The following is a 241,129-nucleotide window of genomic DNA, read 5'->3' as shown; positions in this document are numbered from 1 at the left end:
CCCATTCCGACCCACACTCTGATCCCCCCCACTCCGTCCACACTCTGATCACCCCACTCTATCGACCCACGCTCCGACCCCCCCACTCCGACCCACACTCTGATCCCCCCAATCTGACCCACACTCCAATCCCCCCACTCCGACCCACACTCTGATCCCCACGCTCCGACCCACACTCTGATCCCCCCACCCGACCCACACTCCGATCCCCCCACCCCGACCCACACTCCGATCCCACCACTCCGACCCACACTCCAATCCCCCCACTCCGACCCACACTCTGATCCCCCCACTCCAACCCACGCTCCTATCCCCCCACTCCGACCCACGCTCCGACCCACACCCTGATCCCCCCACTCCGACCCACACTCTGATCCCCACGCTCCGACCCCCACCCTCCGACCCACACTCTGATCCCCCCCACCGACCCACACTCCGATCCCCACACTCCGATCCCCCCACTCCGACCCACACCCTGATCCCCCCCACTCCGTCCACACTCTGATCACCCCACTCTCCAATCCCACCACTCCGACCCACACTCCAATCCCCCCACTCCGACCCACACTCTGATCCCCCCACTCTATCCCCCCCACTCTGACACACACTCCAATCCTCCCATTCCGACCCACACTCTGATCCCCCCCACTCCGTCCACACTCTGATCACCCCACTCTATCGACCCACGCTCCGACCCCCCCACTCCGACCCACACTCTGATCCCCCCAATCTGACCCACACTCCAATCCCCCCACTCCGACCCACACTCTGATCCCCACGCTCCGACACACACTCCAATCCCCCCATTCCGACCCACACTCTGATCCCCCCCACTCCGTCCACACTCTGATCACCCCACTCTCCAATCCCACCACTCCGACCCACACTCCAATCCCCCCACTCCGACCCACACTCTGATCCCCCCACTCTATCCCCCCCACTCTGACACACACTCCAATCCTCCCATTCCGACCCACACTCTGATCCCCCCCACTCCGTCCACACTCTGATCACCCCACTCTATCGACCCACGCTCCGACCCCCCCACTCCGACCCACACTCTGATCCCCCCAATCTGACCCACACTCCAATCCCCCCACTCCGACCCACACTCTGATCCCCACGCTCCGACCCACACTCTGATCCCCCCACCCGACCCACACTCCGATCCCCCCACCCCGACCCACACTCCGATCCCACCACTCCGACCCACACTCCAATCCCCCCACTCCGACCCACACTCTGATCCCCCCACTCCAACCCACGCTCCTATCCCCCCACTCCGACCCACGCTCCGACCCACACCCTGATCCCCCCACTCCGACCCACACTCTGATCCCCACGCTCCGACCCCCACCCTCCGACCCACACTCTGATCCCCCCCACCGACCCACACTCCGATCCCCACACTCCGATCCCCCCACTCCGACCCACACCCTGATCCCCCCCACTCCGACCCACACTCTGATCCCCACGCTCCAACCCCACCCTCCGACCCACACTCCGATCCCCCCACTCCGACCCACACTCCGATCCCCCCACTCTAACCAATACTCTGATCCCCCCCACTCCGATCCACCCCACTCCAATCCCCCCCACTCTGACCCACACTCTGATCCCCCCACTCCAACCCACACTCTGCTCCCCACACTTCAATCCCCCCCACTCCGACCCACACCCTGATCCCCCACTCCAATCCCCCCCACTCCGACCCACACCCTGATCCCCACACTCCGATCCCCCCCACTCCGACCCACACCCTGATCCCCCCCACTCCAATCCCCCCAATCCGACCCACACCCTGACCCCCACACTCCGATCCCCCCCACTCCAATCCCTCCCCCACTCCAATCCCCCCCCACTCCAACCCACACCCTGATCCCCCACTCCAATCCCCCCCACTCCGACCCACACCCTGATCCCCCCCACTCCAATCCCCCCAATCCGACCCACACCCTGACCCCCACACTCCGATCCCCCCCACTCCAATCCCTCCCCCACTCCAATCCCTCCCCCACTCCAATCCCCCCCCCACTCCAACCCACACCCTGATCCCCACACCCTGATCCCCACACTCCGATCCCCCCCACTCCGACCCTCCCCACTCCAATCCACACCCTGATCCCCACACTCCGAACCCGCCACCCGACCCACACTCCGATCTCTCCCTTTCTCCTCTCTCCTCCTTGTCTTCAGCCTTCCAGCACAGGCCTTCCCACCTGAGAGCCAGTCAGCCTCTCAATCTGGCTGGTTGCCAGCCGAGAATCGGAGGAAAACAATTTAAATTAGGTCATACCATGAAATTGGGCAGGACCGTTGCACTACTCACACTTCCAGGTTTCCTGGCTACTATGGCCCCTCCCCGTAAATCAGGAGGTTTATGTTCCTATCTCGCTAGTTCATCCTCTTTCACTGGGTTTAGAAGGGAACGTGGTGGGTGCAAGTCACGCCCCCTCGCCTCCCCGTGAAATTGCCCACCATTCTTTCCAACAGGGCAGCTATTGTGAACTGTTTTTATTTGCCATGGTGTTAACCTTCAGATTGATCAGACATGCATAAACGTTAAAGCAGAATATATGTTGCTCATGTGCAGATATCTGCCTAAAAAATACACAGATTGTATGCGGCAGGTCAAGATTATTAATAAAGCTTAAGTTGATGGTGTTTAGCATTATGTAACATGCTGTGTTGTAATGTGTATTTTCAGCAACCAATTATCAGTTAATAAATTATTCAATGCATATTATAAATTATAATGCTGCATCCGGTTGTCATTAAGCCAGTTTGTCATACCGTAGTTCACAGTAAGAGTTTACCTAGTCCTCTGTCTCTTACTGTCACCATCTGGTAGTGCTACTTTGATTACACATTGTAACAGCTGCCTAGAGGTACAAAACTAACTTGCACTGCACCATATTGCCATCAGCGACAGTAAACCTCCATGCAGTATCTCCGTGACAGCACTAAAAAAAAATTTTGTTGACATAGTAATAAACAAAAATCAATTTTGAACAGAAAGCCTTTAAATCCATCATTTGTAAAATTAAAAAATACTCATTTTGATTTTTAGATTCCATTTACGAAGCACACTGGATGCTGCTTCTTTGCTCTTCAGCATCCATATTGTACAATGTCACATTTGTGCTTGTGTGTGTCATTTTGTTAGCAGCTTTGCTTTTCCAGCAGGTGTTTGCATATCATCATCATAGGCAGTCCTTCGGAATCGAGGAAGACTTGCTTCCACTCTTGAAGTGAGTTCTTTGGTAGCGGAATAGTCCAATACAGCCTCAGACTCTGTCACAGGCGGGACAGATAGTCGTTGAGGGAAGTGGTGGGTGGGACTGGTTTGCCTCACGCTCTTTCCACTGCCTTCGCTTGATTTCTGCATGCTCTTGGCATTGAGACTCGAGGTGCTCCTCCACTTAGGGCGGTCTTGGGTCACGGACTCCAGGTGTCAGTGGGGACGCCGCACTCTTATCAGGGAGGCCCTGAGGGTGTCCCCGCAGTGCCTCCGCTGCCCACCCCTGGCTCGTCCGCCGTGAAGGAGTTCCGAGTAGAGCACCTGCTTTGGGAGTCTCGTGTCTGGCATGCAAACTATGTGGCCTGCCCAGCAGAGCTGATCAAGTGTGGTCGTGCTTCAATGCTGGAGATGTTGGCCTGGACGAAGACGCTGATGTTGATGCACCTATCCTCCCAGGGAACCTGCAGGATCCCGTGGAGATATCGTTGGTGATATTTCACCAGCAACTTGAGTTGTCTGCTGTACATGGTCTATGTCTCAGAGCCATACAGGAGGGCAGATATTACTACAGCCCTGTAGACCATGAGCTTGGTGGCAGTTTTGAGGACCTGAACTTCAAACACTCTTTTCCTCAGGCGGCCGAAGGCTGCACTGGTGCACTGGAGGCGGTATTGGATCTCGTCGTCAGTGCCTGCTCTTGATGATAGGAGGCTCCCGAGATAGGGGAAATGGTCCACATTGTCCAGGGCCGCGCCGTGGATCTTGATGACTGGGGGGCAGTGCTATGCAGTGAGGACAGGCTGGTGGAGGACCTTTGTCTTACAGATGTTTAGCGTAAGGCCCATGCTTTTGTACGCCTCAGTAAATACGTCGACTATGTCCTGGAGTTCTGCCTCTGTATGTGCGCATACAGAGGCACAGTATGCAGGCGTCGTCCGTGTACTGTAGCTCGACGACAGAGGTTGGGGTGTTCTTGGATCTGGCGCGGAGACGGCGCAGGTTGAACAGGTTCACACTGATTCAGTAGTTTAGTTCCACTCCAGCAGGGAGCTTGACAGCTACAGGAAAAATGCAGGGAACAGCGCCAGCCCTTATACATGGCTTTCTTCGACCTTACAAAGGCCTTTGACACTGTCAACTGCGAGGGTCTATGGAGCATCCTCCTCCGTTTCGGATGCCCCCAAAAGTTTGTCACCATTCTCCGCCTGCTCCACGATGACATGCAGGCCATGATCCTTACCGACGGATCCATCACAGACCTGATCCACGTCCGGACTGGGGTCAAACAAGGCTGCGTCATCGTCCTAACCCTCTTCTCAATCTTTCTTGTTTGCATATAGCTGTTAGTTGCTTTCACTATCTCCATTCTTGGATTGCTCAGAGTGTGGATGATGGCGAGAATGTTACTCCCACGCCCCCCCCTTCCACGCGCCCTCCCCCCCCACCCCTTCACTGTTCTCAGTATTTCAGGATCAAATTAACGTAAGTGCTGAAAATGTTTATGTCGCACTAATTGATGATGCCCTTTCATCAGCTCTGACTTTCTAAGGGAAAACCTGTCAGAATGGTAAGTCATCAAGCGAGAAAGACTGGTTGGTCCATGTATGAACATCCTTTCTATGTAAAGAAATATTTCTTGGCATCGGTCCTAAATTTGCCCTTTGATAATGAATCGAATGGTCTTTCTTATTCTATGTTTATATGGAAAAATTAAACAATTAAAAAGGGTGGAGAGATGTGGAGCAAGCTGTGATATGAATTCCCCAGTTGTGATTAACTCACCAGATTCGTGTTACTTTATTGCTCATTTCTTCACTCAAGCCACTTTTAAATCAGAATGTAATACCTGAAACACAAGCCAATGCAATCCAGTACTGACTTTAGATGCTACATTTTTGAAAAAAAAATTCTCCAAATTGTTTACTTCAAAAGTAAGATAAAAAAAATATTGGACTGAGATAAAATGATAAATAATTGAAGAACAATCTTTAAGGCAGGAGAGTCCAAGGCTTTTGTCTTTGTATGCCACTTATCAAAAACTCTCCTGGGCCCCATATAATGGTGCAATTAATTTTTATGTCTCTCACACTGCAGATACTAATCCATTGTGGCATTCTGATTGAGGATTTATCTACCAATGAGGAAACAGCTGAAAGAACAGCCTTTTAAAAGGCTTTATGCCCACAAATCGTAAATAGAAGAAACCAGGGTATGAGAAGTAGAAGCATAACTAGAACTGTGCTTGTGCACTGAATTGCCAGGATTTATGAGTTGGAGGCGACCCATGGGCCCTAGTTTGGATATCCCTACTTTAACACCAAATAAGAATGGGATAAAATAGAGAGGGAGAAAGAAAAAATGAAACAATAAATAACAAAACTAAGAAAAAAGGATTAAAAATTAGATTGATTACAGAATCATGTACTCATATGTCTCAAAGATGTTTCATTCTTACATACTTTTTAAGTAAAGATTTTGTCAATTCTTTCCTTTCCTTAGATTATTTTATTCAATTTTCTGTTTGTTCTAGTAACAGTCAATTTGTAATTAAGTCATTTCTTACCCGCTCTTTGGATTCTGCGTTGGTCACTATGATTACAGCTATTTGTATGTTCAACCTGGACATCTGAGAACTTATTCTGACACTGTCCAAACAATGGGTAATGTGATATTGATTCACATCCTCTGAGTGCCAGTTTGTGGAGTGACAAGTGAAAGTTTACATTTTCATTCCGCTGCACCTATTCAAACAGCCTTTGAAATGTTGAAGCCTCAGCAATAAGTATTCTTAACATCTTATTTAAAATTGGCTAAAGGAAGCTGTTTGAAGGCAAGGCCTTGCTTTGCAGCACTAGTTTGTCTGATGCAATTTTCCTTCTAAACTCACTTCAGCTGTACTCACTAAATCACAATCTGAGACAGGCATAGGAAGTTTGAAAAACATATAGGAAAAAGCAACCATTTCTTAATTCATTAATGATACTTTACCTACTGACTCAAATTAGCTTTCCTTTGTTCCTAAAACTATATCATTCACCAACTTTCAAAATAACTTCTATTATAATGCAAGTATATTAAACAAAGGAAAATTGAACAGATGCCCTGTAGAGGGCACCATGCGGCAAAGGATCTCTAGTAACCGTAAGTTGCCGTCAAAAGTCCACAAAAGGTCTGCGGACAGCTGTAAGCGTAATGAATGGCGAATGCCGTTCCTTACCTGCTGACCCCAAAATCCAGGCCAATGTCTTCAGGCTGACTGGATTTGTGAATATTATTGGGTTTGGGAATATTATTTTAACATATTTCCAAGGACAATCTCAAATGTCAACTTTTTAATGTTTTTTTTGCATATCTGTTTATGATTTTGCAATACTTGAAGTGAGAACAAATTGACTGTTGCATTTCACAATGTCATCCATAATTCAGTTCACAGATTTAAGTTATTTTTGAAGCCATTTCTATGAAGGACTTAGAGGCCAGCATCTTGAAGTACATAAATATTAGTCGTGGAAAAGTGCTATTCATTTCATAATCTTACATCTCATTCCTCTGCTTTATACCATGTCAAACAATTCAGTTACACATGAATTTGTGGTTGCTGAAGAGAAAAAAGTGTTTTTATCTTACTTTTTATAATAGTATGTACAATACTTGGCTGCAGTGATAAATTATTGCCCTGACAGTCACAGAAGTGACTCGAGTGCTGAAGGCTTCATTGCACACTGAAATCTGTTTCTTTAATCTGACAGGTTTATAGCAGAAATCAAATTAAGGTTATAAACTCAGTTTGGATTTGCAATTTTATTAAACAAATCTTTCATCTGTTTGGCATGGAATTGTCCTGCACGCTGCACAATTAAGGGTCAAAATTGTCCTGCGCCCGTCGCGGAATTACCCTTGCCGCCCCTCAAAGGAAGCGCAATCTCCCATGCTTCAATTTTTGGGGGGCAGTAACTGGGGCGCTACTGGTGCGGGGAGTCAAGCATTGACATCCGCTCGTGGGGCGCTAAGGGATGGTGTGGGGTCGTCGTGAGTCATTGCCGGTTGCGTGGCAGCCTGGGGCATTAACCGCGGGGCACGGCACTGCTATGGCATCGCCTCTGCAAACTCCCGGGCTATTTCCCGGGAGGTGGTAGCACCCTCCCTCTCCCGGGCAAAAACTGTCTTGTGCAATGTTAGCGCCGGGGCTAGAAAAAGGAGCAATTTTGACCCTTACACTATTTGAAATATAGGTATTGTAATAAAAGTAATGGGTGATTCAGTGCATCGAGCTTGCTACGCATGTTGTTGCTCATGTCAGCTCTTTTATCTTTTACCATCTCTCTTAGGGCCCGAATTTGATGGACTCACCGCCACTGCTGCCAACTGTCGCCCACTGCCGCTGACATTCCTCTTCGGGTCCCACCCAGTGCCACTTTTCATTTGGGCTGGAGCGGGCAGGAGGGGAGAGCTGCCGGGAACCACCCACTGACATCAGCGGATGGCCGAGTGGCGCAACTGACCTCCCGCCCACCGAGATGCCACATTCATGGTCTGTCCCCGATGGTAGGTATGAAGATCCTGAAAAAAATGTTGGTAAACTTTTTAAAATGTTTTTATTCACAGCGACTTACCTCAATGGTGTCCCCTGAAGGTCTTCTGATGGATTTTTTTTTCTGATGATTTTAATTTCCAGCTCTTCGACCCTCCATGGGCCCGACTCCGTCCTCGGCAGCACTTGGGCAGCAAGCGCCTTTGCCACCGAGAATGAGAGCTCCTGCTGGCTGCCACGCAGATTGGCAGCGTACATCGCAGATTTGCTGCCCGGCGACCTTCGAGGGACATGGGTGATGAAAACCCTGCCTAAAGAATCATCAGGGACCTCGGCGGTCCTTTGGGCGGTACTTGGACGGGTGGGGGCCTTCATCAAATTCGGCCCCTTAATATACCTGCTTCCCAAGTAAGTTTCTTTCTCCAGAGTAACTTCCTATTGTATGTTTCTCACTCTTTTACATGTTGCCCTCTTACACATTCCTTCTACTGTGCCAATTCTTCCTTTTTCTTATGACCATATCCCAATGCATTTTCTTATGACCATATCTCCATTTGGACCTTCATATTTCTGTAATCTTCCTAATGTATTTAGTTACCAGCTTACTAATTCACAGTTACTTAACCGATATTGTGTTTGCCACATGAAATTAGATTTTATATATACTAATTCATCTTTTGCCTCAAGCTCTGCTTTTAAAATATTTAATGTAATTTACCTGCTGACAACTGCTTCCAAATCAATGCTTGCCACAAATTTATAGAACATTTTCAAACGATGCCTAGGCTTTGATTCTGGGCTGCAGCAGATAGTATTTTGACAAATACCTAGGATTTTCTCGTAACTGATAGCAACCAGTGTTACCAGGTGATCTGAAATAGAATAACATGTCTTTGAGCTATATATGTTTTGGATTTTAGATCAAGAGTGCTTCATCTGCTTCATCCCAGAGATGTAATTTTAAAATATTTTGTCCAGAATTATCATCGCCACGGTTATATCCCTACCCATCAGGGCCATCATACCTGGTTGGAATTTTTCCTGGAGGTTCTTCACGGCACCTTCCGCCTCCAATCGCCCTGCCCAGTCATAAAGCCTTTTTCTCATCTCCAATATGTTTATAACTAAAACTAATAAATGAAGAAAATGATTGATTAACACCCCTATGAGTTTTCTCTTGGGTTGCTTGAAGCCGTGTCCAGGAGATTAACTTTTAATTCCTAGAGGCTTCAGGAAGGTTGGCAAGCCTAGTTACCACATATGATGACCATTGTGCCAATTCCTATGCTTCTTGCGTAATTACAGTTTTAAATTATTACAGAGGGACATGTTAGATCTCTACAATATGGCTAAAATGTCTCCCTGCTTCAACCAATTTGGTTCGTTTCCACCTCGCGTACTGAGATATAAATATTAGTTTCACAATTACAATGATATATCAAGAATAACTTTGTTTGAATAATTACCAAAACTACGAAACATCTAAAATATAAGCACGTAAAAATAAAACGCATTTGAACCTTTCATTCAATTTTTTCCTCCTATTCTGTTGGTCCTCTTCAAGCTTTAATGTACTCTTTGCTACAATTCTAACCCCATTCTACCCATCCCAACACTTTTCTCCCTACATTTTTTATTGATTAAAACATTTTGCTCATATGTCTTTTCCTCCCTGCTTGTACTGGCCTTTAGAGATGGAGCAATTGTAGTTGTTAAACAGTGTTTCCGCTGGCTAAAAATCCACAAAAAAGATGGTTTTCCAGCTACTGAATAAGATAGATTCAAGGAATTCATGGTTGCATCATAGAAGTTATCAAGTCAATGTACAACATGAAAATTATATCCAAAGCGCAGGAAGTTCTGCTGACAATGAGAAAAGTTGTTTGTGGACCACATTGACAAGTAAACTTGCCCAGGACACTAGTAGGGTCAATTTAACATTTAAGGTATGGATCCGATGAAAATAAAAATAGTTTCCCAGAATCTTATATGTGCTGCAAGATAGAATTGAAGGAGGGTTTAATTCTTTCCCTCTCTAAGGCAAATGTTTACATAGAAACATAGAAACATAGAAAATAGGTGCAGGAGCAGGCCATTCAGCCCTTCTAGCCTGCACCGCCATTCAATGAGTTCATGGCTGAACATGAAACTTCAGTACCCCCTTCCTGCTTTCTCGCCATAACCCTTGATCCCCCGAGTAGTAAGGACTTCATCTAACTCCCTTTTGAATATATTTAGTGAATTGGCCTCAACTACTTTCTGTGGTAGAGAATTCCACAGGTTCACCACTCTCTGGGTGAAGAAGTTTCTACTCATCTCGGTCCTAAATGGCTTACCCCTTATCCTCAGACTGTGACCCCTGGTTCTGGACTTCCCCAACATTGGGAACATTCTTTCTGCATCTAACCTGTCTAAACCCCTTAGAATTTTAAACGTTTCTATGAGGTCCCCTCTCATTCTTCTGAACTCCAATGAATACAAGCCCAGTTGATCCAATCTTTCTTGATAGGTCAGTCCCGCCATCCCGGGAATCAGTCTGGTGAACCTTCGCTGCACTCCCTCAATAGCAAGAATGTCCTTCCTCAAGTTAGGAGACCAAAACTGTACACAATACTCCAGGTGTGGCCTCACCAAGGCCCTGTACAACTGTAGCAACACCTCCCTGCCCCTGTATTCAAATCCCCTCGCTATGAAGGCCAACATGCCATTTGCTTTCTTAACCGCCTGCTGTACCTGCATGCTAACCTTCAATGACTGATGTACCATGACACCCAGGTCTCGTTGCACCTTCCCTTTTCCTAATCTGTCACCATTCAGATAATAGTCTGTCTCTCTGTTTTTACCACCAAAGTGGATAACCTCACATTTATCCACATTATACTTCATCTGCCATGCATTTGCCCACTCACCTAACCTATCCAAGTCACTCTGCAGCCTAATAGCATCCTCCTCGCAGCTCACACTGCCACCCAACTTAGTATCATCCGCAAATTTGGAGATACTGCATTTAATCCCCTCGTCTAAATCATTAATGTACAATGTAAACAGCTGGGGTCCCAGCACAGAACCTTGCGGCACTCCACTAGTCACTGCCTGCCATTCTGAAAAGTACCCGTTTACTCCTACTCTTTGCTTCCTGTCTGACAACCAGTTCTCAATCCACGTCAGCACACTACCCCCAATCCCATGTGCTTTAACTTTGCACATTAATCTCTTGTGTGGGACCTTGTCGAAAGCCTTCTGAAAGTCCAAATATACCACATCAACTGGTTCTCCTTTGTCCACTTTACTGGAAACATCCTCAAAAAATTCCAGAAGATTTGTCAAGCATGATTTCCCTTTCACAAATCCATGCTGACTTGGACCTATCATGTCACCATTTTCCAGATGCACTGCTATGACATCCTTAATAATTGATTCCATCATTTTACCCACTACTGAGGTCAGGCTGACCGGTCTATAATTCCCTGTTTTCTCTCTCCCTCCTTTTTTAAAAAGTGGGGTTACATTGGCTACCCTCCACTCCATAGGAACTGATCCAGAGTCAATGGAATGTTGGAAAATGACTGTCAATGCATCCGCTATTTCCAAGGCCACCTCCTTAAGTACTCTAGGATGCAGTCCATCAGGCCCTGGGGATTTATCGGCCTTCAATCCCATCAATTTCCCCAACACAATTTCCCGACTAATAAAGATTTCCCTCAGTTCCCCCTCCTTACTAGACCCTCTGACCCCTTTTATATCCGGAAGGTTGTTTGTATCCTCCTTAGTGAATACCGAACCAAAGTACTTGTTCAATTGGTCTGCCATTTCTTTGTTCCCCGTTATGACTTCCCCTGATTCTGACTGCAGGGGACCTACGTTTGTCTTCACCAACCTTTTTCTCTTTACATACCTATAGAAACTTTTGCAATCCGCCTTAATGTTCCCTGCAAGCTTCTTCTCGTACTCCATTTTCCCTGCCCTAATCAAACCCTTTGTCCTCCTCTGCTGAGTTCTAAATTTCTCCCAGTCCCCAGGTTCGCTGCTATTTCTGGCCAATTTGTATGCCACTTCCTTGGCTTTAATACTATCCCTGATTTCCCTAGATAGCCACGGTTGAGCCACCTTCCCTTTTCTATTTTTACGCCAGACAGGAATGTACAATTGTTGTAATTCATCCATGCGGTCTCTAAATGTCTGCCATTGCCCATCCACAGTCAACCCCCTAAGTATCATTCGCCAATCTATCCTAGCCAATTCACGCCTCATACCTTCAAAGTTACCCTTCTTTAAGTTCTGGACCATGGTCTCTGAATTAACTGTTTCATTCTCCATCCTAATGCAGAATTCCACCATATTATGGTCACTCTTCCCCAAGGGGCCTCGCACAATGAGATTGCTAATTAATCCTCTCTCATTACACAACACCCAGTCTAAGATGGCCTCCCCCCTAGTTGGTTCCTCAACATATTGGTCTAGAAAACCATCCCTTATGCACTCCAGGAAATCCTCCTCCACCGTATTGCTTCCAGTTTGGCTAGCCCAATCTATGTGCATATTGAAGTCACCCATTATAACTGCTACACCTTTATTGCATGCACCCCTAATTTCCTGTTTGATGCCCTCCCCAACATCCCTATTACTGTTTGGAGGTCTGTACACAACTCCTACTAACGTTTTTTGCCCTTTGGTGTTCTGCAGCTCTACCCATATAGATTCCACATCATCCAAGCTAATGTCTTTCCTAACTATTGCATTAATCTCCTCTTTAACCAGCAATGCTACCCCACCTCCTTTTCCTTTTATTCTATCCTTCCTGAATGTTGAATACCCCTGAATGTTGAGTTCCCAGCCCTGATCATCCTGGAGCCACGTCTCCGTAATCCCAATCACATCATATTTGTTAACATCTATTTGCACAATTAATTCATCCACCTTATTGCGGATACTCCTTGCATTAAGACACAAAGCCTTCAGGCTTGTTTTATTAACACCCTTTGTCCTTTTAGAATTTTGCTGTACAGTGGCCCTTTTTGTTCTTTGCCTTGGGTTTCTCTGCCCTCCACTTTTCCTCATCTCCTTTCTGTCTTTTGTTTTTGTCTCCTTTTTGTTTCCCTCTGTCTCCCTGCATTGGTTCCCATCCCCCTGCCATATTAGTTTAAATCCTCCCCAACAGCACTAGCAAACACTCCCCCTAGGACATTGGTTCCGGTCCTGCCCAGGTGCAGACCGTCCGGTTTGTACTGGTCCCACCTCCACCAGAACCGGTTCCAATGCCCCAGGAATTTGAATCCCTCCCTGCTGCACCACTGCTCAAGCCACGTATTCATCTGCGCTATCCTGTGATTCCTACTCTGACTAGTCATAAAGCTTCATATACATTCTGCTATAAAATCAATCTACTAGTCAGATGGGCAGAACAGTGTAAAATGGAATTTAATTTAGAGAAGTGTGAGGTGATGCATTTTGGGAGGGCTAATAAGGAAAGGGTATACACATTAAGCGATAGGCCACTTAATAGTGTAGATGAACAAAGGGACCTTGGAGTGCTTGTCCACAGATCCCTGAAAGTAGCAGGCCAGGTGAATAAGGTGGTTATGCAGGCATACGGAATGCTTGCCTTTATTGGCCGAGGCATAGAATATAAGATCAGGGAGATTATACTTAAATTGTATAATACTTTGGTTAGGCCACAGCTGGAGTATTGCGTGCTGTTCTGATTGCCGTATTATAGGAAGGACGTGATAGCACTAGAGAGGGTGCAGAGGAGATTTACTAGGATGCTGCCTGAAATGGAGAATCTTAGTTATGAGGACAGATTGGATAGGCTAGGTTTGTTCTCATTGGATCAGAGGAGGTTGAGAGGAGACCTCATTGAGGTGTACAAACTATTGAGGGACCTGGACATAGTGGATAGTAAGGGTCTATTTCCATGGGTGGAGGGGTCTATTTTGAGGGTGCATAGTTTTAAGGTGGTTGGTGGAAGATTTAGAGGTGATTTGAGGGGGGCTTCTTTATACAGAGGGTTGTGGGGATCTCAAACTCGCTGCCTGGAAGAGTGGTGGATGCAGAAACCCTCACCACTTTTAAGAGATGGTTGGATGGGCACTTAAAGTGCAGTAACCTGCAGGGTTATGGACCTAGCGCTGGTAATTGGGATTAGACTGGATGACCTTTTGTTGGACGGAGCAGATATAATGGTAAGTACTGCAGGGAATAGAAAATGGTCAGGGTGATCTCCTGGACTAGTTTCGATCACCTGGATGGGTCGGAGAAGAATTTTCCCAGATTTTTTTCTCCCTAAATTGGCCTGGGTTTTTATCTGGTTTTTGCCTCTCCTAAGAGATCACATGGCTCCGGTTGGGGTGGAGTGCAGAATGTTTTAGTATAAGGGGTGTGGCAGTTGTAGTGCGGCGGATTGGTTGGGCTGGGTGCTCTTTGTCTTTCCATCATTGTTCATAGGTTTATATGTAACCTTTAGGGCTGCTGACCAAGAGCTGTGTAGCTCTTTGTCGGCCGGCACGGACATGATGGGCCGGAATGGCCTCCTTCTGCGCTGTAAATTTCTATGTTTCTATGGCCCCAAGTTTCCACACGATAAAAACCGGGCGCCCCTCCGAGCTGGGCGCCCGTTTTTCGCGCCAAAAACGGCGCCGGAAAAAAAACGCGCGGTTCTGGAGCGCCCTGCAGCTCCATGTCTGCTTGGCGCGGTGCCCAGGGGGCGGAGCCTACCACTCACGCCGATTTTGTAAGTGGGAGGGGGCGGGTACCATTTAAATTAGTTTTTTTCCTGCCGGCAACCCTGTGCGTGCGCGTTGGAGCGTTCGCGCACGCGCAGTGTGAAGGAAGCATTGGCACGCGGCCATTTTTGTAGTTCTTTGTAGCTGTTTAATTTTTGAACATTTTTTAATAAAAGCACATTGCCATCAGCACATCAGCACTGAGGCTTCCTGCAGCAGTGAGAAGGCTGCAGGAAGCCTCAGAAAGTTGAGGCAGCCGTTTCCCTCCCCCCCCCCGCCCGCCGTCGGGAACGGCTGCCTCCTCCCCCCCCCCCCCCCCCCGCGAGAACGAACGGCTTCCTCAACTTGTGAGGCTTCCTGCAGCATTCTCCGTGGCTGAAGCACTTTCACACAGGTAGGAAGATGGTTTATTTAATCTTTTCTTTGCTTATAAATTTTTATTCAGGTTGGATTTATTTGTATAATATTTGTAGAAGTATAAATAAGGATTTATTATAGAATTTAATGACTTCCCTTCCAACCCCTCCCCCCCCCCCCCTCGTTCCAGACGCCTAATTTGTAACCTGCGCCTGATTTTTTAATGTGTAGACAAGGTTTTTTCAGTTCGACAAAAATCTTCACTTGCTCCATTCTAAGTTAGTTTGGAGTACGTTTTCACTGTGGAAACTTTGAAATCAGGCGTCAGTGGCCGGACACGCCCCCTTTTGAAGAAAAAATTCTGTTCCAAAGTGAAACTGTTCTAACTGACTCGAACTGCAGAAAAAAAAATGTGGAGAATTGCGATTTCTAAGATAGTCCGTTCTCCACCAGTTGCTCCTAAAAATCAGGTGCAAATCATGTGGAAACTTGGGCCCATAGTTTCTAAACTGTTATGATTTATTGAACTATTAAGATTCATTATAATTGACTTTGATGGGAACACAAAAGAGTTTTGGCATTTCTAAGAAGTCTCCATTTTTTAAATGACATACAATGATTACGTCAGCTAACACAGAAGGAGACAAATATAATGTAGGTGAAAATTGCACAATATATATAAAATAATGATTTAACTGGCACAAAGTAAGGTAAGAGTGTGTACAGTAAAGAAATGAAGACCCAAATGATAAATACATGTTTTGTTTGCCAGAACACTTCAGCAATAAATGTGCAAGGTGCACATACTCCAGTGTTACAATATCCTTCTCTTTTTACATTTTAATTTGGAATAATATCCTACTTTAGGAACATAGGAATAGGAGTAGGCCTTTTCAGCCCTTCGAGCCTGTTTCACCATTTTATTAAATCATGGCTGACCTGTACCTCCACTTCATATACCCTCCTTTGCTTTATCCCTTGATACCCTTGCCTTATGTAACAAAAATCAGTCTTAAAAATATCAGTTCACACAGCACTGAAGAAAAGTATCTGGATGCAGAATGATGATTAACGTATTTTTTAAAAAAAGTTATTGTGATGCTTATATAGTAAAAAGTGATTAACTTCACTTAATATTAAAATTTAAACCTTGAAGTCGAACTTTTGGAGAAGGTATCGCATCGGGTCAACCTTGCAATTCAGTAACAGATTATTCACAGAAGCACTCAAATTCTCTCAACAATTTAAATTGCTGTGTGCAAATTGGCTGTCCACGTTTGCCAATATATCAATGCTGTTGCATTTTAAGACCTGGATTATCCTCCCATCATTTAGTTTGTGGCAAGGGGATCCTGACAGTCACCAATGTGAAACCACTGATAACCTGTTACAATTTATTGCCAGAAACCTCATTTGCCATGTAGAGCTGTTTGGAGGCTGGAAAGTGTATATGGTGCTATGTATGGCTCATTGGCTTATTGTTCCTGGGAGGGAAAACATTTCTAGTACAATCTTTAAAAGACTGTCAGGCAAAGTCACTTTTCAACATATGGCTGATAGAGCAGTGTAAATTATTTGGGGAGGAAATGAAGGGTAATAGGGTCGAGGAGGTAGCCATGGCCCCTCAACCTCATTTAAGTGTGGTGGAGCAGGCTTCTGGTGGGTCTGGGAACTGCTATTTTTTTTGAGACTGTAGGTACACATATTTTGTGATGAATTTGAGGTGCCCAAGTTTAAGAATATATTTCACTCTTTTAGTCCTCCCCATAAAAAAAAAACTCCCGAAACAGGCGTTATTTTACAGGAGAATCCAAACCTTAAAATAATGTGTTGGCTGTGAAATGCATCGGGATAACCTGATAATAAGAACATAAGAAATAGGAGCAGAAGTGGGTCATACAGGCCCTCGAGCCTGCTCCGCCATTCAATATAATCATGGCTGATCCGATCATGGGCTCAAGTCCACTTCCCTGCCCGCTCCCCATAACCCATTTTTCCCTTATCGGTTAAGAAACTGTCTATCTCAGTCTTAAATTTATTCAATGACCCAGCTTCCACAGCTCTCTGAGGCAGAGAATTCCACAGATTACAACCCTCCTGAGAGAAGAAATTCCTCCTCATCTCAGTTTTAAATGGGCGGCCCCTTATTCTAAGATTATGCCCCCTAGTTCTAGTCTCCCCTATCTGCATCCACCTCGTCAAGCCCCTTCATAATCTTATGTTTCGATAAGATCACCTCTCATTCTTATGAATGTCAATGAGTAGAGGCCCAACCTACTCAACCATTCCTAAAAAGTCAACCCTCTCATCTCCGAAATCAAACTAATGAATCTTCTCTGAACTGCCTCCAAAGCAAGTACCGGTATATCTTTTCTTAAATATGGAAACCAAAAGTGGACGCAGTATTCCAGCTGTGGCCTCACCAATACCCTGTATAACTGGAGCAAGACTTCCCTGCTTTTATATTCCATCCCCTTTGCAATAAAGGCCAAGATTCCATTGGCCTTCCTGATCACTTGCTGTACCTGCATACTAACCTTTTGTGTTTCATGCACCAGGATCCCCAGGTCCTGCTGTATGCAGCAATATGCAATTTTTCTCCTTTTATATAATAACTTGCTCTTTGATTTTTTCTGCCAAAGTGCATAACCTCACACTTTCTAACATTATATTCCATGTGCCAAATTTTTGCCCACTCAATTAGCCTATGTCCTTTCGTAGGTTTTTGGTGTCCCCCTCACACATTGCTTTTCCTCCCATCTTTGTATCATCAGCAAACTTGCTATGTTACACTCAGTCCCTTCATCCATGTCATTAATATAGATTGTAAATAGTTGGGGTCCCAGCACTGATCCCTGCGGCACCCCAATAGTTACTGATTGCCAACCCGAGAATTAACCATTTATCCTGACTCTCTGTTTTCTGTGAGTTAGCCAATCCTCTATCCATGCTAATATATTACCCCCAACCCTGTGAATTTTTATCTTGTGCAGTAACCTTTTATGTGGCAAATACTTTCTAGAAGTCCAAATACACCACATCCACTGGTTCCTCTTTATCCACCCTGTTTACATCCTCAAAGAATTCCAGCAAATTGTCAAACATGACTTCCCCTGTGTGAAAGGATGTGAAAGGCATTATATAAATGCAAATTCATTCTTTCTATCCAAGCTGACTGTCAGAGGACTCCATAAAATTTTGCTTAGTGACATCTCTACTGTTGCATAGAAGGTTGTATGGGATTATGGAGTACTGCAGTCAGCAGATTGAAGAGCTATCGTGCTTCTTTAACTGTACCAAGTAATTTGCAAGATTTTCTGCAAGGATGTAAATAAATGATTAAACTGGTGAAAGCTACACATAGCACCATAGAGATAAGAACATAAGAACATAAGAATTAGGAACAGGAGTAGGCCATCAAAAAGATCATGGCTGATCTGGCCGTGGACTCAGCTCCACTTACCCGCCCGCTCCACATAACCCTTAATTTCCTTATTGGTTAAAAATCTATCTATCTGTGATTTGAATACATTCAATGAGCTAGCCTCAACTGCTTCCTTGGGCAGAGAATTCCACAGATTCACAACCCTCTGGGAGAAGAAATTCCTTCTCATCTCGGTTTTAAATTGGCTCCCCCGTATTTTGAGGCTGTGCCCCCTAGTTCTAGCCTCCCCGACCAGTGGAAACAACCTCTCTGCCTCTATCTTGTCTATCCCTTTCATTATTTTAAATGTTTCTATAAGATCACCCCTCATCCTTCTGAACTCCAACGAGTAAAGACCCAGTCTACTCAATCTATCATCATAAGGTAACCCCCTCATCTCTGGAAGCAGCCTAGTGAATTGTCTCTGTACCCCCTCCAAGGCTAGTATATCCTTCCTTAAGTAAGGTGACCAAAACTGCACGCAGTACTCCAGGTGCGGCCTCACCAATACCCTGTACAGTTGCAACAGGACCTCCCTGCTTTTGCACTCCATCCCTCTCACAATGAAGACCAACATTCCATTCGCCTTCCTGATTACCTGCTGCACCTGCAAACTAACCTTTTGGGATGGTTGTGTCAGCTGTGGCTCAGTGGGTAGCACCCTTGCCTCTGAGTCAGAAGGTTGTGGGTTCAAGTCCCACTGCAAGGAGTTGAGCATTAAAAATCTTTTGCAGGTAGACTCCTAAAAGAGTTTCATGCACAAGGACCCCCAGGTCTCTCTGCACCGCAGCATGTTGTAATTTCTCCCCATTCAAATAATATTCCCTTTTACTGTTTTTTTTCCCAAGGTGGATGACCTCACATTTTCCGACATTGTAGTCCCTCTGCCAAACCTTAGCCCATTCGCTTAACCTATCTAAATCTCTTTGCAGCCTCTCTGTGTCCTCTACACAACCCGCTTTCCCACTAATCTTTGTGTCATCTGCAAATTTTGTTACACTACACTCTGTCCCCTCTTCCAGGTCATCTATGTATATTGTAAACAGTTGTGGTCCCAGCACCGATCCCTGTGACACACCACTAACCACCGATTTCCAACCCGAAAAGGACCCATTTATCCCGACTCTCTGCTTTCTGTTAGCCAGCCAATTCTCTATCCATGCTAATACATTTCCTCTGACTCCGTGTACCGTTATCTTCTGCAGTAACCTTTTGTGTGGCACCTTATCGAATGCCTTTTGGAAATCTAAATATGCCACATCCATCGGTGCACCTCTATTCACCATGCTCGTTATATCCTCAAAGAATTCCAGTAAATTAGTTAAACATGATTTCCCCTTCATGAATCCATGTTGCGTCTGCTTGATTGCACTATTCCTATCTAGATGTCCCGCTATTTCTTCCTTAATGATAGCTTCAAGCATTTTCCCCACTACAGATGTTAAACTAACCGGCCTATAGTTACCTGCCTTTTGTCTGCCCCCTTTTTTAAACAGAGTCGTTACATTAGCTGCTTTCCAATCCGCTGGTACCTCCCCAGAGTCCAGAGAATTTTGGTAGATTATAACTTCTGCTATAACTTCCGCCATCTCTTTTAATACCCTGGGATGCATTTCATCAGGACCAGGGGACTTGTCTACCTTGAGTCCCATTAGCCTGTCCAGCACTACCTCCCTAGTGATAGTGATTATCTCAAGGTCCTCCCTCCCCACATTCCCGTGACCAGCAATTTTTGACATGGTTTTTGTGTCTTCCACTGTGAAGACCGAAGCAAAATAATTGTTTAAGGTCTCAGCCATTTCCACATTTCCCATTATTAAATCCCTCTTCTCATCTTCTAAGGAACCAACATTTACTTTAGTCACTCTCTTCCGTTTTATATATCGGTAAAAGCTTTTACTATCTGTTTTTATGTTTTGTGCAAGTTTACTTTCGTAATCTATCTTTCCTTTCTTTATTGCATTCTTAGTCATTCTTTGCTGTCGTTTAAAATTTTCCCAATCTTCTAGTTTCCCACTAATCCTGGCCACCTTATACGCATTGGTTTTTAATTTGATACTCTCCTTTATTTCCTTGGTTATCCACGGCTGGTTATCCCTTCTCTTACTGCCCTTCTTTTTCACTGGAATATATTTTTGTTGAGCACTATGAAAGAGCTCCTTTAAAGTCCTCCACTGTTCCTCAATTGTGCCACCATTTAGTCTGTGTTCCCAGTCTACTTTAGCCAACTCTTCCCTCATCCCACTGTAGTCCCCTTTGTTTAAGCATAGTATGCTCGTTTGAGACACTATTTCCTCACCCTCAATCTGTATTACAAATTCAACCATACTGTGATCACACATTCCAAAAGGATCTTTTACTTGGAGATCGTTTATTATTCCTGTCTCATTACACAGGACCAGATCTAAGATAGCTTGCTCCCTTGTAGGTTCTGTAACATACTGTTCTAAGAAACAATCCCGTATGCATTCTATGAATTCCTCCTCAAGGCTACCCCGTGCGATTTGATTTGACCAATCGATATGTAGGTTAAAATCCCCCATGATTACTGCCATTCCTTTTTCACATGCCTCCATTATTCCCTTGATTATTGTCCGCCCCACCATGAAGTTATTATTTGGCGGCCTATAAACTACGCCCACCAGTGACTTTTTCCCCTTACTATCTCTAATCTCCACCAACAATGTTTCAACATTTTGTTCATTGGAGCCAATATCATCTCTCACAACTGCCCTGAAATCATTCTTTATTAACAGAGCTACCCCACTCCTTTCCCTTCTTGTCTATCCTTCCGAATTGTCAGATACCCCTGTATGTTTAATTCCCAGTCTTGGCCACCCTGCAACCACGTTTCTGCAATGGCCACCAAATCATACCCATTTGTAATGATTTGTGCCGTCAACTCATTTACTTTATTTCGAATGCTGCGTGCGTTTAGGCAGAGTGTTTTAAAACTAGTTTTTAAACCATGATTTTTAGTTTTGACCCCCTCCTGCAGCCCCTTTATATTCATACATATTGTCCCTTCCTATCACCTTGTGGTTTACACTTACCCCAGTGCTACTCTGCTCCTGCCTTTTGCATTCTTTCTTGGAGTCCTGTTCATCTGCGCTCTCACCCACTCTAACTAGCTCAGAGTCCTCTCCTGGGTTCCGAATACTCCTCGCATTGAGGCACCGAGCTTTCAGGCTTGCCTTTTTATTACACTTTGACCCTTTAGAATTTTGCTGTACATTGGCCCTTTTTGTTTTTTGCCTTGGGTTTCTCTGCCCTCCACTTTTACTCATCTCCTTTCTGTCTTTTGCTTCTGTCCCCATTTTGTTTCCCTCTGTCTCCCTGCATTGGTTCCCATCCCCCTGCCATATTAACTCCTCCCCAACAGCACTAGCAACCACTCCCCCGAGGAGATTGGTTCCGGTCCTGCCCAGGTGCAGACCGTCCGGTTTGTACTGGTCCCACCTCCCCCAGAACCTGTTCCAATGCCCCAGGAATTTGAATCCCTCCCTGCTGCACCACTGCTCAAGCCACGTATTCATCTGTGCTATCCTGCGATTCCTACTCTGACTAGCACGTGGCACTGGTAGCAATCCCGAGATTACTACTTTTGAGGTCCTACTTTTTAATTTAGCTCCTAGCTCCTTAAATTCGTCTCGTAGGACCTCATCCCTTTTTTTACCTATGTCGTTGGTACCAATGTGCACCACGACAACTGGCTGTTCACCCTCCCTTTTCAGAATGTCCTGCACCCGCTCCGAGACATCTTTGGCCCTTGCACCAGGGAGGCAACATACCATCCTGGAATCTCGGTGGTGGCCACAGAAACGCCTATCACTTTTAGTGGCCAGATTGCTGGTGATTTTCCTTGTCATATAGTGCCTTAAACAGTGGATGGAGGAGTAACTGCAATTTACTTCTGACATTTTATAAGTAAAGTGTCTCTTCATGTTATCAAAGTGAAAGGGGAGCACGAGGAAGACAGGGAGAAATAAGTCAATAGCTCGGGCAATAGTTTGTGTGGCAAGAAACCAGTGATATCTTGGATAACAGCTTGTGTGACAAAACAATGGACAATGCTAAACAAGATACAGCAAAATATGATTAAGCTAAATAAGCTGACCTCAACTGCCAGTAGCAAACGGTTGCAACAGCATATGTGCCATAGCTCAGGCTAACTGCTGACCACAAGTGTCTATAGAGCAACTATTTAATTGTTATCTAATGCTGATCACAACTGCCTATTGTCTAACTGTTATCTGAACTAAGGTGGACACCTGGTAGTAACAGGAATTAAGATGAATGATGTAATATGGAATGTTTTAGAAGGAAGGTGGGGATATTGTACAATGCATCATTAGAATATATAAAAATCATGTATATGTTGTATCAATTTGGAGAAGCTTGGCTAAAGGCAGGAAAGCAGGCCGTCTCCCCACATGTGCAAATAAAGACTGTGTGTACCCTCAATGTGAGACTTGTGTTGAGTATTTTGAAATATTCCACAACAAAAACAAAATAGATCTCTTCCATTTCTGTATTAATCCTGCAAAGTCAGATCTTGACCAGCAGCCTTTCTTATGTTGGAGGTGTGGTGACTTCAGATGACATTTGGCATGACAGTAGTGTCAATCTCTCCTCTTCCTTGGACAAATCTTCCACCTTGGAATCAGCTGTGGTTTAGGATATGAATGAATTATCTGTGAAAATATGATATATGAACACATGGCTGCTGACTATACATCATCTAAGAAGTTTTGCTTTAAGGATTGCTGCATAAGACACCCAGCTACACATGCTTAGAAAACTAGTTAGTCCTCATGATATATGCTCCACAATGTATAATTGCCATAAAATCATGTTAACTTCAATTGCATGTGGTTGCTAATTTTGTACAGTGAATGTCTTTATAGAATCCCAAATAATTCTGCCAGTTGTTATATGTTTTTTATCAGCAATAACAATGAGTTGAATTTGAGAACTGGCAAATAAAAACTGGGAGATAAGTTGAAACTTAACAGTTTTTTCACTATTTCTGCACAACTCCTTATTCCACATAAGAAGAGGGAGCGGAAGTGGCAACATTTATTTTAATTTGCTGCTGTTTATCAAGGCCATTTAATGGGCTTTTTAGAGGAAAGGTGCAGCAGTTTCTGCTGGAGGAAGTGAAAATCATGCGGTGGGAACGACCTCGCCCAATGAGCTGGGTCAATTCAACAAGGGAGCAGCTAAACTCTGTGGCCGATTATCAATTCAACATGGATTTCCTGCAACTATTATATGAACTAGTTCAGTGTTGCCATTGATGGGAGAAAGTTACCTGAAAGCTTAAGTCCCACCAGAGACTAAGCACCCACTTCTCCCATTAGCATTGGACTGTTAAATGATCTACTGTACTGTGCTCACTGACACTAATCAGCTGAGCAGTGCTCTGCTCACAGTCACTTTAAACTATTTAAAAGCCCTAATGCACTGCTCAACAGTATATTTCACTCTCTCTCGGGAATCAAAATCTTCATGTGCAACATTTAAATAGTTCATTACAAGTACAATGGAGACTGTAAGTAACTAAGAAATTAAGTTAAATAACATTTTCACTGCAAATCATGCAAGTAGATGATGCGCACAATTTTTAAACTTGAATTGTTTCAGATTTCAAAACTCAGACTTTGATTACACTCATAGAATCAGAGAAATTTACAGTACAGAAGGAGGCCATTCGGCCCATCATGTCCATGCCGGCCGACAAAGAACTATCCAGCGAAATCCCACTAAATCCCACTTTCCAGCTCTTGGTCAATAGCCTTGTAGGTTGAAGCACTTCAAGTGCATAACCAAGTACTTTTTAAATGTGATTAAGTTTTCTGTCTCTACCACCCTTTCAGGCAGTGAGTTCCAGACTCCCACCAACCTCTGGCTTTAAAAAATTCTCTTCAACTCCCCTCTAATCCTTCCTCCAATGACTTTAAATCTATGCCCCCTGGTTATTGACCCCTCTGCTATGGGAAATAGGTCCTTCCTATCCAATCTATCTCGAGCCACATAATTTTTTACATCTCAGTAAGGTCTCCACTCAGCCTCCTTTGTTCCAAAGAAAACAACCCCAGCCTATCCAATCTTTCCTCATAGCTAAAATTCTCCAGTCCAGCCAACATCCTCATAATTCTCCTTTGTACCCTCTCTAGTGCAATCACATATTTCTGGTAATGTGGTAAATCTTGTGTGATAATGTAAAGCAGTTGATAATGAATTTGCAGCCCGTTTTACATCTTGCCCAATTTTTGTTTCTATTCACTTCACTGGAAATAAAAATTTGGAATGGTGTAAAACGAGCTGCCAATTCACTATTGCCCAGTTTACAGAGTCAAGATGTACTCCATGAAGAGCAAGTAATTTAATGCGAATGTCATAGACCTGTAAATCAACCTGTCATATTCTACAAATGGCCAAGTCAGTGAGTTGTGCTGTCGGAAATCAGTGAGCTGCTGAACTTTATTCAGTTTCCTATTCTCTGAAGCTAGATTAATGCCCCCAGGGCTGCTACTTGACTAGTTATGTGGCTATTAAACGATTTGAGAAACACAAAATTAGTACAACTGCAGATGAATCCTGATTAGCCAGACTAACAAAAGCCTGTCGAATAAATTCACTAAGTGGGTAACTGAAGTAATTAACATTCCTATCTTAAGATAAAATAAACATGATATTACCATCACCATTTCTAAAAATGGAACCGCCTACGTAGAGTCAATCTTACTATCAGCAATGGCACCAACGTTCTTCAAACATTACATGGTAAAAGGTTCAGTTGCTCCCCCTCCTCTGTGAGTTTGAGGAACTCTCTTCTTTCAACTATTTTTTTCACATCTTGGCACATTTGTATAGCAGGAGCTTGTGTTCAACCATTCAGCTGCTTCTCGTGGCCTTTCTATGCGTGGGCTATGGAGTTTATTGAAAGAATTCAGGTCCAGAAGACAACCATGGGACTTGGCACTTCTGCCACAGATCTTCTCATTCTCAAACCTTATTTCTTGACTCTCTTTGTTACAGTTGCTATTTTGCACAATGTTAGGTTAATACGATTACTACATAGTCATTTGTAGAGGTCAAGAGTCTAATTTCCAATTAACTAAACTTCTTAAAATAGTTATTGAGCACATGTTTCCATTTAAATCTTTAATTTACCCCCAGCTATAAATATACCTTACAAAAATATAATTCAAACAATTAGTTGATAATTACATATAATTGCTGCCCAATGGACACTCTTGCCCACATAAAGGATAATTCTAACCTCTTATTTTTATAGATTGGTATAAAAGATATTTATTTTCTGACAAACAACTTTTCTGTATAATCATCATGGTGTCCCTTAGTTACATAGATAACTAATGAGTGCTTGATTGTACTATGAAAATTTTCTATTACTTTGATATATATTTAACCCAAAATACATCAGTCAAAGCATTTGCGGTGCTAACTGTACAGGTCATGTTTAACCATATGGGAATTGCAGAAGCTAGACTTTTAATGATAAAATAGACAGTCCATTTTGTGTTCCCAATTCAATGTATGCACCTCGGGTCACTTGGAGTTTGTCAAATCTTAATAGCAAGCGGGCTGTCATCTAAAATCTCATGTATCCAACAGAATCCTTGCTGTAGTCAATCCATAGTGGACTCCATTCTAGAGTGATCATTAGCCCCTTATTTTGATAGCAACCCACCTAACTGCACATTTGTATGGATCCAATAAATAGGTAACTCAGCAAGCAACAGGGGATTGCCAGTCTGGTCACCATTCTTCCATGCCTGGCTTGTGCCTTTACAGCTTGAAGGGATCTACAGTTTGCAGCAGTGTAAATAAAGCAGACCTTTGACCAATACCCAGAGCGACCTGTGCTGGAAACACTCTAGTTACAAGAGAAAACTTGGTTTTATATATTGACTGAGTAACTCATCCTGACTTGTAATCATTTCTCTAAATGCTGTGCTCAGCATTTTTACTGCGAAAGATGCCTCCAGTCAGGTTGATTGGGTTGAAAAGTAAGTGGAAGAATTTTTAGTATAAAAACCTTACAGTTGGCAATAGAACATTGGATTTTCATGACACAGGTGTATAAAAAACAGGCCATCTGAATTACAATTAGGATTAACAAAAAACTGTAGAAATTGTTGTTAACTGTTGTGGATTTTGGGGAAAGTGTTGTGTGTTAATGCTTGAGGGTCACCAGACACCAGAGGGCACCACGGTCAGAGGTCATCAGGCTGTACGCATGTGGCATGTGTGCTTGGTCACCTGTATATAAGCTGGGTGTCTTTGTCACACAGATACTCTTGGGCTGGAATAAAAATGGATCAGGTTGCACCTGAGTGAGTTTATAGTAACCAGATTCTTGAGTCATTACAATTGGTGACAAGGTCATTTAAGAACCTTCGCATGCACAATGGGCACGGTTGGAATTCTGCAGAGATTCGTGGAGGGTGAGCATTAGGCGGATTTTGTCGACCACCTGGATCAGTATTTTGTGGCCAATGGCATGGAGGCAGAGGTCTACGCAGTTAAGCGCAGGGCATTTCTCCTCACCGTTAGTGGTCCGAAAATCTCTCGCCTCTACGTCCGTCGGAAAAGGGTACAAGGAATTGTGTACGTTGGTGGGTAATCATCTGAAGCCACAAGAGGGAACATTATATCACACTACTGTTTCTACACGCATGTTCGTGCTGAGGGCCAGGTCTTGTCGGGATTCGTCACCAACCGGCGACATCTTGCTGAGCCATGTAAGTTTGGGAACATGCTGGAAGACATGCTGCATGATGTCTTTGTGATAGACATAAGCCATGATGCGATTGTCAGGAAGCTGTTGGCTGCAGAGATGCTGGATTTGAAAATGGCCATCGCGACTGCTCAGGCATGCATGACGACATATAATAATTTGAGGCAGATATCATCGCCGAGTTGGAGTTCCATGGCAATTACTGTAAACAAGATGGAATCATTTTCAGTCAGAGCTGCTCAGAGCCCGCCAACTGGTTCGAACCAGATTTCAACCTGTTGGCGTTGTGGGGGCAATTATCAGCCTCATCAGTGTTGGTTTAGACAATACTCATGCAATGGATGTTCAAAAGTGGGGCATCTTCACAGGATGTGTCCACAATGGAGCAAGCGTGGTACAGCTCACCACGTGGTTGATAAGGACCAGTTCAGTGATGGCCCGGATATGCAACCCGAGGAGGAAGTGCATGGACTGTATTAATTCCTGAGCAAGAGCCAGCGGATAGTCGTTAATGTGAAACTGAATGGCGTGCCTGTATCAATGGAGCTGGACACGGGTGTGAGTCAGTCAATAATGAGCCAAAGGACATTCGACAAGCTGTGGGTCACGAGGACTGTGAAACCAAAGCTGAGTCCAGTCAATGCCAGGTTGCTTACTTACACTAAGGAACTTATACTGGTGCTCAGCAGTGCAGCAATCGAGGTGTCATATGACGGTGTGGTTCATGAGCTACCATTATGGATTGTCCCAGGTAATGGTCCAATGCTGTTCGATAGGAATTGGCGCAAGAAAATCAAGCTGAACTGGAATGATGTCAAGATGTTGTCCTTGGTGGATGATACTTCGTGTGCTCAAGTATTGAAAAAGTTTCCTTCTTTGTTTGAACCGGGCATTAGTAATTTTATAGGAACCAAGGTGCAGATTCATCTGGACTCCAATGCAAGGCCTGTCTACCACAAAGCTCGGTCTGTTCTGTATATGATGAGGGAGAAGGTTGAAATTGAGCTTGACAGACTCCAGCATGAAGGGGTCATATCACTGGTCGAGTTTAACGAGTGGGCTAGTCCCATTGTTCTGGTGTTGAAGAGTGATGGCACTGTCAGGATTTGTGGAGACTTCAAGGTTACGATTAACCGATTTTTGAAACAGAATCAGTATCCGTTACCGAGGTCTGATGACCTGTTCGCCATACTAGCTGGTGGAAAATCATTCACGAAACTGGATCTGACGTCGGCCTATATAACCCAGGAGCTTGTCAACACTTTGAAGAAACTCACCTGCATCAACACCCATAAAGGACTGTTTGTCTACAACAGGTGTCGTTTTGGGATTCGTTTGGCTGCGGCCATATTTCAGAGGAATATGGAGAGTTTACTGAAGTCCGGTCCTAAAACTGTTGTGTTTCAGAATTACATTCTGGTCACAGGTCGCGACACTGCTGAATATCTCAACAATCTTGAAGAAGTCCAACAGCATCTGGACAAAGTGGGACTCAGGCTGAAACGCTCGAAGTGTGCATTCATGGCACCTGAAGTTGAATTCCTCGGGAGGAAGATTGCTGCTGACGGCATCAGGCCCACTGATTCGAGAACCGAGGCCATCAAAAATGCACCCAGGCCTCAGAATGTGACAGAGCTGCTTTTGTTCCTTGGGCTATTCAACTACTTTGGTAATTTCTTACCCAGATTGAGCACTTTACTAGAACCACTGCAAGTGTTACTAAGAAAAGGCAACAACTGGGTCTGGGGTGCATCTCAAGATAGAACCTTTGAGAAAGCCAAGAATCTGCTCTGTTCAAAAAAGTTGCTTGTTCATTATGATCCGTGTAAGCGTCTTGTATTGGCCTGTGATGCTTCATCATATCCAACAAGCAAATGAATCGGGCAAGCTACAACCTGTTGCATATGCTTCGAGAAGTCAGTCTAAAGCGGAAAGAGCTTACAGTATGGTAGAGAAAGAAGCTTTGGCTTGTGTATATGGGGTAAAAAAAAATGCACCAGTATCTGTTTCGTCTTCGTTTTGAACTAGAAATGGATCACAAGCCACTCATTTCATTGTTTGCGGAAAAAAAAGGTATTAATACCAATGCATCATCCCGCATTCAAAGGTGGGTGCTAACATTGTCTGCCTATGATTACATCATTTGTCACAGACCTGGTACTGAGAATTGTGCCGAACATTGAGTCATCTGCCCTTACTCACAACTGAGATGGAGACGCCTCAACCTGCAGATCTACTGTTAGTAATGGATGCTTTTGAGAGTGAAGGAACCCCTGTCACTGCTCAACAAGTTAGGATCTGGACTAGCTATGACCCTATTTTATTAGTTGTGAAACGGTGTGTACTCAGTGGTGATTGTTCTACCATACCTATGGAAATGCGTGAGGAGACCAAACCTTATAACTATTTCAAGGACGAGCTGTCCATTCAGTCAGACTGTTTACTGTGGGGTAATCGTGTAATCATGCCTAAGAAAGGTCGAGAAAGATTTGTACGTGAACTTCATAGCACTTATCCTGGTATTGTAATGATGAAGTCCATTGCTAGGTCTCATGTATGGTGACCTGGAATTGACTCTGATCTGGAATCATGCTTGCATCAGTGCAATACTTGCATGCAGCTAAGTAAAGTACCAGCGGAATCTCCGCTGAGTCTTTGATCGTGGCCATCCAAACCATGGTCGAGGATCCACATTAATTTTGCGGGCCCATTCCAAGGAAAGCTGTTTTTTGTTGTAGTAGTTGCATATTCTAAGTGGATAGAGTGTGTTATTATGTCATCCAGCACGTCTACAGCTACCCTTGAGAGCCTTCGTATCATGTTTGCCAATCATGGTTTGCCTGACATTGTGAGCGACAACGGATCTTGCTTCACAAGTCTTGAGTTCCAGGAGTTCATAAAACTCAATGGCATCAGACATGTGAGATCAGCTCCATTCAAGCCTGCTTCTAATGGTCAAGCAGATCATGCCATTCAAATGATCAAGCAAAGTATAAAACGTGTAACTCAGGGCTCACTGCAGAGACGGTTGTCATGTATATTGCTCATGGGCGAAGGTGCGGTGAATAAGGGGACGGGGCCCAGAAGAGCCGAGGGCCCAGGGGCAGCACGGGCCAGCCCACACTGCGATATGTGTGCGCACTAGGTCCGTGCAGCAGAGCTGGTCTCCAGTCGTCCTGGTTAGCCCTTGCCACTGGACCAAGACCTAGCTCTGTCAAGCCCGTGTGGTGGCTGGTGTGCAACGGTCACCACACGTTAAAAAAATCCACGCACAGGCATCTTCCACCCACTCAATTGGAGTTCAGGACTGGAACATCGGGTCCTTCATTGAAACATCTTTGAACTCATGTGGAAGCAAGTCATCCTTGTTTGAGGGACCGCTTATGATGATTATGATGTATATTGCTCAGTTACAGGTCAAGACCTCATACGCTTACTGGGGTTCCTCCTGCTAGATTAATGATGAAGAGAAATCCCAAGACCAGGCTTTCTCTTGTTCATCCTGATTTGAATGATCGTATTGAAAACAGATGTCAAAGTCAGCAATGGTGTCATGATTGTGTTGCCGTGTCACGTGATATTTCGGTCAACGATCCGGTTTATGTACTGAACTATGGTCAAGGTCCAAAGTGGATTGACGGCACTGTTACAGCCAAGGAGGGTAACAGAGTGTTTATTGTCATGCTCACGAATGGGCAAACATACAGGAAACACCTTGACCAGGTTAAACTGCGGCACACGGATGAACTGGAACTGAGTGAGGAAGATGCAGTCAGTGACCAACCAACCATTATTCACTCATCAGAGCGCTCTGCTGACATTACTGACTCTGAACCTTCAGTCTCTGATGTGGTCATGACCACTCCCATCAGATCGGCTACTCAGCCTTCAGTCTCAACGAACTCAGAACGCTCACCCAGAGCAAAAGTTGAACTGAGATGATCCACTTGTGAGAGGAAAGCCCCAAACCATCTTAATTTGTAAAAAGACTGTTGTTAACATTTTAAAAGGGGGATGTTGTTATTTATTAATGCTTGGGGGTCACCAGACACCAGAGGGTGCCACAGTCAGAGGTCATCGGGCTGTACGCATGTGGTATCTGTGCTTAGTCACTTGTATATAAGCTGGATGTCTTTGCCACGCTGGCACTCTTGGGCTGGAATAAAGATGGATAAGGTTGCACCTGAGTGAGTTTACAGTAACCAGACTCTTGAGTCATTACAGAAAGAAACTGGTAAAGATATTAGTGAAATATAAGGGACAATTCTGTTCACTCAAGAATATTTTCTGATTAATAAGTAGGCACAAACAGTAAAGATACATCTGTTCAATAAAAGTGAAATAAATGGAATTAATAACTAGACATAGGGGGAGACTTTCGCCTTTATTTTCGGTGGTTTTCTCAGCGGTACAGCTGTTTTTCTGAGAGAAACCGCCCGGCGAAAGTTTCCCCACATCGCGAAATGACTGCCGGGAGCAAAACGTGCATGTTTGGCCTCAACGGAAGCCCGTCCAGATCGCCGAAGGAACCGCCCTGTGAAAGCTGCTTAAACAGGGCGGTATGTGAGTACTCTGCAAAGAAAGGTAAATTAAAGGTTCTTATTTTTAATTGTAAGATGGCGATTAGCTTTTAAACTGCCTTGGGAATGTTTTTTAACTTCTTATTTTTTTACTGAAAAAAATATTTTTTAAGTTTTCTCCCCTCCCTAGGCCAAACTGCAGCCTTGGACTAAATTTTACAATTTTAAGGACCACCCGTTCTCGCTAGTTTCAGCTGCAACCGCCCAAAAATCGCTGAGAATTCTGGTGTAAGAACCATTTTCTCGCCGAGCGGTTTTACTTACCTCATTAATGAAAAGTTTCGCCGGCGTTACTTGATGAAGCTTAGCGGTCTTTTCTGGGCGGCAATCAGGCGGTGAGGGCTTTGGGGAAAGTTGAGCCCATAATCTTTTGTGATTTTAGCTGCCACTCCAGTTCAATCAAATGCCCTTTTACACACACTCTACAACATAATACTTCAAGATTTCAGGGAGGATTTCCATATATGTTTTGATACTCAGATGGCACAAGCCTTTGTGATGGAGAGGATGATGGGGTCTGAAGCTTAGCTTGGGGTTGAATAGGACGCCAAGTGAAAGTAAGGGTAAGGAGTTTGTGATGGAGGCCAAATACAATAGCTTTGGTCTTCCTTGTGTTTAACTGGAGAAAATTGTGGTTCATTCAAGACTGGATGTGACATCAGGCAATAGAGAGGTGGTGGCAATCAGCACACTTGTGAAATGTGACCCCGTGCTTGTGGATGTTGTCGCCAAGGGGCAGCTTATAGATAAGAAAGAGGAAGAGTTCAAGAATAGACCCTTGGAGGACTTGTAAGGTTAATAGTGTGATGTGGGAAACAAAGCCATTGCCGGGGATGCTCTGCCTACAATTGGATAGGTAAGAATGGAAGAAAGCGAGAGCAGTCCCCCTCATCTGGACAATGGAGGAGAAGCGTTGGAGGAAGTTGGTGATCGACCATGTCTAAAGTTGCAGAAAGCACAATGAGGGATAAGGTCAAAAACCTAATATAAACATGGAATTGTGTGAAAGATGGCTACAGATTTGAGAGGTAACAGCACATTAAAGGACTTTGGAGATGAAATGAGGTTAGAGATGAGATCGGACAGAGAGTTTGAGGGTGGTATTTTTAAGAAGGGTGGTGATGACGACAGTTTTGAAAGGGAGAGAACCAGTATCTGAAGAAAGGGAACTATTTACTGCTAACTAGCATTTGAACCAGGAAGGGGAGTTGGGTAGTCAGTAGTTTAGAAGGATTGGGTCAATGAAATAGGTGAATGTTATGGACAAAATGAGCTTGGAGAAGGAATGAGGGATGATTGGAGAGAAACTAAAGAAAGATGCGGGTTCAGGTCTAGGGCAGGGGGTGGGGGCCTTCACGGAGATCTGGCTTGGTAAGCAAGGGATAGGGGTGGGGGCAGGGAGTAGCGGAGGCAGCTAAACAGCTAGTCTCGATCTGAGTGATAAAGAAGTCCATGAGCTCTTTATACTTTTGGAGGTGAAGGTGTAGGGGACATGGATTTGAGGACATTGATGGTAATGGAGAAAATCTTGGTGTTATGATATCTTGAATAGTAGCCAGTTTTGTCAGAGAAATGAGATCCGAAAGTACTTGATGTCGTTTAGCTTTTATTAGCAGTTGATAACCAGTTATGCACCAGATATGCTCAAGGCTGTGTCCCTTGGACTTGAAGGATCAAAAATAGGGGCTGTGCCATATGGAATGACCAGGATGGGGAATAAAGGTTTTAATGGGAACAACATAAGAATATAAGAAATAGGAGCAGGAGTAGGCCATCTGGCCCCTCGAGCCTGCTCCACCATTCAATAAGATCATGGCTGATCTGATCTTGGCCACAACTCCACTTTCCCGTCCTTTCCCAATATCCTTTGACTCCCTTATCTTTCAAAAATTTGTCTATCTCCTCCTTAAATATATTCAATAACCTAACCTTCACAGCTCTCTGGGGTAGAGAATTCCAATGATTCATGACTCTCTCACAGAAGAAATTTCTCCTAATTTCTATTTTACATGGGCGACAACTTATTCTGAAACTATGCCCCCTAGTTCTAGATCCCCAACGAGGGGAGACATCCTCTCTGCATCTACCCTGTCAAGCCCCCTCAGAATCTTATATGTTTCAATGAGATTACCTTTCATTCTTCTAAACTCCAATGAGTTTATGTACAACCTGCTCAACCTTTCTTCATAAGGCAAACCCTTCATCTCAGGAATCAATCTTGTGAATCTTGTGAACAAGAGCATCAAAGATGGAGGAGAGGGAGTGGTTGATTAGATTGATGGTTGTAGAAGTGAATTAAAGGCCAAAGATTAGGCAGCTTGAAAGTGCAATTGTAAATGACTCGAGGGAGAGATTTTTTCTTCCAGATTGAACATAAGAAATAGGAGTAGGAGTGGGCCGTATGGCCCCTCAAGCCTGCTCCGCCATTCAATATCATAGAATCATAGAAATTTACAGCACGGAAGGAAGCTATTTCAGCCCATCGTGGCCGTGCCGGCCATAAAGAGCTATCCAGCCTAATCCCACTTTTCAGCTCTTGGTCCGTAGCCCTGTAGGTTACGACACTTCAAGTGCACATCTAAGTACTTTTTAAATGTGGCGAGGGTTTCTGCCTCGACCACCCTTTCAGGCAGTGAGTTCCAGACCCCCACCACTCTCTGGGTGAAAACATTTCCCCTCAAATCCGCTCTAACCTTCATATCAATTACTTTAAATCTATGCCCCCTGGTTGTTGACCCCTCTGCTAAGGGAAACAGGTCCTTCCTATCCACTCTATCTATAGCTGATCTTCGACCTCAACTCCACTTTCCCACCTGATTCCCATATCCCTTGATTCCCCAGAGTCCAAAAATCTATCTTAGCCTCGAATACACTCAACAGCTCAACAATCCCAGCCCTTTGGTGTAGAGAATTCCAAAGATTCACAACTCTCTGAGTGAAGAAATTCCTCCTTATCTCAGTCTTAAATGGCCGACATCTTATCCTGAGATTATGTCCCCTAGTTCTAGACTCTCCAGCCAGGGGAAACCTCCTCTTAGCATCTACCCGGTCAATCTCCCTCAGAATCTTAAATGTTTCAATGAGATCACCTCTCATTGTTCTAAACTCCAGAGAGTATAGGCCCAATATACTCAATGTCTCCTCATGGGACAATCCACTCATTCCAGGGATCAATCTAGTGAACCTACATTGCACCACCTCTAAGACAAATATGCCCGTCCTCAGATAAGGAGACCAAAACTGTGCACAGTACTCCAAGTGTGGTCTCACCAAATTGTAGTAAGAATTCCTTACTCTTGTATTACAACCCCCTTGCAATAAAGGCCAGCATATCATTTACCTTCCTAATTGTTTGCTGTACCTACATGCTAACTTTCTGTGTTTCCTGTTTCCTAAATCTCTCTGACCACCAACATTTAATAGTTTCTCACAATTTAAAAATATTCTGCTTTCCTATTCTTCCTACCAAAGTGAATAACCTCACATTTCCCCACATTACCTTATCGCCCACTCACTTCACCTGCCTATATGCTATTTCAGACTCTCTGTGTCTTCCTCACAGCTTACTTCCCACCGAGCTTTGTATTGACAGCAAGCCTGGATATATTGCACTCGTTTCCTTCATCTAAGTTATTACTAATAGATTGTAAATAGATGAGGCACAGCACTGATTCTTGCGGCACCCCACTAGTTACAGCCTGCTAACCAGAAAACGACCCATTTACCTCTATGCTCTGTTTTCTGTTCATCAATCAATCCTCTATCCATGCTAATACATTACCCTTAAACCCATGAGCTCTTACCTTGCATAACAACCTTTTATGTGGCACCTTACCGAATGCCTTTTGGAAAACCAAATAAACTACATCACAAGTTCCCCTTTATCTAACCTGCTAATTACATCCTCAAAAAGCTCTAATAAATTTGTTAAACATGATTTCCCTTTCATAAAACCATGTTGAATCTGCCTAATCATATTATGATTTTCCAAGTGCCCTGTTACTAGTTCATTAATAATTGATTCCAGCATTTTACCGATAACTGATGTCAGGCTAACTGGTCTGTATTTCCGTTTGCTCTCTCCCTCCTTTCTTAAATAGCATTTGCTACTTTCCAATCCGCTGGGACCATTCTAGAATCTAGGGAATTTTGGAAGATCACCACCAATGCATCCACTATCTCTGCAGCATTCTCTTTTAGAACCCTCAGATGTAGGTCGTCAGGTCCAGGGGATTTATCGGCTTTTAGACCAATTATCTTCTCAAGTAGTTTTTCTCTACTGATGTTAATTACTTTAAATTCCTCACTCTTATTAGCTCCTTGATTCCCCACTATTTTTGGTATGCCTGTTGTATCTTCTACTATGAAGACAGATATAAAATATTTGTTTAAAGTCTGCATTTCCTTATCTGCCATTGCAATTTCACCTGTCTTAGCCTCTAAGGGACCAACGTTTACTTTTGTTACCCTCTTCCTTTCTATGTACTTGTAGAAGCTCTTACAATCTGTTTTTATATTTCTTGCTAGTTTACTTTCATTCTATTTCCTCCATTTTTATAAATTTTTTGGTTATCCTTTGCTTGTTTCTAAAGCTTTCCCAATTCTCAGCCTTAGTACTATTTTTGCTACATTATAAGCCTCTTCTTTTAATCTAATACTATCCTTAACTTCTTTCGTTAGCCAGGGATGGATCTCTTTTCCCATGGAGTTTTTATTTCTCATTGGAATGTATATTTGTTGAGACTTTTGGAATATTTATTTAAATGTTCACCATTGCTTATCTGCCATCATACCTTTTAATCTAATTTCCCAATCTACCTTAGCTAATTCACCCGTCATACTTATGTAATTGGCTTTATTTAACTTAAAGACTCTTGTTTCCTGCTTAAGTATTTCAATCTGAAACTCAATGTGAAATTCTATCATATTGTGATCACTCTTTTCCAGAGGATCCTTCACTATGAGATTACTAATTAACTCTGTCTCATTACACAACACAAGATCTAAAATAGCTTGTTCTCTGATTGGTTCTGTGACTTATTATTCTAGGAATCTGTCTGAAATGCATTCCATGGAAGAACGTGGGGTTGGTGAGGGCAAACAAGAAAGTGGTCGGAAATGGCCTTGTCTGTGATCGAGAGTAGAGAGGTCACATGAGATGGCAATGTGAGAGACTAGCCATGAACATGGGTAGGAGAGCTTTTATGGAGGGAAATTAAGAGATGACAGGAGGGCAATGAAATCAGAGGAGAGAGTTTTGTTTCTAAATTAAAATATGTATTTCCAATATAAAATATGCACCTTGGGATGCTTTACAGCATTAAAGGTGCTATGTGAATGCAAGTTTTTGTTGTCTCTGCCCAAATTCCTATTCCATCCTACATGTAAGGAGTATAATGGGATGGTGAAGCTGGAGTTGGACTTAATGGATTTATTTTCATGGGTGAAAATTGATTACTACTAACACTTGTACAGAGGGAGGGCCAAATTACCCAACAATGCTCTCACTCATCTCATAGGCAGTCCCTCGAAATGAGGTTGACCTGCTTCCACGCCAAAAAAGGATGAGTTCACAGGTGTTTCAATAAAGGACCTAACATTCCAGGTCTGAACTACATCCTGAAGGGTGGAAGATGCCTGTGCATGTTTTTTTTAATGTAGGGTGGCTGTTGCACATCAGCCACCACACGGGCTTGACAGAGCTAGGACTTGGGCCAATGGCAAGGGTTAACCAAGATGACTAGAGACGTGCTCTACTGCACGGACCTAGTGCACATACATATTGCAGTGTAGGCTGGTCCGTGCAGCAGTATAATGATAGGCAGCCCAAACTACAGGGTACTTTCCTGACAAAGAGTGTATATTATGTCCACCACTCACAAGTAAGAAGTGCAATGCACCATATGATGGAATACAAAGAGGCTATTCCAAAATGGAAAATTTAAGAAGTTGCACAGTTTTAACTAGTCCCTCATCCACAGAAAAATGTTAGCTTCGAATTTCAATACTGGTTGAAATGTAATATAAAATCAAAAACCTAAAACTGTCAGTGATATGACAATGATATGTCATGTAACTGTATATGATGCATTATCTGTGTACTACAATTTTGATGGCTCTTACAGTCGACTATATCTTACATGGTACAATATGCCTACTGTAGACCATTGCAAATGGAACCCAATAATACTTCACAGCAATGGGCAAATAAGGTGCATCAGCAAGATGTGGGAGCAAGAAACCGATTAAACTAAGACCCTTGAGCTGAAAGCTTCAACCCCCATCACAGTGACACTTGATCATATTGCCTCTCTGCTCTAATATTTCTAGTCAACATCATTTATATGCAGATTGCTGTGAAAGCATATTTTTGTAAAGTTTAATTTTTCTAATACATCGGAATATTATAATCATATGCAGTTTTATTCAGCTTTTAATCACAACAGGAAACAAAGGCATGTTCTAAATGACCTGAAGTGAGGTACGAGACCTGTCCAACTGAAATTGAATTATGTGTAACCCTCAAATTTTAGATTGCTATAATTGGAATTGTCTGTGTTAAATGCAACCATTGGGAGTCATGAATCTCTATTATTGCTGTGTATGTCTTTTCTTTTAAACAAGAAAACACGGAACTGCAATAACTAAACTATTTAATTTCTTATTCGCAGTATTGCAATTCTGCTGTGTTGTAATAGCATTGAATACAAATTAGAAGCAATCGTTCTCATATATATTACAGGTTTGAGACTGTTACTTTTTAAAACAGTGATGCAAACTGATGGTTACGTTGCCTTGCTCATTCCTATAAGCTAAGAAAAAGTGATTTATGCCCATGTAAAGTTTAACACACAAGAAGACCTACAATCTATGGCATCCAAATGTTGCTGAAATGTTTAAATGTTGTTCAATGACTGACTATCATATTACTTTACCAACTTTTAAAACTTACGAACATACTAACAATGACAGACAGGAAAAGATCCACTTGTGCATTCAGCCTGTCCCACACAACTACAATGCCTTGTGCGTCACAACGCATACACTACTCACCCCACCCAGAAGCCATGTGATCTACTGGGGGAGGCGAAAAAACAGATAGAAACCCAGGCTAATTAGGGGATAAAAATAATCAGGAAAATTCCTCTCCGATCCACTCGGGCAATGAAAACTAGTCCAGCATCCCACTGTGTCCCTGATTAGTGTTATATTGCACCTATCTCTTATATAAGGTGAGCTCCACCCCAGCCAGAAACAGGTCCAGCTCTCACTTGAAGGAATTCAGCAAATCAGCATTCTCCGCACGAGCCAGTCGCCAGTTCCTTAAAGGCAGATTTAACAGATTAACTATGAGGTTTTGAAATTTAATTTTAAAAATTGAAAGGTTTGATTTGCACCAGTTGCAGTTATACTATTGAGCTGATGTGTGAGATTGCTTGCCCAAGGATGCATTTACACTGGTAACTGTAATTTGAGTTCCAGCCAGGCAGAACTATGTTTATAATGCTGGTTTCCTGCCTGGCTGAAACTTTAACTTTCCTGTTTAGGAAAAACGTGTGCATCTCTCTCGATGCAAGTAGGATCAGAGTTCTCACCTAACAGTTAGAAAAGTAAATGTTTAGAAAGCACAAATGAGAGATATCCTACTCTCTGAATAATTAGGTTGAAATAGGTAGGTTTAAAAGATGTGCAGGACATTGTTCGAAGCTCCTAAAAGCCTTGTAAACCAGTTTTGATACCACACTGAATCCAAGAATTCTACCTCTGCTTCACTCTGAAGTAATCGGACCCTGATTCTGAATTGCTAAACATAAGCCTGCGGTGTAAATGGCAGGTTTCGCAACAGTGCAATGTGAAAACAGCGTTGAATTGATGCAAAGAGGGTGATTTTAAATTATCGCATCAATCAGCAAGGCATCTGCTTTGCCCGTCTGATGTGAGGCCCGATCCAGTTCTGTGGTCGGGCCTTATTTTAATGAGTCTGCGAGTTGTCAATATCGGAGGGCTTATGGGCAGCTTGCCGATCGGGAGGAGGCAGAAAATCTGACGGCTCCTCTTGGCCCCCTAAAAATCATTGGAAAAACTGTTACTTTCCTTTTTTTTAGGGCAGCCCACAGCCCTAAAAAGACCATCTTAGGACCTCGGTTTAAATATTTTAATGAGGTTCCCACCTGTTTCGGTGGGAGTGCTGGCAACCTAAATGGAGGCCCACTTGAAAATTGCATTGGCTACGCTACTGCTCAAAATCAGTGCAAATATTATTTTTTAATCGACCTGCCACCGTTCATGCCAAAAAATGGGGCGAAGTTCCTCTGCATTTAGTAAAATTATAGCCTCATAATCTATATATTTTTGTACTATTATTTTTGTGTAATTATGTAAATCCCTCATCAGTCCACTGTGAGGCAAAATCTTTGACATCACTCTTACATTGTATCTTCCTTGTGCAATCAATCAGTTGTAATGTAATGTCAGTTGATTTTTATGAGAGTAAGCAAGCAGATAAACAAGCCTAGAAATTTAATTGAATTTAAGCAAGGGTTTGAGTGGTAAATAGCAGGGGTGGGCCCCTTCACGTGCCTAAATTAGCCCCAACCCTACTTGGAACCATATCCCATTGTACATTTCATTCCAACCATCCATTATTGCCTGCCTAAAAAACGAAAATAAGCTCAGAGAACTTTCTTCATACCTAATCTAACATTGATTATCTCAGATCACCATCAGACTTGTCAAGCTGAATCTATTCACCTTGACAAGTCTGATGGTGATCTGAGATAATCAATGTTTATGTAGATAGAGAAGTTCTCTGTATATATGTCTCTACTGGTGCATTTTATTAGCTGGGTCTGACTGATTTTTACATATTGGCAGATAGATGAAGTGTTGATATGCCTATTGATGTATTGTCTTTGTTTAGAGGTGTATGCCTGCTTATAAATTTATCACTGGTGCAGATTCTCCAAGCACAGCAGGCTTTTTAAAAGAGTCATGTTTGTTTTCCCTGCAGCATTTCCTTTTGTTGTGCAGTAATTGCTGTTTCCATATCCTTGTAGTTGGAATGGGGTTTTCTCATAGTTTTTCATTGCAACAATTGCAATGTTAATCTCAGCTCTTCTAAACAATTTCCTAGTACTATATGTGTTAAAATATATCAGTCATTAACTTACCGGTGGGTGGCTTGTTTTATTTACACTACACTTGTATTATAGCATTGCTATCAAAGGCGGCATTTATTCTGTTACCAGTGCTGTATTGTAAATGAGCTGGCCTCAAGGGCTGATTTCTCACTTTGTCACTGGATTTACATTGCTACTATTGGCAAATATGACCAAATGCTACTGCTGACATTGGTGACAGTCCACCGTCAAGATCCTTAAGGCAAGTAATATGAATTGGAGGTAACCATGCATGTGAACAATTGTACATTAACAGAAGCTTCAATGTACCACCAGTGTTCTAAAGTCCACCCTGCTGTTAAACAGATCAAATTCAGAGCACCGGGGCCCTTGAATGCATTTCGAATCTACTTCCATTGAAATATAATGTGCTATTCCACCATATAATGTGCTCTTTGAAAATCAAACACAAATTGCTTTCCATTCCATTTTTCCCCACAGCCTGTTTATAGGATTAGTTACAACACATTTAATCTTACATACCCCGTTTAGGGAGTTAGAAACTTGTATTACTGAGCTATTGCAATTATGTTTCTTTGATAAGTTGCTGTAGATCTTTCTCCATGTACTTGAGACGATATAGTTACATTAATAAAATCAAAGACGGTAAATAGGGAAAATAAAACTTAACCCACAAGATGTTGAAACTACAAAACTAAGGACAAGGTTTATTAACCCATCCATCTAATACCACTTATAATGGGCCCAAGTTTCGGCCTCAGTTGCTCCTGATTTTTTGGAGCAACTGGTGTAGAACGGAGTATCTTAGAAATTCAAATTCTCGGCATTTAGTTTGCTCCAGTTCTAGTCAGTTAGAACAGTTTCACTTTGGAACAGAATTTTTTTTTCAAAAGGGGCGTGTGCGGCCACTTACGCCTGTTTTCAAAGTTTCGTCAGTGAAAGCTTACTCCAAACTAACTTAGAATGGAGTAAGTGAAGATTTTTGTACGCTCGAAAAAACCTTGTCTACACTTTAGAAAATCAGGCGTAGGTTACAAATCAGGTGCAGGGAATGGGGCGGGGGGGTTTAAAAAGGAAGTTTACAAACATTAAACACTTCAGTTTTACAAATAAAGAGCCATCATCAATAATAAATGATAAAAACATCAATAAATCAACCAATAAATCAATCAAAAAAAATTAATAAGAAATCATTCTTTTTTAAAAATCAATAAATAAAACATTTTCTACTTACCGACTGCAGCACCGGGAGCCCTCCAACAGCGTGCTGGGATGCCACCCCACCACCCCCCCCCCCCCCCAGTGTGTCTCTGTCAGTGTCTCTATCTCTCTGTCTGTGTGTGTGTCTCTCACTCTCTGTCTGTCAGTGTCTGTGTTTCTGACAGCGAGGGGTGGAAGGGAGGGGGAGGAGGGGTGGTGTAGTGGGGGAGGAGGGGTGGTGTAGTGGGGGAGAGGGGGTAGGGGGGAAGAGGGGGTGGGGGGGAAGAGGGGGTGACAAGGGAGGGAGGTGACCAGGGAGGGAGGGGAGGGGGGGTGAGAAGGGAGGGACGGGAGGGGGGGTGAGAGAAGGGAGGGAGGGGAGGGGGGAGAGAAGGGGGGAAGAGAGAGAGAGAGAGAGAGAGAGAGAGAGAAGGGAGAGAGAGAGAGAGAGGAAAAGAAAGGAGAGGGAGGCTGAACGGGCCGGGCCCGGCTGGGCCCAAGACTTCGAGCATAGACTTACCGGATTGACAGGTAGGTGGCGTCGGGTCCGGGATCCGGGGGGGTCGGGAGCGAGGGTCGGGGGGAGCGCGGGTCGGGGCGGAGGGGAGGTCGGTCGGTCGATCGTTGGAGGGGGGAGGCGGCGGAGATGGGTGGGGGGGGGAGGGACGGAGATCGGTCGGGAGCGGAGGTCGGTTGTGGGGGGGGGGGGGGGGTAGGTCGAGAGCGGAGGTCGGTCGGGGAGGAGGGGAGCGGTCGGGAATGGAGGGGGCGGGGAAGGTCGGGAGCGGGGGAAGCGGAGGTCGGGTCGGGGGGGGCAGTCCGGTGGGGGAGCGGGAGTCAAGTCGGGTCGGGATCGGTCCGGAGGAAGCAGGAGCTGGGCGTGGGAGGAGCCTTATGCACGCAGCCCCAGTGAGGCCATTCGGCCAGGGCTAGGGGCTGCGTGCTTTGGGCCCCTCCCACACAGTTTTGGGCGCCTGGAGCTACTGCACATGCGCGCCCACTGTAGCGCGCATGTGCAGAGGTCCCGGCACTGATTTCAGCGCAAGGACCTGGCTCCGCCCCCTACAGCTCGTGCTGCGCCGCGCCGAGGGCCAGAGGACCAGCAGGGAGCCGGAGAATCTGGAAGTTTTTTTTAGGCGCACTTTGTAGTGCGAAAAACGGGCGTCCAGTCGGGGCTGAGCCGTTCTAGGCGCGGCCCGAAACTTGGGCGCACAGGAACTCATCATGATAGTGGAGGTATACTTTAATGCTTCACATTTCAAATTCCAGTAATTTCATGGACAGTTCAAACACATTTGGATTATTATCATATCTGAGACAAATAGACTGTAACAATGCTAGTAAATCTAGGTATTTAGTACAAATAGGTGTTAGAATGGACACTTTGTGTGCCTTCTCCATACTGTCATATTATGTAGTTAATTCCATTGATTAACTTTATCTATCTATCTATCCAAGCTGCATTTATTTTGTAAACTGAAAACACTTTGCAACAATGTATAGTTTGTGGGTTCCATGGGTCATGGCTGCACCATTCGATAGCCAACAAGAGGAAATGCAGTAGTAAGAACTTTTCTACCCTGCAGGGAGAAAGACAAACATTTCGGGGTAGATTTTCTGATCAGTTGCTTTGGACTAACAGGTATAAAATGAGTGGAGACCTATTTCAACTACCCTAATATTACTGAGATAGACTTAGTGTGACAGGTACAGATCGTGCAGAATTCCTAAAATGCATTCAGGAGAACTTTTTTAGCAAGTCCAACAAGGGAAGGGGCAGTTCTGGTCTTCATTTTAGGGAATGAAGCTGGGCAGGTGGATATAGTATCAGTGAAAGAGCATTTTGGTGCTCGTGATCATAATTCAGTTCGATTTAGGGTAATTATGGAAAAGAACAAAAGATAGACCAAGAATAAAAGTTCTCAATTGGGGAAAAGCCAATTTTATTAAGCTGAGATGTAATTTAGCCAAAGTTGACTGGAAACGGCTACTTGAAATTAAATCAGTGCCAGAGCAGTGGGAGGCATTCAAGGAGGAGATCGTGCGGATTCAGAGCAAGTATGTTCTCTCAAAGAAAAAGGGTGGGTCTAATAAATCTAGAGCTCCCTGGATGTCAAGAGGCATACAGGGTAGGATAATGAAAAAAGGGAGGTTTATGACAGAGACCGAGGGCTCAATACCACAGAAACACTAGAGGAGTGTAAAAAGTGCAGTGGTGAAATTAAAAAGGAAATTAGGAAAGCAAAGAGAGGGCATGAAAACATTTTGTCAAGTAAAATCCAGGAACACCCAAAGATGTTTTATAAATACGTTAAGAGCAAGAGGATAACTAAAGAAAGAATATGGCCGAGAGAGACCAAATAGATAATCTATATGTGAAGGTGGAAGACGTGGGTATGATTCTTAATGAATACTTTGCGTCTGTTTTCACAAAAGAAAGGGGTGATGCAGACATTGCAATCAGGGAGGAGGAGTGTGAAATATTAGATGAAATAAACATAGTGAGAGAGGAAGTATTAAGGGGTTTAGCATCTTTGAAAGTGAATAAAACCCCAGGCCAGATAAAATGTATCCCAGGCTATTGAGAAAAACAAGAGAGGGAATAGCAGAGGCTCTGACCATCATTTTACAATCCTTTCTAGCTACAGGTATGGTACCGGAGAACTGGAGGAATGCTAATGTTGTAGCGTTGTTTAAAAAGGGAGAAAGGAATAGATCGAGTAATTACAGGCCAGTCAGCCTAACTTCAGTGGTGGGAAAATTATTGGTAGAAATTCTGAGGGACAGGATAAATCTTCATTTAGATAGACACGGATTAATCAAGGACAGGGGGAAGGTCATATCTGACTAACTTGTATGAATTTTTGGAGGAGTGAACAAGGAGGGTCAATGAGGGTAGTGCATTAGTGCATGTAGTGTAAATGGATTTTAGCAAAGCTTTTGATAAGGTTCCACATGGCAGACTCGACATGAAAGTAAAAGGCAAAGTGGCAAGTTGGATCCAAAATTGGCTCAGAGACAGGAAGCAAAAGGGTAATGGGTGTTTTTGTGACTGGAAGGCTGTTTCCAGTGGGGCTTGGCAAGGCTCAGTACTAGATCCCTTGCTTTTTGTGGTATATATCAATGATTTAGACTTGAATATAGGGGGTAATGATTAAGAAGTTTGCAGATAATACAAAAATTGGTCATGTGGTTGATAATTTCGAATAAAGCTGTAGACTGCAAAAGATAGCAATGAACTGGTCAGGTGGGCAGAACAGTGCAAATGGAATTCAATCCAGAGATGTGAGGTAATGCATTTGGGAAGGGCTAACAAGGCAATGGAATACAAAATAAATGGTTGGACACTGAGAAGTGTAGGACAACAGAGGGACCTTGGAGTGCATGTCAACAGATCCCTGAAGGTAGCAGGACAGGTAGATAAGGTGGTTAAGAAGGCAGACGGAATACTTGCCTTTATTAGCCGAGGCATGGAATACAAGAGCAAGGAGATTATACTTCAACTGTATTAAACATTAGTTAGGCCACAGCTAGAGTACTGCATGCAGATCTGGTCTGCACATTCCAGGAAAGATGTGATTGCATTAGAGAGGGTACAGAGGAGATTTACGAGGATGTTGCCTGGACTGGAGAATTTTAGCAATGAGGAAAGATTGGATTGGCTGGGATTGTTTTCTTTGGAACAGAGGAGGCTGAGGGGAGACCTTATTGAGGTTTATAAAGTTATGAGAGGCTGAGATAAGGAGTAGATAGGACAGACCTATTTCCCTTAGCAGAGCGAACAACAACTAGAGGACATAGATTTAATGAAATTGATAGGTTTAGAGGGGCTTTGAGGGGAAATATCTTCACCCAGAGGGTGGTAGGGGTCTGGAAATCACTGCCTGAAAGCGTGGTAGAGGCAGAAACCCTTAACACATTTAAAAAGTACTTGGATATGCACGTGAAGTGCTGTAACCTACAAGGCTATGGACCAAGAGCTGGAAAGTGGGAATAGGCTGGATAGCTCTTTGTCGGCCAGCGCGGAAAAGATGGGTCGTAATAGCATCCTTCCTTGCTGTAAATTTCTATGATTCTATTGGACTAAATTTCTGCCCATTTAGTGCATCAGCGATTTCCTGCTCGGCTTTGATACTGGCATGAAAGGTTCACGCCAGTTAATTGTTAATTATATTGAAATTAGGTCCTGATGACATCATTTAAACATCTGCACAATTTCCTGTTATTTATACCAGACGAGCATAGTCATCACCTGATTTAAAATGTATACCCAGGACTGTTAGGATGTGCTACTCATGAAGTGCATTCAACGAGTCTCATGTTAAGATTTGTAGTAGCCTTTTCAAACCTTTTTTCTTGCTTTTTTTGTTGTTTGACTACTCCTTCCATTTGATTGATCAGGAGACTTTGTACCAAGCATTGTGACTATGCCACTTTCTGGAAAATCCATGATATTGCAACAACAGGTTACCCAATGGTAATCTCTCTTTAATTATTTTTTGGGGGGAGGAAGAACAGGGAGGTAATGGAGGACAGGGGTGGGGATAGGTGGTGTCAGGCAGGTTGACTGTACCAGAGGTAGAGTGTGCGCATCTTCCAAAACTGTTCAATTCACATGTACAGGCAGAGCTTGACCATTCAGAACTAATTACATGGACTTTGGGTCACCTGGCAGCCAGACGCAGAGACACCCGTCTACTTTAGAGACTCCTGCAGCCAACGTGCACTGGAATACCAGTAGCAGTAATGGTCAGCTGTGCTCACAAGTTCTCTTCCTTTGTCTCCTTCCAGCTGCAATGCTTTTAAGAGGGTGGATTGGTAAGCAAGGTTATCCTTCTCACTACCAGCTCAATCTGCACCACCTGCACTTCCACAGCCATCAAACAATGGGTTGCAGTGTTATGTTGCTCCTTCATTTGACCACAGCTTTGTTACCTGCTGTTATATTTATTGTTCTGACAGGTAGGTTTTTCTTCCTGCATCTAACCTGTCCAATCCCGTCAGAATTTTATATGTTTCTATGAGATCCCCTCTCATTCTTCTAAATTCCAGTGAATATAAGCCGAGTCGATCCAATCTTTCATCATATGTCTGTCCTGCCATCCCGGGAATCAGTCTGGTTAACCTTCGCTGCACTCCCTCAATAGCAAGAATGTTCTTCCTCAGATTAGGAGACCAAAACTGTACACAATATTCAAGGTGTGGCCTCACCAAAGCCCAATACAACTACAGTAAGACCTCCCTGCTCCTATACTCAAATCCTTTCGCTATGAAGGCCAACATGCCATTTGCCTTCTTCACCACCTGCTGTACCCGCATGCCAACTTTCAATGACTGATGTCCCATGACACCCAGGTCTCGTTGCACCTCCCCTTTTCCTAATTTGTTACCATTCAGATAATATTCTGCCTTCCTGTTTTTGCCACCAAAGTGGATAACCTCACATTTATTTACATTATACTGCATCTGCCATGCATTTGCCCACTCACCAAACCTGTCCAAGTCACCTGCAGCCTCTTAGCATCCTCCTCACAGCTCACACTGCCACCCAGCTTAGTGTCATCTGCAAACTTGGAGATATTATGTTCAATTCCTTGGTCTAAATCATTCATGTATATTGTAAATATCTGGGGTCCCAGCACTAAACCTTGGGGTACCCCATTCTGAAAAGGACCCGTTTATTCCTACTCTTTGCTTCCTGTCTGCCAACCAGTTCTCTATCCACGTCAATACATTACCCCCAATACCATGTGCTTTAATTTTGCACACTAATCTCTTGTGTGGGACCTTGTCAAAAGCCGTTTGAAAGTCCAAATACACCACATCCACTGGTTCTCCCTTGAACACTCTATTAGTTACATCCTCAAAAAATTCTAGAAGATTTGTCAAGCATGATTTCCCTTTATAAATCCATGCTGACTTGGACTGATCCTGTCATTGATTTCCAAATGCGCTGCTATTACATCTTTAATAATTGATTACAACATTTACCCCACTACCGATGTCAGGCTAACCTGTCTATCATTCCCTGTTTTCTTTAACCCTCCTTTTTTTAAAAGTGGGGTTACATTAGCTACTCTCCAATCCATAGCAACTGATCCAGAGTCAATAGAATATTGGAAAATGACCACCAATGCATCCACTATTTCTAGGGCCACTTCCTTAAGTACTCTGGGATACAGACTATCAGGCCTTGGGGATTTATCGGCCTTCAATCCCATCAATTTCCCTAACACAATTTCCTGACTAATAAGGATTGCCTTCAGTTCCTCCTTCTCGCTAGACCCTCGGCCGCTAGTATTTCTGGAAGGTTATTTGTGTCTTCCTTAGTGAAGACAGAACCAAAGTATTTGTTCAATTGTTCTGCCATTTCTTTGTTCCCCATTATAAATACACCTGATTCTGACTGCAAGGAACCTATATTTGTCTTCACTAACCTTTTTCTCTTCACATATCTATAGAAGCTTTTGCAGTCAGTTTTTATGTTCCCTGCAAGCTTCCTCTCATACTCTATTTTCCCGCTCCGAATTAAACCCTTTGTCCTCCTCTATTAAATTCTAAATTACTCCCAGTCCTCAGGTTTGCTGCTTTTTCTGGCCAATTTATATGCCTCTTCCTTGGATTTAACACTATCCCTAATTTCCCTTGTTAGCCACGGTTGAGCCACCTTCCCCATTTTATTTTTACACCAGACAGGCATGTACAATTGTTGAAGTTCATCCATGTGATCTTTAAATATCTGCCATTGCCTATCCACTGTCAACCCTTTAAGTATCATTCGCCAGTCTATCCTAGCCAATTCACGTCTCAAATCATCGAAGTTACCTTTCTTTAAATTCAGGACCCTAGTCTCTGAATTATCTGCGTCACTCTCCATCTTAATGACGAATTCTGCCATTTTATGGTCATTCTTCTCCAAGAGGCCTCAGTCTAGGATGGCCAGCTCTCTCGTTGGTTCCTCGACATATTGGTTTAGAAAACCATCCCTTATACACTCCAGGAAATCCTCCTCCACCATATTCCTACCAGTTTGTTTAGCCCAATTTATATGTAGATTAAAGTCACCTTTATTGCACGCATCTCTAATTTCCTGTTTGATGCCATCTCCAACCTCAGTACGACTGTTTGGTAGTCTGTACACAACTCCCACTAGAGTTTTCTGCCCTTTGATGTTCCGCCGCTCTATCCATACAGATTCCACATCATCCAAGCTAATGTCCTTCCTTACTATTGCGTTAATCCCCTCTATGACCAGCAGCGCTACCCCACCTCCTTTTCCTTTCTGTCTATCCTTCCTGAATATTGAATACCCCTGGATGATGAGTTCCCAGCTGTAAGGGGTTCTCCGGGAGTGTTGTTGTGCCTTGGGTGTCTCTCTCTGGGCTTTTGCCCTCACAGCTTATGCCTGGCCTGTGAGGTACCCTGAGTGCTGCAAGAGCACCCCTGGAGAGACTGTGTCCACAGCTTATGAAGGGGGTTTTGGGACTCGTGCATCCCCACAGCTTATGCCTAGCCTGTGAGGCACCTGTGAGTGTCAAACACTCCTAACCCCTTCTTCCCTAGCCTGTGACACACAGTTGAGCGTTTTCGAGGCACACTGAGCTTCCCTTACACTGTTCTGACATAAGACTCACAATCAGGAGACGTAATACAATAGAACTGAGACAAGGTGATTCCAAGAGGAACTTAGGCTTCCAATTTATTTGACAAGGTGTATCTCAACAAACAGCAATACACCAACAAAACAATCCCCCTCAATCCCACTAAACGGACACCACGAAAATCTTTACACAAGTTTAGCAGTACAATGCCCAACCTCCCACCTTTCCTGGCCTAACTGAGTTGGGAGTTCCGGGGACCAGAAGTTATACTCACAACTGCGCCTTCTGCAGTCTTATGGTTTGTTTCTTCTATTTTCGGTGTCTTCGGACACTGGTTTTCCTTCAGTGTCAAGAGGCTTGCTGGTTGTTGGATCACGAGAGCAGGGAACCACCCACACTACGTCAGAAACCCCTTTTTATAGCCAGATTATACAGTCTGCCTCTCCTGCTGAAATCGATTCTTCCCATTGGTGGGCATTGTGATTTTGAAAAATGCAGCAGTTTTAGATTATTGCGGGTTTTTTCCACTGATAACCTACTCAAGGTTTGAGTGGGTGTTGATTGCGTTGGCCTCCTGTAGCCATTGTGTAGGCCCTTGGGTTGTTTTGGGTTCCCTGGTTTCTGAAGGTCTGCATAATTTTCCTCCAATTCAGTTTTTCTAACCTACTTAAGGTTTGAGTGGGTGTTGATTGCGTTGGCCTCCTGTAGCCATTGTGTAGGCCCTTGGTTTGTTTTGGGTTCCCTAGTTTTCTGAAGGTCTGCATAATTTCCTTCCATAGTGTAAACATGGGGAAGACAATAGTATGAGTCAGTCCCACAGTTTTCGAACAAGTGCTCTCCCATTGGCTTGAAAGCCCCATGCTTCGGGCTGACTCTGTCCCACCATTGGCCCTCCGGTGTCCTCTCCCTTCTAATCACTGCTCTGCCAAGGTCAAACCATCTTTGTTTCAATTCACAGCACAGACCGATCCCACAGCCCTTTTCCTTCTGGGTAAAATTAGGGGGGTTTCATCCTCCCCTACATAATCCCCCAGACACCACTCGAGTGTGTCAAAGTTCAGGGTGGTGAGAAAACCCTAGGTCTCCCAAATTGCGCAACTTTCCCCAGTTAACTCTAAATTGATCCCGTCGATATATATCGTAATTCCTTTTAATGCGGTACAAAACACAGAATCCAACAGGTTACAATATACAGCAGCAATATACATTTATATACTTAAGGTTACAGCAGTAATTGTACATTGAGTCTTATTTCAGTCTTAACCGTAAAACAAAGAAACCTGCCCTGCAACTCCCCAGGGGCCATGTATGAAAACGCAGTCACCCCTGGGAATAACAAAACCACCTAAGTGTCGCGGTCAAGCTTTGTTTACACGCCTTGAGTGTTTAGCAACGGGCTCTCCTGTCTGTGTAGTAGCCTGAGGGACTGCTTTCTTTTTCTTTTTCTCCTGAGCTTACAGCTTGTAACTAGCAGATATGCTACAATCAGGAGTTGGCCGATTGCTAAGGAATGCGATCCCACCCAGATCCATGCAGGTATGTCTGCCCGTATTCCCAAATCCCACCATGCTGGGAGTTTAATCTGGGCAATCTCCCCTGCTAGAATTTCAGTTTTCTGCTCCATGGTGTAAAAATGTTTTTGAGACAAATCCACTGCCTGGAGGAGGGCTGTAAGTTTCTCAGGTAGTGGGGCAATGGGATAGCCAAAATGGGCGACATATTGTTGTAGGTGGCTGAGGTTGTTTTGTACCGTGAGGTGAATCGTGGAAGGTTCAGGGATGGGTGTGATTCTGGTGTGTGCCACTTGAACCTCTGCCCTGGGTTTAAAGCAAAAGCTGCTGTATGGTATTGGACACCACCTTCCCGGTCCGTGTTCATACCGTTGGGCACTTGTGGTGACACAATATGTCACAACGCCTACATATGCTACCCGTGGATGCATGTGGTTAGGGGCCATTACCTCCATTGTGCAATTGATAGGCTCTGCCCCAGCAGTGCTGAACCCGCATTGTGGCCTTGCAAAAGCGTTCAAGTGCTGGGGCCACAGGATTACCTGTGCTCCCCTGCTCCGACAACCCGAGAGGTCTGTACCTGTCAGTGTGCTCCCACATTGTGACATAAGGTGGAACCTCTTGGAATCGAACATGCACCCCTCCACGAATGACTCCCACATTCTCCACTAGGTACAGGGGTGCTGGTCATGGGGACGCTCCCATCACGGGCATCCTGACCACCACACCCATGATGGTATGGTTTGACTTTCCACAGTCCACCGGTACCGGGTAGGCTTCCGACGCTACACGAAGTTGGCAAGGACTCAAAACATTATCATAAGGATGCAATGCTACTAAGTGCTGGTTGCTGATCCAGGAGGGGACCTGTCCCTGTCTCAGATCTTCGAGGTTACTCCGTCCCTCTCCCAGCAACCAGACCCCATAGAGCACGCACTCCTCATTTTGGGCGGCTTGATCGGAGGTGTTTCTATCCTCCCGAATCAAGGCGTTTACAGCCTTGGTCTGTGCCTCCAATTGAGAGATAATCTCCTTTAAGCGAACTGTCATTGCCACCTCTTCGTGGAGCGCGGATCCCACTACGGTATTCTCGTCCCCAAGGATTTTGCTCAGCTGATTCTTTAACCCATTTATCTGGAGGGCCAGCTGCATGTTATCCAAACTGTTTATGGCGGACGCCCTGGTGTTAAACCCCGTGAAAATGTCATTTAAAGTGCCACACCTCTGCCTGCCCGGTTCGGCCCTATCCCACTGTTTATACAAGTCTGTCACTCTCACTCTGGAAGTGGCCACAGTGATCTCCGGGCAGGGGATGGAGGCCTCTCTGTAGGTAAAGTCCTTATGGTTGGAGTACTTGGTGGAGTTCGATCCCAACCACCCAGGCCATCTCCCCTCATGGGAGTAGGTGACCCGGCCATCCGCCGCCGGAGTCCCTTCTCCTGTGGTCACTGTCGGCACTCTGCCCTCGGAGCATCCGAAAACCAGGGAGTCCTCGGTGTCCCCTCGGTGCCCGGTGCAGATCCTTAGCGATACCAGCATCACTAACATCCAGTAGGGAGATGTTGACATCTGAAAGGCAAGAAGAACATGGCCTTGCCTTGAGTGACCTCTCCAGGCTTGGCCCACGTAACATGTTCCAAACACAAAAATGCTGTACCCAACCGTCACTGCCTTATCTAAACACATATTCACACAACACAAAGTAACAAAACAGGAAGGGAAAATATATACACCGCCACCCATCCCCGGGTGGCCAGGCTACATCCTGTCACTGTACAGGCATCGTCGACTACTCGGCTGACCGTACCCTGGGGACCAGGATGCCCTCCGCTGAGGGGCTCGTATAGTCCCCCTTAATGAGTCTTGTGCTGCCCTCCAAGGCCCTCCCGAGCCCCGGATAATCGGTGGGAGACCCTTGCTAGCGCAACAGAGCACCTTCCCTGTTGTCTTTCGTCTTCTCGGTCTGGGGCGGGGAGCTAAGTAATCAGGGAACCACGGCGCCCTGGGCTGTGGCACTCTGTTACTCCTCCTTACTGTCGGTGCAGAGTCCCACGTTATGGGCTGCAATGCTATCTCCTCCACCTCTTGGGCTAGCCCCAGCTGATCCACCATTGGAGGTTCAGCTTCCCCTTGGACCTTGCTAATGGTAGAGACTTTCTCCCTACTTCTGTTAGTGGGCTGGGAACCTTTACCCAGTGGTGGGATAGTTTTACTGGAGCAGTGAACCATCCCCGGCTGTAGAGCTTCGGGGCCCGCTGCCTCCTCCGGAGCCTCGAAATCCACCGGGGCCTGTTCTTCCCCCAGTGCCTGATTCCCTTCCCTTGCTTGTCCCCTCTGTTTTTTTTACCTCTTTTGCGGTCAAACAATTTACACTGATTAATGTGATACCACTTCACCCGGCGAGGCAATTGAACCGCATAGACCATCGGGCTAGCCTTGTCGACTATGTTGTATGGTCCCATATACAGTGGTTCAAATACCCCGACCCGGGCGAAGCTTCTCACCATCACCTGGTCGCCCACCTCCCAATCATGGTGACTGCGGGGTTCCAGCAGCAGCCGATTGGCACGGTGCTGTTTGCCCATGTTGTTGGCCGCCTGCCAGTGAATCTGTTGAAGCTGTTCAAACAGATTCCTGACGAAGCGATCCCGGTTCACCTCTTGAAGCTGCCCTTCGGTGAGTACCGGCGCCAACACATGCACTGGGGTTCTCATGATCCGGCCCGTCATCAGCTCATGGGGTGAGTACCCTGTGCTCTTTGACTGACTGGCCCGGATTCCCATGAGGACCAACGGTAAGACCTCCACCCACTTGTTCGGTGAGTCTCCCGTCACCTTGCGCAGCCTTTCCTTTAGGGTCTGGTTCAGGCATTCTGCAGGGCCTGAGGACTGAGGGTTGTAGGCGACATGCCATTTGGCTCTTATCCCCAGCACCTTTAGGGTGGCCTGCATCACCTGGCCGGTGAAGTGGCTTCCCCGGTCGGACTCCACCAAGAGAACACCTCCCTCACCAGGATTTTTGCAGTCCCCACCGCAGTAGCTGTTCGGCAAGGGAAGGCTTCCACCCACTTGGAAAACATATCCACCAGGACGAGGCAGTATTTATAACCTCCCTGGGCGACCGGTAGGGGTCCGATGTAGTCGATTTGGATTGACTGCCACGGTCCCTCTACCCGCCTGACGTGTCCCATAGACACCTTCCTTTTCTGAGGGTCTGGGTTGTTTGCAGCGCAAACCAGACAGCCCGCACAGAAGTTGCGGACGTCTTCCCGGAGGCCTGGCCACCACCCTGCCTTTTCTACCCGTTGCCAGGTAGATTCCGGCCCAGGGTGTCCCGCACCTGGACCCTCATGGGCCAGCTGAAGGAATTCCCTCCAGTGTTGTGGCGGCACTACCCATTTGTCCCCTTTAAACAACATGCCTTCCCGCATAGCAATATCTGCATCACTGTATGGGCCCTTCTCCTTTTCCCCCTTTTTGATAGCAGCCAAGGCAGCCTTCAGGACCGGATACTGCATCTGGACTACTTTAAGGTCCGAGGCCGCAGCCGCCCCTACGCTCCCTTGTGTCCCTGGCTTGCTTCTTGCTGCTGCTATCCTGCCTGCCGCGTATGGGTCCCATGGGCAACCTGTACGAGCACCTTCTCTTGCCAGCAGGTCTGGCAAGGGTAGGCTCTTATCCCCAGCACCTTTAGGGTAGCCTGCATCACCTGGCCGGTGAAGTGGCTTCCCCGGTCGGACTCCTCAATTCTACTAGGATCTGACGAGCGATGATGAAATCAGCCCCCAAGATCCCTTTTCCCACCTGCTCCCAGTTCATCAGGACGCACTTCCATTGTGTTTGGAGTGCTCCTAAATGAACTGCGAGCGGGACTGACAAAAACCCAGCCTTCTCATTTCCTGTGAACCCAACTAGATACGGCACCCCGTTTGATAGAGGTGAGGTTGCGGGGTCCTCCGAATGGACTATCGTGCTGGAAGCACCTGTGTCCAAAAGGTAAGTACCCAATACATCCTCAACCTCCATCTTGACCCAGGGTCATCCCCAGGGATCGTATTCTAGTGGGCACAGGTATGCAGGCTGGGTCTGGGCTAGTCACGGCCTCTGTACTGGCAGGGTTGCTGGTGCTTCCCTGCCTGTTGCCGTGGCGACCTTCCCAGTCCCCTCCAGCGCTGTCCTCACTGCAGCTACTATCTTGTCAAGGGATGGTGAAGAACTCGCTCCACTTCCCCCACTCTGGGCGGCTCCTGAAGGACTTCTCCCCCCATATCTCTTTACTGGGCTCCTGCAATCTCTTTTAAAATGCCCAGCTTTCCCGCACCCGTAGCACACTCCCTCCTTATCAGATGAGCGGTCACCCTCCTGGTGCCATTCCCTTTTGGGAATCAAGTTGGGTTTTACTTCATTTACCCGACCTTTGGAGGTTTTCTCCTCCTCCCCTCCTCCATTCCGTTGGTCCAGTGCCAGTTGCCTGACCACTGCTTCCTCGGTGAGGTTGGGATCCCGGGAATCGAACCACAGTTCTGCCCTGGCCTTGAGCTGGGGCAAGCAGTTTGCCACCAGCATCCTCAGCCAGCGGCCAGTCTGTACAGCGGAAAGATTCGCCCGGTCGAGGAGCTCCCCACAGGCGGCATGGTATACCACCCACAGCCTGTCCGCAAACGCCTGCGGGGTTTCCCCTGCGAGCTGCCTTGTCCTTTCGACCTGTTCGAAAGGACTGCCGTCATCGAAGCCCATAGCCTCAAGGACGGCCCTTTGTACCTCAGTAAATGTGCACTGCCCCCTCCGGCATTCTGCTGGTAGGGCCTGGTACAATTTGCTGTCCAGAGAGAAGAGCAGCAGCTCGGCTGTCGCACCCATTAATTTCCCCTGCCTGCATCACCTCCATGAAGTGGATAGACGGGTCCCCGCTGAGAGTGAGTTTGGCCAAATGGGCCACCATGGCCCTGAGTGATTGAACTCCATGGGGAATAATAAAGTCGCTCTCCAGTGCTCCCTGACCTTGGCCACCTCCCTGTGGAGGACCGTACTTGCGCTGCCTGACCAGGCACATCTGCCCTGGTTCAGGATCTTTCTGCGCTGGTCCCTCTACCTCCGGCTGTCCCACCATACCCGGTGCAGCAGACAGTGCCTGGTCGCCTGATCCAGCCCTTAACTGACCCTCGGCGGGAGCCTCACATCCCTACTACCGAGCGGGACACATTGGTCCTGCCCCCAGCCCTGGGTATGCTACTACCTGCGCTCCCCGCTCCTCCTGGTACCCCACCGGACAAACCACCGGTGCCTCAGGAGGTGGTCGGGCGTCTCTTGCCTTTGGATTCTCCTCTACCCCCCAATACTCTCCTTTGTCCCCTGTGGACCCTCCAGGTTCTATCAGGGCGACCATTTCCTTTGCCTGGGATAGAGCGTGGGTGAGAGTTTTAATCCTCTCCTGGCAGGGACCGTGATCTGCAAACTCACTGCTACTGGCCACTTTATAAGCTGCCTGTACATCTTTTAATTTATTCTCTAGTTCCCAAATTTTCTGGGTGTACCGAGTGTTCTGTTCCCGGAGGGACCCCTCACTACCCTTGGCCTCAGTGACCTGACACTGAAGATAGTCCCGGCTATTTCGGAAGGTCTCCTCCAACTGCCTCTTCCCTTGCTGCTCCTCAGCTAATTCGGCCAGCAGGTTGTCCCCAACCGCAGCCCAGATAGCAGAGAGCTCCTCTGATTTCTGAAGACTCTGCTCCAAGTCCTTCACCCGCTGGTCGAGCTTTCGGACTTGGCGGGTGAAGCAGATAAGCCAGATGGCCTTTTCCACCCTGCGGTTATGGTCCTTCCCTGCTGTCCACTGGGCAGCAGGATCCACTGGGTGCTCTGCCCATGTGAGGGCTTGCACCCAAGGTTTGGTGAGGTTCACCTTGCCAAAAATATATGAGGAAATTCTCTCCTCCATTTTAGTTTCCTCTCTTATCACCTCATCTGTTATATTAACATCTCCTGTTTGCTTATGACCTGCCGCGGTCACCATGTTCTGTAAGGGGTTCTCAGGGTGTGTTGTTGTGCCTTGAGTGTCTCTCTCTGCGCTTCTGCCCTCACAGATTATACCTGGCCTGTGAGGTACCCTGAGTGCTGCAACAGCACCCCTGGAGAGACTGTGTCCACAGCTTATGAAGGGGGTTTTGAGACTCGTGCGTCCCTACAGCTTATGCTTAGCCTGTGAGGCACCTGTGAGTGTCAAACACTCCTAACCCCTTCTTCTCTAGCCTGTGACACACAGTTGAGCATTTTCGAAGTGCACCTAGCTTCCCTTACACTGTTCTGACATAAGACTCACGATCAGGAGATGTAATACAATAGAACTGAGACAAGGTGATTCCAAGAGGAACTTAGTCTTCCAATTTATTTGACAAGGTGTATCTCAACAAACAGCAATACACCAACAAAACAATCCCCCTCAATCCCACTAAACGGACACCATGAAAATCTTTACACAAGTTTAGCAGTACAATGCCCAACCTCCCACCTTTCCTGGCCTAACTGAGTTGAGAGTTCCGGGGACCAGAAGTTATACTCACTACTGCACCTTCTGCAGTCTGGTGGTTTGTTTCTTCTATCTTCGGTGTCTTCGGACACTGGTTTTCCTTCAGTGTCAAGAGGCTTGCTGGTTGTTGGATCACGAGAGCAGGGAACCACCCACACTACGTCAGAAACCCCTTTTTATAGCCAGATTATCCAGTCCGCCTCTCCTGCTAAAATCGATTCTTCCCATTGGTGGGCTTTGTGATTTTGAAAAATGCAGCAATTTTAGATTATTGCGGGGTTTTTTTCCACTGATGTTAACCTACTCAAGGTTTGAGTGGGTGTTGATTGCATTGGCCTCCTGTAGCCATTGCGTAGGCCCTTGGGTTGTTTTGGGTTCCCTGGTTTCTGAAGGTCTGCATAATTTTCCTCCAATTCAGTTTTTCTAACCTACTCAAGGTTTGAGTAGGTGTTAATTGTGTTGGCCTCCTGTAGCCATTGTGTAGGCCCTTGGTTTGTTTTGGGTTCCCTAGTTTTCTGAAGGTCTGCATAATTTCCTTCCATAGTGTAAACATGGGGAAGACAATAGTATGAGTCAGTCCCACAGTTTTCGAACAAGTGCTCTCCCATTGGCTTGAAAGCCCCATACTTCAGGCTGACTCTGTCCCACCATTGGCCCACCGGTGTCCTCCCCCGTCCAATCACTGCTCTGCCAAGGTCAAACCATCTTTGTTTCAATTCACAGCACAGACCGATCCCACAGCCCTTTTCCTTCTGGGTAAAATGAGGGGGTTTTCATCCTCCCCTACACAGCCTTGGTCACCCTGGAACCATGTCTCCATAACCCCAATTACATCATATCCATTACCAGCTATCTGCACAGTTAATTCTTCCACCTTATTACGAATGCTCCTCGCATTGAGACACAGAGCCTTCAGGCTTGTTTTTTTTTTTTAGCACTCTTTGTCCTTTTAGAATTTTGCTGTAATTTGGCCCTTTTTGATTTTTGCCTTTGATTTCTCTGCCCTCCGCTTTTCCTTATCTCCTTTCCACCTTTTGATTCTGACCCCATTTTATTTCCTACTGTCTCCCTGCATAAATTCCCATCCCCCTGCCATATTAGTTTAAACCATCTCCAACAGCACTAGCAAACACTCCCCCTAGGACATTATTTCTGGTCCTGCCCAGGTGCAGACCGTCCGGTTTGTACTGGTCCCACCTCCCCCAGAACCGGTTCCAATATCCCAGGAATTTGAATCCCTCCCTCTTGCACCATTCCTCAAGCCACACATTCATCTGAACTATCCTGCTTCTTCTACTCTGACTCACACGTCACACTGGTAACAATCCTGAGATTACTACCTTTGAGGTCCTACTTTTTAATTTAACTCCTAGCTCCCTAAATTCAGCTTGTAGGACCTCATTCCATTTTTTACATGTATCGTTGGAACCTGTATGCACCACGACAAGTGGCTGTTCATCGTCCCCCTCCAAAATGCCCTGCAGCCACTGTGAAACATCCTTGACCCTTGCTCCAGGGAGGCAATATACCATCCTGGAGTCTCGATTGCGTCCGCAGAAATGCGTATCTATTCCCCTTATAATAGAATCCCTTACCACTATAGCTCACCAATCCTTTTTCCTGCCCTCCTGTGCAGCAGAGCCACCCCTAGTGCCATGAACTTGGCTGCTGTCACCTTCCATTGATGAGCCATCTCCCCCAACAGTACCCAAAACAGAATATCTGTTTTGGAGGGAGATAACCGCAGGGGGCCCCTGCACTACCTTCCTTCCACTGCTTTTCCTGCTGGTCACCCATTTCCTATCTGCCTGTGTAACCTTTACCTGCACTGTGACCAATTCACTAAACGTGCTATTCACGACATCCTCAGCATCACGGATGCTCCAGAGTAATTCCATGCGCAGCTCCAGTGCCGCAATGTGGTCTGTCAGGAGCTGCAGCTGGACACACTTCCTGCACACATAGTAGTCAGGGACACTGGAAGCGTCCCTGCCTTCCCACATAGCACAGGCGGAGCATGACACTGGTCTAAGCTCTTCTGTCATGACTTCACCTTTAAATTAGTTTGGTCAAGGACTGCTAACTTGTAAGTGAGTTCTGCCAGTGGTAGGAAATAGATGTGCCAAAATGGAAAATTGTATTCTGTTCATTCATGTATGCTATTCAAATTTATTGTTGGTTTGCAATCACTTCCATATTCCCAGAGTGTTTTTCAGTCTATCTTCTGAAAAGACAGGATAGCACATGGCAACTAGTGCTAGCGGCTCACAGTGTGTGCTATATCATTGATTATTTTGAAGACATAACAAGAATTGCAATGCAGAGGCCCACACATCGTAGGAGTATAAGCAGTTCCTGAGATCGCATCGGCCTGGACCTCCAATCACAATGTAGTGTTCTCATCCATAGTAATGGGAGCTTCGAGCTCCGAGTTCCCATTACTATGAATGAGAATACCCCTAAAATCAAAAGAAATGCACACACAAATATAAAGACTGTTTAAAATTAATAGACATTAAATTAAATTCAATGTTTTATTAAAAAAAATCTTTGATTTTTTTTAATTGGTTAATAGTGTTACACATAAACTTACCTTCATGGGCAGGGTTTTTAAAATAAAAGTAGTAATAACATTTATTTTTTCTATCTTTTAAAACTCTTACGCTGGTAAAATAGGCCTTACATCTATTTTTACCAGGCACAAGAGTTTGAAGGACATTCGCTGAGCAAGAGTTAGGCAAATAGCCCAAATCTCTGTCCACAGAGGCCCTTCTCTCAGGGAGGTGCGCGATCGGTCAAAAGCCATTGTGACAGTTTGCAAATGCTGGGTTTAGGCGCATGCATTTCGTGCACCTAAACCCGTAACTTGCGGGGCCTCTTCGGGCACGTGTACACATTGTATGCACCTGTAGACACCACAATCGAAGAAAACAGTTAAATGCCTAAAATACACTGGCCTGAAATTTTTATGGGGTTCTCTCGATCTACTGCTGCAACTTCGGTAAAAGATTGGCAGAACCTTGGGGGAAAAACAGCGAAAACAGCAGTTGTCAGCCACTTTACGCCAGTTCTCCATGACTTCCATTAGAGTTACTGTGGGTGATCGGGAGAACCATATGAAAATTCACCCCCACTGTGTCCTTTCTGTGACCTCCAGGATATTTCTCACCTAGAGCAGTGAGAAATGGCATGGCCACTCTTCCCAACCATTAATATTAAAATGGAGCACATGCCCAGTTGATACCAGCTGTTCTAATGCCATTGATCCCATCCAGGACATTATCTTGGTGTATTCCAATGCGTTGGGATTTTCACGCATTTTCCGTGCACGGTTGCCATGTCAAGTGAGGAAAATCTAGGCTTTCAGTGCATTTTGCAATATTTTCAGGCTTCTCAATGAGGATTTCTGGATGCTTCATTATTACAGCTGTGTTCTGACTGGCTACGCAATCATGTGTTAGGTGCAAATACACTAACCTCCCAGAAAGGACAATTAGTGTGTTACAGAGCAAATTAAACCTGAGGAGTTGAGTTTGATTAGCATATCATTAGCCTGTTATTGAATACATTCTGACATCTTTCGAGGACACAGCTTATGGTTTTTGAGCTAATGAGATACTTTGAAAACATTAATTGATTACATAGAGTTCTTCAGAAAGATCTGCGCAGAAATATAATTAATGTAATTTGTCAATACTGGCAAACTAATGCCATAATGAATATAGTCCTGAGTTTCATAAACCAGGACTTCCTATTTTAGGTTATTGGGGCGCACCAATTGTGCAGACTCATTAGCTTAACCAATTAATATATTCAAATAAGAGCTATTTGTTTTTAGCTGTTCATTGAAATGGGGAAATGTATACACCCCACCCCTCCCCTTTTATAGGGGGCACTTGTAAATTATGGTTTTAGAGCCCCAAAAAAAACACAAAAAAATCTACAAAAATACAAAAAAAACAAAAAAGAGCCTTGGGAAACGTTTGGAGTGTCCCCCAGATCGGGGGGCACGATTTAATGTTTAATTTTGTTTACTTCAAAAGTGTTGTATATACCCCATTAATTACATTCCTTTCCGATTCTACTCCAATATTTGCCGAGCCACATATACAAAGCAAAAGGAAAATCCTAGCTCCCCAAAGATTATATCCTCTTTAAAGTTTAGACAGGTCGGATTTGTGGAGTTTGTATTTGTGTACAACGTGCATTCGCTGCTATTTCAGAAATGTGCTCAGCTTATACTGTCACAGCTGATAGGGGGCGGGTTAGGGAAGGAGAAATGGCCAGCACTCTCAGCCTATCAAGGCTGTGCCCACAACACAATCTGCTTGTTTGTGAAAAGTTTATTTCTACTTAAGAAACTCAGATCACTTCAATGGGCCCCACACAGCTAACCCTGGTTTGATTCTGACCATTTGATGCTCGTAACATCTTGGAAGGATTGCTGCTGAGAATTTAAAAGATGTAAAGATAACTGTGCATAGCCAGAATAAAATCAGAAAATACTGGATATCTCAGCAGGTCAGGCAGCATCTGTGGAGAGGAAGCAGAGTTAACGTTTTGGATCAATGACCCTTCGTCAGAACTGGAGAGTGTTCGGAAAGAACAGATTTTTAACAAGCATTGAAAGGGGTAGGGGAAGAAAGATAAAAGGGAAGGTCTGTGATAGGTTGGAAGACAGGAGAGATTAGAGACAAAAGGGATGATGGCCCACATTCAAATGGTAATGCCAGGAGTTAGAAAAACATTAGTCAAGATAGGGTGTCAATGGCAGAATAATGACCAACTGCCATTAGAGATAAGGAGAAAGAAAGAAAGAAAGAAAGAAACAAGCTCTGGGGTGGGGGGGTGGGGGGGCGGGGGGAGGCGGAGGGAGAAAGGGAGCCAAAGCTTGGCAGTGGTAACGCTTTAAAATTGTTGAACTCGATGTTGAGTCCAGAAGGCTGTAAAGTGCCAAAACAAAAGATGAGGTGCTGTTCCTCGAGCTTGCATTGAGCTTCATTGGAACAGTATAGGAGACTGAGGACCGAGAGGTCAGAGTGGGAATGGAGTGGAGAATTAAAGTGACAGGCGACTGGAAGCTTGGGGTCGCACTTACAGACTGAACGGAGGTGCTCCTCAAAGCGGTCACCCAATCTATGCTTGGTCTCCCCAATGTAGAGGAGACTACATCGTGAGCAGCGAATACAGTTTACTAAATTGAAAGAAATACAAGTAAATCACTGTTTCACCTGGAAGGAGTATTTGGGGCTCTGGATAGTGGGAATGGAGGCGGTAAAAGGGCAGGTGTTGCATCTTCTGTGCTTGCACAGAAAGGTGCCGTGGGAAGGGGAGGGGCTGCTGGGGGTGACTGCGGAATGGACAAGGGTGTGACGGAGGGCGTGGTCCCTTTGGAATACTGAGAGGGGAGGGGAGAGGAAGATACAATTGGTGGTGGGATTACGCTGGAGGTGGCGGAAATGGCGGAGGATGATCGGTTGAATGTGGAGGCTGGTAGGTTGTAAGGTGAGGACAAGGGGAATCCTAGCGTGGTTCTGAGAGGGAGGGGAATGGATGAGAGCAGACGTGCGGGAAATAGTACAGGCACGGTCAAGGGCTATTTTAACCACGGTGGAGGGGAATCCTCTGTTGAGGAAAAAGGAATACATGTCAGAGGCACTAGAGTGAAAGGTGGCGTCATCAGAGCAGATGCGATGGAGATGGAGAAACTGGGAGAATGGAATGGAGTCCTTACAGGAAGTGAAATCCAGGTAGCTGTGAGAGTCACTGGGCTTATAGTGGATACTGGTCAAAAGCCTATCCCCAGAAATGGAAATGGAGAAGTCGAAGAAGGGAAGGGAAGAGTCGGGGATGGACCATGTGAAAGTGAGGGAAGGGTGGAAATTGGATGCAAAGTGAATGAAATTTTCAAGTTCAGGGCGAGTGCAGGAAACGGCACCAATACATTCATCAATGTACCGGAAAAAGAGGTGAGGGAGGGGACCCGAGTAGGACTGGAGCAAAGAATGTTCCACATATCCCACAAAAAGGCAGGTATAGCTAGGACCCATGCGGGTTCCCATAGAAACACCTTTAATTTGGAAGAAGTGAGTGGAGTTAAAGGAGAAGTTGTTCAACGTGAGAACAGGTTCAGCCAGGTGGAGGAGGGTAGTGGTGGATGGGGATTGGTTGGGCCTCTGCTCGAGGAAGAAGCCGAGCGCTCTCAGGCCATCCTGGTGGGGGATGGAAGTGTAGAGGGATTGAATGTCCATGGTGAAAAGGAGACGGTTGGGGCCGGAAAACTGGAAACTGTTAAATTGACGGAGAGGTTCGGAGGAATCGCGGATGTCGGTGGGAAGAGAGTGGACAAGGAGAGAAAAAATAGAGTCGAGATAAGAAGAAATAAGTTCTGTGGGGAAAGAACAGGCTGAAATGATGGGTCTACCGGGGTAGTCCTGTTTGTGGATCTTGGGAAGGAGGTAGAAGTGGGGTTGGGAAACTATGAGGTCGGTAGCTGTGGAGGGAAGATCTCGAGGAGATGAGGTCAATGATGGTCCACCACTACCCTCCTCCGCCTGGCTGAACCTGTTCTCACGTTGAACAACTTCTCCTTTAACTCCACTCACTTCTTCCAAATTATGGCTTGATGTTCAGTAATGGGGGTCATGGACCAGGGGGAGGTAGGAGGAGGTGTCAGAGAGTTGGCGAAAATGGGAGAAAGGGTCAGCTGTGCAGGGGGAAGACTGGCTGAAGAAGTCGGCACGGATTGTGAAGGCGGCGGAAAAAGAGCTCAGCATCGTGCCGAGCTCGAAATTCATTGAAGTGGGGGCATAAAGGGGATGAAGCTCAGGCCTTTGCTGAGGACTGATCATTCGGGATCAGAGAGGGGAAGGTCAGAGGGGATAGTGAAAATACGGCAGGGGGTGAGATTGGAAGAAGGGATGGGATCAGAGGGAAGTGTGGGGAAAAAGGTTCCGGAAGGGCATTGGTGGAAGTTTACGATCCTTGACATCTGAAAGGAAGGAAAAAAGTTTTTGGTTAAAGCATCAGATGAGGCGAAGGATGAAATGGAACTGCAGACCAGGACAGCTCTGAGATGGAGTGAATCGGTGCTGTTGAAGATAGAGATCAAGAGCGTGCATGTGGAGGCGCATAGCGTTGAGTGCGGATCCCAGGATGTGGCGAGAGCAGTGGTCGGAGGAACGCTGAATATCTCAGAGATATCTGTAATCCTGGGTGAATCCAAAACACGAAGGGTGAAATTTCAGTTGGAAATCACGTGGATTATGTTCGAGGCGGAGACAGTTACTGAGGAAAGAGATGTGGTTGTGAAAGCAAATCTTGGCAAATACTTGATCAAACACGAGAAGGGAAACAGAAAGCAAAGCAGGTGAACAAGGTAAAAGAGACAAATGGAAATCCCGTCTGAGGGAAGAGCAGAACTTCTTCAAGGTTGGCATTCCTAGAAGAGAAGTGGCAGTGAATTAAACACTAATACAAAAGCAAAATTCTGAAGATGCTAGGATCTGGAATAAAAACAGAAAATATTGGAAATCTCAGCAGGTCAGGTAACATCTGTGGAGAGGAAGCAATGTTAATGTTTTGGGTCGATGACCTTTCATCAGAACTGGAGAGTGTTCGGAAAGAACAGATTCTTAACAAGCACTGCAAGGCGGAGGGGAAGAAATAACAAAAGGGAAGGTCTGTGGTAGGTTGGAAGACAGGAGAGTGGCAAGACTAGTGCTAGTCCTGGGTTGGTAGCGCTGGGAATGAGGCCTTGGGTGGGGGGGCAACAAAATATCAAAAAAACATTCACAAAACCCTTGCCTACTAAATCGCTGAAAAATAAGTAAAAAATAAAAACTTTAACTTACCTTTTTTGCAGGTCTTTATACTTAGTGCTGCTGGCAGCGCTGCACCGACAGGTTTGACCTGTCAGTATTCTGGGCGTGGCGTAAATGTCGGGAGTGTGCTGAAAGTACGACACAAACGCAATCTGTGTCATTGCATATCGGCGCTCCTCCCGCCGGCGGTACGGGGAAGCTCCGCCGCAAACGGGTACCCGAGGATCCCGCCGACTGGGTTTTCGCCACGGAGAGTCAAATCGCGGCGAAAACCCGGTCGCAAACCTAGAGAAAATCCAGCCCAGTGGAATGGATAAAGAATATGTCACATCAGGTTCTGGATACAGGGTCAATTTACATTTTCAAAACTGAGATCAATAGATTTCTGTTAGGTAAGGTATCAAGCGATATTGGGCAAAGGTATATGGTAAATGGAGTTGAGGTACATCATCACCTTGAAATTGAGGAAGATTTGCTTCCACACTAGAAATGAGTTCTCAGGTGGCTGTAGAGTCCAATGTAGGAATTACAGGGCTAGACTTTCCACTTTTAGGCTAAGGCCGAAAAAAACGGGCCTTGTTCCATCGATGCGGGACCTATCGCCCTGCTGATCGCCGGCTCAAGGGTCATTTTTTTTTTGCGATTTTCCTCTCGGCCTTACCCCAGCTATGTCAAATGGGCGATGTGATTTCTCGGCGATCTCACGATCGCCCAAAGAAAGCGGAAGTGAATGAAAAAAAAAGCTTTCCTAGCAACGCATTACTGCACATGTGCAGGTTGATTTTTTTTTAGGTTGATGTTCTTTCCCATGTTTGGGGAGGTCAGGAGTCATCACACATGCTCAGAAGCTCTGTGAGGGTCGGGGAGAGAGAGAGAGAGAGAGAGAGAGAGGAGAAAGTATTTTGTGGTCAGAATAAAGTCATCTTAATCGACATGGAGGCATCACTTGAGAGGCATAGGGCCAAGCCTTTCAGCGAGGAGGCCAAGGAAACCCTGGTGAATGTAGTGAGCACCAGGTGGGAGGATCTGACACGGGGTGGGCATAGGAAACCTCCACCCCGTGCATATCGCAGGATTTGGGCAGAGATTGCTGACGTGGTCATGTCAGCATCAAATGAAGTCCGGACACCGGACCAGTGCCGCAAGCGTTGGAACAGCCTATTAGCAGCCGCTAGAGTAAGTTGAAATTTATATTTATGTATTGTTTAATGATGTAAATAATAACTAGAATCCGCAATGTTATTTGGTTACATGTAAATATAACTAAATTATGAATAAATTTATGCAACCCAGCATAAAGTTAAATGTTGCAGTGTGAAATATGCAACGTAATGCTAATTTGCATTAGAAAATTTAAATCTGTCAGTCTTAAATGTCTTCAATGTCTTAAATTGACTGATCCATTTGCTTATGCCGTGCAATGTTATCGTATCATTTACAGAAAAAGATATCGATCAGTAATCGGGAGCAGCGCAGGACGGGCGGGGGCTCTGCCATGTTGCAGCCTCTGAATCCCTACGAGGAGCTCGCAGGTGGGGCCAGAAAGCCATTCGGTCACATCCCGTGGTGTGGCCAAACCCACCCTTGAGACATGTGAGTAATGAGAAATGTGCATTGTTCAATGTGTGAATCATTAGTAGATACTGAAAATATCGTAGTTACGCATGTAATGTTATGCAATTAAAATGTAATTTGATAGAAACATAGAAAATAGGTGCAGGAGTAGGCCATTCGGCCCTTCTAGCCTGCACCGCCATTCAATGAGTTCATGGCTGAACATTCAACTTCAGTACCCCATTCCTGCTTTCTCGCCATACCCCTTGATCCCCCTAGTAGTAAGGACCTCATCTATAGAAACATAGATGTTATGCAATGTTATGCAATTACAATCTAATGTTATGCTAATATAATATAATCTGATATATAATGGTGATGTACTATAGATGTTCGAATGAGGTCATGTAAGGTCATGTTAAAGCTTGTGATCCCTGTGCATATGTGGTGAATGAAAGCATTGCAATGTTTTGACTTAGAGAAAAATTGTAATGCAATGAATTGAATAGTTAATCGTTGTTTATCAAATTAAAGGTCAAGTGGTCGTCGAGTCGTTGGAGTCGACTGCCACTGAACCGTCTCCTACATCGCGGGAGGCTGAAGAAGAGGAGGAGCCACTGCAAACTCCTGCTGCTGTGCTTCGCGAGGAGGAGGAGGAGGAGGAGCCGGAGCCGGAGGAAGAAGAAGAAGAGTTTTTATTTGTGGGTGGGGAACAACCTGCGGCTATCTCGGTTGAGATGGAAGAAGCACCGGGACCAAGCGGTGTGCAGGTGGTGACGCCAAGGCGCGTCATATTGCAAACCCCGACCCCACGGAGGTCTGGTCAGCAAGGCGAGCAATCGCCTGCCTTGGAGGGCCAGACAGGGAGCTTGATTTCCCTGTGCAGGGAGACGGTCATGATTGGTCGTGACCTTATCCAGGGGTTCGAGGGATTATCTGTGAACTGGAGCCAGTTCTCTGCGAACTGGAGCCAGTTTCCAGCATCCTGGAGCGAGTTCTCCCAGAATTTCTCCAACTGGTCTTCTGAGGAGTCACTGACTGCAAGGGAGACCTTGGAGGCTATTAGGCAGCAGACAGCCACAACCAATGCCCTATGGCATGCGTTGCTGGCTGGACATGGCGCTGCACCCCAAGGTGTCGTGTCTGCTCGCAGCGAGACCCCTAGCACGCAAGTGGGTACGGAGAGCACAGTTCCTCCGGACTCGGAAGTAAAGCCTCAGGCTTCCGCTTCCTCTCCGTCACCTCCACCACGACAGGAAGTCTTGACATCCCACTCTGCACGACGTCTTGGTGTCGGTCTGCGTAGACTAAAACAGGCGGGTGGGGTGCGAACACGGGGTGGGACAGAATCTGGAGGGAAACGTGGCCGCAGGTAGGGAGGGGGGAGTTCTTGTCTATGTAGTTCACTTGTTTTACAATGTTCACTTGCTGTTATCAATTTATTATACTCTTGTTATTGTTATTGTTACTGCCACTAAATTGGTCAATTTTATTCAATAGTTAAATGTTCACTTGTTCACTTGTTAACATTACTTAACTGTTCACTTTCCATTCTTTCTTAAGTGGTCACTTGTTAACATGACCGAAATGTTCATTTGTTGTCATGAATGAAATGGCCACTTATTAGCATGACTGAAATGGTCACTTGTTATCATGAGTGAAATGTTCATTTGTTGTCATGAATGAAATGGTCACTTAATAGCATGACTGAAATAGTCACTTGTTATCATCACTTAATTGCTCACTTGTTAGAATGACTGAAACGGTCACTTGTTGTCATTACTGAAATGGTCACTTGTTCCTTAAAATGTATTTCTTCTTTTAACGTTTTGGGGATTTTGAGGGAAGGGTGGGTTGGTGCGGGGGGTGGGTGGTTGGAGTGAGGATGTTGTTCATTAGTTGTTTAAAAAAATTTCTGTTTGTTAATAAAAAAAAAAATTTCTGCAACTTTTGTACCTTCTCTCTTAGTTACATAAATTTTACAATGTACAGTTTTTCATGCATAATTTTTTGTTTATTCAGTTTTCCCATGCAAATGAAACTTTTGATTAACCGTAACTGTAATTGAACGTTTGAATATCAACAATAATAGTTCATGCGAAGCGTTCATTAATGAGCTGCTGACACAAAAGCTTAGCGGCCGTGTAACTGCCACTGGCTACCGGCCTTCGGGAAAGGTGAGGTGGTACCGGTGCTAGACCGCCATGCTGATTAAGCTCCCCTATGTCCTCGCCCGTGTCCTCTCCCACCTGTTCCTCCTCTTCATCTTCGCCGGCTGCCTCATCTGTCTCATCTCCTTCTGGAGGTGGACCTGCAGCATGATCTGGCATTATTTGTCCTCTCTTTATAGCTAGGTTATGCAGCATGTAACACACCACAATAAACTCTGCTACCTGATCATGGTGGTACTGGAGGCTGCCTCCCGAATGGTCCAGGCATCTGAAGCGCTGCTTTAGGAGTCCAATTGTCTTTTCAACGATGTTGCAAGTCGCTATGTGACTTTCATTATACCGTCTCTGTGCTTCAGTGACAGGATTACGCAGAGGGGTCATGAGCCAACTAGCAAGGCCATATCCTTTATCCCCCAGCATCTAACCGTGACCTTCTGGCTGATTGGCAAACAGGTCAGGGATAGCACTCTCACATAAGATGTGCGCATCATGGATGCTGCCAGGAAATGTAGCATTTACTGTCATAATTGTTTGAATGTGGTCGACAACAAGCTGCACATTTAGGGAGTGGAACCCTTTTCTGTTATGAAACACCTCTGCGTTCTTTAAGAGTGCTTTCAGGGCAATGTCCTTGCACCTTGGGGAAGTCTGCTATTCTCGAGAAACCCAAAGCCCTCTCAGTCTGTGCCTCCCTGGTCATTGGGAAGCTTATGCAGTCCATCCTGCGAGCATAAAGGGCTTCAGTCACCTGTCGAATGCAACAGTGTGTAGCTTGCTGAGAGATATGGCAGATGTCGCCAGCTGAAGCCTGAAAAGATCCTAATGCGTAAAAGGCTAGGGCAGCAGTAACTTTCACCTCAATGGACAGTGCAGTTCTGATGGTGCTGGAAGGCTGCAGATCATCCTTGACGAGTTGACATATCTCATCGATGCCCTCCTTCCGGAATCGCAGCCTCCTAAGACAAGCATTTTCAGACAAGTTCAGGTAGGATTGCTTCTCCAAGTACCTTCGTTGCCTATACGGTCTCCTCCTCTGTCTTCGTCTCCGTCTACACATTACTGTGCCACCTCTTCGATTGATCCTTTCAGTAACCAGTCTGTGAGCGGTTGCAATTAAAGGCAGGGAAAGCATAGGCCCCATAATCACTATCAATAATTACTTTCACTAATTTTAATAATCTCTCTACTCTATACTCTCTAATCACTGTACTCTGCACTCTCTGTACCAGTCAGTTTGATAGGCCCCAACAATATCATTAAATAACTTCACTATGTAAAAGCTATTTACTAAATTATTCCAATATATGAGATCTATTTAGCATAAATAAGTTGATAATACCTATTTATATTCCTTGTCCAAAATTTCTGTGTACAATTGTCTTCAATTTTACTCTCTAAATATATCAGAACTAATTCTCCACCCTTCCTCCGAAGTTAAAAATGGCATCCGTAGTGCCCATTTCCCTCTGTAAGGCCCTGAAAAAGCAACCATTTTTGAGCACTCTTTTGGGCCTTGCATCGGCCCAGCGAAGTGCATGCTAGGTGCCAAAACTTGGGATGGACCTTGTGTGGGCGATTATTTGGGCGATCATCTCGGTGATCAAAGTGGAAACTTAGGGGCCTGTTTTTCCGGCGATATTTTGGGCCTAGTTTCCACTTTTTGCTCAAAATGGGTGATAGAGGTCCGTTTTGGGCCATAGTTGGGCCTTAGATGGGCGATGTGAAGTGGAAAATCTAGCCCACAGTCTCTGTAATAGGGGTAGACAGTGGTTGAGGAAAGGGTGGGTGGGGAGCCTGGTTTGTCATACGCTCCATCTGCTGCCTGCGCGTGGTTTCTGCATGCTCTCAGTGACGAGACTTGAGTTGCTCAGTGCCCTCCCAGATGCTCTTCCTCCACTTTAGGCGGTCTTGGGCCAGGGATTCCCAGGTATTGGTAGGGATGTTACACTTCATCAAGGAGGCTTTGAGGGTGTCCTTGAAGAGTTTCCTCTGCACACCTGGGGCTCGCTTGCCGGAACCACTGGGAGGATATCGATCAGGCCAACATCTCAGCATTGAAGCACTGACCACACTTGACCAGCTCCGTTGGGTACGCCACATCGTCTACATGGCCCACACGAGACTCTCTAAGCATGTGCTCTGCTCGGAGCTCCTACACGGCAAGTTGAGGTACAGATCAGCCATGATCTAATTCAATGACCGACTCCTGTTCATATAGTCATACATTCCTAATTGGCTTCAATTATGAATTTCGGGGAAACAACAAACTCGGCAAAACATAAGCAAACATTTCAGGTTTTAAAAGTACACTTTGTCTGAATGGTGCAGTAAACCAAATGTTGACTTTAACATTTAGAAGCTATTCCGTTCAACAGTTAAGTTACAGAAGTGACATTAAGTGCCTTATATTATCCTCAGACTTGGGGTATGAGCAATATAACATACTCTGATTCACCTTTACAACCATCTGAACAATGATTTTCCACTATATCCCTCAAATATTTATGTAGTTAGTGTTGATGTACTAGATAGAAAGGACCATTGATTAATTTATTGGACATTTCTGACGGGAATAGATCGATAACGATAGCTGCCACAAGGTGGCGCCATTGAAAATTAAAACGAGGAGTGCGATTTAAAGCAGTATTGAGCCACAAAAGGGGTGACATTTTACTCTGGATGAACAAACAGATTAACGTTTCTTTAAAACGTACAATATTTATACATGCTGAAAATGTCCTAACCATGAAACAAATACAAGTACGTATGCAAGTACACTGAGTCTTTTACACGAGTTGCAGCTGAACTTTCTAATCATTTATAGATTTTAAAAATCCGTCAGAATATTTCCAGTTGTTAAAGTTTGCATTGCATTAAAATGCTTGACTTTTGCAACAATCAGATTGTTTTCTGGCCAGAAGCAGATTCATTCGTGATTTTTTTTTAAAGCAGACGAAGAGAAACGTAGGCAAAACGAAAATGCCAGTAGCATGTCTTTGCGTTTAAAGCACCGTGGGGAATAACTGAGTAATTTAAAGATAGCCATTGCTTATCTATTATATCTTTAACGGTGTTCCACTTATTGTTATTTGCGTGTGTCTTTTATTTCTTTATCTTGACATCTTACTGGGAAGGATCATTTTACATACAGACAGAATTTTTAACAAGGCAACGAAGAGCATTCATTAGCACTAGTCTTGCCAGTCTTTGAAAGTGGAGTGGGTTTATGACATAAAACCTGAGGGATTCGCGATTACAGCGACTCCGAACTGCAACCACGCTGCCACTTAGAGCAGACAGAGAGCAGAATCAGCAGTGAACCTCGACAATCGATATCTCGCAGCTGCATTCCGTCCAGATCGGACAGAGGGATATTAACTAATATGAGAACGTCAAATAATATTTTATTTGGCTATGGTCTTTCCCATCAATAATTCACACCGGGACTTCTAGAGCAAGAAGGGTTTGCTTTTTTTCACTCCCGAGAAGAGAGATTTACAAGGGACGGGGGACTTTAAGGTGCGATGCAATGTTTTCTGGAGGGGTTTGTTCTGATTCGTATTGGGATATCCAGATGTAGAACAGATTAAGAAGAGCTGCTTTCGCTCGTGCCGTAGACATCCAGGAAGAAGAGGAAGAAAAGAAGGAGGGGAGGTGTCCAGGAGTTCTGCTGGACGGAGAGGGGGGAGACCGGAGGCTTGTTTTTTGGAGATCTTGGTTGGTCAGTGCTGTTGGGTGCTGGTGAGAATGATGCTGTCCATGGTGCTAATGGCCGTGGCGGGACTGGCGCTCTCCACGGGGCCGGTGCTGGCCCAGAATGACACCGAGCCCATCGTTCTGGAGGGGAAGTGCCTGGTGGTTTGTGACTCCAATCCCACCGCCGACTCCAAGGGATCGTCCTCCTCCTCCCCGCTTGGGATCTCTGTCCGCGCCGCCAACTCCAAGGTGGCTTTCTCAGCCGTGAGAAGCACCAACCACGAGCCGTCCGAGATGAGCAACAAGACTCGGATCATTTACTTTGATCAGGTAATCTGGCAGGAGATTTTCACTTCAAAAGGACAGCGCTTATATAGAGGACCGATGTCGAAAGATGGGCAGCTGTGATTCAGTATTTAACGTTATATCAATGTCAGCACTAAAGGTGCTTTAAGAGTTCATTTTAAGTGTAGTGTCATTGTAGAAAGGGTTAAATATTCAGTGGGCAATTCACTCCACAAATCGATTATTTACATGTCTATCTGTAAATAGACGCAGTTATTTTAAAACAAGGTTGGTTAAGTCTGGGTTACACGGGCGAGAGATGCAACAAGTGTTACTGGGGAGAGAGACTCGATTATATATAACTGCTTGGTATTACTGCTTTTCCTGGAATGTAACCATAGACATTATGATGAAACGGTGTTAGATTAAATTAGAGATAATTTTAAATGAGAAAAAAATAGGAAAGGATGCGCTTAGAATATGCAGTTACATAATCATTACCGAGTAACTAGGAAAGGGTGCATAGCCGCTGGCGCTCAAAAATAATAACAAACTAAATATAAAACAATTCATTCAAATGGTACATTATCTGCACTTTAATGTTCATAGATTCCAGTAAGTGAGAGATATTGCAGTCATGAACTCCGCTTCATACTATTGCGCAGTCTCGATTTTAACATTGCCCGTGAGGGATATATTTTTTAATAGATACATAAAGTTACTGGAGAGAAGTGGTTTTTGATTCTGCTTTCATGTTATCGGATCTTACTTCACAAGTGTTTCTTTAAAAAAAACACATTTCTTTAAAAAAAAATAAGCCGCATAGGGAATCACACACGCACACAAGTTGCATTAATAACTTCACTCTGTTTAAAGACAGACTGGTCTAATTACTGTAGCGACTTGTTCCGAAGGGATAATGGATGAGAAGATGCACGATTTTAATTATCAGTGCTAGTGGAGTGATTTTTGGACCCAACCCAGTTAACATTTCTCAAAATTAAAACGTCCAGTGAAATGTCCATGTTAGGGGTTTATGAAACAGAGCGAAGACATTGCAATTATAAGCCGGGGTCAGCAGCACCCTGAATCGCGTTAGTTACAAAAAATGATTTCCCCCATAAAGTGTTTAATTATTTAAATTTACTAAACTTTTCATGTTTTTATTTCCAGGCAGTCATCTACATCAGTGTGTTGGGCATCCTTATTAAGAATCCGAAAGTAGCTGTAGTTTGTGTCTGTATTAATATCACTCAGCCTGTATATTTGGAGGACTATCGATTGACCAGATATTTAGTGACCCTTTCAGCCCAACTTAACATTGAATCGATACACGTATTAACCGTGCCAATATCCAACAGGGCAATGTTAGGGTGGAGAGTCGAAGACATGTCTTCTCCATTTGGTCATTTTTAGGGAACTATATATATGAAATCAACACGTGATCGCCCAGCAGCAATGACACGCAGTGCTTTCCCTTCACGCTGAAAGTGTGGACTGATCGAGTTCTCTCTCTTTTGCAGATCTTGGTGAACGTGGGTAATTGTTTTACCCTGGAGTCAGTCTTTGTAGCTCCAAGAAAAGGCATTTACAGTTTCAACTTTCATGTTATCAAAGTGTACCAGAGCCAGACTATTCAGGTCTGTATGTTTACAGCTACCGACATTGCCCTCACTGCAATGTGACCATTTAACCCTTCCTGTACGGAATGTCTTCCGTGGCTATCCCGAAAGCTTCACTCCCATAACAAATGTGATGTATGTATTAATGACTAATAATGCAATGAACCGGGGACGGACACAACATTGAACTCCCGACTTTTTAAATGCATTTTATGGGTACAAATCTAGCATAGCGGTCACGGCATCGCTGAAGGCTATTTTTTCATTGCATTGGTTTTATAAAATGTTTGCGATATGCTTAAAATTGTGACATTTTATTTTAAATGCAACTTTATTATTTTTAATATGAAATATATCCATATCACAAATAGGAAATTGGCGTCAGAAGCTACAATAGGTAACTTTAATTTCCTCTGAGGACTAACTCTGTCACTGGAATTTGAAACTGATAAATTGCAAACTGTGTACAGATAGAGGATTCACTGAACAACGTGCAGAAAATGTGATTATTTATAATGTGAGAGGAGAGCCAGAAGCTCCCTGGCTATAGAAAATTTATAAGGAACCTTTCAGCTAGCTTCAGTTCTTCTGTGATAATGGTTTCTCCCCTGTAGCACTAACCAAAACTCTTCTAGTATCATTCAGTTCATCGGTAAACACTGATTTTAGGCCGAACTTTATATATTTATGTTGTTTGAATTCCACCGCTGTGCAATGAACTTCTAAAAGTAAATTTTCTTCTTTTACATTTGTAATGCCTCCTATTGATATCGGTAATGCAACTTTTTAAACCCAGCTTGTTTACTCATGGTTAATTTATTTAGTAAAATGTGATGCTTATGAAGATGAGGCATATCAGTGCTGCTGCATAGAGCTTTTTCCGGTGTCAGCATCTAATATTCAGGCAGTGGGGTTAGCTGCAGATCTACGTTAGGAATATTCTTTAACAGCAGCATGTAACTTTTGCCTTTCCTACACCAGCAATTATTTTTCTATTTGAGTGAGTTTAGCAATTTAAAACTATTCATAACCAGTTACAAACAGTTCATGTTGTGGCTACAAGCCAAATTAGAACTGTGTTTAAATTGTGTCGTTAGAGAAAGGAGTTCTTTAGTCTGGGATGGACTCAAAGTGAAATCCCAAAGTGAAAACGATAGTTCGTAATCCTAATTGGGCCTTTCATTATCATTGTATTAACTTCTCTCTGCACATGTCAAACATTGATGCTTAATAAATCTGGAGCTTCAAAGGGTGACTATTTCACCTTAATTTTAAAGGAATGATTAATAATATATTGGATCTCTGGTGGCCTTTCTTAGAGATTATAAGGCTGTTCCAACACCAACTTTTGTTAATCTACCACCACTAACATAGAAAAATGTCCCAAGATTCTTCACTGAAGTGTAATGAAAAGTGAGCCAAATAAACAGATATTAGGAGGTGGCAATCAGATGGGTTTGAAGGAGGGTCTTAAAGGAGGGGAGGAAGCTGGAGAGGTATTTAGAGAGGGAACTCTAAAGTGCGCAGCCTACATGGCTGAAGTCATGACTGCTAATGGTAGGGTTCAATTGCGTGACAACTGCAGGAAAAATGCAGGGAACAGCGCCAGCCCTTATACATGGCCTTCTTTGACCTTACAAAGGCCTTTGACACTGTCAACCCAAAAGTACGTCACCATCTTCCGCCTGCTCCACGACAACATGCAAACTGTGATCCTTACCAACGGATCCATCACAGATCCAATTCACGTCTGGACAGGGGTCAAGCAGGGCTGCGTCATCGCCCCAACCCTCTTCTCAATCTTCCTCGCTGCCATGCTCCACCTCACAGTTGATAAGTCCCCCTCTGGAGTGGAACTAAACTACAGAACCAGTGGGAAGCTGTTCAGGCCAGGTCCAAGACCACTCCAACCTCTGTCGTTGAGCTACAGTACGCGGACAACGCCTGCGTCTGTGCACACACAGAAGATGAACTCCAGGACATAGTCGACGTATTTACCGAGGCATATGAAAGCATAGGCCTTACGCTAAACATTAGTAAGACAAAGGTCCTTCACCAGCCTGTCCTCACTGCACAGACATCAAGATCAACGGCGTGGCCCTGGACAATGTGAACCACTTCCCCTATCTCGAGAGTCTCCTATCAACAAGAGCAGGCATTGACGATGAGATCCAACACCGCCTCCAGTGCGCCAGTGTAGCCTTCGGCCGCCTGAGAAAAAGAGTGTTTGAAGACCAGTCCATCAAAATTGTCTCCAAGCTCAAGGTCTACAGGGCCGTAGTAATACCCGCCCTCCTATATGGCTCAGAGATGTGGACCATGTACAGTAGACACCTCAAGTCGTTGGAGAAATACCACCAACGATGTCTCCGCAAGATCCTGCAAATCCCCTGGGAGGACAGGCGCACAAACATTACCGTCCTCGTCCAGGCCAACATCCCCAGCATTGAAGCACTGACCACACTTGATCAGCTCCGCTGGACAGGCCACATAGTTCGCATACCAGACACGAGACTCCCAAAGCAAGTGCTCTACTCGGAACTCGTCCATGGCAAACGAGCCAAAGGCAGGCAGAGGAAACGTTACAAGGACACCCTCAAAGCCTCGCTGATAAAGTGCAACATCCCCACTGACACCTGGGAGTCCTTGGCCATAGACCCCCCTATGTGGAGGAAGTGCATTTGGGAGGGCACTGAGCTCCTCGAGTATCGTCACCGAGAGCATGCAGAAATCAAGCGCAGGCAGCGGAAGGAGCGTGCGGCAAACCAGGCTCCCTGCCCACCCTTTCCCTCAATGACTATCTGTCCCATCTGTGACAGAGACTGTGGATCTCGTATTGGACTGTATAGCCACCTAAGAACTCATGCTAAGAGTGGAAGCAAGTCTTCCTCGATTCCAAGAATGAAAAGAAGTAGGAGATGCACAAGAGACTGAGGTCAGTGGAATGAAGCATTGGGATGGGGATTGCAGCACTGGAGGAGGTTAGAGATAGGGAAGGGGGACCATTGCAGGGTTTAAACAATCATTGCTGCCTCCTTAAGAGCAGTGACTTTAACTGCTCCATCATGTCTTACCACTCTTACTGTTCAACCCACCCATTTAGGTCTAACTTCACCACCTCTGTCCCACCCATTCACCCACCTACCACCGGCCACTGGACTCTACTAACAGATTAATTCTCACTGACTTATCCATATTTCCCTCAAAAATACCTGTTCGTTCATGAGCAAGGCCTGTGCCATTCTTGACCATATTGTAAATGATTGTATTGATAGCCAACGTTAAAAATAAGGGACTCATTTTAATCTAACTCGCCCAGCATGAAATTGACAAAATCGGATTGGCCATGCATTCTACATCCTGCCCAGTTTTACTTTTCATTGACTTTAATGAGTCAAAGGGGTGGAAAAGGGTGGTCGATGCAATCATGTCAGTTTCTCATCAAGAGGATTAGTTTAAAATTATTCCCTGTCTTTTTCCAAATCCATTGTGCGGATAGGTGGTCAAATATCCCAATATGAGATAATCTTATATATATAGGCATATTGTGAAATGCTTCATAAAAAAACTGAGAGTTGTGCAACTTCATTCAGAAGTTTTTTTTCCTTGTCAATGTGTGTTGTATACTTTTGCAATTTCAAATGTTAGCTAGCCTGGCTTGGAATTTTTTTCAACATTAATATCACAGGATTTATCATTGGCCTCACTGTAGGACATTTTATTTTTATTTTCACTAAATCATCATCATCATCACCATTACTTTCTGTGCCCTCTATGTTCTTATTACCTAATGAGAGTGCATCATTTTCTGTCCCTTTGTCATCTGCAGGTTGTCCCAATCTATCGTCACCTGAATCACTTTAAAAAAAAATAGTTATTTCTGATGTTTTCCGCTTGTACTATCCTGATATAGAATCAGTAACACTGGTATTAAAACTTATAAACTACAACACGAACCATGTCTGCTGAAGTACTGTGGGATGGTGTTTTCATTTTTAAGTTTGTGTAATTGAAAACCTCTTGCCAATATCTCTTTATTTTCCCCATTTCCTCTCCCATGTTGAATTCCAGTAACTCAGTTTTTCTATTTTTATTCGTTTTGCTTTTGTACTGGATGTTCTTAGCTGGTGATGCTGTTTGTTTTCTTCTTTTTCACCACATTATGCTTTAATTTCCCCTTTCCTTATTATGGTTTTATATTCTTATTAAATCATTCCCCATCCTTGTTATCAATACCATTTTCTGTGTTCATTCCCACTTCTGGCATTTGGTCCAGCACAATAGTATTTCATCCTGTGCTTCTTCCACATCCTATAGCTCTTTCCTCATTTCATTCCAGGGTTTCTTTAATGCTGCTCCTGCCAGTGGTGATATGGCCTGCTCCATTGACTCCACTGCTGTTTCCATGAATCACTCAATGTCTGTTTAAAATAGCTTCAGATTCCCAGGGCAAAATTCTAAGTTTTCCTTCTCATTTTTAAACAATTAGCAGATTTCCTGTGCTTTTCTTCATGAGTAGTCTAGGGTCTGAAGCACACTGTGAGGTTCATGGGTAGTCTAGGGACTGCAGCACAGTGTGATGTTCATGGTATCACAGAATCATATAAATTTACAGCATGGAAGGAGGGCATTGCGGCCTATCGAGTCTATGCTAGCCAAAAAGAGCTATCCAACTAATCCCACTTTCCAGATCTTGGTCCATAGCCCTGTTGGTTATGGCACTTCAGTTGCACATCCAAGTACTTTTTAAATGTGGTGAGGGTTTCTGCCTGTACCACCCTTTCAGGTAGTGAGCTCCAGACCCCCACCATTCTCTGGGTGAAAAATTTCCCTCCAAACCCCCTCTAAACCTTCTACCAATTACTTTAAATCTATTCCCCCTGGTTGTTAGCCCATCTGCTAAGGGAAATAGGTCTGTCCTATCTACTCTATCTCGATCCCTCATAATTTTATACACCCCAATATGGTTTCCCCTCAGCCTCCTCTGTTCCAAAGAAAACAAACTCAACCTATCCAATCTTTCCTCATTGTTAAAATTCTCCAGTCCAGGCAACATCCTCATAAATCTCCTCTGTACCATCTCTAGTGCAATCACATCTTTCCTGTAATGTGGTGACCAGAGCTGCATGCAGTACTCTAGCTTTGGCCTAACTAGTGTTTTATATAGTTCTAGCATAAACTCCCTGCTCTTATATTCTATCCCTTGGCTAATAAAGGCAAGTATCCTGTATGCCTTCTTAACCACCGTATCTACCTGTTCTCCTACCTTGGATCTGTGGACATGCACTCCAAGGTCCCTCTGTTCCTCTACACTTCTCAGTGTCCTACCATTTAATATGTATTCCCTTGCCTTGTTAGCACTCCCCAAATGCATTACCTCACACTTTTCTGGATTGAATTCCATTTACCACTGTTCTGCCCATCTGGCCAGGTCATTGATATCTTTCTGCAGTCAACATCTTTCTTCTTCATTATCAACCACACAGCTAATTTTGGTATAATCTGCAAACTTCTTAATCACACCCCCTACATTCAAGTGTAAATCATTGATAGTTACCACAAAAAGGGACTTAGTACTGAGCCCTGTGGATCCCCACTGGAAACAGCCTTCACAAAACACCCATGAACCATTAATCATTATAGAGACGTGGTTGCAAGGTGACCAAGAGTGGGAACTGAATATTCAGGGATATTTGACGATGCAGAAGGATAGACAGAAAGGAAAAGGAGGTGGGGTATCATTGTTAATAAAGAATGAGTGCAGTAGTGAGAAATGATATTGGGAAGTCAGGGACACTTTCAGTTTCCCTGACTATTATGTGTGTAGGAAGCGGATCCAGCTGTAGCTCCTGACAGACCGCATTGAGGCACTGGAGCTGCACATGGATTCATTCTGGAGCATCCGTGATGCTGAGGATGTCGTGAATAGCACGTTTAATGCATTGGTCACACTGCAGGTAAAAGTTACAGGCAGAGAGAGAATGATTGACCATCAGGAAGAGAAGTGGAAGGAAGGTAGTGCAAGGGTTCCCTGAGGTCACCTCCCTCCAAAACAGATATACCGTTTTGGGTACTGTTGGGGGAGATGGCCCATCAGGGGAAGGCAGCAGCAGCCAAGATCATGGCACCATGGGTGGCTCTGCTGCACAGGAGGGCAGGAAAAGGAATGGGAGAGCTATAGTGTTGGGGATTCTGTTGTATCTAGGAGTTAAATTAAAAAGTAGGACCTCAAAGGTAGTAATCTCAGAATTGCTACCAGTGCCACATGCTAGTCAGAGTAGAAATAGCAGGATAGTTAAGATGAATATATGGCTTGAGGAATGGTGCAAGAGGGAGGGATTCAAATTCCTGGGACATTGGAACCGGTTCTGGGGAGGTGGGACCAATACAAACCAGACTGTCTGCACCTGGTCGGGACCAGAACCAATGTTCTAGGGGGAGTGTTTGCTAGTGCTGTTGGGGAGGGTTTAAACTAATATGGCAGGGGGATGGGAATCTATGCAGGGAGACAGAGGGAAGTAAAATGGGGGCAGAAGCAAAAGGTGGAAAGGAGATAAGGAAAAGTGGAGGTCAGAGAAATCAAAGGCAAAAATCAAAAAGGGCCACATTACAATATAATTCCAAAAGGACAAAGAGTGTTAAAAAAACAAGCCTGAAGGCTCTGTGTCTCAATGCGAGGAGCATTCATAATAAAGTGGGTGAATTAACTGTGCAGATAGCTGTTAACGAATATGATGTAATTGGGATTACGGAGACATGGCTCCAGAGTGACCATGGCTGGGAACTCAACATCCAGGGGTATTCAATATTCAGGAAGGATAGACAGAAAGGAAAAAGAGATGGGGTAGCGTTGCTGGTTAAAGAGAACATTAACGCAATAGTAAGGAAGAACATTAGCTTGGATAATGTGGAATCTGTATGGGTAGAGCTGCGGAACACCAAAGGGCAGAAAACGCTAGTGGGAGTTGTGTACAGACCACCAAAGAGTAGTAGTGAGGTTGGGAATGGCATCAAACAGGAAATTAGAGATGTGTGCAACAAAGGTTATCATGGGTGACTTTAATCTACATATAGATTGGGCTAACCAAACTGGTAGAAATACAGTGGAGGAGGATTTCCTGGGGTGTATAAGGGATGGTTTTCTAGACCAATATGTCGAGGAACCAACTAGAGAGCTGGCCATCCTAGACTGGGTGTTGTGTAATGAGAGAGGATTAATTAGCAGTCTTGTTGTGCGAGACCCCTTGGGGAAGAGTGACCATAATATGGTAGAATTCGTCATTAAGATGGAGAGTGACACATTAATTCAGAGACTAGGGTCCTGAACTTAAAGAAAGGTAACTTCGATGGTATAAGATGTGAATTGGCTAGGATAGACTGGTGAATGATACTTAAAGGGTTGACAGTGGATAGGCAATGGCAGACATTTAAGGATCACATGGATGAACTACAACAATTGTACATCCCTGTCTGGGGTAAAAATAAAATGGGGAAGGTGGCTCAACCGTGGCTAACAAGGGAAATTAGGGATAGTGTTAAATCCAAGGAAGAGGCATATAAATTGGCCAGAAAAAGCAGCAAACCTGAGGACTGGGAGAAATTTAGAATTCAGCAGAGGAGGACAAAGGGTTTAATTAGGAGGGGGAAAATAGAACATGAGAGTAAGCTTGCAGGGAACATAAAAACTGACTGCAAATTTTCTATAGATATGTGAAGAGAAAAAGATTAGCGAAGACAAATGTAGGTTTCTTGCAGTCAGAATTAGGTGAATTTATAATGGGGAACAAAGAAATCGCGGAACAATTGAACAAATACTTTGGTTCTGTCTTCACTAAGGAAGACTCAAATAATCTTCCGGAAATACTCGGGGACCGAGGGTCTAGCGAGAAGGAGAAACTGAAGGAAATCCTTATTAGTCAGGAAATTGTGTTAGGGAAATTGATGGGATTGAAGGCCGATAAATCCCCAGGATCTGATAGTCTGCATCCCAGTGTATTTAAGGAAGTGGCCCTAGAAATAGTTTTCAACATTTTCCAACATTCTATAGACTTTGGATCAGTTCCTATGGATTGGAGGGTAGCTAATGTAACTCCACTTTTTAAAAAAGGAGGGAGAGAGAAAACAAGGAATTATAGACCGGTTAGTCTGACATCGGTAGTGGGGAAAATGTTCAAATCAATTATTAAAGATGTAATAGCAGCGCATTTGGAAAGCAGTAACAGGATTGAGCCAAGTCAGCATGGAGTTATGAAAAGGAAATCATGGTGACAAATCTTCCAGAATTTTTTGAGGCTGTAACTAGTAGAGTGGACAAGGGAGAACCAGTGGATGTGGTGTATTTGGACTTTCAAAAGGCTTTCGACAAGGTCCCACACAAGAGATTAGTGTGCAAAATTAAGGCACATGGTATTGGGGGTAATGTATTGATGCGAATAGCGAACTGGTTGGCAGACAGGAAGCAGAGTAGGAATAAACGGGTCCTTTTCGGAATGGCAGGCAGTAGCTAGTGGGGTACTGCAAGGTTCAGTGCTGGGACCCCAGCTATTTACAATATACATTAATGATTTAGTCGAAGGAATTGAATGTAATATCTCCAAGTTTGCAGATGACACTAAGCTGGGTGGCAGTGTGAGCTGTGAGGAGGATGCTAAGAGGCTACAGGGTGACTTGGACAGGTGAGTGGGCAAATGCATGGCAGATGCAGTATAATGTAGATAAATGTGAGGTTATCCACTTTAATGGCAAAAACATGAAGGCAGAATATTATCTGAATGGTGACAGATTAGTAAAAGGGGAGGTGCAACGAGACCCTGGGTGTAATGGTATATCACTCATTGAAAGTTGGCATGCAGGTACAGCAGGCACTGAAGAAGGCAAATGGCATGTTGGCTTTCGTAGCAAGAGGATTTGAGGATTGGAGCAGGGAGGTCTTACTGCAGTTGTACAGGGTCTTGGTGAGGCCACACCTTGAATATTGTGTACAGTATTGGTATCCTAATATGTGGAAGGACATTCTTGCTATTGAGGGAGTGCAGCAAAGGTTCACCAGACTGATTCCTGGGATGGCAGGACTGACATATGAAGAAAGACTGGATCAACTAAGCTTATATTCACTGGAATTTCGAAGAATGAGAGGGGATTTCATAGAGACATATAAAATTCTGACAGGATTTGACAGGTTAGATGCAGGAAGAATGTTCTCGATGTTGGGGAAGTCCAGAACCAGGAGTCACAGTCTAAGGATAAGGAGTAAGCCATTCACGACCGAGATGAGGAGAAACTTCTTCATTCAGAGAATTGTGAACCTGTGGAAGTCTCTACCACAGAAGGTTGTTGAGGCCAGTTCATTAGATATATTCAAAAGGCAGTTAGATGTGGCCCTTACGGCTAAAGGGATCAAGGGGTATGGAGAGAAAGCAGGAATGAGGTACTAAAGTTGTATGATCAGCCATGATCATATTGAATGGTGGTGCAGGCTTGAAGGGCCGAATGGCCTACTCCTGCACTTATTTTCTATGTTTCTATGATAAACAGTGGCAGACATTTGAGGAGCTATTTCATAACTCTCAGGTTGAGGTAAACCGGGAGAGTCCGACAGTGCAGCACTCTCTCAGTACTGCCCCTCCAACAGTGTAGCACTCCCTCAGTACTGTCCCTCCGACATTGTAGCACTCCCTCAGTATTGCCCCTCCTACAGTGCGACACTCCTGCTCCTTGCCGACCTCCAGGCCTCCCGCTCCTTGCTGATCTCCAGGCCTCCCGCTCCTTGTCGACCTCCAGACCTCCTGTTCCTTGCTGATCTCCAGGCCTCCCGTTCCTTGCTGATCTCCAGGCCTCCCGCTCCTTGTTGACCGCCAGACCTCCTGTTCCTTGCCGACCGGCCCTCCCACTCCTTGCTGATCTCCAGGCCTCCCGTTCCTTGCCAACCTCCAGACCTCCTGTTCCTTGCCGACTGGCCCTCCCACTCCTTGCCGATCTCCAGGCCTCCCGCTCCTCGCTGACCAGGCCTCCCACTCCTTGCTGACCTCCGGGCCTCCCGCTCCTCGCAGACCTCTGGGCCTCCCGCTCCTCGCAGACCTCTGGACCTCCCGCTGCTGAGTGCTTTGCTCCCCTGTGCCCCGCTGATTTCAGATTTGGCTCCAAACTGCGTTTCCGACCTCTGCCCGCACACAGCCCTCGTCCGGGCAGGTAAGTGATTGGCCGGTTGAATGATAAGTATCGCTCTTTCTCTTTTATATACAGATAATTCTAATTAGAGGGATGGCAGGACAGCTCAGTCCTGTGAAGTGCATGTCTTGTGGCATGTGGGAAGTCCTGGACGCTTCGTGCAGCCTAGATAACCATGTGTGCAAGAGGTGTCTCCAGTTTCAACTACTCGAGCCCCGCATTTCGGAGCTTGAGCAGTGGCTGGAGTCACTACGGTGCATCCGCAAGGCTGAGAGCTACGTCGCTAGCACGTTTCAGGAGGTGGTCACCCCACAGCTTAAAAAGCATGCAGGCAAAGGGGAAGTGGGTGACCACCAGATGGAGGAAGGATGCTAAGCAAATAGTGCAGGAGCTGCCCCCTGATTCAATCTTGTTTTCCAACCGATATTCTCTTCTGAGCACCGGTAAGGACGTTGGTGCCTCTGGGGAGTCCAAGGCACCATGGGTGGCTCAGCTGCACAGCGGGGAGGGACAAAGAATAAAATAGCTTCAGTGGTAGGGGATTCAATAGTTCGGGGAATAGAGAGGCGTTTCTGCAGCCGTTGACATGACTCCAGCATAGTATGGTGCCTCCCTGGTGCTAGGGTCAAGGATATCACAGAGTGGACGCAGGGCATTCTGGAGGGAGAGGGTGAACAGCCAGAGGTCGTGGTCCATATCAGAACCAATGACGTACGTAGAAAGAGAGATGAGTTCCTGCAGGCAGAATTTAGGGAGCTAAGAGAAAAATTAAAGGGTCGGACCTCAAAGGTAGTAATTTCCGGGTTACTACCAGTGCCACATACTAATGAGTACAAGAATAGAAGGATAGAGAGGGTGAACACGTGGCTGCAGAGTTGGTGCAGGAGGAAGGGCTTTAAATTCCGGAGGCATTGGGACTGTTTCTGGGAGAGATGGAACGTGTACAAACCGGGTTGCACCTCAACAGCGTCAGGACCGATATTGTCGTGGGGAGATTTGCTAGGGCTGTTGGGAAGAGTTTAAACTAGCTTGGCAGGGGGATGGGAACCTAAGAATAAATTCAATAGGGAAGGAAGTAAAGCTGAAATTGGAAAACAAGAATGTAGAAAGTGAATCTGTAAGAGAGAGGAAACAAGGTTTGTTAAGTAGTAATCAAGGAGGTCTTCTTGGGCTAAATGGTATATACTTCAAAGCAAATAAGGCGGATGAGCTGAGAGCACATGTAGACACTTGGGAATATGGAATTATAGCCATTGCATAAACATGGCTGAAAGAGCGGCACGTTTGGCCTGCATCCTAGGGTCTCAAAAGAATAGGCTGCAGAGATAGTGGATGCATTGGTTGTAAACTACCAAAATTCCCTGGATTCTAGAGTGATCCCAGCGGATAGGAAAACTGCAAATGTAACACCCATATTTAAAAAAGGAGGCAGAGAGAAAGCAGGAAACTATAGACCAGTTAGCCTAACATCTGTCGTTGACAAAATGCTGGAACCATTATTAAGGAAGCAGTAGCAGGACATTTGGAAAAACATAATACAGTCAAGCAGAGTCAACATGGATTTATGAAAGGGAAATCATGTTTGACAAAGTTGCTGGAGTTCTTTGAGGATGTAACGAGCATGGTGGATAAGGGGGAACCAGTGGATGTGGTGTATTTGGATTCCCAGAAGGTATTTGATAAGGTGCCACATAAAAGGTTATTGCACAAGATAAGAGTTCATGGGGTTGTGGGTAATATATTAACATGGATAGTGGATTGGTTAACTACCAGACAGTAGGAATAAATGGGTCATTTTCTGGTTGGCAAACGGTAACTAGTCGGATGCCATAGGGATCGGTGCTGGAGCCTCAACTATTTACAATCTATATTAATGATTGGTGTAATGTAGCCAAGTTTGCTGATGATATAAAGATGGGTGGAAAAGCAAGTTGTGAGGAGGACACAAAAAAATCTACAAAGTGATATAGACAGGTTAAGTGAATAGGCAAACATTTGGTGGATGGAGCAAACTGGGAAAGTGTGAGGTTATCCATTTTGGCAGGAAAAATAAAAAAACAAATTATGACTTAAATGGAGAGAAACTACAAAATACTGCAGTACAGAGGGACCTAGGGTTCCTTGTGCATGAAACACACAAAGTTAGTATGTATGTATAGCAAGTAATAAGGAAGGCAAATGGAATGTTGACCTTTATTGCAGGGGGGATGGAGTATAAAAGCACACCTAGAATACTGCGTACAGTTTTGGTCTCCTTATTTAAGGGGGGATATACTTGCATTGGAGGCAGTTCAGAGAAGGTTCACTAGGTTGATTCCGGAGATGAGGAGGCTGACTTATGACGAAAGGATGAGCCGGTTGGGCCTATACTCATTGGAGTTTAGAAGAATGAGAGGTGATCTTATTGAAATAAATAAGATAATGAGGGAGCTCGACACGGTAGATCCCGAGAGAATGTTTCCACTCGTGTGGGAATCCAGAACTAGGGAGCATAGGTTAAGAATAGCATGGTTGCCCATTTCAAACTGAGATGAGGAGGAATTTTTTCTCTCAGTGAGTCATAAATCTGTGGAATTCTCTGCCCCAGAGAACGGTGGAGGCAGGTTCATTGAATATATTTAATGTGGAGATAGACAGATTTTTGAGTGATAAGTGAGTGAAGGGTTATGGGGAGAGGGCAGGGAAATGCAGCTGAGCTCAGGATCAGATCAGCCATGATCTTATTAAATGGTGAAGCAGGCTTGAGGGGCCAAATAGCTTACTCCTGCTCCAAATTCTAATGTTCTTATGTTCTTATGTACCCTTTGCTTCTTGCCTCTGAGCCAATTTTGGATCCAACTTGCCACTTTGCCCTGGATTTCATGGGCTTTTACTTTTGTGACCAGTCTGCCATGTGGGACCTTATCAAAAGCCTTGCTAAAATCCATATACACTACATCAAATGCATTACCCTCATTGACCCTCCTTGTTACCACATCAAAGAATTCAGTTAAGTTAGTCAGGCATGACCTTCTCTTAGCGAATCCATGCTGACAGTCCTTGATTAATCCATGTCTTTCTAAATGATTTATCCTGTTCCTCAGAATTTTTTCCAATAATTTTACACCACCAAGGTTAGGCTGACTGGTCTGTAATTACTCGGTCTATCCCTATCTACCTTTTTAAACATAGGTACAACGTTAGCAGTACTCCAGTCCTCTGGCACCATACCTAGAGCCAGAGAGGATTGTAAAATGATGGTCAGAGCATCTGCTATTTCATCTTTTGCTTCTTTTAACAGCCTGGGGTACGTTTCATCCGGGCCTGGGGAATAATCCACTTTCAAAGCTGCAAAACCCATTAATACTTCCTCTCTCACTATGTTTATTTCAGCTAATATTTCACATTCCTTCTCCCTGATTGCAATGTCTGCATCACCCCTCTCTTTGGTGAAAACAGATGCAAAGTATTCATTAAGAACCATGCCCACGTCTTCCGCCTTTACACACAGATTACCCTCATGGTGTCTAACAGGCCCTATTGTTTCTTTAGTTATCCTCTTCATGTATTTATAAAATATCTTTGGATTTTCCATGATTTTACTTGCCAACATTTTTTAATGCCCTCTCTTTGCATTCCTAATTTCCATTTTAATTTCGCCCTTGCACTTTCTATACTCCTCTAGAGTTTCTGCAGTATTGAGCCCTCGGTATCTGTCATAAGCCTCCCTTTTTTCCATCTCCTACCCTGTATGTCCCTTGACATCCAGGGGGCTCTAGATTTGTTAGTCCCACCCTTTTTCTTTAAGGGCACATATTTGGCCTGAACCCTCCGGATCTCCTCCTTGAATGCCTCCCACTGCTTTGACACTTCAAGTAGCTGTTTCCAGTCCACTATGGCCAAATCATCTCTCAGCTTAGTAAAATTGGATTTTCCCCAATTGAGAACTTTTATTCCTGGTCTGTATTTGTTCTTTTCCAAAAATACACTAAATCTAACTGAATTATGATCATTAGCATCAAAATGCTCTCCCACTGATACCCCATTCACCTGCCCAGCTTCAATCCAGAACCACCCCCTCCCAGGGTATTCTGGGGTCTGGAGCACAGTGTGATGTTCATGGGTAGTGTGGAGTCTGGAGCATGGTGGTGATGTTCCTGGGTACTCTGGGACCTGGATATAGTATGATGACCATGGCTGGTCTGGGGTCCATTGAAATGAAAAATCAGGAGTTATGTATAATGGGCAACTGATCTCATATTTTCCGTATTACTATATTGGCCAAAGTGAAGATGATCCCTGCTCTGTGCAAATTGGCTGCTGTATCTCCTGACCTTATGACAGCGACCACGCTTCAAAAGCAGTTTACTGGCTATGAAGCAGTTTCAGATGTTATGAGCCATGAAACATGGTATATAAATGTAAGTTCTTTTTCTTTTTACTTCAATTTATTATTAAATCAATAAATATTGATTAATGGAAATTTTGCTGCAGATGATTAAATTAATAAATATTTATGAATCGAAAATTGAAACTCTCAAGAAAATAAAAGCCTGAAAAGTTTGAAACGTATATTCTATAAAAATCAATTGCAGGTGTAAAAGGATAGCTAAGAATGAATTATTGATGTGGGGAGAGGCCAAAAAGGATCATTGGAGATTGCTCTGGAGTTCTGAGATCCTTCAGGCAGGAATCAGAGTTAACAGGTGGCAGGTAGCAGATGATTCTGGAGGCCCAATCTCAGAAAAAGTAAGCTGTAAAAAGTTACATAAAAATTGATTGCAAAGGGGAAAATCAATTGGGTGCAGCAGTCAGAGTCAGAGGCCAGGGAGACCTTTACAGTTTTTTTGTGGAGACGACTAGACTGGGGCCAAGGGCAATTGTGATGATGCAGCATGAATGCAGCAAAGGGTGAAATTGCAGACCGATGGGCCACACAAAATAATTTTACCGCGAATAAATCATACTTTCAGATGGCATACTGCCTGGTGTTGAATGATAAGCCATTTTATAAGGAAAGGAATATAAGTTTGGGACTGGCAGCTCCGGTTGGAGCGTATTCTGGGTGGTTTTATCGTGTGAGCTCCTACCCCCTATGCTCCCACCATTTGTTGCCGGATACATCAGTCCGCATGGCAATTGGTCAATAATGGCAACGGCAATATCCACAATTCTCAGTGCTCCAGCAAACGCCTTATCCATTGCATGATTATACCAGTCAGAGCACATGTGCCCAAGGGCCATTGTGCATCCCGGACGCGTTGTGGCCCTGCTATTTGTTTTGAGTCTGGCCAAAGCAATTTTACTTCAGGATCATTTGTCGCAGTGTCCAGGAGATTAATCTTTAATTCCGGAAGACTCCAGGACAATCTCAGAGGGCTGGCAACCCGAGTGTTAAACCATGTAATGCACAATGTAAAATGGAGATCTGTCCCTTTAAGCAGAGAGTATAATTCTGTTAAGTAAATAATTTCTTAGGTCAAGCAGAGTTTAAATGTTGTTTGCTAAGGGAGCTTTTCCAATTGGTATGTGTTTGTCAGTTTCAGTTAGCTGCACATTAGGAGACCTAAGATTTTAAGATTGTTGTGCATTTCTCATACAAAGTGTAACATGTGGATGCTGCCACCTGCACATGATAGATATGCAAGCCTTGAAATTTCATTGGGGCCACTCTACTGGCAGTGGAAAGGCCCAAACCCCATCTTGAGTTACAAGGATGGTGTGATTTTAATCTGCTTTGTTGGTGCATTTTTCCAGTCAAGGCACTTCAGCAATCTGTCTAAATGGAAGCCTAGAATGTTGCAGCACCACCATGGTACTCCAGCATGGAAAGAAGGCACAGACAAAGCTGAATGGAGAAGAAAGGGTGAAAAACTTCAACTCCTCAGAAGATTTGTTGTTATGGATAATCGATTCCATCCAGGATCGATTACCTTGGGCTTCACAAGTTCTGGGACCTTTCCAAAGACCTCAACAGGTCTCGCACAAGCTCTCAACTGGCAAGCATTCTAAACATGTGCAGTGTGCAGTTTCCTAAGATACAGCATTAACATTTAAGCTGGACAAATGATAGAATGCTTTTCACTTAGGGGCCAAAATTGCCCTCAGCGGGAAATTGGGGAGGACACTTTGAATTAACTGGAAATTTACCGCCCAGCAGGAGTCAGAGGAAAGAGCTGGAAAATTGGGCTCTTTAACTCTGACACCGTCACCCAGTGCTTTGGAGTGCTGCTTGAGATGGTGTAGGGGCGGATTTGCGAGGGAGCGGGGCAGTGCAGCGGTGATAATGTCAGTGCAGTGACGATGCACTTTCAGGAATCAATTACACAATATTAACATTTGAAGAGATCACTTGGAAAGTTAGGAACCATTACTGCCAGACCTGAAATGTCTCTTCTGGCTGTCAGGTCATTCTGTCCCTCTCCCTCACTGCTGACAGACACCCAGGAATCTACTCGTGATCCAAACACCACATTCTACCCTCTTCTTCCAAACTACAGATTCCTCCTTCACAGTGATGCCAGACTAAAGGACCCCTTCCCCACCCACTGTCAAGCCCCAGTCGAACACACTGTGCTGCCAAACTCCAGAACCTTCATCCCAGGCTCATCCAGAAATTCAGTAAAAGCCCAGGATCATCCAGAAATTCAGTAGAACCTGCCTCTGTTTCTGCTTCTCAGAATTTTGCAGATGGAGTATAATGTGGGAAAATGTGAGGTTATCTACTTTGGCAGAAAAAATAGAAAAGCAAATTATAATTTAAATGGAGAAAAATTGCAAAGTGCTGCAGTACAGAGGGATCTGGGGGTCCTTGTGCATGAAATAAAAAAGTGAGTATGCAGGTACAGCAAGTAATCAGGAAGGCAAATTATTGCAAGGGGGATAGAGTATAAAAGCAGAGAAGTCCTGCTACAACTATAGAGTATTGATGAGGCCACACCTAGAGTATTGCATACAGTTTTGGTCTCCGTATTTAAGGAAGGATATAATTCCATTGGAGGTTGTTCGGAGATGGTTCACTAGGTTGAATCTGGAGATGAGGGGGTTGACTTATGAAGATAGGTTGAGTAGGTTGGGCCTATACTCATTGGAGTTCAGAAGAATGAGAGATGATCTTATCGAAACATGTAAGATAATGAGGGGGCTCGACAAGTTGGATACAGAGCGGATATTTACACATAGGGGAAACTAAAACTAGGGGACATGGGGCTAGAATCTCCACTTATTTTGCATGCTTAATGCCCATTTAACGCCATTTTACCACTGAAATGGCATATAACGCCCATATATCACCCATTTTGGTACAAAATGGAAACTGGTGGGCATTTTTCAGAAACTTATCGCCGAGCGTTACCTTCCTGATGTGCTTAACGGCGGGAAAAAATATTACTGCCCGCCCACTTTTTTTGGATGGAATCAGCAGAATGGGCGAATTCAACGGCCATAATATCGTCCAGCATTACTTTCCACACGGATTTAATGCCGAGATTCAATATTAACGCCCGGCCACTTTTTTTTGTTGTAAAGAGCATATTTACCGAAACTAGTGGCCATGAGTCAATTTCACCACCTCACACACATATCGCCCACAATATCGCCCACAATATCGCACGCCCAAAACACCGCCCACAAAATGTGGAACTAATCGGAACTAATCACAGTGTTCTAGATCACATGTCGCATCCTTTAAAAGGCTGCTGTGCTTCAACCTCAGCAGAGTTGTTGGAGTTGATGTGAACATCTGTAAAAACATCTTGACCATACTATGACCGATTGGAATTGAATAGGTGTGTTCATCAGGACATTCCTTATTTGTATGCAATCGGTGGAAACCAGAGAGCTACTGCAATGGGGCCTGTCCTGTCTCATCCCCTCCTGGTGACCAATTACATGCAGCAGACTCGAGATCACCGAAGGTACGCTCCACTGCATTATGTGCTCCATGTAAGATGTGACAGACAGATGAGTAGGACCAGATGTTACACCCCGCAAGTACAAGGAGAAGCATTCTTACCTCGACTTGCCCAACACCACCTGCCTTCCACAAAGAGGTTATCACTGAGGTACGCCAGCTGATAAGGGCAGATGTGACTGCACTGTCCGTTGAGGTCAAAGTCACCGCGGCACTGGCGCTCTATGCCTCGGATTCTTTTCAGGCCACAGCAGCAGACATTTGCGGGCTTTTTCAGCATGCCACACATCGCTGCATTAGACAGGTTACTGAAGCCCTGTACACATGCAGGAGGGACTTGATCAGCTTCCCTATGACCAGGGAGGCACAGAGTGAGAGGGCTCTAGGATTCTCAAGAATTGCAGACTTCCCCAAGGTGCAGGAAACAATAGGCTGTATACACATCGCGATGTGGGCACCTTTTCAGGATGCTGAGGTTTATAGGAACCACAAGCGATTCCACTCCCTGACTGTCCAACTGGTTGTCGACCACCAGCAAATTATACTGGCAGTGAATGCTCAATTTCCGGACAGCATCCATGATGCTAACATCCTGCGTGAGAGCACTGTATTTGACTTGTTTAACAATCAGCCACAAGGTCAATGCTGAATGCTTGGTGACAAATGATATGGCCTCGCCACCTGGCTGGTGACACCCCCTGCGTGACACCCACATCGAGACCGAGAAGCGATACAACGAGAGCCACAGAGCAACTCGCAGTATCGTGGAGAAAATCATAGGAGTGCTGAAGCAGTGCCTTAGATGCCTGGACCACTCAGGAGGCGAGCTCCAATACCACCCTGAGCAGGTAGCTAAATTCATGGTGGTATGCTCCATGCTGCACAACTTGGCTATCAGGAGGAGACAAAAATTGCCTGATGAGCCTGACAGTCCACCTCACCAGAGAGAGGAAGAGGAGGACGAGGAGGCGCATGCTGACATTGGCCCAGACAATCAGACTGACACTGAAGCCATGCCCCCACTCCTCGTAGACTGCATGAAAGGGTCTGTGGTGGCATGATAGCTGCAAGAGCCTTGCGTCAGGAGATCATCAATGATTGCTTTGCCTGAGGGAACGTTGCTGATATTTACAAGGCTGACACACTGTTTGCTGGGTGTGCAGGTCATACATCAATGGTGGGCATCACTTTGGTGACAGTTAAAGTTTACGTTGATTGAAGTTAAGTGTAATTCCTTTGATGTTAAGGAATCACCAGCGTGTAATGGTGCAGCTATCTGAGCCAATGCGTTACAAGGTTTTGTTAAATAAAAAACATTTAAACTGAACATTAGTCTGAAATCATCAGTATTTCTATATACAAAGCAACCCTTCCCCGTTTCCCCCCCCCCCTCCCCCGCTTCTCCTCCCCACCTCTACCCCTTCCCCTCCTGACTCCAAGTTGCCTGGACGAGGAGCTCCTCAGGCGATGCTTCTTTGGGGGGGGGCCGGGGTGACGGCTGAAGCGCTGCTTGAATGGATAGCAATGGGGGTGTGGCATCTTGGGGTGCAGTGCCGCGTTCCAGGACCACTGGGAGCCCTCTGCCACCAGTGTTTCTGGCTACAGCTCCAGGGCCTCCTCCATCTCCTCCATGTTATATCTTATTTGTTGGACAAAAACTCGATGCCAACTATGTTCTTGGTGCTTAATAGGCTTTTTGCTACTGGTGAATCTCTGTCGTGCCTCCCACAACAGCCAGACCAGCACACACCACAGCCACACACGCTTTCAGTGCCCCTGAGCTCCCTCTCTGTCTCCTCTTCTGCGCATGTCATGATGACCCTTGACCTCCTGAATCGCGGGAATCGAGCGTTGCCATGCCATTGTTAAGGACGGCCACACTTTACGGCAGAAGGTCAAAAAAATTTAACGCTACCGCCCATTTGATATCGCTCGCGGTAACGCCCATTTTCAAAAATGGAAACTAGATGTTTTGAGAATGGGCGAGAAGCCGGCGCTCTGAAAACCCTTTTTTAATGCCCACGCCAAAAGTAACACCCATTTTGGGGCGATAAGCACAAAAGTGGACCTTCTAGCCCATAGTCTCAGAATAAGGGGCCGCCCATTTAAAACTGAGATGAGGAGGAATTTCTTCTCTGAGGGTTGTAAATCTATGGAATTCTCTGCCCCAGAGAGCTGTGGAGGCTGGTTCGTTGAATATATTTAAGGTGGAGGTAGACAGATCTTTGAGTGATAAGGAAATAAAGGGTTATGGGGAGCGGGCAGGGAAGTGGAGCTGAGTCCATGATCAGATCAGCCATTACCTATCTTATTAAATGGCGGAGCAGGCTCGAGGTGCCAGGTGGCTTACTCCTGCTCCTATTTCTTATGTTCTTATGTTCAGGACTGCAGGATTGCTGTGTATTATCAGCTATACAACTCGAAGTTAAATACATATAGGTAAAGGATTATTTATGGTTTTCACCGAATAATTGTGGAATTCAGTCCCCAAAGCACGAATACAAATTCCAGAACACTATTATAAAAATTGAATGAAACATTTTGAGGCATTTTAAAAAGTAACCTTTGAATGACATAAAGAAAACAATTGTTATAAATCAGCGAATCCTCTGACTCACTGTGAGCAATACCAGAGGAGGTCCACTTGTAGTTATAAAAAGCTGAGTATATTCTATAGGGTGATTCCCGAATCAGTTCAGCCAATGAGGTTTGGTGCTCACAGCGAGCACTGTTTGGGAAATAGTGGGCTAACAGACATAATTTTGCATCCATTTAAATGAATAGTTGGAAGATCAGAGGCACAGGACTACAATTTCCCAACTAATGCTGACTGAACAGTCCAATACGGGAATTAGAGTCTCTGTCACAGGTGGGACAGATAGTGGTTGAAGGAAAGGGTGGGTGGGACAGAACAGTTGTCACTTACGTATCCTTCCTCTGAATTGTTCTTTTAGCAGTCAGACTTAACACAGTGTAAGCACAATAATCGCAATACAAATTGAAGCATTTCTTCCATCGTATTAGATCTAGTCCATGTATGGCTCTAAATGCCACCTTGTTCTACTTATTAGCATTGAAAAGAAGGAACTTCTCTTGTGTTGCTTTGAAATGCACTGTCCAGAGTTTTTATTGTACACCGTGCTCCCTGGAAAGTAAGTGGGGGCAGGCCAAAACTGCGGCATGGGAGATAACCCATTTACCAATATACTGGAGATTTTTAGTATTTTAGGCAAGGGCAACCATTGTTTCTTAAAGGAGTCATTCTGCAGACAATATTTTCCAAAATATTATTTCATTTTAGCTATGCTTCTAATTTAAGCCCAATCTTAATTTTCCTATTTAGTAGGCTGACTGTTTTTAAACCCATTCTCTTCATGTATTTTTTAATATATTGTGAAAATTACCCTTTTCTTTGGTTCACGTGGCCCAGCTATCTTTATTGATGATGCATCGAGCAGTTGGTCTAATGCCACAGTTTTATTAATTTCTCCTGCACCTGATTTCCAGAGCCACGAGAGACTCCCATGCATAACTTTCCCCTCTGATTTTAACTTTCCCTGCAGGCAGACAGCCTGCTCTCTGCAACTCCCCCCAGATCAGGTGGGAGTTGAACCTCTGTCAATCTCTCATTGCACAAGGATAGCTTGCTTAGATCACAAGTGTATAGTCTAATTAGTAATGCCAGCAGCATTAGCTTTCTTCCATTCTTTGATTTGAGAAAGATTGGCCAGTATCAACATCAGGGTCTCTGTGGTACTTGTCGTCTCATCTTCTTTCGGAAGAGACTAGAATCTTTTCTACATAGAGTGTTATACTCACATTCCCATTAAATATGGAATAATGTTCTGTCTTGTAGATCATAGGTGTCCATTATAAGTAGTTTTTTTTTTAGGATTAAAATAACTGTTTTAAGATGAATTAGCTTCAACCTACCATTTAACCCAGTTCCTATTGTGGTTACATAAGAACATAAGAACATAAGAATTTCAGCAGGAATAGGCCATTTGGCCCCTCGAGTCTGCTCCACCATTCAATAAGATCATGGCTGATCAGATCATGGGCTCAGCTCCACTTCCCTGCCCGCTCCCCATAACCCTTCACTCCTTTATCGCTCAAAAATCTGTCTATCTCCACCTTAACTATATTCATTGACCCAGACTCCACAGCTCTCTGGGGCAAAGAATTCCACAGATTTATAACCGTCTGAGAGAAGAAATTCCTCCTCATCTCAGTTTTAAGTGGGCGAGCCCTTATTCTGAAACTATGCCCCCTAGTTCTAGATTCCCCCATGAGGGGAAACATCCTCTCTGCATCTACCTTGTCCTGCCCCCTCAGTATCTTATATGTTTCAATAAGATCACCTCTCATTCTTCTAAACTCCAATAATTATAGACCCAACCTACTCAACCTTTCTTCATAAGTCAACCCCTTCATCTCAGGAACCAATCTAGTCAACCTACTCTGAACTGCCTCCAATGCAAGTATATCCCTCTTTAAATAAGGAGACCAAAACTGTATGCAGTACTCGAGGTGTGGCCTCACCAATACCCTATACAGTTGTAGCAGGACTTCTCTGCATTTATACTCCATCCCCATTGCAATAAAGGCCAACATTCCATTTGCCTTCCTGATTACTTGCTGTACCTGCATACTAACGTTTTGTATTTCATGCACAAGGAACCCCAGGTCTCTCTGTACTCCAGCATTTTGTAATTTCTCTTATGTTTTTAGCCCTTTGCATATTTTTTGTGTCCTCCTCACAACTTGCTTTCCCACCTATCTTTGTATCATCAGCAAACTTGGCGACATTACACTTTGTCCCTTCATTCAAGTCATTAATATAGATTCTAAATAGTTGAGGCCCCAGCACCGATCCCTGTGGCACCCCAGTAGTTAATGTTTGCCAACCAGAAAATGATCCATTTATCCCGACTCTCTGTTTTCTCTTTGTTATCTAATCCTCTATCATGCTAATATGTTGTACAAACTTTCCTTCAGCTGTTGTAATGTATTTGAATATCTAAGTCTGTTCCAATCTTAGGGTAATCTTTAGTACCCTGAGAATACATTTCATCTGCAAGAAGTTGTATGGTTTGAAACAAAAAGGGTAATTTTAACCTTGTAAAAATGCGTGAGTTTGGGTCGGGTGAGAAGTGAAAATTAAAAAAAATCTCAAACCCAACCCCAACCTCAAACCTGACACTTCCAATTTTAACTGAGGAGTGACATGGGGACGGGTGACCAACCCGTCCTCAGGCGGTGGGACAGTTGGTAAAACCTTTTAAGGAAGCTGTGTGCCTCCATTTTAACAACCTTTGAATTTTTTAACTCACATTGGCTAGGTTTCCCTGGCCTTGGGAAACCTGATAGGGAAAAGGAGGCGAGAAGGACTGGATCCATCAGGTAAGTGGTTTTACAGCCCTGCTTGTGGGCCAGGCCGGAGCAGAAGTAATTCCCCTGAACAAGTTTAACTTGTGACCCCCCCACCCTCTGTGATCTGTCCAACCTCCTACCAACCATCTCCTGCCACACCCACCTCCCCGCGCAATCGGACCCTCGACCACTATCTCCAACCCCCAACAGTGATCTCTTTCCCTGATCACCATCTCCAACCCTCTGCAATTTCTCCACCCTCCCCATAGAGAACCCCCAACAGCAATCCTCTGCATCCTTCTGCTGCAGTCTTTTTTGCCAGACAAGCAGTCACCCTGTCAATCAGGCTGGCTGTTGGGTGACAAACCTGGAGAAAAAATGTAAAAGATGTCCTGCAATTAAAGCCTGCAGGACGTTCAGGGTTTCCCATCCATATCTCTTTGAAAGTTTTGTGTTGGATCCTCCAAGTATATCATTAGATATGGGGATTTTGTGCATACTTCAATCCCAACTCATAACTGCACCCCCCCCCCAGCCCCCCACCCCCCGAAACTCCCTGCCTGCCTCCTCTAAAAGAATGGCTTTTGTACTGGAATGAACAACACTGGAGGCCGCTCAGTCCATTTTTCCTAATAAGGGAATATGAAGAAAATAGGCTTTTGTCTTCCTTCAAGATAGCACAATTAATGCAATTCTTAAAGTTTTAAGCATCGTCCTTTCTTAAAGACAAATAGCAATCTCTCACTAGTGAAGAACCAGTTGCCCAATGCAAACACTAATTTATTCTAATAATTCTGGGCTCTGTAAAGACACACTAACCTGTATTATTTAATGAGAACCCATTGATTGATCTTGTAACTTTTCTTAAACAAAGTGTTTTTTCTTGTTCTTCTTCTTGTTTCACAGGAAGACTTTACCACCCTTAATCTTTAAAGAAGTTCTCAAACATTTCCTGCAGTGGGTTACACACAGATCTATACAACACTCCATAAAAGCTCAAAATAATTTATGAGCCATAGAATGCTGTGTACCCTAGTGGCTCACCAGCTTAATGCACCATGTAATCTAGTACTGAACCATACAACTCACAGAGGGCTGCACTGAACTGACTGATCACAGCTGTGGTACTGGAGGCACAATGGGCCTCTGTCACCTGGCTCCAGAGGGGATCAAATGGCCAAGATCCCTGATCCTGATCATTATCCAATGACTCCCATGCCAGTATCTGCATTCGGATGTCAGGAGTGGATAGGACTGGGCTCAACGGACATTCCAGAATTCTTCTGACTGAGTTTGTTTAGAATGTGACTTGTCACAGGGGTAGATTTTGACTGTGTGATAATGTAAAATGGGTGTTAGCAAGTAGACAGCTCATTTTATATCTCTCCCGATTTTTATTTCCTTTGACTTCAATGGAAGTAAAACTCGAGAGATGTAAAATGGGCTTCCAACTCACTATCACTGGTTTTAAACAATCGCACAAAATCAAGATCTACTCCATAGTCTTTTAACTTTTCTCTCGCAAAGTATGACTCTTCTGTTTATTTCTCCTGAAATTAATTACATTATCATGCTCCCCCTGATGTCTGCCTCAAAGTAACCTATCCATTATTCAGAGTAACTATCCGTTATCATGATATCTATTCTAAAATGAGTTTCAGCAAAATGGCATATACTTAATGATTAATATGTACAATTATAATAGTTGGGCTATAAACAGAAATTCTGTTAAGACTGAACTTTAAAACTGAAACTTGTAATAGGAGGGGTGGGATCAAAATAATTTTGGTATCTATTTAGGAATATATACAATTGGGCACATTTTGTGGAACCCTATTGCCATCATGAAGCCTTGCTCATTGCAACTGCAGATTGAAGAATCCGACACACAGGACAGCATGTCTGAATCACAGCATTCCCAATTTTCTAGTGATTTTTAAAGAGATGAAAGAATTGGAAAAAGATGTATTCTCATGAGGTAGAGTTTGAGTGCATGAGGCTGTTTATTTTAGAAGGTGGATACATCTTTGATTTCTATCTTACTGCATCAAGCCTTGCATTCCAACCCTGCTGTGTACCAGCAATCATGTAGCTTTCAATGCTGAATAATAAGTCTTTACTTGGAAGTTTTGAGCATATATACTTTGAACTACTAGCTCTGTATAATGGAGCGATATTTTTGCCTCCCTTTTCTACTAACGTAAGGGTAAAGTCTCTGCTCCCAGGGGGGAAGTCATACTCGAAGACAGCGTGGATCAGAGATGGGGCTATAACATAACAGCCCACATTCATTTTCAGCGTGGTTTCCTCTAATAGCACAGCAGCACCTAATTTACCTTATAATGTAATGCAAAATCTTTTCAAAAAGGATGGGTACATCTTTCATTTTTGAGTTGTCAGTGTTTTGTATGAGTTTGCTGACCAAGCTATCTTTAGTTTAGTTGCTGCGTGTTTGGTTCAATATGTTTCTTAAATTAAGGAGATATAGGGCAGTAATGCCCGTAGTTTAGATAGAATCCGGGGGGCCTAGGTTTTTTTCTGTTCATATTTGGCGGATCTGCTGCAACTCCCTCAGTCACAACTGCCAGCAAGAGATTACCACGTTCTGCTCAAGTCTAACTCCGCTGAAGTCTCGCTCAGCGTTCGAACAACAAAAAACTTGCATTTTTATATAGCACCTTTACCAATGTTAAACATCCCAGGGTGCTTCACAGGGTCATAATCAAAAATATCTGACCCCGAACCACATAAGGAGACATTAAAATAGGTGACAAAATGCATGATCAAAGCAATGGGTTTTAAGGCACATCTTAAAGGAGGAAAGAGACGTTTTGAACATAAGGATGTTCCAGGGAGCTATTTTGATAGAATCCGTTCATTTTATAATAAAATATTTAATAATTCATTAGAAAAAGGGGTCGTGCCAAAGGACTGGTGGATAGCTAACATTATACGTATATATAAGAGGGGAGATAGAACATATCTAGGAAACTGTAGACCAGTCAGCTTAATATCAGTATTAGGAAAAAAATGGAATTCCCACTAAAGGAGAAAATAGAAAAACATCTAGAAAGCAAAAATAAAATAATGGATAGTCAACATTGATTTCAAAAGGGAAAGTTTTGCTTGACCAACCTCATTGAATTCTTTGAAGAGGTTACAGAGAGATTAGACAATGTTAACCCTAACACTAACCCTATTCCAAAGTTGTCCATATGTGAAGGCAAAGTGTTTCTTCTGCAAGAAAGCTGGGCATTTTGCAAAGGCATGCCGACTGAAGAGTAAACTGACTTTCAAGGCTATAAGTAGAAATCACCAAAGACTACATATCATTAAAGAGAAGCAACAGGATGAGGAGGTTCTGGAGATACATGTCATCAGGAGCACAAGGGTATCTAACAGCAATTTGCGAAGCATCGTCTTCCAAGCAGACATTGCAGGAACCAGGATACCTATAAAAATCGGCACTGTGCATCCGTGAGCATAGTACCAGAATCGCTATATCTCGACAAGTTGAGTCATTTTCCACTGAAGAAGTCAAAGATAGAGCTGCGAGGCTACTCAGCGGAGCAAATCCCTGTGGTAGGACATATCACCACACCGGTGAAATACAAGGATCAGTTTCAGAGCTTGCCTCTCTTAGTAGTGGCAGAAGACAAGCCTGCCTTGATAGGTAGAAAATGGCTAGGATCACTGAAGCTGGATTGGAATTTTTTGTGTTGAAACGAGATTTGCATCGAATGATGATGTCACCAAGCAATATCTGTAGTTGTTCCGCGAAACAGGCAGCCCAATCCAAGGTTTCAAAACAAGTATCAGAGTACAGAAGGACGCAAGACCAGTTTACTGCAAGCCACGTCCTGTACAATACGCACTCAAGGAGATAGTTGAGCAAGAACTCAAAAGACTAGAAACTGAGAACATTATTACTAAGATAAATCTAAGTAATTGGGCTGCACCCATTGTTGTTGTAGCTAAGTCAGATGGTAAGGTAAGGTTGTGTGGTGATCATAAAGTAATCGTAAACTAGGTTCTAGAGGGTAATCTCCCCAATACATTGCCAAAAGTAGAAGATTTATTCACACTGCTGACAGGTGGCTAGATCTTCTCAAAGTTAGATCTCACAAATGCCTACTTATAACTCAAACTAGATGAGGAGTCCAAGTCATGCTTGACTATAAATACTCATCAAGGGCTATATTAATTTAATAGGCCACCATATTCCAAGGGGTGATGAATCAGATTTTGCAAGGCATTGAAGGGGTAGTATGTTATTTTGATAACATACTCATTTCAGCACCAAACAGAAAAATCCATAATAGCATATTGAATGAAGTGCTCAAGCATAGAGTATGAATGACTTCTCACAAGTATGAGATATTTCAAAACTCAGTGGAGTACTTAGGGTACAGAGTAGACAAAGATGGCTTACATCCAACCAAGAGAAAGCTGGATGCAATCAGAAATGCACCCACTCCCAAGAATATCACTGAACTTCGATCAATTTTGGGTCTTTTGAACTATTATGGGAAATTCCTACCAAATTTGGCTACAGTGTTACATTCACTGAATGAGCTGTTGAAAAAACAGATCCATTGGAAGTGGTCAGAAGAACTTCGACGCAGCATTCAAGGAGTGTAAAAGCCAGTTGGTAGAGAGTACTATGTTAGTTCACTATGACGTATCTAAGGAGATCAAGTTAGCATGTAACACCTCTCCGTTTGGAGTTGGGGCAGTGATCGCTCACATAGTGGGGAGGAGAGCCCAATTGCTTTTGCTTCATGCACTCTCAGTGCCAGTGAGCGTAATTATGCACAAATCGAAAGGGAAGCTTTGGCATTGATTTTTGGAGTCAAGAAGTTCCACAAATACCTTTATGGTTGTAAGTTTACCATTGTTATGGACCATAAGCCCATGACAGCATCTTCCATCCAAAGTCCCCAGTTCCAACATTAGCTGCAGCCCAAATACAGAGATGGGCATTGATTTTGTCAGCATATATGTATGACATCAAGTACAGATGATAAGCTGGTCACAGTAATGCTGATGCTATATCCAGGTTGCCATCCCATCACAAGTTACACCCAATAGGGAAGAAGTGTTCTATTTTTCATATATTGATGAACTGCCATTCACAGCTGAAGAAATTGGTAGAGCAACCAAGCGTGACCCAGTTATGTCAAAGGCGTACGATTACATAGCAAATGGCTGGCTAAACTATGTATCAGAGAAAGATATTCATCCATGCTTCGTTTGTAGGAATGAATTATCAATGGATAAAGATTGTATCAGGTGGGCTGCTCGAGTAGTTATTCCAAATAAGTTGAGGTCCAAGTTTTTGGAGATCTTCATGACCAGCATGTGGGACTGCTTGACCAAGAGTTTTGCACGCAGTTACTTATGGTGGCCAGGTCAAGATAAAAATATAGAGTGCATCGTTAGTGTACAACATGTCAATCGGTAAGCAAAAAACCACCATCAGTACCATTACAGCCATGGAAATGGCCTCCCAGGGTGTGGCAAAGGTTACATGTCAATTTTGCTGATCTAAAAGGACAATAATTGTTCATAGTGATTGATAGCCATTCTAAATGGGTTTCAGATATGGAAGTAAAACACTAGACAATTTGAGAAGATTGCTTTCATCATATGGCCTCCTAGAAGGAATTGTGTCTGATACTGGGCCACAAATTTGTTCAGAAGAATTTGCACCATGCACAAGCAGAAATGGTGGGAAACATACCAAGGTTCCACTGTACCACCATGATTCAAATGGTAAAACAGAGCGAACAGTACAAATTGTAAAACGTGCCTTCATCAAGCAAATGTTGCATCCAAATCTAAAGAAACGAGAGTTGTCGTTGGACCACAAATTGGCAAACTTTCTCATTACTTATCATACTACTCCTCATATAACTACTGGTAGAACACCAGCAGAGTTGTTTCTCAAGTGACAGCCACAACAATATATTTAAAAAAAAGGGATGAGGTCCGACAAGACGAATTTAAGGAGCTAGGAGCTAAATTTAAAAAGTAGGACCTCAAAAGTAGTAATCTCGGGATTGCTACCAGTGCCACGTGCTAGTCAGAGCAGGAATCGCTCAGATGAATACATGGCTTGAGCAGTGGTGCAGCAGGGAGGGATTCAAATTCCTGGGGCATTGGAACCGGTTCTGGGAGAGGTGGGACCAGTACAAACCGGACGGTCTGCACCTAGGCAGGACCGGAACCAATGTCCTCGGGGGAGTGTTTGCTAGTGCTGTTGGGAAGGAGTTAAACTAATATGGCAGGGGGATGGGAACCAATGCAGGGAGACAGAGGGAAACAAAATGGAGACAGAAGCAAAAGACAGAAAGGAGATGATTAAAAGTGGAGGGCAGCAAAACCCAAGGCAAAAAACAAAAAGGGCCACTGTACAGCAAAATTCTAAAGGGTCAAAGTGTAATAAAAAGGCAAGCCTGAAAGCTCGGTGCCTCAATGCGAGGAGTATTCGGAACCCAGGAGAGGGCTCTGAGCGAGTTAGAGTGGGTGAGAGCTAAGATGAACAGGACCCCAAGAAAGAATGCAAAAGGCAGGAGGCAACAAAGCAGTGTAGCACTGGGGTAAGTGTAAACCACAAGGTGATAGGAAGGGACAATATGTATGAATATAAAGGGGTTGCAGGAGGGGTCAAAACTAAAAATCATGGTTTAAAAACTAGTATTAAAACACTCTACTCAAACGCACGCAGCATTCAAAATAAAGTAAATGAGTTGACGACACAAATCATTACAAATGGGTATGATTTGGTGGCCATTACAGAAACGTGGTTGCAGGGTGGCCAAGACTGGGAATTAAACATACAGGGGTATCTGACAATTTGGAAAGATAGACAAGAAGGGAAAGGAGATGGGGTAGCTCTGTTAATAAAGGATGATATCAGGGCAGTTGTGAGAGACGATATTGGCTCTAATGAACAAAATGTTGAATCATTGTGGGTGGAGATTAGAGATAGTAAGAGGAAAAAGTCACTGGTGGGCGTAGTTTATAGGCCCCCAAATAATAACTTCACGGTGGGGCGGACAATAATCAAGGGAATAATGGAGGCATGTGAAAAAGGAACGGCAGTAATCATGGGGGATTTTAACCGACATATCAATTGGTCAAATCAAATTGCATGGGGTAGCCTTGAGGAGGAATTCATAGAATGCATACGGGATTGTTTCTTAGAACAGTATGTTACAGAACCTACAAGGGAGCAAGCTATCTTAGATCTGGTCCTGTGTAATGAGACAGGAATAATAAACGATCTCCAAGTAAAAGATCCTCTCGGAATGAGTGATCACAGTACGGTTGAATTTGTAATACAGATTGAGGGTGAGGAAGTAGTGTCTCAAACGAGTGTACTATGCTTAAACAAAGGGGACTACAGTGGGATGAGGGCAGAGTTGGCTAAAGTAGACTGGGAACACAGACTAAACGTTGAGGAACAGTGGAGGACTTTTAAGGAGCTCTTTCATAGTGCTCAACAAAAATATATTCCAGTGAAAAAGAAGGGCGGTAAGAGAAGGGATAACCAGCCGTGGATAACCAAGGAAATAAAGGAGAATATCAAATTAAAAACCAATGCGTATAAGGTGGCCAAGGTTAGTGGGAAGCTAGAAGATTGGGAACATTTTAAACAACAGCAAAGAATGACTAAGAAAGCAATAAAGAAAGGAAAGATAGATTACGAAAGTAAACTTGTGCAAAACATAAAAACAGATAGTAAAAACTTTTACCGATATATAAAACGGAAAAGAGTGATGTTGGTCCCTTAGAAGACGAGAAGGGGGATTTAATAATGGGAAATGTGGAAATGGCTGAGACCTTAAACAATTATTTTGCTTCGGTCTTCACAATGGAAGACACAAAAACCATGCCAAAAATTGCTGGTCACGGGAATGTGGGAAGGGAGGACCTTGAGATAATCACTATCACTAGGGGGGCAGTGCTGGACAGGCTAATGGGACTCAAGGTAGACAAGTCCCCTGGTCCTGATGAAATGCATCCCAGGGTATTAAAAGAGATGGCGGAAGTTATAGCAGATGCATTCGTTATAATCTACCAAAATTCTCTGGACTCTGGGGAGGTACCAGCGGATTGGAAAGCAGCTAATGTAACGCTTCTGTTTAAAAAAGGGGGCAGACAAAAGGCAGGTAACGATGTGCCGGTTAGTTTAACATCTGTAGTGGGGAAAATGCTTGAAGCTATCATTAAGGAAGAAATAGCGGGACAATTAGATACGAATAGTGCAATCAAGCAGACGCAACATGGATTCATGAAGGGGAAATCATGTTTAACTAATTTACTGGAATTCTTTGAGGATATAACGAGCATGGTGGATAGAGGTGTACTGATGGATGTGGTGTATTTAGATTTCCAAAAGGCATTCGATAAGGTGCCACACAAAAGGTTACTGCAGAAGATAAAGGTACACGGAGTCAGAGGAAATGTATTTGCATGGATCGAGAATTGGCTGGCTAACAGAAAGCAGAGAGTCGGGATAAATGGGTCCTGTTTGGGTTGGAAATCGGTGAATAGTGGTGTGCCACAGGGATCGGTGCTGGGACCACAACTGTTTACAATATACATAGATGACCTGGAAGAGGGGACAGAGTGTAGTGTAACAAAATTTGCAGATGACACAAAGATTCGTGGGAAAATGGGTTGTGTAGAGGACACAGAGAGGCTGCAAAGAGATTTAGATAGGATAAGCGAAAAGGCTAAGGTTTGGCAGATGGAATACAATATCGGAAAATGTGAGGTCATCCACCTTGGAAAAAAAAACAGTAAAAGGGAATATTATTTGAATGGGGAGAAATTGCAACATGTTGCGGTGCAGAGGGACCTGGGGGTCCTTGTGCATGAATCCCAAAAAGTTAGTTTGCAGGTGAAGCAGGTAATCAGGAAGGCGAATGGAATGTTGGCCTTCATTGCGAGAAGGATGGAGTACAAAATCAGGGAGGTCCTGCTGCAACTGTACAGGGTATTGGTGAGGCCACACCTGGAGTACTGTGTGCAGTTTTGGTCACCTTACTTAAGGAAGGATATACTAGCCTTGGAGGGGGTACAGAGACGATTCGCTAGGCTGATACCGGAGATGAGGGGGCTACCTTATGATGATAGATTGAGTAGACTGGGTCTTTACTCGTTGGAGTTCAGAAAGATGAGGGCTGATCTTATCGAAACATTTAAAATAATGAAAGGGATAGACAAGATAGAGGCAGAGAGGTTGTTTCCACTGGTCGGGGAGGCTAGAACTAGGGGGCACAGCCTTAAAATACGGGGGAGCCAATTTAAAACCGAGTTGAGAAGGAATTTCTTCTGCCAGAGGGTTGTGAATCTGTGGAATTCTCTGCCCAAGGAAGCAGTTGAGGCTAGCTCATTGAATGTATTCAAATCACAGATAGATAGATGTTTAACCAATAAGAGAATTAAGTGTTATGGGGAGCGGGCGGGTAAGTGGAGCTGAGTCCACGGCCAGATCAGCCATGATCTTGTTGAATGGCGGAGCAGGCTCGAGGGGCTTGATGGCCTACTCCTGTTCCTAATTCTTATGTTCTTATGTTCTTACATTTCGACATTTTTCAGGAGCAGTGGTGATTCCTTAGGGTTTCCCTCCAGCTGTGCTATGGAGAAGAGGAGGATGAGGGATCACTGGCTAATCAGACATCATTGGAAGCATCCGGCACCCATTATACGTGCCCATCACTATATTTACAGACCAAAGCATTCCACAGCAATGAGTAATGCTATATAAGGCGATGCTTCCCTCATGTGTTTGAACAGGAATTGTGGCATCTGCTTGCCCCAGACTTGGAGTCCACTTCCACCAGACACACCACACTGTCAGCATCAGTGAATCTACTTATTGCAACTAACTCCCTTCTGGCTGCATGAGGAGACGTGTAACTTTAGTCAATCATCTGAACCCCAATGCAGCATTGTTTGTTTAAGCTGCCACGCTCATAATCTTTCCTATAAACATACCTTATCAGCGTGATAGGGCGGTTAACTTTCATGGAGTGCAAGGAGCAATTGATTGCACTCACATCACCCTTTGCAGCAGGCTATCTATCAGCTTTCTCAAGAGGAAAGTTTCTCACCCAATAAATGGTAACTGATTATAAGTACCTAATAATGCATGTCATGATGCTTTTACTTTCAGGTGGTCAACCATACCACCACTTTTTCATCTTAACCCCAGGTGTCTGAGTGGTTGCTCAGAAATTAGAGCTACCCTCTGCTGCAATGGCTGACAACCCCAGTTTAGATCCCTGCTGAGTACCAGTTCTAATGAATCTCATGTTGCCACCAGAGTTATAACAGAATGGATGATTGGTATTCTGAAGGTGGTTTGATAAATCTGATGAGAGTTCTCAGATAAGGTTCTCAAATTTTGTCATTTACTGCATGTTACATCATTTTGCAATTCAGAGAGGACTCCTGGGGAATGTCCTAGAGGAGATAAAGGATATGCTTCCACTTTTTTAGAAATCTGTTCCATCTACGATCCATTTGCAGCACAGCTCATAAAATACACCTTTTCATACTACTTCCTGTGGCCAATGCAAAAAGAATCCTGGCATCACGTTCCATCTTTTCCATAAACACTAAATTGTTTGTATCCGGACATTTTGGTCTCGTCCACAACAACTATTGTTGAACATGCATCAAGGTATTTTCAAAAGCATTCCACACCTTTCGCCAAAAAATCTGCATATATTGGGGCGGAAAATCCTTTCGGCCCGAAAACGGCCAAGGTTTCTCCACGCAGTGGATTGTTTCTCATCAAAAATGAAACTGTAATGTAAAGAGAACATGATGGATGGGAGTCATAGATTCGTTACAGAAAAGTTCAATGACCAGCTTTAAATCTTTTTCGGATCATACTTTACATAAGATTACATGGAATATGATTATTTACTGTTTTCTGCCATTTTTGTGGCTGTTTTTAGCTGTATTTTAACTGTACAACTGTGAAGTAACATAATCATTCAGAGTGCATTTGACAATCTCTCCATTGAGTATGATCAATGATCCAATCCTTTAACTCCAAAAGAAAATGTTGCTATTAAGATTGAAAAGTCGAAGGGCAATTTTTCAAATTATCGTTACGACACAAATGGTCATTATTCATGGCTGGAATAATAAATTACGACCAAAGTGGATATTCAGTTAATTTCAGAAGGCAGCAGCTGCCATTTGACAGAATGGGTAAGTCACCTAAATTCTGTTGTGGGCAAACGACGCCTCCTTGTCACAAAGTACATAAATGCCGCGCTGGGAGAACTTCTCCTGCACAACCTTTTGAATCAACTTCCCTTGCTTAACTAATCTGCGAGAAATTTCATTGAAGTAAAATTGCACTTTTTAAACTTAACCAATCTCTCAGTTTGAGTGGCACCTTATAATTATAAACAAAGTGCTCCATTCGTCCTCCCACGGGCCTGCAATGCTTTCAGAACTAATCTGTGAAAGCAGAAAGTTCCACACCCACACATCAACTGTCCAAGTGTCAGAATATTAATTGAGCTGTAGTTGTTTGTTTACATTGTAGTCCGTTGACAAGCATTTCATCATTCACATATGCTTAACTTAATCATAACTGCATACAAATACAACTACCATTATTTAGTAACTTTGTCTTATTATTGAAACTGGTTTGGGCCTGAGTAGCATCATTTGCTTTCATTTCTACCTTATCTAAAGAGGACCTCTGCCCGATTTTACAAATTAATATTTAAGTTTAGTTATCCAACTCCAACTTGCACCATAGCACTCCTTATTTGCAGAGAGAACTCTCAGAGTGCTTTACAAGGCAGTGATCAAAGAGTCGACTGAGCGAAAGGGGGAAAGGGAAAAGGGGTTGGAGGAGGTGATAGCAGAGTCTTGGGTTCTGAAGGAGGCTATTAAAGACAGTGAGTGAGTGGGGTGACAAGGTGGATACTAAGGAGGAGAGTTCCAGAAGGTGGGAATATAGTGGCCATCAATGGCAGAGGGAATAGTGTGGCGAGCAAGGGATAGGTGGGTGTTGGATGAGCAATGGGTGCAGGCAGTGATGTATGACTGGAGGAAATCGCTGAGTTGAGTGTGGCGAGTCCATGCAGGAATTTGAAGTCACAGGTGAGCGGCTTAGTCAATTCTCCGGGCTGAAGAGAACCAGTGAAGGACAGGGGTAATGGAGATGCAAGCCTTGGGGCAGATAAGGCTGCAACATCTGGAATGATTTGTGGAAAATGGAATCTGACAATAATAGCATTGGGAAAAATGAGACTTGAGGTAATAAAGGTATGAATAACAGATTCAGCATTTTGGTGGGAGAGAGATAGAGATGGAGAAGGAATGTGACAGAAGTGAAAGAAAGCGATTTTGGTGAGGGAGGAGGTTGAGTAGTGCACTGAGGCCCTGGGCTTAGTCTGAGGTGATAGCCGAGACTAATGTTGTGTAGGTGCTTGCAGGAGTTGGAGAAATTATTCCTGCGAACATTTGTCTGGAAGAGGTTTCAGCTCATCCAGGACTTAATGTTGGTCAAGCAGGCGGCGAGAGCAATGGCAGTGATGAAGGAGGTAGAGAGGTAAATGTTGTCTGTGTATACATTAAAGCTGGCCGCATGACATCACCAAGGGATATGATCTAAATGATGATGATGAAGAGGACAAGAATGGAGTCCTGGAATGCACCAGTGGTGATCATGTGGGCATAGGTAAAGAAACCATTGCAGGTGATGGGGGGTAAACATTCCACTGCTTTGCTTATGGTGGATGCCTGGAAGCAATGGTGCATTCCAGGATCTTAGGATGAGAAAATTGGATGTGGGCCAGAAGCTGGAGAGAATACAGAAATCAAGATTAGATCTTTTGAGGCGATGATAACAGTAGTTCCAATAGCACTCCAAAATGCTGCACCACTCTGCCTCCCCTAGCTCACCGGGCCAAACATCCTCTAAGGATCCTCCCTGCCCAAGCCCTGACCTCACATCTTTCTCCAGCTTCTCTCCAATCTCCCCTCGTGACCTTTCCGAGCTCATCCTGTCCATGAGACCCACTTCCCGCTTCCTTGCCCCTATTCCCACCAAACTGCTGACCACCCAACTTCCTTTTCTGGCTCCCATGTTAGCTGACAGTGTTAATGGTTCTCTCTCCTCAGGTACTGTCCCACTCTCCTTCAAATCTGCTATCATCATCCCTCTCCTCAAAAAAACAACCCTTGACCCCACCGTCCTTGCAAACTACCGCCCCATCTCCAACCTCCCAAATTCGTGGCCATCTTTCCCGCAATTCCATGTTTGAATCCCTCCAATCTGGATTCTGCGCCTGCCACAGTACCGAAATGGCTCATCAAAGTCACAAATGACATCCTTTGTGACTGTGACAAAGGCAAACTATTCCTCCTCATCCTTCTTGACTTGTCTGCAGCCTTTGACACGGTTGACCATTCTATCCTTCAACCCCTCTCCACCGTCGTCCAGCTGGGTGGGACTGCACTCGCCTGGTTCCATTCTTACCTATGTAACTATAACCAGAGAATCACCTGCAACAGCTTCTCTTCCTGCCCCTGCATCGTTACCTCTGGTGTCCTCCTCTTCCAAGGATCTATCCTTGGCCCTCTCCTATTTCTCATCTACATGTTGCCCCTTGGCGACATATCCAGAAACACAACATCAGTTTCCACATATACACCGAGCTCTACCTCACTACCACTTCTCTCAACCCCTCCATGGTCTCTAAATTGTCTGATTGCTTGTCCGCCATCCGGTTCTGGATGAGCAGAAATTTTCTCCAATTGAATATTGGGAAGACTGAAGCCATTGTTTACGATCCCCGCTACAAACTCCATTCCCTAGCCACTGACTCCATCCCTCTCCCCAAGTTTGGCTAAGGCTGAACCAGATTGTTCGCAACCTTGTTGTCACATTTGATCCTGAAATGAGCTTTCAACCACATATCCTAGCATTAATAAGACCGACTATTTCCACCTCCGTCCCTTGCCTCAGCTCATCAACTGCTGAAACCCTCATTCATCCCTTGGTTACCTCTAGACTTGACTATTCCAACGCTCTCCTGGGTGGCCTCCCACATTCTACCCTACGTAAACTAGTGGTGATATAAAAACTCAGCTGCCTGTGTCCTAACTCGCATCACATCCTGCTCACCCATCATCCCTGTGCTCGCTGACCTATATTGGCTTCCAGTTAAGCAACGCCTCGATTTCAAAATTCTCATCCTTATTTTCAACTCCCTCTATGGTCTCACCCCTCCCTATCTCTGTAATCTCCTCCAGACCCACAACCTCCTGAGAAGTCTGCGTTCCTCTAATTCTGCCTTCTTGAGCATCCCTGATTATAATCGCTCAACCATAGGTGGCCGTGCCTTCTGTTGCCTTGGCCCCAAGCTCTGGAACTCCCTGCCTAAACCTCTCCACCTCTCTACCTCTCTTTCCTCCTTAAAACCGATCTCTTTGATCAAGCTTTTGGTCATCTATGCTAATTTCGACTTATGTGGCTCAGTGTCAAATTGTTTTATCTCATAATATTCCTGTGAAGCACCGTGAGATTTTCACTATGTTAAAGACACTATATAAATACAAGTTGTTGTTGTTGTAATGGGAACTCTACTTGCAGTGCTGCTGGTGCTCGAGTATGATAGGGAAATGGAATAGAGGTAGAGAAGAAGAGGACAAGATGCTCACAGAGGAAGGATGAGGGGAAGGAGGCCTCTCAGAAGGAGGCCTTACCTACCTAGGGTTTCCGAGAGCACTTCTCCTATCTGTACTTAAGCCAGGAGCAGTGTATTATGTGTCTCCACTTCACCAAGGAGGTTGTCACAGAACTCTGTCACCTCTTGGATACAGACCTGCAGCCTCAGAGCAGGGCAACGACAGTTCTCCCAGTGGCCTTCAAGGTCACTGTGGCCCTCATTTTTTTCATCACCAGATCCCTCCATTCCGCAGCAGGTGACAAACCAACATCTCCCAGTTTGCTGTCCATCGCTGCATCTGGAGGTCACAGTGGCTCTCTACTCCAGGAGAAGGGACTTAATTGTCCTCTCTGTAGAGAGAGAAGCAGGACGAGCATGCATGTGGTTTTGCATGATCAGCCACGATCACATTGAATGGTGGTGCAGGCTCGAAGGGCCGAACGGCCTATTCCTGCACCTATTTTCTATGTTTATATGTTTGCCAGGATAGTGAGTTTCCCCATGGTGTAAGGGCACTATTGACTGCACACACATAACTTTTCAGGCACTGTATACCAACCCTGAGATGTTCTATAATCGCAAAGGCTACCACTCACTTAATATGCATATGTTGTTCAACCACACCCAGCATATCATGATGGTAAAAGCACGCTATCCTGGCAGCAGTCATGATGCCTTCATTCTGCGCCAGTCTAGTGTGCTAAAAATCTTCCGGCCACCACGTCAATCCCGCGGGTGGATGCTCAGAGACCAGGACTATCTGCTCTGCACCTGGCTGATGACTCCCCGCTGCAATTCCACCACTCGTGGCCAGCACTCATATAATGACAGCCAAGCTGCCATGAGGAACGTCATCAAGCACACCATCAGAGTGCTCAAGCAACGATTCTGCTGCCTTGAGCACTCGGGAGGAGCCCTCCAGTCTTCCTGGAGCGGGTGTTCTATTTCAAGGTGGTCTGCTGCATGCTCCACAAATTAGCCATTATGAATGCGCAACCCTTTCCACCACAGGCTTAGGGACCACCTCAGGAAGAGGAGAAGATTGAGGAGGAGGAGGAGTAAGGGAGGAGACAGGAGATGGGCTATGAGTACTTCAACAGACTCCGGTTCCAGTGAATGAAACCCCCAAATGCCTATTGCTCACCACTTCCCCATCATACCATTCCTCTGTCACAGAACATCACAACGTCCTCCTGGGCACAAAGCTGAAATGAGAGCCACCACAAAACACACATTCCAAACAAAATTCATAAATTTATCAAATTCAAATCAAAAGAACAAAGACAACTTATCACTGTTGTGCATTCCCTTAGAGTCTGCTTTTCGTGTGCTTTTTCGTACTTTAGTGCTCCTATGAAGAGCTACCCCAGTGGCTGCAGAATGGCTGGTGGAAGAGTGCTGACTTTCAATGTGGGAAACTACAGATGGCCTTGTAGAATGACCTTGAGCAGCTCTGGACCTAGCAGGCCCGGCTGTAGACTACACCACCTCGGTATGGGTGGCAGCAGTCTGGGCTGGCTGACAGGCAATGGTGGAGTGGCAGTGATGGGAGTAGGAATGCTTTCATTCTGATAGAGGCCAGCAGGATCTTGCTGCACAGAGAGATTTCCACTCTCCGGAGTGCCGCCTCAGCATTCCTAGCAATCTTTTGTTGCACAGATTGCTGGACTGCTGGGACACCCTGCAAGCCCCTTTTGACATTTGTAAACACAGCAACAATGGCAGCAGTCTGAGATTGTAGGACAGTCTTTGCTACCACCGCAGTACTGAGAGGTTGGGTCATTTCCGCCTATGTTGCAATAGAAACTGCGAAATTGCACATCACACCCATCATCATCTTTGGGTCCACAGGGTCTCCCAATGAGTTGCCCATGGTTTCCACATTGGCTTCAAGCTCTGCACAAAACCCCGTGCAATGTTGGAGCCGGACTCCTCCATGCTCCTTAACACTGACAAGAGGCTCTCTGGCAGGCATGCTATTACACCAAGCATGCCCATTACGCTTCTGAAGGCCGCCCCATCGAGGTCATCATCTGAGTCCTGTGCGCAGAACTCATGCACGAACCTGCCCGAACTACCCTTTCCCCTTGGCCTGGCTGCAGCCCACTCATGTTCGGTGATTCATCGCGTGCAGATCTCGCCTCTATATTACCCTCTAAAGTATGCTCAGTGCCATTTTCTGAGTTGATGTCTACGAGTGTCAGATGCAGCGCCAATGTGTCTTTTTCTCATCCTCCATCAGTCTCTTCCTCAATTTCAGGGATCATTATCATCAACGATGCTTTCCACAGCTCCGCTCACCACAGACTCTGTCACAGCCCCTCCAATTATGTCGAATACTGCTTCCTTCAGCTCAGTTAGGTTGGCAACCCTTGCTTGACAGCCTCCCATCTGCTGTTGCTCTCTGCGATTAGGAGCCACCTTGCAAGATAAAGGGAAGTGTGTAAGTGAGTGTAGTGCAATGTGTTTGGGTGATGTGTCAACCATAGTTGAATAGTTGACAGTGTGTGCAAGGTGTGAGATGTGAGTGTGAGTGTTGTAGCAGTGGTAAGTTTGTGAAGGTGAAGTGAAGCTACGGTTATGAAGTGTGAGTGGTGATTGCTAGAGATTATTAGTAGGTGAGTGATGGGGCTATGGTGCATTGAACAGTGTGTGGGGCTAATGGTGCTGATGGTGGAATACAGCATTTGCTGAAGCCTTCACTCACCATGACCAGTCGTGTGAGGTGATTAAACTTTTTGCGGCACTGGATCCAGATCCTGGGGACAACACTCATCGATTGAGCTCTCTCCTCCCAGATCCTTCTGCCGGTCAACCTTGAAGGCCTCTTGCCCCATGTGGGTATATGACATCCTGTCATCGTTGGACCCCTAGGACCAAGGCCTCCAGTGCCACATCTGAAAAACATTTTGGCCCTTCTCTCGGGTGGTGTGCCACACTTTGCTTTTCCCTGACAATGAGGTGCTTCTGCAACCTTTAAATATTGGAGAGAGCCTCGGCCAAAATTTATTGGCCAGTAGACTGCATCTGATATTGCCGCCGCGCTGAGCGCTAAGCCAATCACCGATGGGTTTAGCGCTGAGATCAGCGCTGCAATCATGTAAATGAGCAGACAGCATGAATTTTGCGTGCTGCTTGCACCACTTATAACGGATGTAGGTGGGCTGCCCCCTCCCGTTTTTGGGCATAATGCAATTTCTAGGCCAATATGTTGCAAATTATTAATAGAACTGTTCTTAATTGCTGAATTTTAACAGAGGAAGAAAAATTGACTGTAAACTATTTTTTCAGCTTTTCATTGGTAGTTGCCATCAATGGTAATTTAATGAAAATAACTTTCTTAAATTAATTTAATAAATGTGCAAAATTGCCCCTTTGGGAAAGATCCATTAGCCCCTCTGGGAAGCGCTAACGGGGCCCTCATTTTTTTCCGTCCGGCATGGTGACCAGAGCACCACCCCTCCCCCGCCCCCCGCCGAATAGCCCCCGGGATTCTGTGGGCGGAAATGGGTTTGTGCCACACCCCGCCCCTTATGCATTCTCTTAGTGACTTGTCTTGTGTGCGCCTTTGCCTATCCTACTGATGTCATGTAGTCCTACCCGAGTGGCTGCAGCATAGCTGGTGGAAGGCTGCTGACTTTCAGTGGGGGACACTGCAAATGACCTTATTGTTCAACCTTGAGGAGCTGGTGGCTGGGAGTGTCAAGTCAAGTGACAGTGTTTCTTCTTCTTCACTCACCTCTCCCTCTTCTTGGTCAACCACTGGATGGGCAGGCTACATTTCTTGGGCGGTGAAATGGGAAAGGCACAAGGCACAAGGGTAGAGTTGTGATGAACCATTTGTGTTAGTCCTAAAGCACTTTTCCCATTTTTGATGTTCAGAAGGGAATTTGGCTTTAAGTGCTGAAGAGTCCCATTGGGGCTTCTTTTCACTGTTAATTTTTTTTTAAAGCAGTAAGGGCTGAAAACTGCATTCTTTCACTTCATTTGTTTTAGTTCTGAATGCATTGCCCTTTTAATTCATAGCCCTTTTAGTTACCCACAGTTCCATGTGAACTCCATAGCCTTGCTCCCAGAGGCTGTTTGAAGTGGAACTCTGCTTCAGAACAGGAACTTCGACTTCTATGCCTGCATTAATGCCCCCAGTGCAAATATTTCTCCGGTAGTGCTTCATCCATTTTCTGCGGCCGTTAACCCGAGTTGCCAGTATCACTTGGCGGCCACGAATTTTTCCCCCGAAATATTTCTAACATTTTGCTGATCTGTCAGAATTCATTCTTTTTCTGTTTCATTCAGTATTTTCTTCATCCATTTCTATTTGTTTCTTTGTTCTGCACTGCAAGCTGAGACATCGGCCATCAGACGCTGCATATAAACGTTTTCCTTATGTTGCCTTTTTTTTATCTTACAATCACGTTAAATCTGTGTCCTCTGGTTCTCGACCCTTCCGCCAATGGGAACAGTTTCTCTCTATATGCTCTGTCTCGACCCCTCATGATTTTGAACATTTATCTCTAACTCTATTTGAACACCTCTATCAAATCTCCTCCCAATCTTCTCTGCTCTAAGGAGACCAACCCCTAGCTTCTCCAGTCAATCCACATAACTGAAGTCCCTCATCCTTGGAACCAATCTTGTAAATATTTTCTGCACCCTCTCTAAGGCCTTGACATCCTTCCTAAAGTGCGGTGCCCAGAATTGGACACAATACTCCAGTTGAGGCCGAACGAGTTCATCATAATATACATGCTTTTGTACACTATGGGGCTGAAATTGCCTCCGGCCTGAAACGGGTTGCATGCATCCCGTTTCAATGGGTTTTTCCACAGCTGTGGTTCAGGTCGCCTCTTGAGCGAAATTCCGCTCATTGTTTTTTTAAATTCCGATCCGGAAGTCGCTCTTAATGGGGGCAGTGACTACACGAGAGGGGCGGATATGCAGCGGTGGCAACACCTGAAGGGTGAATGTTGGGGCGGTGCAGAGTGACCGCTGCAATGACATCATCACGGCGCCGTGTCACCACGGCTCTCCCCTTCACTTAAAGGAGAGAGCCTCTGCGATTTTAAAACTTCGGCCCACTGGGACACCAGGGAGGGTTTCGGCCGGGCCAGCGAGATGACGGCAACAAGAGGGCGAGATGACACCAGCAAAAAAAAACATGGCAGCTGCGGCAGTACGTCCTCCCCTTTAAGGGAAGCCGCATTGCCGCTGCAGAAGGCCACAGCCTCACTGGACCACTGCGCAGAAACAGGTTTTGGCACCGGCGGGTAGGCTGAAGATTTTCAGTGGGGAATGTCGCCGTCGGGGGGTGGGGGTAGATCGGCGGTGCGCACGGTGATGACGCACTTTCCACGGATCAGCAGCAGCGAAGCAGTGGGGGGGATCGGGGCACCGCTGGGAAACCTCAGAAGGGCAACTGGGCTATCAGCGGCCATTCCACGAAAAGTGGGCGGTCATTCCACTCCGCAGCATGGCCACCGACTTGCGGTGGTAACAGGCCTTAAGGAGAGCCGCAATTTCGGCCTCTATATATAAAGCCCAGGATCCTGCATGCTTTTTTATCCGCCTTCTCAACCTGCCCTGCTGCCTTCAATGATTTGTGCACATATGCCTCCAGACCTTACTGTTCCTGCATCCTCTTTAGAATTGTACTCTTTAGTTTATCTTGCCTTGCCTCATTCTTCCTAAGAAAATGGATCATTCGCACTTTTCTGTGTTAAATTTCATCTGCCACATAGCGCCAAAAACCACGACGGAAAGGCTGATCAAAATCCAGCCCTATGTTATTAGTGCTCTGGATATAGGGCTCTATTATTAGTGCTCTGGAGTTCATCATCATCATCATCATAGGCAGTCCCTCGGAATCGAGGAAGACTTGCTTCCACTCTTGATGTGAGTTCTTTGGTGGCTGAACAGTCCAATACGAGAGCCACAGACTCTGTCACAGGTGTGATAGATAGTCGTTGAGGGAAGGGGTGGGTGGGACTGGTTTGCCGCATGCTCTTTCCGCTGTCTGCGCTTGATTTTTGCATGCTCTCGGCGATGAGACTCGAGGTGCTCAGCGCCCTCTCGGATGCACTTCCTCCACTTAGGGCTGCCTTGGGCCAGGGACTCCCAGGTATCAGTGGGGATGTCGCACTTTATCAGGGATGCTTTGAGGGTGTCCTCGTAGCGTTTCCGCTGCCCACCTTTGGCTCATTTGCCATGAGGGAGCTCCGAGTAGAGCACTTGCTTTGGGAGTCTCGTGTCTGGCATGCGGACTATGTGGCCTGCCCAGCGGAGCTGATCAAGTGTGGTCAGTGCTTCAATGCTGGGGATGTTAGCCTGAATGAGGGCGCTGATGTTGGTGCACCTGTCCTCCCTGGGGATTTGTAGGATCTTGCGGAGACATCGTTGGTGATATTTCTCCAGCAACTTGAGGTCTCGACTGTACATGGTCCATGTCTCTGAGCCATACAGGAGGGCAGGCATTACTACAGCCCTGTAGACCATGAGCTTGATGGCAGTTTTGAAGGCCTGGTCTTCAAACATTCTTTTCCTCAGGCGGCCGAAGGCTGCACTGGCGTACTGGAAGCGGTGTTGGATCTTGTTGTTGATGCTTGCTCTTGTTCATAGGAGGCTCCCGAGATATGGGAAGTGGTCCAGGGCCGGGCCGTGGATCTTGATGACTGGGGGGCAGTGCTGTGCGGTAAGGACAGGCTGGTGGAGGACCTTTGTCTTACGGATGTTTAGCGTAAGACCCATGCTTTCGTACGCCTCAGTAAATACGTTGACTATGTCCTGGAGTGCAGACTCTGCATGTGCACAGACGCAGGCATCGTCTGCGTACTGTAGCTCGACGACAGAGGTTGGGTCTTGGATCTGGCCTGGAGATGACGCAGGTTGAACAGGTTCCCACTGGTTCTGTAGTTTAGTTCCACTCCAGCGGGGAGCTTGTTGACTGTGAGGTGGAGCATGGCTCTATTATTAGTGCTCTGTGGATAGTGCTCAGTGTTATTAGTGCTCTGGAGATAGGGCTCTATTATTAGTACTCTGGGGATAGTGCTCAGTGTTATTAGTACTCTGAAGATAGTGTTGCAGCTGCTGTTGCTGGATGTCACTGTTCACCTATTTTTCTGGCTAGACTGAGTTTTCAACCTGCCCATACAGACAGTACTGGTTTTCCTTGAAAGTGGAGCAGTGTTGTAGCCAGAAGTTGCACCATGCAGTGGTGGTGTTAACCTGTTTAAAATAAATGGTTAAAAACTTGGACTAAAATAGTAGGGCAAGGAATTCCACGTGTGCACATTAAGTGCTCAGCCACTTTTATCCACAGTGTATTTTCAGGGCCTAAAGTTACTAGACTGAGTTTTGAGCAACTGCATGTATACAGTCACATTAAAATGACAATCATAACAAGTGCTTTGCAACCAATGAATTTCTTATGAAGTGCAGTCACTATTACTAAACAGGCAAACATGGCATGCACTTTGCACACAGCAAGATCCCACAAACAGTAAATGAATATTCTGCTTTGGTGATATTGGTTGCTGGGCAAGGCATCAAGAGAACTGTGAGACATTCAGCAGAAAAAGAATCCGGTCATTTGTTACATAAATTCCAAACTGACTCAACCAAAAATCATCTGGTAAACCTGCAGTGCATGATACAGCTCTTCGCTGTTGCAAAAGATCCTAAGCCAACAAAATCACTCGCCTCCTAATTCTCTCATAAATTACACATCTTTGGCCCAGCCCACAGTAAAACCTACAGGAATAGCGATGTCCTTGTTATTAGCTTAAAAAGGAACCGATTGCTATAAAGATTTCTTTAGTAAAAGAAATAAGTTGAAATGTTAAGCAGAAGAGCTAACTCAAAATGGCATCAGTATTGTATCCATACACTTGTGTGCAATCCAAGCTAACATCAGCAGTTTTACTGAAATAGATCGCAAACCAATCAATCATTGCTCATTATGGCTAGTAGCTATAAATGAAACCAAACTTGTCAGTGAAAGAAAACATAAGCTGTTTGATTTATTTATTTTATGATAAAACATGCCAACGGACATTTGTGGATCAAACAATAGGTACTGAATCACCTTCAAAAGAGAGGGCGATTGCTTTTGTGGGGCTTAAGTGTTGGGTGCAAATGCCGATTAGAAGCCCACATGCTGTTGAACAGCATTACCAATTCAAATCCGAATAAATCGCTAGCCTGTGTGACGGTTTTGTTCGCTGAATATTAAAATATCTGCATAGGCTTTGCTCTTAGGTATCAGTGTCACTGCTGATATTTATCATAACAACTCAGATTTTAGGCCTGATTTAATCTCTTAAGAATCACATCAGTCTAATTAATTGCAAAGCATTAATGTAGACTTTAATTTTAAAAAAGCAGCTTCACGCATTGCAGTAGGCACAGTTACAATGTTTTTAGTTATGACATGAAAATTTTACCACAGTGTGAATTTTAATATTTTAATGTGTATGAGCTATTTCAGTCACTGCTCTTAATGCTAGGATTCTAGGATCAGGACCAAGAATAATTTTTTCTTGCAATTTTGTTCTGATGGGTTTATGGCAGAAACACCCACAAGAAAGGTCAAAGTAGTAATACAGTAATATTCATGGGTGTTTAAAAAATGATGGCAACATTTGCAAGGCTTTCAGAATCATCACATAAACCAGAAGTTAAAAATCCAATTCCAATTGAAAACTCAGTGCTTTAGATCTCCCACCGTTTCCCCTCTTTCTCCTCCCTCAGCAGAGTTTCATTGCAATTGCCACTCATTAATACCTTTTCTTCTCTTTGTACTGCATGTCTTTATTTTCTCTTGCTGCTGAATCCTTTTTATCTCTTTCGAGACAAGTCAGGCTAAGAGATAAAATATTAATCAAGGTGTGTTGTTGGTCTCAAAGCTCTGTTGCTATAGTCAGGCTACCTCATTTAACAAGAGATTTGAACCAGTAGAACTTGTCGAAAATACACCAGTAATCCATGGCTACCACTCACCAAACTATATATTAGTACCAGTATAGTGGTCTCCATTCCTGAATAAAAGTGCTTCATAACAAAATTATGGTCTGTATCAAAAATCCTATATTATGGAATTTAATATAGAGCACTGCTAATTCAAAACCATGGTGGTTAACCAGCTCTTTAAAGTGAATAATTCTGGATTTAGTGCCATTGCAAAACCACTTCCTCTCAGCTCACTAGGGGATTGAGAGAGTTAAACTATTATGAATTCTCACTGTGCAGAACTATTATGCTTCCAATTCAACTAGTGAATGTACCATTTGATTGCAGTAGTCAGGAACCCTTGTATTACAATAGAATGTCACCACTCATTGCATTTATTGAAAGCACGAGGGTTCCACACAAAAAATCAAGCATCATTTTCTATATTTGTTTTCTGACGGTTCACTGAAACATAAACCCAGCAATAACTATTGGCCCTGCTGTAACCTCAGGTACTCAAACTAACAAAAACTGCAATGTAAGAAGAAACTTGCATACATATTGCACCTGAACGCATCCTGTGAAAGTCCTAAAACAGACTTGCTTTTTGAAATATAGTCACTGCTTTGTTGACAAATGCAGTGCCCAATTTGCTCACGGCAAGGTGCCACAGACAGTGCCGAGATAAATGACATGCTTGGGTGGTGTTTGTTGAGGGATACATTTGCCCAGGACATTGCGATGTTGGCTTGAATGCATTACCTGCTGAGGTAAGATTTTAGGAAAAACCCGCATGCAGAGAAGAACCAAAAGAAAACCTGGGGAACAGCTTGTGCAGTGCGTAATTTTTGAATGTCCCAAAGCACTTTACAGTACTTCAAGAGTATAGTCACTGTTGTAATGTAGGACATTACGTTGTTTTATAAAGTCAGGAGTATTAAATAATAATGTACAGGATATATTAATCGTGCTAAAGTGGGCATTATATTTAATTAGCTTGTTCCTTTAAGGTCAAAAACTCACATTGCTGTGAGTAAACACAGCTACAGATCACTCAGATCTAGAATGATAATTAGCTAGGGAACTTGGCAGATTGGAATGTGCTGGCAGCTCAAAACAGCCAACATTTTGAGCCTGTCTTGCATGTGTAACAAATGGGTGATGTCCAGAGAGTGAACTTACACACTGATGTATCATTTTAAATATATTGTATGTAGCTCTCCCATGATGTTATTCATCCAAGCCAGATGAAATGCTGTTAATATATGTTTATATTATACCATGTAATAGACCAGAATTTCCAAGATATTGTTATTTTGCCGGAAGTGCAGTGTACACCCTGCTTCCCACATAAATATGACCCCCACTGCACTTGCAGTGAAATTACGACAGTGAAGTAGGAGCAGATCTGGGAACAAATCTAGGCCAACATATTATCCTGCTGCTAAGGTGAAGTTACATTTAAAGTCCGTGTTCTCACAGCGTCAGCATTCTCTCTCAGGCCAACATTCCCAGCATCGAAGCATTGATCACGCTCAACCAGCTCCAATGGACGGGCCACATTGTCCGCATGCCTGATACAAGACTCCCGAAGCGAGCACTCTACTATGAGCTCCGCCACAGCAAGTGAACCGGAGGAGGGCAAATAAAACGCTTCAATGACACCCTCAAAGCCTCCTTGAAAAAATGTAACATCCCCACCGACTCTTAGGAATCCCTGGCCCAAGACTGCTCAAAGTGGAGGAGAAGCATCCGAGAAGGCGCCGGACACTTCGAGTCTCTTCGCCGGGAACATGCAGAAGCCAAGTACAACCAACGGAAGGAGCGTATGACAAACCAAGCACCCCACCCACCCGTCCCTCCAACCACCAACTGCCCCAGGTAGATCCTGCATCGGACTCATCAGTCACCTTAGAACTCATATTAATGTGAAAGCAAGTCATCCTCGATTTCGGGGACTTCCTAAAAAGAAGACATTTAAAGTGGCCTGTTCCTCTAAGGCAAGAAAGCAGAATTGCTATAAATAGCCTGAAACCACTTTGAATTTAATTGTTGTTTGGCGAGGGAACTTTGCAAATTGAAACACTCTCCTTGCTGGTCTCCCATCATCCATCTTTTATAAACTCCAGTTTTCCCAAAACTCTACTGCATGCATCCTGTCCCACACTGAGCCCTGCTCTACACTGATCTACACTGACTCCAGTCCTCAGTGACTCAAATTTAAAATCCTCATCTGTCAATGTATCTATGCCTTTGCCCCATGCTATCTGTACAGCCTTTTCCAGCCCTATCTATTCCCTGAACCTTTGTTCCTTCAGACTTTTGCCTGTCGTGCACCCCCAGCCTTCACTCCACCATTGGCAGCAGAGCCTTCAGCCACCTCGGTCCTATTCTTTGGAAATCTCTCCCGAAATCCTTCTTACTCTCCAATTCTCTCGCCTTCTTAAGAAAAGGTCCTCAAAATCCTTCTGTTTGACAAATTTTTTTGATCAATCCTCCTAACCTCGCCTAGCGTTTGTTTTCATGGAGTACCTAGGAATGTTCCTTACACTAAAGATGCTTTTAAATGTAAGCTGTTGTTGTTTGTGAATGTCAGTTTTATGTTCAGCATTTTCAGACTGTTTTGCATCTAATAAAGTGCACACTACAATATGATGTCTGTACATGCTGACTATAATAGATTTACTTCGGGAAAATATTTTATTTTCATAAGATATAACAACTTTAACTTCAATTAATTTTAAATATGTGTGGTCTGTTTTTTATTTTTTATTATTTTGTGTGATTGCTTTTGTTCCCATTAATAGCACTGAGAACACATAGTTACGCGAGTCTCAGTGCTATTAATGGGAACCTGTGAAATACTTACCTGATTGGCTGAGCAGTCACACATAACTGCATCTTCTGCATGGTGACCCTCTGCACGGGAGCGCGCTTCGCAGCGCGGGAGGTGAAGGCCTCCCCATCGGAAATCAGAGCGCCTCCTAGATCACCAGGTAAATTCGTAAAAAATATCCAGCGAGGAGGCAATTGTCCATGAGAAGACCCCCAGAGGAATTTCTGGACCATAGTATTAAGAATCAAATAGCAATCTTTAATGATGGAATAGTATAAAAAGAGTTAACTGGAAAAAAAATCTCAAAACCTGAACTTTTCTGTGAGGATGTCGGACAATTTCTTTTGGATTTTCAAATGAAAAGTTAAGCAGATAATTGAAGCAAATAGGTGGAATAATTGGACTCTGTAGCAGTCGCATATGCCAGGAGGAGATCCATGTTGTCAGTGCTGTATGTTGTTGTTTTTTCAGTTATTGAGACTAAGAAACATGAGGCACTGTTCATGCAATGTGTTGCGACAGAATAAAACTACTTACAACATTAATGGTTCTGGTCGTATTGGCTTGTTCAATGTACTGTTCCTTTATACTTGTATCATTGAAAGGTTAGGTCACACCCATCAAAGGAGATGGAGAGTTAGCTAAATATTCAAAAGGCTAATTTACACTGAATTGAAATTGTGCTCAATATTTTTTACTTGCTCTGGGGATGTAGGCCATGCTGGCCATCCCTAGTTGCCATGAGCAGGGGGTGTTGGGCCTAATCCTTGACCGCTGCAGTCCTTCTGGTAATGGTGCTCCCACAATGGTATTGAGTAGAGGATTCCAGGAAATGTTCCATTGCAATATTCTCTCTTCCAATCCTGTATACAGATCTTGTCATTGTAGGATGTAATTATACCATAGATCGTAGACAAGTTGCTACATATCTATTTGCAGCCAACATTACCTTATTTATACTGCTGGCTGTGATTCAGACTGTCAGATCCAAGAGAGAATAAACGCCTGCCTACAGTCACACATACAGTTCTGTTCTTGGGCATTAACTTTTAAGTACATTGGGAGTGCCCACACTTTTAATACATTTTAATACATTCTTGGTAAATTTATAACATTTTCAGAAAGCTGAACAGACCCCAAGTGGATTTGACAAAGCAGTGGGAATACACTCCATCCAGTAACAAACCCAAAAAGTGAGTGCCTACTTCCTCCTGGAGAGTATCACACTGTTGCTCCAGGACCTGAATCGAGAGCTATATTATAATTCTTGTATGCCAAGCTGAACCCATTTTACTTAAGTTTTGTTGAAAAACGCCATTCAAGTATGAGTCATGAGAAACATGGCTGTGTCCACAAATGCACTAATCGATCTGCCCACCCCTTCTATGTTGGAAAGGATGGGCTCCAAGCTCTGAACAAAGCACCGTGCAAGGGCACTCCTCCATGCTCATTGCCATTACACTCAGGCTTTCTGGCAGGCCTGTCAATGCACCAAGCATTTTGTTGTGCCTACCCACCATCTTTGTTCTGTAGGTTGCTGCTTCAAAGTTGTCATCTCAGTCCTGTGCAGCAGAACTCGTGTGTAAATTTGTCCTCCGGGGAGCTGGCACGTATGCTACCCTTTCCCCCTGCCATGACTGCAGCCCACCATGCCCGCTGACTCACCATGGGCAGATCCCACCTCGAAACTACTCTCTAAAGTCTGCGCAGTGCCAGTATCTGAGCTGGTGCGATTGTCAGATCAAGTAACGATGTTTCTTCTTCATCAACACTCTCCTCTTCCTCTTCCTCTTCCTCTTGCACCACTGCCTGGCCTGGTTGGATCTCGTGGATCTCCGAAATGAGAAAGGCACAAGGGTAGGGTTGTGGTGAGGTTGGGTGCAGCGGGGGGGGGGGATGGGGGGGAAGCAAGATGTGCATGTTTATGCCTTCTGCAGCTTATAAGTTAGAAGAGATTGTAGAATGAGGGGGAAGTGGGATGTGAGAAGGAGGATTAGGTATGAGCATTCCGTCATTTTCAATCCTTTCAGCGCCGCCGCTGGCCATGGCTTCAGTCACAGCCACTCCAATTATGGCGACCACCCGTCTCCTCGAGCAGGGTCCGGATATGGAGGCGCGCTGGTTCCCCTCAAGTTAGCTGCCACTGCCTATGATTGTGTGCCACCTTGTCCTGTAAGAGAGCGGGAAATTTGTCAGTGGGTGTGGCTCACTGTGTTTGGCTGATGTGGCTGTCATGGTTCAATAGCTGGCAGTGTGTGCATGTTGTGAGATGTGGGTGTGAGGCTTGCAACAACGGTAAGTAAGTGAGGGAGAGATGGAGCATATGAATGTGAGGTATAAGTCATGATTGATAGAGATTGTTGGTAGGTGAATAATGGGGGTGTGGTGAATTGAGCAGTTTGTGGGATATGTCATTTAAAGGTGAACTCACTGACCTTGATCATTAAACATCTTCCTGAACTGCATCCAAGTTCTCGGGGATACAGTGCTGACATTGACAGCTCTCATTCCCTTCTCAGCATGTGTCTGCAGGGCCTCCTGGCCTCCTGTGCATAGAGGACACCTTTCCTCCTGGCCACCCCCTGCACCAGGGCCTCGAGTCCTGCTTCAAAAAATTTGGCAGCCCTCCCTCTGCCATGTTGCGCCATCTTCACTCTTCCTGTAGGTCACACACTCCTTTATAATGATTTCCAGTACCTGCTGCAGCCAGAATGTACTTCCCGTTTAAGAGATGCAGGCTGGCTTTAAGTAATGCAGGCTAGCTTTAATTGGTGCTAGCCTCACACAGACTTAGGCCCCCTGCTAGGCATGCAGCCACTTAACAGCACGTTTAGCACTGGGTTGCCGCCACTATCATTTAAAATAGCAAGCAGCACAAAGTTTGCGTGCTGCCTGCATTAATTTAAACAGGCGCAGGTTAATGCGGTCTCCTGCACCCCCCCCTGCCCCCCCCTCCCCACCCCCCTCTGTTTTTGGGTGCTTTCGAATTTTTAGCCCAGTGAGTTAAGCGGAGCTTTATTTATTCAACCAATTAGAGCTGTGTTGATTAGGCCTGCGTTTTCATAGATGTATGGAAGAAAATTAACTACCGGTTACATTTAATCAATTAACTGTTTCTAATTCTTTCCTTCATACTCCTATTGCTTTATTTTTGATTTGGTTTTAATTGCATTTCTTTCTTTGTTAGTTGGTGTGATCATTATTGTCTTTCAGAATGATGATTGTACCTTGTGAAGAATGTTACATCTAATTTTTATTTTTTGGGGGGGCTGCCTGGTCCTTTAACAGGCTGCGTGACCCGTTCAAAATTTTGCGCATGTGCGATATTTTCATATTTTCCCTTTAACTAGCTGCACAGGAGCTCCAGAGCGCTGTGCGTCTGCACAGCTTAAAGGGATCATTGCTTGTGAGTACCTGTATTGTATTTTTGCAGCTTTGAGATTTGACCACAGCCATGTTTCCTGAATCAAGCAGTTGGTATTCCAACTGTGACAGCTGTGGCTCAGTGGGTAGCACTCTCGCCTCTGTCAGAAAGTTGTGCGTTCAAGTCCCACTCCAGGGACTTGAGCACATAATCTAGACTGACACTCCCAGTGCTGCACTGTTTGAGGTGCCGTCTTTTAAATGAGATGCCAAACCGAGACCCCATTTGCCCTCTCAGGTGGACATAAAAGATCCCATGGCACTATTTCGAAAAAGAGCAGGGGAGTTATCCCCGGTGTCCTGGCCAATATTTATCCCCCACTTAACATAACAAAAACAGATTATCTGGTTATTATCACATTGCTGTTTTGGGAGTTTGCTGTGCATAAATTTGCTGCCTCGTTTCCCACATTACAACAGTGAATACGTGCTGTAAAGCGCATTGAAACGTCCGGTGGTCGTGAAAGGCGCTATATAAATGCAAATCTTTTTCTTTCAAATTCTAAAAACAGCACTAAATTAATTCATTTTCATCTACAGGCCCATTTGAACATTTTCCATTGATGTCAGCAAAATTACCTTTTTTAAAACAAAAAAAAATTCCAATTGTTAGCTGAAATAAGCAGAAAAAATAGGAATGAAGGGATGAGTAGGAAAGTTCCCTGGAACATGGTTGCCAAATGATCCTGTTACAAGGTGCAATGAGGAGCTGCAGGAGTGATCTTGTTCTATGATGATTCGAGGGTTAAAGTTACATTTTCCTATTTGCTGGTTGTTCTTTAGTGGAAAACAAAAACTTTGATTGATGATCCACTATTTTATTACAAATCATTGTATGTTGTGTATGTAAGCTGATTGCAAAGGAGATAATAAACAAAGGCAAAGTACATTATTTACAGTTAGACATACTAACTGCTGAAATCAAAGTACATTTTCTACAGATGACCGCTTATGTTTCTTGCATATCGATATAAATTCATGTGCCTAACTTGTACCTATATCTGCTACTTTGTAGTCTTGGGAATTTTTCTGTCTATATTAATGGTGCTTTGTAAATGTAATTGTTGCAAGTTTAAACAAAGGTGGATGGGTGTCGGATGCACATGAAAAGCACAATCTAAAATGCATGGGATTTTATATTCATTCAAAAGCTCTCTACTAGTGGTGAAACTTTTTAGATAGATGTTCTGGTAATTGATATTTCTTTAACTACTGAAGCAATGGGGGAGGGGGGAATTTTAACATTAAAAAATGGTTGGGCTGAGGTCAGGGGGGGGGGGAAGTTAAAATTTTAACAATCTAAATCCTGACCTGAACCCGCCCACTTTCAACTTTTACTCAGGTGGGACAGGGCGGGCAGCCAACCCGCTGCAAGAAGGGGGTTTGGCATTTTAATTAGAATAATGATGTCCTGAGGCCTCTGCTTTAACTGCTTTGAAGGTTTTACTGCGGTGGCTGAGGTTCCCGGGCCTCATGATTCCCAGTACCTGTAGCAAGGTGAGAACAGCCTCGGGGAGCAAACCTCGTGGGTCGGGAGGAGCAGGAGTGCTTCCTTCCAGCTCCCCAAGCAGACCCACCAGCAGCCTGTCCATACAAACACCAACCCCCCCCCTTCCTCTGGAGTCAGGGATCGGTGTCCCTCGGTGATCGGATGCCCGGGAGTATGGAACTCCCCACCTGGGGTCAGAGATCGAACCCCCTCTCCTGGATAGAACTTCCCACCCCTTAGGGGTTGGGCTCGGAACCCCCCCCCCCCCACCCCTCCCCCTGTCAATCAGGCTGACTTCCGGGCAGGGAGCCTGCCCATGATCACACGCACGCTTCTGGGTTTCCCATGGTCTACCAGCCTCGGGTCATAAACTGCCAAATCCAGCCCAATGTAAGGGCATTGTAATGCTACAATGTGCTGTGCAGTCAGCTCAACTGGATTATGCTACCAACTTCCCAGTGATGGAGACTCAGCACTGATTAGTTGCTTAGGCCTTTATGAGCGGATCGCGAGCTCTCTCTGGACTTCATAAATGTATCCTTGGGAGTTTCATGAGATTTTGTGCTCTCCATTACCTCCAAGTTTCCCTTCAAGCCGCACACCATCCTGACGTGGAAATATATCAGTGTTCCTTCAATATCGCTGGGTCAATATCCTGGAATTCCTTACCTAACAGCATTGTGAGAGCACCTTCATCACACAGACTGCAGCGGTTCAAGAAGGTGGCCCACCACCTACGCGGAGAGCAACTTGGGATGGGCAATAAATGTCGGCCTTGCCAGCGACACCCACAGCCCGAGAATGAATTCAAAAAATATATCCATGAAACTGAAAGGACAGAGAGGCAAATTTTACAGATTATTCATAGATCTCATTAAAGAATACAATATGTCAAAGCTAAATAAGGGCTACTAATTAAATATCTGCTCCCGCTAGGATAATTTACAACAGTATAAATGATGAACAACTTTGCCCCCTTTCATAAATATTATGAAAGAGAGAGTAATTTCATTAATTTGACAGCACACATTAGTCTGGTTCCAAAAATACTGAATTAGAGAAGATATTGTGTAAAAAAAGCCTGAAATTCTAATCAATCCTGCCAAAGATTTAAGAATTCGCTTTGTAATATTTATACCCTATCAATGAATGACAACCTACTGCATTTAGTTTTACTAAACACACGGAGCTCAGAAAAGTAATAAAGTCAGCAGATTAGTTACTTCAGAGCAATTGACTTGCACTCTGATCTATAAATCCTCTATCTGAATCTTATGCTGTTTATGTCACATATCATGCATGCATTATTCATTGCTCAGTAACTATTCGTAATCACCAAATGAAAAGGAAACCGAATCAAAAATGCAGTGGAAATGTCAAGATCCTATTGAGAAATCTGACATCTGTCGCACTTCATGCTTATTTTATATTCACTATATAGAGGTGCAAATCAGATAGCTTTGTAAACTTCAATTTTCATAAAATAAACCATATAAATTCATAGAATGGCATCCTGATTATCCTAACGTCAGAGAGTATGTTGACATCTTTAATGAGTTTATAGTGACAAGAGCCACATGTCCCCCAGTAAAAATGTTTGTATTATGGAGAAACAGGATATGAAATTAAGGGGAGTCTGCTGGATTTACACTACATCTATAGTCTGAGTGTGGAGTAGGTTTTGCAAGTGGGTCTCGCACCACTTTGCTCTAGAGTCATGTGAGCGCTTGCAAAGCAAGACCACTTTCAACCAAGTAGGTAAATGCAGCCTGACAGCCTATTGCACTTGGTGCAAATGTGACATTTCAAAGAAGAAACCCAATGGGGGTAACTTTGACTTTGGGTGATTTCGGATTCAGCCATCCATTATACATTCTATCCTGGACTCTCAGTGATGGCTTTTGTCAACTCCTGTTCCAGGCTGTGAGAGAAGGGGGGCAGCATAAATATTTAGATATTTCAAATAACACAGTGTGTCGATATTTGATGTATCCTAAGATAAGAGGAGACTAATTGATGCCCTGTTACTTACTGCTCAGTGCGCAGGAGCAGCGAGAGATTAGAGGCCCTGGAGAGGCAAGGGTCCGGGGCCCAGAAAAGGCGAAGGCCCAGGAACATCGTGATCGAGCGCCCAGGAGAGGCGAGGCCCCAGGGGGTAGCACGGCCAGCCCACACTGCGATCTATGGACAGTAGGAGTAGGTGTGTGCACTCGGTCCGTGCAGCAGAGCTTGGTCTCCAGTCGTCTTGGTTAACCCTTGCCACTGGATCAAGTACCTAGCTCTGTCAAGCCCATGTAGTGACTGGTGTGCAATGGCCACCCCACATTAAAATAATCCATGCACAGGCATCTTCCATCCTTCAATATGTAGTTCAGAACCTGGAATATCAGGTCCTTCATTAAAACACCTGTGAACTCATCCCTTTTTGGTGTGGAAGCAAGTCACCCTCGTTACGAGAGACTGCCTAATACTATACTATACATCTCTCCCGATTTTTTAAAATTTCGTTGAAGTCAACAGAAATAAAAATTGGAGATGCATAATAGGCGGCTGAGCTGATATCACCCGTTTATTGCAGAATTGCCCAAAGTCAAAATGACCCCCAATGAGTCTAGGTAACAGCAATTGACACTCACAAACACACTGCAACAAGTACACAGATGGATGGGTTGGATGTGCATTTTTTCTGAGGATTTCAGGGCTTTGTGTTTCAGTTGTATATTGAATATTTTCATGGGACCTGTCCAATTGCAGCCTAGAGAAAAGAACAGACCCATTTATCCTACCTTATATAAAACTCAAATGCTGTGAATACCTCCTGGAGGTGATGTTGTACTCATTGATTTTAGTGCATTCAGGAGTTAGATCTGATTCTTGTTACATCAATGCATTTTGTACCATTGCATGAGCATGATAGTGGATAATTTCAAAATAGTTGTGCTTTCAAGGCTAATTATTGTAATGTTATTTAAGCTTAATTCCCCTCGCCCACAATCTGTCACTAGGACGTGTCTCCAACCTTCCAACCTCTGATTTTAAATGACCTTCAAAGAAGTTGTCCTGCATTAATGCACCATACATTCTGCCACAGAACAGCAAGACATGCATTGTCCTCTTGCAGGCCTGTGTGTCTGGCCTTGGTTGAGTATAATGGCCCAGGGGTGGTAGCAGGAAAGGAAACGAGGTAAAGAGTATAACTTATGAAGAGAGCGAAGCAATGAACATTTGCTTTTACAATATTGTCTGAGAAGGAATTACACACTGTAATTTTGCTGCGAAATTTATCTTCTTAAATAATTTTCATTTTACAATCCCTTATATCTTAATTTGTGAGTCAATTTATAGACCATTGTTATGATATTGTATTATAAAGGAATTATTGTAATTCCAACCAACTCTAATTCAACATTCAGAAATGTTCCATAAACATAGAAACATAGAAAATAGGTGCAGGAGTAGGACATTTGGCCCTTTGAGCCTGCACCACCATTCAATAAGATCATGGCTGATCATTCACGTCAGTATCCCTTTTCTGTTTTCTCTCCATACCTCTTGATCCCTTTAGCCGTAAGGGCCATATCTAACTCCCTCTTGAATATATCCAATGAACTGGCATCAACAACTCTCTGCGGTAGGGAATTCCACAGGTTAACAGCTCTCTGAGTGAAGAAGTTTCTCCTCATCTCAGTCCTAAATGGCTTACCCCTTATCCTTAGAGTGTGTCCCCTGGTTCTGGACTTCCCCAACATCGGGAACAATCTTCCTGCATCTAACCTGTCCAGTCCCATCAGAATTTTATATGTTTCTATGACATCCCCTCTCATCCTTTTAAACTCCAGTGAATACAGGCCCAGTCGATCCAGTCTCTCCTCATATGTCGATCCAGTCTCTCCTCATATGTCAGTCCAGCCATCCTGGGAATCAGTCTGGTGAATCTTCGCTGCACTCCCTTAATAGCAAGAATGTCCTTCCTCAGATTAGGAGACCAAAACTGAACACAATATTCAAGGTGAGGCCTCACCAAGGCCCTGTTTAACTGCAGTAAGACCTCCCTGCTCCTATACTCAAATCCCCTAGCTATGAAGGCCAGCATACCATTTGCCTTCTTCACCGCCTGCTGTACCTGCATGCCAACTTTCAATGACTGACGTACTATGACACCCAGGTCTATTGTACCTCCCCTTTTCCTAATCTGCCGTCATTCAGATAATATTCTGCCTTCATGTTTTTGCCCCCAAAGTGGATAACCTCACATTTATCCACATTATACTGCATCTGCCATACATTTGCCCACTCACCTAACCTGTCCAAGTCATCCTGCAGCCTCTTAGCGTCCTCCTCACAGCTCACACCGACACCCAGCTTAGTGTCATCTGCAAACTTGGAGATATTACACTCAATTTCTTCATCCAAATCATTAATGTATATTGTAAATAGCTGGGGTCCCAGCACTGAGCACTGTGGCACCCCACTGGTCACTGCCTGCCATTCTGAAAAGGACCCATTTATCCTGACTCTCTGCTTCCTGTCTGCCAACCAGTTCTCTATCCACGTCAGTACATTACCCCCAATATCATGTGCTTTAATTTGCACATCAATCTCTTGTGTGGGACCTTGTCAAAAGCCTTTTGAAATTCCAAATACACCACATTCACTGATTCTCCCTTGTTCACTCTACTAGTTACATCCTCAAATAATTCCAGAAGATTTGTCAAGCATGATTTTCCTTTCATAAATCCATGTCAACTTGGACCGATCCTGTCACTGCTTTCCAAATGCGCTGTTATTAATAATTGATTCCAACATTTTCCCCACTACTGATGTCAGACTAACCGATCTATAATTACCTGTCTTCTCTCCCTCCTTTTTTAAAAAGTGGTGTTACATTAGCTACCCTCCAGTCCATAGGAACTGATCCAGAGTCGATAGACTGTTGGAAAATGATCCCCAATACATCCACTATTTCTAGGGCCACTTCCTTTAATACTCTGGGATGCAGACCATCAGGCCCCGGGGATTTATCGGCCTTCAATCCCATCAATTTCCCTAACACAATTTCCCGCCTAATAAGGATATCCTTCAATTCCTCCTTCTCACTAGACTCTCGGTCCCCTAGTACTTCCGGAAGGTTATTTGTGTCTTCCTTTGTGAAGATAGAACCAAAGTATTTGTTCAACTGGTCTGGCATTTCTTTGTTCCTCATTATACATTCACCTGAATCTGACTGCAAGGGACCTACGTTTGTCTTCACTAATCTTTTCCTCTTCACATATCTATAGAAGCTTTTGCAGTCAGTTTTTATGTTCCAGGCAAGCTTCCTCTCATACTCTATTTCCCCCATCCTAATTAAACCCTTTGTCCTCCTCTGCTGAATTCTAAATTGCTCCCAGTCCTCAAAGTTGCTGCTTTTTCTGGCCAATTTATATGCTTCTTCCATAGATTTAACGCTATCCTTAATTTCCCTTGTTAGCCTTGGTTGAGCCACCTTCCCCGTTTTATTTTTACTCCAGACAGCGATGTGCAATTGTTGAAGTTCATCCATGTGATCTTTAAATGTTTGCCATTGCCTATCCACCGTCAACCCTTTAAGTATCATTTGCCAGTCTATTCTAACCAATTCACGTCTCATACCATTGAAGTTACCTTTCCTTAAGTTCAGGATCCTAGTATCTGAATTAACTGTGCCACTCTCCATCTTAATAAAGAATTTTACCATATTATGGTCACTCTCCCCCAAGGGGCCTCACAAAACAACATTGCTAATTAGTCCTTTCTCATTACAGTCTAGGATGGCCAACCCTCTAATTGGTTCCTCCACATATTGGCCTAGAAAACTATCCCTAAAACACTCCAGGAAATCCTACTCCATCATATTGCTACCTGTTTGGTTAGCCCAATCTATATGTAGATTAAAGTCGCCCATGATGACTACTGTACCTTTATTGCATGCATCTCTAATTTCTTGTTTGATGCTATCCCCAACCTCACTACTACTGTTTGGTGGTCTGTACACAACTCCCACTAGCGCTTTCTGCCCTTTGGTATTCCACAGCTCCACCCATATAGATTCCACATCATCCAAGCTAATGTCCTTCCTTACTATTGTGTTAATTTCCTCTTTAACTAGCAATGCTACCCCACCTCCTTTTACTTTCTGTCTATCCTTCCTGAATTTTGAATACCCCTGGATGTTCCCAGCCTTGGTCACCATGGAGCCATGTCTCCGTGATGCCAATTATATCTTATTCATTAATTGCTGCCTGTGCAGTTAATTTGTCCACCTTATTGCGAATACTCCTTGCATTGAGGCACATAGCCTTCTGCCTTGTTTTTTTTTTAACATACTTTGCCCTTTTAGAATTTTGCTGCAATGTGGCCCTTTTTGATTTTTGCCTTTCGTTTCTCTGCCCTCCACTTTTACTTTTCTTCTTTCTATCTTTTGCTTCTTCCCCCATTCTACTTCCCTCTGTCTCCCTGCATAGGTTCCCATCCCCCTGCCATATTAGTTTAACCCCTCCCCAACAGCACTAGCAAACACTCCCTCTAGGACATTGGTTCCGGTCCTGCCCAGGTGCAGACCATCCAGTTTGTACTGCTCCCACCTTCCCCAGAACTGGTTCCAATGTCCCAGGAATGTGAATCCCTCCCTTCTGCACCAGTCCTCAAGCCACGTATTCATCTGCGCTATCCTGCGATTCCTACTCTGACTAGCACGTGGCACTGGTAGCAATCCTGAGATTACTACCTTTGAGGTCCTACTTTTTAATTTAACTCCTATGCCCTAAATTCAGCATGTAGGCTCTCATCCCATTTTTTACCTATATCGTTGGTACCTATATGCACCACGACAACTGGCTGTTCACCTCTCCCTTCAAAGTGTCCTGCACCCGCTCCGAGACATCCTTGACCCTTGCACCATTTTATATGAGCTGAGCCAAAGTGTTTTTTTAATGTGTGTGTGACATTTTAAATTGTTCAGCCAGCGACACTTTGGTATATAAAACCAAAGCAACATCACCCCCAAGATGCTACAAGATAAAAAGAAAATAATGTTCAGACGAGAACAAAGCACTGGAACTACTCTGCTCCCTCACCAAACAGCCAATGGAAATAATGGACAGAAAGTGATCCCTATGCAACAGTAAAGGTTGGGAGCGCAGAGGTTGTAGCTAGTGGAGATGTTCCAGATGGAGACTATTCCACAACTTTTCCTTTGCTCTACTACATTACACTTGAGTTCAAAAATCATTTGTACAAATGACATTGTAATATTACAAATACGAATAAAATAATACGTAATTTAGAAGAGCTTGGAAAGTGTGTAATGAGAAAAGCCTGTTCCTTCGGACCATGTACAATCTGCCCGATCACGGATTCTACACCATGGGCTGGATTTTCCAGGGGGGTCAACAGACGTGAGTCGGGTGGGAAAGTTTTTTCCCCCCCACTGGGTCGGGACCCTGCTGGGAACTTGCTGCCACGCGCCTTTCCCCGATGTCAGGTCTGTCAGCGCTTAGCAGACCCAACACGCAGCAGCAGGGGACCCAATTCAAGTCATTATGACCTTGTTTAGAGATGATTATGAACACATCTGAACTCACCTTTTGATATTACGTGCTCGCCCACTTTGTCCTCGCAGCTCAGGGATCATGTCTGTTAAGTTGAGGTGGGAGTTCAGGGGCTATTGAATCAGCTGTTGAGTTGACAGCGTCAAATGTAAAGTAAAAGCTCCCACCTTACACAGATATCTTCCCTCAGCCACAAGCTCTTCCTCACTGTATCTCCACAACAGATTCATCATACTGCAAGTTTTTACACAAGTCTTCATCCAGTCTGACCTTATTACCTCTCCCAGATCGCTTCTGTCATCTCTACTTGTAGAACACTGACAGCACAAATGTCAAATGAAAGTTGGCCTTGGTTTCTTTAAGGAAACCGACTGATGACGCATCAACAAATGAGGTTACCAGACCCGCTTCCTATAATTGGGTGGCAAACATAAGTGGGTAAGGAAACATTATTTATTTTTTCAGAAAAGACTTATCTTTGAGGAGAATTCTTTCAGAAACTTTTTCCAAATTCTTTCTGTATAGATGTGCAACTCTCCTCAGTTCCACACACCAACAGTTGCTCCCTTTAATAATTTAACCTTTTACACTGCGAGTATCATCAGATTCACTATGAGCAGAGTTGTGGGAAACCCAAGAATAAATAATAAATACTATATATATATAAAAATTATGGCTTGTGTATAGCATGCTTCCATCACACACCAAATATCACATTTTGGCATAGTTACTCAATTATTTAAAAAGATAAGCAATTGTTGACCTGGCCCTGAAATTATTAAGTAACTTGCGAACCTTTAATTTTACCTAAAATTTACGATGCTGCAGTTGCTGGCTTCCTACAGGAAATACTTGAGCTGTGACTTTAAAGTTGCAGGCCAAGATAGCAGATAAACTTGATAACTATTTCCCAAACCCTAGACAAACCGTAACACCATCGGAGGTTTGCTACTATTGGAAATATATGATTGGGTATAAACAACTTGAAACCACAAAAGAAAAATACTTGCAATATTATTTCTAGTATTAATTTTGTATATTTTTAACATTATTAAAGTGTCATTATTTCAATCGCTAAGAACCGTGTAAAATGCTTCTAAAATATTGAAGATACAGCACGAGTTTTGGGGTTAGCAGGGGTTACACTTTAAACTGGTCTTCAAATCTTCGACGACTAATTTAGATAGATTGGTGACCTTTTGCATTAACAGGTATTTCATTTTCAAGTAGCTGTTTCCAGCTGAGTTAATAAGGAACGATATTTTAAAACAAAAAGCTGAAAGGGCAAACCAGGTCAGCCAATGTGTGAATGACAAAAGGCACGCTTGCATTTTGGATGGGATCCTTCATTAGAATTTCATGATGTGGCATTTGCAACATTTTTGTATCTTTAACATCTTTAATACATCCTTTTATGTCATTTATTCAACTATCATTGTAACCCATATATAAGCTGACCTAAGTTGTACACCTTGAGAACATTGACCACAAGGGGGTGATCTTGTGGGAAACACTCCTAACCTGGACTTTCAAGTATAAAAGGGGAAGCTCCACCCACCTTCATCACTTGAGATCTTGGTAATAAACGCAACTGGTCACAGAGTGACTTTCTCTCAAGTATGGGCCTCGTGTGCATTTATATTGTATAGTAAGGACATATTATTGGCGACGAGAAACTGGGATTTAAACCATGCGAGCATGGCCACTAGCAGCACAGAAGAGAGGTACTGTGTTGGTGATGATTGGGACAACTTTCTTGAGAGACTACAGCAAAGTTTTGTCACTAAGGAATGGTTGGACAGGATTCGGCCGACAAACGCAGGGCTCATCTCCTGACGGTTTGTGGATCCAGAACGTACTCCCTGATAAAGGACCTTCTAGCGCCAGAGAAGCCGGCGGACAAGACATTCGAAGAGCTCAGTAAGTTGATCGGGGAATACCTTAAACCGACGAGCAGCATGCACATGGCGAGACACCAGTTTTATATGCACCGGCGGCGAGAAGGGCAAAGTGTTCGAGACTTTGTGGCAGATCTCAGGCGACTGGCGAGCCTATGTAAGTTCCCAGATGCATGTAGAGCGGAGACTTTTTTATTGAGGGCATCGGGCATGCTGGGGTTTTCAGGAAACTGATTGAGACCAAAGACTTGACCTTGGATGCAGCAGCTCTGATAGCCCAGACATTTATCTCAGGGGAGGAAGAGACCAGAATGATGTATGACAAAAATCTTGGCTCAAATGCGGCAAATGACCAGTGAGTCAACATTGTTAATGTGGCACACAGTTCTCGAGGCAGACAAGTGCAATCGGACATGCTCCTGCATGTAGTCGAACCCAAAGGGGGAATTCAATAGAGACAATGGCTAGCTGAATGGCGATTCGTGCCATTGCAATGGACAATGCGGCCAGTAATGGGGCCATCAACACCTGTTAATGGTGCACTTAAGGACAGTTACAGAGACAGTCAGAGATGATCGACTGTAAATGGACCTTTTGTTTCCAACAACAGGGCCTCCAGCTCATACTGGAGGTGTGGAGGCAAGCACCCAGCCAGAGCTTGCAGGTATCAGCAATATACCTGCAGAAACTGCAACGTCAGCGGTCACTTGGCGCAGATGTGCAGGAAGCCTGCAGCCAGGTTGATGTACGAGGAGGATCGGCCTGATGTAAGCCCTACTAGGCCAATTGAATACTGGGGGAAATCGCTGGAAGCTGAAGTTCAGCGAGTTCATGTGGGGCACATATACAGTTCATATACCAGGATGCCACTGATAATGATGAAAGTGCTCCTCAATGGCATCCCAGTATTAAATGGAGCCAGACACGGGCCAGCCATTCCCTGATGACTATCAAACGGTTCGAAAGGTTTTGGGTGTCCAAGGCCAGGAGGTCAAAATTATTGCCGATTGACGCACAGCTACAGACATATACAAAGGAAATCATTCCGGTGCTGGGCAGCGCCATGGTAGTCGTGACCCACAAAGATTCGGAGAACAGGTTGCCACTCTGGATTGTCCCAGGGGATGGTCCCGCACTACTGGGGAGGAGTTGGCTTGCTGTCATGAACTGGAAATGGGGCGATGTCGATGCAATTTCCTCTGTGGAGCGAGTATCATACTCACAGATCCTGGAAAATTTGACTAATTATTTTAACCCGACATTGGCACTTTCATGGGGGCCAAGATAGTGATTCACATAAGCCCGGACGCCAGGCAAGTACACCACAAGGCCAGAGCGGTGCCGTACGTGATGCGGGAAAAGATAGAATGCGAACTGGACAGCCTGCTGAGGGAAGGCATCATCTCGCCAGTCGAATTCAGTGACTGGGCGAGCCCGATTGTGCTGGTGCTCAAGGCGGATGGGTCGGTCAGGATATGTGGCGATTACAAGGCCTCTATCAATCGGGTATCACTCCAAGACCAGTAACCGCTACCGAGAGCGGAGGATCTCTTTGCGACTCTATCTGGTGGCAAACTTTTTTCAAAATTGGACCTGACCTCAGCTTACATGACCCAGGAGCTGGCGAGTGAGTCGCAGAAGCTGACCACCATCATGACACACAAGGGGTTGTTTGAGTACAACAGATGTCCCTTCGGGATTCGTTCGGCCGCCGCAATCTTTCAGCAAAATATAGAAAGCTTCCTCAAGTCGATTCCAAGGACGGTGGTTTTTCAAGACGACATCCTCATCATGAGTCGCGATACTGAAGAACATCTCCACAACCTGGAGGAGGTGCTACGCAGACTGGACCGGGTAGGGCTGTGACTGAAAAAGGCGAAGTGCGTCTTCTTAGCTCCAAAGGTAGAATTCCTGGGGAGGAGGATAGCAGCAGACGGGATAAGACCTACTGCATCCAAAACGGAAGCGATCCAGAGAGCCCCCAGACCCCGTAACAGAACGGAGCTGCGTTCGTTCCTGGGGCTCCTGAACTATTTTGGTAACTTTCTTCCCAAATTGAGCACGCTGTTAGAGCCGCTACACGTGCTCCTACGCAAAGGTCGCGATTGGGTCTGGGGTGACAGCCAGGAAAGGGCTTTTGATAGAGCACGCAATTTGTTATGCTCCAACAAACTGTTAACGTTATATGACCCGTGTAAGAAACTGGTTTTAATGTGTGATGCGTCGTCCTATGGTGTCGGGTGTGTGTTTCAGCATATGAATGCCAATCGTCAGTTACAGCCGGTCGCTTATGTCTCCAGAAGTCTGTCCCAGGCAGAAAGGGGCTACGGGATGGTAGCATGTGTAAATGCAGTAAAAAAAAATGCACCAGTACCTGTTTGGCAGGAAATTTGAGCTGGAGACAGATCACAAACTCCTAACATCCATTTTGGCTGACAACAAGGCCATAAATGCAAATGCATCGGCCCGCATACAGAGTTGGGCACTCACGTTAGCCGCCTATGACTACACAATTCGGCACAGACCGGGCACTGAAAACTGCGCCGATGCACTCAGCGGGCTCCCACTAGCCACCACTGAGGGGGCAACTGAGCATGATGCTGAGATGGTCATGACTGTTGAAGCTTTCGAAAGCAAAGGCTCACCTGTGACAGCCTGTCAGATTAAAGTCTGGACAAACAAAGACCCACTTCTGTCTTTAGTTAAGAAATGTGTCCTGAATGGGGACTGGGCAGCCACGTACGGGGCATGCCCTGAGGAATTTAAACTTTTTCATAGGCGCAAGGATGAACTCTCGATTACGGCCGATTGCCTACTGTGGGGAAACTGAGTAGTCATGCCCCAGATGGGCAGAGAGGTGTTTATCAGAGAACTTCACAATGAGCACCTGGCCATTGTCACGATGAAGGCAATTGCCAGGTCACACGTTTGGTGGCCAGGGATAGATGCAGACCTGGAACTTTGTGTTCGCAACACGTGTGCTCAGCTGGGCAACGCACCCAGGGAAGCCCCCCTTAGCCCCTGGCCTGTCAAGCCATGGTCACGCATCCATGTGGACTTCGCAGATCCTTTCATGGACAAATGTTTTTGGTTGTAGTAGATGCCTACTCCAAATGGATTGAATGTGCCATTTTAAATTCAAGCACATCCTCTGCCACGGTAGAAAGTCTACCGCCAATGTTCGCCGCCCATGGTCTACCGGATATCTTGGTCAGCGACAATGGCCCGTGCTTCACAAGCACTGAATTCCAGGACTTCATGGCAGGCAATGGAATCAACCATGTCAGAACGGCACCGTTCAAGCCGGCCTCAAACGGCCAGGCGGAACGAGCAGTGCAGATAATCAAACAGGGAATGCTCAGAATCCAAGGGGGTTCCCGGCAAAATCGCTTATCATGCCTCCTGTTGGCCAATAGATCCCGACCACACTCGCTCACAGGGGTTCCACCCACAGAGCTGCTAATGAAAAGGACGCTCAAAACCAGGTTATCCCTTATACACCCTACTACGAAAGAAATTGTTGACAGTAGGCGTCAGTCACAATGTGACTACCATGACAGGAATGCGTGGGCACAATGTTTTGATGTCAATTACCCTGTTTTTGTCCTTAATTAAGCTGCAGGGCCCAAATGGCTTGCAGGCACTGTGGTTGCCAAAGAGCGGAATAGGGTTTTGGTAGTTAAACTTACCAATGGACAAATCTGCCGCAAACACGTGGATCAAACTAAAAGGAGGTTCAGCAACCCCATAGAAGAAGCAGAGGAAGAACATGACATAGAGTTTACTCCACCACAGGTGACCGACCACGGAACCAAGTGGAGGAGAGCACCGCAAACAGCAGACACTCAGGCCAGTGCCCAACACCCAGAGCCCCAACTCAGGCACTCTACAAGGGAGTGTAAACCACCAGAGAGACTTAACCTGTGATCCCAATAAGACTTTGGGGGGAGGTGATGTCATGTATTCAAGTACCTTTGTAACCGATGTATAAGCTGACCTAAGTTGTACACCTTGAGAACATTGACCACAAGGGGGTGATCTTGTGGGAGACACTCCTAACCTTGACTTTCAGGTATAAAAGGGGAAGCTCCACCCACCTTCATCACTTGAGGTCTTGGTAATAAAGGCAGCTGGTCACAGAGTGATCTTCTCTCAAGTATGAGCCTCGTGTGCATCTATACTGTACAGTAAGGACATATTACTTTCTGTTAATAGATATTTATCTCTACAAGGGTTTATGACCTTATTATCATCATCATAGGTGGCCAATCGAACGAGGATCACTTGCTTCCACACCAAAAGGAATGAATTCGCAGATGTTTCAATGAAAGACCCGATATTCCAGTCCTGAACTCGAGGGATGGAATTTGCCTGTGGATTTTTTTTAACATGTGGTGACCATTGCACCTTAGCCACCACATGGGCTTGACAGAGCTAAGCCTTTATCCAGTGGCAGGTGTGAACCAGGATGACTGGAGACCTGCTCTGCTGCACGGATCTAATGCGCACACATATCGCAGTGTGGGCTGGCCAATGCTGCCCCTGGGCCCTTGGCTCTTCTGGTCCCCGTATCCCATTTGCTGCACCGCTGCCACAATCTCTCACTGCTCCTCTGCTACAATCTGTTGCCGCTCCTCCGCCACAAAACATTCGCCGCACCTCCACCAAGATCTCTCACCGCACCTGTGCACCAAACATTTGCCGCACCTCCGCCGCAATCACTCGCCGAATCTCAGCCATGATCCCTCACCGTTCCTCCGTCCTGATCATCCGCCGCATTTCTGCCTCGATCCCTCGCTGCTTCTCTGCCTCAATCATTCATCACACCTCCGCCACAATCTCTAACCACTCATCAGCCCCGACCTTCCCACGTCTCTGCTGTACCTGGGCCTCGCCGATGTTCCTGCCCACGCTCCAAACGGCAACCTGGATTTTGATGATATCACCCAGTCACCCATCTCGAAGCCACCGCACACTTGGAGCAGCTCACGCTGGAAGTAGTAATGGCATGTCCATGATGTTGAAGAGCCCCCGCTACAGCTCTTTTATCCTTCCGACGTGCAGTGGTGTCCTCTCACAGGTCGTGGTGGCCCACGATGTTATGACCTTAGCTGGATTGCTGAGTGTAATGGAGTATTTAAAATTAACACTCAACACCAGGTCTGGATTTGAAGATTCAAGTAGTCTTTAATTTCTTGCAAGGGAGAGTCAAGTCTGCAGTTAACCTTTTGCTGAGCTGTCCTCACTCGCTCTCCCTGAACAAGAAAACACAGGGTTTTTATACAGTTCCTCGGTCTATAATGGCCAGACATTCAATACATGAGACATACATTGATTTGAATGGTCAAAACCCTTGTCACTCAAAGTAAAGGTACGATCCTAACCACACCTGTTCCCAGTACTTTTCCTTAAACCTCACTGTGTCCCAAAAATTCACTAGCACATTGAAATGTTATCTTATCTCCTTTGCCTGGACCAGATGGAGTTTTTCAATTGTGTCACATTTGACCCCTTGTCCTGTTTATTTGTCCCTCTGGGTTTCCTGTGGTTCAACAGTTGGGCCTCCTGTAATTGTCCTCGGGTTACACAGCTTGTAACAATTAATCATTCTGATATGTTATTTCCCTTTCAACACCCTTAGAAAGTTGACCACTACAAAAGCCTATGTCAGCTCGTTTTAATTCCGAGATCCATTTTTAACACTTTAATTATAACAGAGCTCGACAGCCCCATTTCACTGACTGACAGCACATGTCATGACCTAACTTCCATCATAAGGTCCGAAATGGGGATGTTTGCTGATGACTGCACAGTGTTCAGTGCCATTCGCAACTCCTCAGATAATGGAGCAGTCCATGCCCGCATGCAGCAAGACCTGGACAACATTCAGGCTTGGGCTGATAAGTGGCAAGTAACATTCGTGCCACACAAGTGCCAGGCAATGACTATCTCTAACAAGTGAGAGTCTAACCACCACCTCTTGACATTCAACGGCATTACTGTCGTCAAATCCCCCACTATCAACATCCTGGGGATCTCCATTGACCAGAAACTTAACTGGACCAGCCATATAAATACTGTGGCATCAAGAGCAGGTCAGAGGCTGGGTATTCTATGGAGTGCCTTTCCACCATCTACAATGCACAAGTCAGGAGTGTGATGGAATACTCTTCATTTGCCTGGATGAGTAAGCTCAACAAGACTCAAGAAGCTCGACCTTATCCAGGACAAAGGAGCCTGCATGATCGGCACCCCATTCACCACCTTAAACATTCACTCCCTCCAACACCGATGTACCGTAGCTGCAGTGTGTACCACCTACACGATGCACTGTGGCAACTCACCAAGGTTTCTTCGGCAGCATCTCCCAAACCCACGAGCTCTACCAACTAGAAGGACAAGGACAGGAGGTTCATGGGAACACCACCACCTCCACATTCCCCTCCAAGCCACACACCATTCTGACTTGGAAGTATATTGCTGTTCCTTCATCGCGCTGAGTCAAAATCTTAGAACTCCCTCCCTAACAGCATTGTGGGAGTACCTTCACCACACGGACTGCAGCAGTTGAAGAAGGTGGCTCATCACCATCTTCTCAAGGGCAATTAGGGATGGGCAATAAATGCTGGCCTTGACAGTGACGCCCACATCCATGAACAAATTTTTTTTTAAATTCCACGCTGGCTGTTAGCCTGTAACACACCCTAAGGAATGGAGGGCTGATTGATAGTCATTAAATTTCCTAAGGCCAGAGACTTTAGCTTTCAGTATGTTTGTAACCCCAACCTGAACAAAATTGTAATAAAGACAAATACAGTTATATAGGATTCAGTAATCAATATATTTTTCCAGTCTGGATTTGACAAAGGCCGCTTTGATTTTAAAAAAAGCAGCAATTTTATATACAGTTAGATTGCCCTCATAGAATAATTTTCCAAATGATTGCTTTCTATTCAGGGGTTTGTTCTAGATAGTTTTACATTGTTATCAGTAATCGGTGAGCCATTTAATTAATTAAAATATTTATATAGGGTAAGTACGAAATGAATGTCATATCTGTACAAGGTATCAATAATTATCAACCTCGCTTGGTTTATGGCCTGAGTCCCATGTGAAATACGAAGTAAAAAGGTAAATTGTATGAACTCACTACCTTGAGCCGCCTTCAATCAAATCCAGCAGAAAGATGAAGGCTCAAGCTAGTAAATTGGAATATATTTTGGAATGACATGTCCACATTCTTAGGCTATATTCACACTACAACTGTAGCAAACCAGTGCACTGCAATGTACTTGAGAATGACATGTCCACGTTGTAAGAGTTTCACTTCACACCATGCACAGATATCGTGAGAATGCAAGCTGAATGTCGATTCAAGATCCAAACTGGCACTGGATTGGAGTGTGGATCCAGGGAAGAGAATGTCTCATCACAGTTTGCTTTGAACTCAGTTGGGATTTGGGCTCGAAATGTAATTTACTTGTAAGAAATTTACCATTAGTACAAAGATAAAACAAGGGTGAACGCACCATTTAACAGATTGTTTAATGAATGGTTTAATGGTATAATATTTATAGAATCTGTAAGGTCATATTTTACACTAGAAAATTGATTTATTTTACATTAATTACATGCATGAATAAAGTATTGTTATGAGAGTGAGATTTACTTATTTTATATCACTTCTTGTAACATCAAAAACAATAAATGATGTACTTTACACAGGTCAAACTCACTCAAGTTAAAATCATTGAAGTGACTGGCACCAACTGAAAAGGCCAGTTTCTCTCCAGACCCAAACCTGCTGCAAACAATCCTCTTCCAGTGGGAGGGAAGCCAAAGTCTGCTCCTCTCCACTTCAAATTTGAATATACGCTTCGTAAAAATATTGAGAACGATATCATCAGTAGTTTTAGTGAATTCCAGAAAGCAGCCCATCGACAAACCAGGTGGATATATATTTTTGTGTTGGTTATAATCGTCAAACATCAAAAACTTGCATTTATAGAGTGCATTTAACACAGTAAAACATCCCAAATTGCCACAGAGGAGCATTATCAAACAACATTTGAATCTGTGCCACATAAGGAGTTATTACAACAACAGAAACTTGTATTTATATAGCGCCTTTAAAGTAATGAAATGTTCAAGGTGCTTCACAAGATTATTATGTGATAAAAATTTGATACCGAGCCGCATAAGTAGAAATTAGCGCAGGTCAAAGAGGTATGTTTAAAGGAGCGTCTTGAAGGAGGAAAGAGAGGTAGAGAGGCAGAGAGGTTTAGGCAGAGAGTTCCAAAACCTTAGGCCTAGGCAACAGAAGGCATGCCCACCAATGGTTGAGTGATTACAATCAGGGATGCTCAGGACTGCAGAATTAAAGGAGCGCAGACATCTCGGAGGGTTGTGGGTTTGGAGGAGATTACAGAGATAGGGATGGGTGAGGCCATGGAGGGATTTGTAAATAAGGATGAGAATTTTGAAATCGAGGCGTTGCTTACCCGGAAGCCAATGCAGGTCAGCGAGCACAGGTGTGATGGGTGAGCGGGTCTTGGGGTGAGTTAGGACATGGACAGCCGAGTTTTGTTCACCTCTAGTTTATGTAAGTTAGAATGTTGGAGGCCAGCTAGTCAAGTCTAGAGGTAACAAAGGCATGGATGAGGGCTTCAGCAGTGGATGAGCTGAGGCAAGGGCGGAGATGGGCGATGTTACAGAGGTGGAAATAGGCGGTTTCTTAGTTATCCTGCGGATAAGTGGTCGAAAGCTCATTTCAGAGTCAAATATGACACCAAGAATGCGAATAATCTGGTTCAGCTTCAGACAGGAGTTGGGGAGAGAAATGGAGTCAGTGTCTAGGGAACGTAGTTTGTGGCGGGGACCGAAAACAATAGATTCGGTCTTCCCAATATTCAACTGGAGAAAATTTCTGCTCATCCAGAACTTGATGTCAGACAAGTAGATGCCATAATTGTGGTCCGCAGAGATCTCGAGGGTTTTAGGGCTGGAGGAAGTTGCAGAGATAGGAAGGGGCGAGGCCATGGAAGGATTTGAAAGTAAGGATGAGAATTTTAAATTTGAATCTTTGCTGGACAAGGAGCTATTGTAGATCAGCGAGCACAGCACTTATGTGTGAACAGGACTTGGAGGTTTGTGGTTCTCTATTGATGTCATCAGGGTTATAGTAGGAGGAGTAAATTGAGCAATGGTTAATTTTCTCTTTAAACAAGGTAGCAAATGTAATATCGGGATTTAAGAGTGATGGAAAGGATAAAGGCCAGATCAAAAAATTACAGTTTGTGGAAGCTTTTGAAGATGGTAAAGGATGAAACAAATCAGAGGTGTTCAAGGGGAGAATTTCTGAGTGAAGAGTTACAAATGGCTGATGGCTGTGCTATGGATAGTGGTGCAGAGGGCGGGAAATGCACTGGAGGCCAGACTTAGAAGAAAAGAGCTGTGACGTCGGGTTTCAAGGGATTTTAGAGATAGGATGGAGTAAATCCATCGAGGGATTTGTAAACAGTGATGAGAACTTTGAAATCAGTGCATTGGGGGATGAGATTTAGAAGCTCTTCAATTAGATTTACGGAAGATACCAGCAGTGATAACATTGTTTCAAAATACTTCAGAAGATCAAGGCATTCGGTGCAATTTTTACAAGAGGCAATAGAGTGTCAGGCAAGACTAAAGCAAGGCATAGTACTAAATTAAACAGAGGAAGATTGAGATTTGAACTTTCCATATGGACTATAACTTAACATTGGCATGTGAGGATGGAAATAAAAGATCTGTTCAGCACGGACAGCTAGACTGGTTGCTTAAGTTCTTGTTGAAAGGCAATTCTTAGCTTTCCTCCGTTTGCCCCAAACTCATATTCCTTGATCCTATTTGAATCAAGCCATATTCCTTTCCAGAATAAGTTGAATTTTTTTTGTCACATTGCCCAGTGATGTAAAATTGTTTTTGTTGTGTTTTGAATTCTTTGTGATAATATTATGTCTGTTTATCAGTTTAATAATCATTTTTTGGCATAATGCTTTATATGTGGTCTCACTAATGCTTTACACAGTATGGATATAAGCTGCTGGACCTCTATTTGTCTTGGAAATTGTTGATTTGATATTTTCAATGGTTGGGCAAATATTTTACTCAGTGGTGTAACCTTATTTGAATGTTCACATTTGCTGTTTTAGCACTGAACTGCATTAGCTCAGGTTTGAGCACATAAAACAATTTAGGTTTTAAGAACCTAAAATATGCTGCCTCTTGTCTTTTATTTTTATTCTATTTTATCTCTTTTCTAGTCTCATTCTCCTATTTCATTTTTTAAATTCATTATCAGGATATGGGCGTCGCTGGCAAGACCAGGATTTATTGCCCATCTCTAGTTGCCCCTGAGAAGGTGGTGGTGAGCCACTTTGTTGAACTGTTGCAGTCTGTGTGATGCAGGTACTCACACAGTGCTGTTAAGGAGGAAGTTCAAGGATTTTGACCCAGCGACAATGAAGGAACGGTAATATACTTCCAAGTCAGGATGGTGTGTGGCTTGGAGGGGAATTTGGAGGTGGTGGTGTTCCCTTGCGCTTGCTGCCCTGATCCTTCTAGATGGTAGAGGTCACAGGTCTGGGAGATGCAATCGAAGAAGCTTTGGTGAGTTGCTGCAGTACATCTTGTGGATGGTACACACTGCAGACATGGTGTGCCGGTGGTGGAGGGAGTGAATGTTGAATGTGGTGGATGGAGTGCCAATCAAGCGGGCTGCTTTCTCCTGAATGTTGTCAAGCTTCTTGAGTGCTGTTGGAGCTGCACTCATGTGGAGCAAGTGGAAAATGACCTATGCCACAGTATTGATGTGGCTGGTCCACTTATTTTTCTGGACAGTGGTGACCAATAGGATGTTGATGGTAGGGGTTGGATGATGATAATGCCATTGAATGTCAAGGTGAGGTGATTAAACTCTCTCTTGTTGGAGATGTGCATTGACTGCCACTTGTGTTGTGCGAATGTTACTTGCCACTTATCAGCCCAAGCCTGAATGTTGTCCAGGTCTAGCTGCATGTGGGCAAGGGCTCCTTCATTATCTGAAGAGTTGTGAATGGAACTGAATACTGTGCAATCATCAGTAAACATGATGGAGGGAAGGTAATTGATGAAGCAGCTGAAGATGGTTGGGCCTAGGACACTGCCCTGAGGAACTGCTGCAGCGATGCCCTGGGGCTGAGATGATTGACCTCCAGCAACCACAACCATCTTCCTTTGTGCTAGGTATGGCTCTAGCCAGTGGAGAGTTTACCCCTGATTCTCATTGACTCCAATTTTATTAGGGCTCCTTAATGCCAAACAGTCTAATGCTACCAAGTGATGTCAAGGGAAATCACTCTCACCTCACCTCTGGAATTCAATTATTTTGGCCATGTTTAGATCAAGGGCGTAATGAGGTCTGAACTGTTCAGTCACCTAAGGACTCATTTTTAGAGTGGAAGCAAGTCTTCCTCGATTCCGAGGGACAGCTTATGATGATGAATGAGGTCTGGAGCAGAGTGGTCCTGTCAGAACCCAAACTGAGCATTGCTGAGCGGGTTATCATTGAATAAGTGCCGCTTGATAGCACTGTCGACGACAGCTTTCATCACTTTGTTGATGGTTGCAAGTAGACTGATGGGGTGGTAATTGGCTGGATTGGATTTGTCCTGCTTTTTGTGGACATGACATACCTGGGCAATTTTTCACTTTGTTGGGTAGATGCCAGTGTTGTAGCTGTACTGGAACAGCTTGGCTAGAGGAACAGCTAGTTCTGGAGCACAAGTCTTCAGCACTACAGCTGGAATGTTGTTGGGGCCCATAGCCTTTGCTGTTTCCAGTGAAGTCAGCCTTTTCTTGATATCACATGGAGAGAATTGAATTTTCTGAAAACTGGCTTCTATGTTCGTGGGGACCTCAGGAGAAGGCCAAGATTGAAGTAAACTATAGAACCAGTTGGAAACTGTTCAACCTTCATCGCCTCCAGGCCAGATCCAAGATCGCCCATCCTCTGTTGTTGAACTACAGTACGCGGACGACGCTTGTGTCTGTGCACATTCAGAGGCTGAACTCCCAAATATTCGTCAACATCTTCACCAAGGCATGCGAAAGCATGGGCCTGACACTAAACATCTATAAGACAAAGATCCTCCACCAATCTGACCCTGCCACACAGCACTGCCCCCCAGTCATCAAGATCCATGGCGTGGCCTTGGACAATGTGGACCACTTTCCATACCTTGGGAGCCTATTATCAGCAAGGGCAGCCATTGACAACGAGGTTCAACACCGCCTCCAGTGCGCCAGCACAGCCTTCGGTCGCCTGAGGAAGAGAGTGTTCGAAGATCAGGCCCTCAAATCTGGCACCAAGCTTATGGTCTACAGGGCTGTAGTGGTATCCACCCTCCTGTACCATATACACTCACTGGAGAAATACCACCAACGATGTCTCCGCAAGATCCTGCAAATCCACTGGGAGGACAGACGCACTAACGTCAGTGTTCTCAATCAGACCAACATCCCCAGCATCGAAGCACTGACCACACTCGACCAGCTCCGTTGGGTCGGCCACATTGTTCGCATGCCGGACACAAGACTCCAAAAGCAAGTGCTCTACTCGGAACTCCTACGTGGCAAGCGAGCCCCAGGTGGGCAGAGGAAGCGCTTCAAGGATATACTCAAAGCCTCCTTGATAAAGTGCAACATCCCCACCGACACCTGGGAGTCCCTGGCCAAAGACCAACCTAAGTGGAGGAAGAGCATCCGGGAGGGCGCTGAGCAAACCTGAGGACTGGGAGAAATTTAGAGCATCTTGAGTCTCGTTGCTGAGAGCATGCAGGGAGCAGGCAGCGGAAGGAGCGTGCGGCAATCCAGACTCCTCACCCACCCTTTCTTCCAACGACTGTCTGTCCCATCTGTGACAGAGACTGTAATTCCCGTATTGGACTGTTCAGTCACCTGAGAACTCACTTTTAGAATGGAAGCAAGTCTTCCTTGTGCGAGGCCCCTTGGGGAAGAGTGACCATAATATGGTAGAATTCTTTATTAAGATGGAGAGTGACACAGTTAATTCAGAGACTAGGGCCCTGAACTTAAGGAAAGGTAACTTTGATAGTATGAGACATGAATTGGCTAGAATAGACTGGTGAATGATACTTAAAAGGTTGACGGTGGATAGGCAATGGCAAATATTTAAAGATCATATGGATGAATTTCAATTGTACATCCCTATCTGGAGTAAAAATAAAACGGGGAAGGTGGCTCAACCGTGGCTAACAAGGGAAATTAAGGATAGTGTTAAATCCAAGAAAGAGGCATATAAATTGGCCAGAAAATGCAGCAAACCTGAGGCCTGGGAGAAATTTAGAATTCAGCAGAGGAGGACAAAGGGTTTAATTAGGAGGGGGGAAAATAGAGTATGAAGGAAGCCTGCGAGGAACATAAAAACTGACTGCAAAAGCTTCTATAGATATGTGAAGAGAAAAAGATTAGTGAAGACAAACGTAGGTCCCTTGCAGTCAGATTCATGTAAATTTATAATGGAGAACAAAGAAATGGCAGACCAGTTGAACAAATACTTTGGTTCTGTTTTCACGAAGGAAGACACAAATAATCTTCCGGAAATACTAGGGGACCGAGGGTCTAATGAGAAGGAGGAACGGAAGGAAATTCTTATTAGGCGGGAAATTGTGTTAGGGAAATTGATGGGATTGAAGGCCGATAAATCCCCAGGGCCTGATAGTCTGCATCCCAGAGTACTTAAGGAAGTGGCCCTAGAAATAGTGGATGCATTGGTGATCATTTTCCAATAGTCGATCGACTCTGGATTAGTTCCTATGGACTGGAGGGTAGCTAATGTAACACCACTTTTTAAGAAAGGAGGGAGAGAGAAAACGAGTAATTATAGACTGGTTAGCCTGACATCAGTAGTGGGGTAACTGTTGGAATCCATTTTTAAAGATGAAATAGGAGCGCATTTGGAAAGCAGTGACAGGATTGGTCCAAGTCAGCATAGATTTATGAAAGGGAAATCAAGCTTGACAAATCTTCGAGAATTTTTTGAGGCTGTAACTGGTAGAGAGGACAAGGGAGAATCAGTGGATGTGGTGTATTTGGACTTTCAAAAGGCTTTTGACAAGGTCCCACACAAGAGACTGGTGTGCAAAATAAAAGGACATGGTATTGGGGGTAATGTACTGATGTGGATAGAGAACTGGTTGGCAGACAGGAAGCAGAGAGTCGGGATAAACGGGTCCTTTTCAGAATGGCAGGCAGTGACGAGTGGTGTGCCGCAGGGCTCAGTGTTGGGATACCCAACTATTTAAAATATACATTAACGATTTAGATGAAGGAATTGAGTATAATAGCTCCAAGTTTTCAGATGACACTAAGCTGGGTGGCGGTGTGAGCTGTAAGGAGAATGCTAAGAGGCTGCAATGTGACTTGGACAGGTTAGGTGAGTGGACAAACATATGGCAGATGCAGTATAATGTGGATAAATGTGAGGTTATCCACTTTGGTGGCAAAAACGCAAAGGCAGAATATTATCTGAATGGCAGCAGATTAGGAAAAGGGCAGGTTCAACGAGACCTGGGTGTGATGGTACATCAGTCATTGAAAGTTGGCATGCAGGTACAACAGGCGGTGAAGAAGGCAAATCGCATGTTGGCCTTCATAGCTAGGTGATTTGAGTATAGGAGCAGGGAGGTCTTACTGCCATTGTACAGGGCCTTGGTGAGGCCTCACCTAGAATATTGTGTTCAATTTTGGTATCCTAATCTGCGGAAGGATGTTCTTGCTACTGAGGGAGTGCAGCAAAGATTCACCAGACTGATTCCCGGGATGGCAGGACTGACATATGAGGAGAGGCTGGATCGACTGGGCCTGTATTCACTGGAGTTTAGAAGGATAAAACGGGATCTCATAGAAACATATAAAATTCTAACGGGACTGGACAGGTTAGATGCAGGAAGAATGTTCCCGATGTTGGGGAAGTCCAGAACCAGGGCACATAGTCTAAGGATAAGGGGTAAGCCATTTAGGACTGAGATGAGGAGGAACTTCTTCACTCAGAGAGTTGTTAACCTGTGGAATTCCCTACCGCAGAGAGTTGTTGATGCCAGTTCATTGGATATATTCAAGAGAGAGTTATGGTTAAAGGGATCAAGGGTTATGGAGAGAAAGCAGGAAAGGGGTACTGAAGTGAATGATCAGCCATGATCTTATTGAATGGTGGTGCAGGCTCTAAGGGCTGAATGGCCTACTCCTGCACCTATTTTCTATGTTTCTATGTTTCCTCGATTTCGAGGGACTGCCTGATACGTCCTTACTACACAGTATAAATGCACACGAGGCCCATGCTTGAGAGAAGGTCAGTCTGTGACCTGTCCTTTATTCCTTAGCACTCAAGTGATGAAGGTGGGTGGAGCTTCCCCTTTTATACCTGAAGGTCCAGGTTAGGAGTGTCTCCCACCTAGTGGTCAGTGTTCTCACGGTGTACAAATCAGGTCAGTTTATACATGGGTTACAATGCTGGTTGAATACATGACATCACCTCCCCCCCGCAAAGTCTTATTGGGATCACAGGTTGAGTCTCTCTGGTGGTTTACGCTCCCTTGTAGAGCGCCTGTGTTGGGGCTCCGGTTGTTGGCCGCTGGCCTGAGTGTCTGCTGTTTGCAGTGCCTCAGGCCTGTCCAGACTGCCCACAGTGACTGGGCTCTCCTCCCTTTGGTTCCGGTGTTCGGTCACCTGTGGTGGAGTGAAACTCTATATCGTGTTCTTCCTCTGCTTCTTCTATGGGGTTGCTGAACCTCCTTTTTGTTTCATCCACATGTTTGCGGCAGATTTGTCCATTGGTAAGTTTAACTACCAGAATCCTATTTCCCTCTTTGGCAACCACAGTGCTTGCGAGCCATTTGGGCCCTGCAGCGTAGTTGAGGACAAAAACAGGATCATTTACATCAATACATCACGCCCTCGCATTCCTGTCATGGTAGTCATATTGTGACTGGCGCCTGCTCTCGACAATTTCTTTCATGGTGGGGTGTATAAAGGATAATCGGGTTTTGAGCGTCCTTTTCATTAGTAGCTCTGCGGGTGGAGCCCCTGTGAGCGAGTGTGGTCGGGATCCATAGGCCAACAGGAGGCGTGATAAGCGGGTTTGTAGGGAACCCCCTTGGAATCTGAGCATCCCCTGTTTGATTATCTGCACTGCTCGTTCTGCCTGGCCGTTTGAGGCCGGCTTGAACGGTGCCGTTCTAACATGGGTAATTCCATTGCCTGCCATGAAGTCCTGGAATTCAGTGCTTGTGAAGCACGGGCCATTGTCACTGACCAAGATGTCCGGTAGACTGTGGGTGGCGAACATTGCCCGTAGACTTTCTACCGTGGCAGAGGATGTGCTTTAATTTAAAATGTCACACTCGATCCATTTGGTGTAGGCGTCTACTACAACCAAAAACATTTTCCCCATGAAAGGACCTGCGTAGCCCACATGGATGCGTGACTAAGGCTTGGCGGGCCATGGCCAGGGGCTAAGGGGGGCTTCCCTGGGCGCATGGCCCAGCTGGGCACACGTGTTGCACCTGCGAACACAAAGTTCCAGATCTGCGTCCATCCCTGGCCACCAAACGTGTGACCTGGCAATTGCCTTCATCGTGACAATGCTCGGGTGCCCATTGTGGAGTTCTCTGATGAACACCTCTCTGCCCATCTGGGGCATGACTACGCGGTTTCCCCACAGTAAGCAATCGGCCTGAATCGAGAGTTCATCCTTGCGCCTGTGAAATGGTTTAAATTTCTCAGGGCATGCCCTGTACGTGGCTGTCCAGTCCCCATTCAGGACACATTTCTTGACTAGAGACAATAGCGGGTCTCTATTTGTCCAGACTTTAATCTGACGGGCTGTCACGGGTGAGCTTTCGCTTCCGAAAGCTTCAACAGCCATGACCATCTCAGCACCATGTTCAGTAGCCCCCTCAGTGGTGGCTAGTGTGAGCCTGCTGAGTGCATCGGCGCAGTTTTCGGTGCCCGGTCTGTGCCGAATTGTGTAGTCATAGGCAGCTAACGTGAGTGCCCACCTCTGTATGCGGGCCAATGCGTTTGCATTTATGGCCTTGTTGTCGGCCAAAAGGGATGTTAGGGGTTTGTGATCTGTCTCCAGCTCAAATTTCCTGCCAAACAGGTACTGGTGCATTTTCTTTACCGCATATACACATGCGAGCACCTCCTTTTCTACCATCCCGTAGCCCCTTTCTGCCTGGGACAGACTCCTGGAGGCATAAGCTACCTGCTGTAACTGACCCTTGGCATTGACATGCTGCAACACACACCCGACACCATAGGACGACGCATCGCACGTTAACACAAGTTTCTTACATGGGTCATATAGCGTTAACAGATTGTTGGAACATAACAAATTGCGTGCTCCATTAAAAGCCCTTTCCTGGCTGTCCCCCCAGATCCATTCGTGACCTTTGCGTAGGAGCACGTGTAGCGGCTCTAGCAGCGTGCCCAATTTGGGAAGAAAGTTACCAAAATAGTCCAGGAGCCCTAGGAACGAACGCAGCTCCGTCGTGTTACGGGGTCTGGGTGCTCTCTGGATCGCTTCCGTCTTGGATGCAGTTGGACTGATCCCGTCTGCTGCTACCCTCATCCCCAGGAATTCTACCTCTGGAGCTAGGAAGACGCACTTCGCCTTTTTCACTCGCAGACCTACTCGTTCCAGTCTGCATAGCACCTCCTCCAGGTTGTGGAGGTGTTCTTCAGTATCGTAACCCGTAATGAGGATGTCGTCCTGAAAAACCACCGTCCATGGAATCGACTTGAGGAGGCTTTCCATATTTTGTTGGAAGATCGCGGCGGCCGAGTGAATCCCGAACTGACATCTGTTGTACTCAAACAACCCCTTGTGTGTCGTGATGGTGGTCAGCTTCTTCGACTCACTCGCCAGCTCCTGGGTCATGTAAGCTGAGGTCAGGTCCAATTTTGAAAAAAGTTTGCCACCGGATAGCGTCGCAAAGGGGTCCTCCGCTCTCGGTAGCGGGTACTGGTCTTGGAGTGACACCCGATTGATGGTGGCCTTGTAATCGCCACATATCCTGACCGACCCATCCGCCTTGAGCACCGGCACAATCGGGCTCGCCCAGTCACTGAATTCGACTGGCGAGATGATGCCTTCCCTCAACAGGCGGTCCAATTTGCCTTCTATCTTTTCCTGCATCACGTACGCCACCGCTCTGGCCTTGTGGTGTACTGGTCTGGCATCCGGGTTTATGCGAATCACTACCTTGGCCCCCATGAAAGTGCCAATGCCGGGTTGAAATAATGAGTCAAATTTGTCCAGGACCTGTGAGCATGATACTCGCTCCACAGAGGAAATTGCATTGACATCGCCCCATTTCCAGTTCATGACAGCAAGCCAACTCCTCCCCAGTAGTGCGGGACCGTCCCCTGGGACAATCCAGAGTGGCAACCTGTTCTCCGAATCTTTGTAGGTCACGACTACCGTGGTGCTGCCTAGCACCGGAATGATCTGCTTTGTGTAAGTCTGTAGCTGTGCGTCAATCAGCGATAATTTTGGCCTCCTGGCCTTGGATGCCCACAACTTTTCGAACTGTTTGATACCCATCAGGGACTGGCTGGCACCCGTGTCAAACTCCATTGATACTGGGATGCCATTGAGGAGCACTTTCATCATTATCGGTGGCATCCTGGTGTATGAACTGTATACGTGCTCCACATGAACTCGCTGAACTTCAGCTTCCAGCGATTTCCCCCAGTGTCCATTTCTGCAATTTCTGCAGGTATTTTGCTCATCTCTGCAAACTCGAGCTGAATGTATGCCTCCACGCCTCCAGCATGAGTTGCAGTTTGAAACAAAAGGTTCCTTGCCAGTCGATCGTCCCTGACTGCCCCTGTTATTGTCCTTGAGTGCACCATTAACAGGTATTGATGGCCCCATTACTGGCTGCATTGTCCCTTGCAATGGCGTGAATCGCTGTTCAGCTTGCCATTGTCTCTGTCGAACTCCTTCTCTGGGTTCGACTACATGTTGGGGCATGCCTGACTGCCCTTGTCTGCCTAGAGAACTGTGTGCTGCTTTAACAATGTTGAATCTCTGTCCCAACCATTCCTTAACACAGTACCTCTCGTCTGTTCTGCTAGTGGCCATGCTCGCGTGGTTTAAATCCCAGTTTCTTGTTGATATTGATACGTCCTTACTACACAGTATAAATGCACACAGGCCCATGCTTGAGAGAAGGTCAGTCTGTGACCTGTCCTTTATTCCTTAGCACTCAAGTGATGAAGGTGGGTGGAGCTTCCCCTTTTATACCTGAAGGTCCAGGTTAGGAGTGTCTCCCACCTAGTGGTCAGTGTTCTCACGGTGTACAACTTAAGTCAGTTTATACATGGGTTACAATGCTGGTTGAATACATGACACTGCCTATGACGATGAATTTGGCTCCTATTGTTGAGGCAAATGCTTCATTTTTTGAAGCCATTAACTGGAATACCAGCATTAGGCTTTTATGAGGGACCTTATTAAAATGCTTTCTGAAAATAAAGATGTACAACAGCAACAGAAACTCTTGTATCACAAAAGAATTCTTATTTAGTGGACAGAATCCACTTTTCACAACCCATGTTAACTTGAATTTATTGCCACCAGTTTCACAAAATTTTCTTGCATTGTTTCCTTATATAACAACCTTCAGACTTATTCCCATTGCAAATATCAAGCCAGCAGGCCTACAATTTTGAGGATTATACGCCATTTCATCAAAAATAAATATTGAACTATTTCTCAGTCTTTTAGAATTACTATAATATAACATTTCCCCCATAGCATACATTAACTTTTAGGCTTATTCTTTAAGTACTCTCGGATATATTCCATCTGGTCCCTGTACTTCATTAATCTTTAAACACTCAGGTTTCCTAATGAACATTTCTTGTCTGACAGTTATATTCTCCTTGAACTTTGATGCAATCCCCTACCATTTTAGCTGCTGGATTGGGAATACTCTAGATGTATTTTGGCAGTAATCAGACAACAGCTCTCAAACATATAAATCACAATTCAGTGCACAACCCTTTACATACGACAGGTAACATTAGTGTTCTGAGTAAAATATCAACATTTTAAACAATTATATTTTATGGATTTTGTTGCTTAAACATAATTTACAAACACAAACTAGGCAAAATGAACAAAATTAGATCTCAGTCTAACATAAAACCATTAGTAATATTTTTATAGATCATACAAAATATAAATTCTAAGATGTTGATGGTAATGTCTCAATGGATTATATTAATTAGGCGCTAAATATAAACACAATGATACTCTGAATAGAAAATTTTATGCATGAAAATGAATACATTTACATGTTATGCCATACTGGATTATATAATAATTACACCAATTATACTTAATTCCATATTGAAATTAGAATAATTAGGTTTTGTCTGTACCGCAAAACACCAGTCCTGCTTTTTATAGAATTTTATTTGCTACGCTTTAGAGATAATGGCCCGGATTTTGTAGTAGAAGTAACAGTGAGGCTATCAGCGCTCATCATTATTAAAAAGTAAATTGGACAACAACATGCGCAGTTAAAAGTGGAAATCAAGATGTTGCTATCCATGTTGTACTGTTCCTCCTGCTATACAGTATCTCTCCGAGAGACTCGGCATTGAAACACATGCAAGGTGTGAAGTTGTGCTACTTACCCATTAAATGTTCACGAAACACGGCCAAAACAGTTAGGGCTTGTCCATTTAAATGTAAGTGATTTTTTAACGGTGCAGTATATCTTAATTACTTTCAAACAACCTCCCTGGCACGGAGAATTAACTTTTACAAGTGTGGCTTCTCATTCCTTCAGATTTTAATTATTGTTGGAGATTTAAAAATTGAAATTAAAAAAAAAGTTGTCTCTTTTTTTCTCTCTCTCTTAATCCCATCTTTCTTTCCTGCACTTTATGTTGCTTGTTGTACTTGCTTTGACATTAAATTAACTATTCTAATTTACACTTCCTCGTTCCGATCCTGATATTTGATAGGGCAGGGTTTCAGAGCAGGGGTAGGATTTATGGTTGGGAATGTCATGCGTGCATGATTTTTTTTCAGACAGATTCCCTGGCCTGATTGACAGGCTTGGCTGCCTGTTGGACGAGGAATGCTCCAGAAAAGACCATAGCCCAGTAGCAGGTCGGTTTAGTGGTGGTTGGGGGTAGAGTTTGCGAGTGGTGGTGGGGAAGGGAGGGGGGACATTAGTGGGTACAGTGTGTATGGAAAGTTCGGGTGATCTCAGGGGTTGGAAGATCGCAGGGGTTCAGGGAGAGATGGGAGGGGTATTGAGGACAGATTTGTGGCGATTGTGGGGATGGTCGATGATTTTGGAAGTCGGTGATCGCGGGGGAAATCATGGAGGTCGGGTGGGGGGGGTGTGTATAGGTTTATTTTTGGGGCATAGAGGAATCACTGGAAGGGCCAATCTCTCACAGCCAAATACACATGTGACACCTTATTGGCTTGGGCGCTAATAAGGCGTTCCTGGCAGCTGCCTAAAATGGACATTGGGCCCCTTGATCATGCTAATAACGGGTCTAATGCCAGGTTTAGGCCCAAGATGGAAATGAATTTACCCTGCATGCAGCAGATTTCGGCCCTGCTGTCTTCAGCAGTATCTGGTCTACACGTGGCCTGTCTAGCTGGTCCTTAACGGAACCACTGGAGACTGCCACCAAAATGCAGGTTTTTAAAACAATACTTACTTGAATGTGAAGTCAGGATGAGCAAGACTACTCCTCTTGGCTCTGCAATAAAATGGAAAACAGCAAACAGATGGCCCCCTCCTGATTGTCTACCACTCCCTTCCTAGGTTCACCTTAGGTTGTCGGCAAGCATCCCAACCATCTGATCTTCCTGCCCTCTATCGACTAGCAAGCTGCCTCTGGGGCTGTGACTGCCATCTGCAGCTCACTGATAATAAACAAATGTTGCCGATGGACCATTTTTCCATGGTTTTGTCACCTGCCGCTTTAGCCACGTGCCCCGATTTGGGTGCAATCCAATTTCTATGCCAACATCTCAATGAATTATGTTATTGTACTAACGTTACATTTTTATGCCTGATTAATAAGAAGATTAGCCATTTAATTTCCTTCAACTCAACAAAATGTGGTTTTCTGTTTCCCAGGGGCCTTTCATGTGCAGTTACTTTTTATCAATACACATCTGTGCAAGTGGTGTTAAGGATTATCAGCAGCATGTTGAGTCATGCTGTGTGAATGTACCACCTTACTGTCAATCAGTAAAACAATCTTGGAGTTGTAGGCTTAAATGCACAGTGGGATCTGTATCCTGGCACCTTGTTGAGTCCCTGCTGGGGAACGTAATGGCTCAGGACTCAAAACTCAGGCAGGCATAGCTCTCCAATGGGAGACATTGATATTACAGTCATTTTGAATGGACCAAATTCAGTGGTGTGGTTAAGTTCAATCAATTTCTTGTATGTTGTTTCCCACTGTCTTTCAGATTCTGAAATGTGCAAGTTCCACATTTTCTCTTTATTACGGTGAAATACAGGATGAGTTTTCAGAATTAAAGAATTGTTGAAACGTAGGAATTTGTACAGTGTAGCATCATTTCACCACTGTATGACAAGTACTTGAGCAGAGTCAATTGAACAGCAAAGTCACTAACAAATAAAGCACATTTAATTTATTTCAGCATGGAGATACATAACCACCTGTCAAATCTAACCTGCGTTATAAATAAAGGGTCGTGTTTTGTGAGGGATTCCGTTGAAATTATGAACTCGCATGCCATTAAAAAAAACTTGACACATTAGGTTAATTATTAATGTTATTTATGCTCCTAGCATCAAGTAATTAATTATATTGTCTTTTTTAAATTATTGATAAATGTGAAACCAGATTCACTCAAGCAATTACCAGCTACTCAGTACCTCTTAACATTTCCTCCAAAAGCAATATACAAAATCTTAAAAAAGACTTCATGAACCATGTGAGCTTATCAAGCAGCTAGTAAATAGAAGCAGTGCAATAGGGAAGTGTGAAACCCTTATTTATATGTCACTAGTTCGGATAATCTCACATAAAATTACACAGTGATAAATTATTTGTGGCATTGATCCTTCCAGTGAAATATCAATTAATTATTTTGCACGCATGTTCTATTTATATCATAAAGATTCAAAATACAATTAATGATTTTCTTTTCAAAATGGTATAGGGGTAGTGTATCGAGCTGAATTGTCAAACAATCCTAAATGTTCTCTCCTTTTGTCTCTTTATCAATGTCTCATTCCCTCTTGTCGCCATGTTCAATGCCTTAGAACTTCTGTTTGAAGGCAACCTAAGAGACAATATTTTATACAGAACTGCCATTGATGTGATATCATGGTGCGGGAATAGTATTTCTTCCTATGCTCACCCATGGCAGGCAAATTAGCAGATTCTCGAAATACAGCCGAGATAAGCAACATACAGGTCAGATCCCTGTAAACCGCAAACTCACCAATTTATGCTAGGGCATTGGGTTGAGATGAAAGTCAGCCCCACTGTTATCAATATGTTATCATTGGAATCCAAAAACCTCATGGATGACAAACGTAAAGAAATGTCATCACTCATGCTGCATTCAATACTCAACACTTTTGAGTTCATCGAGAGTTTTGTTTTTCTCAACCAGATTGGACAGACAGCATTAACAGACAAAACACTGCGCTATGTAAAAAAGGAGGGAGAGAGAAAACAGGGAACTACAGACCAGTTAGCCTGACATCAGTAGTAGGGAAAAAGCTAGAATCTATTATTAAGAACACGATAACAGGGCACTTAGAAAATAATAATAGGATTGGGCAGAGTCAATGTGGATTTATGAAAAGGAAATCATGTTTGACAAATCTGTTAAGGGTTTTTTGAGGTTGTAACTAGCAGAATAGATACTAGCATGGATTGAGAATTGGTTAACGGACTTAAAACAGAGAGTAGGAACTAACGGGTCATTTTCAGGTTGGCTAGTTGTAACTAGTGGCGTACCACAAGGATCGGTGCTTGGGCATTAGCTGTTCACAATCTATATCAATGATTTGGATGAGGGGACCAAATGTAATATATCCAGGTTTGCTGATAATACAAAGCTAGGTGGGAATATAAGTTGTGAGGCAGATGCAAAGTGGCTTCAAGGGGATATAGACAGGTTAAGTGAGTGGCCAAGAACATGGCAAATGGAATATAATGTGGAGAAATGTAAAGTTATCCACTTTAGTAGGAAAAATAGAAAAGCAGTGTGAGAGATTGGGAAGTGTTGGTGTTCAAAGGGACTTGGGTGTCGTTATACACAAATCACTGAAAGTTAACATGCGGGTACAGCAAGCAATTAAGAGAGCAAATGGTATGTTGGCCTTTATTACAAGAGAATTTGAGTATAAGAGTAAAGATGTCTTACTGCAATTTTAGAGGGCCCTGGTGAGATCATGCCTAGAGCATTATGTACAGTTTTGGTCTCCTTATCTAAGGAAAGATATACTTGTCATAGAGGGAGTGCAACAAAGGTTCACCAGGCTGATTCCTGCGATTGGGGGATTGTCCCATGAGAGATTGAATAGACTAGGCCTATATTCTCTAGAGTTTAGAAGAATGAGAGGTGATCTCATTGAAACATACAACATTCTCAGAAGGCTTGAAAGGGTAGATGCATGGAGGATGTTTTCCCAAGCTGGGAAGTCTAGAACCTGGGGATCACAGTCTCAGAATAAAGAGTCAGCCATTTAGGACTGAGATGAGGAGAAATTTCTTCACTCTGAATCTTTAGATTTCTCTACCCCAGAGAGCTGTGGAAGCTAAGTCATTGAGTATATTCAAGGCAGAGATCGATAGATTTTGGATATTAAGAGAATCAAGGGATATGGGGATAGTGCAGGCAAGTGGAGTTGAGTTAAAAGATCAGCCATGATCTCATTGAATGGTGGAGCAGGCTCGAGGGGCTCAAAGGCCTACTCCTGTTCCTATTTCTTATGTTTTATGTTCTTATGATCAGAAGAAATTTGGAAATATTTCCAACTCTGCACGAAGCAAATGAGCTTGGAATAGGAAAAAGATGACAAATACTCAGTTTGGGTTTGAAAATAGGCATGGCCAGGAGTTATAAATTTATATAAACTTCTCCTTGACCCACAATAGCCTGGGTGGTCATACATAACAAAGTTATCAGGGCTAATAATGATGCAAGACTGCTGAAATGAGGCAAAACACAAATCATTTAAATTTTTGGTGTATTCTGTGATTGGTCACTATAAGGTTCTTTCTGAATCAATTAGCTATGATGGAGCTGAATACCTGTCACATTTTGGGATTTCTGACTGTGCTTGCATGGGGCAATCTTGGTGTAATTTATGTTAGCAATGCTACTACCTGTAGGTCTCAAGAGCTTAAATTCACAGAACAAAAGTACTAGAAAATGCAGATTACAATTCATAAGAAGCATCTGAACCAGATTACTTTAAATGATGAAAGCTAGTTTAGTAAACCTAGTGAACATTGACACCTATGAGAGGGAATGGTTCTATCCCATTGATTCCAACATGATGTATTTTTTTGGTAGATGGGTAGTTGATTTTGTTAACAGGCTTGAAGACAGATCCCTGAGTTTAGGAAAAAGAGACAAAAGCCAGTCAACCAACTCATGCAGGGGAGGACACTTGACCTATCAAAGGGATACTCACACTTCTCAAGCCAAGAGCTAGTCAGACTCAGAATGCTGACCAGGAAAAGCTAAATGAGCCCGCTAGTAGGGATAATGTGGCTTATTTTTCTTCTGCATCATCTTCTTGAAGAGGGTTCTATAGTTAGTTGAATCAAGGTGAGATTTGAATCCATGCTCTGAACGGACACTGTAAGATAAAGCAGCTGAACAATTTGTACTTGCCCTCACCTCACTAAAGTATTTCAGTCCACCTTTGTAAAGACTAGAGCAGCGCATGCAAGGGTATTTGTGAAAGTTTTGATATCTGATTCACGGGACAGGGCGTGAACCTATTGTGACACTCTGGGGTCAGGCTTACAGGAATTATCAGCTTCTTAGTACCTCAGAGACAGGCCCAAAACTTGTAATTGTGCCCTTCCTCCATCTTACGACTACTTTGTTGTAAAATTACAGATTGAATCATCCGACTGGCCACTTAGAAAAGGGAATGTGAGGTACAAAGAAAAACTGCAAATGCTGGAAATAGTCTTGAGGGGTGTCGGCTTTTGCCGGGGTACAAACTGTTCAAGTATTAGGTGTGATGTCATCAAGCATCCAGTCACTTCCTAAAGAAACCTTTTAACAATCTTTAAAAAAAATTGTAACTTCAAAAGAAACATTCAACAGTACAAACTAGGTACACAGCTCAACCTGTATCCCAAAGCATGGTACAAATGTTCCAATAAAGTTCCAACTAAAGTTCCATCTCTTTCCAAATTTGGCAGTTGAACAACTAAAGGACGTAAGCAATGCAATTAAAATTCCATAAAAAATCAGATATTAAATTATTACAGTATGGAATGTATAACATTCATTAATCAGAACACCATCTCTTTGTTGTAGTTACTGAACTGTTGTCCTCCAATCAGGGACTTTGGTAATGCAGATATCAGGGCAGCATTTGGCTGCCACATTCAGTATTAGGAGCCACAAGTAAAACCAACAGCTTGCATTGAAGCAGGAGAATTCATATCTTATTGAACATAAACAAAACAAAGTCTTAAAGAAGAACAGGAAGCATTTTGAAAAAACCCCAAGCACACCTTTTGAATGTGTTAGCCTTTTTTAAAGTATTAGACCTGAATTTTGCAGCGCACAGAGGATGGGATTGGTAGTGGGTCAGCTTTTAAATTTAAAATGATTTTAACCCGCTGTCAATCCGCCGTCATGCTACTTTCCCAGATGTTGGTTCTGTCAAGGCTAAATAGACCCAACACAGAGCGTCGAGGAGGCAATTTACGTGATTAAGACCTTGTTAAGAGTCTTTTAAAGACAATTTTGAGCTCAACTTACCATTTTTCCAGATTTTCCATGAGGTTCCCAATGCTCTGGGTTATGTCGGTTAAGAATGTCCAAGTTGTTTCAGCATGAATTCATTTCTTTACTTGAGAGCTGCCATCTTAACAGCTGTTCACTTTCCTAGATCAGAAGCTCTTGGGTATTGTAAGGATGCTTTATGGTGTTGGTGTGGGGTGGTGCCAACCTGGCACATCATGTGGCAGCCAGGATGTACAGTATCAAGTGAAGTAAATGAGGCCATCCTTGACCTCCCGGGCAGCAATGTGGTCAGGTGCTCATTCCCCATGTCCTGTGCAGCATCAGTTGATTGCAGAGAAGATTGTTGTTGTTGTTGGTGCTGCTGGTGTGCCTGATGATGCTGGTGTTGGGGTTGATTGTGGTGGGATTCTGAGGACCAAGTTGAGATAGTTTCAAGCGCAATGATGCTAATGTAATAGATGGCAGGTGAAGTAGAGATGACAGAAGCGATCTGTCAATGGTGAGAGCGGTGTTACAAAGAGGTGAAACGGGATAGAGAGATTGTTCCAAAGATTTGCAACCTGCATAAAGCTCAATGTGCCTTCCAAATGCAGTAAGCAAGAGCTTCTGATCTTGGGAGTATGAATAATTGTGAGATGGGAGCTTTTGTAGCACATTTGTAGATATCAGGTAAAGAAATGAATTCATCCTGACACAACTCCCGGCGTTCTTACCTGATGTGATTCCCGAGCAATGGGAATCTCATGGAAACCCTGGAAAAATGATAAATTGAGCTGAAAATTGTCTTTAATAGCCTCCTAACAAGGTCTTAATCAACTAAATTGCGCTCCCCCTCCCCCCAACCGATGCATTTCGAGTCTGTTCAGCGTTGACAGACCCGACATCTGGGAAAGTAGTGTGGCAGCGGGTTGACAGCTGACCCGCCACCTATCCCATCCTCTGAGCGCTGGCAACATTCAGGCCATTATCTCTGAATCCGAAACGTGTGGGTGCAAGCCCCACTTTTGATTTGAGCACATAATCCAGGCTGATATTTCAGTGTAGTGCTGAGGCAGTGCTGCCATTTTTTGGATAAGATGTGAAACCATATCTACCTGCTCAGCTAGATATAAAATTTCCCTTGGCACTATTCAAAGAGCAAAATGTTCGACCGGTGTGCTGGCCAACAGTCCTTCCTCAGAAAATACCACCAGAAACTGATTATCTGGTTATTCATTTGCCGTGTCCTTCAAAAGTAATTCATTGGTTGTGAAACACTTTGGGTTCTGTTTAGGATCTGATGAGGCAGCATATAGATGCAAATTCATTCTTTTTTAAAGGTGGGCTTCTACTCAAACCTGAGAGAAGAAATGTTAGCTTCAATTAGATTTTGCCTGTTATAAGATGACTGTTTTATACTTACTTGTTCCTGCACTATCTTTTGACAGCATTGAAAGTCTGGAGCTGGTTCTTTCGCTCTTGCTTGGCTCTTAAGTACACTGTCGTGCTTGCTGGTTTCTAACATTTCTCATGGTTGATAGCTTGTCGCGTACTTTTCAATGGATGATTATTTTACACCTTTAGATCCAATGCTTTTAAAAAATAACTTCACTGTGCCTGAACCTTGACACGTTATTGTGGTGTATGCAGCACTCAAATCACTGACTCCATGCAGTCTGGTGTTGTAGTAACTGCTGTGACCTTAGTCCTTTATTGTGCCTCTCAGGTGTGGTGGGCAGCCTTTTATACTCTGTCTTGCAGTTACTTTCAGGTTTCCCACTGCAGCGCCCTCTGTGGCACACTATTGTACTTATACTTTTAATGTACCTGGACAATACATAACATCTCACTCCCCCCGCCCCCCCAGTTCCAGAAGCCATTGTCGGTACCTCGGCCTTGTTTGTCCTGGTTGATTTGTGAGTTTGGGTCCTTACTGTGGTGTTTGCAGTCCTTATATGGGTGATGAAGTACACAGGCATAACCTCCAACGGAAAACAGATATACATAGACAGTACATTTTGTATGGTACATATAATATGTGGTACAGATGTTATGTCAAAAGGTTGCAGGTACACTGAACAGTTGTTTAATCCCAGCTCCTCTGGGTGAAGTACGGTGGCGATATACTGCCCCTTTTTGCCCGAGGTAACGGGCTGCGCTGAGACAGGGTATCACACTTAGTGCGTTGCCTCTGTTCTCAAAGTGATCGCCTTAGCGGCTCATCTGCAGCTGCTGAACCATTGCATGAATCACATAAATCAAGAATCGCATTGGTCCATTAATCATGTTAGTCACGGATCCATTTACCCTTTTACTTGTACCTTGTAGTATTAACTCTTTTCGTAATACATATCCCTTATTTTAAACACAGTACCCAACCAGCATAAAAATATTACTTCTATTCATAACTCACATCATCATACAAATCACATTGCTCATTTAGACTCGCTCTTGCTTTACAGCAGTCTCTTTGTGGGGCCCGCCACGGTGTAAAGCCCTTTTAAGATTCCCAGGAGCATTTCCCTTTTAAGACGCCATCTTGTGGTTCCCATGAGGCTTCCCTTGGGCGCCGCCATTTTAGTTGCTCTGCTTGCCTTTGTCTGCAGAGCTCTGCTGCCACGAGTCTCGCCACCATCTTGAGCTTGCTGGCATGACGTTTTACTCTCTGGAATAGAATGAATAAAGAAGAAAGAAGGAAGGAAAATGACCAAGACAATCCGATCTTGAATCTGGCAGAAATGGCTCTGTGGATTCGATCAGTCATAGTCCCTGTGAGAGCAGCCTCCGTGATTGCTACCGTATCTTCCGCTCTGGCTCCTGCACCCACCCGAGATGCTTTCACGTTCTCCCCGAGTCACACCTGCCGCCGCCGTAGCTTCTGTCGCCGCTGCAGCCTCCGCTCCTGCCACTGTGCCAGCAACTGCCACCTCTCCTATAGCATCTGCTCCTGCCGTTGTCCCAGTAACTGCCGCCTCTCCTGCGGTCGCCGTAGCTGCCACCACCGCCGCCGCTGTCCCGGTCTCCATGGTAGCCGCGACCGCCGCCCGACTCTTTCTCCGCATGGGCACCCCCCGGACTTGTCGGCCATCGATGGACCTCCCGTTCATCGCCCACAGCAGGTCGCTGGCTTGCACCTCAGCGATCGGCCCACACTTGAAAAACTGCTCTTCCAGCGTCTGCTCGTCTGTGTGGGGATTTAGACTGCCGATGAATGGCTTCTTTCTCCTCCAGCTCGGTCGGTGCTGCTCTTTGGGAACCCGGGGAACAGCAGTCTGTAGAGGAATGAAGTCTTACCAGCTCCCACGGACCTTCCCCATCCATCTCCTGCCTAGAAGCGTCGGCCCATCACCTGCATGACCCACAAAGGTAAACCGTGCGTCTCGCCCCCGTGAGATACCTGCACATCCGCTCTGCCAAGAACAGGTATGTTCCTTGCAGCTTTGCCGTGACCGGGACCAGCTTGGGTCGTGCAGCTGAGTTGACCCACAGTTTATCAAAAGTTTCCTGACTCATCAACTACAGACCCGATCCAGTGTCCACTTCCATACTCACTGGGACTCCGTTAATCTTGACCTCCATAATCACCGGGGCCGAACCGTCGGTACACGTATACAGTCCAAACAACGCCTTATCTTCTTCTGCCTGATCCTCGCTGGAAAATGGACCCTCTACCATCTCCTCAGCCACAAGGTGAGTCAGGTTTCTTTTGCACATATGCTGAAGGTGGCCTTTCGTGTGGCAGGCATTGCACGTATACTCCGCAAACCTGCACCGGTGAGCCCCATGGCTTCCTCTGCAGCGCCAGCATGGTGCTGCTCGATTAGCCCCCTCGGCGGACTCTGAGTTCCAGAACCCCGAGATCCATGCTCTCTGCCCTGGGCGGAGCCACATTCTGCAGTTTTGACCGTGGTGGGCGCTATCCTGTGGACAGTGCCTGCCGGGTTCAAGACTGTGTGTATCATCTGCTTGGTGCTGCAAGTCGAGGTCATAAATGCCCTGCTGATGGTGATGGCTTGCTTCAGGGTGACTGTAGGTTCAGTGGCTAGCTGCTTGTGGAGGAGACCCTCATGTCCAATCCGCACAACAAAAACATCTCGCAATGCCTCGTCAAGGTGTGTGCCAAAATCACACGGCGCCGCGAGCCTCCTGAGGTCCGCAGCATACTTGGTGACATCCTGACCCTCAGGTCTGCAGTGGTGGTAGAATTTGTGCCTGGCTGTGAGAATGCTCTCCTTCGGTTTCAGTTGGTCATGAATGAGTTCGATCAGTTCCATTTATGACTTGTTCCTGGCGCTCGTGGGTGCCAGCAAATCCCTGACGAGACAGTAAACCTCATCACCAAGCTGGAAAGGACTATCGCTTTACGCTTCTCTCTCAGTGCTTCCGTGTTCCCCGTCAGCACGTTTGCTGTAAAGTAGTACTCGAGCCTTTCCGTAAAGGCCTCCATTGCCCACCATAAAATCCTTTAACGAGCCCATAGCCATGGTTGCGTGAAGCTCGTCTGTGTCCTCATCGCCAATGTGGTGTATGCAGCACTCAAATCACTGACTGCACACAGTCTGGTGTTGTAGTAACTGCTGTGACCTTGGTCCTTTATTGTGTAACTCCAGAGTGCCTCTCAGGTGTGGTGGGCAGCCTTTTATACTCTGTCTTGCAGGTACTTTCAGGTCTCCCACCACAGTGCCCTCTGTGGCACACCATTGTACTTATACATTTAATGTACCTGGACAATAAATAACAGTTATGAGTCTATAATACCCAGCAATGCAAGCAGCAGGCTGCCAATTGATCAATTTCATGAAAGTGTTGGCTGCTGACTACTCCAGATTACCTCACTGACATTTGTAGCATGCGCACTCGTGCACATCTACCGATGTCTAAGCCTGAGAAAGGCCCTAAATGGTCAGGTGAACTGGATGGAATGAATCACATACGTGTTTGCACATTCTTCTGTTTGTCCATTTATTTAGAGGACTTCGATAACAAGTCAATGTTTATGGCAAAATTTGCTGCTTAGTTAATGTAAATTGAACATGAAGGGGAGAAACAAACTCAAATTTTTAACCACATTCAGCAGCCAATACATCATCCACAGGAAATACTACTTGGACCTCAATTTCCACTGCTAACAAAAAGTTGCAGAATGTCCGATTTCTCCGGAATTAATGAGCCATCAAAATCACACAAATGCGCAACTTTGGAATGTGTAATTCAGTTAAGTTGTTATTAATGGAGAAAAAAGATCACTCACTTTTTCTTTGGAAACCAGGAATCTCGCGTTCCTCTGTGTTGAATAGCTTACTCAATTCGAGAAAGAATACTTCTGACAGCACAAGCTCTGACGCTCACAGTCCAACGAGGTACACTTGAGGAAGGAAACAAGACAACAACAACTTGTATTTATATAGCACCTTTGATGTAGCAAAATATCACAAGGCGCTTCACAGGAGTGTTATAAGACAAAAAAATTAATTTGACACCGAGCCACATAAGAAGAAATTACAGCAGATGACCAAAAGCTTGGTCAAAGAGGTAGGTTTTAAGAAGTGTGTTAAAGAAGAAAGAGAGGTAGAGAGGCAGAGAGGTTTAGGGAAGGAGTTCCAGAGCTTAGGGCCCAGGCAGCTGAAGGCATGGCCACCGATGGTTGAGAAGTTATAGAAACATAAAAACATAGAAAATAGATGCAGGAGTAGGCCATTCGGCCCTTCGAGTCTGCACCACCATTCAATAAGATCATGGCTGATCATTCATCTCAGTACCCCTTTCCTGCTTTCTCTCCATAACCTTGATCCCTTTAGCCATAAGGGCCATATCTAACTCCCTCTTGAATATATCGAATGAACTGACATCAACAACTCTCTGCGGTAGCGAATTCCACAGGTTCACAATTCTCTGAGTGAAGAATTTTCTCCCCATCTCGGTCCTAAATGGCTTACCCCTTATCCTTAGATGGTGACCCCTGGTTCTGGACTTCCCCAACATCGGGAACATTCTTCCTGCATCTAACCCGTCCAGTCCCGTCAGAATGTTTATGTCTCTATGAGATCCCCTCTCATTCTTCTAAACTCGAGAGAATACAGGCCAAATCGATCCAGTCTCTCCTCATATGTCAGTCCTGCCATCCCAGTGAACCTTCGCTGCACTTCCTCAATAGCAAGAATGTCCTTCCTCAGATTAGGAGACCAAAACTGAACACACTATTCCAGGTGAGGCCTCACCAAGGCACTGTAGAACTGCAGTAAGACCTCCCTGCTCCTATACTCAAATCTCCTAGCTATGAAGGCCAACATGCCATTTTCCGTCTTCACCGCCTGCTGTACCAGCATGAAAACTTCCAATGACTGATGCACCATAACACCCAAGTCTCATTGCACCTTCCCTTTTCCTAATCTGCCGCCATTCAGATAATATTCTGCCTTCATGTTTTTGCCACTAAAGTGGATAACCTCACATTTATCCACATTATACTGCATCTGCCATGCAGTTGCCCACTCACCTAACCTGTCCAGTCACACTGCAGCCTCTTAGCATCCTCCTCACAGCTCACACCACCACCCAGCTTAGTGTCATCTGCAAACTTGGAGATACTACACTCAATTCCTTCATCTAAATCATTGATGTATATTGTAAATAGCTGGGGTCCCAGCACTGAGCCCTGCGGCACCCCACTAGTCACTGCCTGCCATTCTGAAAAGGACCCATTTATCCCAACTCTCTGCTTCCTGTCTGCCAACCAGTTCTCTATCCACGTCAATACATTATCCCCAATACCATGTGCTTTAATTTTGCACACCAATCTCCTGTGTGGGACCTTGTCAAAAGCCCTTTGAAAATCCAAATACACTACATTCACTGGTTCTCCCTTGTCCACTCTACTAGTTACATCCTCAAAAAATTCTGTAAGATTTGTCAAGCATGATTTCCCTTTCATAAATCCATGCTGACTTGGACCGATCGGGTCACTGCTTTCCAATTGTGCTGCTATTTCATCTTTAATAATTGATTCCAACATTTTCCCCACTAGCGATGTCAGGCTAACTGGTCTATAATTCCCAAATTTCTCTCTTCCCTCCTTTTTTAAAAAGTGGTGATACATTAGCTACCCTCGAGCCCATAGGAACTGATCCAGAGTCAATCAACTGTTGGAAAATGATCACCAATGCATCCACTATTTCTAGGGCCACTTCCTTAAGTACTCTGGGATGCAGACTATCAGGTCCTGGCGATTTATCAGCCTTTAATCCCATCAATTTCCCTAACACAAATTCCTGACTAATAAGGATTTCCTTCAGTTCTTCTCGCTAGATCCTCGGTCCCCTAGTATTTCCGAAAGGTTAATTGTGTCTTCCTTCGTGAAGACAGAACCAAAGTATTTGTTCAATTGGTTGCCATTTCTTTGTTCCCCATTAGAAATTCACCAGATTCTGACTGCAAGGGACTTATGTTTGTCTTCACTATTCTTTTTCTGTTCACATATCTATAGAAGCTTTTGCAGTCAGTTTTTATGCTCCCAGCAAGCTTCCTCTCATATTCTATTTTCCCCCTCCTAATTAAACCCTTTGTCCTCCTCTGCTGAATTCTAAATTTCCCCCAATCTTCAGGTTTGCTGCTTTTTCTGGCCAATTTATATGCCTCTTCCTTGGATTTAACACGTCCCTAATTTCATGGTTGAGCCACCTTCCCCGTTTTATTTTTCCATCAGACAGGGATGTACAATTGTTGAAGTTCATCCATGTGATCTTTAAATGTCTGCCATTGCCTATCCATTGTCAACCCTTTAAGTATCATTCGCCAGTCTATCTAGCCAATTCACTCCTTATCGGAGTTATCTTTCCTTAAGTTCAGGACCCGAGTCTCTGAATTAACTGTGTCACTCTCCATCTTAATAAAGAATTCAACCATATTATGGTCACTCTTCCTCAAGGGGCCTCACGCAACAAGATTGCTAATTAGTCCTTACTCATTACACATCACCCAGTCTAGGATGGCCAGCCCTCTAGTTGGTTCCTCGACATATTGGTCAAGAAAATCATCCCTAATACACTCCAGGAAATCCTCCTCCACCGTATTGCTATCAGTTTGGTTAGCCTAATCTATATGTAGATTGAAGTCACCCATGATAACTGCTGTACCTTTAGTGCACGCATCCCTAATTTCTTGTTTGATGCTGTCCCCAAACTCGCTACTACTTTTTGGTGGTCTGTACACAACTCCCACTAGCGTTTTCTGCCCTTTGGTGTTCTGCAGCTCTACCCATACAGATTCCACATCATCAAAAGCTAATGTCCTTCCTTACTATTGCGTTAATTTCCTCTTTAACCAGCAATGCTACCCCACCTCCTTTTCCTTTCTGTCTATCCTTCCTGAATGTTGAATACCCCAGGATGTTGAGTTCCCAGCCATTTGTCACCCTGGAGCCATGTCTCCATAATCCCAATTATATCATATTTGTTAAAAGCTGCCTGCGCAGTTAATTCCTCCACTTTATTACGAATGCTCCTCACATTGAGACACAGTGCCTTCAGGTTTGTCTTTTTAACACACTTTGTCCCTTTAGAATTTTGCTGTAATGTGGCCCTTTTTGATTTTTGCCTTGGGTTTCTCTGCCTTCCACTTTTACTTTTCTTCTTTCTATCTTTTGCTTCTGCCCCCATTTTACTTCCCTCTGTCTCCCTGCATAGGTTCCCATCCCCCTGCCATATTAGTTTAACCCCTCCCCAACAGCAGTAGCAAACACTCCCCCTAGGACATTGGTTCCGGTCCTGCCCAAGTGCAGACCGTCCGGTTTGTACTGGTCCCATCTCCTCCAGAACCGGTTCCAATGTCCCAGGAATTTGAATCCCTCCCTCCTGCACCACTCCTCAAACCACGTATTCATCTGAGCTATCCTGCTATTTCTACTCTGACTAGCATGCGGCACTGGTAGCAATCTTGAGATTACTATCTTTGAGGTCCTACTTTTTAATTTAACTCCTAGCTCACTAAATTCAGCTTGTAGGACATCATCCCACTTTTTTATCGACAACGTTGGTACCAAAATGCACCACGACAACTGGCTGTTCACCCTCCCCCTCCAAAATGTCCTGCAGCTGCTCCGAGACATCCTTGACCCTTGCACCAGGGAGGCAACATGTCATCCTGGAGTCTCGATTGCGGCCACAAAAACATCTCTCTATTCCCCTTCCAATAAAATCCTCTACCACTATAGCTCTCCCACTCTTTCTCCTGCCCTCCTGTGCAGCAGAGCCACCCACGGTGCCATGAACATGGCTGCTGCTGCCCTCCCCTGATGAGTCATCCCTCCCAACAATACCCAAGATGGTATATCTTTTTTGGAGGGAGATGACCGCAGGGGACCCCTGCACTACCTTCCTTCCACTGCTCTGCCTGATGTTCACCCATTCCCTATCTGCCTGAGTAACCTTTACCTGCGGTGTGACCAACTCACTAAACATGCTATTCACAACATCCTCAGCATCGCGGATGCTCCAGAGTGAATCCATGCGCAGCTCCAGTGCTGCAATGCGGTCTGTCAGGAGCTGCAGCTGGACACACTTCCTGCACATGTAGTTGTCAGGGACACTGGTAGTGTCTCTGATTTCCCACATAGCAAAGAGGAGCATGGCTCAGTGCTGTGCTCAACTGGCATGACTTAACCCTTAATTTACTTCATTTGGCAACAATGACAAAGGTTTCCTACTGATAAGAAAAAGAAAAAAGATAAAGAAAAAAGAAAAACTACTCACCAATCAGCCAGCCAATCACTTACCCTCTTGGCTGTGATGTTACACCTCGATTACTTTTGACTTCTTTGTTTACTTCCCGCCTCTGCTGCAGCTGCAGCTAGCTGCTCACTCTCTGCTGCTGCTCGTTCTCAGCCACTGCCCTTGTAGTCCCGCTCACCTGCCGACCTCCTCTCGCGATGCTGCTCGCTCTCTATAATCAGGGATGATCAAGAGGGCAGAATTTGAGGAACGCAGACATCTCGTGGGGTTGTGAAGCTGAAGGAAATTACAGAGAAAAAGAGGGGCGAGGCCATGGAGGGAATTGTAAACAAGGATGGGAATTTTGAAATCGAGGTGTTGCTTAAAACAGAGAAGAGATTATTTGTTACATCGAAACATAGAAACATAGAAAATAGGTGCAGGAGTAGGCCATTCAGCCCTTCTAGCCTGCACCGCCATTAAATGAGTTCATGGCTGAAAATGAAACTTCAGTACCCCCTTCCTGCTTTCTCGCCATACCCCTTCCTGCTTTCTCGCCATACCCCTTGATCCCCCGAGTAGTAAGGACTTCATCTAACTCCCTTTTGAATATATTTAGTGAATTGGCCTCAACTACTTTCTGTGGTAGAGAATTCCACAGGTTCACCACTCTCTGGGTGAAGAAGTTTCTCCTCATCTCGGTCCTAAATGGCTTACCCCTTATCCTTAGACTGTGACCCCTGGTTCTGGACTTCCCCAACATTGGGAACATTCTTCCTGCATCTAACCTGTCTAAACCCGTCAGAATTTTAAACGTTTCTATGAGGTCCCCTCTCATTCTTCTAAACTCCAGTGAATACAAGCCCAGTTGATCCAGTCTTTCTTGATAGGTCAGTCCCGCCATCCCGGGAATCAGTCTGGTGAATCTTCGCTGCACTCCCTCAATAGCAAGAATGTCCTTCCTCAAGTTAGGAGACCAAAACTGTACACAATACTCCAGGTGTGGCCTCACCAAGGCCCTGTACAACTGTAGCAACACCTCCCTGCCCCTGTACTCAAATCCCCTCGCTATGAAGGCCAACATGCCATTTGCTTTCTTAACTGCCTGCTGTACCTGCATGCCAACCTTCAATGACTGATGTACCATGACACCCAGGTCTCGTTGCACCTCCCCTTTTCCTAATCTGTCATCATTCAGATAATAGTCTGTCTCTCTGTTTTTACCACAAAAGTGGATAACCTCACATTTATCCACATTATACTTCATCTGCCATGCATTTGCCCACTCACCTAACCTATCCAAGTCACTCTGCAGCCTCATAGCATCCTCCTCGCAGCTCACACTGCCACCCAACTTAGTGTCATCTGCAAATTTGGAGATACTACATTTAATCCCCTCGTCTAAATCATTAATGTACAATGTAAACAGCTGGGGCCCCAGCACAGAACCTTGCGGTACCCCACTAGTCACTGCCTGCCATTCTGAAAAGTACCCATTTACTCCGACTCTTTGCTTCCTGTCTGACAACCAGTTCTCAATCCACGTCAGCACACGACCCCCAATCCCATGTGCTTTAACTTTGCACATTAATCTCTTGTGTGGGACCTTGTCGAAAGCCTTCTGAAAGTCCAAATATACCACATCAACTGGTTCTCCTTTGTCCACTTTACTGGAAACATCCTCAAAAAATTCCAGAAGATTTGTCAAGCATGATTTCCCTTTCACAAATCCATGCTGACTTGGACCTATCATGTCACCATTTTCCAAATGCGCTGCTATGACATCCTTAATAATTGATTCCATCATTTTACCCACTACTAATGTCAGGCTGACCGGTCTATAATTCCCTCTTTTCTCTCTCCCTCCTTTTTTGTTAGAATTTTATTCTCTCACATTACATGATTAGGATGACTAGAAGCAAGTTTTAAGCCTATGGAATTGTTTACTTTTAGCTGTAGTGATTGTTTGTAATATCTTTCCATTATTTTACTTCTGTGTGTACTTCCTGTCTAGAATACCTTCTGGTTGGCATGTTTTTGTGATGCTTTTGTGTGAGCTATTCCTATTAGAACTTACTGTGTCCACATTTATAATGAAAAATGACTATGTAAACTTGTCATGCTGTGATTAAACTCACCAGTCAATTGTGGTGCTGTAATACTTCAGTTTTGCATCTCCCAGTTCCTCAATTTGTACTGCAAAGAAACTCATGTACTGCAACCAACTCAAACTTTTGATTTGTTGTCAGCTTTTCTATTGAGCTATAAATAGAAAAAACAAATTAAAATTGTATTTAAATTAAGGACAGAACATATAACTTTGAAATCAAATTGAATATGTATATATTTTACATTATATATCTTATTAATATTAGGGTTAGGGTTAGGGTTAGGGTATGGAGCAATACTGACAATGCCATGCTTTGTGCGAGCCTTCTGCATCATGGTGCTACATAGGAGACAATTGATTCGACATCAGGAACATCAGAGCCTGTAGGCTGCTGGGCAGGAGGCCTTACTCAGATATATCAAGACAGGTATTTGTATCTCCACCAGAGTGATGCAGACTGTGTCAGAAGGCAGCGTTTCCGCAAATAAGTTGTGTGGGATCTGTGAGTTGGTCAAAGCAGACATACTAGAAGCATCAGGAGGATTGCTTTGTCAGTTGAAGTGAAGGTTACAGCTGCACTTTCATTCTATGCCTCTGGATCGTTTCAAGCTGCAACTGGGGATGTGTGCACCATCTCTCAACATGCAACACATGTCTGCATTCGCCAGGTGACAGCTACATTGTATGCGCATAGGAATGACTTCATAAACTTCCCCATTACCACCCAAGCAATGCATGACAAGGCTGTGGGCTTCTCCAGGATTGCTGGCTTCCCAAAGGTAAAGGCTGCATTGATTGTACCCACATCGCCTTGTGAGCATCTTTGGAGGATTCCGAGATGTACAGGAACAGAAAAGACTTCCACTCCATTAATGTGCAGTTCGTGTGTGACAACATGTATCATATCATCTCAGTCAATGCAAAATACTCTGGCAGCAGCCATGATGCGTTCATCATACATGACAGCGTTATATCTGCCATGTTTCAGCAGCAGCATCCAGAAGGGCAGAGCTGGCTGCTGGGAGACAAAGGATACAGCCTCGCCAGCTGGATAATGACGCCCCTACGCATAACCCGGATGGAAGCTGACCGTGAATACAATATGTCGCACATTGTAACGCGCAGCATCATAGAGAGGACCTTTGGCATATTGAAACAGTGTTTCCGATGCCTGGACCATTCCGGAGGCTACATTCTGTACTCCCCTGAGATTGTCGGTCATGTGATATATGTATACTTGTATTTACTCTGTACAGCCACCAGAAAACTCATCCCCTGGAGTCCCAAGGGACCTCATAATCCCGTGGGAGCACAGGTATTTAAGGAGGCTTCATAGGTTAGAGAGACACTCTGGAGACCTGCAATAAAAGACTAAGGTCACACTTGACTTTGAGCTCACAGTGTTCAGTCTGACACTTTCTCCATACATAACAACTGGCGATGAGATACAGATAGCAAACGCAAAGATGCAGAGAACAATGGGCATCCTGGAGAAATTCTCGGTGGGAGATGATTGGGAAACTTTTGTGGAGCGACTCGATAAATACTTCATGGTCAATGAGCTAGATGGGGAAGAGAGCGCTGCCAAACGAAGGGCGATCCTCTGTGGGGCCTCATGAAGAATCTGCTCACTCCAGCGAAACCCACGGAGAAATCGTATGACGATTTGTGCACACTGGTCCGAGAGCATTTGAACCTGAAGGAAAGCGTTCTGATGGCGAGGTACCGGTTCTACACCTGCAAAATGTCTGAAGGCCAGGAAGTGGTGAGTTATGTCGCCGAGCTAAGACGCCTTGCAGGACATTGCGAATTTGAAAGACATTTGGAGCACATGCTCAGAGTCTTTTTCGTACTTGTCATTGGCCACGAAACCATACTTCGCAAAATTTTGACTGTAGAAACCGCAACCTTGAGTAAGGCCATCAGTGACAATACAAAGCAAATCTCTCAGCACACAAGTACTGTGAACAAAGTGATGATGTTTTCGACTCGTAACGTACAGGGCAGGTCACACATATCTGCAGCTACACGTCCGCAGATGTCTCAGAGTCCACGATCAAGGGTGATGAATGCAAGGCCATTAACACCTTGTTGGCGCTGCGAGGATGATCGTCATTCCATTCATGCCGATTCAAAGGGTATGTTTGCAAGGGCTGTGGAACAATGGGACACCTCCAGCGTATGTGCAGGCGAGCTGCTAAGCCTGTTAAACCTGCAAACCACCATGTTGCAGAGGAGGACAGATCCACAGAGGATCACAATGAACCAGAGCCTCAAATCGAGGAGGCAGGGGTACATGGGGTGCACACATTCAGCAGGAATTGTCCCCCCGATAATGCTGAATGTTGAACTAAATGGACTCCCGGTGTCAATGGAGCTGGACAAGGGTGCAAGCCAGTCCATCATGGGCAAAAAGACTTTCGAAAGTTTGTGGTGCAACAAGGCCCCAAGGCCAGTCTTAACTCCAGTTCGCACGAAACCATGAACTTACATGAAAGAACTGATTCCTGTAAGCAGCAGTGCTACCGTAAAGGTCTCCTACGATGGAGCGGTGAACAAGCTACCAGTCTGGGAAGTACCGGGTGATGGTCCCACACTGTTTGGCAGGAGCTGGCTGGGAAAGATACGCTGGAACTGGGACGACGTCCGAGCGCTATCGCCCGCTATTGACATTTCGTGTGCCCAGGTCTTAAACAAATTTCCTTCACTGTTCAAACCAGACATCGGGAAATTCCAAGGAGCAAGAGTGCAGATCCACCTAATTCCAGGGGCGCAACCCATTCATCACAAGGCGAGAGCAGTACCGTACATGATGAGAGAAAGGGTAGAGATCGAGCTAGACCGGCTGCAAAGTGAGGGCATAATTTCCCTGAATGAGTTCAACGAGTGGGCCAGTCCTATCGTCCCAGTCCTGAAGGGAGACGGCACCGTCAGAATCTGTGATGATTACAAAGTAGCTATCAATCGTTTCTCCCGGCAGGACCAATACCTATTACCAAAGGCCTACGACCTCTTTGCAACGCTGACGGGAGGAAAGACGTTCACGAAGCTGGATCTGACTTCAGCCTACATGACGCAGGAACTGGAGGAATCATTGAAGGCCCTCACCTGCAACAACACGCATAAAGATCTTTTTGTTTATAACAGATGCCCATTTGGAATCCAATTGGCGGCGGCAATATTCCAGAGAAACATAGAAAGCTTACTGAAGTCGGTCCCGCACACCGTGGTCTTCCAGGACAACATCTTGGTCACAGGTCAGAACACAGTCGAGCACCTGCAGAACCTGTAAGAGGTTCTTATTCGACTCAACCGTGTGGGGCTCAGGTTAAAATGCTCGAAGTGCGTTTTCCTGGCACCTGAAGTAGAGTTGCTGGGAAGGAGGATTGCGGCGGACAGCATCAGGCCCACCAACGTGAAGACGGAGGCAATCAAGAACACACCGAGGCCGCAGAACGTGACGGAGCTGCGGTCGTTTCTGGGACTCCTGAACTACTTTGGTAACTTCTTACTGGGTCTCAGCACACTGTTAGAACCACGACATGTCTTACTAAGAAAAGGGGATGAATGGGTTTGGGGCAAAAGCCAAGAAAATGCCTTTGTAAAAGCGAGAAAATTGTTATGCTCAAACAAATTGCTTGTGTTGTATGATGCATGTAAGTGTTTGGTACTAGCATGTGATGCATCGTCATATGGCGTCGGGTGTGTCTTGCAACATGCTAATGATTTTGGGAAACTGCAACCGGTTGCTTATGCATCCAGGAGTCTGTGTAAGGCTGAGAGAGCCTATAGCATGATTGAGAAAGAAGCGTTAGGGTGTGTCTATGGGGTAAAGAAAATGCATCAATACCTGTTTGGGCTAAAATTCGAATTGGAAACTGACCATAAGCCACTTATATCCCTGTTCTCCGAGAGTAAAGGGATAAATGCCACGCTTCGCCCACATCCAGAGATGGGCGCTCACACTGTTCGCATACAACTACGCCATCCGCCACAGGCCAGGCATAGAAAACTGCGCTGATGCTCTCAATAGGCTGCCATTGCCCACCATGGGGCTGGAAATGGTGCAGCCCACAGATCTAGCCAAGGTTATAGAAGTATTTGAGATTGAGCAATCACTCGTCACTACCCGGCAGATCAAAACCTGGACAAGCCAGGACCCCTTATTAACTCTCGTCAAAAGCTGTGTGCTTCATGGGAGCTGTTCCAGTTTCCCACTGGAAATGCAGGAAGAGATAAAGCTGTTCCAGCGGCGCAAAGATAAAATGTCAATACAGGCAGACTGCCTTCTGTGGGGCAATTGAGTAGTGTTCCCCAAGAAGGGCAGAGACACCTTCATCAATGACCTCCACAATATCCACCCAGGCATCGTAATGATGAAAGTGATAGCCAGATCCCACATGTGGTGGCGCGGTATCGATGCGGGCTTAGAGTCCTGCATTCACAGATGTAATACATGCTCGCAGTTAAGCGATGTACCCAGGGAAGCGCCGCTAAGTTTATAGTCTTGGCCCTCCAAACCGTGGTCTAGGGTACACATCGACTATGTAGGCCCATTCTTGGGTAAAATGTTCCTTGTGGTTGTAGATGCGTACTCTAAGTGGATTGAATGTGAGATAATGTCGGCTAGCACGTCCGCTGCCACTACTGAAACTCTGCAGGCCATGTTTGCCACAAACGGCCTACCTGACGTCCTGGAGAGCGACAAATGGGCCATGTTTTACCAGTGCTGAGTTCAAAGAATTCATGACCTGTAACGGGATCAAACATGTCACATCTGCCCCGGTTAAACCAGCATCCAATGGTCAGGCAGAGAGAGCAGTGCAAACCATCAAGCAAGGCTTGAAGAGGGTATCTGAAGGCTCACTGCAGACTCGCCTATCCTGAGTCCTGCTTAGATACCGCACGGCACCCCATTCGCTCACTGGGATCCCACCTGCTGAACTGCTCATGAAAAGAGCACTCAAGACAAGGCTCTCGTTAGTTCACCCTGATCTACATGAACAGGTAGAGAGCAGGTGGCTTCAACAAAGTGCATATCATGATAGCGCAAATGTGTCACACGAGATTGAAATCAATGATCCTGTATTTGTATTAAATTATGGCCAAGGTCCCAAGTGGCTTCCCAACATTGACGTGGCCAAAGAGGGGAGCAGGGTGTTTCAGGTCAAACTTTCAATTGGACTCATTCACCGGAAACACTTGGACCAAATCAAACTCAGATTCACGGATTATCCTGAACAACCCACCTTGGACCCTATCTTTTTTGATCCCCCAACATACACATCGGTGGCAACAGGCACCATGGTTGACCACGAAGCAGAACCTATCATCCACAGCAGCCCAGCGAGGGCCCAACAAATGATTCAACAACACCAGCTTTCACACCGAGATGATCAAACAGGGCAAGAAGGGCCCCAGATTGACTCACATTGTAAATAGTTACACTATTGACTTTGCGGGGAGTATTGTAATATATGTATACTTGTATTTACCCTGTACAGCTACCAGATGTCTCATCCCCTAGAGTCCCAAGGGATCCCATAATTCCTTGGGAGCACAGGTATTTTTAAAAAGGCTTCACAGGTTGGAGAGGCACTCTGGAGACCTGCAATAAAAGACTAAGGTCACACTTTAATTTGAGCTCACAGTGTTCAGTCTAACTCTTTCTCCATACATAATAGGTCAGTTCACTGTTGTGTGCAGCATGCTGCATAACTTACCCATCATGAGGCAGCAGCACCTGCTAGTGGAAGACCCACCTGCGGTGAGAGTAGCTGATGAAAATGATGTGGAAGATGCAGATGACGAGCAGGATGAGGAGGAGGACGACAAGGATGAAGAAGCCATGCAAGTGACTGAGCCCGGAGCACAACGGTGGGGGAGGGCGGGCCAGCGTGCCCCTTTAACGATTGCTCGAGTCTTGCGCCAGCAGCTCATCCGTGAACACTTTACTGATGCCTGAGGGCTCAGCAACAACTATTCCACATGGACATGTTTATTGTTTGGAGCTGTCCGTAATGTGTTGTGTGAATGGAACATGATGCAGATTTAATGTAAAATATATTTTATTCAAAAGTTCATAATGTACTTAACTTAACTTTAATAATAAAATTATTCTTGCATCAAACTTTACTTTAGTGTGACTCTTTAAGATCACTTAAAAACTTTAAAATCACTTATAAACTTGTAAATTTACATAACTTACAAAAAACTTTTAATTTGAGAACATTAACAAAAGTAACAACAATATTAAAAACAACAACAAAACAGCAGCAGCAAAGAAATGCTGCACCCATCTCTCCTCCCCTTTATTCTAAGACTGCCCGCTGCACTTGGTCTTGGACACGCCATCACCCTGCCCACAGGCGGTGATGCAGTGTTTCTGGGCTTGATATCAAGCTTATTCTTTCTAACATCTCTGATACTGCACGCAATCTTGAGAGGGGGGTGGCGGGGGTGGGGGGAAGGGGTGGGCATCGGCGTCAGGCAGCAAGTTGGAGGGCACAGGCGGCAAGTTGGAAGTCCCAGCCTTGGGCTCTTCAGAGGCTGGTTTGGGGATGGGAGTGGGAAACGTAGAAACATAGAAAATCCGGCCCTTCGAGCCTGCATCACCATTCAATAATATCATGGCTGATCATTCCCTCAGTACCCCTTTCCTGCTTTCTCTCCATACCCCTTGATCCCTTTAGCTGCAAGGGCCATATCTAACTCCCTTTTGAATATATTCAATGAACTGGCATCAACAACTCTCTGCGGCAGGGAATTCCACAGGTTAACAACTCTCTGAGTGAAGAAGTTTCTCCTCATTTCAGTCCTAAATGGCCTGCCCATTACCCTAAGACTGTGTCCCCTGGTTCTGGACTTCCCCAACATCGGTAACATTCTTCCCGCATCTAACCTGTCCAGTCCACTCAGAATCTTATATGTTTCTGTGAGATCCCCTCTCATCCTTCCAAACATCAGTGTATCAAGGCCCAGTTGATCCAGTCTCTCCTCTTTTGTCAGTCCAGCCATCCCTGGAATCAGTCTGGTGAACCTTCGCTGCACTTCCTCAATAGCAAGAATGTCCTTCCTCAGATTAGGAGACCAAAACTGAACACAATATTCCAGGTGAGGCCTCACCAAGGCCCTGTACAACTGCAGTAAGACTTTCCTGCTCCTATACTCAAATCCACTTGCTATGAAGGCCAACATATCATTTGCCTTCTTCACCGCCTGCTGTACCTGCATGCCAACTTTCAATGACTGATGTACCATGACACCCAGGTCTCGCTGCACCTCCCCTTTTCCTAATCTGCTGCCATTCAGATAATATTCTGCCTTCGTGTCTTTGCCCCTAAAGTGGATAACCTCACATTATACTGCATCTGCCATGTATTTGCCCACTCGCCTATCCTGTCCAAATCACCCTACAGCCTCTTAGCGTCCTCCTCACAGCTCACACCGCACCCAGTTTAGTGTCATCTGCAAACTTGGAGATATTACACTCAATTCCATCATCTAAATCATTAATATATATTGTAAAGAGCTGGGGTCCCAGCACTGAGCCCTGCGGCACTCCACTAGTCACTGCCTCCCATTCTGAAAAGGACCCGTTAATCCCAAATCTCTGCTTCCTGTCTGCCAACTAGTTCTCTATCCACGTCAGTACATTACCCCCAATACCATGTGGTTTGATTTTGCACACCAATCTCTTGTGTGGGACCTTGTCAAAAGCATTTTGAAAGTCCAAATACAGCACATCCACTGGTTCTCCCTTGTCCACTCTACTAGTTACATCCTCAAAAAATTCCAGAAGATTTGTCAAGCATGATTTCCCCTTCATAAATCTATGCTGACTTGGACCAATCCTATCACTGCTTTCCAAATGCGCTGCTCTTTCATCCTTAATGATTGATTCCAACATTTTCCCCATTACTGATGTTAGGCTAACTGATCTATAATTACCCGTTTTCTCTCCCCTTTTTTAAAAAGTGGTGTTACATTAGCAACCCTCCAGTCCATATGAACTGATCCAGAGTTGATAGACTGTTGGAAAATTATCACCTATTTCTAGGGCCACATCCTTAAGTACTCTGGGATGTAGACCATCAGGCCCTGGGGATTTATCAGCCTTCAATCCTGTCAATTTCCCTAACACAATTTCCTGCCTAATAAGGATACCCTTCAGTTCCTCTTTCTCACCAGACCTTCTGTCCCCTAGTACATCTGGAAGGTTATTTGTGTCTTCCTTTGTGAAGACAGAACCAAAGTACTTGTTCAATTGGTCTGCCATTTCTTTGTTCCCCATTATAAATTCACCCGAATCCGACTGCAAGGGCACTACGTTTGTCTTTGCTAATCTTTTTCTCTTCACATATCTATAGAATCTTTTGCAGTCAGTTTTTATGTTTCCGGCAAGCTTCCTCTCGTACTCTATTTTCCCCCTCTTAATTAAACCATTTGTCCTTCTCTGCTGTATTCTACATTTCTCCCAGTCCTCCGGTTTGCTGCTTTTTCTGGCTAATTTGTATTCCTCTTCCTTGGATTTAACACTTTCCTTAATTTCCCTTGTTAGCCATGGTTGAGCCACCTTCATTTTATTTTTACTCCAGACAGGGATGTACAATTGTTGAAATTCGTCCATATGATCTTTAAAGGTTTGCCATTGCCTGTCCACCGTCAACCCTTTAAGTATCATTTGCCAGTCTCATCTCGCCAATTCGCGCCTCATACCATCAAAGTTATCTTTCCTTATGTTCAGGATCCTAGTTTCTGAATTAACTGTGTCACTCTCCATCTTAATAAAGAATTCTACCATATTATGGTCACTCTTCCCCAAGGGGCCTCGCACAACAAGATTGCTGATTAGTCCCTTCTCATTACACATCACCCAGTCTAGGATGTCCAGCTATCTGGTTGGTTCCTCAACATATTGGTGTAGAAAACCATCCCTAATACACTCCAGGAAATCCTCCTCCACCGCATTTCTATCTATTAGGTTAGCCCAATCAATATGTAGATTAAAGTTGCCCATGATTTCTGCTGTACCTTTATTGCACACATCCCTTATTTGTTGTTTGTTGCTGTCCCCAACCTCACTACTACTATTTGGTGGCCTGTACACAACTCCCACTAGCGTTTTCTGCCCTTTGGTATTCCGTAGCTCCACCCAAACCGATTCCACATCATCCAAGCTAATGTCTTTCCTTACAATAGCATTAATTTCCTCTTTAACCAGCAACGCCACCCCGCTTCCTTTTCCTTTCTGTCTATCCTTCCTAAATGCTGAATACCCTTGGATGTTGAGTTCCCAGCCTTGGTCACCCTGGAGCCATGTCTCCGTGATGCCAATCACATCATATCCGTTAACTGCTATCTGCGCAATTAATTCGTCCAACTTATTCCGAATACACCTCGCATTGAGGCACAGAGCCTTCAGGCTTGTCTTTTTAACACACTTGGACCCTTTAAAATTCTTTTGTAAATTGGTCCTTTTTGTTTTTTGCCTTGGGCTTCTCTGCCCTCCACTTTTACTTTTCTCCTTTCTATCTTTTGCTTCTGTCTCCATTTTATTCCCCTCTGTCTCCTTGCATAGGTTCCCATCCCCCTGCCATGTTAGTTTAACTCCTGCCAAACTGCACTAGCAAACACCCCCCGTAGAACATTGGTTCCAGTCCTACCCAGGTGCAGACCGTCCGGTTTGTACTGGTCCCACCTCCCCCAGAACCGGTTCCAATGTCCCAGGAATTTGAATCCCTCCCTTCTGCACCACTGCTCAAGCCACGTATTCATCTGAGCTATCCTGCGATTCCGATTCTGACTAGCACGTGGCACTGGTAGCAATCCTGAGATTACTACTTTTGAGGTCCTACTTTTTAATTTAACTCTTAGCACCCTAAATTCATCTCGTAGATCCTCATCCTGTTTTTTTACTTATATCGTTGGTACCTATATGTTCCACGACAACTGGCTGTTCACCCTCCCTTTTTAGAATGTCCTGCACCAGCTCCGAGACATCCTTGACCCTTGCACCAGGGAGGCAACATACCATCCTGGAGTCTCGGTTGTGGCCACAGAAACATCTATCTATTCCCCTTACAATTGAATCCCCTATCACTATAGCTCTCCCACTCTTTTTCCTGCCCTCCTGTGCAGCAGAGCCAGCCACGGTGCCATGGACTTGGCTGCTGCTGCTCTCTCCTGATGAGTCATCCTCCTCAGCAGTACCCAAAGCGTTGTATCTATTTTGCAGGGGGATGACAGCAGGGGACTCCTGCACTACCTTCCTTGCACTGCTTTTCCTGTTGGTCTTCCATTCCCTATCTGGCTGTGTACCCTTTACCTGCGGTGAAACCAACTCGCTAAACATGCTATTCACATCATTCTCAACATCGTGGATGCTCCAGAGTTCATCCACCCGCAGCTCCAGTGCCGCAATGCGGTCCGTCAGGAGCTGGAGGCGGATGCAATTCCCGCACACGTAGTCATCAGGGACACCGTGATACGTCCTTCCTATACAGTATAAATGCACACGAGGCCCATGCTTGAGAGAAGGTCAGTCTGTGACCTGTCCTTTATTCCTTAGCACTCAAGTGATGGAAGTGGGTGGAGCTTCCCCTTTTATACCTGAAGGTCCAGGTTAGGAGTGTCTCCCACAAGTTCACCACCTAGTGGTCATTGTTTTCACAGTGTACAACTTAGGTCAGATTATACATGGGTTACAATGCTCATTGAATACATGACATCACCTCCCCCCCAAAGTCTTATTGGGATCACAGGTTGAGTCTCTCTGGTGGTTTACGCTATCTTGTAGAGCGCCTGAGTTGGGGCTCCGGTTGTTGGGCGCTGGCCTGAGTGTCTGCTGTTTGCGGTACCTCAGGCCTGTCCAAACTGCCCACAGTGACTGGGCTCTCCTCCCTTTGGTTCCGGTGTTCGGTCACCTGTGGTAGAGTGAACTCTATATCGTGTCCTTCCTCTGCTTCTTCTATGGGGTTGCTGAACCTCCTTTTTGTTTGGTCCACGTGTTTGCGGCAGATTTGTCCATTGGTAAGTTTAACTAGCAGAATCCTATTTCCCTCTTTGGCAATCACAGTGCCTGCGAGCCATTTGGGCCATTTACATCAATACATAGCGCCCTCGCGTTCCTGTCATGGTAGTCATATCATGACTGGCGCCTGCTCTCGACAATTTCTTTCATGGTGGGGTGTATAAGGGATAACCGGGTTTTGAGCGTCCTTTTCATTGGCAGCTCTGCGGGTGGAACCCCTGTGAGCGAGTGTGGTCGGGATCTGTAGGCCAACAGGAAGCGTGATAAGTGGCTTTGTAGGGAACCCCCTTGGATTCTGAGCATCCCCTGTTTGATTATTTGCACTGTTCGTTCTGCCTGGCCGTTTAAGGCCGGCTTGAACGGTGCAGTTCTGACATGGTTAATTCCATTGCCTGCCATGAAGTCCTGGAATTCAGTGCTTGTGAAGCACGGGCCATTGTCGCTGACCAAGATGTCCGGTAGACCGTGGGCGGCGAACATTGCCCGTAGACTTTCTATCGTGGCAGAGGGTGTGCTTGAATTTAAAATGTCACACTCGATCCATTTGGAATAGGCGTCTATTACAACCAAAAACATTTTGCCCATGAAAGGACCTGCGTAGTCCACATGGATGCGTGACCAAGGCTTGGCGGGCCATTGCCAGGGGCTAAGGGGGGCTTCCCTGGGCGCATTGCCTAGCTGGGCACACGTGTTGCACCTGCGAACATAAAGTTCCAGATCTACATCTATCCCTGGCCACCAAACGTGTGACCTGGCAATTGCCTTCATCATGATAATGGCCGGGTGCTCATTGTGGAGTTCTCTGATGAACACCTCTCTGCCCATCTGGGGCATGACTATGCGGTTTCCCCACAGTAGGCAATCGGCCTGAATGGAGAGTTCATCCCTGCGCCTGTGAAATGGTTTAAATTCCTCAGGGCATGCCCTGTACGTGGCTGCCCAGTCCCCATTCAGGAAACATTTCTTGACTAGACAATAGCGGGTCTCTATTTGTCCAGACTTTAATCTGACGGGCTGTCACGGGTGAGTCTTCGCTTCTGAAAGCTTCAACAGCCATGAACATCTCAGCAGCATGCTCGGTAGCCCCCTCAGTGATCGCTAGTGGGAGCCTGCTAAGTGCATCGGCGCAGTTTTCGGTGCCCGGTCTGTGCCGAATTGTATAGTCATAGGCGGCTAACGTGAGTGCCCACCTCTGTATGCGGGCCGATGCGTTTGCATTTATGGCCTTATTGTCGGCCAAAAGGGACGTTAGGGGTTTGTGACCTGTCTCCAGCTCAAATTTCCTGCCAAACAGGTACTGGTGCATTTTCTTTACCGCATATACACATGCGAGCGCCTCCTTTTCTACCACCCCGTAGCCCCTTTCTGCCTGGGACAGACTCCTGGAGGAATAAGCTACCGGCTGTAACTGACCCTTGGCATTGACATGCTGCAAAACACACCCGACACCATAGGACAACGCATTGTACGTTAACACAAGTTTCTTACATGGGTCATATAGCGTTAACAGATTGTTGCAACATACAAATTGCGTGCTCTATTAAAAGCCCTTTGCTGGCTGTCCCCCCAGACCCATTCGCGACCTTTGTGTAGGAGCACGTGTAGCGGCTCCAGCAGCGTGCTCAATTTGGGAAGAAAGTTACCACAATAATTCAGGAGCTCCAGGAACGAACGCAGCTCCATCGTGTTACGGGGTCTGGGTGCTCTCGGGATCGCTTCCGTCTTGGACGCAGTAGGGCTGATCACGTCTGCTGCTGCCTTCATCCCCAGGAATTCTACCTCTGGAGCTAGGAAGACGCACTTCACCTTTTTCAGTCGCAGCCCTACCCGGTCCAGTCTGTGTAGCACCTCCTCCAGGTTGTGGAGGTGTTCTTCAGTACTGTAACCCATGATGAGGATGTCGTCCTGAAAAACCACCGTCCCTGGAATCGACTTGAGGAGGCTTTCCATATTTCATTGGAAGATCGCGGCGGCCGAGCGCATCTTGAACGGACATCTGTTGTACTCAAACAACCCCTTGTGTGTTGTGACGGCGGTCAGCTTCTTCGACTCACTCGCTAGCTCCTGGGTCTTGTAAGCTGAGGTCAGGTGGAAAAGTTTGCCACCGCATAGCGTCGCAAAGAGGTCCTCCGCTCTCAGTAGCGGGTACTGGTCTTGGAGTGACACTCGATTGATGGTGGCCTTGTAATCACCACATATCCTGACCGAACCATCCGCCTTGAGCACCGGCACAATCGGGCTCGCCCAGTCACTGAATTCGACTGGCGAGATGATGCCTTCCCTCAGCAGGCGGTCCAATTTGCCTTTTTTTTTTCCCCGCATCACGTACGGCACCGCTCTGGCCTTGTGGTGTACTGGCCTGGCGTCTGGGTTTATGTGAATCACTACCTTGGCCCCCATGAAAGTGCCAATGCCGGGTTAAAATAATGAGTCAAATTTGTCCAGGATCTGTGAGCATGATACTCGCTCCATAGAGGAAATTGCATTGACATCACCCCATTTCCAGTTCATGACAGCAAGCCAACTCCTCCCCAATAGTGCGGGACCATCCCCCAGGACAACCCAGAGTGGCAACCTGTTCTCTGAATCTTTGTGGGTCATGAATACCGTGGCGATGCTTAGCACTGGAATGATCTCCTTTGTATATGTCCGTAGCTGTGCGTCAATTGGCAATAATTTTGGTCTCCTGGCCTTGGACGCCCACAACTTTTCAAACTGTTTGATACCCATCAGGGACTGGCTGGCCCCCGTGTCTAGCTCCATTGATACTGGGATGCCATTAAAGAGCACTTTCATCATTATCGGTGGCGTCCTGGTGTATGAACTGTATACGTGCTCCACATGAACTCGCTGAACTTCAGCTTCCAGCGATTTCCCCCAGCGTTCATTTCTGCAATTTCTGCAGGTATTTTGCTCATCTCTGCAAACTCCGGCTGAGTGTGTGCCTCCACACCTCCAACATGAGCTGTTGTTGGAAACAAAAGGTACTTTGCCAGTCGATCGTCCCTGACAGCCCCTGTGACTGTCCTTGAGTGCACCACTAACAGGTGTTGATGACCCCATTACTGGCCGCATTGTCCCTTGCAATGGCATGAATTGCCGTTCAGCTTGCCATTGTCTCTGTCGAACTCCCCCTCTGGGTTCGACTACATGTCGGGGCATGCCCGATTGTCCTTGTCTGCCTGAAGAACTGTGTGCTGCTTTAACAATGTTGAATCTCTGTCCCAACCATTCCTTAACACAGTACCTCTCGTCTGTTCTGCTAGTGGCCATGCTTGCGAAATCCCAGTTTTTGTCACCATTGATACGTCCTTACTATACAGTATAAATGCACACGAGGCCCATGCTTGAGAGAAGGTCAGGCTGTTACCTGTCCTTTATTCCTTAGCATTCAAGTGATGGAAGTGGGTGGAGCTTCCCCTTTTGTACCTGAAGGTCCAGGTTAGGAGTGTCTCCCACAAGTTCACCACCTCGTGGTCATTGTTTTCACAGTGTACAACTTAGGTCAGATTATACATGGGTTACAATGCTGGTTGAATATATGACACACCGGTAGCGTCCCTGACTTCCCACATAGTACAGGAGGAGCATAACACGGGTCTGAGCTGTCCTGCCATGACTTAACCCCTCGATAAACTTAAATTGGCAAAAACAATGCTAAATATTACTTGCTGATAAAGAAAAGAAAAAGGAAAAACTACTCACCAACCACCGCCAATCACTTACCCCCTTGGCTGTGACGTCACCATTCAATTTCTTTCTACTTTTTTGCCTTCTCTCCTTGCTGCAGCTGCACAAGCACGCCTCTCCCCGACTCACGCTGGCCTTTTGTAGGCCTGGGACGCTGCAGCTCCGCCTCTCGACCTCCCGCTGGGCCTCTCCGACTCTCGTTGGCCTTTTGTGGGGCTGGGACTCTGCCGCTCCACCTCTCGACCTCCTGCTGGGCCTCTCCGACTCATGTTGGCCTTTTGTAGGCCTGGGACACTGCCACTCCGCCTCTCGACCTCCCGCTGGGCCTCACTGACTCACGCGGGCCTTTTGTAGGCCTGTGATGCTGCCGCTCTGCCTCTCGACCTCCCGCTGGGCCTCTCCGACTCATACTGGCCTTTTGTAGGCCTGTGACGCTGCTGGTCCACCTTTCCACCTCCCGCTGAGCCTCTCCGACTCATGCTGGCCTTTTGTAGGCCTGGGACGCTGCCGCTCCATCTCTCGACCTCCCGCTGGGCCTCTCTGACTCACGCTGGCCTTTTGTAAGCCTGGGACGCTGCTACTCAGCCTCTCGACCTCCCGCTGGGCCTCTCCGACTCATACTGGCCTAGATTTTGTCAATGGGCGCGGGGTCTGGGCGTGTTCCCTTATTGCAGCAGCTAACTCTAACATGCCGTCCCCCATGTGTCCTGACAGTGTCTCAATGACCTGCAACATTCCCTCCCTCATGGTCAGTGACGTGGTTTGCACTAGCTCTGACACTCCCTCCCTCATAGCCACAATTCCCTCACTGATGCTCCCGGATATCATTTCTCATGTCATTTCTGTTACTTCTCCCAACAGTCCCACTACCTCATCACTCACCCCACTGATGTTGTCTAGGAGTGATCGGGTAAGGTCAATGCTCTCCGCACTCAATGACATCATCTGAACCACATCTGTTAGACCCTGCACCTCAGGAGAGTGCAGTCGAGCTCTCCTTCCCCTCCTCCCCATGGGTGTGCCTCGCTGCACCCCATCACTGGGAGCCGCAGCCTGGGACGATGGGGCCCTGGGTGTGCCTCGTAGCACCCTACCACTGGAACCCACAGCCTCGGAAGGTGGGGTCCTGGGTGTGCCTCGCTGCATTACACCACTTGGCCCCGCAATCTCGGAAGCTGTGAAACCATGGAATGTCCCACCAGCACTCAAACCACTAGTCACGGAAGCAGCACCTCCTCCAAATCAGTACAACAGTGGGTGCTTCATCCAGCTCCATACCCCTCCCCCTCCCCCTCACCCCCATATTGTTCTGGAGGGTTGGATTAGAAGATGTTCTCCTCTTTGGGCTCGTCCGCGTCTGAATCTTTGCATCGTCAGGGTTGGCGTCAATTTCTGCAAAATATAACAGAACAGTCAAATAGTTAGTAGCAGAGGAGGGGGCAGAGTGGATGGTATGAGTAGGCCAGGCAGCAGGCTGATTTGAAGGACCACGATGAATTTGCAGGACTTACCCTCTTCCTCGAATGTGGGCCCAGCTTTGCAGTACTGATTGCTTTTCTCCAGGCAGGACTCATCAAAGCATCAACCCTCTGTTCCAAGGGTGTCAGTGGGTGCAGATTTACCTGGCCTCCTCCTGTTCGAGTTCTTCCCTTTTATTATGTGCCACCTTTCTCTGCAAAGACATGAAAACCTAACTTTTTAAAGAGGGTGTCTTTCTGCTGGGTGGGACATATATAGATGGTCATATTTACAATTGCAATTCCATTGAATAAATGAAAATATTACTTACGCTAACTATTTGACCAAGGTCCTGCCATTTCTTTTTACACTGGCCTCCAGATCTTGTGGTGGTCACCATTGCACAGTAATCTTCTGCAACTTGGTTCCAGCATTTCTTCATTTCTTTGGGTGGAACTTTTATGTGACTTCTGCTGGTGTCCAGCTCCTGCCATCTGTTCTCAATCACAGTAACTAGTGCCTCCACTTCATCCTGTAAGAAATTCTTGGTCCTTGCATCGCATTGCATCTTGTATTGCTGCAGCTGTGATTTTTCCAATGCTCTCACACAGCACTCAACATTCTCACACACACAACTGGCTCTTTAAAAATGGCCGATTGCCAACTCGGAGCTGTACTGCGCATGCGCGTTCATTGCAACAATGTTAAAAATGTAACTTTTTTCCCCGTGTATGCGTAGAAGATGCAGCATTGTTTTTTGGTGTAGACTGCAGGCTCCACCCAAACCCCCCCCCCTCCTTGAGGCGACTGGACACCCTGCGCGGCACCAAATTCAGATAATACATTGGGGAAATTTTGGCAAATTTTTTCTGGCGCATTTCTGACCTCGAAAAATGGGTGTAACTCTGGCAATACGGCAGAAATTGGGGTTGGGGAAAATTGAGCTCTATGTTTCTATGTCTTGAGTCCCTGTGCGCAATGCTATGGGAGATTAACTCGTATCAAATTTGTGAGCAAAATAGCACAAAACCCATTGCAAAACCTAGAACCCATTCAAAATGACAACTTGTTTTCTGAAATCCATTAAGCGAGAATGCTTGGAGATCGTGAAAGTGGGGATTCTGCGCTGGGTTAGTGAACGTGCTCAATGGAGAGCAGGAAGTCAGTCAGAATTAATGATAATGACAAAGTCTCTAACAGAGAAAGCACATTAGTTTCTGAGAACCATCTGTCAACCCCAACTTGCAACCATTCTAAGTAGAGTTATGTACATAATGGAATACATTGAAATGTGGCTCCCCTTTGCAGTTCACATTCAATCAAAGAGTTGATACAGTTTATGCATTTTTAATGTTATTTGCTAGTTTAACATTAAAGGACAACATTTTCTATATTGATTAACAGTATAAATGCAGTTGAAGTTACTAAAATTATTACTGGCAATTAAATTCCTATTAGCAGAATTACTACCCCCTAATCCAGGAATTCAGATCTTGAAAAACAGTTTGAAAAACACATGTCAAAGAACTTTCCGAGCAGAGAACACACAGACTGAAGTGTTTTATGAAACTGTACTGAGTAGATGATATTTGAGTTTCACTCATTAGTCTCATCTCAATGCAAAAGATGTGTTACTGTCTTGGAACATACTGTGGAATGTGTTACTCGTTATAATAAACATAGATAGTGATTTCTGATTTTACCACTTCTGTTTTTTTAGGTACCAGGCAGTTCACTCTGACTTGTGTATTACAAGGTTGGACTCAAAGCCATAGTAAGATTTATTTGACTGCTTGATGAAAGGAAACACAAACTAGCTTCTCTCTCTCTATTTCTATTGCACTCACTCTGGTTATATTATTAACAACCTATCTTCTAAAGTACCAAATTAATCAGATGGCATATATTAATATAAGTACATTGAACCTGAGTTTTCTGGCTTGGGAAGGCAGAACGAAGAAGCGAGACAGGTAGTGAAGAGGGAGCATGGTAGAGTTTGGGTGAGTTCTGGTTCCGCCAGGTCTCAGCCCCTTGTTTTTGATATTGTGAAATTCTGGTTGCAGGCAGCAGACACATTTTATGCTTACCCCCTTCCATGCTGACATCATCGAAAGAGGCAGGACTGTGAGGTGATCTTCCCTGCTAGTTCTACCGTTAACACTGTCCAAGCTATGAGGAAAGACTGGAGAAGCTGGGGTTGTTTTCTTTGGAACAGAGGAGGCTGAGGGGTGATTTAATTGAGGTGTATAAAATTACAAGGGGCCTAGAGAGAGTGGATAGGAAGGAACTATTTCCCTTAGCAGAAAGGTCAATAACCAGGAGGCAGAGATTTAAAGCAATTGGTAGCAGGATTAGAGGAAAGTTGAGGAGAATTCTTTTCACCCAGAGGGTGGTGGGGATCTGGAACTCATTGTCTGAAAGGGTGGTAGAGGCAGAAACATTTATTGCATTTAAAAAGTTCTTAGATATGCACTTGAAGTGCCGTAACCTACGGTGCTACAGACAAAGAGCTGGAAAGTGGGATTAGGCTGGATAGCTCTTTTTTGGCCGACACAGACACAATAGGCCAAATCGCCTCCTTCTGTACTGTAAACTTCTCTGATTCTATGAACTGTGCACCTACATAAACCAATGTGGCAATAGTTTCCCAGAGGCAATCTATCACAGAATGATCAATTGCTGTTAGGAAGGCAGTAACGGTGCAATCAATGTTTTTTATTTAATCAATCTACGGGCTGCGATGGCCCGCCCCAGTGATGAAGCGACAATGTGCCATTCCAATTTTCCAGGGGGGCTGAGGAACGGGCTTTCAGGAAATGCTGTAAAGGATGAGGTGCACCTGTCCTTTTATGCTAATGATTCTGCCCCAGTATCTGGCTTATCAATAGCTGTAGACCTATAAACAAAAACTAAACAGCAAATTCGAACTGTGAGCTTCATTGGGGAGTATTGAAGCAGCAATGCTTTTTATTGTGCAACAGAAGACAACTTGAAAGTCATAAAAGTAAAGAATTTACAAAGTCCTTACTGTATGACAAGTAGTCAGGGAGATGTACTGGCAGACAAGAGTCATTAATAAAGAAAGCACATTAATTTATATCGCAATGTGATGAGGCAGGAACATTTGTCAACTCAAACTCATACCATTATAAATCAAGACAGGTATATAATGCACATATATTTCAAATCAATGTAGGCATCCATTTATTGATACTGAATCAAAGCCTTTGCAGTATTAAAGTCATTTTTTATAAACCTAATTAATGGACACTGCCCATAATGTCCTGTAAATGTAGCTAAAGTTATTCATATTTATATAATTAGCATTAATGTACATGATATAATTAATGTTCTAGATCTTAAAATACTATGGGCTGGATTTTCGGTTCGATGCCTCTGTTTTTGCCCTGGAGGGGCGATAATAACGGCGGGGAGCATTTCCAGGCAGGCGGCCAAATTCCAGCGCCCCGCAGAGACATTCGGTGCCAGGTTTGTGGAGGCGCAGAGTAGCACCACCCGGGCTGCAACACCGGCTCAAAATTTGAAACTTTGCCCAACCCATAGCACCCCGCAACGCGCCCTAATGGGACCACCTGTGAAAGCTGATGGTTCCAGCTGTAGCGGCCGCAGTGAGGGAAGGAATAGCGACCTTAGGTGAATGTTTTTAATTTTTTAATTTTTTGCGATTCATGTGGATGTAGCATCAGGAAAGTATCACACAAAGCAGTTTGAGAGTGGTGCCTGTTTAGAACAATGTTGAGCACCTGGATCCAACATGCACTGTGGCTTTATGCCACTTTACAGTTAGACATATCTGTGCATGCTTAACTGCATGGAGGCACTGAGCTGCAATTACTGAAGCCCAAATAGAAAGTAATAAGAAAGTCTTGCTACCACAAGGAATATTTGAGGGGACTAGCATAGAGGCAGTTAAGGGGAAATGCCTGAGGATGAAAGGAATAGAAGAATATGTTGATGAGGTTTGAGGGAGACTCGTGCAGAGCATAAACACCATCATGGGCCGAATGGTCTATTTCTGTGCTGTAAATACTATGTAATACTATGCAATATATAGTGGGACCGAAATTGCCCTCAGCGGGAAATTGGGGAGGGGGCTTCGATTTCCCGCCCGGCGGGAGTCAGAGGGAAGAGACGGAAAATCCATCTCTTTATTCTGACACTGCCTCCCAGCACTTTGGGGTGCTGTTTGAGGCGGTGTAGGGGCGGGTTCGGGTCGGGAGCAATGATGACGTCAGCGCGATGCAACATGCCTTCATTGAAATGGGAGCGATGCTGCGAGGTCTATGTTGAGCACACAGCAGGGAGAATTCTGGCTGGGCCAGGAACAGTTGTCCCTTTGCCATTATTAAATAGTTTAAAATGAAGTTTTAAAACTCCAGGGTGTTGTAACAGACCATGTGGGATGTTTGAAATCTCAGTACACTGGCTGCAGTTATGATGCATATCTTGCATTACCAAAACAGTTTTAGATCATCTCCTGGTGGCTCATTTCAATTGGCTAACTTTATTGCAAAAATATTCCACAACATTTCCTTGATACACCTTGATGCAGTAAAATTATTTCATATTGATGCAAATTATTTCGTAGAACTGGCTTGTAATTCTCATCATGTCTATTTTGGTTCAATGTAATAGTTAAATGCATGCATCAGTTAAAGAAAAACAGTGCAATTAGAGCAATTAATGCAATAGAACATACATAGGAATTTCTAGATGAATAAAAGACCAAGGTTCATCTGGTTCACCTTCTGCCATCCTAGTATGTACAGGTACTGTCTGGTGTAATGATAAGCTACTTAGGCCAGAGCGTTTCCTGTTTGACATGTGCAGTCTTTGTTGACTTACCCATGTGTGAAGAAGATTAAACATTACCTGATGGTTCCTGTTTCTGATTGTTTTTCAGTGATTTCTGCTGGAATGTGCAGTTATGTAGATATAGAGTGAGAACAAGAGTGGGTTTAACAGTGATATGCCCATAATAGAAAGCACTGCCAATATTCCTGTCAGCTCACACGAAGCAGAATACAGAAATGATATAGGCAAATGAAAAATGGAAATAAGAGGGGCAAAGAGAAGTATGAGAATAAATTAGCGGGAAACATAAAAGGGAATCCAAAAGTCTTTTATAAACATATAAATAGTAAGAGGTTAATCAAAGAAAAGATGGGGCAAAAGAAATGATCTTGTGGAGGCAGAGGGCATGACTGAGGTATTAATGAGTACTTTGCATCTGTCTTCACAGTAAAAGAAGAAGGAGTAGAGAAATTGGATAGGATAAAAATAGATAAAGAGTAGGTACTAAAACTTTTGGCAGCACTCAAAGTAGAAGATTCACCCGGTCCGGATGGGATGTATTGTAGATTGCTGAAGGAAGTAAGGGCGGAAATTGCGGAGGCTCTGGCCACAATCTTCCAATCCTCCATTGATATGGGAGTGGTAGCAGAGGACTGGAGGATTTCTAATATAAACACTGCTATTCTAAAAGGGGGAGAAGAATAAACCTGGCAAATCAGCATGACATCAATGGTGGGGGAACTTTTAGAGCCACTAATCCAGGACAACATTTGGAAAAATATGGGTTGATAAATGAAAATCAGCATGAATTTGACTAACATGATTGAGTTATTTAATGAAGTCATGTTGAGGGTTGTTAAAGTTAGTGCAGTTGATGTGTATATAGACTTTCAAAAGGCATTTTTTTAAATACCACATAATAGACTTAGCAAAATTGAAGCCCATGGGATTAAAGGGGCAGAGGCTGCGTGGATAAGAAATTGGCTATTTTTTCTTTTGAAATAGGAGCAGGAGTAGGCCATTTTGCCCCTCGAGTCTGCTCCACCACTCCCCATAACTCCTGACTCTCTTATCGAAAATCTGTCTATCTCCACCTTAAATATATTCATTGACCCAGCCTCCATAGCGCTCGTGTCAAGTCACCTCATAATCTTAGATGTTTCAATAAGATCACCTCTCATTATTTTCAACTACAATGTGTATAGGCCCAACCTGCTCAACCTTTCTTCATTAGACAACCCCTTCATCTCAGGAATCAACCTAGCAAATCTTCTCTGAAGTGCCTCCAAAGCAAGTATATCCCTCCTTAAATAAGGAGACCAAAACTGTACGCAGTACTCCAGGTGTGGTCTCACCAACGCCCTGTACAGTTGTAGCAGGACTTCCCTACTTTTATACTCTATCCACCTTACAATAAAGGCCAATATTCCATTTGCCTTCTTAATTACATGCTGTACCAGCATGCTAACTTTTTGTGTTTCATGCACAAGGACCCTCAGACACTTCTGTACCACAGCATTTTGTAATCTCTCTACATTTGAATAATAATTTGCTTTTTTATTTTTATTACCAACGTGAATAACCTAAAATTCTCCTACATTATACTCCATCTGCCAAATTTTCACACACTCACTTAAGCCATCTCTATCCCTTTACAGATTCTTTGTGTCCTTCTCACAACTTGCTTTCCCACCCATCTTTGTATCATCAGCAAAGTTGGCTACATTACACTCAGTCCCTTCATCCAATCAATAATATAGATTGTAAATAGTTGAGGCTCCGGCACTGATCCCTGTGGCACCTCGCTAGTTACAGTTTGCCAATCTGAAAATGACCCATTTATCCCGATTCTCTGTTTTCTGTTACTTAGCCAATCCCCTATCCATGCTAATATATTATCCTCAACTGCGTGAGCTCTTAACTTATGCAGTAACCTTTCATGCGGCACCTTATCGAATGCCTTCTGGGAATCTAAATACACCACATCCACTGGTTCCCCTTTAACCACCCTGCTCGTTACATCCTCAAAGAACTCTAGCAAATTTGTCAAACATGATATCCCTTAAATAAAACTATGCTGACTCTGCTTGACTTAATAATGTATTCCAGAATTTTCCCAATGACAGATGTTAGGCTAACTAGTCTATAGTTTACTGCTTTCTGTCTTCCTCCCTCCTTTCTTAAATAAAGGTGTTACATTTGCAGTTTTCCAGTCTGATGGTACCTCTCCAGAAACCAGGGAATTTTGGTAGATTACAACCTATCTCTGCAGCCACTTATTTTAAGACCTAGGATGCAGGCCATCAGGTCCAGGGGACTTGTCCACCTTTCATCCCATTAGTTTGCCTAGTGCTTTTTGTTGATTGACAGTGATTGTTTTAAGTTCCCCCCTCCCTATAGCCCCTTGATTATTATTGGGATGTTTTTACTGTCTTCGACCACGAAGAGCGATACAAAATATTTGTCAAAGTCTCTGCTGTTTCCATGTTTCCCATTATTAATTCCCCAGTCTCATCTTCTAAGGGACCAATATTTACACTAGCTACTCTGTTCCTTTTTATATACCTGTAGAAGCGCTTACTATCTGTTTTTATATTTCTTGCTAGTTTACTCTCATAATCTATCTTCTCTCTCTTCAATATTTTTTTAAGTCATCCTTTGCTGGTTTCTTAAAATGTTCCAACCCTCTGGCCTACCACCAATCTTCGCAACATTTTATGCCTTTGCTTTCAATTTGATACCATCCTTTACTTCCTTAGTTAGCCACGAATGGTTTATCCTTCACTTAGAGTCTATCCTTCTCACTGGAATATATCTTTGCTGAGAGTTATGAAATATCTCCTTAAATGTCTGCCACTGCTTATCTATGGTCTTAACCTTTAATCTATTTTCCCAGTCCACTTTAGCCAACTCTGTCTTCATACCTTTGTAATTGCCTTTGTTCAAGTTCAGGACACAAGTTTGAGACCCAAGTTTCTCACCCTCAAACTGAATTTGAAATTCTAACATGCTACAATCCTTAGAGGATCCTTTATTATGAGATAATTAACTAATCCCATCTCATTACATATTACCAGATCTAAATTAGCCTGCTCCTTGGTTGGTTCCAGAACGTATTGTTCCAAGAAACCATTCCAAATACACTCTATAAACTGTTCCTCCAGGCTACCTTTGCCAATTTGATTGGTCCAGTCTATATGAAGATTATAATCGCCCATGATTACTGCAGTACCTTTCTTACAAGCCTCCATTATTTCTTGATTTATACTCTGTCCTACAGTGTAGCTACTGTTAGACTACTCATACCAGTGACTTTTTCCCCTTATTATTTTTTATCTTCACCCAAACTGATTCTACATCTTGATCTTCTGAGCCAATATCATTTCTCACTACTGCACTGATCTCATCCTTTAACAGAGCTATCCCACCTCCTTTTCTTTTCTGCCTATCCTTCTGAAATGTCAAATACGCCTGAATATTCAGTTCCCAGCCTTGGTCACCTTGCAACCACGTCTCTGTAATGGCTATCAGATCAAACTCATTAATTTCTATTTGTGCCATTAATTCATCTATCTTGTTAAGAATGCTGCACGCATTCAGATAAAGAGCTTTTAATTTGTCTTTTTTACCATTTGTCCTTATTCTGACCCCACTTTCTGATGCACGCTTATATTTATACACTCTGTCCCTTCCTGTCACATTCTGGATATCATTACCCCCATCGCTACCATGCACTATTGCCTTCTTTCTCTTTGACTTTTTAAATTTCTGCTCAAACTCCAATATTTAGTTTAAAGCCCTAACTACAGCCCTAGTTATTTGATTCGCCAGGTCACTGGTCCCAGCCTGGTTCAAGTGACGCCCATCCCAGTGGAACAACTCCCTCTTACCCCAGTACTGGTGCCTGTGCCCCATGAATTAAAACCCATTTCTCCCACGCCAATCTTTGAGCCACGCGTTCATCTCTCTGATCTTATTTACCTTATGCAAATGGTCAGAAAGTAGAGAGTAGCAGTGAATGGTTGTTTTTCAAACTGGAGGGAAGTGTGAAGTGGTGTCACCTAACGGTCGGTGTTGGGACCGATATATAATGATATATTTATCTTTTGATATATATTAATGACCTGGGCTTAGAAATTGTAAGTGTGACTGCTGACCATTGAGGGCTGTTTTGTTGAGAAAATTGGCGGCCGCCATACTAACACCCGCTTCCAGTGGGTCCCGCAGCAGCCAGCATTTTCGGCAGCTCAGTAGCACTGCCATTGCCTCGGCTCGCGTAAGTATTTTAATTAACAGGAGCATGATGTCAATCGGCGTGCAACGCCGAAATGACGCACACTCATCCATTTCGGAGCTCGTTGCTCCTCTTACTGCCCTCTCCAAAGCAAGCCCGTGCGTGCAGCCATTGACAGCGCGGAGAGGCGGGAGAAAGTGGCAGTGAGCTCGAACCCATACAGTAAACAGCTGCTAGAATAACTTTTAACTGTGGGGAGCTCAGACCATGTAATTAGAGTGAAAACTGCTTCCAATGAGGGGCATCAAATACACCCTCTGGTCAGTCAAATGTTTTAGGAGATAGATAGTTTTAAAATAATCTGTACTATAGTTCTAAGAATCTCAGAAAAAAATCAAAGCTGCATTTCCTTAACTTTTATACATTGGGGTTGTCTAGTTTAGGAACTGATAAAATGATATGCAAAATTTGGAAGTCTACTTTTAAAAGTCCTGACAGCATATTCTCACCAAGAGTTCTTCAAAGGTCTGCTGTTGTAAAAATGTTACTGAACTCTCTTTTGCCCCATTTGCACCAGTAAACTCCTGACCAAGAGATCAAGTTCCCCCTTTTTTAAAATGTATTTTGATTGATACCTGATGCAACAGTTTGAGGACATCTGTACCACAGTCCTTGGGGTCAAGTTTTGGCCTGAGTTGCTCCTATTTTTTTGGGAACAACTGGTTTAGAATAGAGTATCTTAGAAATTGCAATTCTCGGCATTTAGTTTGCTCCAGTTCTAGTCAGTTAGAACAGTTTCATTTTGGAACAGATATTTTTTTTCAAAAGGGAGCGTGTCCGGCCACTTACACCTGTTTTGAAAGTTTAGGCAGTGAAAACTTACTCAAAACTAACTTAGAATGCAGTAAGTGTAGATTTTTGTACATTCAGAAAACACTTTACACTTTACAAATCAGGCGTAGGTTACAAATCAGGCGTAGGGAATGAGGGGGGGCCGGGGAGGGGGGGGGGGGAGGGAAGTAATTAATTTCTACAAGCATTCAACAGTCTTACATACAAATAAAGAACCATCCTGACAAAAAAACTATAAACAAAGCAAAGAAAAAATATTGAATATTCCTACCTGTGTGAAGCAGCAGCAGCCTTCGAGCTGCGGTGCTTCAGGCAGACCTTCCTTCCATGTAGGAGGCAGGGGCGGCGTCAGTGGCTCGACGGCAGCCGAAGACACAGCAAGCAAGCAGCCTTCGAGCTGTGAGGGAAGCTGAGGCCATTCGGCCACGGGATAGGGGTGGCAGCAGTGGCTGACGGCGGCCGAAGACACAGCAAGCAGCCTTCGAGCTGCGAGGGAGACTGAGGCCATTCGGCCACGGGATAGGGATGGCGGCAGTGGCTGACGGCGGCCGAAGACACAGCAAGCAAGCAGCCTTCGAGCTGCGAGGGAGACTGAGGCCATTCGGCCACGGGATAGGGGCGGCAGCAGTGGCTGACGGCGGCCGAAGACACAGCAAGCAGCTTTCGAGCTGCGAGGGAGACTGAGGCCATTCGGCCCGGGACAGGGAGAGGCAGCCAGATAGCCAGTTTGAAACTTAAATTTGCAGAATGGGTGCTGCATTGTCAACACCACGGATTATGCAATGATTCGCCAACAATTCACTGCATAGGAGAGAATTGATTAGAGCTCACCGTACCACGAATGTCATAGCCCGTAGGCTAATGTGCAGGAGACCTTACACACATCGGCAATATCGAGCTAGGACATGCTCGTACCTGGACATGAGCGAGGCTGATTGTGTCAAAAGGCTGCGTTTCTGCAGAGAAGTTGTCGCTGAGAGCAGATTTGCAGCCCAGAAGCAGAACGCCAACTGCCTTGTCTGTTGAAGTGAAGGTAACAGCTACACTTGCCTCCTATGCCTCGGGATCGTTTCAGGCTACAACTGGAGATGTGTGCGCCATCTCTCAACGTGCAATACATGCCTGCGTTTACCAGGTCACGGCTGCACTGTATGCGTGGAGGAATGACTTTGTCAATTTCCCAATGACCGCACAAGCGATCCATGAGAGGGCTGTGGGCTTCTTCAGGATTGCCGGCTTCCCAAAGGTACAGGGCTGCATTGATTGTACCCACATAGCCTTGCAAGCACCTGTGGAGGATTCCGAGCAGTACAGGAATAGAAAAAGTTTCCACTCCATCAATGTGCAGCTCGTGTGTGACGACAAGCAGCACATCATGTCAGTCGATGCGAGATGCATGATGCATTCATCCTACGCAACAGCGTTATAGCTGACGTGTTTGAGCAGCAGCCAGAAGGGCAGAGCTGGCTACTGGGAGACAAAGGGTACAGCCTGACCACCTGGCTCATGACGCCCCTACGCGTGATACGGCCAGAAGTTGACCGTCAATACAACATGGCGCATATTGCGACGCGCAGCATCATTGAGAGGACCATTGGCATATTGAAACAGCATTTCCGATGCCTGTACCATTCCAGAGGCCACTTGCAATACTTTCCTCAGATCGTCAGTCACTTCACTGTTGTGTGCTGCATGCTCCATAACTTAGCCATCATGAGGCAGCAGGAGCTGATAGTGGAACTAGAAGACCCACGTGAGTGTCCAGTGCATGATGATAGTATTACGGAAGAGCAGGATGTGGATGATGACGACGATCAGGAAAGCATGCAAGTGACTAATGCTGGAGCACGAGGTCGGAGGAAGGCCGTCCATCGTGCTCCTTTAACGATTGCTCGAGCCTTGCGCCAGCAGCTTATCTGTGAACGCTTCAATTACTGATGCCTGAGGACTCAGCGACCACTGTTGCGCATGGACATGTTTATTATTTGCAGTTGTTCGTACGTTTCAATGTGAAAAATCTTACACTCTTAAGATCACTTAAACTTCAAGATCACTTTTTAGATGCAAAATTAAATAAGTTACAAAATGTGAGAGCATTTACACTATAAGATCACTTAAAAATCCTAAGATCACTTATAAGTTGTAAAGGTACAAAACTTACAAAACAATTTCAATTTGAAAAACGCTACTCCAGCTACATCACGAACAAGAACAAAAGCAGCAAAGAAAGGCTGCAACCATCTCTCATCTACATCTCAGTGAATGTTCACTTCCTCATGGGGGTGTTGTTTGATTGGCGGGACTGTGTGCCCTTATTGCAGCAGCTACCTCCATGATGGCCTGTGCGCCACTTGCATGCCCTCTCTGATGGCCTATGCTGTCGATTGCACTCCCTCGAACATTTCCTCTCTAAGTTCCCGTGTCATTACTACTATTTCTCCCGTCAGGACCGTCACCTCTTCACCTACTGCACTGACGCGACCGATGAGTGATCGGGTAAGCTCATTGGTCTCCATACCCAATGCCACAACCTGAGCTGCATCTGTTGCACGCTGCATCTCATGCGACTGTGTCTCCAATCTCCTTCTCCTCTGCTTGGGTCTGCCTCGTGGCACCACTACACTGGGAGGCACGGGCATGGACGGTGGGACGCTCGGTGTTCCAGACGGCAGCACTAGAGAGAGAGGCGTGGGCTTGGACGGTGGGGCGCTCGGTGTTCCAGATGACAGCACTCGAATGCGAGCCGTGGGCTGGGATGGTGGGTGAATGGGTGTAAGCTGCTCCATTATATCACCAGCACCACTGCGACCCGCAATGTTGGAATCAAAACCATGGAAGGTGTAACCAGAACCTATTCGAGTGGGAGGCGTAGGCTCGGACAGTGGTGCACTGGCTGTATACTGCTGCATTACACCAGCAGCATCACTGGGACCCGCAACATCAGAATCAAAACCATGGAAGGTGGAACCAGAACCTATGCAATGGGTTGAAACTCTGATGCCCCTTAATGGGGGCTCATAAACATTAATTTGGAAGCTCTCCCCTGTAGACATTTCAGTCATCGCCGCCATCATCCAGTCTGGATCGTCCGCATCTGGTTGTACTGGTTCTTGTTCTGTATCAGGGTTGGCAGCATCATCATCATCATCATCATCATGTTCTGCAAAATACATCAGAACAGTCAAATGTTTAACAGCTGGGGGGGGCGGGGGCAGAATGGGTGGCATGAGTACTCTCACACATAGCAGGCCAGGCAGTAGGTTGACTTGAAGGGCCACGATGCATTTTCAGGACTTACCCTCTTCCTCGCGTGCGGGCCCAGCTTGTGCTGTACTGATTGCTGTTTTCCATGTACGACTCATCATAGCAGCTACCCTCTGTTCCAAGGGTGTCAGTGGATGCAGATTGGGCACGCCTCCTCCTATTTGAGTTGGTTCCCTTTTGTTGTGGGCCAATTTCTTCTGCAAAGTGTAAAATATAACTTTTTACAGAGTGCGTCTTTCTGCAGGGTAGGACATACGGATAGTCACATTACCATTACGATTACATTAAAAATGGAAAATATTACTTACACTAATTACTTGACCAAGGTCGTGCCATTTCTTTTTACACTGGCTTCCAGATCTCATGGTATGCACCACTGCGCAGTAATCTTCTGCAACTTGGTTCCAGAGTTTCTTCATTTCTTTAGGTGGCACTTTTATGCAACCTTTGTTGCTGGTATCTAGCTCCTGCCTTCTCTGCTCAATGACGTTGGCTAATATCTCCACTTCCTCATGCAAAAAATTATTTGTTCTTGGTGGACGTTGTTCCATTGCTGTATTGAATTGACACTCTTATTTTTCAAAACACACAGTCCTTAATTTGCATGCACCAATGCAGCACCTGTTCTGGAAGTTTAGCAGTGAAAAGCAGCACTCACTGATTTCAGCAGGTGATTTATTCAACAGTGCTGCTAAAAGCACTCCTTCAGACACAAAAAAAATTACCAAAATTCAATCCCAAGCCTTTCCATGGGTCCACGAGGCAAATCAACACTTTTCTTTAAGTCCCTTTAAAAATGGCCGAGTGTCAATGTTTATGGGCTACTGCGCATGCGCACGCGCTCCAACATGCATGCGCAGGGCTTCCGGCATGACGCTGCCTCATTTAACTTAGCCCGCCCCCTCCACTTGCAGAATTGCACGTCTCTGTGGCTCTGCCCCCCGCTGCTGTGTGCACGCCACGCCGAGCTCCCAGGGACCAGCAAGGAGCCGGAGAATTAAGAGGTATTTTTCTGTTGCACTTTTAGGTGTGAAAAATGGGTGTCCAGGTCGGGGCTGCGCCGTTGTAGGCACGGCCCGAAACTTGACCCCTTTATGTGGTGTTTCCAGGAGTCCCTCTAGATTGTGCCTGTGTTTTAAGAGCTACCTGTGATGTGCAGGATAGCGCACTGTCACTGCTAGCTGCAAGATGGTTCATCTCCTCCCCCTCCAGCACCATGGTGGAGCACAAACCTCCACACAGCAACCATCTCGGTGAAAGATCTGTGGGCCTATGGCAGCCAGCGAAGGTGGACCCCACACAAGACCCAGACAAGCATCCGTGCAGGTAAAAGGGGGGCCGTTGACAAACAAATGCCTCGTGATGTGCCATGCTTTAACCCTATAAGGGCCATCAGCAGACTTAATATCAAAACGCAGGAACTGTCACCAAATGCTACAACACACTACATTGCCCGAGAACATCGCACCAATCCTTCCGACATGATCTTTGGCCTCCTGCTGAGGTTAGCACCGCATGAGTACATTGCACAACAGATTCGCTCTCCGTTCATGTAAATTAGTAGGCAGCATCAAAAAACTGGTACTGCCTGTTCTCTTTTTGCAGGTGGCCATTAACCTTGGCCCGGACTGTTACTGGCAGGTTTCTGGTCTTGAATTTCTAGATCCTATACAGAACATATATTCAAAGTTTGCAGATGATATGAAATTCAGAAATGTAGTTAGCCATAAAGAGGATAGTAACAGACTTCAGGAGGACATAGACAGACTGGTACCAGGGATGAAAGACTTCAGTTATATGGAGAGACTAGAACAACTGGAGTTGATGATCTTAGAGCAGAGAGGCTTAAGGGGGGATTTGATAGAGGTGTTCAAAATTATGAAGCATTTTGATAGATTAAATAAAGAGAAACTATTTCCAGGGTTGGAAGGGTCAGTAACCAGAGGGCACAGAATTAAGGTAATTGGCAAAAGAACCAAAGGCAATATGAAAATCATTTTTACACAATGAGTTTTTATGATCTGGAATACACTGCCAGACAGGGTGGTGGAAGCAGATTCAACAATAACATTCAAAAGTCAATTGCATAAATACTTGAAAGGGAAAAAGATTGCAGGGCTATGGAGTAAGAGCAGGAGAGTGGGATTCATTGATAGCTCTTTCAAAGAGCTGGCACAGGAACGATGGGCCAAACGGTCTCCTTCTGTGCTGTATCATTCTATGATTCTACCTGTAGAATGTTCACAATGTACTTGAGCTCCCATGGAACCAAACACTACCAAACATCAGCAGCTTTGGGACAATTATGTAATGGGGAGGGAGAGGAATGTACACTGCAGTTTTTGCTAGAATGCACAGCAATCAATCATTCGGGTAACTCAGATGCAAAGTCCGTTCACGAACACATGAGCTCCCTCAGGACAAGATAAATAAACATGCAATGGTTCACGGAAAAAAATTGCAAGTGGATCTTGGGGCAAGGAAACATGTGGAAACAAGGCTCTCATTGCACAGTGTCTTACCATTCTCCGCCTGCTCCACGATGACATGCAGGCCGTGATCGTGACCAACGGATCCACCACAGACCCATTCCACATTTGGACCGGGGTCAAGCAAGGCTGTGTAATCACACCAATGCTCTTCTCAAACTTCCTCGCTGCAATGCTCCATCTCACCCTTGGCAAGCTCTCCGCTGGAGTGGAGTTAAATTGCAGGACAAACAGGAATCTATTCAACCTCCGCCGCCTCCAGGCCCGATCCAAAGTCATCCCATTCTCCATCATTGAACTATTGAACTACAGCACGCAGACGATGCCTGCGTCTGCGCACACTCGGAGGCCGAACTCCAAGCTATCGTCAACACTATTGCCGAGGCGTACGACAGCATGGGCCTTACACTAAACATCTGTAAGACAAAGGTCCTCTACCAACCTGCCCCCGCCACACAGACTGCCCCCCAGTTATCAAAATCCATGATGAGCCCTTGGACAACGTGGACCATGTTCCATGCCTCGGGAGCCTATTGTCAACAAGGGCAGACATCGACGACAAGGTCCAACACTGCCTTCAGTGTGCCAGTACAGCCTTCGGTCACCTGAGGAAGAGAGTGTTTGAAGACCAGGACCTCAAACCCGGCACCAAGCTCATGATCTACAGTGCAATGGTGATACCCGTCCTCCTATATGGCTCAGAGACATGAACTATGTTGAGCAAGCACCTCAAAACACTGGAGAAGTACCACCAATGCTGCCTCCGCAAGATCCTACAAATCCATTGGCAGGATAGGCACACCAACATCAGTGTCTTCACTCAGGCCAACATCCCCAGCATTGAAGCATTGACCACGCTCGATCAGCTCCGCTGGATGGGCCACATCGCCCGCATGCCTGACACGAGACTCCCAAAACAAGCGCTCTACTCGGAGCTCCGACACAGCAAGTGAGCCCTAGGTGGGCAAAGGAAATGTTTCAAGGACACCCTCAAAGCTTCCTTGATAAAATGTAACATCTCCACCGACACCTGAGAATCCCTGGCCCAACACTGTCCAAAGTGAAAGAAAAGCATCCGGGAAGGTGCTGAATACCTCGAGCCTCTTCACCAAGAGCAAGCTGAAGCCAAGTGTTGAAAGCAGAAGGAGCGCGCGGCAACCCAGGCACCCCACCCACCCGTCCCTCCAAACACTGTCTGCCCCACCTGTGACAGAAACTGTAGGTCCCACATTGGACTCTTCAGTCACCTGAGAACTCATTTCTAGTGTGGAAGCAAGTCATCCTCGACTCCGAGGGACTGCCTATGATGATGATGATGATGTCTTACCACACAAACCTTTGCATCCATCATTCCAGTCCAAGAACATAATTTTACTCTATGCATAAGGCCCCAGTAAGTCTTAACCCATTTTTGGGTCCAATGTGCAAAAAAAACACTCAACATGTGACAGCAATTAGTAATACTGACACGTAAAGCAGCACACATGCAGTCAGAAGCAGATAAGAACATTGAGTAGCTTTTCTCATTTTTGTATATGATCTCGACCTGTTAAACTTGGATTCCAAACTTTTAGACCATTCAGGAAAGACCTACGATTAAGCTAACCATGCATTATAATTCAAAGATTACAAAAGACAGGATGAAGAATGAAAAGATGGAAAAAATGTTTAAATCTTTAGAATAAAATTTCTTGTGTCTGTCATGTAAATGATTCTGTCATCTAGGGTATGACTGTGAAGCAATCAGTCAATTTTCTGCTTCCTCATTGGCTAAGTGTTTAAATCTGTGGTTCTCTTTCCTCGTTGGTTTGTTTCAATCTTTATTGTCCACTAACCAGAATAGTCACTCTTCTGATCAGAGTGCTGGTGCAGGGCTGATGTCCACTTAAAATGGGCACCCTGCTGGCAATACTAGAGAAATGAAGTGGGTGGGGTACCCAGACACAAGCACTGGAAAAAGAGGTGAGAATTTGAGATGCTGTGGTTGAGGCCTTCCGGTGCTCATCTCACCACATTATCTTCTAGTATAGCCAGCTGAGTACCCAGAAGTGGGCCTGAGCCCTGTACCCAGTCCTTCTCTGATCAGCGAGGCTAGTCACCAAAAACAAAGGCCCTAAAGGTAAGTACACAGCCATCAGACTAGGGATGAGCATTGGAGCATCCCCCAGGCACAAGACATAGGATAATTAACCCTTGTAATTTCCTGGAATCATATTACCTCATTCTCTTGGCTTGTTGTTCAAAGACATGTTCTCTGGGAGCATTCAGGAGATGGCTTTCTCACTGGGATCACTGCCAGCGGCACTTGCTGGGATCCCTTTAGCAGCAATGGAAAGAAAAAGGAACAGTGAAGAGAATCAAGAGGTAAAGATGCACAGAGAGGAAAAGAAGTGCAAGGGAAACAGTGAAACAAAGTGTGAGAAGAGTGCGAATTAGAAATGAATGAGCAGTAGGTCAGAGAGAAACAGAAATTAAGAGATTTTGGGGGGCACAGACTTATTGCTACCCTACAGCTTAGGGGAGTGCAATCCTATCATAATTGTTTGGTGTGGCTTGTCATAAAATAGTGGGGAAAATCCCAAATAATACCAATGACTGCCTCAATATCCAAAAGTACAGGAGTATGTCTCAAAACTCCTGACTTTTTTTTCCAACCAGAAATTCAGAGAAGGCAGAAATATAAGTGTGACTGATACAAAATGTATGCATTTGTAGGTGAGACAAAATGATGAGCGTGTGCTAAAGATACTGAGAGCTTCTCTACATTTGAATGATGGGCCTGGTGGGACAGAGGAGAAGGGAGAGCAGCAGATAGTAACACATGGGTAGAAGCGTAGAGCATAAGGAAAACCAGAGCCTCAATATATAGGGCATTTGGAATTAGAGGAGAGTAGAGAAACCAGAGAAGAAGAGAGAAAATATTACAGAAATGGCAGAGAGAAGGCCAGAAACAGATTAGAGAAATAACAAGATATTCCAAAAACTGCACCAAAAAAGAGAGGGAAGAAGAAAGAAGCTAGAGAAAATAACAGAAGCTATTGAGAGAGAGAGAGAGAGAGAGAGACAAACAAGGAGAGAATCGCCCTGAAAACAGCTGTGGAGAGAGAGAGAAAGCAAGAGAGAGAATGAAGGAAGGAAAGAATGTTACAGAAAGCATAGAGAGAAAGAAGGAAATATTACATGAACCATAGTGAGACAGGAAGGAAGAGAAAACAGAAAAAGAGGAATTATGGAAAATATGGTATAAGTGGGGAGATAAAAGCCACTGAGGGGCACACTGTATTGGAGAAATGGGAGATAGATTGAGTAAGTTGCGATGGGGGGGAAAATAAAATCCTTATTGTTGGATCGGGGAATGTCTGGCTTGATTGGGAGCAGGAGAGTTACCGTTGCAGTTTAATGGGCTCTTGTAAAACTGTGAATTCTACCACTCTTGTGGGAAGTGCCACAGGAGACCGGCTATTAGCAGAAACTCATTGCAATATACATAATGTGGTTTTTCTTTTTTCTACTCTGGATTTCCATGTAAAGATCTTTGCTGTCTATCTCGTCAAATTGATGGACAGCATGTCTTACAAAAGAAGCTTTGTGTATTTCTGCAAAATGTCACCACCAAGCTTAATTCATGTCTAGTAACTCAACTTGGATTAGGGGTGGCTCCAAAAGATTTAATGCAGAACAACTGTTACGAGGGAAAATTATCTCTCCTCGAGTAAGATAAGTCACAGCTCCTCATGTCATCTGACAAACTCAGAATATTTCTTTTTTCACTTGATGAACCATATTTAAAAAAGGAAGCAGACAAAAAGAAGGAAACTATAGACTAGTTAGCCGAACATCCATCGTTGGGAAAATGCTGGAGTCCATTATTAAGGAAGCAGTAGCGGGACATTTGGAAAAGCATAATTCAATCAAGCAGAGTCAGCATGAAAGGGAAATCATGTTTGACAAATTTGCTGGAGTTCTTTGAGGATGTAACGAGTAGGGTGGACAAGTGGATGTGGTGTATTTGGATTTCCAGAAGGTATTCGATAAGGTGCCACATCGAAGGTTACTGCATAAGGTAAAAGTTCACGGGGTTGGGGGTAATATATCAGCATGGATAGAGGATTGGCTAACTAACAGAAAACAGAGAGTCAGGATAAATGGATCATTTTTCGGTTGGTAAACAGTGACTAGTGGGGTGCCGCAGGGATCGGTGCTGGGTCCTCAACTATTTATAATCTATATTAATGACTTGGATGAAAGGACTGAGTGTAATGTAGGCAAGTTTGCTGATAATACAAAGATGGGTGGGAAAGCAAATTGTGAGGAGGACACAACAAATCTGCAAAGGGATATAGACAGGCTAAGTGAGTGGGCAAAAAATTGGCAGATGGAGTATAATGTGGGAAACTGTGAGGTTATTCCCTTTGGCAGAAATAATAGAAAAGGAAATTATAATTTAAATGGAGAAAAATTGCTAAGTGCTGCAGTACAGAGGGACCTGGGGTCCTTGTGCATGAAACACAAAAAGTTAGTATGCAGATACAGCAAGTAATCAGGAAGGCAAATGGAATATTGGCCTTTATTGCAAGGGGGATGGAGTATGAAAACAGAGCTGTCCTGTTACAACTGTGGCCACACCTAGATACAGCATACAGTTTTGGTCTCCGTATTTAAGGAAGGATATGTTTGCATTGGAGGTTGTTGAGAGAAAGTTCACTGGGTTGATTCCGGAGATGAGGGGGTTGACTTATGAAGATAGGTTGAGTAGATTGGGTCTATACACATTGGAGCTCAGAAGAATGAGAGGTGATCTTATCGAAGCATGTAAGATAATGAGGGGGCTTGACAAGGTGGATGCAGAGAGGATATTTCCACTCATAGGGGAAACTAAAACTAGGGGACATAGTCTCAGAATAAGGGACTGCCCATTTAAAACTGAGACGAGAAGGAATTTCTTCTGTCAGAGGATTGTAAATCTATGGAATTCTCTGCCTCAGAGAGCTGTGAGGCTGGGTCATTGAATATATTTAAGGTGGAGGTAGACAGATTTTTGAGCAATAAGGGAATAAAGGGTTATGGGGAGCGGGCAGGGAAGTGGAGCTTGTCCATGATCAGATCAGCCATGATCTTATTAAATGGTGAAGCAGGCTTGAGGGGCCAAGTGGCCTACTCCTGCTCCTATTTCTTATGTTATGTTCTTATTTCAGTAAAGATTGCATTTTTAATATATCTCTAATACTTGTAATATCTTGTTAGTTTATTCTGGTCCATTTCTTGATGCTTGGGACAGTAAGATTATCAGCAGTGACAAAGTATACGCCACTAATAAAGAAAAAAGAAAGACTTGCATTTATATAGCGCCTTTCACGACCACCGGATGTCTCAAAGCACTTTACAACCAATGAAGTACTTTTGGAGTGTAGTCACTGTTGTAATGGGGGAAACGCAGCAGCCAACTTGCACACAGCAAACTCCCACAAACAGCAATGTAATAATGACCAGATATTTTGATTGAGGGATAAATATTGGCTAGGACACCAGGGAGAACACCGCTGCTCTGCTTCGAAATAGTGCAATGGGATCTTTTACGCCATGTGAGAGGGCAGACTGGGCCTCAGTTTAACATCTCATCTGAAAGACAGCAACTCCAACAGTGCAGCTCTCCCTCAGCACTGCACTGGAGTGTCAGCTTAGATTTTTTGTGCTTAAGTTTCTGGAATGAGACTTGAACCCACAACCTTCTGACTCAGAGGCTCGTGTGATACCCACTGAGCCACAGCTGACACAGTAACATACTCCTGTGTTGATAATGTGCCTATTTATAAATGTATGCGGAGGCAAGGGTAACAAGTTGAAAGATGATTGCATATTTTATGGTCTCTCTGGTCTCTGACACTGCGTCATCCTGGCACCAAATGTGGTCCACAGGACTGGAAGGAGATGGAACGTGTATCACGTTATTGAGACTACCTTTCCTGCCTCTCAAACCAGGCAGTCCTAGCTCCAACAGCATGTTCAGTTTAGAATAAACCACTTTTGGAAGTGTAAAACTGGGAATAAAGTGTAAAGCAAAGATAGCTACCCAGAAAACTCTCCTATAGATTCCCAAATTCTAACACCAAGCTTCAGTGTAGTGAAGGAAAGGCTTTAAATCTTTTCTAAGGGCTGTTCCGAGATTGTGCCCTTCCCAAGCCTTTTGAGTTATCAAAATGATAAGTAATTATGTATCTGGGTAATACTCTTTTTCATTTTGCAAACAGCTGTGGCCTTTGGGCAACCTTCATTTTTCCCCAGTGTTAACTTGTATTCCAGGAATTCAGAAACTAACTGTGAATTACTATTTACGGAACAAGCAGTAAGCAAGGCCGTACTCATCCTTGGCTATGATCACTTTTGATTGAACAATGCCACCGAAGGTAGCAGAGCTGCATGGGGTAGCAATTTCCTCAGGCAAGTTTTGGAATCAAGTGCCTTCAAAGTCTTTTGAACAGAGAGACTTCTCAAAGAGACGAGCCCCGAGTCATAGTTCTTTATTCTCATTTTATGCATTAATCTTGTCAAATCAATACTTGTGTCCTTTACCTGATGACATTCAGTGTATTTTATGAGCTGACTGGCATATTTTGCTATGTGTAGCTTTGGAATAACTAAATTCATACTGATGCTTTGCTGAAGGTTAAGGAAAGTCAGAAAATGCTGTCCTTTTGTCTGTACAATTGAGTCAGAAATGGCACTTGTGGGGTCTCCAGTATCTATAATCTTGGAAGTAATGATCATGAGCATCTACTGTTGTGTATTGTAGGATTTCCTACGGTATGATTTCAGTAACAAGATTAAAGAGCAGCTGGCTTGAGCAATCTGAGGTCAAATGTAATTTGATATGGAAAACATTTCTAATTGTACAGCAAGACGTCAGAATAATGTACAATGCTTATGATAACTGAACTGGGAAAATGGTTTGGAAAATAGATTAAACTTTGCAGTGATACATCAGTGGCTGCACATATACTTTACTGTATGTAAATTGTGAGCAAAAAGCCAGAATTCATTGCTTGAACTGCAGTAAATTTAAATATTTGGAAGGTTGATAAGAATACTAAATCACAGAAAGCATGAAAATTATGATGGAAATTAGTTTTCCACAATGCAGATACAATACAGTACCAAGAGGAAGGATAAACAATTACTGGCAGTGACAGTTCCTTTCTCAAAGTGATAAGGCAGGATCACCTCCAAATCTTGATCTGCAAAAGGTTGTAATTAAAGGTATTTAATTTTATTCTCTGATTGTGTAAGTGTAGGTCCCTTTGCAATTAATACTGAATCATACACCTTGACCTGGCATATGCATTATTGATGGTATTTGGAACCTAACATTAAAAGATACAGTTCAATTGTATTTATTATTGATATCTGTTCTGCTGAAGTAATTCCTAATAATTAGAACTGAAATTCCTTTTGGAATTACCTGCTTCAACATCAACAGTCCGGATCTCAACTAGTTCATGAGTCATGTCATCAAACTGGCAACAACATATATCTGCTATTTACTTTCAAATTCATGAGCTATACATGAGCAACAAAGCAACAAGATGCATTCATGGATTAATTATTTTTCAAAATGTTTTGAACTTTCAGTCATATCATTGAAGTAAAAATACAAATTACTTTCAGCAACATAGCTCTTACAGCAGATGCTAAACCAAGTTCGGCACACACAGCTGTCCTTTATATCCCAAAAGAACAAATTGACACAGCAAACTAAAAAGCCAAATACATTCTGTGCAAATTAGTTATATTTGATCGTCCATCTTTGCTCTTCTCAGCTTGATGAGATTGTGTTTATTATTGATAGATGAGATTAGAAATTATATAACCACATTAAAAATGAAAGGAGAAATATTAAATAAATTAATCAAACACATTTTAAAATAATCTAGGGAATAGATGGCAAAGGGACTATTACACATATTTAATAATTTGTTAGAAAAAGGTGTAGTGCCAGAGGACTGGCGGATAGCTGATGTTACAGCTATTTTTAAGAAGGGAGATTGAACATGTCCAGGGAACTAAAGACCAGTCAGCTTAACATCGGTGGCAGGAAAGATTATGGAATCCCTACTAAAGGAGAAAATGGAAAAACATCTAGAAACCAAAAATATAATAGTGAATAGTCAGCATGGATTTCAAAAGGGAAAGTCAAACTCATTGAATTCTATGAAAAGGTAACAGAGAGCATAGAGAAGAGTAATGCAATAGATGTAATGTATCTAGATTTCAAAAAGGACTTCGATAAGATACCACATAATAGACTAATGAATATGGTCAGAGCATGCGGAGTCAGCGGACAAGTAGCAGAATGGATAACTAATATAAAAACAGAAAATGCTGGAAATTGCAGTGGGTCAGGCAGCATCTGTGGAGAAAAGGAGAGTTAACGTTTTGGGTCAATGACCCCTCGTCAGACCAATTCTGATGAAAGTTCATCGACCCGAAACACTAACTCTCTTTCTTTCCACAGATGCTGCCTGACCCATTGAGATTTCCAGCATTTTCTGTTTTTATTTCAGATTCCAGCATCTGCAATATTTTGTGTTAGAATGGATAACTAGCTAGCTGCAGACAGAAAACAGAGAGTAAAGGATAGCTGTTCTGAGTGGCAAAAGGTGGGACGTGGTCAGTACTAGGACCACTGTTGTTCACAATTTATATTAATGATTTAGATTTTGGAATCCAAAACACAATATCTAAATTTGCAGATGATGCTAAATTGGGGGCGAGGGGGTGAGATAGTCAACACTGAGGAGGACGGCAACAAATTACAAGACAATGTTAATAATCTGGCAGAATGGGCAAATAATTGGGAAATGAATTTTAACATAGGTAAGTGTGAGGCATTACATTTTGGTAAGAAAAATAAGGAGGTCACATATTACTTGGTAAATACGATTCTAAATCGGAGCAAAGGGATCTGGGAGTACAAATACACAAATCACTAAAAGTTGCGACTCAGGTTAATGAGGTCATAAAGACAGCAAACCAAGCACTTCGGGTGTATTTCTTTAGGGATAAAATTAAAAAGTAGAGAGGTTATACTAAATTTGTATTGAACCTTGGTTAGATTACACTTGGGAGTATTGTGTACTGGTCTGGTCACTGTATCATATGGAGACACCAGACAAGGTGCAAAAAAGATTTTAAAAGATGATACCAGAACTGTGAGATTATACCTTTACGGGAAAGGATGATCAGCCTGAAAAAGGAGAAGGCTGAGGAGTGCCATAATAGAGTTCTTTAAAATTATGAAAGGTTTTTGTCATGTTTGTAACCTTCACATAACTGTAACCAATATGTAACAACACTGTACACTGTATACGACTGTGAAATACACACCTTGACCACAGGGGGTGAACTTGTGGGAGATACTCCTTACCTGGCCAGTCAGGTACTTAAAGGGAGGTGCCACACAGGCTCAGCACTTCTTGGTCCGGGGAATAAAGGTGCAGGTCATGAGTGACCTTGTCTGCAGTATATCCCTCGTGTGAATATGTTCTAGAGTTGAGAACTCTACATCTGGCGACGAGAAACGGGAATCACTGAACCACAAGGATGGCCACCGGTAGCACAGAGGAATGTTACTGTGTGGGTGAGCACTGGGACGATTTTGTGGAGCGACTCCAGCAGACCTTTGTCACAAAGGACTGGCTGGGAGTGAAAGCGGCTGACAAGCGCAGGGCGCATCTACTGACAAGCTGCGGGGCAAAAACGTACACGCTGATGAAAGACCTGCTTGCACCTCTCAAGCCGGCCGACAAGTCCTTCGAAGAGCTCAGCCAGCTGATCAGCGAACACCTGAAACCGGTGAGCAGTGTACACATGGCCCGGCACCGGTTCTACACACACTGGCGTCGGGAAGGGCAAAACATTTCGGACTTCGTTGCAGACCTGAGATGCTTGGCCAGCTTCTGTAAGTTCACAGATGCCTGCAGGGGGGAGATGTTAAAGGATTTTTTCATTGAGGTCATTAGTCATGTCGCTATTTTTAGGAAGTTTTATTGAGTACAAGAACTTGACTTTGGAAAGGGCAGCTTTGATAGCTCAGACCTCCTTGGCGGGGGAAGAGGAGACGATGATAATTTACACAAGCAGCCCTCATTTTAACATTGCGATGAACCTGGGAGTTAATGTTGTAAAAGTGATACAGAACCCCGCAGGCAGGCAAGGGCAATTCGACACTGCCCAGGCAGGCAGGCAAGGGCAATTCGACACCGCCCAGGCAGCAACAGACTCTAGGGTGGGACAGCAACAGAGACAATGGCAAGAGGATCGGCAGTTCACGCCATCAAGAGGAACAATGCGTCCCGTGATGGGACCATTGACACTTACCAACAGAATGCTTAGAAACAACCAAGGGGACAATCAGAGAGGTATGCCTGGTAACAGCCCCTTTGTGAACAACAATCTCAGCCAATGCTGGAGATGCGGGGGTAGACATACTGCTAAAAGCTGCAGGTTCCAGCAATATACCTGTAGGATTTGTAATGTTAGTGGACACTTGGCCAGGATGTGCAAAAAGGCTGTGGCGAGGCTAATCTGCGAGACAGAGGAAACAGACGAGGGATCTGCAATGCAGAATGATGCCTGGGGCGAAGCCATGGATGCTGAGGTTCAGAGGGTTCATGTGGCTGACGTCCGCAGCTCATACACCAAAACGCCACCCATGATGATGAAAGTTTTATTGAATGGCATGGAGCTGGATACGGGAGCCAGCCAGTTCCTCATGAGCGTCCAACAATTTGAGAGACATTGACCACACAGAGCTAGCAGGCCCAAACAGGAATGCATTGACACGCAGCTACGCACGTAAACCAAAGAAACCATCCCAATGCTAGGCAGTGCAAACCTGGTTGTAACACACAATGGATCACAGAACCACCTGCCACTCTGGATTGTTCCAGGAAATGGCCCCGCGCTTTTGGGAAGGAGCTGGCTAGCCGAGATGAACTGGAAATGGGGAGATGTGCACGCCATTTCGTCTGTGGAGTGAAGTTCATGCTCGCAGGTCCTTCAAAAATTCAGGTCACTGTTTCAACCCGGTGTCGGAATGTTCAAGAGCACCAAAGTAGTGATACACCTCACCCCGGATGCTAGACCAGTGCACTACAAAGTCAGAGCGGTGCCGTATGTGATGCGTGAGAAAATTGAGAGTGAATTGGACAGACTGCTCAGAGAGAGCATAATTTCGCCCATTGAATTCAGTGACTGGGCAAGCCCCATCATTCCTGTCCTTAAAGCGGATGGCTCGGCCAGGATCTGCAGCAACTACAAAGCCACCATCAACCAAGTGTCACTGCAGGACTATAAGAACATAAGAACATAAGAACATAAGAATTAGGAATGGGAGTAGGCCATCGAGCCCCTTGAGCCTGCTCCGCCATTCAATAAGATCATGGCTGATCTGGCCGTGGACTCAGCTCCACTTACCTGCCCGCTCCCCATAACCCTTAATTCCCTTATTGGTTAAAAATCTATCTATCTGTGACTTGAATACATTCAATTCGCTAGCCTCAACTGCTTCTTTGGGCAGAGAATTCCACAGATTCACAACCTCTGGGAGAAGAAATTCCTTCTCAACTCGGTTTTAAATTGGCTCCCCCATATTTTGAGGTTGTGCCCCCTAGTTCTAGTCTCCCCGACCAGTGGAAACAACCTCTCTGCCTCTGTCTTGTCTATCCCTTTCATTATTTTAAATGTTTCTATAAGATCACCCCTCATCCTTCTGAACTCCAACGAGTAAAGACCCAGTCTACTCAATCTATCATCATAAGGTAACCCCCTCATCTCCGGAATCAGCCTCGTGAATCGTCTCTGTACCCCCTCCAAAGCCAGTATATCCTTCCTTAAGTAAGATGACCAAAACTGCACGCAGTACTCCAGGTGCGGCCTTACCAATACCCTATACAGTTGCAGCAGGACCTCCCTGCTTTTGTACTCCATCCTTCTCGCAATGAAGGCCAACATTCCATTCGCCTTCCTGATTACCTGCTGCACCTGCAAACTAACTTTTTGGGATTCATGCACAAGGACCTCCAGGTCCTTCTGCACCTCAGCATGTTGTAATTTCTCCCCATTCAAATAATATTCCCTTTTACTGTTTTTTTTCCCAAGGTGGATGACCTCACACTTTCCGACATTGTATTCCATCTGCCAAACCTTAGCCCATTCGCTTAAATCTCTTTGCAGCCTCTCTGTGTCCTCTACACAACCCGCTTTCCCACTAAATCTTTGTGTCCTGCTCCCGAGAGCGGAGGACCTTTTTGCCACGTTGGCAGGTGGCAAGCTGTTCACTAAGTTGGACCTCACCTCGGCCGACATGACTCAGGAACTGGCTGAAGAATCCAAGCTTCTGACCACCATCACGACGCACAAGGGTCTATTCATCTACAACAGGTGTCCATTTGGCATTCGTTCAGCGGCCGCAATCTTCCAGAGGAACATGGAAAGCTTGCTCAAATCCATTTCCAGCACAATCGTATTCCAAGACGACATCCTAATAACGGATTGCGGCACCGAGGAACACCTCCACAACCTGGAGGAGGTGCTACGCCTACTGGACCAGGTAGGCCTGCGGCTGAAAAAGGCCAAGTGTGTGTTTTTGGCCCCAGAGGTCGAGTTTTTGGGCAGGAGGGTTGCCGCAGATGGGATCCGGCCTACCGAATCCAAAACGGAGGTGATCCGTCGAGCGCCCTGGCCTGGCAACACATCAGAGTTGCGATCGTTCCTGGGACTTTTGAACTATTTCGGGCACTTCCTGCCTAACTTAAGCACATTGTTGGAGCCGTTACATGTGCTTTTGCGTAAGGGTTGTGACTGGTTCTGGGGGGACTGTCAGGAATGGGCTTTCAACAGGGCGCAGAGCCTGCTTTGTTCTAACAAACTGTTGACTTTGTATGGCCCCTGTAAAAAACTAGTTTTAACATGCGATGCATCATCATACGGGGTTGGATGTGTGTTGCAGCAGGGAAGTTATGACGGCCGACTACAACCAGTGGCTTATGCCTCCAGGTCGCTCTCCCAGGCAGAGCGTGGGTAACGCATGGTCGAAAAAGAAGCACTCGCTTGCATTTACGGTGTGAAAAAGATGTACCAGTATCTTTTCGGCAGACTGTTCGAGTTAGAAATGGATCATAAGCCATTAACATCCCTGTTGTCCGACAGCAAGGCTGTCAATGCCAATGTGTTAGCTCGCATACAGCGATGGCCTCTCACGCTAGCTGCGTATGACTACACCATACGGCACCGGCCAGGCACCGAAAATTGCGCTGATGCGCTCAGCAGGCTTCCTCTCTGGCCACCACCGAGGGGGCAGCGGAGCAAAGCGATGAGATGGTCATAGCCGTTGAGGTTTTTGACACCGCAGGCTCCCCCATCACAGCCCGCCTGATCAAACTCTGGACCAACAGAGATCCCCTCCTATCCATGATAAAGAAATGTGTCCTGATGGGGGATTGGGCGCCCACACACGGGGCATGCCCCGAGGAGGTCAGACCGTTTCACAGACGGATGGATGAGCTCTCCATTCAAGCTGACTGCCTACTATGGGGCAGCTGGGTAGTCATGCCCCAGAAAGGAAGGGAAGCATTCATCAGGGAACTCCACAGCGAGCACCCTGGCATTGTGCTAATGAAGGCCATTGCCCGGTCACATGTATGGTGGCCGGGGATTGACTCAGACCTGGAACACTGGGTTCGCAGGTGCATGACGTGTGCCCAGCTGGGCAATGCCCCCAGGGAGGCCCCGCTCAGCCTGTGGCCCTGGCCCACTAGGCCATGGTCACGCATCCACATGGACTATGTGGAGCCGTTCATGGGAAAAATGTTCTTGATTGTCGTCGATGCATACCCGAAATAGATCGAGTGCATCATATTGAACTCGTGCACGACATCCATCACCGTGGAGAGTCTGCGCACGGTTTTCGCGACCCACGGCTTGTCGGACATTCTGGTCAGCGACAATGGCCCGTGTTTCACCAGCCATGAATGCCAGGAGTTCATGTCAGGTAATGGCATTAAACACATTTGGACGGCGCCATTCAAGCCGGCTTCCAATGGCCAGGCAGAACGTGCGGTCCAAGTCATAAAACAAGGCACGCTCCGTATCCAGGGACCCTCTCTTCAGTACCACCTATCGCGCCTCCTGCTGGCCTACAGGTTCAAGCCGGCTTCCAATGGCCAGGCAGAACGTGCGGTCCAAGTCATAAAACAAGGCACGCTCCATATCCAGGGACCCTCTCTTCAGTACCACCTATCGCGCCTCCTGCTGGCCTACAGGTCCCGCCCGCACTCGCTCACGGGAGCTCCGCCAGCGGAACTCCTCATGAAACGCACGCTCAAAATGCGGTTGTCCCTCATTCACCCAAGCCTGGCAGACATTGTTGAGGGCAAGCGGCAGTCCCAAACCGAGTGCCATGATCGTAACTCAAGGGGGAGGTGTATAGAAATGGATGACCCGGTATTTGTGCTTAACCATGCACTAGGACCCAAGTGGCTTGAGGGCACCGTAATTGGTAAAGAGGGGAATAGTGTCATAGTGTTCAGACTAAACAATGGGCAGATATGCCGCAAACATCTGGACCAGGTAAAGAAATGGTTCAGCAGGGACACTGAGGAACCTGAAATAGACCACGGGATGTCAACCACACCACTGCCAGTGAACGAGCAACAAGGACAGTCAACAACATGCACAGTCCCTGCGGCCAGCCCGGACAGGCCGGAACCAACTCAGGCAACAGACGCATACCAGGGCTCAACCACCAGAGCCACAACTGCGGCGCTCCACGAGAGAGCGTCGACCGCCTGAAAAACTCAATCTTTGACCCAAAGGCATGAGGGGGCAGGTGATGTCATGTTTGTAACCTTCACATAACTGTAACCAATATGTAACAACACTGTACACTGTATACAACTGTGAAATACACACCTTGACCACAGGGGGTGAACTTGTGGGAGACACTCCTTGCCTGGCCAGCCAGGTACTTAAACGGAGGTTCCACGCAGGCTCAGCACTCCTTGGTCTGGGGAATAAAGGTGCAGGTCATGAGTGACCTTGTCTGCAGTATATGCCTCATGTGAATATGTTCTCGAGTTGAGAACTCTACAATTTTGCTGGAGTAGACACATTTGTGGGGAAGAGTAAAACTAGGGAATTCAGCAGAAGCTTCTTTATCCAGAGAGTGGTGAGAATGTGGAACTCGCTACCATGGGGAGTAGTTGAGGCAAATAGTATAGATGCATTTAAGGGGAGGCTAAATCAGCATACAAGGAAGAAGGGAATAGAGGGTGTTACTGATAGAGTTAGATGAGATTGGATGGGAGGAGGCTCGAGTGGAACATAAATGCTGGCATGGACTAGTTGAGCTAACTGTTCTTTTTCTGTGCTATATATTCTATGCAATTCTCTGAAATTAGGACAATTGAAGACATTTTCTCTGTCTTTTCTCCCCACTTTCCCCACACCCTGCCCACCACCGACCCCCTCATGCCACTTTCTTGTCAATCTCGAGGCCATTGTAAACAGTTTCTCAGAGTTCAAATTATTGATGCTCTTAAGGATCGTTAATGCTTCAATATGACCCCTTCTTTGTCTTGTATAGTTAAATGATCCAATTTCTTGCCATTATTATAATTGTGTTGAATAGATCTGTGTTAACTGACAATGGTTGCTGTTTAGGATTGACAAGTGCTCCTACGATACCATACTACTAAACTAGCTAAATCTTTAGCAATAATTTTGGCTGTTGCCAGTAACTCAGCCTAACATTCAATCACATATATAAAGTATGCAGTAGTAATGTGCCAGACAAGTTTGTAACTTTCACTATGTTCAGTCATATATTTTCATCTGAACCATCCTTACTCTATTTGACACAATATTTTGCAATGAATATATTTAAATTGAGAACATTATATATTTACTTTAGCATATGAGTGGCAGAAATTAAATTAGTGGACTGATACTAGTATTTATATAGATCCATTGTCACATTTTGAGAGATTTTCACAATTTTTCTACAGAAAGGAATTGACAAAGAGTTAAGGTTCAATTTTGAAGCAAAGTTTATTTATGCACACAAAAACCCACTGATACAAAAGGTAATATGAATGCTAAGGAGCTAGGCACTGATTTTTATCCCCACTCGGCTAAAAACAACAAGAAATTTGTTAGCCTTTCTTTGGTAATCGATAAGCACCTCACACCCATTTTGTTGGGACATCTCTCCTCTTGGGCCTTTGGCAGGGTTGTCTGGCACAGGCATTCCTCTCTGGTTGTAAGCACAGCGAGATACATTTTTATTAAAGTGCAGTATGTGTTAGTATGAAGTGCTGATTGCTGCTAAGAAGAATTTGTAGTAGAGTATTATGAGCACACTTCTTAGATTTGTTAAATGGGAAAATTTAGAGCATAAAATGTTTAAGTGTGATTTATTTCCTCAGAAATATCAGTTACTTATTTAAGTAATAAGTCAAAACTTTCTGACATTGTTTTCTTGCTGAATTATTGCTCATCCGACATCTTTATGGACATAGACCTTTCAGTATAAAAGGGGAGAATGAGTGGATTAAAATAAATTGTAACAAGTAAGCAGAAACCTTTGATGGAGATTATTAATATTGAACATGAAACTCTCTGTGCCACAGGGGGAACCTATTAATATCTGAGTATAAGAAAGAAATATGAACCAAAGTAAACAAAATCCCTGCAGCTTTAAAGACTGGGAATAAAATATAAATGGCAAAGCCCAATAAATATGTATAATCCAAAAAATCCAAAAAGATTCAAATATTAGGTGTCTTGGAATAAATGTCAAGACATTACTGAGGAGCTGTATCAAATATTCTCTTGATTTTATCTTTGGTGTGCAGGACAGCAGCACTAAAGAAAGTAACACTTATCATTTGATTTTTAATGGCCATATTAAGCTTTTTTATGGTAATATTCAGCTGTTTTAGTCTTGTTTGACACAAAGCAACCCCCAGCACTGGTCTCAGAAGATTACCCACTATTACAGTATTTTCATTTTTCAACCGTTCTTCTAAGAGCTGAAAATAATGAAATAATTGCATTTATTAATGAGAGTAATGGATTGTGGAATCGGTGGGTACTAGGATGAGAATTGATGAAGTCATTGACCAGAATTTTCTCCAGGTAGGCAGGTTGGGGGCGGGGGGTCTCCAAGGTGGGCAGGAGACCCAGGAGGCCAGGTTTCCCGCAGTCCTTGACAAATTTGACAGCAGAGCCTGATTTGCATGTGAGGCCTTGGATTCCCACCCGCAGCCATCCAGATTGAGAGGCTGGCTGGCTGGCTATGGATGGGTAGGCCTGCAGACGTCAGCAGTCGGGAATCGGTGATCGGCAGAGGAGGTCAGCCGGGGATCGGGGATCGGGGATGTGGGGGGGTCGGCAGGGGATCATGGGGGGGGAAGGGTTGGGGGGTTGGCTGGTGATCGGGGGTGGGGGGTCGGCTGGGGATCGAGGGGGGGGTGTTTGGCCAGGGATTGGGAGGGGAGGGTCTGCTGGGGATCGTGGGGAGGGGGGGCGGCTGGGGATCAGTTGGGGGGTCGGCCGGGGATCGGGGAGGGTGAAGCTGGGGGAACAGGATCGGGGCCAGCCACCGAAGATTTGTGGCCGACCTCAGTATCATCGGTGGGGTGGGAGGGGATGTGGGAGAGGCCTCACGATGGGGATCGGAGGCCTGAGAAGGTGATCGGAGGCTTCGTGAGGGGATCTCCGATCGCGGGGAGTGGGTTAGTTAGGGACCCTTGATCCAGGAGGTGGGTATAAAGCCACTGACCGCCTGGATGCAGCAGTCTCCACCTTGGTTTAACTGCCGGGTTTCACGTGCAGTTAAATTCAAAATGGAGGGGAAAAAGAGGTTTCCCGCCTTAGTATAATATATAAATTGACGTTCCACCCCCTTGGCAGCGAGTTGGTCACCCACCCTCATCCTGCCCCGTTAAAACCGGCAGTGGTCAGGTTGGAGGCGGGATCCAGTTGGGAATCCTATTTTTAACAATTTAACTGCTGCCACGCTCCAACTTGTTTTTTTTAGTGGAAAATTCCAGCCATTGTGTCTGTGTGACAGAGATTATTATTGCCCTCTATACTCCCTCACATCTTAGCTCCAAAGGTGATTATACAGCAGCAGTTCAGGCTTTACAATGTGTCCTGCTAAATGCTCCAGATAACCGATGGAAGATACTTCATGAGTTTATTTCACAAGCGTGAATGATGGTGATGGGCAAGATTGAATTCTGGGCTCCTCACAAATTAAACAAATCCAGTTCTACAGCCTATACGGCTGAATTATTCTATCCTTTCATGCTTTTGCATATCTAGTTAAGAGGTAAAATGGGCAAACATTGTTGAACAACTTTACCATAATAACAATGGTTCCCATGGCGATAAACCTTCAGGATCTCTTAAGTTGGCGTTCTTTTGATCCTGTAATGCAAGCACATGGAGGAATGGTTAGGTGACTGTGGTCATCAGTTGGAGCATGAATGTTAATGAATGCAGATAGTTAGCTCGTGCGGAGGTGTCTGATATCAGGGTGAATATTTTTTTTAAATTGTGGATAGTAATTTATTCTGTGTTCTTTAGAATCATTACATATTTTTCACTTCTGTGTTTTATGGTGTGACAGCTTTATGACATATAGGGGTCGATTTTCATGTGGTGCATCTCCAGCAGGGTAATCAAGACACCCACCCAATAGAAGTACTGAGAGGCTGACTGATTGATGATCCTCATTTGAATTTCCTAGTTGAGTTGCCCACGTTAATAGTGTTGATTGTCAGCTCACCACTTTGGAGAACAAGATGAAAGATGTCTGTTTAAAGCAAGCTTGCAGCGCTTAACGTGAAGTGTGCATTAAATTCAACAAAAACAAATTAGTGCAATAGTTGGAACCATCTGTGATAGATATCTCTTGCAAGGGCTCCCAGGTTCAATGAGGCAGCATGGAAGTCTTGGTGGAGCAGGAACAGGTGACAGGTCCGCTTCTCCACAAATGGCAAAAAGATGCCCAGGTCGATGCTGTATCAGGCCTGGAAGGAGATGATCTAGAATATCAACACCAGGAACATCGGCCCAGAAATCGCGGTCGGAGGCTTCCCGCGAACGGATGCCTCCGACAGCAAAAAATATTACGCAAATACCTGGTGGTCCCAGAGGAACGAACACTTGCACTCTGAGGCCTAGCTGCACAGCCCAGTGCAGAGACTCACACATCCCAGGAGTGTAAGCACATCCTGGAATCACATGGGCCTGGACCACCAATGAAAACGTAATATTCCCATTGTTAGTAATGGTGAGTTCCGTTTATATGGAGCTGCCATTACTATGAATGGGGATACCTCCAAAAACAAAGAAAATACTTCATATAAATAAAAAAAAACACCTCACTTATTTACAATTAATAGACATTTAATTAAATTAAATGTTTTAGAATTTTTTTTGATTAAAAAACACATTTTATAGTGTTAAAAATAAACTTACCTTAATGGACAGGGTTTTAATTATAAAAATTAGTCATAAGAGGCCACAATTTATTTTCCATCATCCTGAAGCCATATGTACAGTGCCAGAAGAAGTTCAGTGATCTTACTCGGTTAGTAAAGGTAAGAATGATGTCTTACTACCTCTTTTTCTCGGATCAGACCTTGCCATAGCACTTCCACCCCCTTCCTGCTCCTCATGCTTCTCCTCTAATCACAATGAGATACTGCACCGACCCTCCTTTTCATTCTAATCACACCTGATGCCTTTCGAACAGGCACAACTAGCATTCTGCTTTTATCTGATATCAACTGGAATGCATTTTTTCTGCTAACTGCTTTTGCATTGGAGCCATTTTGTTCCACATTACTATCTCCACATCTTGCTCACAACGTGCTGCTCCTCCCTCTCAGCAAAACATTTAGAAGAACCATAAAGTAACTCATTCCTACTCTTCCTGCAGGACAAGCTCACAACACAGAGGAGAAGACTAGAACTGGGACAAAGCCTCCCTGCAAATCTTCACTCAAATGAAAGAGGACACATGGGAGATCATTGGGACAGGCAGCAAGCTTCAGAGACAGGCCAACTACTGCTGGGTGCCTGCTTATTTATCCTACATTTCTCTTTCCAGAAGCAATCACACATACAGGCAGCACGGCAACCTGGTACTGCATTATGTTGCCACTTACCTGCTATTGTGTAACCTTTCCCTTGCTTGCTACCATTGTGTTTCTCCACACGATATGGAGGAGGATCACCATCATGAAGATACACCACTTGCACTTGGCTCCCCAGTTGGGACACAAAGTGAGTTCGAGCAGTCTGCACATGGTTAATAATTTAGCACTAGTGACCTGGAGCTGGTGAGGGTGGACAGGACAGACCAGGAGATGATTGATTGGAAGCAAGTTTGGATCCTTGGTCTGCTGAAGAGGACAGGGAATCAGACTTCAGCAGCCCAGCCTTTTAACAATTGGTTGTCTATGGGCACAAGGCTGCTTCCTGAGCTGCCGCACTATGTTGGAAAGTATGTAGAAGTCCATTTGCAGCTTGTGTGGTGTTCTAGTGTAAAATATCAGCACTCTGCCATGGAGTATATGGTCACCTCTTTGGATGCTGCAGCTGGGCTCGCTGCCCACTATGGCACCAGTACTAACATCTGTGATCCAAGCCCAAACTGGTGCCTGAGCCTCAACATCTTCACCGGCTTCGAAAGGCTCGGGGGACACATTGATGGGAGCTTCATGATATCACCGACAGCCTGTTCTGCTTCTGATCAGTGGGAGTGCTGAGCCGCAGCCTCGTGGAAGTGGCCATGGTACAATGGAAGTGATGCGTATTGCCCTGGCTCATGATGACAGCTACCTCCTCTGCCACAATTCCCTCTACCCATGTCGCTTTTTGTGCCAGGAAGCAAGATGGGCCATTCCTCAGAATTGCACCAAGACTCTTTGTGCAAGATAAGGCTGTCTGCAAACAGCCCTCCTCATTCTTGGACTCTTTGCAGAGCTAGGTGCTGCTCTCTCAAGTTCCCCCACCTGTTGCTGCTGCTGCTCCTCTTCCTCCTCTTCCTCCAGCTGGTAAGGGGTGAGCAACATCATTCCTATCCTTCAGTGAAATGAGCACCCTTCTGTGCTAACAGAATGGTTGAAATGGCACAAAATGCAAAACATAAAAGCAAAATTTCTGCCAGAAAATGCTCTCAGTAAACCTCCTTCAACACGTGAGATTGATATCAATGATATGACCATTTCCAACCTGTCCCACCTGAGCGGGTCGAGCACTGAGTGTTTGCCGTGCTAAAGTCATATTGATGTCATCAGAACTTGATTTGCACACATTACTGAGGCTCTCGCCTCTTTCAATCACACTGGCTGCCAGTGTCTAGGCATTGATGAAAATGGCAGTGGACGGATCAGTAGTTGGAATGGGGCGGTAGGTTCTCTGCTCCAATTTTCGTAGTGCAACTGCCAATTTCTGCCCATAAACAAGGACAAAATCTGGCTCCATAGAAGTTTCAAAGACCCCATGAGACTTGGATTTCTAGTAATCAATCAGTACCTTGCACAGCATGTGGGTAACTTATTGAGAGGGCAGTGCATGGGAGTTGTGGTCAGTGTGATTTGTGTATGTTATTTTTAATTTCACTGTCACATAATGACTGTGGGGATGATGTAAATAACATTCATTGGCTCTATAATAAATGGTCTTTTAACATTTCTGCTCTGGAAAGCCATCTTTGATTGCCTCACTTGCCATCATCCTCTCCACCTTAGTTTACATGTACTGGTAAACAAAACATCTTATTGACAAACATGTATTTCTCTGCCATATTTTGGCAAGTTTCATAGGATATCTTATGTTTCCTAGAGTGCAGTAACCTATTGATGTAAATATTTTACATAAATTATACCATAACTCACAAGTAACAACTCATAAGTGATTTATTAAGTAATCCCTTAACAGTTAGATATTGCACTCCAGAGGTTATTGCATTCTTTTTTCACAATGAAAGCTAATATTTTAAATTATTATTTATTTATCTGAGACATAAAATCAGTCTGTACTTACATGGTAAGTGAAGTGGTTTTGGATGGGAAGGGTGATATCATTGCTCACATTACCCAGAACCACTTGCATAAGATTAGCCCAGGGTAGGTTTTATTGACACAGATATATTTGGGTCTCCCTTAGCTCAAGCCAATACAGCCAGTGGAAGCCAAGCCGAGCCTGCAATAAGATGATTGAGCAGGAACATCAGGATGTGCTACGAGGAAGTATCTCATCTAGAGTACATCACTGCCTATTGTATGATTCCATGAAATGACAACATTTTTACATTGCGTCACCAGTTTAACTAAACACAGCAGCCAGATGCACTGTGCTATCATCTTGTACAACAAATTGTCAGACATAAACTGGCATTCATTCTTTAGCACTGGTTTAACAACGAGTAATATCTCTTAGCAACTGGAAATACAAAGGCATAAGGAACTACTAAAACACCATTTAGCAATAAAACAGTTTGGTGATGTCATGGGTTTCCGCTTGAATATTTAACATGTTGCATCTGACCAATGGGATTAAGATTAGTTGGTTAAGGAACTTTTTAAAATGAAAGGTATTTAGAGTAAATGTTGACAAGTGTATTTAGCACTCAGTCTGATGATTTCCACTGGAAAATGCATGCTTGTGGATGCGGGGTGGGAATAGGGTCTTGTCAGATGAAGTTTTAGCTATTTGGATTGGGGAGGTTTAAAATGCATGGAACTTCATAGCAACTAGTTATATCTTTTGGCCGTGTCTAGTAGCAATGATTATTTCATCAATTTATAGTATATTATAACAATGATTTCTTTTTTAATCTTAGGTCAATCTTATGCTTAATGGAAAACCAGTAATTTCTGCTTTTGCTGGCGATAAGGATGTGACTCGTGAAGCTGCCACTAATGGAGTCCTGCTGTATTTAGAAAAAGAAGATAAAGCATACCTGAAACTGGAGAAAGGTAACCTGGTTGGCGGATGGCAATATTCAACATTTTCTGGCTTCTTAGTTTTCCCTCTGTAAAGCCCAACAAAATATCCTCGAATCCACGCGCATAAGTTTCTTGATATAAACCGGTTGTCCTACATGTTGTTTTTGAGGATCATTTAAAAATCGTGGATCATTGTCCCAAGTATTAATCTGGACTATATCTGGTCGAATGAAGCAAATGCTCTCGGTGGATGTGAATTGTCTGTTATTTTTTTGAACCGCTTTAAAGACCTCTGGAGGGAAAGGAAAGATTTCAACCTCTTATCTGTTCTGTGCAAAGTGAGACAGGACTTAAAGTGGAAAATTGTAAACAAAAGGAAAACACCCTAACTGCAGTTGACGTTAAGATGGAACAGTTTGCCTGCAACATTAGTGACAAATTGTCTGGACTGGATACATCTGTGTACATTCACAAATAATTTTTGCCTTTAACAAGCCTGTCAATGAGGTGAAATGCATTTAACAATGGCTTAAATTTTTGTTCTCTTATTTAATATATCGTAGCGAGGAGGAAAAACATACTAATTTACCATAAATGTATAGTGGATTTGGGATAAAATATGTTCATTACCATGCTACATATGCTTACATTGCCTTAAAATACATAGAAATAGATGTACAACTCTACTCTGTCATTATGTATCTTTAATATTGAAAACTGGATGTTGCTTTAGGTTTTCAATGCACTTTACCTGAAGACTCTATTCTTTTGTAATGGAATAATTTCAGACCAAATGAGCTTTATCAATCTTGTCAAAGTTATAAGGGAAGGAAACTGTTAAACTGTGTTCTTTGCACGCTGGTGGTGATGTCATGTTGCCATCAGGATGACATCTTATCAGAGTTGATTTTGTACCAATGTGTTTGGAGGGTAGTGTCATTCTGGAAAGTAGTCACACATGGTGGCATTGTTTCTGACACCTGCATGTACTCTTGGAATACCAAGTTAACACTTGGGAGAGTGTTGAAGTTGTCCCAAATCTGTTTATTGTCTTTTCAGTTCATAACCCATCTGCCATTGAGAACAGAGAGGCTTGGCCCAATTCTTATTAAAGCTACAATGTTCCATGTTCAGATTCTGTAATATTTTTTTCCTGTGATCAATTTTACATGGCTGTTTTAATTTTATTTTATAAGCTACGCCTGAATGAGCTGTCTGAAATTACAATTTGTGGCATGGGCTTGGAATTTATATGTTGACCAGTATGATGGTGAGAATTCAACAAATCCTAAACTGACTTTACTGGGGAGTTGAATTCAAAAATGTCAGTGCAGCATCCACCTAATATAACTTGCAATCTGGTCCATTTCCCAACCAAATGAATATAAAACAAGATATTATAACTGTGTTCAACATGTTTTATATAGTTTTGCCCTGCAAATCTAACAGTGATGAGTTAATTGATGTCTCACATCAAGAATGAGCCATACTTCACAAAGTCATCATTCCTAAACATTGAACCGAACTCTGATGCGAAAATAGCAATGATGAGTGGTGGAGTTTTGAAATATGAATATTTCATTAATGTCTGTGACATAAATGTATTATTTCTAAAAACATATCATTTGCATTCTAAATTTGTGGTTGATCACTTTGTAGTTGATAATTTTATTTTTACAAGAAGATTCCTTGTGTGAGTATATTGTAGGCAATCCAACATGGCAACGAACCTATTGAAGACTCAGTTAACCTCTGGAATTACAGACTTGAAATCAAGATGGAGAATTGCAAAAAAGCTTGCCACATATTGCTGGTAACTAAGGCTCATGAGACAATTAGATTCACACTAAGCACTGGTTTTGCCTTATTGAACATGATAAACAAAATAAAATTGCTCTAACTAACTCACATGATGATGCAGCATAAATACCTTTACTTAAATACCACATAGTGGCATTTTGGTTTAAACCATATTTCCAAGCATGTCTGAGGAGAGCTCTACTCTCTCATAGAAGCAAGTTGAAAATAAATAACTCTTGGCGCGGTTGAAAAGTTATACTTGTACAGCATCCTCTTGGTTTAAACAGAATGGTTTAAATACCATTTTCTCATGCGTCACCGGTATCTCATTTTGGTAAACATCACTGTTTTTACAGGGCTAGTTTTCATGGAACGTGAATGTTTTGAATACAACATGGTGAAAAATGAACCAATTTCTCCTTGTGTTGTACAATTATAGTTCTTTCTGAACAGCATGTCTGTGGTTCACAGCATCTGGGAGAGATACAAAGAATAACAAAAGGTAACAAAACAGATAGTAAGAGCTACAAAAAGGAATATGAAAAGAAACTGGCAAAGGATATTCAAATGAACACAATTTTTTTTAGTTATATTAGCAAAAAGAGGGAGGTCAGAAGCAATGTGGGCGCCTTGAAAACTGATAATGGTGATATTGTAAATTAAAATAAAGAAATGGCGGACATGTTGAATAATTATTTTGCATCAGTATTTACAATAGAGGAAGTGGCTAACATACCAGACATCCCAAGGAAACTAATATTGAATCAGAGATGGGCACTCACCAAAATTAAAGTAGGCAAAATAAGAGTAATGAAGAAAATAATGGCAATAAAGAGTGACAAATCCCCAGGATCAGATGGTTTCCATCCCAGGGTTTTAAAGGGAGTAGGTGAGAACATTGCAGATGCCCTAACTATGGAACCGTTCCTTTAGATTGGAAAATTGCACATGTCACTCTGCTATTTAAGAATGGTGAGCAACGAAAACCAGAGAATTTTAGACCAGTTAGCCTAAATTACTAGTGTCTATAATTAAGGAGAGAGTGATTAAGCACCTTGAAAATTTTCAGCTGATCAAAGAAAGCCAGCAGGGATTTGTAAAAGGTAGATCATTCTTGCAGAACCTGATTTGAATTTTTTGAAGAGGTGACTAAAGTAGTAGACAGGGGAATGTCTATGGATGTTATTTATATGGACTTCCAGAAGGCATTTAAGAAAGTCCTTCATAAGAGACTGTTGGATCAACTAGGCTTATATTAATTGGAATTTAGAAGAATGAGAGGGGATCTCATAGAAACATATAAAATTCTGACGGGATTGGACAGGTTCGATACAGGAAGAAAATTCCCGATGTTGGGGAAGTCCAGAACCAGGGGTCACAGTCTAAGGATAAGAGGTAAGCCATTTAGGACCGAGATGAGGAGAAACTTCTTCACTCAGGGAATTGTGAATCTGTGGAATTCTCTACCACAGAAAGTTGTTGAGGCCAGTTCGTTAGATATATTCAAAAGGGAGTTAGATGCAGCCCTTATGGCTAAAGGGATCAAGGGGTATGAAGAGAAAGCAGGAATGGGGTACTGAAGTGCATGATCAGCCATGATCATATTGAATGGTGCTGCAGGCTCGAAGGGCCGAATGGCCTACTCCTGCACCTATTTTCTATGTTTCTATGTAAAATTGAAGCTCATGAAATTGAAGGCAAATCATTAACCTGGTAAAGAAATTGACTGAGCGGCAAGGGACAGTTAGGATAATGGGTGGGCACTCTAATTGGCAGGAAGTGACTAGTGCTGTCCTGCAAGGATCAACTATTTACAATATTTATTAAAAACTTAGATGATGGGATAGAAAGCCACATATCAAGTGTGTCGATGATACAAAGATAGGCGGCATTGTAAACAGTGTAGATGGAAGCACAAAATTACAAAAGAGAGAGTAATACATTAAACGTATGGGCAAAACTCTCGCAAATAGATTTCAATGTAGGGAAAAATGAGGTCATCTTATAAAGGATAGAACAGAGTACTTTCTAAATGGTAAAAAGCTAGAAAGAGTGGCAGTCCAAAGAGACTTGGAGGCCTATGTACATAGATCATTAAAATGTTATGGATAGGTATAGAAAATAATCAAACAGTCTAAACGAATGCTGGTCTTTATATTTAGAGGACTAGAATAAAAACGGGTAGAAGTTATGCTGCAGCTGTACAAAACCCTGGTTAGACCACACCTGGAGTACTGTGAACAATTCTGGGCACAACACCTTCGGAAGGATGTACTGGCCTTGGAGGGAGTGCAGTGTAGATTTACCAGAATTATACCTGGACCCCAAGGATTAAATTATGAGGAGATTAGCGTTGTATTCCCTAGAATTTGGAAGGTTAAGGGGTGATTTGATCAAAGTTTCCAAGATATTAAGGGGAACTGATAGACACAAACTATTTCCACTGGTTGGTGAGCCTAGGACAAGGGGGTAACATCTAAAAATTAGACCCAGGCCTTTCAGGAGTGAAGTTGGGAAACACTTTTACATGCAAAGAGTGTAGAAGTTTGGAACTCTCTTCTGCAAATAGCAATTGATGCTAGGCCAATTGTTAATTTTAAATCTGAGATTAAAAGATTTGTATTAACCAAAGGTATTAAGGGATATGGGAGAAAGGCGGGTATATGGTTCAGGTCACATATCAATCATGATTGGTGTAACAGGCTCAAGGGGTTGAATGGCCTACACCTGTTCCAGTGTTCTGATCAGGGGTCCTATGTTCAGGAGTAAATCTAGAATTCACTTTTCTTACCGTTGAATATCCTTGGTGGTGATCTGGAAAATAGTGAGAATAAGTAATGTAAAAAGATGTAAAAATATGTGATGGTAACTAAGTGGTAAATGTATTCAATTCATGATCCAGTTTCAGAATCAACTCAACACTTAATTGTGGTATCTTGAGATACAGCTTATGCACACAACTGCATAACATGGCTCCCAGGTAAGAACTGTGCAGAGCACATGGCTTTATTGTTATTCCATCGGTAGTACAATAGGTTGCTCTACTACACTTCACCCTCCTTATTGAAGAAGTTAATCATCGCAAATAATCATTGTACATGACTTGCATGGTATACACAACTCTTGATGTACATTTCTCATGGAACCCATTTTATGTTTCCAAATTTTACTTTAGGATTCTATAACACTAACAAAAGATATGAACCTATTTTCCTTATTTACAAAATAAACTTAACCACTGGTTTTCTGTTTTGAAGAGGATACCTTCTTTCTTGAACAGAACATTCCGATCCTGTTGTAGAATTTTGACTCATTCTAGGCTGAGCCTGAGGAGAGTTTTTCTCCAAGGGCAACCCTTGATCTACATTTGGATTCTTTACATTTTCAGACTGTTTGTCTGCCTGACTTGGACTCAGACTTCAATTCTGACTTTCTCTTGGACTTGTTTCTAATACATCTGATGTAGGATTTGCTACTGGTACTCTACTTGTAACAAGACTATCTGACTCATTAGAATAAATTGAATCATCCCAAATTTTAACTCCTTCCACATCTGTAGGAAATATATGATCAATGTGAACAAACCTAACCTTTCCATGATCAAACATCTTGACCAAACATGTGCGAGGACCACATATCTTCACTACTCTTCCTGGTAACCATTTATGGTGATGATTCTTCACTCTAACATTCTGAATCAACTACATACTTCTCTCTCTTACTCTATCTGTATCATGACTCTCTTTCTGCCTTGATTGTTTCTCTTCTACTGACTGTGCCAAGTTTGGCTTTAACAATGAGAACTTGGTTCATGGCTGTTGTTTGGGAAACAACTCTGCTGGTTTTCTACCAGTACTTGTATGAGGAATATTACAATAGATATTCAGAAAATTTGGCAGTTTGTGGTCCAACCACAACTGATGTTTCTTTGGATTTGGATCCAACATTTGCTTCATGAGAGCATGTTTTACAATTTGTATTGTGTACTCAGCTGCAACATTTAAAGCAGGGTGGTACAGTGGAACTTTGATATGTTTCACACCATTTCTGCTCATGAACTGTGCAAACTCTTCTGAACAAAATTGTTCAGACCATTATCAGACACAACTTCTTCTGGGAGTCCGTATGAAGAAAACAATCTTTGCAAATTGTCTAGTGTTTTACTTGTTTTTAATATCCACTTCCGAAACACCTCTACCCACTTTAGCTGACTATCTATCACTACGGACAATTGCTGTCCTTCTAGCTCAGCAAAATCTACATGTAAACTTTGCCACACCCTGGGAGGCCATTTCCATAGCTGTAATGGTACTGATGGTGATTTCTTGCTCATTGATTGACGTGCTATACACTGACTGATGATGCACTCTATCACTTTATCTAAATCTGGCCACCATAAGTAACTGTGTATAAAACTTTTGGTTGAACACTTTCCCAGGTGCTGATCATGAAGATCTCCAAACAATTTGGATCTGAACCTATTTGGGATAATCTTGCTCCCCACATGATACAATCTTCATCCATTGACAATTCATTCTTACGAATGAAGAATGGATGCATATCTTCTTCTGATACTTGGTTTGGCCGTCCATTTACTGTGTAATCATGCACCATTGAAATAACTGGGTCACGTTTTGTTGCCCTAACAATCTCTTCAGCTGTCACTGGAAGCTCATCAATGTAAGATAAATAGAACACTTCTTCCATATTTGGTGTAACTTGTGATGTGGATGGCAACCTGGACATAGCATCAGCATTACTGTGATCAGCTGATCATCTGTACTCAATGTCATACATATATGCTGACAAAATCAAAGCCTATCTCTGCATTCAGGCAGCAGTTAATATTGGAACTGGGGACTTTGGCTAGAGGATTGTTGTCAGGGGCTAATGATCAGTAACTATAGTAAACTTATGACAAAACAATGATTTATGAAACTTCTTCACCCCAAAAATCAATGCCAAAGCCTCCCTTTCGTTCTACGCATAATTTTGCTCACTGGCACTGAGAGTGCATGAAGCAAAAGCAATTGGTCTCTCTTCCTCACTATTTAGTACATGAGAGATCACTGCCTCACATGCTAGCTTGATCCTCTTAGATATGTCATCGTGAAATAACATAGTATTCTCTACTAACTGGCTTTTACAGTCTTTGAATGCTGTGTCACATTCTTTTGACCACTTCGAAAGAACCTGTATTCTCAACAGCTCATTCAGTGGATGTAACACTGTAGCCAAATTTTGGAGGAACTTCCTGTAATAATTCAAAAGACCCAAAAATGATTGAAGTTCAGAGATATTCTTGAGAGTGGGTGCATTTCTGTTTGCATCCAGCTTTCCTTTGGTTGAATGTAAACCATTTTTGTCTACTCTGTGGCCTAAGTACTCCCCTGAATTTTGAAACATCTCACACTTGTGAGCCTTCACTTGTACTCTGTGCTTCTCTAGCCATTTGAGCACTTCCTTCAACAACTTATTGTGGATTTGCCTATTTGGTGCTGAAATGAATATTTCACTTTAATAACATACTAACTCTTCAATCCTTTGCAGAATTTGATTCATCACCCTCTGGAATGTTGGGAGCAGAAGACACTCCCAATGGTAGCCTATTGAACTGATATAGGCCTAAGTGAGTATTTATAGTCAAGCATGACTTGGACTCTTCATCTAACTCAAGTTGTAGGTAGGCGTTTATTAGATCTGGCCACCTATCAGCATTGTGCACAAATCTTCCACATTTGGCAATATATTGGGTAGATTACACTCTAGAACCTGGTTTACGATTACCTTATAGTCACCACACAACCTTACCTTACCATCTGACTTGGATACAACAATGGCTATAGCCCAATTACTCAGATCTACCTTAGAAATAATGTTCTCAATTTCTAATCTTTTGAGTTCTTGCTCAACTTTCTCCTTGAGTGCATATGGTATGGGACGTGGCTTGCAGTAAACTGGTCTTGTGTCCTTCTGCACACTGACTCGCCTCGACAGAATTGGACTGCCTGTCTCATGGAACACGTTCAGATACTGCTTGATGACATCATCTTTCAATGCAAACTTTGCTTCCACACGAAAAATCTCATTCCAATCCAGTTTCAGTGATCCCAACCAATTTCTACCGATCAAGTCAAGCTTGTCTCCTGCCATTACTATGAGAGGCAAGCTCTGATACTGATCCTTATATTTCACTGGTATGGTGACACTTCCTACTACAGTGATTTGCTCATCTGAGTTGCCTTGCAGCTCTATCTTCGATTTGTCTAGTCGATAATTACACAACTTGTCGCGATATAGCAATTCCGGTATTACGCTCGCAGATGCACTAGTGTCGATTTCCATGGATATCCTGGTTCCTGCAACATCTACTTGGATGATGATACTTTACGAATCGCTGTTAGCTACCTTTGTGCTCCTGATGAAGTGAATCTCCAGAAACTCTTCGTCCTGCTGCTTCTTTGTAGAGCCTGGCAATTTCTACTTCTAGCTTCATTGCCAGTCGGTTTACACTTCTGTCGGCACGCCTTCGCAAGATGCCCAG

The 241,129-nt window shown here is 44.5% G+C and overlaps 1 protein-coding gene across 1 annotated transcript; it reads left to right on the top strand.

Annotated features, from left to right (window-relative positions):
- The first annotated feature begins 72,897 nt into the window (after positions 1-72,897).
- On the top strand, positions 72,898-232,877 carry cbln4 (cerebellin 4 precursor). The gene is made up of 3 exons (XM_070895020.1): positions 72,898-73,176; positions 74,655-74,771; positions 232,680-232,877. Exons 1-3 carry the CDS (start codon positions 72,898-72,900, stop codon positions 232,875-232,877), a joined length of 594 nt encoding a protein of 197 aa, XP_070751121.1.
- The last annotated feature ends 8,252 nt before the right edge of the window (positions 232,878-241,129 follow it).

The sequence above is a fragment of the Pristiophorus japonicus genome, chromosome 12 (assembly GCF_044704955.1).
Source record: "Pristiophorus japonicus isolate sPriJap1 chromosome 12, sPriJap1.hap1, whole genome shotgun sequence".
NCBI classification, from domain to species: domain Eukaryota; kingdom Metazoa; phylum Chordata; class Chondrichthyes; family Pristiophoridae; genus Pristiophorus; species Pristiophorus japonicus.
Note: the sequence above shows the minus strand (reverse complement) of the source record. Positions and strands in the feature narration are given on the sequence as shown.

What these genes read in the sequence shown, in the direction of transcription:
- cbln4 (XM_070895020.1), top strand. Translation starts at nt 72,898, where the DNA reads ATGATGCTGTCCATGGTGCTAATGGCCGTGGCGGGACTGGCGCTCTCC. An exon ending in GGATCATTTACTTTGATCAG is followed by an intron (nt 73,177 to 74,654) that starts GTAATCTGGCAG and finishes TCTCTTTTGCAG; the next exon opens with ATCTTGGTGAACGTGGGTAA. An exon ending in ACCAGAGCCAGACTATTCAG is followed by an intron (nt 74,772 to 232,679) that starts GTCTGTATGTTT and finishes TTTTAATCTTAG; the next exon opens with GTCAATCTTATGCTTAATGG.